At 35.1% G+C, this 268,875-nt stretch overlaps 13 protein-coding genes across 21 annotated transcripts in view; 8 read left to right on the top strand and 5 right to left on the bottom strand.

Annotated features, from left to right (window-relative positions):
* Positions 1–17,078, top strand: part of LOC123531941 (peptidoglycan-recognition protein SC2-like) — a 19,518-nt gene extending 2,440 nt beyond the window's left edge. The window contains exons 1-4 of one of the 2 annotated variants that reach the window (XM_053517232.1): positions 8,579–8,601; positions 9,364–9,614; positions 15,410–15,529; positions 16,084–17,078. In XM_053517232.1, coding sequence (XP_053373207.1) covers positions 8,594–8,601; positions 9,364–9,614; positions 15,410–15,529; positions 16,084–16,301 — 597 coding nt within the window. In that variant the 5' untranslated portion in view covers positions 8,579–8,593 and the 3' untranslated portion in view covers positions 16,302–17,078. Of the gene's footprint in view, positions 1–8,578; positions 8,602–9,363; positions 9,615–15,409; positions 15,530–16,083 lie in introns of those variants that run through there. The other variant, XM_045313249.2, reaches the window with a different exon arrangement.
* Positions 17,079–26,742: 9,664 nt separating this feature from the next.
* On the bottom strand, positions 26,743–28,312 carry LOC128546880 (complement C1q tumor necrosis factor-related protein 6-like). Its single transcript, XM_053518281.1, has 2 exons — positions 28,034–28,312; positions 26,743–27,538 (listed from the first exon to the last, which is right to left on the bottom strand). The coding sequence occupies exons 1-2, from the start codon at positions 28,308–28,310 to the stop codon at positions 27,111–27,113; spliced, it is 705 nt and encodes a 234-aa protein (XP_053374256.1). The 5' UTR covers positions 28,311–28,312; the 3' UTR covers positions 26,743–27,110.
* A 10,648-nt stretch (positions 28,313–38,960) lies between these two features.
* Positions 38,961–40,038, bottom strand: LOC128546757 (collagen alpha-2(VIII) chain-like). Its single transcript, XM_053518053.1, has 2 exons — positions 39,861–40,038; positions 38,961–39,388 (listed from the first exon to the last, which is right to left on the bottom strand). Exons 1-2 carry the CDS (start codon positions 40,036–40,038, stop codon positions 38,961–38,963), a joined length of 606 nt encoding a protein of 201 aa, XP_053374028.1.
* Positions 40,039–40,496: 458 nt separating this feature from the next.
* On the top strand, positions 40,497–48,558 carry LOC128546758 (kielin/chordin-like protein). Its single transcript, XM_053518054.1, has 4 exons — positions 40,497–40,530; positions 44,818–44,976; positions 47,379–47,534; positions 48,301–48,558. Exons 1-4 carry the CDS (start codon positions 40,497–40,499, stop codon positions 48,495–48,497), a joined length of 546 nt encoding a protein of 181 aa, XP_053374029.1. The 3' UTR covers positions 48,498–48,558.
* A 10,760-nt stretch (positions 48,559–59,318) lies between these two features.
* Positions 59,319–129,020, bottom strand: LOC128546537 (formin-like protein). 3 transcript variants are annotated; one of them, XM_053517234.1, is made up of 28 exons: positions 128,613–129,020; positions 115,084–115,167; positions 100,216–100,302; positions 92,478–92,492; positions 88,537–88,616; positions 87,775–87,858; positions 85,917–86,118; positions 84,019–84,095; positions 82,958–83,051; positions 82,481–82,558; positions 81,991–82,101; positions 81,421–81,570; positions 80,161–80,262; positions 78,445–78,580; positions 76,310–76,480; positions 75,527–75,651; positions 74,686–74,827; positions 73,587–73,644; positions 72,635–72,704; positions 72,044–72,121; positions 70,873–70,959; positions 70,288–70,356; positions 68,573–68,653; positions 67,948–68,077; positions 63,886–64,163; positions 62,669–62,773; positions 61,749–61,854; positions 59,319–60,712 (listed from the first exon to the last, which is right to left on the bottom strand). In XM_053517234.1, exons 1-28 carry the CDS (start codon positions 128,733–128,735, stop codon positions 60,606–60,608), a joined length of 3,030 nt encoding a protein of 1,009 aa, XP_053373209.1. In that variant the 5' UTR covers positions 128,736–129,020; the 3' UTR covers positions 59,319–60,605. The 3 variants fall into 3 exon arrangements, with proteins under 3 accessions (XP_053373209.1, XP_053373208.1, XP_053373210.1); XM_053517233.1 differs by lacking the exon at positions 92,478–92,492 and adding an exon at positions 95,673–95,705; XM_053517235.1 differs by lacking the exon at positions 92,478–92,492.
* LOC128546538 (uncharacterized) lies at positions 122,653–127,006 on the top strand. The gene is made up of 2 exons (XM_053517236.1): positions 122,653–122,802; positions 126,711–127,006. The coding sequence occupies exons 1-2, from the start codon at positions 122,663–122,665 to the stop codon at positions 126,943–126,945; spliced, it is 375 nt and encodes a 124-aa protein (XP_053373211.1). The 5' UTR covers positions 122,653–122,662; the 3' UTR covers positions 126,946–127,006.
* A 4,536-nt stretch (positions 129,021–133,556) lies between the features above and the next one.
* Positions 133,557–159,214, top strand: LOC128546759 (uncharacterized). The gene is made up of 5 exons (XM_053518055.1): positions 133,557–133,617; positions 143,665–143,850; positions 144,767–144,961; positions 151,951–153,260; positions 157,229–159,214. Exons 2-5 carry the CDS (start codon positions 143,673–143,675, stop codon positions 159,212–159,214), a joined length of 3,669 nt encoding a protein of 1,222 aa, XP_053374030.1. The 5' UTR covers positions 133,557–133,617; positions 143,665–143,672.
* A 6,288-nt stretch (positions 159,215–165,502) lies between these two features.
* On the top strand, positions 165,503–172,708 carry LOC128545863 (peptidoglycan-recognition protein SC2-like). Its single transcript, XM_053517237.1, has 4 exons — positions 165,503–165,655; positions 167,023–167,273; positions 170,571–170,690; positions 171,684–172,708. The coding sequence occupies exons 2-4, from the start codon at positions 167,030–167,032 to the stop codon at positions 171,899–171,901; spliced, it is 582 nt and encodes a 193-aa protein (XP_053373212.1). The 5' UTR covers positions 165,503–165,655; positions 167,023–167,029; the 3' UTR covers positions 171,902–172,708.
* Positions 172,709–175,638: 2,930 nt separating this feature from the next.
* LOC123543293 (uncharacterized) lies at positions 175,639–184,435 on the top strand. The gene is made up of 3 exons (XM_045329371.2): positions 175,639–178,523; positions 179,217–179,370; positions 182,707–184,435. Exons 1-3 carry the CDS (start codon positions 178,410–178,412, stop codon positions 183,123–183,125), a joined length of 687 nt encoding a protein of 228 aa, XP_045185306.2. The 5' UTR covers positions 175,639–178,409; the 3' UTR covers positions 183,126–184,435.
* A 7,571-nt stretch (positions 184,436–192,006) lies between these two features.
* LOC123543292 (collagen alpha-2(VIII) chain-like) lies at positions 192,007–194,814 on the bottom strand. Its single transcript, XM_053517238.1, has 2 exons — positions 194,487–194,814; positions 192,007–193,233 (listed from the first exon to the last, which is right to left on the bottom strand). Exons 1-2 carry the CDS (start codon positions 194,749–194,751, stop codon positions 192,803–192,805), a joined length of 696 nt encoding a protein of 231 aa, XP_053373213.1. The 5' UTR covers positions 194,752–194,814; the 3' UTR covers positions 192,007–192,802.
* A 7,979-nt stretch (positions 194,815–202,793) lies between these two features.
* Positions 202,794–222,232, top strand: LOC123530923 (dipeptidase 1-like). Of its 5 annotated transcripts, none has more exons than XM_045311701.2 (11): positions 202,794–202,935; positions 203,906–204,253; positions 206,564–206,711; positions 208,701–208,833; positions 209,766–209,916; positions 212,843–212,927; positions 213,365–213,541; positions 214,908–215,004; positions 218,122–218,197; positions 219,158–219,293; positions 219,809–222,232. In XM_045311701.2, exons 2-11 carry the CDS (start codon positions 203,916–203,918, stop codon positions 219,899–219,901), a joined length of 1,434 nt encoding a protein of 477 aa, XP_045167636.2. In that variant the 5' UTR covers positions 202,794–202,935; positions 203,906–203,915; the 3' UTR covers positions 219,902–222,232. The 5 variants fall into 5 exon arrangements, with proteins under 5 accessions (XP_045167636.2, XP_053373217.1, XP_053373215.1 ...); XM_053517242.1 differs by lacking the exon at positions 202,794–202,935 and adding an exon at positions 203,097–203,115; XM_053517240.1 differs by lacking the exon at positions 202,794–202,935 and adding an exon at positions 203,355–203,410.
* Positions 222,233–222,653: 421 nt separating this feature from the next.
* Positions 222,654–234,954, top strand: LOC123532904 (uncharacterized). The gene is made up of 4 exons (XM_053518056.1): positions 222,654–224,385; positions 226,877–227,059; positions 229,536–230,662; positions 234,800–234,954. The coding sequence occupies exons 1-4, from the start codon at positions 222,840–222,842 to the stop codon at positions 234,923–234,925; spliced, it is 2,982 nt and encodes a 993-aa protein (XP_053374031.1). The 5' UTR covers positions 222,654–222,839; the 3' UTR covers positions 234,926–234,954.
* On the bottom strand, positions 234,897–243,606 carry LOC128546539 (uncharacterized). Of its 2 annotated transcripts, none has more exons than XM_053517244.1 (6): positions 243,419–243,606; positions 240,796–240,901; positions 240,003–240,053; positions 238,768–238,833; positions 236,749–236,940; positions 234,897–236,055 (listed from the first exon to the last, which is right to left on the bottom strand). In XM_053517244.1, exons 3-6 carry the CDS (start codon positions 240,031–240,033, stop codon positions 235,892–235,894), a joined length of 453 nt encoding a protein of 150 aa, XP_053373219.1. In that variant the 5' UTR covers positions 240,034–240,053; positions 240,796–240,901; positions 243,419–243,606; the 3' UTR covers positions 234,897–235,891. The 2 variants fall into 2 exon arrangements, with proteins under 2 accessions (XP_053373219.1, XP_053373218.1); XM_053517243.1 differs by having other exon boundaries at positions 240,796–240,904.
* Between the last annotated feature and the right edge of the window lie 25,269 nt (positions 243,607–268,875).

Here is a 268,875-nt window from a genome sequence, read left to right on the forward strand (position 1 = left end):
TTAGAATCTCACATGTTACATCCGTTTAACGATTACTGTAACAGTTTAAGTTATTTGTTCATTGGACATTTTATGTAACGTTTGTACAGTAGTGCTTCGGTCATGATATAAAGAATAGAGTCCAGACTGTCAGTTTAAAACAAACTCTTAAAAATAAGTATAGTTTTTTTTTTTTTTTGGCTTTTCAAAAGATATATTCAATGAATATCAATTGTCCCCGCGCAAGATTATCTGCAAAGTTATGATGTCAGAATGTATATGTTATAAAAAGTAAAATAGTTCTCAGAGAATTATAGATTTCGTTTACATTTATGAATAGATATGAAGAGGTCTATCATTTAATGTTTTATAAGATAAAATGATATTTGAAAATATATTTACTCGTATGTATCTTATAAGCAGTTGTTGACACATTTATATCAAGTACTAGTGTATATTATTTAAAATCAATAGAATACACAGTCATACGTCAAATTCTTTTTGATATATCTTATTTGGAGAATATTGGCTGAATTTTACACTGATACTTTAATTATTAAAGCATATAGAAATACATTTCTTTGTATGTAAATATACCTTGCAACGGGTCTGTCGCGTCTATATGATTCTGTCTCAAAATTACAAGATGCTGCTTTTAGCAATCTGACTAAAGAACTTGATCTTCCTAAAAGTTAGATCTGATGGCAACTGAGTCAGATTCATCTTTCTGTATAATCTGATTTCAAATACTTCTATTTCTAATTTCACCAGTCTATCTCTTTTTGAACAAATCAGACGACTTATTTCAGCAAACGTCATTTTGAACTTTAGAACATTAGCTTAGGTGTCTAAACTATCTTAAAAATGCTAAATCAAGAAAAGTTGGGTATCGAACCTAGGCCGCCACGGCAATATAGAAACTTTCCAGCGTTTTTGACAAATACACCACGGAAGAATACATACTCCACTATGGTAGACTATAATATGGAATCCTGTTCGTGCCACTTAAATTGTCGTCTCGCCAACACGCGACAAGGCAATAATTATCGTCTTAATTGTCGCATGTCTTTTTTAATGGCGTGGTCACACTACACGTAGTTAATCGTAGTAAGGAATGATCGTAGTTGATCGTAGCTTATCGTACTAAGCGTAGTTACACGTAGATAATCGTAGTCAAACGTAGTAATGATCGTAGTTCGAACTTATGATTTGTCCGTAGTAAGCAAATAATTTTTCGACATGTTCAAAATCTGACTACGATTAACTACGATGTTTTGACCCTACTGTGACCGTAGTTTGAACGTAGTTGATCTTAGTTAAACGTACTTGATCGTACTTAACAGTAGTGTGTATCGTTTTTGATCGTAGTACAAGAAAAACACATCGACAGTACGGTTCAACTACGATCAACTAGGGCTCCACTACGGCTAAACTAAACTAGGGCTCCACTACGGCTAAACGCTTTTCCGTAGCTCAACGTAGTTGATCGTAATTTGTCGTAGTTGTTCGTACTTCGATCGTAGTATATACGTAGTGTAACGTAGTAACTCGTGGTAAGACGTAGTGATACCCTAGTTAACCCTACCCGATTTACTCGTAGTTGAACGTAGTTGTTCGTACTAACACGTACTTCAACGTACGACAAACTACGTTTAAAATGAACTACGACCAACTACGTGCGTGGACGTAAATGTGACCATTGCTTAATTCTCGCGTCGTGAAATTGAAATCCAATAGACATAATTGCGAGAATTAGTAAAACCTCGCATTGTCGCATTGTCGCACTGTCGCTTGGGATTAAATTTCCGGACAAATTGATCGATGTAATTCTTCCTGGGTACTATTAATCAATACCACGATGATGTAGTAATAAATTATCCCCTACACCGGGCGACAATGCGACAATGCGAGGTTTTACTAATTCTCGCAACTATGTCTATTGGATTTCAATTTCACGACGCGAGAATTAAGAAAGACATGCGACAATTAAGACGATAATTATCGCCCTCTTAACCTCGCGAGGATTGTTAAATGTCGCATGTACATATGTTTTTGGACAGGGCGACAATTTAAGTGGCACGAACAGGATTCCGTACTATAAAGCCTTATTAAGACAGTCTACCTCTGGTACCACGTTACAAACGCTTTTCAATTCTGACTGGAAAAATAGAAAAATAAAACTACTTATTCTCATTGTTTCCATAACAAATAAACTTTTCTTTATTATCTTATTTCTTCCCATAGAAAAATCACGAGGGCCCAGCCATAAGAATTATAAATCCGTGATAACAACATATCTAAAATTGAAAATCACATGTAAAACATAGATTTTTTTAACTTCTACTTTTATTTTCAAAATGTTAAAAGCAAGATTCTGATTGGCTAGTGGGAAGGTTGTCTTAACGTAACCTTCTATCGGTGCTCCTCAGGCCCAATGCGTAGAATTTTAATAAGGTTGGTGCTTTTAGGTTCGAATATTTGTCCTTGTGTTTCGTTTCGTTAGTTAATAACGTGCTTTTATTTGATAACATGATTCGACGGTTTAGACAGTGGTTAAGGTCGCCGAATCACTTTCCCTCTTCGCTGTTGTTTCGAAACCATCAATTTGCTTGCGGAAGGTCGGTATTTCTACCAAGCCGCCCATGCCTGAAATAATGCCAGGAGTGGCACATTGGGATCATCCTCCGCCTTGAAATCTAAAACGTTGTCATACGACCTGTTACTATGAAGGCTTGGCGTTAGACCCAACAAGATATAAACGTCTTCATATATAGATGTGCAGAAGTAAAGATGGATTACGGACTATAGTCTAAAACCGGGGATTTTCTCAATGTAATTACTGTAATAAAATATCAAATGCATAAATTATACACACATTAATCCCAATTTAAAAAGTAAACCATACGGATCTCCTACGGCACACCTAAGCTACATATTTCTTCAGATTTAAAGAAAACAATCCCCTTTGGATTGCACCACACGGAGTAAACATATTTATGCAAGTACGTCTGTATTTGACCTTTTTGTGTTCAACTGATGCGCTATTTCTTTTAGGATACTAGACTGGCATCAGTCGTTAAAATCATTAAATGTTAAGTACCTAGCCATAAAATCAATCCTCTCTGATGCCACTTTCTGAAAAAGAAAAAAAAAACAATATCTCTTGCCTCTGTCTCTGTGATGAGAGAAAATGCTTTTCTGAGAAATTATCTGTGTCACTCAGAATGAAGAAATTAATAGTATTAAAGATTATTTCGAATAACTTTCCGGACTTCACATTACTTGGAGCACAAAAAAAAAAAATTACATGTGTGTTTTGTGTAATGATAGATGTTAAAAAAAACACAATGTTTTGACGAATGATATTATGATCCTTTTTCTATTTTACATTAAGATGAATCGGGAAAAAAATCGATTTTTTTTTATCCGCTCATAATGTTTTATGAATTTAGGAATGGGTGCGGCTTCGTTTCCTTTCTCTTTTTTTATAAATCTTACCTACGGAAGCATGGAGGGGGCATCGGATGTTTTATTTTAATTTATCTCGTGGCCATAAAAAATTAACGTTATCTCGTTGCAACGAGACGTTTCTTGGAAAAAGAAAAAAAACAATTTCTTAATTTGTGGCCACGAAATATAACTAAGAAATAAGCAAAAAAAAACGTGTTTTGCTAATTCGTGACAACGAATTATAACGAAGGAGAAAAAGAAAAACTATATTGGCTAATTCCACGAATTAGCAAAATTCGTTTTTCGTTTTTCTTTTTCTTTCTTATATTTCGTGGCTACGAATTAGCAAAACTCGTATTTTTTTTTTTCGTTTTTTTTTTCTTACTTATATTTCGTGGCCACGAATGAAGAAATCTTTCTTTTTTTGTTGTTGTTGTTGTTTCTTAGTTATAGTTCGTGGTCACGAATTAAGAAATTGTTGTTGTTATTTTCTTAGTTATATCTCGTAGCCACGAGATAAATTAAAATAAAAAGAATCCGATGTCCCCTCCATACTTCCTTACTTACCACATAAATTATCTATAAAACAAAATGTTATATGATACGTTTTTAAAAGCTTGGTTACGCAATAAAATTAAGATGAATTTAGTCGACAACAAAGTTCAAAGTTATTATATCATTCAGTAACAAATTTAAGTACATAGATAAATCATGTGTGCTTTTTGTGTGAACGATCAATTTTAGACAAAAAGCAACAACAAACAACAAATCCGTTATGCAACATAGCGTAGTAAATAAAACAAAATATGGTTAATGCAACAGTAGCTCGATCTGGGATGCTGTATTCGGCTCTATTGCATTTTGCGTGACCGGATCTCATGAGGCACGCAAGCGCAGAGTGTAATCCGACCTTGCAAAATCCGCGAGAATCGAATACAAAATCCCAGATGTAGCTACTGTTATAATGATACTTTTATTATATATCTTTCTGTTTGTTGTTTTGTTATTGAACAAAATCTTCAATGGTTATCGATATTAACATGAAACTAAGTGAAGTTTTTATGTGCGTTATTTATAGAAATATGTCAGGTCATCGAGTATAGAGTCTATTCAACCCAGTGCTTCCTCGTGAACTTAGCCATAAGTGTAAAATGTTACAGACCATTGTACGGAATCCTGTTTCCGCCATCGACTTTTCGACCAGACAGATACGCGAAAACTTGAAGTTAAGCATCTAATTTCAACTTTTCGCGCTAAAAAGTTACCACGAAAAGTCGAAAACTTGAAGTTTTTAACACGAGAATTGTCGTGCAAACGTCAACTTCTCGATCTAGAATCAAGCGCGAAAAGTAGAAATCTAAAAGCCTTAACTTCAACTTCTCGCGCAAAGATGTCCCGCGAAAAGTAGAAATCTTGAAGTTTTTGACCCGAGAATTGTCGTGCAAACATCAACTTGTCGACCCATAAACTAGCGCGAAATTGAAATTAAGTGGCCTATCTTCTAATTTTCGTGCCAGTTCTTTGGCCGATATTTTCGCTATGTTATCGCTTAAATTTCGACTTTTCGTTCTAGGACTAAATAACTAACCCTAACCCTAACCCTAAACTAAGTAACCATAACCCTAACCCTAGAACGAAAAATCGAAATTTAAGCGATAATATCGCGAAATTATCGGCCAGAGAACTGGCACGAAAAGTAGAAGTTAGGACTTAAATTTATACTTTTCGCCCTACAAATTCAGTTGATAAGTTGACATTTGCACGACAATTGTCGCGTTACAAACTTCGACTTTTCAGCTTTTCGAGGAAATATCTTAGCACGAGAAGTTGAAATTAGCTCTCTTAATTTCTACTTTTCGTGCTTGATTATAGGTCGAAAAGTTGACGTTACTATACAAACTAAGGCTTGCTAGGAGCATTATTTGAAAAGTATTAATGGTAATCATTGAAACTTCACAAAATGATAGAGCCCATTGACAGAAAGTGCAGTGTCAAAGATTTATAACTCTACTTTAACAAGTTTTGAATAATCCCCCTTTATTATGCAAAATAAAGATTTTCCGGAGCATTACATGAAAAGAATGAGCGAAAACTAAAAATGATTTCATATTATTTCGAATGATTATTCTTTTTCTTACCAAATTGATTACACGCCATGAAAATATTTATCATCCTTCTAGTCAATTAATGGCATTTCATTCAAATAACACAAAATGATAGAGGCCATTGGCAGAAAATGCAGTGACAAAGAACAATAATTCTACTTTACCTACTTTATGAATTATCTCCCTTCATTATATATAATAAGGCTTGCCGGTGCATTACTTGAAAAAGTATTAATGGCATTTCATTGAAAGAATCATAGAGGAGGCCCTTGACGGGAAGTTCGGAGTAGCAACTGCGATATGTTGGAATTTCTCTCTCCAGCATATTTCAGTGGCCACAACACTGTCCGGAAAGGTTTACAAATCACTTTGTCTGTGCAGTGACCTTACTTTCTAGACACAGCAGTCTCTTCACACAGGTAACAAAAATGGCAGGTAATATTACACTTAATGATATGTCCCTTGCTTTTCTCCTTTTAGTTAATTTTCTTCTTTTTATTGTCTCATTTTTTTTTTTGGTTACTAATACGTTATTCCCTATACTGGGACAAGCACATGCATCGAGGAGCATCATTCGGTTTTACGGATTCCTTGTTAATTTTGGCAGTTACATTTTTTCTACATTTAATTGACACAGTCAAAAACTATTTCAAAATCAAACTAAACTGATCTAAAAAAAAAGAAGAACAAACTTATTATATAAAACTTCCACCCAGGTAAGAAAATGCAGCCTCGAAGTTTCGCGAAATCATCTCGCAGCACTCGAAATGACCTATTAATATATTGTTTTTACTGACTCGTAGTCGCTAAAGTACCGTTATAACTTGATTAAAGTGTTACTTGTATCATTTCGACATGGATTTCCTTTAAGTGACTCGGCGAAATTCCGCTCAAGAAATAAACTACAATTATCGGTACTTCATGTCAGAATTATGCAGAACTCGGAGGAATAACTCACTTTGCAATGTCTTTCTCTCGAGGAAAAACGGAAAATGGGGTTTCCGCGTGAGCTGACCTGTATACTAGTATTTTGCCCGCTTCTGTAGTACAGTTTTCAGACATGGGCAACTGCGCTGTACAGTAACAGTCCAGAAAGGGGCACAACTCAAAAACAAGAACTGTATAATGTCAACTGCAATGTGAGGTCAACTAACGATACCGAAGGCATGTGTGAAGATTGAAAGATTTGGTGCAGCAGAAATTTGTTTTCAAATATAAAAATATGCATCATTGCACAAGAAATATGATCACGCTCATCTTTGCACAAGAAATGCAACTGAAACACATTTTTTTTGCAAATAAATTCAAATAGATTTTGAAAATTTTATGTTTTCTTTTTCTTGATATGACCACGTGCATAATTGCACAAGAAATTGACTAATATATTCATGTGCACCATAACCCTAAAACTTCGTTACTGTAAACCCCGTTGGTTTGATTGTTGTTGTTGCCTTAAATATTTTTATCACGTGTATAACTGCACCAGAAATATGCACATGTGCATCATTGTACGAAAGTGCTATCACAAGAAACTTATAGCTGAAAAAGGAACACGTTAGCAAATGAAATCAAGTGTTTTGTGTTGTTTCTTTTTACAAATAGGATCACATGTATCATTGCACAAGAAATACTTAAGCAATGTTTGTCCCAAACACAACAACATACATCAGTGCACTAGAAAATTGTTTTCAAATATGAACACGTGCATCATAGCAAAAGAAATATGTTCACGCTCATCTTTGTCCAAGAAATGTAACTGAAAAACATTTGTTTAAAAGTAAGAGCACGTGCACCATTGCACAATAATGAATTTGAATATATTTTTTTTATTTTTTGTTTCCCACATATAATTTCGATTATTTTGTCTTCATGTTTCATCATAGAATTGAAATATAGTGGCTGAAAGTGAGTGTGTATAATTCATCAATGGGTAATGAGGTCAATTTTGATTTAGTAAATATCCGTGATTAAGTGCATGCAACTCCCGAGTGCTTATGCACAATGGTTGTCGTTTTTTCCTGCTTTTGTGCGTGTTTGTTATGAGCGGCGGCCCACAGTGTTGTTTTTTCTTTCTTTTTTGTTCGTTTTTCTGTGTATGTTAGTTGCGTGCATGGTGCGTGCGCACGTGCGTGTGTGCGTGCGTGTGTGTCTGTCTGTTTAGTACGTGCGTGTCTGCGACATTGTAGGAATACTGCGTTAAGGAACGTGGCTTTCTCCGGTGAATATTCATCCTTGCTCCACCTTCCCCTTACATCCGATCCTTTTATCTACTCGATACCACCCTACCCCTATTTTTCTGTATTTTGCATATATTTATAATGTACATGTTGTTGGATTTTTTAAGCAACCCGTTCATTATATTCTTCCGTTACAGCTTGTTGTGGGTCTACTTTGCGATGCGTGACTCTATGGCTGTGTTTGAGGTGCTAGATGTGCTTCAGGGAAATCATCCCTTTCATTTTATCTTTTCTTTGGGCGACATTTTGATTTTCTGAAACACTCGAATACAGATTTTTAATTACACTTTTAGATGTTTTATTTAAAATTGTCAAAAATGATAAGACACTGGTTTAAATGACGACAGAGACTTTCAAAAGGAGGACAAACAACTTTTTGTTTGTTTGTTTTCGGTTTAACGCCGTTTTTCAACAGTATTTCAGTTATGTAACGGCGGACATTTAACCTAACCAGTTTTCATGGATTCTGTACCTTCTGTACCAGTACGAACCTGTTCTACGCGAGTAACTGCCTACTTCCCAACATGAATCAGATGTGGAGGACGAATGATTTCAGACACAATGTGTTTATCGAATCTCCACGGAAAACATACGGCCCGCCCGAGGATAAAAATAACGTCCCCGCGATCCGTAGATCGGCGCTCTCTCTATTGATCTAAGCGGTGGTGCTTCATAAACAGCTTTAGAACAGTCTGCAATCTTATCACTTTTGCAGAAACAGTTAAAGGAACTGTTTTTTTTTCTTTGCATGCCAGACAGGATTTTTACGTATATTTGCAGGGGCCCAAAATTATAAGATGATTCACATGCTGAAATCTATGAATGTATGCGTAAGTGCATACGCTACTATAATAAAAAAGTGCTTGAAAAAAAAACATATGTTTCATTTTATTTATTTTATTACTTGAAGAATACGGTATACTAGAAAAAGAATATAAATATTACCAGCACGGATTTAGTTCATTGTTTTTATGACAACTTGTTTTTGGATTTGCAATTTAAACTGATTTCAAGTTTAGCATTATTATGACTTAGGAATGGTCCATTATTATCGTCGAGTAAGTGAACTATTTAGTGTTAAGAATACCTAGATACACATGTCAATATGATGAGTACGTCATGTTTTGTATTTTTAAAATTGTACTACAAATAAATGGAGTAGATTTACAGACATATGTTATGCAAATGGCATTCAATTACAAAGAAGAAAGATTTGTGATTAGAAATTGTAAAAACAGTCTTATTAAGGAAAAGGATCTTTTCGCTGATGATATCAGCCGAAAGGATCCCTTTATGTCGGTGAAGTTAAATGTGACAGGGTTATCCGGTAAAAAGGTAGCCCCTTACTTCAAATTTTTCTATCAGCGTCAAGAAATACTGTTTTAACTCTATATCTCGAACACGTTCATCTCAAACTTCAGGACATGTGGAAGACATTTCCAAGTCCTGTCCCGAAATCACTCACACAAATTATCATTTAGAGTCAACTTTCGGTTCCCTCAAAGTAAAACGCCTGGTCTCTTAGAATTCTAGATAGTACTTGTTTAAGTATGATCATGATACTGAGGTATATTAAATGTGTTTGATTCCAGATTTAAAATGAATACTACTCTGCTGCTGTGCTTAGCCTTTTTGATTGGAATAAATTGTGTCCAGCTTCCTGGATGTCCTACAATAATTTCAAGGAAAGAGTGGAACGCTCGTTCAGCTGTGAAAACCACTCGAATGTCTAATTCGGTTACTTACGCTATAATCCATCATGGTACTGGAAGTCGGTGTTTCACCACTGCAACCTGCAAGACAAAAGTTAAATCGTACCAAAACCACCACATGGACACAAAGGGTATGTTAAATTGAGTCGTGCCATGAGAAAACCAACATACTGGCTTTGTGACCAGCATGGATCCAGACCAGCCTGCGTATCCGCGCAGTCTGGTCTGGATCCATGCTGTTCGCTAACGGTTTCTATAATTACAATAGGCTTTGAAATCGAACATCATGGGTCCTGACCAGACTGCACGGATGCGCAGGCTGGTCTGGATCCATGCTGGTCGCTTTCAAAGCCACTATGTTGGTTTTCTCGTGGCACGGCTCAGTTATTTTTTATTTCTACTAAACTTGATAATGTTAAAGCGTCGAGTCAATTAATGAATACATTATAGGTAGGGGGCCAATAGAGTCTACCATGCATCCCCCCTCCCGACCCCCACTAGACACTTTTTCATAGGTACCAAATTGTTCGGCAGGACCAACCCTTTCAAAATAAAAAATGTTCCCATAAAAAAACTCTTTCCCACTATATAAGATTTCACTGTTTCCATGGCAACCGTTCATTTTTGGAAAATACGACCATATAGAGGATAATCAGTCATATCTTGGTGGTCAGTTTTGGTGATAAAACAATAAAAATGGTGTCAAAATGGAGCTACGACATTGGCCTTTTAAAAGATATATTTGTATATGTTAATTAACTAGTTTGCATATTCATGAATATTAATGAGAATGTTACAAAATGACATAATTTTATTAGAAAATAATATTTTTAAAGTTAACACTGATTTTTTTACCTCAAAATAGATATGTTTAGCTAATTTGCACAATATTACCCATAACCACAACCAACATCTCAGGAAACAAGATACCACAAAATTTAATAAAATGATATAATTAGATGTTATCAAAGAAATAACAATTATGTGAGCTATATTGTTTGGAAATGAAATCTGAACACCTTTTTGGAGAATAAATCTGTACGTAACATACTTTACACATGCTACGTTACCATTTCAATAACCTTGTTTTGTTACATCAATTATTTAGAAAATATAGATCAGACAGCTTTGATCTGGTCTTAATGTCTCTCAGTGTTTTCTAGAATAGTATTTTATTACTGTGAAGGTAAATAATTTTTCTACATTAGGTATTTCAGCATATTTAGCAAATTAATCTATATTGAAACGGACATCTCGGAAAACAAGATATAACTAAAACTGAACAACATGATGAACTAAACTGTGATCAATAAACTTGTGTTATTTAAGCTGAAACACTGAAATATAATGTAAATACTTATCTGAATGAGGAATTTGTTTGTAACATACTTTAAACATGTATACATCCCTGCTTACATTCATACACTGATAATAGGGTTACAATTTGGGGCTTCCTTTCATGGAAATCGTTTTCATGGAATATTTATCTCGTTTTGTGTTATTGTGAAGTGCATCAATGCGGTTATCTACGTGAGAAATAAAGCATTTTGTTTTTTAGTTTCAGAAACACATGTATTTTATTGAGATATTCATGGGCTTATTGATGAAATATTCACTTATGAAAAGCTGCACTGAACAAAAACTAAACAACAAAATGTAATTTCAAGTGCTTCAAGTGATCTTTAGATTTAAACTTATAAAATTGGAAAAAGCAGTCAAGAATATGAATAATATTAAGACTATGAAAACCAAATCGTTAGGAAAACTATCACATAATGCTATTTAAAACTCACAGAAAGATACTGAGTGCTGTATGAACGACACTAATGAGTCTGAAAACATTTTTCATTAGACTTTAAGAAGATCCTTTTAAAGCAAAGATCGCAACCAAGCAAATAAATAGCAAACTCAGTTGGATCAGGGCTGTTTATGAGAGGTAATGAAGTGTGAAAAGCACCTTATGCCCCCTAGCACTGGCTTAAGAGGAATTCTAATTTAGTAAGTATGGTCCAAAAGGACCAGAAAATCAAACAACACTGAAAGTGAGAACGAGGATGTTATTTTTTACAATCATCATGCTTAATGAGTATTTAAGGGATAGCAAATTGTTTTTTAAGCTCATCCTTTTGAAGCATAACAACACAATCGAGCAAAATAATAGCTGACTTGATTTGGTTTTGTCTGTTCGTTAGATGTAGTGAATTGTGAAACTGCCCTCATACCCCTAGCACTAGCTTAAACAGTGTTCTGTTATATTGAAATGTTATGGATTACTTAAAATTTGAACTTAAAAGCAGATGAAATGTCTGAAAATATGGACTGCATGAATTATGAGGCAGTAGTGTTACAAGAATCAAATTCTACACGTCTTGATTAAGATGTTACTAACGATGTTTTCACTTTAATGTTACCTAATATAGCATATTTGCTCTCTTGTTGGTTATCTGTTATGAATAATATGATGCTTTATAGCATATCATTCATAAATTAGAAAGCAAATGACAAAAGAAGATCATGGGCTCTCAAAATCACTTTATTTTTATGAATGAAATTTGATTACACTTTGATTCTGGAGCAATTTGTATCACACCCGTTAGTTTCTTGCTACAGTTCGAAATTTTGACAAAGAAAGGTAATGCCTTTGTCATAACCTTTAGTATGTAACTTAATTGATAATCAAACTTTTTTGTTATGATTGATGCATAGTTACCCTTAGTAGTGTTTCTCTAAATGTTACGGTATATCAAGGAATATTTCAACACATTAATATAACTTAATTAGTCCGTGTCTGTACAATTTAGAATACCAAAAAATATTTTGTACATTCTGTCATTCTTGTAAATGTTTCAAAATGACTACAATAGTCTTCTTTACTTCCTATGTATAAAGTTTTATATATTTCTTATATCTTGATTTGGTATCACTAAAACAATTTTGTCCAGCTGGTTTTAGTTTTAAATCTAAAGTTTTTACTTAAAATTCCAGCATATTTTCTTTTGTTTATTAGTTTTGGTTTAGCACAACTTTGCAAAAGAAATTCAGTCATGTAATGTTGAGCAGTTAAGCTAACAAGTGTCGATGGATTCTGTACTGGAACTTCTCAGTTCTCTGCAGGCAAAAGCTAAGTTCTCCGTATTGTACTGGTAGGTGTAAGTCTACTTCTACTAAGCTGACTTTAGACACGATGTCTTTATTTAATCGTCACGGAGAGTAAAGGCCTCAACAAGATATCTGACTCAGGACCCTATGATTCATCCTATAAAGCTAGGGTTGGTTTTGTATATGTTCTTTTAATGCTACTTTTTTCTAAAATTCAAAAAAGTAATTTTTTATAAAATATGACTTTTACTATCAGCTGTATGATCATAATATTATGGATGCACAGATGGATATTATTGCGTGTTTTATTGAAATCCCATCTAAAATTAGAGTTACATGGATGGTGCATTATATTTTAGGCTGTTTCTGAAATAACAGAAGAAAACCTTCTAAAAACTAACAGCTAACAGTTTAAATATATCGGTAAGCGACAATTTAGGCTTCATTTTCTTTTCAAATATCTTTTTAAAAGCAATGGTTGTGGTAACGTATTTTAAGGTGTGTTACGGAAAACATATCACACTCTCTGTTTTTTTTTTGTTTTTTTTTTTTTGGGGGGGGGGGGATTAACGCCGTTTTTCAACAGTATTTCAGTCATGTAACGGCGGTTCACACTCTCTGACATGTAAAGAAGAATATTGTATTATTATAGTACAAAATAATTAATATTCTAACACGACTAGCGAATAACCTACATACATGTAGAGCAAAATCTATCTCGGGGTTTTTCTGCAACAAACCATTCGCGTGCAATGACATCATCCGATCCAGGTGCGTAGCACGGTCGTAAAAAGTAGTTACCACTTTTTCTAACACTGTTGATACTAGTATGTCGTGTTAAAATCGAAATAATAAGTTCCCAAGTGTGATTTATCGTAGAATAACCCGAGGTTTTCGTTCTTATGCGAAACAATATATCACTCAAGCCTACGGCCTTCGTGATATATTCTTACGCATAAGAACTCAAAACTCGAGTTATTTTACGATAAACCACGTTTGGGAACTTATTATTTCTTAATTAACCATGTTTATGGAATATTTTTTGAATAATTGATGCAATACAACACGGTTGTTGAAATGGTAACGTAACACGTGTAACGTATGTTACATTTTATTCTTCCTTTAATGAAGTGTTAATTCTATGTCTAAAAACATTATAGACCACATAGAAATTGGTTTTTCATTGATAACAATTAATTATATCATTTTATTCAGTTTTAGTGGTTTCAGAATTTTATTCGTTGTTTGCGACACAGGTTCATTTTATGCAAATTAGCTGAGCACATCCAGTTTTGAGTAAACAAATGTGCATAAAAGTAACAAAATAATATATTATAAAACACTGAGAGACTTTAGAGCAGAACAAAGCTGATTAGTACATTTAAATTGATTTGAAACTTAGAAAATGTTTTTTTAACAAAATTTTGTTATTTTTAACATTCTCATTAATATTCATGAATATGCAAATAAGTTTATTAACATAAAAATACTGTTTTTAAATGCCAATGTCTTAGCTCCATTTTGACACCATTTTTGTTGTTTTATCTCTAAAACTGACCAAGATATGACTAATTATCCTCTATATGGTCGTATTTTCCAAAAATGAACGGTTGCCATGGAAACAGTGAAAGCTTATATTGTGGGAAAGAGTTTTTTCATGGGAACATTTTTTATTTCGAAAGGGTTGGTCCTGCCGAACAATTTGGAAAAAAAAGTCTAGTGGGGGGGGGGGGGGATGTTTGGTAGACCTCATTGGCCCCCGTACTATTAAGAATATACAACATACATGTACTTTAATGCCAGTTTCTGTCAGATTATTTAATAGTGTTTTGATACTGGCTAATTCCCGTACTCTTATGACGCCTATTTTAAAAATAAAGGGACTAAAGGAAACTCGGAGGAACCTAATAATTACAGACATCACTTATTAAGCTGTTAAAGTTAACTTTTTACTGCAGGTTAAAATTATCGCTTAACAAAATGTTTCTAAACAGTTATCTTGATAGATGAAAATCACGCAAGGAATAATGAAAGGGTATGCATGCTCAGATGTGCAATTTTACAAGAATTCAATTATTCACGAATTCGTGATTTCACAAATACCACTTCAAGAATTCTCGATTTCATTTAAATACTTTATGATTTCTACTTCACGAATTCATACTCAGAAATCGTGAATTCTTGAAATTTAAATGTCATCACCGGTCTTTCGTAATAAACTGATACTTAGTGGTAAAAATAGTGTGATGGTATGAAAGAGATTAAATTTCACAAATCCAGACTCAGTGACTTCTTGTATTTTAAGTTTTACTTTTTCATCATCTGAAAATTTTGATTCAGTTACTGTTTCAGATTCTGTTCATTGATCTATTACTCATGTTTCTAGCACACCTGTCACGTTTCTGTCATCAAATTTGGTTTGAGGCTCGCATTGATATTTCTCGCACCAACTGAATTTTTACTGGGGATGGTACCGTTCCAACAAAAATTTGCATTCGAAGTTTTTACTGATTTCAATTAATTCACTGCTAATAGATTTGGAAAACGTAGTTTAATGATAACATGCATGATTGAAATAATTTACAGATTTTATTTCATCCTAATCATTACTAGTTTTTCTTCGCAAGATCGGTTGACTCCTCCAGCCAAGAGGATCAACAGTTTTCAAACCATTATACACTAAGGATTTTTTTTTTGCATTTATTTACGTTAATCATAGACTTATTAATTACAACCGTTATAAAACAAAAACATTTAAGTGTATGCAGATTTGTAATCTCTATGTGGTGAAGTATAGAACTCAGTAACATTTACTGATATATTTTAGGCTGGTGGGACATCGGTTATAACTTTGTTGTTGGTGAAGATGGAAATATTTATGAAGGGCGCGGCTGGAATATAGAAGGGGCACATGCCGGTAGTTCAACAATCAACGGAAACAGCATAGGTAAGAACTTTGAAATTATAAGAAAAATGTTCAAGTTGTTTGATGTCTCTTTTTTAATTTTGAACATTTTAAAAAATGTGATGAGTAGAGGTGTTATATGTGTGATTTATCGAATGATCTGAAATTAGTAAAAAAAGTCGAAAATTTAAATATCATACAACTTATACAAACAAATAAAAGTATGACAGGAAATTAACAATTTTGTAAAACACTTAAATACAAGTACACAGTATATTACCATATATACATGTACATCCTTACATAAATTGACTCAAAGGTTTTTCCCAGTACAATATTCAACGATTCCAAAATATCGCACTGCACAGTCTTAAATTTAAATTTAAAACTTCAGCATTGCAGTTTATGAAAACGAAACAATCTACCATTTGAAGTTCAAGTTATTTATCCCGTAATGAGTAATGGCAATTTCCGTTTAGCTGTGATCGTCACGGGAATATTTAATAAAACAGAAATTACTTGTTTTGTTTTCATTACGGTCCTCTACCTAAAGTTAATATGATCGTTAAGTATTTGTATAACTGTTTATTTTCCAGGGATTTGTGTGATAGGAGACTTCAGTAGCACAGTTCCAAACAGAGCTGCTCAAAACGCCGTGAAAAGTTTGCTAAACTGTGCTAAAAAGAACGGCAAATTGGCATCATCTTACACACTGTGTGGTCACCGTGATGTAAGAAGTACACAGTGCCCTGGTCAACGTTTTTACAACCTTATCAGAACATGGAGCAATTACAATGAGAACTCAAAATGTTGATACCGTGTCTGTGTACGATTCCATAACTTTTCCTTGCTTTCTCTGCGTATGATAAAAAAGCGTTGTGCTTTGATCAGAATATCGTAGCTTGCGTAACTCATTTAGAAATGAATTTCACATAATACTTGATACAAAATAAAACTGTATAAATGGATAATATCGACAACAGTTACTGTATATCAAATACAATTAATATGAACAGTTTCTTAACGTATTCACAGCTATGAGAACTCAAAATGTTGATACCGTGTCTGTGTACGATTCCATAACTTTTCCTTGCTTTCTCTGCGTATGATAAAAAAGCGTTGTGCTTTGATCAGAATATCGTAGCTTGCGTAACTCATTTAGAAATGTATTTCACATAATACTTGATACAAAATAAAACTGTATAAATGGATAATATCGACAACAGTTACTGTATATCAAATACAATTAATATGAACAGTTTCTTAACGTATTCACAACTAAACTATACCATTTATTTGTTTGATGTATTACATGTTTTAATGTCTTTTTTCCATTTCATGATTGAAATATTAAAATGAAACATGTCAGATATTTTCATATAAAAATGTATGTGCTCTTGTGTAGGGTAAACGTATATTTTTTCGTGTTATAATATCCGCAGAAGGTACCAACTTAACCCGAGGGATTCTGAAGATGTTATTACATGAAATGGACATGCGCTTATGTTATTCTAGCGTAAAACACATAAAAACTGATAAATGAATATAATTGTCCTTCACCTGCATTAAATTTCAATGAATTGCACAGGAATGTCTGCCTTTTTTTTTAGTATATTGTCGTTATTTCCTTTTGAAATACCCGTTTTGGATTCGTAATACCTTTACGCTTTGTCAAGGAGCGCTCATTTATAAAAAGGTGTTTTAACAGCACGTTAACAGCACGTGAACGCGAGAAGAAATTCTATTAACACACGTTAACACTCACCTGTTAAAACACACCCGAACAGTGGCAAGAACTGAAGTTTTATGCTTGAATATATACACAAGACGATGTATTTATGCACAAGTCCAAAAAATTCTATTCTAATCTGTTTATTCATTACTCCAGAAAATTCAATACTGAAAACATCTTTGTACTTTATTGTTTGATTCCTTAAAAAACAACAAAACCCTATCTTAAATCTGGTTCTATATGTCGGTCAATGTTAACTCATTAAGATTTGTATTGTTACGATATGCTAGATACTTAACTGCTATTTTAAATGGCATATACTAAAAGCTGAATTGGAAATGTGGAGTGCAGTCTTCAGATGGTTAATTTGGGTGAAAACTTCAGCATTTCCAAGAACTATAATAGAAAGGCAGCAAAAAGTACTTTCCCCTGGGTTAAACACAATCTACATGGATCGATAGTTTTTCTTTGGAAACAGAGTAATCAATCTAACCAGATGACGACGGGCAACATGTCGAGCCCACCAGCTGTCAAAAGGACTGAGAGTTGCAAGCGACACTCTGTCTCATTGAGGCAAACATTTATACCAAGTAAAAAAATTGCTTCAAGCAATGCAAAGTTACAGCCCGGACAAGCTCTAAAATGACCTTTGTCGTCAAAGTGTGGCCTTGACAATTAAAATAGGAACCCGAGGTTTGCGCACGACACTCGGTATCATAAAGGTGAACATTTACCCTAAAGGAACAACGATGTCTTCGCTTCCGCAAGCGAGCTCAATGAAATGATAAATAAAAGTGAAAAACTTGTACAAATGAATAATGGTACATAAAATAGTATGTCAAAGTATACAACTCTAAATACCGAATATCAAATTGCTATAAATTTTCCCCTAGAGAGTAATATGTGTCCCTGGATAATAGTCAGATGAATTGCTGACATGTTATTTTTATGCAACCTGTTCGGCATATACTTAAACATGACGTGGACTGGTAGAGTTATTGAGTGGAGTGGAATGGAGTCAGTAGGGAAACTTCCTGTTCAGGAAATCTATTTATGCTTTTTTCTACTTATCGAATGGGAAACTTGTTACTAAATATAGTAACTTTTCCCCGTTTGGGGAGCAAAATAATCATTTTTGACTTGTTTTCATAAAAAGTAGTCATGGTGTCATTAAATGAAACGTGCCCATATAAGCTGTGATCATTTTTCTAAATTTCTACGTTCAGTTGTTTTAACCTTTTTTTAATTTAATTTTTATATTCCTTAATTTCAAAGCTTCCCGAACAGGAAACCTAACTTCCCAGTCGGGAAACACAGATATGTATATTTATATTGAGTTGCATTCATTCAGAAATATGACCCCCTTTCTATTTATTTTTGTTTCAGTTTTTGTAAATGTCAATATGAAAGCTTTTAATGATGCATCCTATTGCATGAAATCATTTTCGGCCGATATAATTTTAAGCATCATAACATTTAAAACAAGAACTGCATGTGTATCAGTATAAAGAAATAAGCGCTGGAGTATCTGGAAATACCATTCGATCGAGGAGGGCAACGTAACGATTAGTTTTTTATTAGTATAATTTATGTTACTTAAGAATATAAATATCTGTACCGGATCAAGTATATTATAAAGAAAAATAAACAATATTACATGAGTTATATTATATTTGTCTACCGGTTTCGTTTATACTCATCAGGGCAAATAATACAATATGGCGTCAATAAATGTGTAATTGCTAAGCAACGTCATTTTTGCTTACACATGTGTACACAAAGTTAATATTGTAACGTCATCAATTTTGGTTAAGTTTCGGTTTAAAAATATCAATGAAAGAGCTATCTTTAGATAGGTTTGTAGAATCGATCGATGAATCGATCTGTTTATGTTCATATATTATAACAATTCCTCATATTGGGCGGACTTTAATAGTACTGATAAACCATGTTTCGTTCAAAGTGTTGTTGGTCTGTATTTTCAATCCTCTTCAAGTTCTTTGAAAGATAATTAATGATAACTATCTGTTTGTCCGTTCAACGGAAAAATCAATATTACCTCATGATTAACAGTGTCAAAGTTTAGTATGTAAGTTAAGACGACTATGGTAATATTTGCCTTTTTGTCAACTTATTTTTGCTGAGTTCGACATAGTCGTCTGAAAGGCTGTTAGGCGTATATAAGCGTGCGTCCGACCTTGTCAGGGATGAAACTGTTCTTGCAGTAATCAGTTTTTCTAATTTGCAAGAAGGCTTTGCCTTATGAAAGGGCGTGTCTGGTTCCCTATGTCAAAGGTCAGGATCACATCTAGGATCACAGCTCACGTCAGCGCTATTTCAGACCGTGACTTCGTATGCCTGGAACAGTCTTGTTAATTTTTGAGAAAAAGATTTTTAACAGTGTGTTGTGCAGAAGACCTTATCCCTACCACAAAAATCAAGGTTTAACATTAAAAACCAAAACTCATGTAAAACTTGTCTTGGCCTTTATTATATTTTTCTGTCAGCGTATATGTTTTACCCGAAAACAAGAAATGCTATGTACAAGTTGAAAAACAGCGGATTTTGAAACATAGAATAAACCGATGATAGTACAAATCAATTATTTCAAATCAGACCATTACAATTTTATTCGTATGTTATAAACTTATCCATTTCACCATCTTATTCAAGAGTGATTCTTTATCACAACTAAACGTTTGTTATATATTTATCACGCAAACATATTCTGTGACTAACGCAGGCGAGGTCACTTCACAGGTGTTCAACCGCATCTAAGAAATATCAAAGTTTTTGTAAAATAGAAAATGTGGAAACTCCACAGGTGGCTCAACACGACTAAAATGTAAGTGTTGCAATCTCGGTTTGATTGACGGTAGTGGAAATGCATACTACCGTCCACTCCCTAAGAAGAGAACTCAGATATACTTTACACTGAATGAAAATTGTAAATGAAAAACAAATCCCATACGATTATGTTTCACTTTCCTCATGCAAAGAAATATTTAGCATACTAATTCTGTACTGAAATTTGACATTTTGAAATAAAATACCTAGGACAGGAGTTCACAAGGAAAACCCAAAACAAGAAATATCTTTTAAAAAGATGGTTGGCGAATTCTAATAAGGAAAGAAGTTCATCTAACATTTTTCAAATTGCAAAACTAAACACCGCACTTTAACAATTTAAATGGTTCTCTTTTAATTTTTCACAAAGGTTTCGTAGGGTTGCAATTTTGTTTCGTTTATCCTTAGACGAATAATTACAGCAGTAGTTTGATGAAGATTCATCAAGCGGTTCATGAGAAGAGGTCATTAAAAGTGTTTATAATTTTAGCTAAATTGGTCCCTATCCCCATTTGTAACAAGATAGCAGGAGACCTTACGATATTGTTACACACCAAGTTGGATAAAAATCCATTACATTTTTAGTGGTTAATGCGACTAAAGGCATATCTACTTTTAGCTATAGTGGTCCCTAATAGGGCCCAAGTTCCTATATAAATAAATTTGAAAGTGGACCTCATAATGATGCTCCAGACCAAGTATGACAAAGATCCATCAAGCTGTTCATGAGACGCTGTCTACAGGCATTTCTAGTTTTAGCTCTAGAAGCCCCTAAAAGGGGTCAAATGTTCCAGCTCAACAAAGTTGGCTGCGGGCCTAATAAAGATGCTACAAATCAAGTTTGATGAGAATACATGAGAAAAAATTAATTAAAGGATTTTTTATTTTTAGCCCCTAAAATAGGCCAACTGATCCCGCTTTAACAATTGCGTATTCGCTATTCACGACTCTTTGGACAATGACGTCACACCTATAAAAAAGTGAAGGTCAAAGGACACATATAACTGTAATTCAATATTTCTGTTTCATAAGCAAAGTTTAAACGTAGTCATATCACGTAGATAAACTGTATGCAACGTACCTTCATTTCAATGTAATGAGATTCAGTCATTATATAGCATATACATAATAAAACAGATTTCAACTGAGTTCAATATTTGCATACCATACTAAAGAAAAATAATCAGTTAAATAATTTATAACAAATATACCAAAGCAAACAAGTACGCATTTTAATATGCAATCTGAATAAGTCAAAAAAGCAAGAAACCTTTTCATATACAGACGACAATTGTAACAAGAAAAATCTTTTAAAAAGCACTTCTCTACATAGCAGACTCTTATCACACCCTTATTCATGTGATACGCAGACCGTATTCAGCTCTTTCTTTAATTTGATATAATTCAATTATATAATAAGCAAAATATTATTTTAAAGAAAAGATGCAATTTTATCATACCTAACATTAAGATATTCATTGGTCACTGACTTCAATCACTGGTCCCTCACCGATGTGGGCTCGAGCCTCACTTGTGGCGTAGTATTTTTCATGTTGCAAAACCATAGAGCTGGCTTACGGAAGGTCGGTGGTTCTACCCAAGTGCCCGACCGTGGTAGAATATGGCCAGGAGGTCCATTTGTGGTCTTTCTCCACCATGAAAGTCGCCATATGACCTGTAATTGTGTCCATGTGACGTCATTCCCCGCCCCCCCCCCCCACCCCCACAAACAAAAATGAACAGTTCAGTATGTCTTAGACTAACTTCAGACTTAAATATGTTAAGTATATGGTATATGTTCAAAGCGGTCCACTTGAAAGCGAGAATTTTCTGTTATCTGTCACAGTAGTTGTGTCTGTTTACTAACAGTAGTCACAGTCTTTTATATAGAAGATTTTCATGATTTATATTATGTTGTACATACTTATTGAATGTACGACTTTAACAAAGCCTTACTGTAGTATAGTGTATCGTTTTAAAGGACTTTCTGTATAAGATAGAATTATATTTCAATGAGTAACATAGGGTAAAAATGTACGGTATGGTGTCCGCGATAAAAAATCTACACATTTTCTTTTTATTTCATTTATTTAATATTAGCAGTTTTTATATTTGTTTTTTTCAATGTGAAATAATCAGATATATGTTCCTCTTATATTTCAATAATTAATCGAATATCATGTGACAAAATTATTGGGATCTACTTTTCAGCATTGACTGCCACACCGGTCGTCGCATTTAGCGTCAATTACTTAGAAAATAGAAGGCCTACGAACGATGAGACACTTGTTTTCATCACCAAGACATTTGACCACGGCAACGGGTACAACAGCAACACCGGATATTACACGACCCCAGTCAGTGGTGTTTACTTGTTCACCGTGCAAATATTCCTCGAAGATAGCGCAACCATTAACTTCCATATCATGTCTGATGACGGAACACTTTTTAACGGACGTTTTGTTGACGACGGAGTTGCCCATTATGGCTGCCAGGCCACAACCGCAGTTGCTGTATTGAACGCGAACAAACGTGTTTGGGTGATGAACAAATCACCTGGGGCAAAGCTTTGGCAACATTCAGTGCACTGGAACAGTTTTTCTGGTGTCCTTGTCAACACTCTCAGCTAAACTGAAAAGCATTAGTTGTTACAGACAAGTAAATGCATTGCAAAAACGTTGTTGACTTACATACATAGTAAACTTATTGACACGAATATATAATAATGTTTGACTGTAATAGTTCTGTAGCATATCTTCTTTGGGTCACTTGCTGAGAAAAGACCCTTGTATTTAACGAGCGTAATCCTTTAAAATGTCAAAAATGGGAGAAAAAAACTGCAAGTGTTAAGGATGATTGCGTATATATTAAATCATTGTAAGGAACATTTTCTCTTTTAATGTCTTGTAAACTTATGTTTCTTGATATGGACTGTGTTGCCACGGCAATCTTTTCTCTAACAATCCTTAATTTGGGAAAGGCATATGTATGTTCTTGGTACAACCGTTTTGAGTAATTGGCTGTTTTGTGTCATGCTTAAAATATATTCACAACAGATATTTACAGGCAGTAAAAGGTCTAGTTTTGTACCTTGTGTCACCACTTCTTATTCTGGTGATTTTAATGGGAATCTAAATAACAACAACAAAAACAACAACAATAAAAAAAACCTAAAAAGCGTAAGCTAGAGTCTCTGTTTATGTGATGGGCGAAATATTTCCCAATAACAGAATTTCTTCAAATTTTAAAGATTGAAGAACAATCATCTAAGAAACAAAGATATGCAATAAAAGTCATACGTCACCAGTATTGTAAAAGAGTTATCTGCCCTTGAAAACGGCATTTTCGGAAGCACATGACGTAACCAAGCAAAATAATAGTAAACTCGGTTTACTTGAGTCTCTTCATATGATGTAATGAAACATTTAACGCCCTCACGCCACTCCTAACACCGACTTAAGCGGAATTCCTTTATACAAATACCAATAATGGAGTCCATGGTTCAAAACGACCAAAAATAACATCAATCTAAGTACGAGGAGACGATTTTGTGATGTCTCAAAATATAGTGTATTTAATGATATCACTAATCATAATTGAACTAGATGTACTTTGTGATATCTTTAAGAAGATATCATAAAATGATTTAATGATATCACAGATTAGAATATTGGATATCTCTAACTAAAATACATTTTTTATATTCTTAATTCGATTTAATGATATCCGAAATGCATGATGATATTATGAAATCAATAAATTATCTCAGGATATCTCAGGAATATGTTTAATTATACGATGTCCTAACTTCGATTTATTTAAAATCCATACTCTATATACAATGGTGTCATTGTACGATTTCATTTATTTAATGCTGTCATAAAATATTAAAAAATAGTCTAAAATAGCGATTTTCTATGTCAGTAATTTGTTTATTTATAAAATAAAATTGAATCTAATTATCTACAATTCATCGAATAAATAATTTATAGCAAAACCGTGTTCTAACACTATTTATACACGATGGGCGGTTATACGCCGGACGTAATAATTTCACGAGAGAGCAATAACCCGAGTGTATAGTAGTGTTCAAACACGGTTTTGCTATAAATTATTTCGATTCTATTATGTCTTTTATTGTGAAAGTTAGATCAAACATGATAGACCTGTTTCTTTGCGCATACATGGCGCCAAATGGTAGGTCGTCACGCTACTTTGTTTATACACGCCAGGACTGGTAATGGTAATACATCTTGTGGAAGAGTTCAATTTGGGCGAATTGATATAAGATTCTTTCACTGGTTGTAGGTGCAGATGGCAATTTCCGACCCGAGAGTAACTGTTTAGGCGGTAACGAAGCTTCTGTCGAGTTACCGCGTAAACAGTTACCCGAGAGTCAGATTATAAGGATCTTACATGCCTGCCTGTGTAAGACGGGGTTTTCCCTACCCGAGGGACAGTGTGGAATGGAAAACCGAGTGTTAGCGAGGTTTTTTATCCATGCTGTCCCGAGGGTAGGGAAAACAGCTGTCTTACACAGACAGACATGTTAGATCATTTTTCTTGCCTATCATGTTCAAAATAGATCGTGGAGACAAATAGGTTTTTGGTATTTCCTGACATTATTTATACAGTTTATGACGTCACAATGGTGCCAGTACTATATGACTTCACCTTAGTGCACGCTATTTTAGACAAGGTTTTTCCCTAGGGAAAGACAGGAATATCTATCCCCGGCGCGTGCTCGGATAAATGTATACTTTCCCCGCTGGGTAGGCAAGAAATTCCCATCTGCACCAATAACCAGTGATAGAAATTTTTTCTTGCATACCCTTTTCAAGAAATAATAATAAAAATAAAGTCAATCGGACGGCTTTCTTTTTAGAACTGACTAGTAACGTTATGAATTTTTGATAAAATAACGTTTTTTGAATAGAGAAATAAACAGGAACAAAGAGAAACTGCTATGGTTCTGATTTTGATTCCGTTTTTTTTTTAAATAAAATTTAAATTACTACATAAATCTTCTACATATTTATAGTTCTTAATACGTCATTTACAGCACGAGAATCATCTTACACCCCGGGTAAAAATACCGGAAATCCCCGTCTGGTATGCAAGAATAACAAATCATTCTGTAAATCATATAACCAACTCAGTATGTGTGTAAATTAATCAAGACAGTAACTGTTGCGCAATGTGACATTTCATTTTAAACATGCTATTAAGTGAAATATTTGATTAAATTTGAAAGCCTGTCTAGATGCATACATGGCGCTAAATATCACGTCGACGTGACGTCAACATGATATCGTTGTGATGATTTAAGCAATACTAGTCATATTAGAATTAATGATAATGTATTTGCATGGTTGAATAGCATAATGATAGTAGTTACTGTATCTGTTCATATATTATAGTATTTTGAGTGTATATGTTCCACTAGAAAGTTGTTATAACTTGCTCTTGTTTTTTCGTTTCTGTAAGATATATTTCTTCTCATTTCAAAAGTGGTTATTATTGATCATATTATAAACATTAGAACTTGAGTTTTTGTTTCTTAACTTTCTTAAAAAGTGTGAAATCAAAACACAACAACAAAATAAGAAACTGCAGTTCAACCATTTAATAATGGCAAGTTTGTTACGTTATTACACGGCTGTTTAGCATAAATTAAAAATAAAGCACAAGAATAAAGAATAAATACCCGAGAGGGAACGCCACACTTCAAAAACACAGCCTCCCCAAACTGTAACCCACAGAAGTGCATGCATGGACGCGCAAATGACCAACAGACCCATATATATACAAAGTAAAACATATAAACAACAAGGACGAAACGGACAAATAAAGGAACACAGTAGGACACTGCCTTGGAACGGTCAGTGGTAAAACACCACTGGGGATTATAAACTGGTTTGAGGTGCGCACCTCACTTTCAGTCTTAACATCCATTACGTCGCAAAGTCGCAGGACAGTGAAAAAATTAAAAGAATCCACTCCGGGTGAAATCGCAATACAAATGGTATTCAAAACACATAAATACTCTCGTAAATCCATATAAAATAAAATCTGTAAAGCGATCCCTAGGTAGCATAGAATGCAACCAAAAAAGAATAATAGCAGACTCGGTTTGATTGAGTCTGTTCATGAGAGGTAATAAAATGTGCAACACCTCTCACGTCCCCTAGCACCGGCTTAAGCGGAACTCTATTACACATCTATTGAATGGACTCCATGATCCCAAAGGACCAGAAAATATAACAACACTGGATCAAAGTACTAAAGTTGCTTCTACTCAATGCATTTGCAGAAGAGAGCACCATCAAGAGTAAGACGAAACAGGCTAGAAGATAGATGTCAGAGCAGCTGGCTTTCAGTAGGTTTTATGAACTGCCTGTCACAGACCCCTCCACATGTTCTGTCATACACAATCAAAGAAGTTCTTTATGTAATATGATTATTACCATTAACGATGATTGTGTCTATTATATACTGTATATTCTTTAATTATTTAGGCGGATATAAAAACATTTATCTTGCCAATTGAAATAACCATACAATATATGTATTCCTTATACCGTAAATCAATGTAACCTGTTGAACAGGGTGCAAATGCTTTATTCACAAAACGTCCATTAGAAATGCTATTTCAACTCTAAAATTTCAACATACAAAAGTTTTGCAAATTCATTGACTTGACCTTGCATTGACCTTAACAATGATCTAACTTACAGGTTATTTATAGGATGTGTCAGTGTTGAAAAAGTCAGCACTGTCGTATCACATGAATAGAGCAAAGCTTCTGTAATAAATGTTTTAATATCTTAAAGACAAGAATAGGTAAAGCAAGAGAAAAGGACGATAAGAAAGAGCAAATGAACATAAAACTTTTCTGTTTTAAACAATGCCTATTTCTGTAGTAAGATGGCAGTTCTGTTCTTCTATGAGCAACCACAATAAACTTGACTACTGTATAATTATGAGAATTTAAAGCAGTGTATGAATGTTTTTAAAACGTGAATCAACAACTGAATATTTTGTCTATTTTGTAACTGCGCTAATCAGAGCACCAGACAAGCTATTCCATATGTCTGAGTCCCCCCTGAAAACAATATTACTGCTGGATGATGCTTTCTTTATCCATACAGGTTCCTTTATTCCCAGTTCTGCAACAGTTGTAGCTGTTTGGCAACCATTGTAGCTACTTCCGTCGTCTATGAAGCAGCCTTTTAGAATAGGACCCTTTTTCGTGTCAATTTCAAAGTGAACGTATCTGCTTGATGCAATACACAGCTGCAAGGTAAACATATAGATTCCGGCCACAGGTGCTACGAAGATTCCAGTTTCGTTGTTGTAGCTGGAACCGACGTCAAAGTGTGTCGTCTTAAATACAAGTGTGTCACCATCGCTTATCGCAGTTTTCGTTATATCGTGTGCCAGGAAGCCTACTGCTTGAATGGTTGAAATACCTGAAAAATATATGTATTAAATCAGTGTCATGGGTAATGTCTTTTTGATATATTTAATTTCAAACTATTAACATAATTTTATCTTATGATCTGATGAGTTTGTGTGCAAAAGAGACAAATAATCTCATCCAAATTAAATTATACCTTCCGCTCTATCATTTTTAAGACGCATTTGAACCGAAACTATAGATTTCAATAGCTTTCAATATCTACATGATTAGAAAGACACAGTGCTGTACTGTTTTCAACATATTTTTTTGCGATATTGTGTTATTATATGCCTATTAAGACATATCAAATCAGATGTGAAAAGAACACTTAAAGAAATTCGTGAAGAAAAGAAAGTATTAAAACTTCGCCTGATAAATAAACAGAAACAGATCTAATTTTCGTCTAAAAACCCTGAAAAACTATAATCAAAGTTCATTTTGTAAGTTCAAATGCAGGAAAAGGACGTAATTTGTGTGTTTTATAAACATTATGACATATACATACTTTCTTTGATTTCTTCCACAGCTTTCCTACTGTCTGCCTTCGCATCATTTAGTTCATTCTTCGTTTTCTCCCAGTCTTCTTGAATTCCATCCAGTTTATCGGACATTCTTTGCTGCATGGTTTCAGTCTCCGATTTTATTTTGTCCACATATATTTCAGTTTTAATAATCTTTTCAAGCGTTTTCTCTTCATAATGAAATCTTGAACATTCCGGTTCGCTTGCGCTCACAAAAACGCACAAAGCCACGGACACAACTATTTCCATCAACATCTTCATACCGTTACCTTCTCAAACTGACTGAATCCTTTCGGTTACAGATAAAATATATGGCAACTGTAAGTAACTGAGGGGTGTTTAAACAATTTTGTCCGATTATTCAAACGTGTATTCAAACGTTTACCCTAAATGATTTTTCAAAAATAGTTCTAACGTGTCTTTTTGACATATAATTACATGTTGATACTAAAAGATCGTCACATTATCAGGAAAAAAGTTTGTGTTCGTGAAAGAATATTTCAGGTTTATTTCCGCGTCTGCTTTTGTGCGTGCGAGTGACCGTGTGTGCGTGCATGCGTGTGTGTGTGTGTGTGTGTGTGTGTGTGTGACTAATAATGAAAACTCCAAGTAGCACAGAAATATGATACTAGTACTTGTTGCCTAGATATTTTTCAAACATTTTCTCCTGTTGGGAAATCAAATTGAAAGCCTCTAGATCGAGCGAAACTTCCTCACTGGTATATTGAATATATTTACTTTAACACGACATATTTTAAGTCTTTAAACCGTCTTAGCTTGTAGTACTGTCATTGGCTAATTTCAAAGTTTAGCTGAGATATCCAATTATTGACTGTGGTTCAAGACTGATCTTCACTCCTTGTAGTCAAGACAATGTAAGCTTTGGATAATATTAGTTAGCGGGCTATTTATTATGCGCGCCCATAAAAAAATATGGTTGAATGCAAACACACAAGTTTATTATGCTAATGTTCCGCAAAAGTGCAGCATATTCATAAACAGTTTCCTCAACCCCTCGTTATGATTTATGCAAATACAAAGATCCCGGTAGAACCAGGAAGGTGTAAGCTTTAACAGTTTTTTTTCCACAATTACTCTTTCAACAGCCCTGTTCATGTTATTACTTGCAAATTTTAAGTAGCCTAGGTGGTCATATCAGTTCCTGTTTAGTTAATTACTTTCAGGAAATGGTTCGACGTCAAGTAAAAATTGGTTGGCATGTAAGAATTTCATCTAAAATGTCAGTTTAATAGCAAATTATTTTCTTTTTGCAATAATGTTTATCAAGAAAAGCAGATTTTGATTAGAACCAGAGCCCACAAAACCTATTTTCCCCACGGTATGTATATTACATGTTACGTATATTATCAAAACTTCGACATTGATTAGCTCCGACATTATGCTGTCAAGAAAGCGTTTGTTTAAAAGTTTTACTTCACTGCAAAGTCAAGTTTTTTTTTCATTTAGGATTCCAAGTAATGACTAAATTAAACTCGATGACTAAAGGGGCATGTCTCAAGATGAGCACCTCTGTATCAAACACAAGCAAGAAATATCACATTGTATCTTCACACTTTCTAAGCAAGGAATAAATATTACTTTATGAATAAATGTTACTTTTGTCCGTTTAGGGGGTATAAACCATATTAGCCTTTCTTGCAAATCCATGATTCGTCAGATTTTCAGAAATATTTATAACTGTTCATGCAGAAGTAATAGGACAAAATTAATAACAATTATTTATGTAATCTTTTTGTTTTGAAAATAAATGATAAATTGGAAAAATGGACATTGTGTGAAATATTTATGCTCACAAATATACGTCAGATCGCATCATTTTAAGAGTCCTTGCCAAAATGCTTTGCGAGATGAGCATGTCCCCGGACCCAGTGTCACCCCCTCCCCCGCCCCCTCCCTGTATATTCAGCGCGATTTAAACCTGATTCATGGAACCGCCTCTGTTCATAATCATCATCATCGACATTCCGCCATCATCATCGTTATATTTGACTGTTGGACTGACCGAAAAAGGTCAAGGTGACAAATATATCCCTCATCCCCTGATTCTGTGGGGAAAAAAGCCGACACATGGGGCATTTTCAGATTGATTACTGCGATGATAATATTTCCGATTACAAGTTAGCCTTTAATTACCTCTCCACGCCAGTGAGCTATATGTATTTGCTTCGTTCGCTCGTCGTCCATCATCCGTCGTCATTATTTTACTTAAAACTTCAAGTAAATTCCCATTAAAAGCTAGATCTATGCATCTTCATCAAACTGTGTCTGAATACTTTTTGCATCGACCGGTCTCGAGTTTGTTTGAAAAGCATAACTCCAAACTCACCATTTTCAAAGAACAGTGACGTGTCTTCGTTTTGATGCATTTGTAGTAATGCTCTAGTAGTTTTAAAGATAACAAAGGTGGAACGTAGTATTTTTATTTTTATTTCTTTACAAGTGGCATTTATTTCTAAATGGAGACGACTTTTTGTTCAAGTACTAGAATCCAGTTGTATAGGACAGTACGGTAGAACATGTATATGGACAGGTAGATTGCTGGTAAAGATCCGCGCTCTGACGAATCGGCCAACTTCATGCATTTTTGACGGTGTAATAAAATATACATACCTTCTGAAATATTTTCTCTAGCGTTTTGAGCAGCCGAGTTTGAATCTTCGCCGCCAATGTCAGCCATGAAATATTACTTCCAGAAATTATATTTACCTTCGGAAAGAAAGCACTTTAACATTATATTGACATAAAACAGGATACAACTTTCAAACTCGATTGCTGTAATCACCGGTGATGTCTCAAAAGCCTTAACGAAATGCAAAAAGAACAGATTTGAATTACTACAAATATTTGATTCATGGTAGTCATATTGTTATTAAAGCTCTGTCTTTACTTTACTATGGAATTCTAAGACTTTGACCTATCCCTTACAACTTTAAACGAGGGGACAGGGGTTGTGATATTAACAGTACACACAGACGGAAGCAAATGTAAAGATGATCCCAATAACAACAAAGCAACAAAAAACACTTGTGAAATATACAAACTTATTATAATTATTTGTCAAAGTGCTCGATAGATTTCTCAGTTGTTTTTATCCGACGTACTTCAAGGAATATGACAAGAAGGTATAACTTTTTATGTCATATATCAACAGTAATCTAACGGACTTTGCATTTGTATATACAATATTCATGCGAGCTCACTAACTCTTGCAGATGATGTGATTTCGTACAATTAATTTGGGCTTCAGGGCATGATGCATGAACGTTTCAATTATTGTTTGAAATTGGGTTATCAGTATAATACTTCTAAATGTTGTGTGGTAATATACAATGACGCTGTAATGAAAGAAAGATGAGTGATCTGTCTCCTGGAAGTGGTGCCATTCCTGCTGGATCTGAATTCAAACATTCAAGAATCATCTATGATAAATAAATTGGCAATTTGCGATTGTAAAATTTCGCGAGATGTTGTTTAGTCTTTTTAAATTGTTGACTTCGTCCAGAAGTTGTAAATTTTTTAGCAGTGCTGACAACCTATAACTCAGTCGTAATCACTAAGGCTCTCTGAGGTCCCGAAATGTGAAATTTCCTGCCGGTCATGTATACTTCGGCTTGAGATAAGCCAGCGACTTTGTTCAAAACATTTGCAGAGGCTGCAACCAATACTTCGATATTTCCCATGGTGAACTCGGTATCTATTCCATTGAATTAGTTATTGATATTACAGCTTTTTTGGCCAACTTTGTCGACTACCTGCAAAATATATTGCAAGCGATTTTTGTACACAGACTGATCAGATATTTAAACACTGATCGCCAGACCCAAGGCTTTATGCCCGTCGTGTAAATACGACCTGATGGACATTCATAATTTTTTGTTGCCATCTGGTCTTTTCTCCGTCACCAAACATGTTTGTGCACTAGAGTTACGACAAGTGTATGCAGTTTCCATTATAACAACCAAAAAAGTAATGTTGAATGGATTGTGGATGAGACTAATGTTATAACATATTTTCAAGACTGAGAAACCGTATATTATATGGAGGCTATGTCTTGACCAACGGTCATTAAACCCTATGTGTATAACTGTTGTTAATTGTTTATGGCGTGTGTGCTCAAATGGGAGAATAGAAATACGTAACAAGTGTAACAGTTGTACTGATAATATTGTACTTCATAAAACACGCCATTGTTTAATAAAACAGAGAACTGTATCGAAGTTTTATCAAATTTACGGTTAATTGAGTGCCATTGACAGGTTTGTGACCTTGTATCCGCTCTATTCTGTGTACATGTATTTGCGCAATGAAGAATTTCATAATGTAACTTTCAAGCATTCGCATTATCTTTTTATATAATAGTAATTAACGTATATATAAAATAAGTATTACGGTAACGCTATTGCTGTTTGCAATTACAGCCATTGCTGTGTGACAATGACATGGTACCATTGCTATTTGACAATGACATGATACGATTGCTATTTGACAATGACATGGTGCCACTGCTTTTTGACAATGACATGATGCCATTGCTATTTGACAATGACATGGTGCCATTGTTATTTGACAATGACATGATGCCATTGCTGTTTGACAATGACATGGTACCATTGCTATTTGACAATGACATGGTGCCATCGCTTTTGACAATGGCATGATGTCATTGCTATCTGACAATGACATAGTGCCATTGCTATTTGACAATGACAAGATGCCATTGATATGTGACAATGATATGGTGCCATTGCTATTTGACAATGACATGGTGCCATTGCTATCTGACAATGACATTGTTCCATTGCTATATGACAATGACTAGGTGTCATTGCTATTTGACAATGACACGATGCCATTGCTATTTGACAATGACATGGTGCCATTGATATATGACAATGACACGATGCTATTGCTATTTGACAATGCCCTGATGTCATTGCTATTTGACAATGACATGATGCTGTTGCTATTTGACAATGAGATGATGACAGTGTGGTCGTTGCTACATTTGTGCGGTTGAATAGTATAACGATACTGATATATTCCAAGTAGTTGCATTACCTGTTCATATAATACTGTTTTACCTGAATTCTCTTTGGTTAAAAGGTGTTCAAGTGGTGACCCCCTATACTTCTGTGGAGAAATAAGCAGTTGAACTAATTAGATAATGACAACGTTATCACACGGTTGTTTAGTATACATGTATATGCAAAATACAAAACAATTGGAGCCAAGCTCCAAGAGCGCAACCTCTTCAAACTGCAACCTACAACAGCGCAGGCAAGGCCACACAAACGACCAACATACATGGTATATTCAAATAAAACATATAAACAACGGGGAGGAAACGAAAATATAAAGTAACACAGTGGGAAACTGCCTTGAAACTGTCAGTGGTAAAACACCACTTGGGATTATAAACGGTTTTATGGTGCGCACCTCACTTTCAGTCTTAACATCCACTACGTCGCAAAATCACAGAATAGTAAAAAAATAAAAGAATTCACTCCAGGTGAATTCTCAATACATATGGTATTTTAAACACAAATATGCTCTTGTAAATCCATATAAAACAAGCCTAAAGTTAATTCTATTCAATGCCTTTGCAGAAGGCAGCACCATTAAGAGTAAAAAGAAAAAGGCCAGAAGATAGATGTCAGAGCAATGACAATGACATCTCTATATCAGACATGTGCAAGAAACATCGTATTGTTTATGCACACTTTCTACCTAAGGATTTACAACTACTTGATGATTAAATGTTACTTTTTGTGCGTTTACATGGGTATAAACCACCTTAGCCTTTCTTACAAATCCAAGATACGCGCTATATTTGTCAGAATATCAGAAATATTTATGACTGCTGTTGCAGAAGAAAAGGGTCAAAATTTATAACTATCATTTGCACAGAATTGTTGTTTTAAAAAAATGTAAATCTAAAAATAACATTATGTCAAATATTAATGCTCAAATAACACTATTTGATGTGTACTTGCCAAAATTCCGTGAGATCTAAAGCTAAATTCTGGATCCATTTCTGGTCATAATCATCCTCGTCGACATCCCACCATGATTATCATTGTCTTTGACTGTTTTAACGTTAGCTGCGGACTGATCGACAAGCGACAAAGTGGCAAATCTATCCACCCAGCCCCTGAATTCTTTCCGGAGAGCAAAATATAAAAGTTTGTGTATTTTTAATTGATGTTTGTGACGATAATCTTTCCGTTTACATGTTAGCCTTTTATTAGCTCACCGCATAAAGCGTTTTGTATTTGGTGGATATTGTTTGGTTGTCATCTATCAGCCGTCGTCATTTTACTCTAAACTTCAAATAATTTCTGATGAACAGCTAGATGAATGATCATCAAACTGGGACAGAATCATTCAAGCATCGACCGGTCTCAAATTCGCCCGAATGTAGTTTTGGACCGCCATGTATGTCGCAGGGTCATTTGTCTGTACATATCCTACACGAATTACTATCATGCATTTTTTCACTTTTCCATTATATTATTCCATTTCATATTCATTATACATTGACATAAATATCATAATCTGATATCATCTACTAACATGCAGTTTAACCACGGTGACGGGTCTTTATTTGAATGTATTGGCATCACCGCAAATATCCGCCACGCATGCGCACAGCCAAAATAGATTTTGAAGTGAAAACTTGAAATCTTTGTCTCTCGTGTAAATACTACATTTGCTGTCTGTGTGTGTCTTTCAAGTAAACTATTTACATGTTGTGTTGAAATATGATCAGTCCTCATTTTCTCATTAATCATTTGATTCATTTCGTTGTTATTATTGAATTGTTATGAAATGAATACGCACGGCCAGAATATATTTTGAAGTGAAAACTTCGTCTTCCTTGTAAGTTTATTACATTTGCTGTCTGCATGTTTACTTCAGACCCCAGAAAACCCAGAAAAGAACATACGTTTCCCATACAATTTTATATGAAGGGTAACATGTACTAGTATACTAAAGGTTTAGACGCCAAGGTCTAGTGAGTTTTAGTAGTTTTATGTCAGTTAACTTACAATAGACATAATCTTTTATTCAGTACGATTTTCAAGATTTGTATTAAAGTGTTCATGTTTATTGGATGTATCTTGAAAGGGTAGACTTTAATGAAACCTTGTTGTACTATTGTATATTGTTTCTTTTTTGAGGAATTTCTGTGTAAGTTAGAAATGTAAGGTCTGGCGTCCACGATAAATAGAAATTTGATCTACACATTTTCGTTTTATTTCAAGTTTTCAATACCAGCAATCTTAACATTTGATATTTTTCAATTTGAAATTGTCAAACATATGTCCCTCTTATATTTCAATAATTAACCGAAAATCAAATAATGTAATTATTTAAATTTACTTTTTAGCTATGACTCTCACATCGATAGTTACATTCAGCGCCAAATAAAAGGCATACGAGCGGTGAGACACCTGTTTTCGTCACCAAGACATTTGACCGCAGCAACGGGTACAACAGTGACACCGGATATTACACGACCCCAGTTAGTGGTGTTTATTTGCGCACCGTGCAATTAAGCCTCGAAGATAGGGCAACCATAAACTTTAGTATCATATCTGATGACGGAATGATTTTAACGAACATTTTGTTGACGATGGAGCCACTATGGCAATCAGTCTACAACCGCCGTAGTAGTAGTGAGCACGAACAAACGTGTCTGGGTGATGAACACCTCCAGTTTGGCAAGGCTTTGACAGCATTCAGTGCACTGGAATATTTTATCTGGTGTACTTGTCAACACTCTCACTTAAACTGAAAACCATTAGTTTGTCTTAAACTGAAAACCATTAGTTGTTACAGACAAATGCATTACAACAACGTTGTTAACTTAAATATTGAGTAAACTTATTGATACAGACATATATAATATTTGACTGTAATATTCTGTAGTATATCTTATTTTCTTTAGTTTATACTAAATTACTGCTGCGACATTAATTATGCAACTATTTCAAAACTTTTGACATGCTCCTCAGACTGATCTTGATCTGCACTGGTTCCAAAGGCAGAATAACTTGCCGCCAGTTGGCAAAACGTTAAAGTAAAATGACAAATGACGTGACAAGCTTTTAGCTGAATGGTGTTTTAAAAAGTCGATATCTTTGTTAATGCTTAAGATTTGTACTTGGTGTCACTACTTCTTCTTCTGGTGATTTCAAATGGATTTTTTATGAGAAAAGAAATTATTTATTTCAATTCATTTGGACTCTTAGATTTCAAAATTGTAATTTTCACATCAGTCATGGATATCGCTTTTGCACTGAATATAATAATTGAGACTTCATTATTTCTACAACAGCAAAAGAAGAAGTCATTATGCCGAAAAATTGTGCAATATAGAGTTTTTTAGTATAATATTCCATTTTATTATCTTTCTCTAGAAAAATTTTGAAGAATGAGCTGAGAACTGACAATTGAACTTAAGTGCCTTCATTTTATTCACAATATTTTCTAACTCGGCTGCTGTCCTTGTGTCGGCAGGTTGTCTCCAAGTTTGTTTGTTGAATTTTTTGTTTATTGGCTTGGAAGTGACAAACAGTAAATCCTTTCTGTCTCAGCCAGTGACACCAGACCGGAACGAAAATTAGTGTGTAAATGTGAATGAACAAAACAACTCGTCTATAAAATCGCTTGTTTTCTGACGTAAAAACGTAAAATCCGTCAATACAAATGTATAATATATGTATAGAATAACATCTGTAAAAACATCATTTGGAAGCATAGAATGCAACCGAGAACAACAATAGCAGACTCGGTTTAATTGAGCCTGTTCATGAAAGGTAATGAAATGTGCGACACCTCTCACACCCCCTAGCACCGGCTTAGACTGCGCAATGCGAAGAATTGGAAATTTTAATCTAACAGCTTCAATTGACATTGAATTTCTCTGAGCTTTGCCGATTGGAAGAAAGGGATCTGATTATTCGGCAGGAAGAGGGCAAAGAAAATCTCCTATATAAGTGATCCCTCCTAAAAGCCAGACACTTTAATCCCCAATAAACAGGATCCTGTCTGGTCCAGTCTGATAAGGGTCCAGACTTGACATGTAGTCCATGTCAGAGGATCATAAATTTTATTGATATGTAAATTGGTTATTTCTAGTGCTATACATTTCACTGATTGAAATGCAGCTTTTTTACAGATTATGCACAAAATTATTTTAATTGACAATATACTAATTGTAATTGCTCATTCTTTTCAATTATTAATTAATTATGATCTTTTTATCTAAGTAACAAAATAAATACAGAAAAAATGAATATTGCTGGATTTTATTAGAAATAAAAGAAGCGCTGGGTTGCATTTTCAATAGATAAAAAAAAATATGAACCTTCATGATAAAATCCAGCAATAAACAGATATGATTGTTCAAATACACATGATTTGTTTATACATGAATTATTCATTATTTTAAGAAGGTGCCTGAATGCATTTTCTTTATTTATTTATTCTTTTTATAAAAATCAAGCAATAATGAGATATAATTGTTTATAAAGCTTGATTAATTGAAAAATAAATATGTTGTTATATTTTATCACTTTTAATAAGGCTTTCTAAACTCGTTATAAAAGTGAGAACTGGTTTGCTATAAAGGTGAAAAATATCACCTGCAATCTATGTACTGCACAGTAGCTATACAGTAGCTTAATATGATAAACAGAAGCAAGTCTATCAATCGTCCAGTCTTGTATATTGGCTCTTACTGCCAATACGCGGACCATAGGCCACATACCTTGCATACCAGAATCAGTGTCTTTAAGTTAGTTTGTGTCACACATAAATAAGGTAAATGGTGACTGAAAGAACCCTGATCAGCAAGATTTCAAACTAGGACTTTCCATAATAATTTTATGTGTTTCGTTTGAAATTCTTTCACACAGTATTTGTGTATACCGCTATCAACCAAAATATAATGTAAAATTTGAAACATCCAAACTTCCAAATTTCACTGGTGGTTGCTCTGTCAAAACCAAAGAAAGAACAAGTTTTGATTTCCCCCAAAAAGTAAGTGGAAGAAAAAGAATTAACTGCATGGCTAAAGATTTATATGTTCTAAAAATCTATGTGAAAATTTTTCGGAAGCACAGGACGCCACCAAGCAAACAATTGTAGACTCACACCACTCCTAACACCGGCTTAAGCGGAATTCCTTTATAAAAAATACCGATAATCGGGTTCATGGTTTCAAACGACCAATAACATGCAGACGATTTTGTGATGTCTCAAAAGATAGTGTATTTAATCTTATCACTAATCATAATTGAAGCTATCACTAGACGTACTTTGTGATATCTTTAGGAAGATATCATAAAATGATTTAGAGATATTTCAGAAAAGAATACTGGATATCTCTTACCAAAATGCAAATATTTTTCCATATCTTTAAGGACGTAGGAACGATTTTTTTCCAACGTTAAGATTTTTTTAATACTTTGTGAACATTCGTATTCAAGACAAACAAGAGAAGAAAAAACACAGGTCACCGAACTCGTTTTAATTTTATAGGGCATTTTCTTCACACACTGTTTAAGCATGTCTGAAATTTTGTAAAATTGAAAAAATGGTGGTACTTAATAAAACATACAATATCCCACTTAATGTTATAGGGATTTCAGGCCTTACATGTTAATATGAATGCAAAATGATGTCAGCATTATATAAGCACAAATGTAACTAACAAATCTCTTTCATTTTTACATGTTGACTTAATTAAACAATGCATGCTTTCTGTGTTGAGATAATATTCTGTTTTTCTAAGAACAGCCACAAAAGATTTGACTGCTGGATAATTATGAGAAATTACAGCAGTGTATGAATGTTCTAAAAAACAACAACTGAATATTTTGTCTATTTTCTGACAGCGCTAATCAGAACACCAGAAAAGCTATTCCATGTATATGAGCCCTTCCAAAAATCAGTTCCACTAGTGGACTGTTCATTCTTTATCCACACATGTTCCTTTATACCCAGTTCTGTAACTGCTGTGGCTGTTTTGCAACCGTTGTAGCTACCTCCTTCGTCATTGAAGCAGCCTTTTAGAATAGGACCATTTGTTGTGTCAATTTCAAAGGCAACGTATCTGCTTGATGAAATACACAGCTGCAAGGTAAACAAGTAGATTCCGGCGACAGGTGTTGTGTAGATTCCAGTTTCGTTGTTGTAACCGGAACCGACATCGAAGTGTGTCATGCTAAATACAAGTGTCTCACCATTGCTTGGGGCAGTGTTCTTTATATTGTGTGCCAGAAAAGCTACTGCTTGCACTGTTGAAATACCTGAAGGAAATATATACCTTAAGCCAGTGTCATGCATCATGTCTTTTTAAATTGATAAATTTAATTTCAAAATATCAACATGATTTGATTTAAAATTGTGATGAATTTGTTTGCAAAGGAGACAAATTACCTCATTCAATTTCTACCTTCCTTTATTAAGACGGGTTTGAGCGACACTGTAGCTTTCAATATCTACATGATTACATAGACACTGTTTTGTATTGTTTTTAACACATTTGTGCGACATTATGTCATTATATGCCTTTAAAAACATGTCAAATCAAATGTGAAAAAAATACTTCAAAAATTCTTGAAGAAAAGATAGTATTAAAAATTCGCCAGATAAATGAACAGAAATAGATCTAGTTTTCATCTTAAAGCCATGAAAAACTATCATTTCATTTTTTTTTAAGTTGACATGCAGGCAAATGACGTTATTTCTGTGTTTTAAAACATTATGATATATACATACTTTCAACTTTGTCTTTAATTTCTTCCACAACTTTCCTATTGTCTGCTTTCGCATCGTTTAGTTCATTCTTCGTTTTCCCCCAGTCTTCTTGAATTCCGTCAAGTTTCTCGGACATCCTTTGCTGCATGATTTCAGTCTCCGATTTTATTTTGTCCACATATATTTCAGTTTTAATCATTTTTTCAAGCGTCTTCTCTTCATAGTGAAATCTTGAACATTCCGGTTCCCTCGCGCTCACAAAAACACACAAAGCCACCGACAGAACAATTTTCACCAACATCTTTGTACCGTTACCTTCACAATTTGAATGTATCTATTCAGTTATAGTTACAATATATAGGGCAACTAGAAGTAAATGAGGGGTGTTTAAAATATCTAAATCATCTTCGTTCGATGTTTCACAAGTGTATTCAAACGTTTACCGCAAATGATTCTTCAAGAATAGTTCTAACGTGTCTTTTTGACACATAAATACATTTTGATACAAGATCGCCACATTATCAGGAAAAAATAATGTCTGTATTCGTAAAAGAATATTTCAGGCTTATTCCCGCGTTTACTCCGTGCGTGCGCGTGTGCGTACGTGTTTGTTTTATCTCTTGATAGCACTCCGCAAGTACTTTTAACTGACAAATAATGGAAACTGAAGGAGCACAGAAATATGGTACTAGTACTTCTTGCCCAATTTTTTTTCAAACATTTTCTCCTGTTGGAAAATCAAATTTGAAGCCTCTTGATCGTGCGGAACTTCCTCATTTGTATATATTTGCTTTAACACGACATATATTATACGTCCTTAAACCGTTTTAATTGTAGTGTTGTCACTGGCTAATTTCAAAGTTGAGCTGAGAAGCAAACAGCCAATCAAAGGCTGAGTTTCAAGACGGACCTTCACTCCTTTTAATAAAGACAATGTAAGCTTTGGGTAATGCTAGTTAGTGGGCCGTTTATTATAATAATGTTCAGCAGAGCTGATAAACTGGATTTTTGTTTGTTTTGTTGGGTTTAACGTAGCACCGACACAATTTAGGTCATATGGCGACTTTTCAGCTTTGATGGTGGAGGAAGACCCCAGGTGCCCCTCCGTGCATTATTTTATCACGAACGGGCACCTGGGTAGAACCACCGACCTTCCGTAAGCCAGCTGGATGGCTTCCTCACATGAAGAATTCAACGCCCCGAGTGAGGCTCGAACCCACATCGGTGAGGGGCAAGTGATTCAAAGTCAGCGACCTTAACCACTCGGCCACGGCGTCCCCGATGTAAAATGGTATACCATTGACCAGTTACACAAAAAAGGAAACGATTTCCATTAAGAAAGAGCCTCTTTGGGTTTATAAAAGCAACAGCTGACTCTCAGCTTGCCAATGCAGTTGCAAGTGCTCTCACAGAAACGAAGGTTAAAACAGTATCCATGGGATTCGAAAGCTTTTGTCTTTTTCGTTGATTTTAAAGAAAAATCCTATCGTAATACCGACCCGCAAAGACGGACAGGAACAGAAAAGAAGCAGCATATTCATACACTAATGAACAGTTTCCTCAATCCGTCGTTATTCGTTATGAAAATATGAAGATCCTGGGTAGAAGCAGGATAGTGTAAGCTTAAGCTAACATGTTTATTTCTTTTTTGCAGTATAACTTAACTAGCAAGGTACCACCGGTATTATTTGACCAGCCCTGTTCAAACATTTACATGCTATTTTGAAGTTACCTGGATGGTCTCATCAGTTGCTGTTTGGTTAATTACTTTTAGGAAAGGGTTCGATGCCAAGTTTTATTACCGACATAAGAATCGGTTGGCATGTAAAATTTTCATATAAAATGTCAGTTTAATTTACAAACTAATTGTTGTGCTATAAAAATTATCAAGAAAAGCGTGTTTTAATTGGAACCAGAGCTCACAAAATTTAAAACAATTCCCTACGTTGTTACGTGAATGTTTAAAAAGCTCCGAAATTATGCTGTCCGGAAACCATTAGTTTAAAAGTTTTATTTACTTTACCAAGTCAGCAAATGTTTTTCATTAGGATTCAAAGTGATGACTAAATAAAACTCGATGATTAAAGGGGCATGTCTCAAGATGAGCACCTCTATATCAAACACTTGCAAGAAACATCGCTTTGTTTCTTCACACTTTCTACGTAAGGAATAACAATAACTTTATCATTAAATGTTACTTTTTGTCCGTTTAGAGGGGTATAAACCACATTAGCCTTTCTTGCAAATCCATGATTCGTCAGATTTTCAGAAATATTTATAACCATTCATGCAGAAGCAAAGGGTCAAAATTAATAACTATCAATTGCGTAATTTTTTTGTTTTGAAAAAAAAAATTATAAATTAAAATAAACGACATTGTGTCAAATGTTTATGCTCACAAATATACGTCAGATTGCATAATTGGAAGTGTACTTGCCAAAATGCTTTGCATGTCCCCGGGCCCTATACCACCCCCTCTCCCGCCCCCTCCTTGTATATTCCGTTCGATTCAAACCTAAATCATGGAACCGCCATTGGTCATAATCGTCATCATCGACATTCCATCATCATCATCATCATCATCATTATATTTGACTGTTTAAATGTTAGCTCCGGACTTACCGACAAGACATTTTTAAATTGATTACTGCGATGATAATATTTCCGATTACAAATTAGGCTTTAATTAATTAGTTCACTGCGATGAGCTATATGTATATGGTGGGTGTTCGTTCGCTCGTCGTCCATCATCTGTCGTCATCAAGTAACTTCCCATTAAAAGCTAGTTCTATGCATCTTCATCAAATGACGGTCGAAAGATCAAGGCCAAGTGAGCGACTTGAGGACGTAATCATGATATGTTTGTTTTATTTTTCTAGACAATATAGATCTTAAATATTTATTTTTTTAGGTTTTACTTGTATAAGACTATCATTTCCGTTGTTGGTGTAGCTTTTCGGTATTATACGGGTGTTCCGTTAGGCCACCGTTGTTTCGACCCTTCCCCCTGTAGATTACGATATCGAACTGCCTTGTGCCATAGTACAGGGTCTTTTATTTTGTGCCAGAACCCATTTAATTACCTCTCAGCTGATGTGTATAACTTGGTTGTTGAATAGTCAAGTCATGAACTCACTTACTAGTACACAAGTTTTGTTTTAGATTTTGTTATTTTCATATTATTAATATTTTTCAAAAGTTACACAAATTAGAAAAATAGTCAATAATTCTGCCATGCATTGCTCGTACATTCTCATCTCAACAACTTCTTACTCGGTAAACTTTGATAGTAATCGGCTCTTCGCCGGTCTGCGGTACTATTTATCTCAATTGTCTTGTTCTATACTATATATATCCTCAACTTTTTCACTTGCGGACAGATAACGTTATCAAAATAAAAATGTTTTCAAAATGGACTTATATGTGGACTTTTATATTTAATCTTGTAACAATCGCAACAGGTTAGGATTTTTCCTATTTTTAAAGTTAGCTTTCAAGACTGAAGAATGCATAAACTATATATAATTGGGCTGATCAGAAAACTGCTAATAAAACTACTCAGTCAAACTTCTTTATATTTTATAGCAGTTTTTGTGTTGGAAAGAAACAACTACAGATAGTGTATATCCAGCTGTTTCCAGATGGAAGATGTGCTTCCAGAAATCTTTTATATAAATTAACATTCCAGTGTCATACCTAATTCAGGAAGGATACCGGAACCTAGATGTTTATAAAATTTAACAGTTGCCAAAGATAAGAGAGGGAAAAACAATGCCTGTAATGTAGTGTGTACGGAAGCAAAGAGGAGGCCCGTGCAGATGGTTTTGAGAGAGACACAGACTTGAAGAGAGAGAGAGAGAGAGAGAGAGGTGGGGGGAAGAGAGATCAGCAAAACTAATCTCTCGGCCATGAGATATCAAAAAGGTTTTTCTTTTTTATATGATTTATTTTTGTAATTGTTTTTGTTTCTTTTGCTTTTCCTCTTGACCACGCCGAGTAAGTTTCTATTTTTTAGATTTCAGCAAGGCATGTCCGTTCTATGTCTCAGTAAATATGAGAAATATTCGTATAAGTGTTATTTCGAGAGCTATTAGAGGACAGTTTGAATCACCATTTTAAAAAAATGCACTGCCTAACAAAACATTAATCTTTGACAGTATCTTTCATATTACCAAAGGTATATTTTTGAAATTTTTCACACATTTAGATAAATATTTTGTTAATAACATATTAAAATTTCAACAAAAAAATATTCAGTAAGTTTATTATTTCTCTATTAGTAATATGGTTTAATTATTCCTTCTCTTGAGAAGGAATATTATAGTTTGGTAAGTCCACTACTAAGCTACTGATTTCGAAAGGTGTTGTCATTACAAGCTGGCCAGTCAAACTCCGTGACCTTAGAAATAACCTCTGACGTTAAAACTATTGTTTCCTAATTGAGGCGACTCTCTGACTGAACGCGTCCATCGATTACATATTACTAAACCCGAGGATGGTTGATTGATTCTTTTATTTCTTCCATTCTTGAAGAACATAACATATGTACAAACAGATATATCAGCAAATTTACATGTAAACAACTAAATAGTATCGTTATCTTCAAATGCATGGTTAATATGTGAAAACAAACCCCATTGCGACCCTCTAATTATGTGCAACAAATTCATGCATCGAATCATAACGGATTGACCGGGTCAATGTCTTATTGCCGTATTTACTCAACTGAAAGTGGTAACAGATTTAATTTGTTGTTGGATTTAACAATTTATGTTAAATAATAACTAGCGTAAATACCTACTTGACATTTTTTAGCAGTATAAAACAGACATTGCAACCAAAATTTTACAAGAAGTCTGGTCAGGATCCATGCTGTGCCCTAGAAGGAACTTTTGCTATGCTTTAACTTGTATTACAATATTTTTTGCTCAGTGGTTGTTAAAGTATACATGTGCAAATATGCTTATATTTTTTTCAGGTATTTCAGCATCATCAGATACGCTAACGTGTACTTATAATGGCAGGGTGTATAGCCAAGGTGATGCTTGGGTAGACGATCACGTGTGTGGAGTTTGTGTATGTAACGAGTACGGGTCACAGTGCTACGCGAAGCTTGAAGGGTATTGCAAATTAAACAGTGAGCATCCCTGTGACAAAAATACTGCTATTATTCCATGTCGAAAATTAAGCGCAAGTAGGCCGAGTAAACAAGAATTGTGCATGTCTTTTTAGAGAGATTCTTGTAGATTTCGAATGTTTTGATATCAAATCGTAAATGATTGCATTTGAGCCGCACCATGGGAAAACCAACATAATGCATTTGCGACCAGCATGGACCCAGACCAGCCTGTGAATCCGCGCAGTCTGGTCAGGATCCATGCTGTTCGCTAACGGTTTTTCTAATTGCAATAGGCTTTGAAAGCGAACAGCATAGATCCTGACCAGACTGCGCGGATGCGCAGGCTGGTCTGAATCCATGCTGGTCGCTATTGCACTATGTTGGTTTTCTCATGGTGCGGCTCAATTTTGTAAATACACTATTGTTGTTTCGTTCTAGCTTAATCATATCTAGACAAAATGATTTTTAAAAATAATTACACATAATTATAACAGTATAAATATATTTCTATATACAGAAACAGCCACTCTTTTCTCAGTGTCTCGAAAAAAGTCGTGACTTGGTGACATGAACAAATATGATTGTGACACAAGAAATACAAGTGGTCGGATTTCTTGTAAAAAGTGTGACATTACGTCACCCCGAAAAATGAGTTTGATCACAATTTTCACAGAAAATATAAAGAATATGTTCGGACTGCGTGAAAGCTTCCATCCTAGACTTCACACGTGTGAAGATTGGGACCGTATTCTTCACAGGCATATGAAAGATGTGATCAGTGAAAAATTTGGTTCAACATGTCTTTTAACAATAGTTGGGGATTAATCTTAGCATTTGTATGGTGCCATAAAACTGCCACCACTTAACTATTAGTTTTCATGAAAACTTTAGCGAAAATAAAGAAGGTTTTCATGAAAACTAATAAAATATCGTGGAAACAGACAAATTTTTCATGAATGCAAGATAAATATTATCTCCCGTTACTTAATTAACTTGTACGGGGATTAACACTAAAAGTACTCGAGGGAATTCATTCCAGTTGCATACATAGCTAGAGGAAAATAAGGGAATGTGCAGAGTACAAGAATCATAACTCTACCATGCCTATTTTTTCAATTATCTCCCTTTATTAAATTAAACACTTTACACAATGATAGAGGACATTAAGTTTATGACCATGAATAAACCAGCTCCTCTAACTGATATCTGTATACTTCAGTACCAAAATTTAATTTATTTCACAACATTTCAGATGAAAACTTTGCTTCGGCGTGGAGATTGACCATGTCCAACGTAGCGCTTGTTCTTATAGGGGTGGTAACTACGTATTCTTTGATTTGATAGCTGTAAAACTGCGACTGTTTTTGAGTCACATGTCTTTTACACAGTCCGGTCCTTTATGGCCATTTTACAGCTTTAATACATGTCTTTATTTCGTTCGGGTATTGTTTAGTTTGCCAAAACATTGGGACTAAGATTATTTGTTTTCATAGACCGCTTGACCTTTAACAATAGGTGATCTCTATGAATTTGGTAGCAGATGACCCTTTATTGGCAGAGGTCATTAAATGGTCAAAGGTCAAGGTCGAACATTTTATGTTAAATAACGGGTTAGCGCTTGAGCCTTGAACCAGTCAAAGTTACGGATGTTTGTCCTGACCAATAGATGTCCCAAACTGATTATGATGTCACTATTATTTAAAGTAACTGGCGAACTATTTTGCCTTGACACTTGATAGGGAGGTACGTCTTGACTTGTAGAGGACCCCTTCTACTCAAAGGTCAATGTCAAATCTGTTTTAGTTCAATAACGTGTGCAAGGTGATCCCGATGACCCTCTTGTTTCTTTAAGTGGTGTCAGTTCAGTATAATTTTGCTTTCATGAAAATTTTCTGGTTTCATGAAAACCACTACTATTTTCGTGAACATTTTCATGAAACCTTTCTTTAAGTGCACTAACTAGCATAATTTCATGTTAAGATGTTTAACTAGTCTTCATGATATGTTTCTGTTTTCATGAAATCCTCCATTATTAACGTGAAAACTTCCTCCATTTTCGCGGAAGTTTTCATGAAAACTAATAGCTAATTGGTGGCAGTTTTATGCCACCATACATTTGTCTTCAGACCACACAACGTTAGAGTGCAGATGTAAGTTGATTGAGCGAATTGCAATATCATCTCAAAACTAACTGAATTCACTTTACATAAAAAAATACAGTTAGGCATACGCCATTCACTGTTTCTTTTGGGCAAGTACATGTAACTTTTTATACAAAAGGGATGGTACTACGCAGTGTGATCACATAATTGACGCATTCCTCATAACACCAGGGGAAAAATAATTATTATGGGAGGTTAGAACTCAAGTCTATTACGTAGTTAAGCGACTATAAATTAGCAATTGATGTTACATTACAGGCACTGTAGCTAAGGCAGGAGAGCCTGTATGTATGTACGGCCTGAAACCCTACTTGGTTGGTGACGTATATTCTGCTCTGGATGGCTGTAACAAATGTCTCTGCACAGAGCGTGGTATGCAGTGCACAATGAAGGCGTGCAGTTCTACCGGGTTTGGTAAGTTGTGTTTTACAGAACAAAATATTTATTACAAAATTTTGTTCCATGACTGGCAATCGTTAATTTCCGTACGATCACGTACTCTCCATGTGTGATTTCGGCTTTTATGGGTAGGAAACGGAACAGGTGCCCGTGTGGGCTACATTATCACCCGAAGAACGCCGAAACGCCATACAGGAATACGTAATTGCACGAAAATTCCCGATTGCAGTTACAGTATTAATGAATCAATTCTAGAAGCAAAATTACCTAACCATGTTGTTCTATTGACATCAGTAAGTTCTTTTGTAAAATGCGAAGTTTCACCTTCTTGTACTGGAAGATCGCCCGGTCAACTCACTGTGTAGGTGTCTAGAATTAGAATTTAAAGTTTGATTCCCCGGCGATGCGCTTGTACGGCATGGTTCCGGGAAGGAGAATGTGTCTAAAGTACTTCAAGTGTACGCTTCTTTTAATTCGTATTTGGAAGAGGAGAATAGGTCAGTACTGGACCATTGCTTAGGTAACATACTAGTGACTAAATAATTCTCTTGGAAATGTTTCTGAACCATAAAAAAATATCGTGTTAGTAGCAATGTTTCCCTTTTCCCTTAATGGCATTTTCGTCATTAAAAAGAACACAGACCTGTTTCTTGCTATTTAGAACTTGGATTTCAATCGAATACGTCTTTAAACATTATAAATACGCAGACACTTCCGTGTACATAAATGAATGAGACCTACACGTGGAACTTTTGTTCAATAGATTTTGTTCCATATTTAGAAAATCCAAGCAAAGAGCCGCTGTATGGAGAATGCCAGTATGATGGTGGATGGTATAGACATCACACGCAATGGTTAGCACGTGACGGATGTAACACGTGCTTCTGTCAAACTATAGGAAACTACAGGGGAGGTCACGTGTGCACGACCAGCAAATGCTCGTGCAGTACAGTAAACGCGCCTGTAATTACTGGCTGAATTAAAATTTTGCATTTTTGTAAATTTTTGTTAGTCAAAATAAACTCGAGCTATCAGTGAATGTGATTATTTATGATATCCTTAAAACTAGTATTTTGATCTTGACCTTTGGCCTTCTAATGTGACCTTAAGATCTAAATTAGTGACCTAGGTTGTGCGCCCAGCATTTCACCTTGATGTCAGAGGTAAACTACTAATGAAAGCCATTCCTCCAGTTCAGAAGGACATGGAGCCGACACGAAATAAAATTATTAAGACATTTGACCTATTACCTCCACTTTTAATTTTGTGACCTCGGTCAGTATTATGGGCGCCGTCTTGATAAGGCAAGTAATTGATGCAAGCTTTATGAACAAGCGGGCCAAGGTGGCCCTAGGTCGCTCACCTGAGAAACAAACCATAACAGTGTAAACATGTTTGACCTAGTGTTTTAATGGAAACAAATATTCTGGCCAATTTTCAAAGATTGGACCAAAAATGTGTCTCTTTTGTTTAAACAAGTACTTTATTAGATATGACCCAGTGACCTAGGTTTTGATCCAAGATGACCCATATTCAAACTTGACCTAGATTTTATCAAGGCAATTATTCTGACCAAATTTCATGAAGATCAATTGAAAAATACAGTCTCTATTGCGTACACAAGGTTTTTCTTTGATTTGACCTAGTGACCTACTTTTGACCCCAGATGACCCATATTCAAGTTCGACCTAGATTTCATCAAGGCAATCATTCTGATCAAATTCCATGAAGACCAACTAAAAATACAGCATACACAAGGTTTTTCTTTGATTTGACCTAGTTTTTGATGTCAGATGACCCATATTCAAACTTGACCTAGATTTTATCAAGGCAATCATTCAGACATAACTTTATGAAGATCAATTGAAAAATACAGCCTCTATCGCATACACAATGTTTTTCTTTGATTTGACCTAGTGACCTAGTTTTTTTATCCCAGATAGCCCATATTCAAAAGTGACCTAGATTTTATCAAGGCAATCGTTCTGACCAAATTTCATGAAGATCAATTGAAAAATACAGCTTCTATCGCATGCACAAGGTTTTTCTTTGATTTGACCTAGTGACCTAATTTTTGACTCCAGATAACCCATATTCGAACTTGGCCTAGATTTCATCAAGGCAATCATTCTGATCAAATTTCATGAAGATCAATTGAGAAATACAGCCTCTATCGCATACACAAGGTTTTTTCTTTGATTTGACCTGGTGACCTATTTTTTGACGACAGATAACCCACATTAAAACTCGACCTAGATTTTATCAAGGCAATCATTCTGACCAAAATTCATGAAAATCAATTGAAAAATACAGTCTATATCGCATACACAGGATTTTTCTATAATTTGATTTTGTTACCTAGTTTTTGACCCCAGATAATCCATTTTCGAACTTGGCCTAGATTTCATCAAGGTTATCATTCTGACCAAAATTCATGAAAATCAATTGAAAAATACAGCCTCTATCGCATACACAAGGTTTTTCTTTGATTTGACCTAGGGACCTAGTTTTTTACCCAAGATGACCCATTTTCAAACTCGGCCTAGATTTCATCATGGTATTCATTCAGACCAAAATTCATGAAGATAAGTTGAAAAATACAGCCTCTATCGCATACACAAGCTAAATGTTGACAGACAGACGACAGATGACAGACAGACAGACGACGGACGCCGGACATCGAGCGATCACAAAAACTCACCTGTGAGCTAAAAATCCTATCAGCAATTTAAAAGATATGGAGCAAATAAAAAGTAAAGCTATTCGTCTGTGACCTTCACCTATTTCACCTGATTTCAATGACCATGTGACCCGAGATGCATGTTTCTCGTCATATTATGAATGTGGACACTCTTTTAAGAATTTTCTTTGATAGTCTTTGTAATTATAAATACAGTTAGATGCGTGTCCAAAGAACAATGCCCCCACCCTCACTCTTCCACCCCAACCTGTTCATGGTTTCATGACTCTAGGTGAAATGTTTTCAAGATATATGAAACAAAAACTTTTAAGCTCTTTGAGTGTATTTTTCAACTAAGTCAAAGACCATAACTCGCTCTGGCCGAGTAAAATCCTAAACAAATCACCAGTTGCACAGCTTCACATGCTAGGTTTTACAACTCTAGATCAAATATTTTTGAGATACTAATTTTTATGCCTTTTTATACATATTTTTGATTAAGTCAATGCCACTAACTCACGTTAGTCAATCCCGAGATTTGACAACTCTGGGCCATATACATTTTGAGATATACACAGCACAAATTCGGACTGACGGACAGACTGACAAGGGCAACTCTGAAGTGCCCCTCAGATGTTTCAGGGGCACGTCTTATAAGTAGACATTAAAATGTTGGCGGGGGTGGAGGTTGGGGGCGTTTGAGGGTAAACAATAACGTATTATCAATAGAAATTCAAATGTTTAACTGCATCAGGGTAGTAACAATCAAAAGAAATTCAAATGTTTAGTAAATGGTAGTTAACAATCAAACATCTACCATGAACCAGAAATCATGTCTAGATAAACACTTGTGAAAACTTCTTTTTCGCGCCATCGATCCTGCAACTTAAGATTTCTCTCATTGGGGTAACTATCCACAGTATGTGTGCTTTACACCTGGCATGCTAAAGAACCAGGGAAGCTTCTGGAATTGGAGCGTCTTCTGTATTTTGTACTATCCTGTCATTAACATTACACAACAGTCGCCCAAATGGGTTACCAGCAGCGACTACGAATAAAGTTACATTGGAAAATCTCTCACAGTAGGCTTTGAACCTTAAGCTGTAAAATATCATGGAACGTTTCCTCTGCAGTATAGAACAAGAGCTGTCGGATGACAGCGCGCTCGACTATTCGAAGAATTGATTGAAGAATGGGGTCAAAATATTTCCATAGATTTTCAGACAAAAGAAAAAAATGGATTCAGCAAAAAATGTTCCTGTATTTGTGGAATTCGATTAGTCTTGCACTAAATGGCAATGTGTGACCATGATGGCAAATATGTTATTAAGTTATATGTTAGGCAAAATATGGACTTGTATGAAAAATTTAACTGATTTCTAAGTCCAAAAAGGGTCATAATTCAGTCAAAATAGTTGACAGAGTTATGTACACTTGCCTACAGATGGAAATCATGTTGATATACTAGTGTTAAAAGTTTCAAAGCCACAGTTCAAATAGTTTTGACAAAAATTTCGAAGTCGAAAAAAGGGCCATAATTCAGCCAAAATAGTTGTCAGAGTTATGTACTCTTGCCTACAGATGGAAATCATAATGATAAACAAATGTTTAAAGTTTAAAAGCCATATGTCAAAATAATTTTATAGTCTTGACAAAACATGGACATATACCAAAACAGAACCAATTTCCAAGTTCAAAAAGGGCCATAATTCAGCCAAAAAAGACGACAGAGTTATGTACTCTTGCCTATTGATAGAGACTATAATACTGAACAAGATATAAAAGTTCCAAAGCCATTTGTCAAACACTTTACACAAAATATAAACTGGTACGAAAAACTTAACCAAGATTTCTAAGTCAGAAGGGGCCATAATTCAGCCAAAATTCTTGATGGAGTTATGTACTCTTGCCTACAACTGGACCTGGTGATGGTAAACAAGTGTTGAAAGTTTCAAAGCTTTATCTCAAAAGACTTTGTCAAAATGTAGACTGGTACGAAAAACTTAACCAAGAATGCTAAGTCAAAAAGGGGCAATAATTCAACCAAAATGCTTGATGGAGTTATGTACTCTTGCCTACAACTGGACATGGTGTTGGTAAACAAGTGTTGAAAGTTTCAAAGCTTTATCTCAAAAGACTTTGTCAAAATATGAACTGGTACGAAAAACTTAACCAAGATTTCTAAGTCAAAAGGGGCCATAATTCAGTCAAAATGCTTGACAGAGTTATGTACTCTTGCCTATAACTGGACATGGTGATGGTAAACAAGTGTTGAAAGTTTCAAAGCTTTATCTCAAAAGACTTTGTCAAAATGTGGACTGGTACGAAAAACTTAACCAGGGTGTGACGCCGACGCCGTGGTGAGTAGGATAGCTCTACTTATTCTTCGAATAGTCGAGCTAAAAACTGACAACACTATAAAGGTTATCACATTATTTTATTTCTTTTTAAAATATCTCTTTTTGTACCAATTTATCATACAATGTTCACTTGTACCTGCATGATCTGGAACATGCTATATAATGCATGTTGCTCAACACTGACACATTATTAATGTATAAAAAAGAACAAACACCTAACTGTTCTACACAGTGACACGGACAGAACATTGGTCTCATTTCACAACATAAATCAATGGAAGACGTAAATGACTGGTTTGTGACGAAAATGTACATGGATGAAAGAGATCAAAAATCTTTCAATATCTGCAACCTTTAGTTATTAGACTGGCAGGATATTTTTAAACTAGAGTTAACATTTTATAATCCTATAATTTATCCATATATAAAAATCTTAATAAAGCACGGTTTAGCAACAAATCTGAACTATACAAAAATTTCATACTTCCCCACCTATAAGTAGGACAGTTAATAAGACGGGTCCCTAAATTTGATTTTGCCCACCTATTAAGTATACTGATTTTATTCTGAATGCTGGGAGTTGTTATGACATTTGAATGGTAGCAGAGATCGAAATTCAATCTCCATCATCCATTAACTTCTAGTTTCCTGGTATCTGTAATGAATACAAAATGATTTACAATATATAGAAATGTTTCTATTCAAAAAGAGTATTGTAGAAATACTAATAACTACCGAAAAGTAATTTTTATCGACTATATAAAATCACATATTTTGGTAACAACTGCTGTTGCCTGTAGAATATGAAGGGATTGTATATTAACCTAATTACAAGAGAAATTCCCACAAAGTTACAATGCGACCCTCATTATCCCCAAGCATTAAGTTATTGATTGCGCATACATAATTCGCTTCTCACTTATGACCGAACGAAGACATACATTATAAATAACATATCAAACATACTTCATAGACATACGTTATCATGAAAATCAGCATTTGGTTTTCGTAAATTAACAGGTATATTGTTTTATACTAATAATACATCGTAGCATTTTTCCCTTCAATGTTTTGTTTATTTGAAAATTCAAGTTCTTAAAAAAATATGTATGAGGCTAAAAAATCCTGCATCTTGATACAAGATACTGGCATGGTTATGTTTAACAGAAAAAAAAATTGTTACAGTACAGTAGAAAAAAAATAGTACAAGCATATGAACGTATTTCATCATTCAACCAAATAACAGTACAATTTAACCTATCTTAAGGACAACTCCAAGGAGATAGAATTCAATTAACTTCTCTAGTGCAACAACCTCTATACAACAAACACAAGTCTAAACAGAGTTCACTTAGATAGACTGCATCACTCTAGTGTTGTGTCCACTCTTTATAGAGGTTTTACTCACTCTATATCGATTGTGCTCACTCAAGTAAGGTTGTGTTCACTTTATAGAAATTGGGTTCAATCTAGAGAGATTGTGTTCACTCTTTATAGAGGTTTTGCTCACTCTATATAGATTGTGCTCACTCAAGTGAGGTTGTGTTCACTTTATAGAAACTGTGTTCAATCTAGAGATCATGTTCACTCCTTAGAGGTCTTGCTCTCTCTGAAGAGACTGTGTTCACTCTACAATGATTGTGTTCACTCTAGAGAGAGGTTGACCCATTAAAGTTCATATTTTATATGTGCATTTGTGCCCTCTTTGTCACCTGTATGTACAGTATTAAATACAATGCCTAATTAAAATCAAAGATGATCTAAATAAAAAATCTTCCACCCTGTGTACAAAAATATTTCAAGCTGTATAAAATCAAATCTTTGTAAGGAATGTAAGAAAGAAACTAAGCACTATACCTAACTCAAAAAGACAGCATGCTTAAGTAAAGTATTACAGGTTTAAACCAGCATTTCAGTTAAATCGTCATTAATGAAATAAGTGACAAGCCTTTTCTTTTAAGGTAAAAACTTCTAAGTTTAATCAGACATAGCCCATTATGAATACATTCAAACCTGTATAAAGCAGACACACAATAGCGTGCACAGTGTTGTAGCTTAACTTAAGAGGCTGCTTCAGTCAGGATGAAGTTGGAACAAAAATCTGACAGGTAAGTTAGCAGACTGGCTGCCTGACAGATGCCTATTTAACTGTTTCAATGGTTAGAAATAGGTAAGATAATCAAGGTTTCTATATATTCTAACAGAGAGTACATATAATGAATTTGAATTTTTAAGTGATAAAAAGTGATATACATTACATTTAGTTATACACTAATGACATGTGATGGACTAGATTACACGATTTATGACACAAGTATCACTTCCTACATCTGTGAACAAACCAGGAGTTTCTAATTAATTACCAACATCGAGTACCAACTTCAAACATTCATCAAAGACTAATAGTAAATTCAGCTCGAAACCATTGCTTGTTTCTTTATATAGGAAGTACAGGGATTGTTGTGGAAAAGTGGAAAAGAATTTGCAAGATAAACTATTAAAGTAATATAATTATTAATTATTTATACAGTTTATACAGGCTATTTGTATAAAAGACCTATCTGTAAAAAGACCAATAATTGGGGGGGGGGGGGGGGGGGGGGGGTTTGTGAAAAGGTGGCCATTTTACACAATTTTTGGAAAACCTAAAACTGATTGGCATTAGTTTTTAAAAAATAATCCTCATCGCTGAATAGCTAATTAGCCACTCCTAAAGGCAAGGTATTACAGATGTGCAGTACATACTATGTGGCTATGTGTTATTTTATATGATGCTTGGTGTAAGAATGTGTGTACACACTCCCATTGGGAGATGCACCAACTTTTTTTTTTCTAAATGCTGAATACACAAACATTTCTGGATTAACCCTGGTATATAATTGAATAGTAAGAGTGCAAAGGGATTAATATAACAGTATGAGTATGTATTGGTAGGACATGCTTAAATATTGTGCTTGTTAAGAACAACATTTCTGATTACTATTGAGATCAACCTGTAGAACTGACCATTTTATGGATGTTAGGATACGACACATGTGAAAAAAGAGACTTGTTCAGTGTACATTTCCGAGTGAAGTTGCCAATTTTAGAATCTCCACTAATCTTTGTCATAATTTCAATTTCACCAGCCCTTGCTTGATATGTAATTAAATTGAACAGTTCAAAGAAAATTGCTATAAGCCTGTTTGTAAGCACAATGACAAAATGCAAACTTGTCATACATCAAATATTTAGCAGAAGTTCTGAAAGCAAATTTCAACAACCATTCAAACTGGAATCCTGTGAAAACTGTATGAAATCTGTTTAATATATTTAATTTAGTTAACAAAGCTTATACTTTCAAATCAAAATGCATGTGGCCAAACTGTCTCTTTTTTAACATATGAGTTAACACATATACAAAACACAGGAATCAGTTCCTGCATCAGCCTAAACTGAATTAGCAATCATTATTAAAATATAATAAATGGAGAAAACAAGAGGGCCATGAAGGCCCTGTATCACTCACCTGACCTATTGACCTAAAGATCATCAAGATTAACATTCTGACCAAGTTTCATTAAGATATGGTCATAAATGTGGCCTCTAAAGTGTTAACTAGCTTTTCCTTTGATTTGACCCAGTGACCTAGTTTCTGATGCGACAAGACCCAGATTCAAATCTGACCTAAAGATTATCAAGTTTAACATTCTGACTAAGTTTCATGAAGATACAGTCATAAATATAGCCTCTACAGTGTTAACAAGCTTTTCCTCTGATTTGACCTAGTGACCTAGTTTTTGAACCCACCTGACCCAGATCTGAACTTGACCTACAGATCATCAAGATTAACATTTTGACCAAGTTTCATTAAGATACGGTCATAAATGTGACCTCTACAGTGAAAACTAGCTTTTCCTTTGATTTAACTGGGTAACCTAGTTTTTGATCCTACATGACCCAGATTCAAACTGGACCTTAAGATCATCAATATTAACATTCTGACCAAGTTTCATGAAGATACAGTTATAAATGCGGCCTCTACAGTGTTAACAAGCTTTTCCTTTGATTTGACCTGGTGACCTAGTTTATGACCCCAGATGACCCAATATCAATCTCATCCAAGACTTTATTGAGGATAACACTCTGACCAAGTTTTATTAAGACTGGGCCAAAATTGTGACCTCTAGAGTGTTAACAAGCTTTTCCTTTGATTTGACCTGGTGACCTAGTTTTTAACCCCAGATGACCCAATATCAAACTCGTCCAAGATTTTATTACGGGTAACATTCTGACCAAGTTTCATTAAGATTGGGCCAAAAATGTGACCTCTAGAGTGTTAACAAGCTTTTTCTTTGATTTGATCTGGTGACCTAGTTTTTGACCCAAGATGACCTAATACCAAACTCGTCCAAGATTTTATTGAGGACAACATTCTGTCCAAGTTTCATTAAGATTGGACCAATACTGTGACCTCTAAGTGTTAACAAGCTTTTCCTTTGATTTGACCTTGTGACCTAGTTTTTGATCCCAGATGACCCAACATCGAACTCATCCAAGATTTTATTGAGGGTAACACTCTGACCAAGTTTCATTAAGATTGGGCCAAAATGTGACCTCTAGAGTGTTGACAGTCAAATTGTTGACGACGGACACAGGGTGATCACAAAAGCTCACCTTTGAGCAATTTGTGCTCAGCTGAGCTAAAAACAGATCAGAAAAATTGGCATAAAGTGCTTCATACAAAGAAACAAAACAATACAGAAAAACAGTTCACAAATTCCAGAGGATCTTTAAAAGAAATTTAAAGTTTTACACAAACTATTGCCATAAAAAGTAACAGACATAAATAACATTTAAATAAACAGAATAATGCCTACAGTCAGCTACACAATATTGTTATAATTTATTAAAGCTTCTATAACTGTGTAAGTTATCCTTAAATCTATAAATAGAACACCAACATATCCTCAGCAGCAAGTTGCGTAATGCTTAGCATAAATTTCTAATAACAAACTATACATCACAAGCAGCCATATAGCTGTTTGACTCGCACCCGCAAGATAAATGGATACTAAAACAACGACAGCACTTTAATTTTAGAGAAATAAAACAAAACAAACGGAGATATTCTTCTGTACTGTATAGCGCCAGAATATGTGCAAAAACAAGTTGGTAAAGCTGGTGACGATGTGTCTCTGTGGCTTTTAAGTCTTATTTTTAACAATAGTCACTTCGCAATCTTCCACCTTTACTAGTGGAAGATGACCCGAGATGGTACATCTTGTATTAAGTGAAATGAACAAGATTTTGAAAAGTTTAAAAACTGTAAAACTAAAAACTGAAATAACATAAATATAAGTACTCATCAAATCATGAAAGTTCTCAGTTTTAATCTATTTGTAAAATATGATACCACAACTATTCATTCCTACTGCTGCAGTAAAAGGGAGACAATTATAGTATTTTAGATATTAATGTGATGTGTGCTCACTACAGTTTGTTTTCGTGTAACTATCAATAACTACAATACCCAGTATAGTATCACAAATATCATAGAAGTCAAAACTAAAATGTTTCATTTCTTCGCAGCACGAATAACCCAAATATAAACTGTGAAATAAAATACTATCACTTAAAGCACACAGAATCTATGATCAAGGGTTTTTTTCAACATCTTTTTTAAAGAATCCATAGAATACACAAAAAACTTCCTACTGAACTGTTAAACATCAAAACAAAACATGCATAAAAAGGAATACTATCAAGATTATATCTTATACCTGAAGATGCGAGACAAACAGAACTTACAAAGTCAGCACTCGTTACACAAAAGCCAGACAGTTACTTGAAAAGTACAGCAACACAAGTTGTACAATTACCAGGAAAAAACATTTAAGTACATGCAAAGCAGATTTTCTCAAAATCCTGACCAATCAAAAACCAGCTGTGTTTCTAACATTTCTAAAAATGAAAGTAATTTCTCTAAAGTGTCACAACAAAATAAATAAAAAAGTTCTTAAAAGTGGATGCTGACATTATCTTCACAATCTAGCAAGCAGTTTTCCTTTCAAAAACACTTCAATCTCCAAATTTAAAAAGTATTTTTAACTACATGTATCTACTTTTTCTGGCATGAAACACACTGGATTTCATTTGGTCAAAAATCAAGAATTAGGAAAAAAAATATTGCACACTTATAATTCCCACTTGATTCTCTTTCCTGTGAAGCTCTTTTTAAACATACTTTCCTTTTTTTCTTCTCTTCATGTTTTCCAGTAAATAACACTACAATGCAAATGGAAGGCAATTTCAAAAATTTGAAATTTTGACTGAGTAGAGCTCTACCTAACACCTAATATTTAAATGTTGACAATTCTATTACAGAGATACTGTGTCTATATCTGCTATGTCCATTTATTTTTGACACTTCTGCATGGAAAAACAAACTGGACTTATCTTTCACAAAATATACCCTGCCATTCCATGTACCATATCTTTTCAACACCTGCCTACACTTCTAACACGACTTGTTTCAGCATATACCTCAAGCATATGAGCTGTGCCATGGGAAAACCAACGTAGTGGCATTGCGACCAGCATGGATCCAGACCAGCCTGCACATCTGCGCAGTCTGGTCAGGATCCATGCTGTTCGCTAACGGTTTCTCCAATCCCAATAGGCTTTAAAAGCGAACAGCATGGATCCTGACCAGACTGTGCGGATGCGCAGGCTGGTCTGGATCCATGCTGGTCGCAAAGCCACTATGTTGGTTTTCTCATGGCACGGCTCAATTATACTTTATAAAACAGCAGGAGGTTAGCACAGTATGTGTGACTTAATCAACACTTTCACTTCTTTGACAATTTCTCTCTTCATGATATATCTTGTTTTTGATAAAGAAAATTTCACTTCTTGCTTAAACAAGGAACTTTAATGCAAGAATGCATTAATTATCATGTTGCGTTAATGAGATTTACATATGCTTCATATCTGATGAAACTATTACACCAGAACTGTAATACTTCTTTGCTTTACTGCGTAGATTCCTGTTTTTCCAGTGAAGACCATTCAGTAGTCATTTGTAGTAAAAGACTTCTTCGCGTTGTTGCAGAGACTCCTGTCTACCCTCTTTAAGACCATCTGAAGCCTTCAATTTGTCAGTGATAAGTGTCCTATATATTCACCATAACAGTAGATTAATTCTATATTCCTTTATATTTATTCCCACTCTGCAATGCAATGTTTAATCTGACAGTCCCAGTTTTAGGAATCAATTCTTCCCTGGACAGATGTCAAACAGCACTTGGTATATTCCACTTTAAATATCTCAGAAATGTAAATTTGATGTTAATTCACACTTTATAACAAAGGCTTTCTGATATTTCTTTTTAAGAAATGTTTACAAATTTTCAACATGTTTCCACATGAACAGATTTTTACTGAAATCACAAATCCTCCATTTGATGACCATTACTATATGACCATTTTAAACAAAATCCAGGAAAAAAAATGAACACATGCATTTTTATCTTGTGTTTCTGTAATATGCCATATCCATGTTGCAGGTCCAAACTGTGAACAGTTCTCTCCCTGTATATATTTATCTGTTCCACATATATTTCACTTTTCATGTCAGGAAATGATATGTTTCCCTTTTTAAACAGGAATACAGCCTTTGATTCAGCTGTGACACCTGGAAAATGAACCTGTGGACATTTGCTCTAAATGAGATACCTCGCATACAGAGTAGCTCCACATCTACATAATACAGTATCTTCACTATTTATTTTACAGTGTATATACGCTTGGTTTGCAGACAATATATTTTTTCTCATATTTCATACAACTTGTGTTTGCCTATAATGAACAGTTCCCTTTTGACCTAGTTACTCAAGAAGAATGTTCACAAGACAGAAGCTCCAGCCTTTTATTCAAAACGAAAATGGCGGTAAGTTTAGAGCGCACCACTCCAAAATTCACATTTCTCTAGCAGACGGTAATTAATATAAAGTCTGATATTCTTGTTGTTAAGTTGAAGCTGGTATCACAGCCAAAACCATAGCTTCAGAAAAAGTCATTGCTACTTCTTCCCATAGGCACGAGATTCTCGACCCGTCGTCTCTGACTCCGCCTTACTGCATCAGCTCTTCTGTACGGCTCATTTTTCAGATCTGAAAAATTGATTTACAGTACGTTACTTTTGAAAGGGCTTTTTAAAAAAAGTTCCACGTGGCAAAGAAATTTCAAAATACAACAGCACAGTCTGTTGATGCCTATGTTTCTTTGTGTGTGACATACAGAAATATGCAAGAAAATAATGGAGCTTCTTAACTTTCTTACTCATCTACTTCTGATAAAGATGTTTACATTTTCAAACTTATAGCTCTTACAGTACTCGAGAAAAGTAAACCTAAACAAAATATTAAACCAAGAAATTACAACTTTCTTTGTAAAAATGGGCCATAATTCTGATAAAATGCAAGTGAGAGCTATGACACTTGATTTGCTTACTCAACTAATGATGACATAAAAGAGTTCAATGTTTCAAGGCTATAGCTCTAAGACTTATGGTTTCCTAGAAGAAGTGGACCTCAACAAAAAATCTCCACCAAAGTCAACAACGACAATCAAGTGATGACAATACCTCATATTTTTTTTATTTAAATCAGACAAGCTAAAAAAGCTATTAATTTGTCTCTTATAACCCTTAATTTTCATTATTAATAGGGCTGGGACGATTTCAAAATTTTGAAACCGGTTAATCTTTTGTATGAAATCGAATCAAACCGGTTAATCGACCGCCATATTACAAATGCTGTTTTCTCTCCTGATGACCATATCAAGGTACTTCCTGCAGCCAACTTCATTATGAACTTACAGACTTTATTGTTTGCATGCAGTGTGATAATTAATAAGTCATATTTTGGTGAACTTTATTTTAAATATATCACAACAGGCAAATCCGAGACTATTGATTATGTTCAATGTGTTTTAGCGGAAATATACTGTGGGTCTATGTGCTGGTCAAAGAAATGTATAAAGTACAATTCGTGATGTTAAACTTACTGTTTGAGAGCGATTAGCGGTTTTGCAAAATTGAAACCAGTTTCACCTAGTAATCGAATCAGATTATTAACATAACTGCAAGATCTTTTGGAAGAAGCAAACCAAGAACATACAAATCTGAATGTAAAATAAGTTACATACCAAGGAGAATATCTTCTAAAGCACCATGATACACCTCGTCCTTGTTCAGTAATTTCTTCTCCTTGATTTGACGATTTCTCTGCTTCAACTCAGATACCATTTGTTCCTGAACATGAAGGAATTTACCATTACATAGTACATAAATACAACCATATTTTAAGAACTATACATTCTATCTATTTATACTACTCTATAAGATGGCTTCAAATAAGGCTAAAACAAAAAGAGATAAGGAAATTTCACAAAAACCACCAATTTAGAGCTAACTGGCATTTTTCTTTTAAATAAGCAAACACTTTTTCTCTACTTTAAGAAACAGTTACCTTGACCTGAATAACTAATATGCAATCATAACCTTTCATCTCAATATAAGCTAACTATGTAGGTGGGCCAGTGGTCTAGTGGTAACAAGCTTGACTGACAATCCAGAGGTCTGGGGTTCGAATCCCAGTCCAGGCACTGAAAATTTCCGAGATGCTCTCGAGTGTCTCCCACCTAACTTAGAGGCCTATACTGGTTCTTCCCAGGAATTACGGCTTCGCAAGTATCTTTGCTATACATCGGGCACGTTAAAGAACCAGGGCACGTTAAAGATCCAGACTGTCTATTCGCAAAGAGCTAGGCTAAGTTGGCCGGACAAGTCTGTATCTAAAAAGGATTTCTCTCGATCTGTTCTGGGGGCTGTATCTCACTCTGTCCCTCTGGTCAGATCGCTCTGTGTCTGTACTAGTAGAGGATGAATTTCGTGCCGTGTGGCAGCGTTTATATTATGTAAAGCGCCTTTGAACGTGTTTATCATGAAAAGGGCACTATATAAATCTGGTATAATAATAATAATTATAGCTCAAGTTTCATTCTCTTTCATGTAAAACTATCTCACAATAAATTCGATGATATCATGTGCCTTTATATCACAGTACCTGCACTATCTTTTTATCTTTCTTATTGTTGACCATTGGCATTTCATCATGACCATAGGCAGCAGTCTCCTGGCGACGTCGCTTCTCGTTATCCAACAATGCTTGCTGTAAAGTTAACAAACATCAAATATTAAAAAGCAAAAGTTGCACAGTATCCAAATTCGAAACGCATATTTCCTGCCTGTTTTGGTGCCTTCACTGCCATATTTCATTAGTTACATTTATTTCAGTTACTGCAGTTAAAGTAATATTACTGAAACTTTTATTTGTACTAATATTGATGAATAATGCCACTTGAGAATTCAAATTATTCTCGAATAATGCTACCTACAAATTCAAAATGTTCGGGAATAATGCTACTTGCAAATTCAAAATATTCACGAATAATGCTACTTGCAAATTCAAAATATTAATGAATAATGCTACTTGCAAATTCAAAATATTCACGAATAATGCTACTTGCAAATTCAAAATATTAATGAATAACGCTACTTGCAAATTCAAAATATTAATGAATAATGCTATTTGCAAATTCAAAATAATCACAATAATGCTACTTGCAAATTCAAAAATATTCATGAATATTAATCTGCATCATGTCCTAAAACACTTACTTTTCACAAATTTTAAACATCTAGTAAATGAGGCTGCTAACCATGACTTTGCTAAATAAAGTCCGCGTGATAATTACCCAATGTTCAGTATATAACATAATCAAGTGCCTGTATATACAATCAGAACAGTTCAGTTGTAAGCAGGATACTTTGAACTTTACAAAGGATGTACACACTGAATGGCTGTGAACACAATAATTATTTTATTGATCAGTGGACATCGATTCATCTGAAATCAAACCCCGGACCTCTGAGCGAAGAGTGAAAAGACTCCACAAAGAAATGACAATTACTTCAAATGCAATGTCCTGATACAAAAGAGCCTCCATTTTGATTAAGGCCAGAAATACTGATAATGTACTTGGAGCATTTTCTGTTTAGTTAAATTGACATCGGTACTGGTCATATGGCAACTTTCCACCTTTCTGATAGTGGAGGAAAAAACCCAGCTACTCCTCCAGCCATTATTTCAGGCACGAGCCAGCACCTGGGCAAAACCAAAGAACTTTTGTCAGCCAGCTGGATGGGGTCCTCACATGAAACTATACCCCAAGCAATGTTTCAAGTGTAAGCGTGATTTTTTTTTTCTAACTCGAGACTTACCCTAAATGCATTCACAAATCTGACAAACTGTGCAAAGAATGTGGAAGGTGAAACACTTCTGGGATTTTCTCCGAAATATTCCACAACTCTTTTATAAGAATCCTGTGCAGTTTTTACATCACTGAGTAATTTACGTAGTTTATCCTCGGAATTTGCGATAAAATCCTTGAGAATCAACGGCTGATCTCGAGATGATCTTCTCAAGTCATATTCTCTTTTTGTCAATTCCATTCCCTTCTCAAGTTCATGTACATCCGTCGTGATGTTTTCCATCGAAACTGCAGAAAAAAATTTAATTTGAAAGAAATAAATATTATTCAATGAAAGACTGAAACAGTGCAGGATTTTCATAAGTATTTTTCCATGTTTAATGTTACTGTTAAGGCTTTTCTAAGTATATGAGACAGGCTATGAAGTAGTTCCTTAAAGATGAACAATTTTTTTCATACCTATCTATCACTTAGTGTTCATCCTTAAATTCAAGTAATAAATGTTTTCTGAAAATTACATTTGAATTTACCTAATTGTTAAAACAAAAGCTACAGGCAATAAATGGGAAATTACCTGCAATACTGTACATAACAAGCAAATTTGATGAATTGGTATCCCCCGCCGAAAGGGTTTGTGGTGAGGAATGGCAAAAAAATATATCCGGCAAAAAGTTAAGGATGTTAATAAGAAGCAAATCATTTCATTAGTCAAAATCAATTTAACAGAAAACAAATGTTTAATTAAAGAGTACATAATAAATGTATAATACTTTGATCCCGACTAAAGAATTTATTTTGAATGGGATATGCTTACTGTAATAAGCTTAGCTTTTAAAACTAAATGCAGTTAACTGAAATGTGAGCTTGAAGTTTAACTGGAACAAAATATTGTCTTCGAGTCGTTTGGCACCAGGTGTTGCTGTTTAACATGTACATTTGAACTTAAAAGAACAGATGTCCTTAAGAGAACAAAATCAAGTAAGATATCTTGAACATGGCTGAGGGCAAGGTTTGTGCAGTCACAACTTAACATGTTGAAGGTTTGAACATTTAAAAAAAAAAAAGGAATAGAAATATATATATGTATATATTTATTTTTATTAGGGGGTGGGGGTGAGGGGAAACGGGTGAGGAAACAAAATTTCACATGTTGATTGAAAAAAGAAAAAGAAAAAAAAAAGGGTGAAGTGTGTGTGTGTGTGTGTGGTGGTGGTGGTGGACATGACTGGGTGGAGGAGTGAGGTGCGGGAATGGTACAACTTGCATGTTGATAAATATTTATGGAAGGTTTGAAAAAAATCTAAAATAAGGAATGAAAAATAAAACAAAAAACTTTTTTTGGGGGGAGGGGGTGTGACCAAGGCAATCGGGTGACCAGGTGTGGGTGGACAACTTCACACGTTTATAATAAATGTTCACAGAAAAGAATGAAAGAAATTTAATGAAATTCTGCCAAACGGTGAGTTTGTTATGTACAAATATGTGGATTTTTAGACAATTAAAGGGCAATAACTCTGAAGTTACAAAAGAAATCCGTACAAAGTTGTGTGTGCACAACCACATTATAGTGCTCTAAATTTTGTTTAAGTTTCATAGTTCAAGGTCAAATGTATCAAAAGTTATGATGCAGAAATTGCCATATCTATAGTACCCTATATAGTTAACACTAGAAACTTCTAAGGGCCATAACTCTGGTGTTACTTGGGCAATCTGACTGAAACTTGATGGGCCCCATAACCTCATAGTGATGAACATGTATATGTATATAAAATAAGGAATGTTTTGTTGTTGTTGTTGTTTTTTTAATTTTGGGGGGGGGGGGGGGGGGGGGGGGGGCTGTGATCAAGGTAAGGGGGTGACCAGGTGTGGGTACACAACTTCACATGTTTACAATAAATGTTCATGGAAAAGAATGAAAGAAATTTAATGAAATTCTACCAAATGGTAAGTTTGTTATGTACAAATATGTGGATTTTTATACAATTAAAAAGGGCAAGAACTCTTAATTTACAAAATAAATCCGAACGAAATTGTGTGTACACAACCACATTATGGTGATCTAAATTATGTTTACCGTATTTACCCTAAGTCTTGGGACACCCTAAATCTTGGGACACCCTTAAAATCTGGAAAAATAATTATTTTTCTTGTCCCTAATTTTTCGGACATGTATTTTCTCAGCATATTTTTCGTCCCTAAGTGTTGGGACTATGGTTGTTACTGATTCATGATGTAAGTCAAATACCGTTATTATACATTGTATGGTTTTTGTATCGATCAAAATGTCAAATAATTATAAGAACCAAAGATTATTTTTTTTAACATTTTCGTGTCGTGTTTTTACTTGATATTCTTTTGACAGTAAAGTGTTTTTTTACCATACCAGTTAAGTGTTGTATATTTTTTTTTACTGCAGCCAGGAAGTCCGTTTTCCGTTAGTTAGTTATTTTTATTAACCACTGACTGGAATTTACCCGCGAATCGTACAGCTATCAAAACGCCATGCCGGTAATTTTCCATTCCACGAGCACGTGCGACCTATCGTAATGTCTAACTTACAACGCCGTTACTTTTGTTTATTGACACGTATACAAAAAACGCGCGTCACACATTCATTTTTTGATTTTATCGCTTCAGATTTTCAACGTAGATTGAGAAGTAATATAATTTGAATTCTATAACGATTTTAAAAAGGTATCGACAGAAATGTAGGCAAAATTCTATAAAAACGGTCGAATTTTCATAAAATTACTTGCAAAATTTCAAAGAGCGCGATCCTAAATACTTATTTCTTTCTAAAAGTAAATAAATGATGCAAACTATAGGCATAAAATTCAGACTTTTGACCACAAAGTGCAAAAATAAGAATAGAAAAATCTTAAATAATGAAAAAGCGGCAGCAATTTAAAAATATGAAGTAAAACGATTTTTGGCAAACAGATTTCTGTTACGTGACCTCGTGAACGTAAATAGAAAATCGGGACGCGGTTTAAAGAAACAAAAACAATGATGTTGTTGCGTTTTTTTAATAAGTTTTGAATGAATCTTTGTGCATGTACATGTATTTTTGACACGACACTTTATAATAAGATATTCTTCTCAAACCGTTTTGAAATTTCCTTGAGGGCAAATAGGTCACAGAGGTAAGATATCCGCTATTATAGTTTGACACGTTTACCTGTCAGTTTATACGGGATATTGCACATTCACTTTAACAAATTAAAAAGAAGTTTTTTTCATTGATTTTCACAACACTAGATCTACTTCTCAGCTCTTTAAAGAACTGAGGCGGTACGATCAAACAGTGATGTACAACTTGGCGCGAAAACATGACGTAATGCCATGAAAATCTCGGGGAAACTACACCGCTTTGATCTCCACTTCTAATGTCATGATACCGACACACTTTTAGCTCTTTGAGGGGGTGTTAATTGATGATGAAAACAAGGCCAATTACTTTGTTTATCAACAGAATAATTACCGATAATCGTTAAACGTTTATTTTTTCGCTTTCAACACGGGTGGGTGGGGGATGTTACCCGATGACCGAGAATTGTGTCCATATTTTTGGGACACTTTTCAACATAATTATTTTTCGGGAAATAAGTCTTGGGACAGTGAAAAAAATAATTATTTTATGCTGTCCCAAGACTTAGGGTAAATACGGTAAGTTTCATAGTTCTAGGTTAAATATATCAAAAGTTATGATGCAGAAATTGCCATATTTATAGTACCCTATACAGTTAACACTAGAAACTTCTAAGGGCCATAACTCTGGTGTTACTAGGGCAATCTGACTGAAACTTGACGGGCCACAAAAACTCATAGTGGTGAACATGTATATGAAGTATTATATAAATATTCCCAACCATTTCCTAGATATGGCTCCGGACGGACAGACAACGCCAAAACTATATCCCTACGACAAGTCGGGGGATAATAAAATCATTAGCAAAACAGTAATTCTAAAAGTCCTACATCAAAGACAATGTGTTTTCCTTTCTTGATTATAAGGAACACAAGTACCTACTCTATCCTGTTCAGAATTAGTATGTTGACAACTTTATATTACCTAAAGCAGCTTTTTCAATGAATCTCAGCTCTGACTCGAAGTTAAGAATGTCTGGGAATTTATACTGGACAGTGTCAACCAAGAAATGCATTAACGTCAGTTTCTTGTCGGCTGTTTTTGTGTCCAACAACTACAATAAAACAAGAAATACATACATAACTTCAAATAACACTATTTCCTTGGCTGTTATTTTTTAGGGTCATATCCAATAATTGAACTGATTAATGTAAGATATTTATGTCAGATTTTAACACCATTTTAACAGTATTTGGTAAAGTAATGAAAGCATATTAACCCATTCAAAGATCAAATCAGTGCTAATACATTCTCTGCAAGGACCTAACAGAATATTCTCATGAGGTGAAATCTGACTCTCCTGGGGATCAAACCTAAGACTTTACTATTCTCCAAAATGAACTAAACAGGTGAGAACTGTTGATGTGTGGAAAATTTCTCCAGATTTTAAAGATGCATTCTTACAAAGAAACAAACATTCCGCATACTTCTTGCAGAAATCTTAAAATGTTGGATACAGAAAAAGAAATGCTTTTACGAAAATCTCACTTAAAAGCTTCAGTTTTCATGTTTAACAAACTTAACATAAAAGAAAATATGTGATAATTACCATATCTAAACTCTGAAGTTTAAAGCCATACACAGCACCTCTCTTAGAACTGTTCATGTAATTTCCAAAGGCTAAGATAATCTGCAAGCATAAATATTCAAAACTGATTCAAACTCCAGATCTCGATAAAACGGAACATATTCTTTTTAAACTGCATTTAGAAAACTGTTTCTATACATAAAATTAAAAACTAGAATACTGATACTGCTATATGTCAGTTAATCTGATACCACATTTAATCTGATACTCGAATAAGTTGCAATACCTTAAAACAAGAGGACCATGATGGTCCTGAATCGCTCACCTGTCCCAACATGACCCAGTTTTGAACCGAGTATGACGTCGTTTTTTTTTCTATTATTTGACATAGTGACCTAGTTTTTGAGCTCATGTGACCCAGTTTTGAACCTGACCTAGATATCATCAAGAACATTCAGACCAACTTTCATACAGATCCCATGAAAAATATGGCCTCTTGAGAGGTCACAAGGTTTTTCTATTATCTGACCTACTGACCTAGTTTTTGACAGCACATGACCCAGTTTCAAACTTGACCTAGATATCATCAAGGTGAATATTATGACCAATTTTCATGAAGATCTTTCAAAAATATGGCTTCTAGAGAGGTCACAAGGTTTTTCTATTTTTAGACCTACTGACCTAGTTTTTAACCACAGTTGACCCAGTTTCGAACTTGGCCTAGATATCATCAAGATGAACTTTCAGACCAACCTTCATACAGATCCCATGAAAAATATGGCCTCTAGGGAGGTCACAAGGTTTTTTCATTATTTGACCTACTGACCTAGTTATTGATGGCACGTGACCCAGTTTCGAACTCGACCTAGATATCATCAAGGTGAACATTCTGACCAATTTTCATGAAGATCCATTCAAAAGTATGACCTCTAGAGAGGTCACAAGGTTTTTCTATTTTTAGACCTAATGACCTAGTTTTTGACCGCAGCTGACCCAGTTTCAAACCTGACCTAGATATCATCAAGATGAACATTCAGACCAACTTTCATACAGATCCCATGAAAAATATGGCCTCTAGAGAGGTCACAAGGTTTTTCTATTATTTGACCTACTGACCTAGTTTTTGAAGGCACGTGACCCAGTTTCGAACTTGGCCTAGATATCATCAAGGTGAACATTCTGACAAATTTTCATGAAGATCTTTCAAAAATATGGCCTCTAGAGAGGTCACAAGGTTTTTCTATTTTTAGACCTACTGACCTAGTTTTTGACCGCACGTGACCCAGTTTCGAACTTGACCTAGATATCATCAAGATGAACATTCTGACCAATTTTCATAAAGATCCCATGAAAAATGTGACCTCTAGAGAGGTCACAAGCAAAAGTTTACGCACGGACGCACGGACGGATGCTGCGCGATCACAAAAGCTCACACTGTCACTTTGTGACATGTGAGCTAAAAACTAATGAGAAAACACTGTTAAATGTTTTAAAATCGCCTGAATTCTGCTGAAATAGTATTGTTCAGAATACTGTGAAATCACTAATATTCATGGTGGACTTATTTTCATGGGTTTCATGACCGAGTCAGTCCACAAAATTTAATCACAACGAACAAGTAAAATTCTCATTCATTTTATGTTCAAAAGTTAAAAGCAATTAACTGGTATCCCTAAAACCATGAAACTTTGTGCCAACAAAATCAAATGATTTCACAATATTTTCAGCATTTTTACCTCAAGAAGTTTCCTGACTTTCTGCGAGTTTCTCAATGACATCGATGCTGCTATACATGCGTTGATTTGCTGAAAAAATAAGCAAGTGCTCATTCTTCATTTTTTTTTCATTCTCTAAAAATCATTCTAAGAATTTAAAGGCTGAATCAAACTGTTCTTACTTCAAGTAGTAAAAGCTATGTAAAAAGAGTTTAGCTGCCAACCTATACCTGAAAGATTTTAGTTGCTAACCTATAACTTACAGAGTTTAGTAGCTAACCTAAACGTAGGAGTTAAGTTGCCAACTTAAACATACCACAGTTTAGTTAGTTGCCAACCTAATAAAGTTTAGCTGACAACCTAGTAGGGCTTAGTTGCCAACCTAAGAGTTTAGAATGATGCCAACCTAATAAAGTTCAGTTGCCTCTTCATATAAACATGACCAAACTGTAACCTATTGCAATCTCACATTTACTAATATTAGTGTTACTCTAGAAGTTGCAAGAACAAAAAAACAAATCTTTTTTTTTTTTTTTAAATATAAAATTGCCATATTTTACAGTTTTTACTTCATTTCACAAATAACTATAACTAAGAACTACTTACTGGTTGTAAATGGTGCATATCATCATGGAAGTTGGAAATATAACTCATAATTGTTAGCCTCTGTGGCAGTCTCTCTACTTTGCATAACTGAAATAGCATAGGTATGTATTAATCATTGAACAAATCTTCAGTAAGTTATCATGAAAATGCAAAACTACATATTTACCATTTTAGCAAAGAAACCAACAATTTTACTCCAAACTGGATACCTATTTTTCAAATGTAGTCAAAATTGGTGAACATTAGTCAGTTACCTCCACTGATTATGTCCAAGAAGTAGATTGGTCCTTCCTCTGTTTTTATCGTTGACTTCTTTGTAAGTTTCTAAAGCAGTATCTATACTAAATTTCATTGGATTGGAAAATGATTAAGGACAGGTTTTCTTTTAGTGGCCCTCGGCTAAATTTAGGTTTGATTTATCATTTTTATTTAGAAACCTACACATAAAAAGCATATTTATCTTGACCAACCACATCATCTTGGATATACATTATAACAAAAAAGTCAGAGAAATCCAACTGAAAGGAACCAATGTAATATTTGGTTAACCTTGCGCTTTATCATACAACTTTTCAAGGGAAGTAACACACTAATGTTCCTAATTGTGTTTAATGATCCTTGAGGAGTGACAACAAATCTGCTGCTAAGTGCTTCTTTATCTATACAATGTATACACTTAGACCACCTTCAGTGTGGTCCATCTGTTTAGTCAATTAAAATGAAACTTCCAAGCTGTGTAACAAATGCAAATTACTGCAGTTTACATTTTCCTCTTTTCAATTCTGGTGTGATGTTTAATCAATATGGCATGCACTGATCTAAAATTCTAACAAAATAATAAGATATTTGTCCAAATCTATCTAAATGTTACAGGACTTTTGCGTCCACAATATTGTGAATGGTTGTATAGAGCACAACATGAATGCAGAAGTATAAACTTTCACTAGTTTTATTTAAAAATACAATCTGATTGTGAACACCTAATTTACTTTCCCCAAGTCCTGAAAACCAAATTTCAAGGTCTAAATTCCTCTTTACACCTTTAAAATATAATACACTTCATGGTCAAAGTAAATACTGATAAAAAATTTTAGAATAAAAAAATCACTTAATTTCTTTACCCGGACTTATCCGTTACCCTTTAAATATCAAGTTATAAAGACTAGCTTACCTGCCACATAAATTTGTCCTCATCTGACAACATATCAATTGGCTTCTTATCTTTCTCATACAGTTTATAAGCTTTAATCTGAAACAAAATCAAATGCCACCATAACACATAGTTCAGCAATAAAATAATTGCAGACAGTTATAAATGATTTTTCTCCATTTGCCAATTTAGCTGAATATAAGAAAGAACACACTGCACAAGGACTACCCTGACCTTGGAGCTTTAATGGTACCAAAGAATCTGAAGAACAATACAGGGAGAACAGATGATCTAAAAGTCAAAACAAAATTCCCATCTAGTAATGCTTAACTTGAGACAACCACTAGCACTTTGGCTGTTCAGCAGTTTCTAAAAGTTTTAGCTAAAAATTCATAAGAAAATAACTCTGAATTCTCTCTTTCTCAACAATTGAGTACAATCGAACTTCTTTGTCAAATTATTGTCTATTTAGGTTCCATGGTCTGAGAGTCTCTTTTTCTCTCTCTAAGAATAGTTTTACATCAATTTACTTATATGCACATGTGCTCCAATGAGATTACATGCAACATTTATAAATAGAACCACTGTATACAAAAAAAAGCAAACATTTACCTCTTGTTCATTTGGCAGGACTGTTTGGAGAATGTCTACAATATCTATGGAGAGAACCTTCAAATCAATACTGAAATAAACACAAATTAATATAAATACAATGTACTGAAATATACATAAATTTTTATAAATAAAATATACTGAAATACAAAAAACTATATAAAAATACAATTTACTGAAATACACACAAATATCTAACAAGAGCTGTCCGTAAGACAGCGCGTTCGACTTTTCTCAGTGCTTGAATCTGAATTAGAGCTTTGCCAGTAAAAAAATTCCAAGTTAAAAAGGGGCATAATTCTGTCAAAATTCAAATCAAAGTTATGGGGATTGTTTCTCCTGGTGTAGACTTTGATGGTAAATAAATATTCTAAGTTTCAAGTCAATATCTTTGATAGTCAAAGATATTTGACTTTATCGAAAATTTTAACCAAAAATTCTAAGTTAAAAAGGGGCATAATTCTGTCAAAATTCAAATCAAAGTTTTGGGGATTGTTTCTCCTGGTGTAGACTTTGATAGTAAATAACTACTTTAAGTTTCAAGTCAATAGCTCTGAAAGTAACAGAGATATTTGACTTTATCAAAAACTTTAACCAACGGCGACGCAGATGCTGGGGCGAGTGCAACAGTTCTTCTTTTCCTTTGGAAAGTCTAGCTAAAAACTATGCAAAAATACCTAGAAATACAATATACTGACATATACACAACATCTATATATACATGTACAATTTACTTTGTTTTTCTCAACTATTTCTAATTTCTTAATCCAAGCTACTAATTAAGAACAAAAGTAAAACAATATATATAAGAATGAAGCTGACTGATGGGACAAAAATTGCTCAGCAAAATAATTATGATCATTAAATGACTTTTTTCTACTTAAATGAAAATTGTAATTTACAGTAAGCATGTATAACTGGTGTTTCTGCAAGCCTGACAATATCAACTTACTTTATTATAGCTCTCATAATTTCATCGTTGCTCAGCTCAATCTTTCTTCTTGTGATAGCTGTAAGAGAAATTGTAACAACTGTGAAACAAGATTGTATAAAACCAGTTAACTGAAGTCTTCAACTAGCGGAGCTTGTACCAGTACATATTTATTGCTGTTTCAATTCAATGCTGTCAATCATCCTCAAGCCTGCTGGATGGCATCCTCAAAAGATCGGCAGGGCTCAAATCCACAAAGGTGAGGTCAAAACAACATCTACTACATGGCCACTGAGGCCCAAAAGCCTATAGTTAAACACTATGCTAGAAAATCACTGTTCTGCTAAATCTACATGTTTACTGAGACATTAAAATAACTAAATCAGCCTTTCAGGCCAGAGCTAAATTCACTTAAAGTTTGTTTATCATATTATAAGGCATTTCAGGTACACGTATTTATGCTTAATACTTATATAAACAACAGACTGAAAACTTGCCCTTATTGCCTCTCCAGTTGAGCTTTCTCTGTTGAAGAGCAAACCCACACCCTGTAACACTTTTAACCCGGACATACTTTCTTTATATATGATTTAACCAAAACTTTGTCTGTGCTCATGTTTGTTTTCTGTTTAACTTTTAACCTTTAGCCTGCTGATGATTTGATTTGATCTTTGCGACCAGTGCAGATCAAGATCTGCCTACATATCCGTGTAGGCTAATCATGGTCTGCACTGTTCGCTATTTAGTGAGTAAATTTTCAGTGAACACCCCTTTGAAAAATAAGTGGTATTGCCAAAATTGAATGATGGACCAGTCCATTTTAGAAATTTAGCAGGGTAAAGGTTAAGTCACACAGATACAATTTATATGTCATACAGCTTCATTTCAAGTTTTCATGGAGAAGAAAAACTCCAGGTGCATCTCCAATCATCATTTCAGCCATGAGCTGACACCTTTCCACAAGCCAGTTTGGTCATCAAAAAAAATTCTACGCTTAGGGTAAGATTACAGACCAGTAAAGGCAAGTAATTCCAAGTAGGGAACCTTAACCACTCCACAACAGAGGCCCCCCATTGTCTGCATTCTAAAATAAGTCTTTTCCAATATGCTATATTCTTACCAACATTCCGCACTCTGTTAGGTTCCAGCAGGGTTATACTCTCCTTCTTCTTCTTAAGTGTTTTTGGAGTACTATCCCCACCTTTTAGACCACCTAATACACCAAGCTTGAATGTTTCCTCAAAACCGTTAAAATCTATCACCTGAAAAAGATATCAAATTTTAGGTATCTTTTGCATTCTTTTTTCAAACAAAAACCAAAGAAGGCTCATAGCATTAAGCACACCTAGATTCAAATCCAGTGGCATAAGTTTGACTCTTGTCCAAAAATATGTTCTCTGTGAAAAAATTATAAAAGAATAAGAGAACAATGGAAAAACATTTTTTGACTGTAAAATTCCAAAGAAGTTGGACAAAATGTCTATATTTTCTTCAAAAGCGTAACATTAATTTCATCACTGGAGAATTCATCATACACAACCAGTTATAATTAAATGTTTAAATCCTGTAAATGATCTGCTTCTTTGCTGATTTGACAGTACTTGTTAGCAGTCATAAAAAGGCACAATTTAAATGATATATTAAATACAGTAAAAATTCAAAGGCAAGAAACAAAACGTCAGGAGAGACCAATTCTAGATTTTAACTTTTTAAAGATAAAATGAATTGGAAATTGATGCATTCATTGGAATTTAGTTTTGGGGATTGATAAAACTCCAAAATCTAAGACAATCAGTCTTATACAACTGCTATAAGATTTTAAGGTATGAGCTTACAGAATGGAACCTCTGAAACATGTTCTTTCAATAAACTGGGCATAAATTATGGCGGACCTTAGATTTAGATTTTGGAAATGCTCCATCATCTTTGAAATTACATTTCTGATAAAAAAAAACTCTCACCCTGTATAATTTTTCATCATCAAGATCTGCAAAGACTGTGCCTTTAACTTGCTGTGGTTTAAGCGGAGTCCAGTTTAACACAGGTAAGCGGTACTTGGTCTGTATCTTCTTCTTAATGGTCATTGCTGAAAACAAAAACATGTTGCTCAAATAAGTTTACAACGTCTTTTATTTACCCAAAACTTTTGTCAACCCTTTTTTGAGGAAACTGTTCAAAAACAACCCTTAACATACAGTCAAGTTTGAGAATCAGTCAAAAATCAAAAGCCTGAAAATCTACAATCTAAAGCCTAAAATGTTCTTTTGTAGTAGTTATACATGGGAATTCTGGCAGTCACAAGCCTGACTTATGCACTAGTACTGAAAATTTCCAGGCCTAACAGCTGACATAGTGGAAAAGCTGAGACCAGTCTTCCATTTATTTTATCAACATTACAGCTGCATACTGTTGAAACAAGACTTGGCACAGAAGTTTGGGATTTAGAATAAACTACATATGATCATATTTTAACAAAGTATTCACAGTCCTGGACAAACTGCACTTTCATTGGTAAAAATAAAAATAAAATGTAACTAGTACAAAAACCACAAAATATGTCTATTGTTTCCTTGCAACCTGATTTCAATCGAAATCATTGCAGATTTAAACCTCTGATCCTCCCCTGAGTAAACTCACAAATATTTCTAAAATCTCTTCCAAGCCTGAATATATTCCTATTACTCTTATCGCCTATCTTCAAATATTTATTAATCTTTAAAAGGGAATTTCATCTATAAACTTACCACTAGGAGCTCCTGGAGCTGGAGGTGGTGGAGGTGGAGCTCCCATGCCTGGTGCTGGAGGTGCCGGTGGTGGTGGAGGAGGTGGGGGAGCCAATACTGGAGCAGGGGGAGGTGGTGGAGGTGGAACTGCCCCTGCAGCTCCTGATGCACCAGCTGCCCCAACACCTGAGCCTGCAAGGAAATAAAACAATGTTGAAAAACAGTCAGGAGGAATTTAACATCTTCCAACAACTCCTTTTTCATGTTCTTTTGAGCACTCGATGAAAATTCTAATACGAAATTTTATGTTTACTTTCATTAAAACATGCAATAATGATACCTTCTTGATGAATTTGGCGCCAAGACGGGGTGCTTCCTTATTCAACTTATTTACATAAAGGACTAATTACAATCGAAATAATATATATCCAATCTGGTTATATGTCCCAGTAACTCGAGCCACACCCTCCTGAAATTATTCTGCAAGCGTATAACCTCTTTTAAGTGTTTAAATATATACATTAAAACATATAACATAGATTATTTCTTAAATATGGTAAGTTTCATAATTACTTTGTGATACAAGAACCCTACTGTCCCACTTCAAACTACAACATGTAATTTTTTTATACCTTGCTTGATGTTATATTCAACAATGCTTTACCTATAACCATCAAAGATCTAAGAAGTGTTCCTAAACTTCTTATGAGTACAAGATGCCCATGGGCAATATGTCGAGCCCGCCAGCTGTCAAAAGGACTGGGAGTTGTACATGACACTCATTTATGCCAAATAAAAAAGAGATTGCAAAAGGTTACAATATAAGTTATTTAAAGTAACAACAAAGGAACGTAAATCGAAAAAAAAAATTTAAAAAAATAAATAAAAAAATTCTAAGTCCGCACAAAAATCCGCACCAGTAGAGATAGGTCAAAATACACCTGAAAATTGGATGTAACATGCATGTTGTACTACAAAAAAGTGGTCTTGATTTTTCCCTACGACCAGTAATAAAAAAGTTACAAATATAAGCTATTTATAGTAACAACAAAGGGAAGTAATTCTATGATCTTGCGCATGAGACTCTGTCGCATGATGATGAACAATTGTGCCAAGTTACATCAAAATCCCTCTATGCATCAAAAAGAAATGCTCCAGACAAAGTCATTCTTGTATCTGACTTTTGACCTCTAAGTGTGACCTTGACCTTAGACCTAGGGACCTGGTTCTTGTGCATGACACTCCGTCTCATCGTGGTGAACATTTGTGCCAAGTTACATCAAAATCCCTCCATGCATGAAAAAGAAATGCTCCGGACAAAGTTGTCATTCTTGTATCCTTTGACCTCTAAGTGTGACCTTAACCTTTGACCTAGGGACCTGGTTCTTGCGCATGACACTCCGTCTCATGATGGTGAACAATTGTGCCAAGTTACATCAAAATCCCTCCATGCATGAAGAAGAAATGCTCCGGACAGTCATTTTTGAATTTGACCTTTGACCTGTAAGTGTGACCTTGACCTTTGAGATAGAACCTGGGGTTTGCGCATTGTACTCCGTCTCACTGAGGTTAACATTCATACCAAATATAAACAAGATTGCTCCATGCATGTCAAAGTTATGGTCCGGACAAACAAATCCGGACGCACATACACCGAACAGACATTTGGACAACTATGTCTTCGCTTCCACAAGCGGGCTCGACAAAAATGTATTCTCATCCATCATTTTACCTATATTCTTTATATGAAATACATGCATAAATTAAGGAACATTTCAAATTTTTTATTGGGTTTAACGTCGCACCAACACAATCATAGGTCATATGGTGACTTTCCAGCTTTGATGGTGGATGAAGACCCCAGGTGCCCCTCCTACATTTTTTCATCAAGTGTGGGCACGAGAAGAACCACCGACCTTCCGTAAGCCAACTGGATGGCCTCCTCACGTGAAAAATTCAACACCCTGGGTGAGGCTCAAACCCACATCAATGAGGGGCAAGTGATTCGAAGTCAGCCACCTTAACCGCTCAGCCGAAGAGGCCTCTGGTGGACATTTTGCCATTTTGTCTAATTATCATAAAGAACATTTTCTCTACACAAGGAAATTTAAACACAGCACTTGGTAACAAGTGCAAAACCAGGATGATAAACATACCAATATTTTTCTTCAGGTTTTCCAGTTCCTGTAATTTGGCATCTAAGGTGCTGAGATGTTTCTGAGATTCAGCATCCTTCTCATTGATTGCTTCCCGTAATGCCGTGTTCTCTGCTTCATTTTGCCGCAAAATTTCCTAAATTTACAGAGATTGGAAGAAAGATTTAATTATACCCTTTTTTGTTTAATTCTGCAACAACTTTAACAGTTTGGAGAATGCTAAAAAGCTTTTCAGTAACTGATAGTTCAAACATAATTTTCTCTGTAGAATGTCTTAAAAAAGTAGCATTTACATACTTTAACTATTGACCTAGGATTACAGGGGTGGCAAATTCAATTGTCTGTATTGCCCTGGTTGTCCCAAAGCTTGTACACTATCATATGGACAAGTAAAAAATAGCAAACAATAACTAGAGCTATCACTAAAGGTGATGAATGTACCCCCCGCATGCACTGACACAGTACATTGCAATTTGACGCACACAAGATTGCATAATTATGCGGACTGTATATAATATATAGACTGTATGTATACAGTATAGTAACAAAAAACAAAGTCCCATAACTATGCAGAATATTTATTTAAAAGAATGTAACATGCACCATGCACAACTAGGGTTGGTACTGATCACTTGTGTGAAGTTTCATTAAATTGTGTGCAAGGGTTTGGTAGATTAGGCACACACAAGATTGCATATGCAGACTGTATGTACACAGTATGTTAACAAGAAACAAAGTCCCATAACTCTGCAATTTTTGTCGCTGAAAGAACCTAACATGCCCCATGCACAACTACTGTTGTTACTGATCACTTGTGTGAAGTTTCATTAAATTGTGTCAAGGGGATGAGGAGAGATGGTGCGCACAAAATTGTGTCTATGTATATAGTATAGTAACAAAAAAACAAAGTCCCATAACTCTGCAATTTTTTTTTCTAAAAGAACCTAACATGCCCCATGCACAACTACTGTTGGTACTGATCACTTGTGTGAAGTTTCATTAAATTGTGTCAAGGGGATGAGGAGAGATGGTGCGCACAAGATTGTGTCTATGTATATAGTATAGTAACAAAAAAACAAAGTCCCATAACTCTGCAATTTTTTTTTCTAAAGAACCTAACATGCCCATGCACAACTACTGTTGGTACTGATCACTTGTGTGAAGTTTCATTAAATTGTGTCAAGGGGATGAGGAGAGATGGTGCGCACAAGATTGTGTCTATGTATATAGTATAGTAACAAAAAAACAAAGTCCCATAACTCTGCAATTTTTTTTTCTAAAAGAACCTAACATGCCCCATGCACAACTACTGTTGGTACTGATCACTTGTGTGAAGTTTCATTAAATTCTGTCAAGGGGATAAGGAGAGATGGTGCGCACAAGATTGCGTCTACGGACAGATGGACAGACAGACAGACAGACAGACAGACAGACAGACAGACAACCTGAAACCAGTATACCCCCCCTTACAACTTTGTTGTCGGGGGGTACAAAAACCGACAAGCAAGTCAAAATCAGATTTCGCCACCCCTGGATCCACTAGGGTAGAATTTAAACATAACTTGGGTTCAACATCAACCAATGAATGAACTATAATTCGTAATTCAAGAAGTAATGCTTAAAAGTTGTTAATACATATGATAACTGAAAAGATCTTTAAGGAAGATACTACCAAGGACAAAACTAGTTGGTAGTATAACATTTTCTGTAACATACCTTAAGTTCATCAATTTCAGTGTTGGCATCAGACAGCTGTTTTTCCAGCTCAATAGCTTTCATCATCATTTCTTCTTCTACTTCTTGCAACTTCTCATTTATCTGAAAATACATGAACATTACTTCATTTGACAGACACTTGATTATATACGGTATGGAAATACATGTAGTGTTTTTTTCAACAAAGGTCGTAAAACTTTTAATTTTCAGCAAATATTTATAAATCATAGTAATTTCTGTACTTCAGTACACTTGAAGAAAAATACGAAAAATGGAATAATCTTGTTTTTCTACATGCATACCAATCTTCATACATTTTAAAGATTTACCAAGTCTTTCTATCCTAAATAACATGCATATACTGGATAGTAACCAGACTGATGAGTTTTATTAAATAATTAGAGCTGCTTTTGAGAAAAGCGCATGTCTCCAACAACTGCCTAATCATCTAAATAGTAAGACAGTCTTTATATACTGTTTACTCACTACAAATATACCTTTGAAGAGTAAAAAGGCTGATTTTGGGTAATTCAGGGGCCATATTTCTAAAGTGCCTTGGGCGATTTGGCTAGTTATTGTACTTGGCCGAGAACTTATGGTCAAACATATTTTGTTCAAATTTGGTGAAGATCAGATGAGAAATGTTCGACTAAGAGGGCGGACACAAGTAAAAGGGCCAATTTTCATTAAATCAAGGGCTGTAATTCCAAAGTGCCTGGACCGATTTGGCTAGTTATCGAACTTGTCCGAGGACTTACGGTCAAAAACATTTTATTCAAGTTTGGTGAATATCGGATGAGAAATGTTCGACTTACAGCTCGGACAGAAGTAAAAAGGTAGATTTTCGTTAATTTAAGGGCCATAATTCTGAAATGCGTGGGCAGATTTGGATACTTATCGAACCTGGTCGAGGACTTATGGGCAAACACATTTTGTTCAAGTTTGGTGAAGATCGGATGAGAAATGTTTGACTAAGAGTGCGGACAAGAGTAAAAAGGCTGATTTTCGGTAATTCAAGGGCCATAATTCCAAAGTGCCTGGGCCGATTTGGCTAGTTATCGAACTGTGCCGAGGACTTATGGTCAAACATATTTTGTTCAAGTTTGGTGAAGATCGAATGAGAAATGTTCGACTTACGGTGCAGACAAGATTTGTGACACACACACAGACAGGAGCAAATCAATATGTCTCCCAAATCACTGTGCGGTAAATTCAGTGGGAGACATAATAACATTTACTTTTTGCAAAATGTCCACCTACCCTCGAAACCTCATCCTCTAACTCGGCAGCTTTCTCAAGTGCTTCTGTTTTAGTTTCTGAGTCTTCTAGCAGTGCAGCAACATCAATCATGTTATCTAAGTACGCATGCACTTGAACCGACAATCTATCACTTTCAGTATGCCGCAATTTCTGTAAGTTATAAAAGATTACAGATATTAACTGATCAAAACCATAAAGTTGTACTTTCATTAGGGCGCTTTTTTAAATCCATATTATCTTTGACTCTGAAATAAGTCTACAACTACAATGCCCTTTCCCTTTATCTTTTACCTTTGCAATTTGAAAATCCATCATCTAATCTTTTCTTACAGTAACTGACTGAATTTTCAACAACAGTTTAATAGATATTCTGGAATTTCTAACATCATGTTCTCCTCAAGTAAAAGGCAATTTCTTCACATGAAACTTGACCAGGGAGATGACTGTATCACCCACGTCTTTGATTATGAAAATACAGATTATGTCCCTACTAAGATGGGTAATGAAGATAGTTATCACTATTTTTAAAAAAATCTTACTGTACCAAGCAAGAATGTAATCTTCACTTACCTCTAAATAGTCATCTAGACCAATAATTGAGAATTCATGTTGTAAATGGACCCGAAAATTCATGTTCTCCACTGAGTGGACCACAATGTTCACAAACTGCATACACGCTACCTGTAAACAAATGTCATACATATATTTAAAAGGAAAACAAATGAACTAAAATATCTATTGAACCGAGTATTTTAAAAGAGCATTTAGCAGGCACTTTAAACAAGTCTGATATTCAATTCTGTTCATTAGTACACATAAGATGCAACTTAGTAAGGAATATAGTAAGAAATTCAAATGGATTAAAAGAACTTATCAATGAAGAGTATTTTAAAGAATTTTGCAGTGTCAGAAATCGTTTAGCATGGCAACAAGATTCATTCAATCTCAAACCAATACTATAGCTACAAAATAGTCACTGTTCATAGGTCTCCTTTTACCCTTCTTGGCAACTGAAAGAGTTAAACAGAAGTCAGCCTTTGTACAAAAAGTATCCACTTACCATGAAATCTATATGGAATTCTTCATAGTTTTTGAAATATTCCATCAGAGTTTCAAACCGATGTCTCTCTGCACAGACCTAAAACACAATGTAAACTGTTTAAATACATAGCTCATTGCAAATGAATGTATACCATCTTAATAGTGAAGATGACAAAGAGACAAGCCAAGTGTCTCTATGACAAAATATTGAAAATTCAGCCATGTAAAAGACAAGAATACTGCAACTTCTATGCCATGAAAACAAAAATATGAAAGACTTTGTAGCAGTACATTGTGTCAATATCTTATAAATGTCAATTCTACAACTTTTTAAATCAAGCTAGATTATTTTCTAATTTCCAGAAACAAATCTTTTAGCAAAAGAGTATGTGTATGCATGTCTGAAAAGTACAAACATTATTTTTACAAGTTGTAATTAAATCTAAATGTGATATAGAAATAATTGTTTTCAAAATTCTGAGTATGTTTTACTTACTTCTTTGAAGTTATCGAAAGCAGAGAGTATAATTTCATGGCCACTACTGACCAAACATACAGCTGCCAGCAGCTCTAGTACCAACGCCTTTGTTCTGAAATAAGAAATTTATTACATGTATACTACTAACCAAACACAGCTACCGGCAGCTAGTACCAATGCCTTTGTTCTGAAATGAGGAATTTATTGCATATATACTACTTATCAAACACACAGCTACCAACAGCTAGAACCATAGCCATTGTTCTAATGAAAACTGGTAAAATATTAGGGCCGGGACGATTTCAAAATGTTGAAACCGGTTAATCATTTGTATGAAATCGAACCGAACCGGTTAATCGGCCGCCATATTGAAAATGCTGTTTTTTTCCTGATGATTGTCTCAAGGTACTTCCAGCAGCTGACTGCATTAGGAACTAAAGGACTTTACACATTTGCAAACAGTGTGATAATTAATAAGTCGTATGTTGGCGTATTTTATTTTACACATATCATGACACGCAAATCAGAGACTACAAATGTTTAAAGATAAAGTAAGATTCCTGATGTTTATTGTTTGATAGCGATTAGCGGTTTTGCAAAATTGACACCGGTTTCACCTAGTAATCGAATCGTTTCCAATTAACCGAGTAATCGTCCCAGTCCTATAATATATTACATGAACACTGCTGTATATCATATGAGAGACAAACATGCACACAACTAAATGTAGTTAATGCAGATGTACATAAAACTTAAATAACACGGAGCTGTCAAAAAACAGTAAACTCAACTATTCAAAAGCCTTGCCCATGAGCAATGTTCATAACAAGTTTGAGGTTCACATTAAAAAAATCTTAAAATTGCTAACTGAAAATCATATGATCTGCACTGTGACAAAAAAAGGTATATTTACATGTATAGAAATGACAGAGTTCTAACAATGTTATTGAGAAATAGTTTATCAAAACAGTAAATGGAAACCATATTACAACTCATCCTATCGTTTCATTCTTTCATTTCCTGTTAACAACAGGTCAACAATTTTTAACAATCAGTGGAAAACCGTATAAAATTCTTACCTCATACTCCTATGGTTCAAACTTAATGCTATACAGTTTATGGCATGAGTGTGGGCTATCACAAGGTTAAAACCATACTGGAAAAAAAAGAAAACATATTTCAGACACCATTAATCTCCACTGGACCAATTTAATAACTCTACATACTGTGAAATCATTTGAGCCACGCCATGAGAAAACCAACATATTGGGTTTGTGACCAGCATGGATCCAGACCAGCCTGCGCATCCGCACAGTCTGGTCAGGATCCATGCTGTTCGCTAATGGTTTCTCCCATTGCTATAGGCTTTGAAAGCAAACAGTATGGATCCTGACCAGCGCAGGCTGGTCTGGATCCATGCTGGTCGCAAAGCCACTATGTTGGTTTTCTCATGGCATGGCTCATTTATACTGATGAGCGACTAATTTCCGTGGATATTGTTGTTGCATCAATTCACGAAATTAAATCTCAACAAACAAGCCAAGTTCCCTAGATTTTATCTTGGTAAGTAGTTATCCAAAATTTTGTATCACCAAGAAATGGCCATTTTTGTTTAAACCACCAAATTATATGCCCTCGAAATTAAACGATTCACAGTGCCGTGAACATAAGTCTGCAATAATTCTGACTGAGAAATGAGAATCAGCTTAAAGTATGCTAGAATCAACATAATACTGAGATTTATAAACAGCTTTGCGCTTTATCCATTTCGGACATTTCAATCTATTATAAGAACAAAAAGATCAATCGTGGCATTTAATCTAGAAAATTGTTTAAGTCCAATAGGCAATATTTAGGAAAACATTCCCAAATAGGATTCTGTATTTACGTTAGGCAAAGCACTAGGTTTGACGAGTATTTCTAATCTCTGATAAAATATGCTGTAAATTAATGAATGAAAAAATTCATTTGAAACTTTCACCTCCCGTTTTCCTTTATTAGCATACCTCACTAAAATGTCGGAGTATAACTTCCATACATCAAATAATAAGATATTCTTGCTATTCGTATCAAAAACACTGTCTCTACTTCTATTAGTCAAAATACTGCCATTGCACAGACAAGTTTTAACTGTCAGAGATAACAGGTACTCTTCATGTCCTTCAAGCTAGTACTATGTACGGTGGCTCAGTACACTGTACTCTTGAATTAGCTGATCTTTTTTTTTTGGAAAAAGTTTCTCAATTATTTGTGAAAATTCAAAATCCTATTGTTTTCAGTACAATCAAACAAATATCACATTGCTAAGAGTGGGGTAGTAATACTGCCATCATTAAGAGAAATACTCAGCTTCACCTTTGATAAAATTGTCTTTACACTGAAAATATTTACTGCCCTGCTCAAACCAATGAGTGGACTCGATTGTGTACCCCGTTTTCTTCTGTTACACTGATTTTGCCCAACTGGTTTCAGTCGGGTTCAATCCAGTGTACATGAGGCACATGCCGCATAACCCAGCTGAAACATTACAGCTCATTTCGGTGTACCGATCACGTGACAGGGATAGCTCAGTGCTGTATGAATCAAGCCCACCTATCACGTGACAGGGATAGCTCAGTGCTGTATGAATCAAGCCCACCTATCACGTGACAGGGATAGCTCAGTGCTGTATGAATCAAGCCCACCTATCATGTGACAGGGATAGCTCAGTGCTGTATGAATCAAGCCCACCTATCACGTGACAGGGATAGCTCAGTGCTGTATGAATCAAGCCCACCTAATGCGAGATTTATACTGTGATATCATTCAAATTCGTGGACATGAAATTTTCGTGGTTTTGTCAAAATGGCTATTTCGTCCAAATGAATTTGTGGATTTCAAATTTTGTATCAGAACTTTACTTCTTCATTAGGAAACAATTTTGAGAGTTATTCTCCCATGAGAGATTCACAGTATACTTTCCTCTTTAATAAGTTACCTGATGATTCATAATTGCACGTAGACACATAATACAGACATGGACATCATCCCGCGCCTCTCCCATATTTAATTTCTGAGAATATTTTGCAATACCCCTAGAGGCACTGATTGTATTGGAACGTTTCAAACTGCGCATGGACCCCTTTGCTAACCCTGTGTCCAGGCTCGAACTCTTCTCTCTATTCAGAAGCTGCTCCCTCCTGCAATGCAGTAAATAAACTTAAGTAAGTATATATATTTGTCATCATGAATATCTGTTTTTTCTCCATTGGGATCAGTGCCTAACTTTGGCCCCAAATTGACCCAAGAACAAACAAAAGAAGAGGGCTATGATGGCTCTAGATCTCTCACTTGAGTTACACTGTTTGCTTGAACAGTTTTGGACGATATTGCAAGGAAAATGTCAGTGAAGTTATTTTGAAACAATCTTCGTAAAGGGTCAGCTGTAACTGACAGTAAGATTTTTAAAGTTTTCACTATAAGCATTATGGAAAAGTGACCGTGTCCCCTAGCGACCATGTTTTTGACAAATCTGAATAATATGAACATATAGGATCACCAAAGGAACAATTGTGTAAAATTATTTTAATTGGGCTACATGTTTTTGATCAGAAGATTTTTAAAGTTTCCACAACATACATATAGGAAAAGCAACAAAACACTCTGGCGACCATGTTTTTTGACAGATCGGAATTATTTAAACAATCTTAGTAGAGAGTCACAAGGACCATTTGTGTGGAATTATTTTAAAGATTCCACTATATGCATATTGAGAAAAGTGATCACGCCCTTTGGTGGCCATGTTTTTTGATGAAGCAAAGTAATTTTGATGATCTTGGTAGATGGTTACAGAAAGACCATTTGTGTGAAAATACTTAAATCAGGCCAGCAGTTTTTCACACAAGATTTTTAAAGTTTCCAATATAAATTATAGGGAAATGTGACCACGCCCCTGGTGGCCATGTTTTTTGATGAATCAGGATAATTTGAAAATCTTGGAAGAGGTCCAATAAGGACCAATTGTGTGAAATTATTTCAAAATCAGACCAGTGGTTTAGGAGGAGATGTAATTTAAAGATTTTTCTATTTTTAGCTCAGGCAGCCCCTATGTGCACCAAGCGGAACCGTTTGAATAGCTTTGGAAGAGGATCATCAAATGAACATCTAGGCCAAGTTTCATCAACTTCCACCAAATGGTTTCAGAGGAAGAGATGCTGTTTAAAGAAAAGTGTGGACAGCCAGAAGAAGGGACAGACAGTGAGCGATCAGAGTAGCCAACCCCAAGCACTACATGCTCAGGTGAGCTAAAAACACCACTAAATACAATCACGTTTATAAATCTTATGTGATAATAATATGACTGTAAAAATTATCACAAAAAGTGTGGCCAACAAAAAATGGAAATTGAGTGGGGTTAATTCTCTGATGAACGATAGGTTTGAGACCAATACGACATCAAAGTTTGTCATTTCGTGTAAGCCTTTAACCTGAATTTCTAAAATGGACTAGTCCATCATTCAATTTGAGCAGTACCACTTATTATTCAAAGGGGTGTTCACTGAAAGTTCACTGACTGAATTATAACGAATAGTGCAGACCATGATCGGCCTGCACATCTTGGTCTGCACTGGTCGCAAAGGCAAAATCACTTGCCATCAGCAGGCTAAAGGTTAAATGAGCCGCGCCATGAGAAAACCAACATAATGGCTTTGCGATCAGCATGGATCCAGACCAGACTGCGTGGATGCGTAGGCTGGTCTGGATCCATGCTGGTCGCAAAGCCACTATGTTGGTTTTGTCATGGCGTGGCTCAAATGTATATTCGGAGAAAGGCTACAGAAGCTTGTATGACTTACCTCATTACAACCTGAGTAAATGATAGATAGTCCACAAGAATATCCAGGCCCTGGTTTTCTTCACTGAGAAACTCCCTCACCCATCTGTAAAATAAATAAAAGTACCATTTTTATTTACACTTTAACCACAGTTAGTATTAGTATGATCACATTTTAACAAGGCATCAGAAACAGTGTTAGGTAATCATTTTAACAGCATTTTCCTTACCCTGTGTTATGCACAAGTGCTTTTATCACTCTATATATAAATTACAGGTCAACAGTTTGTGTTACTGACTGGCTATATTTCAACACTAAATTTTGCGGAACTTAAAAGTCCAATACAGAAGAAGAAAATCATGAAAATTTATTTCTGACATCACATAATGGAACTTATTTAATGATTTCCCAGTCAGTAGTTGAAATCATTGGCCCACGGCCCTTGAAGACTAGTTTTTGACAAAGGACCGCAAAGCTATTCAGTAAGTGAATAAAATTGTGGCTAAATATTTATCGAAAATAAATGTACCGATGTTATATATTCAGCTACTTCTAAAGATGGATCCTAACCAAACATGTGCAAATGAACACATCACATTTATTAAGTGGAACTGTGGTCTAATAGGCGAGTTGTTGGCCAGTCCACAACAGTTAAAACCATGTCACTTTCATAACATTGCATTTGCTTGAAATTGCAGAAAAGCGGATTTTGAAGCAAGTGGTCACTGAGGTATAAAAGAATAAAAGAAAGATATGAAAACTACCACAAAGTCTGTATCTTACTCTATGTGATTTGTTCGTAGAGATATTTCCAAGTCTCGCAAAACTTGTGTCGAACTTGTCTCACCGAGCATCTTTCTTTTCTACAAAATAAAAATCAAAATATTAAATGCATATTATTGGAATAGTTGTATTTTAGAAATATAAACATCCATTTCTTTAACCGTGTTATACCATTTTCACTTTTATTTACAAAATATAGAACATGACTGTTTTAAAAAATTACATTAGTCTATATTACCATAATTCAGACACTAACACAGATTCAACCAATTTTCATATCAGCATATAGCATATATATATTCTAAAAATGTTTTTTGGAGAAAAACACCTTAATCTTATGAAAAATTGGAAACTGTAATACAAATTTCATAAAAGCACATAATCCTGGAATAATACAAGACATTAACTGTAACTATACCTGACCACTGAAATATATCGAAATTACTAAATTATGCTTTCATTTGCAAACATTGGCAAGCTAAAACTGGGGAAAAGTGCCTTGGGCATCAGCAAGTGGGGTATTTCAGAACCAATCGGGTTTTAACTTTACGCTACGCTTAAATTTACTCAGTGATTTGGAAGTTCTCTCATGTATGCCTTTTACAAATTTCTATAAACTTTTTCCGCGCTATGCAGAGAGAAAGTGTATTAAATACCCACAACTGTTGTGCCTTGCCTTGCTTACAAAAATGACAGGTGCATTTAGTCAAAGAGTTATTAACAAAGCATGTAACTTGTTTCTGTCGTCACTTTTTTCCCAAAACAGAGGCTACCCAGGTATAGTTGTAGGAAATGTCTATCTTCCAAACTTACTGTTAATTACATAGTCAAGTACAATTAACAAAAGAAACCGAATCAACTGAAAACAATACAGTGTTGTCTAGAAATTTCAAATCAAGGTGGCGCATACAAAAAAAATGCATTGCAATGCAAATAGCATGTGAAGCACAAACAAAGGAATTTGTATGAAGCTTGCATGGAAATTAATAAAAACAAATGCAAATAAACTTTGGCATAAAACCAAACTATAAATTCTATGTTACCAGACATTTACAGCAAAATAAAGTTGTTTCTTGAAAGCAGAGCTGTTAATAAAAATTGCAGCAGTTTTTTTAAAATTATTAGAAACAATTGGACCTTTTCTTCAGCACACACTACACAATTTCCAAAAGGAACTCAGACGGATAGCATGGTGGAGTAAAAATCTGGAAATCTGCACGTTCTGAAGAATATCTGATGTCAAAACACACAATACAGACAGACAATTCAATTAAACAGGAGTACCTTCCATTTTGCAGGACCAACTGAAAGGCATGGCGAGGCAGACAGACAGACAAACATATACACATAATATACAATTTGTAGAACTGAAGTATAATAGGTACCCAATTAAATGACGTACAGCCAAAAAAAAAAATCTTTGGAAAAGTTGACTTTCTGAAAATGTTTTGTCCATCCATATGACAAATCAAGGAAGAAGAATGCTTACATTAAGATAATCATGTAGGATTAGTCAGTTAAAAGTAAATACCAGTAATAATACATGAAATGACAGCCATAGGTTCATCATGCTCAATCAACATACAGTCCATTAAATAAAGTTTGTATACTGAACATGTACAATTTATGCAATTACTGTGAATAAATTGAATGCAGTTTTAATTGAAATGTTAATTATGAATCAGAACATTTATTCGCCTCAAGATATAGAAATGAATGAAAATCATGAATGTACTAAATGATCTATGAATAAAACGTATGCTAAAATGCGGCTTTTGGTACGACGGACATGTCAACAGTCATGCACACCGTCTATTCTATTTCCTTACAATAGCTTACGAAACTGCCACTTCAAAACATCCATATTAAAGATTCAGACATGTACAAAAACAGAAGCTTGTTAATTCTTTCAAAACAACAGACACAATCAATCTGCCAGAGAAATACACACTTTGATGACTAATGAGCCATGCCATGAGAAAACCAACATAGTTGCTTTGCGACCAACATGGATCCAGACCAGCCTGCGCATCCGCGCAGTCTGGTCAGATTCCATGCTGTTCGCTAACAGTTTCTCTAATTCCAATAGGCTTTGAAAGTGAACAGCATGGATCCTGACCAGACTGCGCAGATGCGCAGGCTGGTCTGGATCCATGCTGGTCGCAAAGCCACTATGTTGGTTTTCCCATGGCACGGCTCAGATTATTTCAAGCTTGTAACTGACAACTTCCCCACTAATGCAAAACTGTGGAGCAGAATGAATTACTTCACTGGAAGATGGCTTCCTGAAATCCTGACAAGGTTTAATACAGAATTTTTCAGACAAATAAAGGCTGAAGGACCATTAACATCCAATCTAGTTCAGAAGAGCCAAGCAAATGTATATTAATTAAAGCATTCGATACTATCTAAAAATAGAAAAAAAGTAACATTTATGACATTTTTCAACCTTTATCCATTGCACTGACTTTGAGAGTATAACAAACACGGCTTATGGAATCAAAACAACAATATAACGATATACACATGAAAAAATGAAACCAATCAAAACTAAGTGACAGACCATGAATAAAAATCATCGGCAACATGTAGCTTTCGGTAATTAAAAACTGAAAAACGTATTAAACAGACAGGAAGCGAAACATTGAAATATTTACTATACTCCCACATCTTGCCAGGGGATACATTGTATGCATAATACACATCTGCTGTAAAGAACAAATTTTCTCCGCTAATTATAAATAACCGACAAACTTTAACAGCAATTGAGGATTTCCTAGTTGAAAACTTAAACAAGTGTACAGCATCAAGAGGCAGGAAAAAACACATGATTGGAGTTCGGAGGCTTGTTTTTCTATCATAATTACAGGCGAAATCAGTGCCACTTTTTCAACTGTTCAAAAGTATACCTGTACAATGGCAGGTATTAATGGCTTTATAATTTCTTCAAGACAGCATTGGTAAAAGCAGATAACAGTAAAAAACATGGGCAAAACAATTCATTTCTTCATGTTCGATAATAGAGGCCTCTTCAATTCCACTCTGCTGCAGTCTTTGAAGTGGTAAAACACACTACACCTGCTTTGAGAGGATTTTTTCTTTCCTTTTTCAGACTGAAGAAATTGTATTAAGTGCACAATGTATTATAGGCCTTTTTAAAAATGCCTCTAGAAACCCAATCATCTGTTTTCAGTGCCTTAAAAAAGGCCAATGAACATACATAAGGTTACTGCTGGTGTTAAAAAAAAATAAACAGTGAGGAAAATAAGGAGAAAAGAAAATGAACAGGATAAAATCTATCTTCATCCTAAAAATGTTGCTGTTGATAATTCTTAAAATATTTTTACTTTCACTGCTGAGCATCATGTTCTACTTCTGAAAATATTATTTTACTGCTGAACATCATGTTCTACTTCTGAAAATATTATTTTACTGCTGAACATCATGTTCTACTTCTGAAAATATTATTTTACTTTACTGCTGAACATCATGTTCTACTTCTGAAAATATTATTTTACTGCTGAACATCATGTTCTACTTCTGAAAATATTTGACCATTATACTTCTATTTGGCAATAAATCATATAACAGCAACATTTGAAGAACAGGAACTGAAAAAAAAACAGGTTAATAAGTTAGGAAATTATCATGTCACATGTTGATGGCACAGTGAAGATCTATTACATTTACAAGCTAAATTTGGAATCATTTCTTTTAATTATGGCATTTCTATAATGAGTAAGCATAACTGGACAAAAAAAGAAGACCTTTTACCAGATTCTATACAATGTGGCCAGCAACATGTTATTAAATGACAAGGAATATGATATTGGATGTTACAATATATCAGTGCCTTGTGGCCTAAATTATGCATTCCAATTAAACTACACTTTCTACTTATTTCATTATAAACATTTTAAAAAGGCATTAAATTTTCTTACCACAAGACTTGATAACTGTGTGGTACATGTGTGTATAATTATATAATATTACATGATATAAATGACATGTGTATGTGTACAAAATGATTTTATTATTATTTGACATAGAGCAAATTATATTGTGTAATACATGAAACTGAGACAGCCACACTAGTGGTGAAAAATCAAGACTAAAATCATGCAGCCTGTATTTCTACTCTGGTGCTATAAACTGATTTGTCTACACAATTAATATAATTGTGAAACACTAGGATAATTAAAGGTATGTTGCTACTTCTCCTGCAGGAATTGTTAGTTATTGAATGTAATATATCTAAGGCCATGCAAACTTGTGTCTTTGCTTCATGTCACATATTATATAAGGCTGCTTTCTGAGTCAAAGAAAAAGTCTTTCTTGTTTTATAGATGATATAACAAGAAAAAGCATAAATCTTTCAGTATATGAAAGTAAATCAAACAAACAAGAATGTTTTAAAAAAAAAAATGGAATTTTTGTTGTTGCCGTGGATTAATTTTCCAAGTGCAACACTAAACAAAGAATAAAAACTGCTTAGCCTGAAGGATAACTTCCAGCATAAGATTCTTAAGAAGAACTATTTTACTCAAATGCTCAAAGCCATCATTGAGGTACATCACTGTACTCCAGCTAAGAGTGTCACATAAAGGGAGGTAATAATTTCAGAATATATCATGTATAAATTCTTCATATTCACGTATCTACAGTAATCAAATGTGTTAAATATTACTAGTCTACATACAAACAAAACCACCAAAACAACTTAAGTTTAATCTACTGTTTTGAAAACCTTTACAAGTAGCATTAGTAAAAAAAATAGATCATAAAACAGTACAGAAAATTCAGTGTAAAAAATCAACAAGAGCACTGCCAAGCGAGGCAATATACACCCGAAGAGTTATATCAGAGGAGGATGGGAGTACTTTACTGTTGAAGCCCAAAGGACAAGAACAACAAAGGGAAGAAATTTAAAAAAAAATTCTAAGTGAACAGAAAAAAAAATCTAAGACCACAAAAAAATCCTTAAGCGATGACCTTGGCCTTGAAGTGAGCCATCCAGAACATGCACTCTGCACGTTGTCTCGATGTGGTGAACATCTGTGTCAAGTCTCATCGAAATCCTTCAAGTGGTTGAAGAGTTACAGAGAGGACACGAAATTGTTAATGGACAGACAGACGGACGGATGGATGGACAGACAGATACCGGGGGTATAGTAGGAAATGTATGTTTAGGAGATGCCATCCTTCTCAAAAGCAAAGGAAAAAGTATGTTCAGAACAAGTGACATCCCTTTACATTATTGTATATTAAACATGGAATATTCAAGATGACCTCGATATAAAACATGGTGTCAAGGTCATTTTCTTCTTCTTTGGAAACTTAAACTATCATAAACTCAAAATTACTTCATGAGGAAAAATAGCCAAAATAAATTCGCTTGTGCCAAGACTATTCATTTTTTCAAAAATTCATAATGCAATATTTTTGTCTTAGAGGCAAGTTGGTGGCAGGGATATGCAAGTTTGTACTAAAGATTAAATTGCATATGAAATATCTGCTTCTTATTATATATGATTTCTCAAACAGTCTGTGTTGCAGTACATTAAAGAGAAATTAGAATCCTTATATATTTTTTAATATAATATAATTATACCATCTGCAAATGGTACAGACTAATAAACAGTGAAAGAGATGTGTTTAACGACCAGTTCAGATGACCAAAATATTACCTGGTGAATTTAAGTAAATTCTACCAATATCGAATTGCAGTGATATATACCATGAAATTCCCTTATTTACAATTCATCAATGTATATAAAAGTAACAACGGGAAACCTAAAACCTCAAAATTACAGATAGATAAAATCTAGGGAAAACCAACCCATGTTTTTTTTGCTAATTAAATTTTAATAGCATCATTATAGCATTATAAATGTCAGCCTCATTTGTACTCTCTCACTTTTTCGACAGGTAAATGTATGTTTTTTTGTTTTCTAGATCCTCCAAGAACGATGTACCTGCTTCTACATATACAAACATTTACAGCAGTAAAGCAACGAGACGATGAACTTCCCTATATTGTTGCTTTCGTTATACTTCATGCAAGAAAATTCTGAGGAGATGCGATAACGAGAAATTGTTAACGAACGGACGGACGGACGGACGGAATGATGGACGGACAGACCACGGACGCAGAGTGATTTGAATAGCCCATCATCATGATGATGGTGGGCTAAAAATACGATGAATACGATTGCCTTTAACCTTTACCCATCTAAATTTCTATAATGAACTTGTCTATCTTCCAATTTGGACAGTACCATTAACTGTTAAAAGGGGTGCTTATTGGCTGAATAGCGAACAATGCAGATCATGATTAGACTGCATGGATGTGCAGGCTGATCTTGATCTGCACTGGTCGCAAAGGCAGAATCAATCATGTCCAGCATGATAAGGGTTAAAATATTTTCTTTCCCAAATAAAATTACCTCCTTTACCCACGAAATCTGTCCATGTTTTATAAAACTGAGAAACACTAAGACATTACACAAGGAAAGACGAAGAAAAGGTGACTTCTTCAAGAAAGCCAATTACTACAACTAAAACAAGTAGCTGCGTTCAATAAATGCTTGATGCCCCCGGTGGCATCCTTGTCAATACAAAGCAACCTAAGTCCAAAACGAGGTCAAGTTCAAGGTCAAGGTCAAACTGAGGTCAGGTGATGTCTGAAGATGAGGAATGGTCACTGGTTACATCTGCATTAGTATCAAGTCATTCTAGTTAGGGGTATTGATGCTAGACGAAACGGTCCCATTTGGTTAACCTCGTACGGACGGACAGGACAATCACTATATGCCTCCCACATCAGTAGATCCCGGGGGCATAAAATTTCACCCCCAACCACATTTTTGTTTCCCTTAAAGGCTCACACTGTACAAATAAATGTGCTGCACAATTTGTATAATGCTAATTTTAAATGGTAATGATGCGCTATCATTCTACGGATATTTCATTATTCTCTATAATAGCTAAGTATATGCATATTTTTTGAAAAAGGACTATGAAACATGTCAGGGAATTTCATGGTGATATAATTCTGTGTATTAGAGTTAGTGAGACTACAAGATCCAGTGAGTTGGTTATAGGTGTTATTGTGTCTACTTGCTATAAAGCCTTACAAAAGACATTCTATGTCGACTCTGCCGATTGCCCTACAATACAAGCGGTGTACACATATCATTCATATATATAAGCAAACAAGCAAAACATACTCAAACCAACATTCTCGTAATATATTATGTATAGTTATTTACACCCCAAAATTCAAAAGGGATTGAAGTGTTAGCAATCAAACAAGCACTTGTAACATCTTTAGGTGTGTTTTATATAGTTGTTTATCAATTTGCTTAAAGCATAGTTTCACAACACCTTCAAGACAAAATTTACGACATATTTGGCTATCGATTATCAATTCAGATTACTGTAAAATCATTTAATCTCATGGGCATGAAATTTCGTGGTTTTGACCAAAGTAGGTATTTTGTGGTGATTTAAATAACCTTTACCCTCCTAAATTTTCTAAAATGGACTGGTCCATCATTCAAGCTGGGCAGTACCACTTATAATTCAAAGGGGTGTTCACTGAAAATTTACTGACTGAATAGTGAACAGTACAGAACCTGCACAGATGTACAGCCTGATCTTGATCTGCACCGGCCGCAAAGGTAAAATCACATGCCACCAGCGGGCTAAAAGATAAAGATTATACAAATGGGAAAGTATTAATTTGTCGAGATTTGATTTTGATGCAACCCGCGAAATCCATAAAATTAGTCTTCAACAAATATTACTTATTTCACAGTATGTTGTATCTCATTTTCAAATTTAAAGAAATAGAAATTTTTTACAAGTTTTACAACAAACAATTTAAACTGAAAAAAATTTTCTTCATCCCAAAATATTTTTCCATAATCTATCCTTCACTGCATATTGTTATATTTCAAATATTTTCAATTCGAAATTAATGGACCTATCAAATTCTACAGCATTACACCTATAAGTATGAAACTGTTTCTAACCGTAAATTACTTCCAGTTATCAATAAAATGCTTGTTAAATTATCTGCTTCCCACTGAATTAAAGTGATGCAGTAAAATTTTATGCAAAATTAAGCTGTGTAGTCTTAACATCATATAAACTATTACATTAGAAATACTCTCTGTTAAAAAGATATTAACATAATCTAATGCTAGCTGAAAAAAAAAATATGGAAAACAGTCATACTGTTGGCCGGGCTACCAGAAACATGGCTACTTTTTTTAGCATTTTAAAATTTTCTGCACTTGACGAAAGTAAATCTCAAAATGCCTCTTTTAGCAATATATATTTTTATACTGTGAAATCTTTAGTTTATAATAGGGAAGGGGGTAGGGGAGACTTTGGGGTTGCCTTAATCTGTGAAATTTTATCCCAGTCCCTTTCGTACCTTGTATAAAATCCACAAATCTTTGACCATGAAATAGCCATTTCTGCAGAAACCATAAAAATTCAAGTCCAAGAAATTGAATGATTTTACAGCTGTGCATAAAAACGGAATAGTATAACCTGCATTTTAATACCATAAGATTCCAACATTCCTACATTACAATCCAAAACAGGCATCTTTAGGTAATAATTTAAAAGATTAGTGTTCACAACATGCTATTATATATATATATATTTTTACATGGTTTGTGTTAATTTTATGCAGTCATCAATTATATCAATAATTCAAGATCTTTCACTAATAATTACAAAACATTAATGTTCACCCTTAATACCCCAAGATACAAATTAATTCTTATAAATTGAAAAAGTTGTGTCTCAAAGTCTGTTAGTCTGTGTTCAGACCCCGTGTTTTGTTCAGAGGAGATAACTCATGAGGCTCTTCAAAGTTTGTATAATTATCTCCCTTTTCTTCTCGAAACATAGATTAGATGGGTCTGAATATATATTCAAATAACAAATGGAAATTTTTTAAAAAAGCCAGACGAAAAGTCTGTTGGCGTAACAAAGTAACTGGCTCTATGATGGGTAAGAGGCAAAAAGCAGCACAATTCTTTCAACCCTGCAAGGAAGTCCACGCCTTAATGCTTTTATAACCCAATAACTCCATGCTAGGATCACAAAAAAAAACCTTGTTGCATAAAAAACAGATCTTGAAAAAAAAATGATTTTAGTCATAATTACAGTCAATTTCTAAGAAAAAACAAGAATTTGTTTCAAATTCAGATTCATCTATTGTGGTAAGTGCATATTTGAGTAAATTTTCAGGATTCCAATTCCGAGAATGCCCATTTTGCTGGTACATCCATTCTAAATGAAAACTGTATGTTTAATTCTGTGGATTTATGCAACCATGAAATCCATGAACATTAAAGGCACTAGCCTTCAGATCCAACAACCACAAAAATAAATAGAAAATTTAGGTATCAGGAAATCAATGCTATATTTTCAAGAAACCTTTGAAACTTAATTACTGACACACTATATGTTACAGAAACACATGTCATGAGAATTAGTTGTTTTACTAATTTTTACACTGAAAATTGAAAATGTCTGTAACGCCTTACTCTTTACTTGAGGTAAACTGCCCTAGTTATAAATACCTATAGATATAATTAACGCGATGTATACATATTCCTCCACGGTGGTACTCGTAAAAACGGCTGAAAAGTTTTATTGCAGCCGCGGCCTGGGTTCAATTCCAGATACGGGTTTTTTCTTCTTCTTGAAATGGCATTTTTAAGAAAGTTTAGAAACAAGAACTCATATTCTAATGTTCATAATACATGATTAAACTTCAATTTTAAAGAAAGGTCAAAATCTGGAGGTCAGTGCCTTTAAGTCTGTAAAATGATCGTGTCTATTTCAGAACAATTTTTTCCATGATCTAAGTACACTAAAGGATAACAAATTTCATTATAAAGTTGGCTGCCTCTGTATCCAAGACAATTGCAATAACTCCTTGTATCGATTCGTAATAACAAACTCGCTATCAAATATTCCTACACTTAACCAGACAGTAAACAAAGTGTTCTTTACGATAAAGTCAATCAAAATTCTGCTTCTAGGAGGAGTAAATTATATTTTTTTAATTTTTAAGTATCTTTATATATAGTTATAACAGAATAAAACGTGTCCTTGCCTATAAACTCCCCAAGATTTTAGGGATGACTTTTTGTTCATTTAGGAAATTCATGGATTATATAAGTCATCTTAATTTTGTTTCTTTTTTCTTGTGTGCGGTGTAGTGGGTGGGGTGCTACATAACAGAATAATCGTCATAAAAAACTAAAGGCATCAGAAATTGACTGCAATATGAACCAAGTTTAACATATTATATGATCTCACACCAAGCTAATTGTTGTATAGCAGACTGGTTATTAAGTTACAGCAGTGAATTTTTTGTTACCTTTCGTGAAATCTACCAATGCACATGTAAGAAGCGTCAAATGCATTAAAAACAAATAATTTCCATGAGGTTATAGACCCTTAATACATATTTTACAGAAAAATATAGCATATTTCTGCTGCTTCTATGCGAGTTTGTAATTCTCTTTTTACAATGTTGTGTCTTTGTTAAATCCATGTTAAATAGGGTCCTATTTCTTTCCCTTTTTCTAAATTTTTACTGTATTATGGGTCTATAATTGCCTTAGCAGAACAATGTGCATTAAAGCACATATATACAGCATGGGTTAAAGTACCTTGCAACAAAGCTTCTCATGATAAAGCTTAATAAACCATATTATCTTGTCAACATTTTATTAATCTGTTACCAAGGAACCAAGAAATCGCTTTTGCTACTTAATAAAATTTTGTGAATTTAATTTCAAACCAGTTTATAACTGGTGCCCCACCCACATCTGCTAATCTTTTTTCCCTTCATATTTTCCCCAAATCCCAAACTTTCCAAATTTTTTATAGAACTCATACCATCACCTAAAATCAGAAAAAAAGCCCTACTGGTACTATTAACCCTTACCCTGCTAAATTTCTATAATGAATTTCTCCATCTTTCAATTTGGACAGTACCATTAACTGTTAAAAGTGATGCATACCAAAAAGATACAGACTGAATGGTGGACAGTTCAGGTCATGATCAGACTGCACAGATGTGCTGGCTGATCTGTGATCTGCACTGGTCGCAATTTCGCAAAGGCAAAATCAATCATGTCCAGCACTTTGTTTTGGATAATGCTAACTAGTTTCATTTCTTTAATACATTTTCATTTCTTAGTTCCTTGATAACAAAATTATTGTGAAAACTTCGAAATAGCTTGACAGCATTTTTAGAACTGCTTGCAATTAAGCTTATATGTTTATCAACCAAATTAAAGAAGATATCCTGTAAAACAAGATATTTTTGTGAGACTGAAATTTGCTTTATTTAGAATTGGAATGCATTGTATAAGACTTGCGATATATGGCTAACTTACAGCAACATTTAAAAGAAAGAATAACACTTATGACAGTATTTTTTTATTGAAATGGGACAGTCAGCAAATATAGCGAAAATAAATCCCTCACAAAAATTTCTGATTTTACAGTATCGTGAACAATTGTGCAAAAAATTACTTTATTGCAGTAAAGAAAAGCTTAAAGACAATAAAACTAGAAAAAACAAATTTGGACATCACAGTGATGGTGTTATAGTGGCGATCGCGTAAAAATATTCACCTTTGTACTGCGTGTTGATCTCGGATCCAGGTATGTGCGTAATTTTGTGAGGTAGACATCTGGTGGATCTTTAACATGGACACGTTCCTGGAAATACAATATATTTAAGAATATTACTTTTAGAAAATATTTAGAAGAAGTACACATAACAATTCTACAGACCCAACTTCGGTGAAGATCAGTTAAGTCATTTTTGAGAAGCTGTTGTTTAAAGATCTATTTCTACTTTTAATTTTTTTGAGCATGTAGTGGTTTGCAGCCATCAGAGTATTCAGACCCTATGATTTTTTCATAGGAGGAAACTCTTGTGTTTTTTTCTTCAAATTTTTTAAAATAAAGCACCTTTTCTTATCAAAGCATAGGAAAGTAATCAAAGCTGACAAGGAAAACTAATAGAACTTCAGAAAATTTAAAAAGAATATCTTGTCAGTTGTCAGACCATCATTTAACCTTTATAGCCTGCTAAATTTCTAAAATGGACTGGTCCATCATTCAATTTGGGCAGTACCATTTATTATTCGAAGGGGTGTTTACTGAAAATTTACCGACTGAATAGCGAACAGTGCAGACCATGATCAGACTGCACTGGACCTGCAAAGGCAATATCACTTAAATCCTTTAACCCTTAGCCTGCTAAATTTCTAAAATGGACTGTTCCATCATTCAGTTTGGGCAATACCATTTATTCTTCGAAGGGGTGTTCACTGAAAATTTACAGACAGAAAAGCGAACAGTGCAGACCATGATCAGACTGCACGGATCTTGGTCTGCACTGGTCGCAAAGGCAAAACCAATCGCCGCCAGCAGGCTAAGGGTTAAAAGGGCTTTAGACGTACCTAAAAATGCATACATTACCAGTAATTCTTTAACTGGCTCCAGACCTTTTTCTTTCTCATTTTTCAAATTTTATCTGTTCAAAACATATAACTGAGGAAAGTACAGGTTGCATTGCAGGTAAAGTCTTCTTTAAAGTAACCTTTGTCACTGACATTCTATATGCACACAGATGTGCATCATAAATTTCACTAAGTATGTAACAAATATGCAATAAAATGCATGTTTTAAGAGTAGTACACCTATATCATGTGAATTTTGTAACCTACTTTACAATAAGCCAACAATTTTGTTAAATATTTCAGATTCTTTGCAATGTAGAAGTATACCATAAGGGAGACAATTCATATTCAACTGACTACACATCAGGGGGTGAGGGTGGGGGAATATACATCTGCTTCTACTTTTGCTGGTGTCACGGGGAAGTGGTGGGGTGCACTTTCTAAAAGGGGAAGTAACTTTATACTGTCATGTTCACCTGCATGAAATGGTAAACAGTTCACAGTCTACCATTATAATCATCTTCATGTCACCAATGAAGTTGATTTTTGTCCACAAAACTGAGTCACTCTCACACTGTGTGTCACACAAATCCAGATACTCGGAAATGAAACTTCAATTAAATATCACTTTAATTCCCATCATTTCTCAATTCAAAAGTCTTGTAACAATTTCGCCATTTGTCTAATATATATCACATTTCAATTCAACTTACTGAACTCTCAAATTGGTTGTTAAAAAAAAACTAGGCTATAAGTTAGAAGAAAATTAAAATGCAATTTGTAAACAAGAGGAATACAGTGGTTGTTGTAGCTGTGGTTTACCAGGTGAATCACCAGGAACTTAAATATCAGCTGAACAAACAGTTTAATGTATGAGCACTGAATAAATCATTTTAAATGTACACTTTTCTTTTGATAGTATTATGGAACACAAAATAATAACCAAACAAAAATACCCTGAATATTTGGCAGCGTTTTCAGTTTTTCACTACTTTTCACTATTATTCATAAGGGCCTGAAAATAGCTTAAAACATATCACTGATGGGACATGAATGAACTTAAGACTGAAGTTTCACTCAATTTAGTTAAGTATAAGCACCATATCAGCAGAACTGGACTGCGCCCAAGTTTTTACTACCCAATCAAGGTCATGCCATACAGTTAAACAAATCAGACTAAAAACCTTATACATAGAAAAATCACTTTATATGGTAAACAGTTAAATGGAAATCAAGGCATGTTTTTCGCATGCTGTGCCTGAAGAATGTGCTTCATCATCATTCTAGAGAGTTAAAGGTAAAACAGTATTTCAAAAATCTGAAAGCCTTAAATGACTTATTCTAAGAAAAGGGTAAAAAGATACATAAATATCCTCCTAAAATTGAAACAGATTCTCTAAGTCAAACTTGACGGGTCACGATGACACCAGAAGCAAAATTTCCTATGGAAAGCCTTAATTCAGTGTTCTGAGCCTAAACAACTTAAAATAATTTAGCAAGAAGTCATTTCTATTGATCTTTTCAAATTCAAACACTGAAAACACAACAGTGATCTCTCAAGAGTAAAGCAACTTGCTTTGAATCAACCATTATATTACTTCAAATGGATCCCCTGAAAACACTAGAATCTTGATGAAATAATATTTCAAGCTGTAGCAACTGTTAACTTGCCCCTCTCTTGAAAATTTAAAATATACATCTGGTTACAATTAAATAGGTACCAGCATTGACCTTTCATGGTTAATCAAGTACTGCAAGAAAGTACAAAACGCAACATGGCAAGATAAATTTCAATTCACAGTACCCAAACTTTTCATGTCAACACTGGCTTTAAATTTTATAGATTTTTTTTTTTTTTTTTTTTGCAACTTAGCCTCAGGGAGTTGTACAGAAGCAGAATAAACAATTTGAAAATAACAGGAGAACAGACTAAAGTGACAAGGTGCTCTTAGTAGCTGTGAAAGCAACTCCCATCCCCAGTGCCCATAAGCAAACATGTGCTCCATTTATCCCAAAACAGACAGATTTTACATGTTTTAGTCTAAAATCAATCACACTCCAATTTTCCGAGAGAAACAAAAAACTTTCTGTAACTCCTTACAATATATATCCCCTTTTAATTTTCAGTCAACAGGCTAATTTATCAATGGATGAATTTTACAAGCAGTAGTACAAGCTTTCTATAGAACATTACCTGAGTTAATTACTCTACAGGTTCACCCCACAGAAGCAGCTGGTGCTACTTGTTTCACACCTGGGCGTAATTTTAGACATTGTTAATAACAACAGTTAGTCCGGATACAACTAGTAAACTAGACTACCAGAGTAAGGAAAACATGTCAGGAGATGATTGAACCAACAGTAAACCATTCTTAATTACTCATTCTTTCTATTCATTCACAATGAACAACTGCCTGTAATTAACAGGTTCAACAGAATTCACAATGCACATGCAGGCGCTATGATTGATTTCTGGTACTGTTCTATGTGACCTCAGGCATAGTTACTGGTAGCTCTGCTCAACTGTCTGTGACCTAAGGCTTGCATGTCGCTTAGCATGCAGTGTGCTCCCAAACCGTCCATTTCACCTAGCCTCAGTGTATGTTTCTTGATTAATTTTTTTTTTTTTTGCAAATCATAAAAGTTAATTTTTAATCAATCGAATCTGGCCAACCTTAAAGAAAGTTAGATCTCCATATATATATATATGAAAAAAATCTTTAAAGAAAAGACAGGGTTGTATTGTGTGTGTGTTCCGGTTTAACGTCTTTTTCAACAATTTTTCAGTAGACAGAGTTGTATTAAACTGGTAATAAATCATGACTAAATTGACCCATATGTGATGCAAACCAACAACATTCAGATTGAGTGGCTGACATCTTATTACTTACAACAATACTGTATCAACCTTTTCCACACGTACATGTATGCTTTAAAGCTACTCGCCCACAGTTTGGACGAAATTTTTCAACATGTTCATTTCCACCAAGTTTAAAAATTGGCATAGAATGTAAATTATATGACAATGAAAAATGATGAAGTGGGTGAAAATAAGTCAGATACTGGTAAAAATTCAGGAAGAATGCAAATTTACTACATTATTTCAAAAGTGTTGCAACAGTTTACTACCTTCTGCAGTATATTTTTGGTCATTTAATACAAGAGTACCTTGCAAAAACCTTATGTTAATAAGTTCATACCACTAGTCATTTTCAGAGTAATCACTTTTTGAGCCGTGCCATGAGAAAACCAACATAGTGGCTTTGCGACCAGCATGGATCTAGACCAGCCTGCGCATCCACGCAGTCTGCTCAAGATCCATGCTGTTTGCTTTCAAAGCCTATTACAATTAGAGAAACTGTTAGCGAACAGCATGGACCCTGACCAGACTGCAAGTATGTGCAGGTTGGTCTGGATCCATGCTGGTCGCAAAGCCACTATGCTGGTTTTCTCATGGCACGGCTCTTTTATAGATTTTTTCAAGAAACCATTTTCACCAAAAAGCGTGTGGGTTAGTCCCTTTAAAACTTGATTACTGTAATTTTTTTACACGAGAAGATTTAGGTGTTTCCTATTTTCCCAGATAAATAAACCAACAGCAAAGGTTATGTCATATTCAACTTCCTACAGAAATCTGTGGGAAGTCTCTCACAAACAAAGTGAAACCACTTGATGCAAAATGATAAAATTGGTTAAGTTTACAAACCACTACTCAATTTAGGACAAACTTCCCAGCTTTTCAACAAAACTTATAGATAGCAGCATATTGTGTATATGATTCTTGTTCTGCCAGATTAAATGAAGCTTAACATCAAGTTATGCAGCAAAAAATTCAAAATCTGCAAGAACAGAATATTGCAATTTCTACTTGCAAAAAAAATGGCAAGTAATGAAAAGGCATAACAGGAGAAACACTGACTGAAGCCTGCAGCGAAAATGACGAAAAAATATCCCTAGTGAAGGTTGTTTTTTTTAGACAATATAAAGCTGGCATTGAACAGACATGTGCTCAATTAGGAAATGAAACTCATGTCCCTTGGGTCTTCTTCTTCGGAAATACACTGCAATTCAAAAGTTTTTAAACACTATCATAAACAAACATTTTAAAAAGGTGTGCATGCACATCCCATAAAATACAAATCTGCTCTCCCACAGGGCTCAAGTACAGGCATTTATGTTTTTCTGACAGGTCATTATGATGCTTTTATAGCTTTTATGGAAGAAAAAAACTGGTTATTTTAAAAGCATTATATTTCAGAAACAAGCTGACATCTGGACAGAAATACCCACATTCCACATGTATGTCAGCTTTGCAGAGAGGCAATGAAAGACTTGCAAACTCCACACCCAAGAATGGAAGAGGCAAGAACTTAAAAGAGAGCTTATAATTGTTAAAAACATACAAGATTGTAAAAAGCACATTTTTTTGCCTGACCATTACCTGTAAGACCTAAGAAGAGAAAGTCAATGACCTAGCTAGAGTCTTCACTATTTGAAGTCCTTCTACTAAATTCTAGCTTAGAAAAACTTTAGCAAAATTATCTTAGTTGACAAGGGGGATAATTTAGCCAACATGTAAACCAGATCTCAAGTTACGAAACTTTGCCTATGATATTGCCAATGACGTGAAAAATCTGGAAAAAAAGGACAAATAGTTCCTGTAAAATAAGCTGACATGGTAAACTTTGTTAAAAAGGGCATCATTTAACCAAAATACCAGCTAGATCTATGTAACTTGCCCTCTGAGACCACCTTATGTGGTTGAAGACATGTGTGAAGTCTGAAAGCATTTAGCCACGTAGTTTTTGAGAAACCTACTTAGGTGCAGATTTTTAAATCAAACATTTTAAGTCAAAAGGGGCATCACTTAAATAAAACAAGAGCTGTCCGTAAGACAGCCAAGCTCGACTATTCGAAATATTGTCCCAGAAGCAGGAAAATATTACCCAAAAAGGTTAAATATCAAAAGAGTTTTAAGTTCAAAAGGGGGCATAATTTGACCAAAATGCATATCAGTTATGGGACTTGCTGCTGTCAACTAGTTTTATAACCCCGAAGGCACATGTGAAGTTTCAATTCAATATCTGCATTAGTTTTGGAGATGGAAACTCGCATGTAAAACTTTAACCAGAATTTTCAAAGTCCAAAAGGGGGCATAATTTGCCCAAAATACATGCCAGAGTTATGGGACTTGACCAAGTGGGGTTGGTAATTGATCTAGAAAAAGAAAAAAAAAGTTTCAAATCTATATGCCTTTTAGTAATTGCTGTATGTACTTGCACGCAAAACTTTAACCAGAATTTTCTAAGTCCAAAAAGGGGAATAATTTTCTGAAAATACATGTAACAGTTATGGGACTTGATCCAGTGAAGTTAGTAATTGATCTAGAAAAAGAAAAAATAAGTTTCAAATCTATATGCCTTTTAGTAATAGCTGTATGTACTTGCACGCAAAACTTTAACCAGAATTTGCTAAGTCCAAAAGGGGGCATAATTTGGCCAAAATGAAGGTCAGAGTTATGGGACTTGCTGCTATCAACTAGTTTTATAACCCCGAAGACACATGTGAAGTTTCAAATCAATATCTGCATTAGTTTTGGAGATAGTAACTTGCATGTAAAACTTTAACCAAAATTTTCTAAGTCTAAAAGGGGGCATAATTTGCTCAAAATACATGTCAGAGTTATGGGACTTGACCCAGTGAGGTTGGTAATTGATCTAGAAAAAGAAAAAATAAGTTTCAAATCTATATGCCTTTTACAAAATAGCTGTATGTACTTGCACGCAAAACTTTAACCAGAATTTTCTAAGTCCAAAAAGGGGCATAATTTGGCCAAAATGAAGGTCATAGTTATTGGACTTGCTGCTATCAACTAGTTTTATAACCCCGAAGACACATGTGAAGTTTCAAATCAATATCTGCATTAGTTTTGGAGATCGTAACTTGCATGTAAAACTTTAACCAAAATTTTCTAATTCCAAAAGGGGGCATAATTTGTTCAAAATACATGTCAGAGTTATGGGACTTGACCCAGTGAGGTTGGTAATTGATCTAGAAAAAGAAAAAATAAGTTTCAAATCTATATGCCTTTTAGAAATAGCTGTATGTACTTGCACGCAAAACTTTAACCAGAATTTTCTAAGTCCAAATGGGGGCATAATTTGGCCAAAATGAAGGTCAGAGTTATGGGACTTGCTGCTATCAACTAGTTTTATAATCCCGAAGACACATGTGAAGTTTCAAATCAATATCATTCTGCATTAGTTTTGGAGATAGTAACTTGCATGTAAAACTTTAACCAAAATTTTCTAAGTCCAAAAGGGGGCATAATTTGCTCAAAATACATGTCAGAGTTATGGGACTTGACCCAGAGAGGTTGGTAATTGACCTAGAAAAAGAAAAAATAAGTTTCAAAGCTATATGCCTTTAATTGATGACTGTATGTACTTGCATGCAAAAACTTAACCAAGGTGTGACGCCGACGCCGACGCCGACGCCAGGGTGAGTAGAATAGCTAGACTATTCTTCGAATAGTCGAGCTAATAAAAGCTAGAGTTATTAACTACTTGTCTTGCTAGATCATCTCATCATGCAGGATGGTATGTGTGAAGTTTGAAAGCAATTGATCTAGTAGTTTTAGAGAACATGCTTACATACAAGTCTTTGATGTGGACACTGATGCCGATGAAGGCTTAATGTGACAACAAAAGCTCTACTAACTGAAAAGATTCATATTGTTTAACCCTTACCCTGCTATTTCTATAATGAACCCGTCTGCATCTTCCAATTTGGACAGCACCATTAACTGTTAAAAGGGGTGCTTACCAAAAAGATACTGGCTGAATAGCGAACAGTGCAGACCATGATGCACTGGTCGCAAAGGCAGAATCACTTGCAGCCAGCAGGCTAAGAGTTAACTCAAAATCCCGGATGTAGATAAATTCCTTGCTTCTTCTCAAACTGCAGACAATATTTTCAGTAACAGCAATGTTTATAATGCAATCAATCTATTACAATAACTTATATACAACTATACAGATGCAAAATGCTGAAAATTTTCTATTGATAGAGCTGCAGCTGTAGCATATAGATATCAATCAACTTTCTCAAGGGCACCGAGACTGTTCTTACATAATTGAATATTAATACAACACAAGTACGAAATGTACAAACAAGTTAATGAGACAGGCTTGTTTCCTGTTAGAACTTAATAAATGAAAATAAGTAAACTGCAAATGCTTCTTTGCTATAGGCATCACTGAAAGGTTTTTCATAATAAAGGTTTCAGATCTGCTGTGGGTGTCTATATCTATATTATAATATCTCAGTATATGGGGAAATCAAGGACAAGACAGGCTCAGAGGATTTCAAAGTATACTGCAAAGTAAATTAATTTGATTCACATCAAATTTTGTAGTTTTGTCCAAAAAAAGACTATTTCATGTGGACATGAATTTGTTTGTTTGTTTGTTTTGGGTTTAACGCCGTTTCTGAACAGTATTTCAGTCATGTAATGGCGGGCAGTTAACCTAACCAGTGTTCCTGGATTCTGTACCAGTACAAACTGTTCTCCGCAAGTAACTGCCAACTTCCCCACATGTATTATCAGAGTTGGAGGACGAATGATTTGAAACACAATGTCTTTTATCAAATCGTCACAGAGAACATACGCCCCGCCCAGGAATCAAACTTGCGACCCCACGATCCGTAGACCAACGCTCTCCCTACTGAGCTAAGCAGGCGGGTTTGAACATGAATTTGTAGATTTTAATTTCGGGGACTGATATAATCATGAAATCTGTGAAAATTATAAACGAGTCCCACTGAAATACTATTGATTTCACAGTAATTGGGACCTGTTAAACAATCATGAACTTTAATAAGACTTGTTGCAATTACAAACACTAAATATTATACCTCAACACTTCCATACAGCTGGCCTAACTCTTACTATGCTGAACACAATTGATTCTGCCTTTGAGACCAGTGTACATCACATCCGTGCAGTCTGTTCAAGATCTGCACTGTTCGCCATTCAGTCAGTTTACCTTTTTGGTAAGCACCCCTTTTAACAGTTAATGGTACTGTCTAAATTTAAAGACAGACAAATTCATTATAGAAATTTAGCAGGGTAAGGGTTAATCCTTTCCTTCACTTGGGACACCAGTTGTCACCCTTAGAAATTGAAGCTAACCAGTGTATTGGATTTATGTCACTATGTGCCAGATTTTAGACTCATTTATACTATGATATATGCACAGAAGCAGTCCATAGTAAGTGCAATTCCATAGCAATTCACACACACTGATATTAACTCTCCTGAATACATATAGAGTTCCATCAACAGGACAGACAATCTCATGAATTCATAAATCAAGTATTTAGTTCATACAAGCAAAAAAACTGAATCTTTATCCTTAAAACAAAGGTACATTGAGAAATTCCTCAGATAAAATAGTTTATCTGCCAGTTTTCGGTTTTATTACATAAAGAATGAGTACATAAAGAAGGTAGTATACCCAGTTGGAATTTCTAATTGTTGTGGGCAATAACTGAGATAATATATAGGTGTTAATGGTGCTTTGTCTTTAACCCGATACCTCAAAGATAAGGCTGTAATTTCCTTGGCTATTGACCTCCCCTGAGTTTTATGGGTTTTGTAAACACCAACTTTATATGCTTGTTTTGGTGGAATGTATATCTATTTCAGCCACATAACCAAACTTAGTTAAGATAAAAGGGTACTCATTGAAAGTTTACCCCCTATTTATCTTCCCCACCTGATCTCTGGCCTACTGGGTAAGTTTTGCAGTTTTCTCAGTTCACACATTTACACTGCATTACACTGGCTGCAACAAACTTTTAAGGGTGGTGACAACATATCACTGCCTGTGCCTTCATTTGCCCAAATACGACTACAATTAACCCAGAGCTTCTTAAGTGCCAGCTCCTTAAATTTTTGCTTTCGTTTATCTCTTTCACCAACAGATAGAATTCTGCTGGCGTTTTCAGAAATAACTTCTTCACTTCAGAATGTAATACCATCAATAATGGGTGTTAAAATACAAAATACACCCTTGATATCACCCACTGTCACACATTTAGAAGCATTTCGCGCAGAAGTTTCCAAAGAAGTGCTATTTCTTTTTTCTTTATGATTCTTTCGAAACTGGTATCATGTTTATGGTCCACTTGACTGGATAAGGAATAAAACTTACCCTGCTAAATTTCTAAAATGGACTGGACCATCATTCAATTTGGGTAGTATCACTTATTATTCAAAGGGGTGTTCACCGAAAATTTACTGACTGAATAGCAAACAGTGCAGACCATGATCAAGCCTGCATAAATGCAATATAACTTGCCACCAGCAGGCTAAGGGTTAACCAACAGACAAGAGTGACTGACCGATTTTTCTTCACTAATTTTCTTACCTGGCTATCCTACCAGACCATCCAGCTTGATATACTGTCACTGAATGTCTAATGGGATTGACTGGCTACTGGCTTGACTGTTAACAATCCAACCAGCTTGATATATTGCCACTGAATGTCTAAAGGGATTGACTGGCTACTGGCTTGACTGTGACTGGCTAACAATCCAACCAGCTTAAAATACTGCAACTAAATGTCTAAAGGGATTGACTGACTACTGGCTTGACTGTGACTGGCTAACAATCCAATCAGCTTAATATACTGCCACTGGATGTCTAAAGGAATTGACTGGCTACTGGCTTGACTGGCTAACAATCCAACCAGCTTGATATACTGTTACTGAATGTCTAAAGGGATTGACTGGCTATTGGCTCGACTGGTAAACAATCCAACAATCTTGATATACTGTCTGAATGTCTAAAGGGACTGACTGGCTATAGACTTGACTGGCTAACAATCCTACCAGCTTGATATACTGTCACTGAATGTCTAAAGGGATTGACTGGCTATTGACTTGACTGGCTAACAATCTAACCAGCTTAAAATACTGTCTGAATGTCAAAGGGATTGACTGGCTAACAATTCAACCAGCTTGATAGACTGAATGAATATCTCAAGTGACTGACCAACTTGACCATTTTTTTTTTATTTGGGTTTTACAGCGCACCAACACAGTATAGGTTATATGGCGCCAAACAGGACTACAATTTTGGTTTCACATCTTATTTACATCGAAATAAATTCATAAGGTATGGAATCAAAATTTGTATACCTGCTAGAATCACAGAGTCACAGCAAATCCAAGTGTTAAGACCCTATTAGTAGCCTCTTACGATCATGCAAAGGTAAGGCAGTGGTTCCAATTCTTTTCATACACAGATCGTCCCAGAACCACATGGGGCGCCGACTTGACCAAATGATTGGACAGACAAGTGAGTGACTGACTAATTGAAAGGCATCTTAAGTTTCGTGTTCATTCAAATAGATATTCGATAGAAACAATAAAGTTGGCTAAAAATATTTCGTTTTTATTGACTTTCACAGTCTTGTGCAAACACATTTTTCCTCCAGCTGATAACACAAGTATTAGGATACTATTTATTCAAATCAGTTTCTAAAATACTGCAAGTTACAACTACTTTTATTTGGTTCTCTAGAGCTCCAGTACAAGCCCAAACAGTAAAAGTAAGTTTCCATTCTGAACTGGCTGTGTTTTGACTGTTCTCAATTTTAGTACACCTTACATTTAAAGCCATGATTCAAGAGCTATCTTATGACAGCAATGTTTGTCTATAATTACATGTATAAAGCCTTGTCACTAGAAAAATTAAATTAAAGAATATCAAAAGTCATAAAATTGGCATAACTTTGTGAAAAGGTAAAATAAAGTTTAATAAATAAATATACATTGAATGTCAGATTATTACAGTGAACAGTGAAGTTTCAATCCATCACCACAAGTGATTTACAAGATACCAGCTTACAAACAAAAACCCAAGTCCAGAAAGGGACATAGCATCACAAAAATACAAAATAGAGTTACGGGAACAGCACAATGCATGTCACATTATAACAGTTCACAAGTGCAAAATATTTCAATCCATCCCAACAAGTGGTATCTGAGATAACAGCTTACAAACAAAACTTAACCAAATCAGGATATGAATGCAGATGGGGTGACAAAATGCTCTACTATTCTTTGAACAGTGAACCTAAATAGGACCCTTTGCAAATTCATCGGAAAGAAAATACATAAATCACTGTGGATTCCCCTGAAACAACCTAATACATACAAGAAACATCTGATCAAAGATTTGTTTGTTTTTGGTTTAACATCGCACTGACATAATTATAGGTTATATGGTGACTTTCCAGCTTTGATTGTGGAGGAAGATCCCAGATGCCCCTACATGCATCATTTCATCAGGAGCGGACACCTGGGCAGCACCACTGACCTTAAATAAGTCAGCTGGATGGCTTTCTCACATGAAGAATTTAATGCCTTGAGAGGGGCTTGAACCCACATCGGTGAGGACTCAGGAGCAAATGATCTGAAGTCAGCGACTTTAACCACTCAGCCACAAAGACCCCTGAGACACCTCATTAATACTGATACAGATCTGCCAGTGAATTATGACGGCCCTATGTTGCTCATGAATCTGACCATGACCTTCTGACTCTGTGGTTGCTTAGACCAAGTCTGGAGAAGATCATAATGTAGTTCATGGGAAGATGTTTATAAAGGTTTTTCTATCCTACAGTGCAGTTCAATATACAATGTAGAACCATCTGAATAAACCAGAGACAGGTTTACATTGTAGATACAACAATGCTACAGAAGATGTAAATTAAACAAAGTTACTTTCAGTAACATAAACATTTTCATCTTGAAGCACGCCCCTTCAAACTTCTAATGAATTTGAACAAGAGCACCACCTGCGGGTGCCGTCACTCATCTGCAAGTACTGGACAATAGGTAAGAAAAGAGCTATAGTCAAGATTTTCTAAGTACGAAACGGGCAATAATTCTGACAAAATAAATGTATATAGTCACATAATGATGATAAACAAGTGTGCAAAGTTTCAAAGCTGTAGCGCTTGTAGTTTTTGAGAAAAGGCGGATGTAAACAAAAATTTAAACAGACGCCAACGATCAAGTGACCATACTGCAAGATTTTTTTCTCAAAAATCAGACACGCTAAAAACAAGACGTCGGAATATGCAAAAACATGCATCATGGTAATTTTTTGTAACTAAAATCTAGCATAAAAGATTAAACTGTCACTAATGGTGACAAATGCCCCCGCAGCGCCTTGACCTTTGACCTGGTGACCCCAAAGTCAGTAGGGGTCGTGTACTCAATAAGTACTATCAGCACGTGAAGTGAAGTTTGAAGGTCCTGGGTGCAGTGGTTCGCGAGTAAAGTGCCTTCATGCAAAAAGTTAAACTTTGTGACGAACGAACGAACGAACTAACGGACGGACAGTTGAAAACTAATATGCCTCCCTTCGGGGGCATAAAAATAAAGGACAAGGGGAAATACAAAACAGCAAAAATAAGATTTTGACAATAAAAACATATTTGTTGAGGAAATAAACACTTAATATGATATAACATGCATGCTTAATTTCCCCTTCCTTGTTTTAACCAAAAATGAGCCACTTCACTTTGACCCCAGACAAATATTTTAAGAGCCAAGTACTTGCTAACTGGGAAATTTTCTTTAATTTTACTTTCGAAGCCAACAAAATGAAATAAGAGGAAAATAATTAATTCTTTATGCAAACATAACACGCTTGAGCAATGTAAACATTTTTATGTTGGAAGTATGACGTGTATGCAAACAAGAACTTGATAAGTTTCATGGAGATTAAAGCACAATGCTTTTTTTGGCCAGCATTCTGTGTTTGAATATGCCAGATTTTCTAGTTGTGCATTTCTCTGAAAGCAAGCTTTTTCCTACTTATTAGAAGATATAAAATTTATCTAGAGACTCCAACACAAGGTCATCTACTGTCGAACCACAGTCAGAAATAGTTTCTAATTAAACATGTTCAATACAAAAAAAAAAAAAAAAAAGAATGTGCCAATACTGTTGCAGCTGGTCAACAACTAAAATAGGTATACACAAAAGGCATGAACTGAATATAAATGTCGCAGTCCAAACTGGAATCTAGGCAGATCCGGAATCTGCCTAGACCAAACTAGAATTCTAGTTTGGCTAGACCGATTCCGGATCTGCCTAGGCAAAACTGGAATCTTCTTGAAGATAGATAATTATCCATAAGTTCACTGAATTTTTCTTTTTGTTTTGACATTTTGTAGCCAATAAGACTCTCAAACTTGTATTACATCATAAATTGAACAAAAAATTTATGCAATGATATGTGAGCTTGAAAGTACACATGGGCAATATATATATGGTTACATCTTTGTTTATTATTAACGCCTTAATTGGTAATTATTTATTTTACTTAACCAATTAAGGCATTTATATTTATCTTTTGTTCTTACCAGAATATCGATTTTCGTCTATTATAAATAATTTTTTAAGTTCATAACAAATATTCCAGTTTGGCCTACGCAGATCCGGAATCGGTCTAGCCAAACTAGAATTCTAGTTTGGTCTAGGCAGATCCGGAATCGGTCTAGACCAAACTGGAATTCTAGTTTGGTCTAGTTCATAACAAATATTCCAGTTTAGCCTAGGCAGATCCAGAATCGGTCTAGCCAAACTAGAATTCTAGTTTGGTCTAGGCAGATCCGGAATCGGTCTAGACCAAATTGGAATTCTAGTTTGGCCTAGACCAAACTAGAATTCTAGTTTGGTCTAGGCAGATTCCGGATCTGCCTAGATTCCAGTTTGGACTACGACATAAACATTTGATTATGACCAACTGGCATTCAGAAAAAAACAAAACAATTTCACTGTAATAATCATGACTTATCAAAGAAGGGGGTAATGGAGATTGCCAAACATTCTGCCCATAATTTTCACTTGCATAGAAACTACTGTCCAAATGACTCGTATACACTCAGTTTTCTTTTTTCTTAAAGTTGATTTAAAGACTGGTTTCCTTCACAGAGTGCCCACTTACCTGGTCACAAATAAGTTCCCATTTCTTTTCATCATCATAGCTCTTTAGCAACTTGGCCTTGTCTGGAGGCAAGTCCATAGAATTCTGCAAAAATAGGAAGACATTCTTTTTTCATAATTATGTCATTTTGTATACTATAGTCTTAATTCATTGTTAGGCTGTTAGCCAGTTGTAAGCTGGTGTTTTTCAATTCCGCAAGTCATGAAAATAAAGAAAGAAATTAGAGCTCTGTCTCAGGACTACGATCGAAGGCTTTCTATATCATAATCAATACCATGACCAAAATAATCCCTTGGGCTTTTGTGAAATACATATGTATAAAACATGTAACAATATCATTTAAATGATGAAAATCAACAAAAAACGTTTTACATTTGACTTCTTTAAAGTAAGGAAAATGTAACTTGTAAGGCAAAGCAAAGTTCAAATTTAGTTTAATAAGCTTTAACAAATTATCCCATTTCAAAATATAATTCACTATTTGTTACTTTTCACCTTAATAAAGATGTAATTATATCCCAGCAATTCATCTAGCAAGAAGAGCTATTTGTACAATATGTATGCCGTGATGGCCCGTCCCATTTTCAGTCCAGAGATCACTATGAACTTGCCATTTGACCTACTGACCCCAACACAACACCTAAGGATTAACTAATGATTACATAGCATGCTGTCACCCTATGAAGTTTGAGGTCTGTAGGCCAAAGCCTTGTTTGTTAATATTGAGTGGAAAAAAAAGGTCCGTTTATAGTCTCCCTACCTACTCACTTTTTTTTACCTCTGACCCTAAACTTTTTATCAGGGATAATTTTCCGCCTTTCCGTTTTTTTTAACATTTCCGTTTCATTTTAAAACTTTCACGCCATTTCGCTGAAATACACACATTCAGTTTTACAGACTAGAATGTGTCTGTAGGACACAGGGTGTGACCCCACTGGAACATTTGTCACAAATAAGGGGCAATAATTCAAATGTCTGCAGTTTTAAGGGGGTATAGCCTCAACAAACATTTTATATATAAAGGATTAATTATTCTAGACCATATACTTTTAGAGCTATAAGCATCACAAACAAACAATCCACCATTATGACTATTTCAAGGGCTTCAACTGTGTAATTAGCAATAAAATCTCAAGAAGAATGCCAAGTGTGCAAGATCACATCATGATAAAGACTTGTGCAAGGTTTCATGAATTTACATCTATCTAGCTAGGCATGTCATTACGTGAAAATGTTTCAAGGGCCATAACTTTGGAAATAGGAGGTGGAGCCAGACAAATAAAGAAGAGGTGTGAAAGTTATAAATATCGTGATAAAGACTCATATATCAATTTATATCAAATACTTCTTGAGCTAGGCGCGTCACAAGGTGAAAATAAGCATTTTTGACGATTTAGGGGCCATAACTCTGGAAATAGGGGACGAAGCCAGACGAAAAATAGTAAACCTGTGCACAAGTTCATATCATGATAAAGACTCTTGAAAGAAAGGTTTCAAATCCATATTAAATACTTTTTGAGCTAGGCCCATCACAAGGTGGAACTGTGCATTTTTTACTATTTCAGGGGCCATAACTCTGGAAATGGGGCCATTAGGGGACATAGCCAGATGAAAAATAGGATGTGCGCAAGTTCATATCAAGATAAAGACTCAATTTATATGCAATACTTTTTTTGAGCTAGGCGCGTCACAAACTTCGGACAGATGGACAGACGCACGCACAGACAAAACCAAATCTATATGCCCCCTCCAGTCTGTTGTGGGGGCACAAAAAACATTGAAATTCCCATAAAATGCGTGAACATCCCGACAAATTACGAAGTCATGAAACTATGTATACGATGACTTTACAATATGCGGACCCGCAATGTGAACAGTTCAAGGGAGTAATCACTGCAATAGGATATTCAGTCATGTGACGTCAACACAGCACCAAGATAGTATTGAATCGAGACTGAGTCAATCACTCAATGACGCGTCAAAGTGGTACTTTCTGGGGACACCTAGTATGCTATTTCAATCACCTTCGCCGAGTTTCCATTTACGACTGGATGCAGCGATCCAAAGTTTTCATTAGAAATCTCTTTATGTCACAGGTCGGCCAGATTTTCTGAGGTCCGTTGTTACTATAAGGAATGTATTTCAACCAGTAAAAATGTGCATTTTATTTTCGACCGGGTATCGTTAGAAAGGTATATCTATTAGGCAGTGGCTACGATTACGGTACCGTAATCCTAGCCTCCGGTTCTAGGATTACGGAAGTTCCGTATTCCTAGAAAACCCTATGAGGATAGGCTAGGATTACGGAAGTATTTAAAGAGGCATAAAGTATATGTTAGGACAGGCATAGATGATGTTGTAAACTTACTTATTTCACTTAATTTTTCATGCCTGCCTTATTATTTCGTGTTTTCTATCCGCCGTTTTGGGTTAGTATAATCTTAATGGCGGCGCGGGGAAATATATTAGAAATATGAGTGTCAAAGTTAGATTAAAAAAAAATCTATACTTTGAATTTTATGATTTATAACTATATTGTATTTTATTAAAGACCATTTGTGTTGACTTGATGAAAAAAAATGCATATATATATAAAATGCAAAAAAGGTATATACGAAACATAGATAATTCTATAATATTTCCGCGCACCGCCATTAAGATTATACTAACCCAAAACGGCCGATCGATAGCATGAAATATTTAGTGAAATTAAGTGAAATGAGTAAGTTTACAATGTCATTTATGCATGTCCTAACATAAATTTGATGCCTCTTAAATACTTCGTAATCCTAGCCTATTATCATAGGGTTGTCTAGGAATACGGAACCGTAATCATAGCCACTGCCTATCTATTAAGAATTAGGGACAATACGGACCATGGGACAACCCGGACCAGACAACCCGGACCATATTTGGGACAACCCGGACCATGTTCGAGGACGACCCGGACCACGTTTTAGGACGACCCGGACCATAAATATAATAATATATATGTGAGCAATATTCATTGTCAGTAAACTTCATTTATCGACAAACGTTTTGGAGGATCTTATCGTGGACGACCAAGACCATCATTTAATGAAGTTTTGTAATCCTTTAACTGTCATTAAAATTGTCAAGTGTGTCTATTAAACATGATTATTGAAATAATTGCAATTTTGTTTGCCTTTTCATGTAGGTGCAACATACGTATCTTTAATCATATGTTAATTGAGATACTTACCTTTTCATGTTTTAAATGTGTGACATACGTATCTTTAATCAAACGTTAATTGAGATAGTATTACTTACCTTTTTATGTTTTAAATGTGTGACATACGTGCCTTTAATCATACGTTTATTGAGATACATAAAATGTGATAATGCTTATTACCAAATAAAATGTGATAATGCAACAATGTTAGTCTTTCATCTTTTAAAATGTGTAACATACATGTTTTATTCCTTTTTCGTGAGTAATATTTGGTAAATGAGAAGGAGATATATAAAAGCCACACAATCCATTTATTCCATACTTGCTTTTTATCAGTATTCTCTGACTTTCCTTCAGTGTGCTATATTTTAACTTGGATTATTTGCTTAGTGTTATACTAGTATTTTGTTTAATTGTGGATTATTAAAAAACGTGCTTGTGTTCTGTACTTTGTTATTTGTGTCTGTGTGTATGGTGTAAGTTATGGCGGAAAACTGTGTCTTTTGTGATAAGTTAGTGCGCTCTCGACAGCAGGCAGTGTCTTGTGACGTATGGACAAAGTGGCAGCATCGCACGTGTAACACGGGTAAGTTTGTTTTAATTCGATATAGGTAATAATATGATATTAAAGACTATTCATTTATATTAATTAAGACTTACGAAGAAATACACATTTCCGTATTAAACAGTGATGTGTTTTTTAATATCTAATCCATTAATATAGGGTTGTTTATTATTAGTTGATTGACCAAATTCACCTACTGTAATACTTTAACTCACCTGTACTATCACGGCATTACTAAAAAGCACACGTGACCAGAGGTGATAATTCAATTATTGATGCTGTGGTATTAACGGGGTATAGTTCAATTAGCGTTATTAACGAGGTGATAATTCAATCAACCTATGTTGCGTATTAAAGCGGTGATAATCACAGATTTTTGTTTGTGAACAAATTGCAGCTGTATTGTCTCACCAAAGTACACAAATCCATATTAAAGACATGATAAAATTATATAATAAACATGTAATTTGCATAACACAGTTTATGACATGTAATGCCAATAAAGTTATGTTAAATACATGAACTTTGTCACTCTTTAGTGCAGTTATAAGAGACTACTTAAACATATTATTTAATGATAACTGATGAAAAACTGTGAATAATGATTTGCTCAAAACGGGATGGAATTTGAAGTCGCACTTTTTATAGTATATTTCTCGATTCAAATTATATACTTACAATGTTGTTTTCATCATTTGAAAAAAAAAACAAAAAACAACACTTTATTACAGGGATAAGTGTTACACAGTATAGAGCTGCTGTACGTGATGGAACAACTCTCCAGTTCACCTGCTACCTTTGTAAGAACGCCGTGCCCGAACCAATGGACATTACAGAGTCAGACCAGGTAAAGCCTTTGATATGTCTTTTTTTTAAATATATAATTTATAAAGATGATCGGTCTTTAAAATGGAAATTGAGATCAATTTGTTATGCATATTATAAGAATATAACCGCTTACATACATTTTGTTAGACAGAGGTAATTTTTTTCTGTAACATGCTTTGCGAGCTTGGTGTTCACAAGAAGCCCGTGCACAGGTCTTTCCTGTAGAGAAAGACCTCGTACTCGGTCTATATCCTATACATAATGTCTTGCTGTTTAAGCGTTGTTTGTTGCAATTTGTTGTTGCGTTTGTCTAATTCAAGCTTGACACCAAAGTGCAAAACTGCTGGGAAATTCTCATGGTGTGCCTTAATTACGAAGACCGGTAACATATGAAACAAATAACATGTAAAACGCATGTAAAATAAATAATGCAAGAATATATTTGTTAAGTTTTGATGTGTGGTATAAATTTGATATTTTTATACTCGTGCAATATTAATCACAGGTGCTCGTCCAGTCTTAGTGTCCATATGTAGGTACCCCATATGCTTATGTCTTTTCAGGATGCCGATATGACTGTCAATTACAGTGAAATTCCAGACACATCTTCACATCTGCCGTTAAGGGTCCCATCAATTGACGAACCACTGACGAGCACTAGGTTGTCAGCTGCCGATAGTATTATTACCGAATCTACAACCGTGAGATCTGATGAAACGATGACTAACGATGATTCAGACTTCGACGTCACACGTCCTGATAGAGAGATGCCCGAAGAGATTCAGGAAACGTAAGTTTAACAATATTAAATTCAGAAAAGATAACTGGTCTAAAAATAATAACAGGATCATGAATATATACGTTCAGGAAACGTGTTAGAACTATTTACAGTTTTTCTACAAAAATATCCTGACGTCACGACATTATGACGTTATGATGCGATGCACGTGACGTTGCACGAACAAACTGGATATAATTTTGTTAAAGCCATTCAAAATACTTAAAATAAATAGAAATTGTGTTTGTTTTAGTGTACGATCGAATTATATTCCACTCGTGAACACTATAAATTACATTTTCACTCGTGAATTTATTGCATTATAGTGTTCATTCGGTGAAATATATCTGATCTTACACTGAAACAAATATCGCCTATAATTGTTATGCATCAGTTTCGCTTTTGTAGAACCCTAGCGGATGAGACGGTAAACAACGCGCCAAACCAGGCACCAGTCACATATGAGGTAGTCGAGGGAGGGTCCGAACGGGGGTACAGCAAGCTGGTGTCGTCGAATGGGTATGCGTTTGTGAAGAAGCGAACACTTGCGAACGGTACAATCGATTGGAGGTGCAGCGTAAGAAGTAAGGTAGTGGGTGTCCAGCAACGATTAAACAGTTCCAGAATACATTCCGAGTCGCAGGGGGATCTCACAACCATCAGGCAAAGCCAGGTCTAGTGACAGCCATAAAGGTGAAAAAAGAGGTAAGAAATGAAACAGATTTAGCAATTTTTTTTTATTATTTTTTTTACAATTATATACAAGCATTCCTAATTTGAAATACTTCTTTAGTGATTAGCAAGAAAACTGACGCGGAGCGATGCGTGCACTATAATAAATTAATATATGTCTTTACCATAACAAAATCATGTCACCAATTTAACATTCAAATATAACAGGAATGTATGAAAAAGTCTTACTTAGAAAATAATAGATAAATTTGAAGCATTCCTGCAACAGCCCAGCTACATTTCAGGTGAAAACGATTGCCAAGACGAGGTTATTTGAATCTGCTAGCGTTGTGGTGAAATCTGTAACAGACGAGCATCAAAGGCCAGAACAGCCCGAAGGTTCCCGATCTAGTCACGACGCGCTATTGAAGATGTGTAACTGCAGCCGTAAGGAACTACGCCCGAAGGACCCGACCGGTCTCGACTTTGAGGTAATTCTGCTATTTCAGCTGTTTATGACTGAACGCACTGTTTTTACAAATCTACTAGAGCATAATTCGTAATCCTCCAGTTATGGTAATATAAATGGCTTATTGATTTCAGCTCATTTAGATTTGAAGATTGAATACTGCTTAAGCCGGTGCTATGGGACGTGGGCAGTGTTGCGTTTTCCATTACTGCTCATGAACAGACTCTATCAAACCGAGTCTGCATTTTTCACTGTTTGCCTTGTTCACGGTGCTTCCAAGGGATCTACTTTTCAGATTTTATTTACATAAACATGGTAGTGCACTGCTCAGTATTTATTTTCTTTGGCTGAAAAAGCATATTTTACCTACATGCAAATTAACACATTGCTTTTTTAGCTTGATGAAGAATTCCTCCAAGAACTAGGTGAAGACTTCTACAGGGTCACTGTCCCAGCGAAAGAACGACGACACGTCATCTTCGCCACAAACTACCAACTAGCGCTTCTACAGAAGGCAAAGACTTGGTATGTAGATGGTACATTCAAGGTAGTGAAGCATCCGTTCGTGCAGCTGCTATCAATCCACGCCTTTGTCAACAGCGACGACAGTATGAAACAGATGTGTTACGTGTTGATGTCGGGGAAGTCTAAGAAAGACTACAAAAAGGTAAACTGAGATATAAAAACACTTCATTAATATTGTATTATCTTCATGTATGCTATCAATAGTAAAAACTATTGCTCTCCATGTTTGTAAGAATATTTACTGGTCATACAGAGCGCACTACGTACCGGGGATTTAGATGATATATAATGTGAATTCTCACATGTTTGACGTCACGGCATTGTAATAAAGCCATAACATAAAAATGATAATACATTAGTGTAATAACGCTTTGACGTCGACGTGAGCTTTTAATCCGACCACAGAATAACGTACAGTATATATTAAACAATTGTATATAAAGCTGCATTTATAATGGAGTATATTACTGTTAAGAGTAAAATATTATATATGAAACTATTATATATTTCAGGTGTTCCAAGCTGTCCTTCGACTGTTACCAACGACCCATGTACAGTCATTTGTGGCCGACTTTGAAGCAGGGATCTGGCAGGGATTGCGGTCCGTGTTTGAGGAACCTGAAATCAAAGGATGTGCGTTCCATTTCGGCCAGGCACTGTTCAGAAAGGTGCGAGATAGTGGATTACAGGTAATTATGTCAAACATTTGAAATTATTAATTCGTATTGAAAGAAACAAGATCGCAATATTTGATATAACATTGAAGTAATGATATATGATGTGGCGAGAAACCACAAATTCACTTTGTTTCTTTCTGAAACATGTGATTCAATATAACGGAAGTATTATAAAACGAACAAGCAGGGGTGTAAAATTCCACTCGCCCGCTCGCATTGGCGAGTCAAAGTCTGGAAAGGACGAGTGGACCTCGCTGTATACTCGACCGATCGGGCGAGTGGTTTTCACGTCGGTAGCTTTAATGAAATTCAAAAATTACATCTCGAAAAACGTCAACAAACTTTGAGATGGTTCAGTTGCTACTTTGACTGGAATTTATGCCGGTAATTTTCCATTCCGAGAGCACGTGCGACCTATCATAATATCTAATTTACATCGCCGTTACTTTTCTTTATCGACACGAACACAAAAAACGCGCGTAGTGCATTCATTTTTTAACATTATCGCTTCAATTTTTCAACACCGTTTGAGAAGTAATACAATTTGAATTCTATTAAGATTTCAATAAAATATCGACGGAAATGTAAGCAAATTTGTATAAAAACGGTCAAATTTTCATATAATCATTTGTTAAATTTCAAACAGCGCGATCTTAATTACTTATTTCTTTCTAAGAGAAAATAAGTGATACATACTATGGGCATAAAATTCAGACTTTTGACCAGAAATAACAAAAAACAGAATAAAACAAGAGGACCATGATGGTCCTGAATCGCTCACCTCTTCCCACATGACCCAGTTTTGAGTATGACGTTGTTTTTTCTATTATTTGACATAGTGACCTAGTTTTTGAGCTCATGTGACCCAGTTTTGAACTTGACCTAGATATTATCAAGATAAAAATTCTGACCAATTTTCATGAAAATCCATTAAAAAATATGGTCTCTAGAGAGGTCACAAGGTTTTTCTATTATTTGACCTATTGACCTAGTTTTCGAAGGTACGTGATCCTGTTTTGAACTTTATCTAGATATCATCAAGGTGAACATTCTCACTAATTTTCATGAAGATCTCATGAAAAATATGGCCTCTAGAGAGGTCACAAGGTTTTTCTATTATGTGACCTACTGACCTAGTTTTTGATGACACGTGACCCACTTTCAAACTTGACCTAGATATCATCAAGATGAACATTCAGACCAACTTTCATACAGATCCCATGAAAAATATGGCCTCTAGAGAGGTCACAAGGTTTTTCTATTATTTGACCTACTGACCTAGTTTTTGATGGCATGTGACCCACTTTCGAACTTGACCTTGATATCATCAAGGTGAACATTCTGACCAATTTTCATGAAGATCTCATGAAATATTTGGCCTCTAGAGAAGTCACAAGGTTTTTCTATTTTTAGATCTACTGACCTAGTTTTTGACCGCATGTGACCCAGTTTCGAACTTGACCTAGATATCATCAAGATGAACATTCAGACCAACTTTCATACAGATCCCATGAAAAATATGGCCTTTAGAGAGGTCACAAGGTTTTTCTATTATTTGACCTACTGACCTAGATTTTGACGGCATGTGACCCAGTTCCGAATCTGATCTAGATATCAACAAGGTGAACGTTCTGACCAATTTTCATGAAGATCTTGTGAAATATATGGCCTCTAGAGAGGTCACAAGGTTTTTCTATTTTTAGACCTACTGACCTAGTTTTTGACGGCACGTGACCCAGTTTTAAACTTGACCTAGATATCATCAAGTTGAACATTCTGACCAATTTTCATGAAGATCTTGTGAAATATATGGCCTCTAGAGAGGTCACAAGGTTTTTCTATTTTTAGACCTACTGACCTAGTTTTTGACCGCACGTGACCCAGTTTCGAACTTGACCTAGATATCATCAAGATGAACATTCAGACCAACTTTCATACAGATCCCATGAAAAATATGGCCTTTAGAGAGGTCACAAGGTTTTTCTATTATTTGACCTACTGACCTAGATTTAGACGGCACGTGACCCAGTTTCGAACTTGACCTAGATATCATCAAGTTGAACGTTCTGACCAATTTTCATGAAGATCTTATGAAATAAATGGCCTCTAGAGAGGTCACAAGGTTTTTCTATTTTTAGACCTACTGACCTAGTTTTTGAAGGCACATGACCCAGTTTCGAACTTGACCTAGATATCATCAAGGTGAACGTTCTGACCAATTTTCATGAAGATCTTGTGAAATATATGGCCTCTAGAGAGGTCACAAGGTTTTTCTATTTTTAGACCTACTGACCTAGTTTTTGAAGGCACGTGACCCAGTTTCGAACTTGACCTAGATATCATCAAGTTGAACGTTCTGACCAATTTTCATGCAGATCTTGTCAAATATATGGCCTCTAGAGAGGTCACAAGGTTTTTCTATTTTTAGACCTACTGACCTACTTTTTGAAGGCACGTGACCCAGTTTCGAACTTGACCTAGATATCATCAAGATGAACATTCTGACCAACTTTCATAAAGATCCCATGAAAAATGTGACCTCTAGAGTGGTCACAAGCAAAAGTTTACGGACGCACGCACGGACGGACGGACGGACTGACGGACGGACGACGGACACCGCACGATCACAAAAGCTCACCTTGTCACTTTGTGACAGGTGAGCTAAAAATCTTAAATAATGAAAAAGCTGCAGTAATTTAAATACATAGAGTAAAACGATTTTTTTGGTAAAAAGGTTTCTGTTAGTGCGGCGGAATAGGTTACGTGACCTTGTGGACGTAAATAGGAATTTGATTTTAAAATAAAACAAAATCATGTTGCGGTTTTTAATAAGTTTTAAATGAATCTTTGTACATGTACTTTTTGATAAAATATTCTTCTCAAACGATAATGTAAATTCCTTGAAGGCAAATAGGTCACAGAGGTAGGATTTCCACTATTATCGTTTGAGACATTTACTTGTCAGTTTATACGCAATATTGCACATTCGCTTTTAATAATAAATTAAGGAAGAAACTTTTTTATTGATTTCTCATCAATTTAAAGAATCGAGGCGGTTCGATCAGACAGTGATGTGTCACATGGCGCGAAAACTGTAACTGTGACGTAATGTCATGACAATCTCGTGCAACAATACCGCTTTGATCTCCACTTCAGATGTCATGATACCGACACACTTCTTTTAGCTCTTTGAGAGGATGTTAATTGATGATGAAAACAAGGACAATTACTTAGTTTATCAACAGAATAATTACCGATGATTGTCAGCTTTTTTTTACGTTTTCAAGATGGGTAGGCGGATGATGACTATTGTGTCCATATTTTTTTAGGACACTTTTCAAAATAATTATTTTTCGGGAAATAATTCTTGAGAAAATGAAAATAACTGATATTTAATACTTTCCTGACACTTTGGGAAACTACGGTAGGGGTTAGACTTTGATTATTATTACTATCAATGCAGTTATTATTGAGAGCAACTTGATGGTGGAGATGACAAAATTAGTGAAAGAAAAAGAATAATGTCTGGTGTGAAAAGGAAATTTAAGAGTAACAAAAATGAAATCAAAAAGGAAACGTAGTGTACGAGCTATGTGTTATATTTGAAATTTGCTTGTTGTACATAATACTCCTTCCATAAAACGTGACAGTATTAAAAATGTCAATTATTAGGGCGAGTGACTGTTCACTAAGGGCGAGTAGATTTTACTAGCTACTAGTCCTGCAGGGCGAGTGGTGTGAAAAAGAATTTTACACCCCTGACAAGTATTCGGATAGTATTCATATTCATAAAACTATTTCTCTTTTTCATTTTCAAGTGTGCCGCAATTCATTAAATAAACCATATTATATTAACTTATTGTAATGAATAGAAATCACATGACATTTTACTATATAAAGATATTCCATCTATTTTACAGACTGCCTATACTGAGCGTGACGCCGTCTACCGCCTACTCAGAAAGACCTTCGCGTTACCACTGCTGCCTGCCGAGGACATCCCAGCAGCATTTAACAAGCTTCGAGAGAAAAGCAACGATGAGCGGCTCAACGCGTTCTTTGAGTATGTACAATCAACGTGGATTAACAACGATTTGTGGCCAGTGGCGTCGTGGTCCGTGTTTGGGAGGTCGATACGAACGAACAACGACGTAGAGGGTTGGCATGCTCGTCTCAACCGCCGTGCTTATAAGGGCAACCTTCCATTCTACCTGCTGGTAGACCTTCTCTTCAGAGAATCGAAGGACATTCCCATTAAAGTGAAGTTGGTGAGGGAAAACAAGTTACGACGCCACCAAAAGAAGGCAAGTCTTACCACGCAGGGAAAGTTAATGACTTTGTGGGCCGAATACTCAAGAAATGAACGGTCAACGCGCAGCCTTTTAGATGCGTGTGCATCTATGTACGGACCAGTTTAAAAGTGGTATTAAGTGTATTAAGCACTCTTTATCGGCTGCAGTGTAACTTGACGTGAGTTTTCTTTTGCCGTGTATTAAGGGAAAATGTGAATGGATTATTTATATTTGTTCATGTATTATATAATGTAATATATTGTTATGTTGTATTATGTGCTGCTTGAACTATTAATAAATCTTTAAATAAAAACTTTGCATCGTTTTCTTTTTCAGTAACATCGTTTTCTTTTTCAGTCACAAATAACTATTTCAAATTAAGATAATAGATAAATATAACCCTTAAATACTATTGGTTAGGTTTTTTACGACGCAAAGTGATTTAAGCTATTTTCCTTACTTTTAAATCTGAAATAAATGAATTTAAATAATTTAATTTAAACTATCGATCGTGTAATTAAAGATCATCAATAATATTTGATGACTGTTTAAGATCAATAGAACTGCCGGCAATCATTTTCTTACTTACGACAATTTTGATTAATGACAAACTGTAAACTAAATTGATCTGTAATCAGGCATTGACATTGTCACAGCTTTTATGCAAAACAAAACAATTTCACTAACACAATCGGCAAACAATATTCTTTTCACTTAATTAAACATAAATATAATAGATCTACATTTTGTATTTTACAAAAAAATATATAAATAAAATAAGAGTAGAAAAATCTATCTCCTCGGTCATTTACATATCCTAATTATCTCATTATCCCCTTTGTTAATGACGTTATTAATGTTATAAGAATATAATTATATTTCTAAACCAACCAAATTAAGTTTCTAAACATGGTACGAGTTGACCAAAAACTTTGGTCCGGGTCGTCCATAATATGGTCCGGGTCGTCTACAAAATGAGCCTGTAAGTTAACTTTAATAAAAATGAGCAATGTTAGTAATAGACATTATTAGTAATTCTGAAACTTTAAAAACATGTATTTGGTACAAAATAGTGGCCTAGAACTTTACAAAATACAGCTCAGTTCGTTCTGAAACGTGGTCCGGGTTGTCCCAAATATGGTCCGGGTTCTCTGGTCCGTATTGTCCCATGGTCCGTATTGTCCCAGTACCTCTATTAAATGGTAAAAAAGACCACTGTCAGGACGACTTCCAACCAGTGATAAAAATGGTCTCAGTAATTTTTAGGTTTGACATTTATCATAACAGTAGCTACAGATGAATTAGATTTCTTTAAAGTTCTTGGTAAAGTGATCTCAAGTTATTGGACGAAAACCATTTTCAAGGTTCTAGCCCGTTTTACCTAATACCTGTGTTGTCTGCATTAAAATATACGATGAAAATTTTTTTGACAGGTGCGTAGCAGCTAGGGGGTGGGGCCAAGTGTATCTGTGCATTTTTAAGTTAAACTTACTAAGTAGTAATTAAGTAAGTAGACAGATAAATGCTTACCAAAACTTTGGTGAACCTCCTGTCCAACTCATTTGGATCAGGCATTGGCAGTCGAATCGGCATACTTGAATGTCTGAGCTCGTTATGCTTGTATGTTTCTGGTCTACTACCAGTATTTCCCATTATTTACAAAAAATAAAATCTTGCACAAAGTCGGTGTCCTCTCCCAGCTTCTGTTTTGAAGGAGCTGAGGAGTCAGTTCGTGCGCAAACAGCAAAACAAATGTCACATTATGACATACTTCATTGGCATCCTAATTAAAACAATACTTTATTCGACATAGTGGTTAAGAGCTAATCCGGTGAAAACAAAGAAATAAAGATGAATTTGATGATAAACATCCTTTGAAATTTGGGGAAAGTCTCTCTGACTCACATCTCGCTAAATCTCGCGAAACGGGAGGTCAGTCTGTGAGCATAGTTTGTCGTATTTTTCACTCTTGGACTAAATCCACTAATTGTTTGATAGTAGCGGGTAGCGTAGTCTGTTAACAACACTGATCTGTCTTATTCAAACACTTATGGATTTGAAAATAAGAAGTGGGTTTTTTTTTGTTTTAAAGTATGGACTTACTCAATTGATTACTTTACCAACAAGAGTTACTAAGACTAGTACAAGAACTATTGATCATATTTATACTACACATATGGAAAATGTTATTCGGTTCAATGTCTCAGAATTAAGTTTAAGTGACCATTATCCTGTAAGTTTTATACGTAAAGTCAGTAAACACATTAAATTTGTAAAGCATAAAACCACCACTTATAGACCGTTTAGTAAGTTTTCCGAAGAAAATTACCTTAATGACTTAGCCTTGTCCGGTATAGATGATGCTGAAACAGTAGCAGATCCTTATAAGTGTCTAGATGTAATTTACTATAAATCTTAAACAAACATGCACCACTCAAACTTAAAAGGGTTAAGCGTCTTAAGCAACCAGAATGGTATACAGATTCTATAAAGGAAACACGTAGAATGAGAGATAAGTTTCATCAAATGAAAGATTGGGATTCCTACAAAAAATGGCGCAATAAAACTAAATGTTTAATTACAAAAAGTAAAAAGCAGTTCTTTAATAATACTATTAAGTCTAAGTTGGATTCAAAGCATCTATGGTTTAATCTTAAAACCCTTTCTGGTCAGTCTTCAGCTTCAGTGAAACTCCCTTTAGTTCTCAAAATCAATAATGAAGTCATAGAAGGCGACATGAATATTGCAAATGCGATGAATGTTCACTTTGTAAATATCGCAAATATTATCAATAGGGTTCCTTTTAATGAAGACAATTTCTCTGATCTTAAATCTTTTTGCGATGTGAAATTGAATAATGTGACTTTTAACATTGAACATATAACAGTACATGAAGTCAAAAATCTTATTAACACTTTAAACACAACTAAAGTAACTGGTGTTGATGGTATAGGACCTCGTGTTATAAAATGTCCTCTGACTACTTAATAAATTGTATAACCAGTTTAAAAAAAATTCTCGCAAAAAGTAGGATCTATTTGGTTAATTGGTACATTATTAGCCATATTTTAATTATCTATCATTATTTTTTGGCAAAACGTTTGTTAGAAAGCAATATTCGGAGAAACATTTTTCAAAATGGCGGATCTCCTGGGAAAAAAACCGCTCATACATCCTTAAATGATAACTGTATAATTAAAACGGAACGTAAATTGAAAAAAAAATATGTACAGTTAAGGGGGATTTTTTGTTCCGCCATTGTAGAATTTGGCAGAAGATATTTATTGTGACTGTAGGTATGGGTAATAAAGAAAAAAACACTCATAACTTAACAGATATGTGTTATTATTAGTTTTAAAATTTTGGCGCTTTAATCTTAACTTAAGCATGAATGTTTTGATATTGGAAGAGCTATCGCATGTCTTTAATAGCATTTGATTGCAAGGTGGCTTTTGACAACATATTTAAACAAGGACGGATTTCTAATACACTTAACACTATAACATGTAAAGACTAAGAATATTATATTAGATATAACTAAAACGTGAAATGGAATATACTTTTAAAACGTGTGTTCTTTGTGCGACTTCGTAATAATTGTTTATGCACTTTTGCAATTTTACAGTCTAAATGAAATATAAGCATTCTTCACAATCGAGCTAAATTATAGGGGTAGATTCGAAACTCTCCGGTCCCTGGTTAAGCATCTTATCCAAATTTTAATTAAGTTGGATGAACGGATTTTCGAAAGCACCACCCTGGTTCGTATATAGTCAGACGTTGTTACCACTGGGCTTATAAGCATAAATTGTTCCCATTCCCCTGCTTTATCGTCCATAGCGCATGGTCACGTGACAATATCCTTCTTCTGTATTTGACACAAAAGAATAATCTCTATTCAGAAGTTAGATATTCTTTTTAAAAAAATACGTGAAGTAAGCACATATTCAGTGTTGTAAACTTTATTCATTCTTCAAATTCTTTTTAAAACAAATATAGTTTACATTCAAAATATATTTTAAAGACATCTTTAATATGTGATATAGAAAATAGGAGAATGATTAAAATGAAACGACAGTCAATAATTAATTAATACTTGTCATTTCACGGGTTTGGACTTTCAAAGGGCGATGAACGAAAATTCCTGTGGTAAAAACGAATCGTTTGGACTTTTTCGTCATTTTGTAGAATTTCTATGAAAATCCATAATGTATTAATCATTAACCAGCTCAGAAGATTTCATTTGAAAATTCTGATGTGCAACTGATATAGCGGTCATTCTCATATCTACTTTGATACAACGACATTAACAAAACTTTTGACAGCGAAAATTGCCGCAACATGAAAATAGGCATGCAAATACTAAATAACCAAACCACACACCCGCACGCCCGCACCCTTACATTTACACACGCGCGCACACACACACACACACACACAATGGTAAAGTGGATTTTCAGTTGTTCTTGTTGTCGTTGTTATTATTATTTTGTTTACAATTAATGGTATCGACTGCTTTCATTCGCCGACTAATTACAAATTGGAATGCAATTTATACATCAACAATAACGAAGGTAGAACAAACGATGTGCGCCATAGATAAAACTACGGTACTGGTTCCTGAAATTCAATGGATCAAATGCCAATGTACATCGTTCCTCAGTCCGTCGTCTATCCGTCAGTCCTTCGTTCAGATTTCTTTAAAGAACATCTCGTAAACTAATGAATCAATTTTTACTAAGCTTTACGGATGTGTTCCTTGGTACCGGTATATTCCATTGGATTTCTTTCAAAGCATGATCATCCGCGCAGAAGTCTGGTCGCCACGATAACCAAAAGTTTTATCATGATGATAGATGGCTGCACTGTAAAATTTGAGATTCTTCTTATCTGAAACCGCTGACCCCAGTTCAAAATTATTTCTGAGAGCAGATCCTGAAGTAGTCTGGAAGTGAGTTCCAGAGAGCTGGTGCAGCATACTTGACGGAGTATTTACTGTAAGATGTTGTCCTATCAGCCGATACCTGTAACATATTTAACTATCTAAAATCAACACCTGCAGATATTTAGCAACAAGATCTCTAATTTTAGTTCTATCTATTTTTACATTACACTACAAGAGTGTACTATGCCGCAGTGTTTAGCTGTCGTTTTAGAAGATGTTCCTTTATTACTGTAGTAGGGTAAAGTATAAGGGTGCACTTATTCTTCCTTGCTATTGAGAGGTCGCGGGTTCGATTCCCGGTCAGGCTTGAAGTATTTTCAGCCTGTTACATTATTATTATTATTTATTTTGCAACTGCATAGATCACAAACATTAGCACACATTATATAGTAACTATAACAAAGTAAAATAAGTTTAATAAGTAAATAGATTAGATAGATATTTAAATAGAATAACAGAGAATTTCTATTGAACGGATTAAATTTGATATATTGCAAGTTCAGCACTCTTAAAAGCATTTTTTTTAAGTGATAAATAAGAGCATAACTACTTTAGAGCAATAAATAGCTTAAGAGCATATTTTCGTATTGTGCTTGAAAAACTTAGGTAAAATAAATATGATCTATGTTTGCATGGATAACCCATTAAGCCCGAAAGCTTATTTCCAATGGGGTCCAGTTTACCAGAAAGGATTTCCAATGGGGTCCAGTTTACCAGAAAGGAATAAGATGGAACCAGAGAAATAACGAACAACTGATTTAGTAATATAAATCATATACTTATGACAATAAAAACCATATGAAACTAAAAAATATTATATAAAAATATGGTATATGATGTTTAAATACTACAGGCTAGTAAACACAATCACAAAATGTTTATATTATATCACAATTAAGTTAAAAAGCTATTATCAACACTCCTAACATTAAAAATATAAAAAGCAAACTTCAGTTTGTGCTTTCCATTTGATTGCAAGGCGGCTTTTGACAACATATTTAAACAAGGGCGGATTTCTAATACACTTAACACTATCTGGAAAATTATTCGTGTCTTTTGTGCCATTGACAAAGAAAATACCAGTACAAGAACAGTGTGTGAAGGAAAAATTAACTTATTTGATCTAGTGCCATAATTATGAACATCAAATAGACGAACAAAATTTTGTTTCATATACATAGGACACTTGTTGTAAAAAATTTTATGTATGTGATTTAGTCTTCAGTGTTTGCCTCTGTTTTCCACATTTAGCATTTTTAAAACATCTAAAATATCTGAAGGAGTTAAACTAACTTTAGTTCTTGGATGATACTCCCTAGCATTGATATCTCGTCTACAAGATATATGGCCCTACAGTTCTTGGTGTTTTTGTGGCTTAAATGCTAATTATTATAATATTTTAGTGATTCTTTTTAAAATGGACCTTTTTGTGTGTGACTGCTCTCAGCATGTGCACTGAAAGATATAGTGGTGTATGATCTGATCATAATTATTGTGGAATTCACGGAGAAGAGTTATAACGGTGACCAAAATCTCTGAATTTGCACATAAATTTTAAAGACTTTTGTGTTATTCTTTGCAAATAAAATGGTAAATTGCAATTTTACAATGTTATTTGGAAAACTATATTTTTTTCGGACCGTATAGACAAGACTGCTGGTCACCTGTCAGATTGGTTTAGGGTCCAACGAGGTTGCCGTCAGGGGGATCCCCTAGACAAGCTTACTGTCGCTGAGTGGCTGCTTTTTAATTTCTGACTTTGGCAGCCACCGCTACAGTGGTAATATCCAGGAATAGCCCCCGGTGGGAATTTGGGCATTATCCTGTTATTTGGTCCGCGGACCAGAAACTTTCCGGTCTTATTTTCTTGTATTAATGTAACTTTCTTGAAATTATATATCGGTGTTTCTCACCGTATTGGGGTCAAAAAGTAGTCCATCCTAAAAAGTAGTTCCTATAGTGTTGCAAAAAAGTCCCTTCCTCAGGTGACTATAGTCTGTATCAAAAGACTAATGCTATTTATTCCGTACAGTGTTGAAAAAATAGTCCCTAACCTCTGGTGACTATAGTCTGTATCAATAGACTAATGCTATTTATTCCGTAAAGTAACCGAATATGAAAACTACTTACATGTCAGTTAGAAGTCCAAAATTACTTCCCAGCAAATGAACAACGAAATATACAAGTTTTAAAGGAACAGTTCCAGCACAAAATTAGTAAAGTCTTTATTCCGAGATACTGTTTACGTACACACACAAAAAATCAATATACTCGTATCGGTTATTTGTGACATTAAATGCATACAGATTGTATTTCTTTTCGTCAAACAGACGGAATAAATCGCGAAAATGTTTATATCCGCTCTCATCCCTGCACAAATTTGTCAGATAAGCCCACTTTAGAAATATATCTGGATTTCATTCATTGACATACACGAATACAGCTAATAATAAACGATCAAAATGTTTAACACCTATCTACCAAAACAGTCATCTAATTAGCTTTGGCCACTTTTTAGCATCTCCAATAATGTCTTGTATTATCATCCATTGTGTGTAAATTTTTCTTCTTCCATAGCTAACGGTCAATTGAAACTTGCAATCAAAATCAAGGCATATTAACATCTCTGTGAACTATGTTAATGGGTTCATTCGGAGTACATGGTTATCTTTTGATCTGAACGTAAAATTATGGGTAAACATTGTCTGCAGAATGCCTGACCTCACTATATATACTCCTGGTATTTGGTCCGCGGACCAAATAAATTCTTCGTCGCTATATATACTCCTGGTATTTGGTCCGCATCTGAAAACTTCTATATTAACGAATTATTTTAAGAATGTAAACCCCCCAAAAGACTACCAAGCCCCATTTTCTGAAAATATGCTCCCCCAAAGAAAACCCTTTTCCCGGGGATACTTCCCTTTAAAAGGCATTAGAATGAATCTGTTGGAAAACATTTTCGTCTCTATATATATACTCCTGGTATTTGGTCCGCGGACCAAATAAATTCCTCGTCGCTATATATACTCCTGGTATTTGGTCCGCATCTGAAAACTTCTTTATAAACGAATTATTTTGAGAATGTCACCCCCAAAAGACTGCCAAGCCCCATTTTCTGAAAATATGATCCCCCAAAGAAAACCCTTTTCCCGGGGATACTTCCCCTTAAAAGGCATTAGAATGAATCTATTGGAAAACAATTTCGTCTCTCTATATATACTCCTGGTATTTGGTCCGCGGACCAAATAAATTCTTCGTCGCTATATATACTCCTGGTATTTGGTCCGCATCTGAAAACTTCTATATTAACGAATTATTTTGAGAATGTCACCCCCAAAAGACTGCCAAGCCCCATTTTCTGAAAATATTATCCCCCAAAGAAAACCCTTTTCCCGGGGATACTTCCCCTTAAAAGGCATTAGAATGAATCTATTGGAAAACAATTTCGTCTCTCTATATATACTCCTGGTATTTGGTCCGTGGACCAAATAAATTCTTCGTCGCTATATATACTCCTGGTATTTGGTCCGCATCTGAAAACCTCTATATTAACGAATCATTTTGAGAATATCACCCCCAAAAGACTGCCAAGCCCCATTTTCTGAAAATATGATCCCCCAAAGAAAACCCTTTTCCCGGGGATACTTCCCCTTAAAAAGCATTAGAATGAATCTATTGGAAAACATTTTCGTCTCTATATATATACTCCTGGTATTTGGTCCGCGGACCAAATAAATTCTTCGTCGCTATATATACTCCTGGTATTTGGTCCGCACCCGAAAACTTCTATATTTACGAATTATTTTAAAAATGTCACCCCCAAAAGACTACCAAGCCCCTTTTTCTGAAAATATGATCCCCCAAAGAAAACCCCTTTCCCGGGGATACTTCCCCTTAAAAGGCATTAGAATGAATCTATTGGAAAACATTTTCGTCTCTCTATATATACTCCTGGTATTTGGTCCGCACATGTATAATTTATTATGTGTATTCCTACGCGACCTTACATGACCTCAACAGTGAATGGCGGAAGGATACACAATGATTTTTTTAAAATGGCGGATGGATACACTATGATTTTTTTACAAAGCCGAAGCTAAACATATCATTTAAATGTTGTGGAATTTATTTGGTCCGCGGACCAAATAACAGGATAATGCCGGAATTTGCTGACAGCACTATTTTTGATCGCTGTATACTGTATAGACTCGTTTTACCTATGCTCGACCAGATTTACATGTATTTTTCTCGGAACAGATTAAAAACTGACAAGGTTGTGGAAAATGTTTAGTTTCTGAATTGACCTACTTTTATTGGTAAATTTCTGCCCAAGCGTTTGGCTGACATTGATCAGGATAAAATATGGCGCGGTTCTTACTATAGGGTGTAAAACACTAAATTTTAAAGTGACATTTTCCTATGCTCAGCCAGACCGATTTCTTTTTTCATAGGTAATCATAAAATCAAACAAACAAATATTTTTAGAGTCAAAACTTCATATTTTCTAGTTTTGTTTTCAGATTTGAAAACTAATAAGTTTCAGACTTTCAAACAAGAGATAGAAACACCTACCTGAACAGCGGGCTTAAGGAACATTGGTAAATGGTGTGTCTGCAGTATCCATCAAGTAATTTAACAAGAAATCAAACTATTTTAACAATAAACAAACCTAAAAACTTCAAAATGTCAAATGTCCATAATCATTTTATCCAACTAGTCTTATGGCGCGGTGAATCTTTTTATCTCAAGCGTCTACATGACGCAACTAATGAAGGCGCCATTTTTGTTTTGGCCTGTCGAGAGGTGGGCGTGTTTGTTTACATCTTAAATTTTACTTTCAAGTCGATAGTTTACAGATATAAGCTTATGTTAAATTATCAATAAAGGTTAGAAGACTATAAAATACGTTGTTCCAGTACTTTTCTTAAAGAATTCGGGAAAGACGCATCATTTTCAAGAGGAGATTCACGGTAAGTATTTTGACAGATGCAAAGAAGCTGTCGTCTGTAAACAAACAAGCCCCTTAAAGATCTAGATCAAATATGTATGATGTCGTACAAGGATGCTGGGAAGGAAATAAATGAATAAAAACCGAGAGTTCAAAGGTTTATTTCAATAAACATGTACATTTATAAATAGTGGTGGAGCACTTGGCTGGTTGAACATAGGTAAAATGACTATATGTAACTGATCTGGATCACCTGGGCGCTTGCTTTTAAATATAGTATCACTGTATCATTCCGCAAATAGTCCGATAAAGAAATAACTGCAATACACGTGTACATACGAGGCAAAGCCGCATCTTTATTGGTTAAACCTAATTTGTATATGCATGTATAATATGAACTTAGGTGCTACCCAGAGGCCAGAGCTCCCTTGAAAAAATCACCAGTGCCCCTTGAAAATTAAAGGAGTGCTGCTGGAATTATCTGGAATTATGGATCCGTTTTAGGAAGTCTATTAAAATTTTAAGAATTGATGATAATTCATGATTTCTGAATGAATGTCTTAGAATGCATTAAGATTAATCTTGACATGCGAAAACTCTACAAATATGCTAGCTCTATATACGAACTAAAGAAAGTTACGGTTCTTTTTACAATGAAGAATGTGTCCAACTTTAAGGCAAAAATACTGCTATGATAGACATCTGGTATGGGAGAATGACAATTATTTACATGTACAAAGCTTGTTTAAAACCCAAAAGACTAGCCATCTTTAAAAGTTAGTGATGAGAATTTTAACCAGAGAAAATCACTGTTAGCCGAAATTCTCGAAAACTCCTTTTTCATTTACTGAACTGCTAAGTTAACAGTCTATGACATTTTTATTGTTAATCTTTTAGCACTACTGGAATAGAATAGGAATGGTAGTAGGAGCCTTTTTGATGATTATTGATAATTCATAGCCAATAGTTTTTTCCTAGTAATAAACTCTGGTTAGTGATTTTGAAGCTTGTGGATGAAATATATGTGAACGGGAAGAAGAGCATTATGTGCTTTTCATAGTTCAATGCCTGTATATTTTGATCCCAAAACCTTTTTTGAAAATAAGTTTTATCTACAGACAGTACATTGGAACCTGACATCACTAACAAAACACTTGTTAAATTTCACATGAATGACTTTATTTTTTACAATGCTTTCAAAACTTATAATAAATAAATAAATAAAAACTGAAATAAAAAAGAATTAAAAAAAAATGCTTCCGGTGAGGATCGAACTCCCGACCTTTGGTTTTCAACGCGAACTCGCTAACCACTACACCAATGTGGAAGTATGACGTCATCGTCACAAATATAAGTATAATATACTTACAAGTTTTTGAAATCGAAAGTAAGTTGTCGTCTGCTATGTGAAATTGCCGATTTTTCATGAAGATTTCTTTGAAATTAGTTTACTAAGATGTAATGACAGGGTACACTTTAATGTCAGATACTGTCAAATGCTGTTAAACTGTCTTTGCATCATAATATTTTTTCAAAAATATTGTTTAAACTGGACATTCGACGACTTTTAGAAAAAAGTGTAACCATATCCGGATATAAAATTTTGGATACCCGGAATATGTCTATTACAAGTGCTAAACTTGCTTTTAGACTGTTGTAAGTTAAAAACTTTGCCCGATTTCATTTATTTAAGTGGAAGTTTAAACTTTATTTTCTGTATATAATATGTTACAGGTATAAATTTATAAATATCAAGTAGCCTACATGGAGAAGATGTGTACTGAAATTGTAACAAGTAAAATAGGCCTAAACACATAGATATTGTTATTCAGTATGCAATTACAAAGAAATGTTACAAGTTGAAAATCAATGCCAAGTAAAATACAAACAGCAGAATTTTTAGTTAATAAATAGGTGCATTAGAGATGACAGACATAGCCTATTAAAAGACTATACCTAAAGTGTGCCAAAAAACATGCCTAAATTATGCCAGATTCCATGCCTAAAGTATGCTAAAATGTACTGTATGCATGGACCAGTTATATTTTTTTCCCGGGGCAGCACGGTCCAGGACCGACCACCACCCCAGAAGTGCCCTTTTCAGTGCCAGCACCCTGCCCTTTTTTAATCCTAGCTGGAGCACTGTATATATAATAAATTTCAGTTATGGCAGCGTGACGAAAATCGTTTCGCATTGAAAATATTTTATTTTATCTTTTTTTCTTCGTAGAAAATGTAATTAACACTGAATTCTTATTATCAGACGCTCATTTACATTTTTATTCAACGTCCAAAGCAGTAAGCGAAACGCTTTTGTCAACCGTAAACAGCAAGCGTGTACTGACGTCTTACTGATTAATTACTATGAGCATTGTGTACTGGAAGATACCCAAACAACACCGATTCCAAAAAAGTACCACGAATTTTCAGCTCGATAGTTATTCTATACACAGTTTTATTCATTTTCTTTTTCAAACGTCTAACTGTAATGTGAGCGGCGCCGGTAGCTCTGCTATAAATGTGTACAGTTCTATCAAAATAATCATATTGTCTAATGGAAATGTTCCAAGCATACAGGCCTTTTACAGAATTCGTTGCTATAAATATAATCCAGGTATACGTCCTGGGACGTATTCCTGGATTATATATATACTGGTACTGATGATAAACCCGGACAGATGATAAAGTCGACCACCTTGGAAATATTTGATTACAATTGGTTATTTATAAAATTGAACACACCATCTAATAGCAACCACTTACAACACTAACTGGTGTAAACAAAAACAAAATTGGTAAATATACTGTATAAATAAATGACTTACATATATCTGTATAAAAATATTATCCCAAAATTACTGGGGAAGAGGGTGTTTCTTGCGCATGCTCACTGTCGACACATGAAGGCCTGACATTAGGTCACTTTTCATTACTTGATCAAGAATGACTGTTGCAGCTTTTTGGGGAAAGTTTCAATATAATACTACAGAGAAAATTTTGTAAATGACAAAGTGGTCGAATTTATCATCAGTCAACCTTCGTACAGTCCCCATTTTACAAACCCCGTTCAGGGCCTCACTTTGTGTGAGTATGCTTACTAAATATAAATTTGAATTATGTAAAGTTTTCAGCAAATGTTAAGCTTTATTTTGATACCGACCATTAATAACAAATTGCAGAAATAAAAAAAGTTACAGGTAAGAAACCTTTTCTGTTCGGGTTTATCATCAGTACCAGTACTTATTATATAGAGACAATTTTTTATACACTTATATAAGAACATTATTCAGTTGCTACTCAAGGGGAAGATTTCCCCGGGAAGAGGGTTTTCTTCGAGGGCCTCCATGCTACAGAAAAAATGGGGCTTGGCATTGTTTTGGGGGTAACTTTGTTAAATGATTCATTTTACGGAATGAGTCTCAATAAATAATGCATGTAAAGAATATGTCCCGGGACGCTTTCTTTCAATGTAGACTGCCATTGAAGAAAACGTCCGGGGACGTTTCCTTTGCATGCTTTATTCATTAAGATTCATTCCGTAAAATGATTAATTAAGACAGTTACTGTCTTAAATGATTCATTTTACGGAATGAAATGAATAAATAATGCATGAAATGAAAATGCCCCGGGACGCGTTCTTTCAATGTAGCCTGCCATTAAAGAAAGCGTCCCAGGACATTTTCTTTACATGCTTTATTTATTCACATTCATTCCGTAAAATGAATAATTGAGACAATGCAAAACAATGCCAAGCCCCATTTTTTCTGTAGCATGGAAGCCCCCGAAGAAAACCCTCTTCCCGGGGAATCTTCCCCTTGAGTAGCAATGGAAATAAATCATACTTATAAAACAGGTTGCAACATTCGTCGCTATATATATAATCCAGGAATACGTCCCGGGACATATTCCTGGATTATATATATATGGACGATTTGTGTTCTATACTTGTGAAATAACATTATATCAGTGGACTATTGTAACTTAAAAAAGGACATCCACACAGAAAACTAAAACTTTACGATAACTTCCGACGATACCATAATGACATTCAGAGCACACTTAAAATTTGACAGGTGAGTTGGAAATAACCGTACTATTTTTAGACTTTAAAACAATCAAGCGTCTGGATGATCCAGATGTGTGATGTCACGCATTTTGATATTTTGTCTCAGTGTGAAAATAGGGACGGTAGGCTAAAGTCCTCCGGGGGCTATTCCTGGATATTGCCTATATATTAGCAGCAATATGGAAACAAAACAAAAATAATATGAATGGTCGAAGTCTTGCGGCTTTAACGCCATTCACATTCCAAGCTTGACAGGCAAAATATGTATGCAGTTTTTCTTAAGTGAACACGAACAATTTTCCGAGGGATATAATCTAACTGTATTGCTTTTGTGTCCATAATTGTGAAAGCACCAAGCTTTGGCGAGAAGGAGATATGGACTTGTTCCATTAACTGTTTTGCTCTCAAAACCCTTGTATTTGACGAATGTTCATTTTCAGGTTTTCTTAAAGTTTCAGAGCTTCTTATAAATTCATTTTTTTTTATAGAGGTAACTATGTCCTTTGTATGACAAACTAGTTTTCTCGACTCAAAATCTTCAGTTGGTGTGCCAAACTTTAGGTACTTTTGTTTCAACGAAGTTTCCAAGACCTGCCCTACTGCGCCTGCACTCCTTGGAATAAAATCCTTGTATGAGCGTCAAGGACATCATTAAACAATCCAATGGGACTTCTTTCCAATTCTGGAAGTCTTTCAATAGAAAATTGAAACCTTCTGATAGGTTTGTAGTTACGCCATTGTTTTCGTCAAAAGCACACTTGTTGTTAATTCAACAAACACAAAAGTAGACCAGCTTGGTTTGACGTGGCGTTCAAAATATTTTATGAACCCTTCCTCCCATGAAGACCTATTCTCTTGAATTATTGTTTGACATTCTGCTTTGCTCTTAGGATATCATATAAATCGTTAATGTACCTTTTCCTGTGTATTTTAGGGTAATTTTCTGCTATCCAGCGTTGTACATCCTGTCGCAAATGTCTCCAACAGCCCAATTGTGTTAGCGATGTCTGCTCTCTTACTATAGCCGATTCCATATCTGGCAAGCCTTTAATATTTCTGACAAGGGAATTCAGCTTTCGAAAGAAAGTGTCGTGTGTTTCTTGAAGTTTCCGCTCGTGTATTAAAAACATGCCTGCAAGAACTGGGTTTTGTTCAGACATATTATGTTTGAATACAAGTGGGGATACATAAAATTCACCAAGAGAAAATGTTGAAAAGAAAGTCTGAGTCTTTCAGTTTGGCTACATCATTTAATTCTTCAATCATCTCACTGTCACCAACTACAAGACAGAGATCTGGATATGTCGACATGCAATAGAGGCTGTATTTTTCAATTGATCTTCATGAAATTTGGTCAGAATAATAACCTTGATGAAATCTAGGTCAAGTTCGAATATGGGTCACCTGGGGTAAAAAACACTAGGTAACTAGGTCAAATCAAAGAAAATACTTGTTTATACTCAATTTATACACTTTGTACAACCTGGATGGTACATCAAATTTTTAGATGTATTTTGACTTAACTTTCCCTGGTTAGAATTTTTTGGTGGACTTTGATTGTTTTTTTTTTTTTTTTTTTTTTTGGAATTTCTTCTTTTTGTTGTTCCTGTCCGTTGTGCTTCAACAGTCAAGCTCTTTAAATTTTTGCTCCCATCCTCTGATGTAACCCTTTGGGTGTATATTGCCCCACTTGGCAGTGCTCTTGTTCAATTGATCTTCATGAAGTTTGGTCAGAATGATTGCCTTGATGGAATCTAGGTAGAGTTTGAATATGGGTCATCTGGGGTCAAAAGGTAGGTCACCAGGTCAAATCAAAGAAAAATCTTGTGTATGCGACAGAGGCTGTATTTTTCAATTGATCTTCATGAAATTAAGTCAGAATGATTGCCTTGATGAAATCTAGATTGAATTAGAATATGGGTCATCTGGGTTCAAAAGGTAGGTCACCAGGTCAAATCAAAGAAAAACCTTGTGTATGTGATAGAGGCTGTATTTTTCAATTGATCTTAATGAAGTTTGGTCAGAATGATTGCTTTGATGAAATCAAGGTCAAGTTCGAATATGGGTCATCTGGGGTTAAAAAGAGGTCACTAGGTCAAATCAAAGAAAAACCTTGTGCATACATGCGATAAAGGCTGTATTTTTTTAATTGATATTCATGAAATTTGATGAAGTCTGAGATCACCTCACCCCTGAAAATCCTCTTGTCAGAAAACACTGACTCTGTTTCAAAATCATTTCATAAATATTTTTTGTGTGTGACCACTACCAAAACTGTTCAAGGAAGCTGTGTATATCAGTTGAGTGATCTAGGGCCATCATGGCCCTCTTGTTCAAGTTAAAAGATGTATAATGAGCCGCATCATGAGAAAACCGACATAGTGCATTTGCTACCAGCATGGATCCAGACCAGCCTGGTCAGTCTGGTCAGGATACATACTGTTTGCTTTCAAAGTCTATTACAGTTAGAGAAACTTTTAGTGAACAGCATGGGTCCTGACCAGACTGTGCGGTTGCGCAGCCTATCCACACAGGCTTGTCTGGATCCATGCTGGTCTCAAATGTACTATGTTGATTTTTGCATGGTGCAGCTCAGATAATCAGCTGTCTGTATTTTCAGGTTAAAGTATGCAGAGTTGCATGTTTGACCAGTCTGCCTACATATCCTACTTGGTAGAAGAGGCAGTGAACGGGTTAGACAACTCCAATGCTCCTTCAACCTCCACACAGAGTCAACAACATATTGCCACCCCATCCACACATACACCCCCTTACCAAGCAGATTTCAGCTTTCCCAGAAACACAGGTTAATATGTTTAATATATATTACTCTGCTTAATATAACTGCTTTGAAATGTATAACACTTTACTTAATTTCCTTATGATCTTGACACTTGCATATTTTATATCAATTTACACACAGTAACTTGTACCTTAGGATGGTAGATTTTTGTGACATGTGAAATTAGTAGTTGTAGCTCGATACTGAAGTGGATCTCATCAAAATACATGATGAATGGAACCATTCTTATATGCACCTTTAAGACTGGCAAAGTATTAAAGATAAAAGGGCACTTGCTCAGGGACATTGTTTATTAAGTGCCAATATTCACAGTGATTTTTTGGTCACTTCTGGAAAAGGTAAAATAGCTGCATTTTTTGTTCGTGTCATTCTGTTTTTCTAATCAACAGTACTAAAAGCTCCAGACAGGCCTGTACTTACTATAAAATTGCAAGCAATCAAGCAATCAATTTGTATTGCATACAAGTCAATAAATTACCAAACCACTTAATTTGACCATTTTCCTTAGTTCTTTGTGAACTTTTTGATGAAAATTGGGAAAAAAATAGCTTTTTAAATTGGGAAAAGGTCATTTTACTGGTACTTTATAAAGAAGGAAAAAAATCGCTGATTCAGTCTCATTTTCCCGCAATAAACTGCACTTTTTCTGCCAGTTTTCAAGACATTGCATGGTTTGGTAAATGGTTTGACAATATTTAAGTTATATAAATGTAATGGTTCTTGATGAATGTATCTGTGTCCTTTGAGAACTGATAAGCATTTAATTCTTTGAAAATTTCAGTAAAAGCACCAAATAATGTGCTTCCTTTAAAAAACAAAACAAAGCCAGGCAATTGAAATATCCATCTAATACTGTTTATCTGTTAAAAAGTTTTATTAAATTTAGCCTAAATTTCGAATATCTGCTACTCTCTTTCAGGTGCACCTAATTTTCCTCCATTAGGTAGTGTTAGTTTTAACCCGCAGTTAACTCAGCCACCACAGAGACTACAGTTATACGTAGCTCCAGTACAACAAAATATCCCACAGAATCCAGTGCCTGTTCCCAACCCAGCATATCCTGTATCATTTGGAGCTGTTACTAACTACCTACCACAACAGGAGTCCCAGTCAAGTAAGTGAAATTACATATCTAATAGAAGGACTGTGGTGCAGAGGTAAAGTGTCACGGTGCCTGTTAAGGAGGTTGCTGGTTGAAACAGGTTTATTAGCTCACCTGTCACAAAGTGACAAGGTGAGCTTTTGTGATCGTGCGGTGTCCGTCGTCCGTCCGTCCGTGCGTGCGTGCGTGCGTCCGCCCGTAAACTTTTGCTTGTGACCACTCTAGAGGTCACATTTTTCATGAGATCTTTATGAAAGTTGGTCAGAATGTTCATCTTGATGATATCTAGGTCAAGTTCGAAACTGGGTCATGTGCCGTCAAAAACTAGGTCAGTAGGTCTAAAAATAGAAAAACGTTGTGACCTCTCTAGAGGCCATATTTTTCACAAGATCTTCATGAAAATTGGTCAGAACATTCACCTTGATGATATCTAGATCAAGTTCGAAACTGGATCACGTGCCTTCAAAAACTAGGTCAATAGGTCAAATAATAGAAAAACCTTGTGACCTCTCTAAAGGCCATATTTTTCATGGGATCTGTATGAAAGTTGGTCTGAATGTTCATCTTGATAATATCTAGATCAGGTTCGAAACTGGGTCACGTGCGGTCAAAAACTAGGTCAGTAGGTCTAAAAATAGAAAAACCTTGTGACCTCTCTAGAGGCCATATATTTCATGAGATCTTCATGAAAATTGGTCAGAATGTTCACCTTGTTGATATCTAGGTCAAGTTCGAAAGTGGGTCACGTGCGGTCAAAAACTAGGTCAGTAGGTCAAATTATAGAAAAACCTTGTGACCTCTCTAGAGGCCATATTTTTCATGGGATCTGTATGAAAGTTGGTCTGAATGTTCATCTTGATGATATCTAGGTCAAGTTTAAAAGTGGGTCACGTGCCTTCAAAAACTAGGTCAGTAGGTCAAATAATAGAAAAACCTTGTGACCTCTCTAGAGGCCATATTTTTCATGGGATCTATATGAAAATTGGTCTGAATGTTCATCTTGATGATATCTAGGTCAAGTTCGAAACAGGGTCATGTGCGGTCAAAAACTAGGTCAGTAGGTCTAAAAATAGAAAAACCTTGTGACCTCTCTAGAGGCCATACTTGTGAATGGATCTCCATAAAAATTGGTCAGAATGTTCACCTTGATGATATCTAGGTCAAGTTTGAAACTGGGTCACGTGCCTTAAAAAACTAGGTCAGTAGGTCAAATAATAAAAAAAAAACTTGTGACCTCTCTAGAGGCCATACTTTTCATGGGATCTGTATGAAAGTTGGTCTGAATGTTCATCTTGATGATATCTAGGTCAAGTTTGAAACTGGGTCAACTGCGATCAAAAACTAGGTCAGTAGGTCTAAAATTATTAAAATCTTTTGACCTCTCTAGAGGCCATATTTTTCAATGGATCTTCATGAAAATTGATCTGAATATTCACCTTGATGATATCTAGGTCAGTTTCGATACTGGGTCACGTGCGGTCAAAAACTAGGCCAGTAGGTATAAAAATAGAAAAACCTTGTGACCTCTCTAGAGGCCATATTTTTCATGAGATCTTCATGAAAATTAGTGAGAATGTTCACCTTGATGATTTCTAGGTAAAGATTAAAACAGGGTCACGTACCTTCGAAAACTAGGTCAATAGGTCAAGTAATAGAAAAACCTTGTGACCTCTCTAGAGACCATATTTTTCAGTGGATCTTCATGAAAATTGGTCAGAATTTTTATCTTGATAATATCTAGGCCAAGTTCAAAACTGGGTCACATGAGCTCAAAAATTAGGTCACTATGTCAAATAATAGAAAAAACGACGTCATACTCAAAACTGGGTCATGTGGGAAGAGGTGAGCGATTCAGGACCATCATGGTCCTCTTGTTTTTTCATATTTGGGGATGGTTTTGGTTCCTGTTAAGTGGAGAAAATAAGAAAGAAATTACAGATTTTGGGAAAATATGATGGAAATGATATTACATGTATATAGACCTGGTTCTTAACGCTCATCATGCTGGACACGATTGATTCTGCCTTTGCAACCAGTGTAGATTATTAATCATGAACCAACTTCGAAGAAGGAGGGGTATATTGTTTCGCAGATGTCGGTAGGTCGGTCAGTTGGTCTGTATGTAAACTAATCCATTTCCCGATGATAATTCAAGAACGCTTTGGCATAGGATCACGAAACTTAAAAGGGAGGTTGATCATTAACAGCAAATGATCCTATTGATTTTGAGATCAGTAGGTCAAAGGTCAAGGTCACAGTGACCCGTAATAGTTGAACGGTTTTGGATGGTAACTCAAGAATGCTTGTGCCTAGGATCATGAAAGTTAATAGGAAGGTTGGTCATGACCAGCAGATGACCCCTATTGATTTTGAGGTTGGAAGGTCAAAGGTCAAGGTCACAAAGACCCAGAACAGTTAAACAGTTTCCAGATGATAACTCAAGAACTCTTGGGCCTAGGGTCATGATATTGATAGGGAGGTTGGTCATAACCAGCAGATGACCCCTATTGATTTTTAGATCAATAGCCCAGAGGTCAAGGTCACAGTGACCCAGAACAGTTAAACCGTTTCCAGACGATAACTTAAGAACGCTTGGGCATAGGATCACGAAACTTAAAAGGGAGGTTGATCATAATCAGCAAATGATCCTATTGATTTTGAGGTCAGTAGGTCAAAGGTCACAGTGACCCGGAACAGTTAAAGTGTTTCTGAATGATAACTCAAGAACTCTTGGGCCTAGGATCACAAAAGTTAATAGGGGAGTTGGTCATGACCTGCAGATGACCCCTATTGATTTTGAGATCAGTAGGCCAATGGTCAAGGTCACATTGACCCGGAACAGTTAAACCGTTTCCTGATGATAACGTAAAAACGCTTGGGCCTAGGATCATTAAACTTAATAGGGAGGTTGATCATGACCCGCAGATGACCCTATTAATTTTGAGGTTAGTAGGTCAAATGTCAAGGTCACCAGGGTTCCCATTTACGTAAATATGTACGTTATTCACGTATAAACTGCGATCTGAAACGTACAGAAAATTGCTCTGGTACATATTTTCACGCAACCAAATTGCCAACTAGGAAGATGCTAAATTATTCTAAAGCAGTGAACTTACAATGCAATCAATCCGAAAGTAGCTGAAAAATGAACAGTTTGTGGAATTCCAGTGTCTTTTTTATGCCCCCGAAGGGAGGCATATAGTTTTTGAACCGTCTGTCGGTCTGTCCGCAATTTTCGTGTCCGGTCCATATCTTTGTCATCGATGGATGGATTTTCAAATAACTTGGCATGGATGTGTACCACAGTAAGACGACGTGTCGCACGCAAGACCCAGGTCCGTAGCTCAAAGGTCAAGGTCACACTTAGACATTAAAGGATAGTGCATTGATGGGCGTGTCCGGTCCATATCTTTGTCATCGGTGGATGGATTTTCAAATAACTTGGCATGAATGTGTACCATGGTAAGATGATGTGTCGCGCGCAAGACCCAGGTCCGTAGCTCAAAGGTCAAGGTCACACTTAGACATTAAAGGATAGTGCATTGATGGGCTATCCGGTCCATATCTTTGTCATCGATGGATGGATTTTCAAATAACTTGGCATGAATGTGTACCACAGTAAGATGACGTGTCAGGCGCAAGACCCAGGTTTGTAGCTCAAAGGTCAAGGTCACACTTAGACGTTAAAGGATAGTGCATTGATGGGCGTTTCCGGTCCATATCTTTGTCATCGATGGATGGATTTTCAAATAACTTGGCATGAATGTGTACCACAGTAAGACGACGTGTCACACGCAAGACCCAGGTCCGTAGCTCAAAGGTTAAGGTCACACTTAGACGTTAAAGGTCATTTTTCATGATAATGCATTGATGGGCATGTCCGGTCCATATCTTTGTCATTCATGCATGGATTTTAAAATAACTATGCATGAATGTGTGACACAGTAAGACGACGTGTCACGCGCAAGACCCAGCTCCATAGGTCAAAGGTCCTAAACTCTAACATCAGCCATAACTATTCATTCAAAGTGCCATCGGGGGCATGTATCATCCTATGGAGACAGCTCTTGTTTAGTCATGTCAGGTGTTAGTCTACTGGTTCCGTGTAAAATACTTAACACGCAAGTTATCAATGGAAAATTATAGAGACAGTCTAGCACGTGGTAATTTTTTAGCGACATAATCGATTGCTGTTTGCATATGCGAGAAAAATGAACCAAACTGAACTAACTGATTTATTTGATAAACAGCAAGGGCAAGCGATGTCAGCAGCCGAGCCGAAAGGTGTTACCTCTGAATCCTTTATATCAAATACTGATACGTCGGCAACAAATAACAGTAATTGCGTAGTACGTAAACATTAAAAAAAATATTTCTGATATTAGTTTTATTGTATTTTAATAATACAAGTCAACATTAATGTTAGAGCTTTGTGCAAAACTGTTATGGATAAAGTATGAAATAAACTAGTTTTGCACCAAGCCCTTAAATTTTATAATAAAAACTATAGTCTGTAGTAGAAATAAAGTTTGAAATATCAAAACCCCCCCAACTTTCGAAGTTCCACCCCAGTTTGGTGACCTAGGAGGTATTAAAACCCCCACACCAAAAGTCTGGTGGGAACCCTGGGTCACATTGACCCAGAACAGTAGAACTTTTGTGTACAGTGACCAAATAATTTCTGTTCTCTACGCAATTACTGAATGCGTCAAGGGTGGCATTTTGTGTTCTCCCACCAGTCCTGCTTAGCTCAATAGGTAAGAGCGTTGGTCTACGGATTTCGGGGTCGCGAGTTCGATCCTCGGGCGGGGCGTATGTTTTCTGTGACTGTTTGATAAACAACATTGTGTCTGCTATCATTAGTCCTCCACCTCTGATTCATGTGGGAAAGTTGGCAGTTCCTTGCCGAGAACAGGTTTGTACTGGTACAGAATCCAGGAACACTGGTTAGGTTAACTGCCCGCTGTTACATGACTGAAATACTGTTGAAAAACGGCATTAAATCCAAAACAAACAAAAAAAGCATTTTGTGTTCTATGAGCTTTTGCTTAAAATATAAAACTGGTCATATGTCCGGGACACTGCAGTTGCAGAAATAAAGGCATACACTAGAGTCCCTGTATATGAAATACCTAAAAATGCCGTTTTCAAGGGCTGATAACGCTTTCAGTACTGGTGACCTATGACTTTTATTACATATCTTTGTTTCTTAGATGATTGTACCGACTGATCATGGTCTGTACAGTAAATTTTCAGTGAACACCCCTTTGAAAAATAAGTAGAACTGCCTATATTGAGTGATGGACCAGTCCATTTTAGAAATTCAGCAGGGTCAAGGTTAAAAGTCCTGATTTATTTAAAAAAACAACAACAGTGTGTTAACAGTTTTTAGCTCACCTGAGCACAAAGTGCTCAAGGTTAGTTATTGTGACCAGTCATTGTCCGGCAGCCAGCATCGTCTGTCATCCGTCAACATTTGCCTTGTTAACACTTAGAGGCCAATATTGTGACCAAATCTTTATGAAACTTTGTCAGAATGTTTGTCTTGATCATCTATTGTTTAAGTTCAAAGCTGGATCATGTGGGGTCAAAAACTAGGTCAGTAGGCCAGATCAAATAAAACCTTGTTAACACTCCGTAGAGACCATATTTAAAGTTTGAAACTCATGAGAATTTATTTTAAATGCTTGTCTTGATGAAATCTAGGTCTGCTTTGAATATTGGTCATGTGGGGTAAAAAACTAGGCCACCTGGTATAATCAAAGAAAAACTGTGTGAGTGATAGGGGCTGTGATTTTGACTGGATATTTATGAAATTTGATTAGAATGATTTTCTTGATGAAATCTAGGTCAGATTCGAATCTGTGTCATCTGGGGTAAAAAACTAGATCACCTGGTCAAATCAAAGAAAAACCCTGTATATGCAGTAGGGGCTGCATTTTTCATTTGATGTGCATGAAACTTAGTCAAAATGTTTGCCTCGTGAAATCTTGGATGAGTTTTATTTGGGTCACGTGGGTAAAAAACTAGGTCACAAGATCAGATCAGGGAAAAAGCTTGTTTACGCTATAGGGGTCACATGTTTGATTCTATCTTTATAAAACTTGGTCAGAATGTTTGTTTTCATCAAATCTTGGATGAGTTCTAATCTGGGTCATTTGGGTTTAAAAACTAGGTCACTAGGTCAGATCAAAGAAAATGCTTGTTTTCACTCAAGAGGCCACATTTTTGGTCCAATCTTAATGATAATTGGTCAGATTATTTGTCTACATGAAATCACTAGGTCAAACATGTTTACACTGTTGTGGTTTTTTACTCAGATGAGCAACCTAGGGCCATCTTGGCCCTCTTGTTTAAAGGTACATGTACATGGTATTTCAGAGTTGTAAAATTTTTGTTGAAGGAAGCAATTTTATCCTTGATATTTAATCATTTCAGTCAACCACTGTACTACTGGTGTAAATTGTTCTTTACTTGACATTTTTACTTCCTGCTTTCATAGGTTTAATGCATTGAATTTGCATCACTTTAACAGGCATGGCTAAATATGGTTTAAGTCTTCATGTGATTTACTGACCTAGAATATTTGGGTATGCTTTTGGTAAACATTTCTTTGAAAGTTCTGAATGACAGTGTAATTAGTTACTATAGCAAATGTATTGCATTTGAATATTTTGTAATTTACATTACAAGAATATTTTGACAACCCATGTAATGACATGATCTAGTGGATAATGTGTTGACAAGAATATTTTGACAACCCTTGTAGGACATTGTCTAGTGGATATGGCCTCTCATATGACACTAGTACTGGTTTTTCCAGGAAGTGGACTCGATAGTGGTTACAATTAGCTTGAAGCATCACAAGCGAGCTAAAACAAATTAGTATAAACTAAGGACATAGTACAGGCTGTCAGACTGGTGTGTCATATTATTTGCCATTTTCGTTTTCAATTGATATTATAAATTTCCTATTAATATTCATTTCTTTTTTGTTTTAGCAATAAGTTCTCTAAGATACCAGGCCAGTTCATTCTGTCTCAATCAGCATATAGGATCGGATGAACCAACCATTGTGAATGCTAGTCAAATAAACAACAAAATTCATGTACAATTCCAGTTTGGCGACAATGATAGGTTTTCTGTGCAGTCTACTAACACCACAGAATCTAATGGCCCTGGCGTGAACTGGCAAAACTTTGGAAGTAATGTGTCAGAGAGCACAGCAGGTACTGTAAATCTGAATATACCAACTGTTGTTCAGCCTGGAAATGTTCAGACTAATAATAACTGTCACAGCAACACTCCTACAGACATTGGGGACTTCAGTCAGTTTCGTGTAAGCAATATTCTAAGGAAAAATTGTACAGATGTAGGCAATACAACAGATGCTAATAAAACAGCTTTAAACACTGAAAATGTAAAACATGACAGACAAGTGGAGGAAAGAGAATACTTCAGACTTTTTATGAAGAAAGAGAAAGAGATAGAAAAGAATCGTATATGGCATGGGTCAGAATGGAATTACAATAAAAGTGAAGTCAATCATAAACTAACAGAAAAGGTTGGAAGTTTGAAAAAGGGTGCAAATAAAGTGAAAACTGTTACAGATACTCAGAGTACCTTGCAAGTAAATAAGCAAGGCTATTATGAATTTTCTCATTTGTATTCTAAATCATATCTTCAGCATGGAAAGAAACATAAAACAAAGAAGGATAATAGCAAAAAATCTGATACTGGAAAAAAATTAAAGAGAAGTGTGCCAGTCAAAAAGTCCAGATCTAAAGTAGGAGAAGTTTGCGAGAAAGTAACATTACTTAAATTGACATACCAATGTGGAGATTGTACACAAACTTATGATAACATTGAAGATTTAAAGAAGCATATCCGTGAAAACCATAAGGAAACAAATAAGTCTTGTGAAGGATCTAGCAAAAGTCAGGAAAGTGAAAATAAAGTTATTGATTTAACTGAAACTGAAGAAACTGATGAAGTAAGTATGGCTAGGGAAACAGAAGAACAGGACATAATGGAAGTTGAAAGTGAAAATACAAGTAGTGATCCGCAGTCTTACTTGTGTTCATATTGTGGATATGATTGTAAGTCCAAAGATGAATCTGAAGAACATCAGAAGATACATAAATATGAGGTAGATGGAGAAAACCGGGAGATTGATTGTCACAAAGAAGGGAGAGAGTACTTCCAGATGAGTCAGAAACTGGTTGAGTGCCAAAAGGAAAGGGAAAATGAAAAGAGAAAAAATATGGAAGAAAGAAATCATAAGGAAGAAGAGGCTTTTGCTAAAGCAAAGGTAATGTGTCGGACTTATCAGACATTGTTCTGTGTAGAACTTTTTTTTAAACTACCGTATCCTTCCCCCCTCCGTTTAAACGCTTCCCCCTCTAATGTTCACCCACACCAATATACATGTATCTAGCACAAAAATGACTTACCAGCTTTGAAGGGGTGAAAATTTTACTTCCAAAATCCAAGAAGTCAGGCAAAAAGTAACTGATTACATTCTAGAAAAAAATTAAACACTTCCGTAAAATATCCATTTAGTATAATATATGTTAGAAAAAACCCCACCAAGTTCCATAAAATATTGATTATTCACTTTTAATGTCCGCTACTGTCAAAAAACTTCTCAAATTGTACTTGAGACTTAAACTAGTTCTGCCGAGTTAGTGCTAAAATTCTACATGTCTATAACTCATTACATCATCAGCTGGTACACTACATGTGGACATAAACTGAGTTTAAATCGGGTCACTGCGTACTGCCAGACTTGTTTAATTGCCGTATTAACTCAGCTGAAAGTGGTAATGGATTTAATTTGTTGCTTGATTTAACAACTTTTGTTAGTGCAAATACTGTTGAAAAATTGGACTTGGCATTTTTTTAGGCAATAGAAAACAACAACAAAACTTTTTCCAAATTTTAGTTTCTAGAATAAGTAGAGCAACAAAACTTTTTCCAAATTTTAGTTTTTAGAATAAGTAGAGCTATCCTACTCACCACGGCGTCAGTGTCACACCTTTGAAGTTGGTTAAGTTTTTTGTACCAGTCCACTTTTTGACAAAGTCTTTTGAGATAAAGCTTTGAAACTTTCAACACTTGTTTACCATCACCATGTCCAGTTTAAGGCAAGAGTACATAACTTGTAAAATTTTGGCTGAGCTATGGCCCCTTTTAACTTAGAAATCATGGTTAAGTTTTTCGTACCAGTTCACATTTTGTGTAGTGTTTGACATACGAGTTTGAACCTTTTATCACTTATTTAATATAACAGTCTCTATCTGTAGGCAAGAGTATGCTGAATTATGGCCCTTTTTGGACTTGGAAATTGGTACAAGTCCATGTTTTGTCAAAACTATATGACATGTGGCTTTGAAAGTTTGAACAATTGTTTATCATCATGATTTATTATTTTGTAGGCAAGAGTACATAACTCTGTCAACTATTTTGGCTGAATTATGGCCCTTTTTAGCTCGACTTTTCGAAGAAAATGTAGAGCTATTGCACTCGCCTCAGCGTCGGCGTCGGTGTCGCCGTTGGTTAAAGTTTTTGATAAAGTCAAATATCTCTGTAACTATCAAAGCTATTGACTTGAAACTTAAAATAGTTATTTACTATCAAAGTCTACACCAGGAGAAACAATCCCCTTAACTCTGGTTGAATTTTGACAGAATTATGCCCCTTTTTAACTTAGAATTTTTGGTTAAAGTTTTTGATAAAGTCAAATATCTCTGTTACTATCAAAGCTATTGACTTGAAACTTAAAATAGTTATTTACTATCAAAGTCTACACCAGGAGAAACATTCCCCATAACTCTGGTTTGAATTTTGACAGAATTATGCCCCTTTTTAACTTAGAATTATGGGTTAAAGTTTTTGATAAAGTCAAATATCTCTGTTACTATCAAAGCTATTGACTTGAAACTTAAAATAGTTATTTACTGTCAAAGTCTACACCAGGAGAAACAATCCCCATAACTCTGGTTTGAAGTTTGACAGAATTATGCCCCTTTTTAACTTAGAATTTTTGGTTAAAGTTTTTGATAAAGTCAGATATCTCTGTTATTATCAAAGCTATTGACTTGAAACATAAAATATTATTTACTGTCAAAGTCTACACCAGGAGAAACAATCCCCTTAACACTGAATTGAATTTTGACAGAATTATGCCCCTTTTTAACTTAGAAATTTTGATAAAATTTTTGATAAAGTCAAATATCACTGTTATTATTAAAGCTTTTGACTTGAAACTCAAAGTAGTTATTTACTATCAAAATCTACACCAGGAGACACAATTCCTATAACTCTGGTTTGAATTTTGACAAAATTATGCCCCTTTTTAACTTAGAATTTTTAGTTAAAGTTTTTGATAAAGTCAGATATCTCTGTTACTATTAAAGCTTTTGACTTGAAACTCAAAATAGTTATTTACTATCAAAGTCTACACCAGGAGACACAATTCTCATAACTATAATTTGAATTTTAACAGAGTTATGCCCCTTTTTAACTTGGATTTTTTTTTACTGGCAAAGCTCAAATTCAGAGTCAAGCACTGAGAAAAGTCAAGCGTGCTGTCTACGGACAGCTCTTGTTGACTTGGAAATTGGTTCAGTTTCCATACAGGTCTATGTTTTGTCAAAACTATTTGACATATGGCTTTGAAACTTTCAACACTTGTTTATCATCATGATTTCCATTTGTAGGCAAGAGTACATAACTCTGTCAACTATTTTGGCTGAATTATGGCCCTTTTTGGACTCGGAAATCAGTTAAGATTTCGTACCAGTCTGTATTTTGCCTAACCTGTTTGTCATATGGCTTTGAAACTTTGACCACTTGTTTACCGTCATAGGAGAGATCGTGTTTGTATACAAATCTGTTGTATTTTTCTATTTTTAGCACTGATAACACAGAGATTGAGTGGGCAGACGCCGAGTGTCCATGTTTTTTATAAACAGTGATGTTTTTCTAACGGCTTAAACTTCGTTAAAACTCAAATTATGTCAATAATTTTTTGGTAAATGGAAAGGTTATAAAACAAGCAATTTATTAATAACTTTTAATTATTATTTCGAAGTAAAATGGATTAATTATGAACGCTTAACTTAAAGTGTTTTTCTAAAAGTTTTGAACATCGCTATGCCGCTATTAAAATCATATGTCATTTAAAATGGTAATTCATTTTATAAAGATAATTGCATAAAAAAATATGAAAATCGTAAACATTTCAAAACTTCTTGAATTTTTAAAATCCTTTAATAAACGAAAAAGTTATACAAAATTAAAAATTCCGATCCCATACATAAACAATGTAAAAACAATTGTTTTGCCAACCACCAGATAAACAGGTGTTAATGCGTGATATAACGGCGATCTCTCCTATAGTCTACTTACCTAAGACAAGGACTTTAGCTCAGTTATGGCCCTTATTTGGACATAGAAAGTTAGATTTCGCATACCATTCGATATTTTGTCTATTAACTGTTTGATATATGGCTTTGAAACTTTGAACACTTGCTTACCAACATGGTCTCACATTGCTATATTGTGCAAGACTTACCCAGTTCCACAAATGCAGGTACATTGTTTGTCTTATCTGTTCCTTTTCTTTTGTCTGAAATTCTCAGGTAATATTTCGACCCTATACTTCTGTCAGTGCTTCAAATAGTCGAGCATGCTGTCAACAAACAGCTTTTGTTTCTATTTTGGTGCAGAAATAAACGCACCTTGGTGCAAAATGTAACACCCCTTGGGGCACTTAAATGGGGGGGATACGGTATACAGCAAATTTGATTTAAATAAAGTTGTTATTAATACTTGCAAGATTTCCTTTAAATTCTTAGAAGAATTTGAACTTGAAATAAAAAAGCATACATAAATGTTTTACTAGTATGTTTTTACAGAACAACAAAATGTATTTACTTCAAAGACATTTGATCTAACTAACTATCCTGGCCAAAAAGGATATAATACTAAAATGTTATTAATATCATTACAGATGTTGTTTTGTTATTGCTCTTTAGTTATAATTCTTTCCCATGTATCATACAGTTACTGGCTTTTGAAGCAAGAAATATATTAGAGGAATTACTTGAAGTTTTCAGAAAAGATAAGATACAGTAAAGTTTTAAACATAAAAGGTCATTTATAAGCCGAAGAAATGCAAGGAAAGATTGTTGCACATTTTGACTATATTGAAAATAATACAATTTGCTGTCATCTATTTCTATTCAGCTCTTTTAAAATCAGGTCTACTTTCAGGCTATAGAAGAAGTCCCACTTCAGAAGACACAAAGTTTTTCTCAGGGATCAAAGACCAAAAAATCAAATGACAAAAATAAAAATGTCAGTAACTTGAGACTGGAGAGACTGCAGCAGCCAGAGGAAAATAGAATATTGCCAAAAAGGAGGGCAGCAACACAAGCTAAAAATACATTGATGAATCCTAGTAAAGGTAAACAGAAGAGAATTAGAGATACAAAAAACTTAAATAAAGAAGACACAATGCTGATGGAAATGTTTGGTATTATCCCTAGTAAAGTTTGTTTAAGCAGAGTCCAGGAATCTGAAAATTTGGAATCCCAAATTGTTAACAGTTCAAGTGACGATCTTGGTCAAGAAAAAAGGATAGAGATAGAAAGAAATCTTGAAGGTGGAGAAAAGCAAGTAACGGAAAATAATACAGTTGAAAATAATCACTCAGATGTAGTTATAAACATTAGTAACAGTCAAAATGACACACCAATTGTAAACAATTTTGGTGATGATCTTGTGCATGAAAAAAGTGGTACAAATGGTAAGAAAGAAGAAAATATGGAAGGTAAGGAAATTCAGATTGCGGGAAATAATGAAGTTGCAAAGAATCACTGGAGTAAAATTATTAATATGAGTAACAGTGAAAATGAAGTGAATGCCAAAGAGAATATGTTTGATGATAAGGCTTTCAGTGATGATGATTCAGATATTGAGATAGTTGAGCCTCCAATGACACTGATTGTTCTGGATGATGAAGCTGAAGAAGCAGCTACAAAAAAGGAGAGCCCTAAGAAATCTGATAAAGAAATAATGAAATCTTTTGGATTAAAAGATGTGACAGTAAACATTGAGAAGACAGAGAAAAGCAAAGTAAAGGAATCACCTGGAAAAGAAAAAAGTAGAAGTGATACTGAACTGATGGAGAAGTTTGGGATAAAAGATCTTTCAGTAAGTCTAACTAGTACACCCACTAAAGTAAAACGTAAAAGACCAGGCCCAAAGTCTAAAACGCAAACAGGATCAAGACAAACAAGAGGAAGTAAGTCTACTGGTAATGCTGCAGTCAAAAATATAGAAGAAATGTCTCCTAATGAGATTGAGAAATTGCTGTACGAGTGTGGTATGGGTATTTCAGTACCTGTTCAGTCACAGAACACTTCCGATAATGGGAAAGGAAGTAACGATAAAGCTAAAAGAACACCAAGTCCTGTTCCAAGCACATCAAAGGGACATGGGCAGTTGAGGAGAAAGAGAACAGCTAGAAAATCTACCAAAGACAGTGCATTGTTTAAAGAATACAAACTGAAAGACTCTAAGGTCATTATTAGGAATTTATCCAGAATTGACATATCCCTTCTAAGAAATCCAAATTCTCCCTTTGGAAAAAGTGACTGGTTGAAACACAAGTTTGATTCTGACACTGAAAGTGACTTTGAATTTGATATCCCAACTCCTCCACTGCTAGAAGATTTTGTCGAAAATACAGGACCTTCTGGCGGTGAAAGAATAGGGCAGAATGTACTGTCATCAAGAACTGGACCACCAGTCAAGACAGGTAGGAAAAGCCCTGTTAAACAAAAAGATTTGAAAGCTATGAAAAAATTTGGAATTTCGGATTCAGTAGTTGTTATTGATAGTCAAAAGAAAAATGAAAATTCAAAACTTGATATAGGTAAGAAGAAAACTCTTTCAGATGAAGAATTAAGAAAGAAGTTTGGCATACCAAATACTATGGTTGTAATAAACACTTCAGAGAAAACAGCAGACAGTTGTAAAAAAGAACCAAGTGATAAAAAAGAAGCAGAGAAAACATCTAGCTATATAAGCTTTGATGATTTCAAGGCAGCACTAGATAGTGCAAGAAAGAATGTTCTAAATAGACTGAAAACCGATGAAGATTATACTAAGAAAGAAATGGAAGCTGAAAAAGATTCATCGAGCAAGACTATGCCTAGTATAGGCAAGCTACTGTACAAAAATGCTAGCTTATAGAGACATATAATTTGAAAAATACGAACATATTATTGACAAAAATGTGCATGTTTGCTCAGATTTACAATGTGTGTGTGCGCGCGTGCGTTTGTGTGTGTTTGTGCGCGTGCGCGTGTGTGTGTTCGGGTTTAGCGACTTTTTCAACAATTTCAGACGTCTGCATGTTGCAGTGAGCACGAAGTGCTGCCTCACTGGAATATCACGCCGTAAACAAGTGGCATGTTTCCCTACCCAATGACGTTATACTGACATCGGGCTGAATAGTCCTAGCACTATCCTCTTAAAGCGACTTGCCCACACATCGTGGTGTCAGGTTTTAAACAAGAGCTGTCCGTAAGACAGCGCGCTCGACTTTTCTCAGTGCTTGACTCTGAATTAGAGCTTTGCCAGTAAAAAAAATATAAGTTAAAAAGGACATAACTCTGTCCAAATTCAAATCAGAGTAATAGGGGTTGTTTCAAAAGCTTTGAAAGTAACAGATATATTTGACTGTATCAAAAACTTTAACTAAAAAATTCTAACTTAAGAAGTGGCATGACTCTGTCAAAATTCAAACCAGAGTTATGGGAATTGTTTCTCCTGATGTAGACTTTGATAGTAAATAACTATTTTAAGTTTCGAGTCAAAAGCTTTGAAAATAACAGAGATAATTGACTTTACCAAAAACTTTAACTAAAAAATTCTAAGTTAAAAAGGGTCATACCTCTGTCAAAATTCAAATCAGAGTTATGGGAATTGTTTTTCTTGGTGTAGACTTTAATAGTAAATAACAATTTTAAGTTTCAAGTCAAAAGCTTTGATAGTAACAGAGATATTTTACTTGATCAAAAACATTAACCAACGGCGACACCGACGCCGACGCCGGGGCGAGTGCAATAGCTCTACTTTTTCTTCGAAAAGTCGAGCTAAAAATCAAACTTTTGCTATATTCATCTATGTGCTGCATATTCGATGTTCTAACAGAGTATTTTCCATCAAATTCTGTTGAAAATCGTTGTTTTCCTAATAAATTTAAAATAAAAACATTCGTCTACAATTTTTGATAAAGGGTTTCCCGGTTTATAAAAATAAACAACAAAAAAACCCGGAATTTCCGTTAGCAAACATCACGTGATTATCAATAGAGCGCAGATGTGTAGGTATCGCACAAAATTGTGACGTTCTGAAATAAAAACAAACAAAACAATAACATAAAATGAAGTCAGTACACTTAGTACGTTTACACTGCAGTCAGTGATTTCTCGTTGGCCTAGAGCGGTTTCGGTATTCGTATTATACTTTTTCGTCGTGAGTTCGGTTCCCAGACCCGTTAAATTTTGTCTTTATTTTTTTGTCTTCAATACAATTCAGTGAAGATAAAACGAGTTAGTAAATCCAGTTCTAACATGTTCACTAAAATTATATATCACAATTGACATGTAATTATGTCTAAATACACTCCACTTTTAATATGATCAAATTTTTTATGCTTTCCTGTGGTATTTTTAAACCTGTACGAGTTAGTTTTATAACTTTTATAACAATCTTACACTTCACTTTAATAAAAGCATTGCACGGCCACAATTTTAGGATTGACTGATACTACCAATTTTATACGAAAAGAAGAAACAAAACAATAAATTAGAAACCAGATTAAAACAAACTTATAAAAATGTATGTAATGCAAGCTGAAAAAAATGGGGATCGAACTCCTGACGAAAAGGTATAATACAAATATCGTAATCGCTCGGCCAACGAAGAATCACTGACTAAATCGTAAACTTAGTGTATTTACTTGATTTGATGTTATTGTTTTGTTTTCACTTCTAAACGCCATCATAATGTGCGCTACCTATAGTTCGGTATTGAGGTGAAAATGAATTGAACAATCAAACTACATGCGAACTTTTGGTTTGCTGCCCACGTGATGATAGCGTCTAAAATACTATCGCGTTTCGTTCTTTATTTATCAATGTTTACAAAATAAAGCATTGTTACAGTTTATAAAAGTTCATGAGAAAAACTGCAAAAGATCGAATGTTCCCGTAAATCTGGAAACTATAAACTGGTCAACTATTATGTTTCATGTAAATATATGAAACAATGGCGGTATTTTGCCTTCCAGTGATAAATTATTTTGAAAATTACAAATCACAATGTGTGGGTTAGTCGCTTTAAGAATTTGCTACTATAATTCAACGTCAATTAGTGAGGCGTGACTTATCCGCTATCCTCGGCGTTTACCGCAGTATTATTATGAGCTAAAAGTGCAGACACGGCTCGATGCATAAAGTTGATCTTTAGTAACAGTTTTCACGTCTTTGGGAGCGAATCTACGACCACCTACACACGAAGCGGACACTCTACTACTGGGCTACCCAGACGGTTTTATAAATCTTTAACTAAGTGCACTGTATATTATTAACTGCATAATTGACAGTATAAGTCCATGGAATCATGCAAAAATGCACCTACCTACATAAGAAAAAGATCGCCACAGCATTATTAAGTTTATGTCATTTGATAGAAACAACAATGTTGATAATAGAATGTTCTTTAAAGTAAATTGGTGGGGTCAAACGGGCCGTTTGTGCTTTACCTAGATAGAATATCATCCCTTTGTACGTTTATCTTGTTGATTGTGCAAAACCAATAATAATCACTTTATCTTATCTTACACGTGTACATTATCAGAATTTCTTGAAAATAATTCTTTTAGCAATATCTATTTGAAATATGATAAATATATGAAATATATGAACAAATACTTGAATAAGGCAAGTGTCCTTCGACTGCGTTGTTTTAAATATTTCTCGTCCTTTTTGAGTTCCTTCAACATATCTTCATTAAAGAGCTCAATACAAGCCGGTGTTTTGGGCGGTCGGGGTCGGCTGGGTGACGTTAGAACGTTCTATGCTTCCAAAGGATCTTGTTATAGGCTTGATTGTCATACTTTGCAATCACAGGTTGGACATTACGTTTTGTAAAATCGACCTTACATTGGAGTCCAGATCCCATCAAGATACTCGGCGTCTATTTTTAGCTAAATGTAATGAAGTTTTGAATTTAAACGCACCTAGAATAGAACAAACATGTAGGAGCATAACAAGTGTTTGGTCAAAAAGAAATCTCACTTTTGGAAAGGTAGCTTTTGTAAAATTTCTCTTTATACATCTGTTTATTTCTCTCCTAAATTCTGCCGATGAATTTATTAACAAATGGAAAGTATCGCTTATAATTTTTTATGGAATAACGGACTGGAGAGATTAAAAAGAAAAATGGCTACTAACATTATATAATCTGGAGAATTAAAAATAATTCCTTAGGCCCACATTACTCTAAGGTTTAATTTATCAATATGGATACACAAAGCCCATTCTGGAAATACCTATTTGCAACTGAACAAAATTAGAAAAATGCTGCGAAGTTAAGAATTTAGAAGAAATCTTATATTATGCAATATCTGGTGCAACATAAGATAGATTTAATTGAAGACGATGGCAATTACCTTAATATAGACAGTATCAAAAGCAAATATCGTGTAAGAGGTAGGTACATTCTTAGATTTGCATTATGTGTCTCAAATATTCTAGACAAGTAGAAAAGTGAAATTAGGCAAAACACTTTTTAAAACATATATTTTTTAAGTCCGTTTTAAAACAAGCAATCAAAGATAATAAAAGAAAGTCAGAATTTTTATAATACAATTGTAGAGTCTACAGTGTACATCTATTACGATACAAGACAAATGGTATATGTCTATGGAAATTTCAGAAAAAGAATTTAAAGATTACTATACAAACTTAATGAAATTAAATCAAGATATTTTCGATATAGAATAAACCAAAATATTTAGGTTTTGCACAATATACGCAAGACAAAGAATGTTTTATGTAGTACAGTACTATAGTGTGGACTACAGCACATCTTTTTGGCTCTTGTCCAGTTATTCATAGATTTTTGTCCAGAAAAAAATCCCCAGAAATGACGTGTGAGGAGTATAATATCTATATTAATACACAGAAGAAAACATTTATAAATCAAAATTGAGAGAACATTACAGGTTTTGCCATTCTTTCCTGTTTTTACCACATATTTAAAATAAGAATTTAAAATGAAAAATCCATATCTAAACTAACTGATAATTTCAAGATCTTAAATAAAAATTGGTTTGAACTGTGTAAAAAACTAGATATCTAGTAAGATTTCCACAACAAGAAAGACATGAAATAACTATTTCGAGAAAATAACATAGACACTGTTTGAAACAACTTCAGAATACGATAGTAGAATAGGACTTGTCTTTTTATTTCAAAATTTATTCTTCATCTTCCATCTTGTTTTCCCAAACAACTTCTTCCTTTTTGTTTTCCTCATAAGACAGTTCAAATGAATTGTTTTGATGTGTAAGTACTCCAATCATTTGTTAAATATATAAAAAAAAAAGTCATTTGTGTTATAAAGTACATTGTCAGTGACATTTGGTGTGGTTCCCCGACCCCTATGGAACCAAATACGGGGACAATAAACGAGGATACTACCTTGGCCTCAACTGAAAATAAATAAATAAATAAAAACAGTAAGAGATTATAATAGATATTGCTTCTATTTCCTTCTCCTGATAAAACGTTTTAAATATTTTGTTTCATACTATCCAAATAAAGTAATACATGGAAAACCTAAATTGCTCTAGGGTGAATATATTAATATTGCGCACAACTATTTCATTGGTGGATAACCCTACTACAAATAATTGTTTCATCACTTGTATTTCAAAATTTCTTGTTTACTACTACCGTTTTATGGTTTTTTTGATTAAGTGATTCATAAACATGTGCGTAAGATTAAAGATATTAGTTTAGGTGTTTATGTTTTATTTTTACAAGGATAAACATACGCTTTTAACATCAACAATTAAATTTTATTAATGTAATATTTTTGATGTCTTTAAAATCGACCAAATACACTAAATGCGGTTTGATAGTTTATTTAAGTCTCATCCAATTTATCTCTAACAACTAACTAGGTCTCCAATGAGATGCATTCCGTAATTGCCGGGTCATTTTCCTCTTACTGGGTCTTTATTTGCCATTTGTTGGGTCTCTTTAAACAATACATAGACCCAATATATATATAAAATTATAAAATGACTTCACACGCTTGCTTGGATTTTCTTAAATTTTAATAGAAAAGTCGCAAACTAGTTTCGCCGTGAATGGATCATCAGTGTTTCTAAATATATATAACAATAAATGAATGGGTATTATTGTTATATATTAAGACACACTGATGAGTCTTAAAAAGCAAATATCATCCATGATCAGATCAAGGGTGAACTGGTTAGCGATGATAATCTGAACTAAGATAAAAACTTTCATTTATATATTTCTGTAAAAGTGGTTGTTTACATCTATATACACTAAAATAATTATCAACTTAAAAAAGTGGTACCATATGAATAAACCAGCCGACACAGCAAGTATATTAACCTTAGTGTAGTAAATGTGTTCCTTAAAGTTATATATCATGCTATTTTGGGATAACGTTTACATACAATACAATTAAACAATTTAACTGTTTGTTTTATTAAAATCATAAAATCGTTTGCTATTGGATCCTTCAAAGCAGGTTTAAGTTTTCCTCTTGGGCGTGAGGTTTGCTTAAAGAAAGGGAAGAAGAATTGCCGATAATTGGAAGGCGTTTAATCTGGCTGATAAAAAGAACAAACTATTGCTATTTTAATAATAGAATAAAAATTAAAATCAGCACAAAATAATCTAGGAAGTGTCAGCTTAATATAAAGACCCGTGACAAAATAAGTAACTATATATATATGAACCATATGTTCATTGTCCAGAAAAAGTGCAAAACTATATTTTATCACTGTTTTGGAGTGGATCTGTGGTCCAGTGATAAGGCATCGTTTGAATCCCATTCCTCGTCTTAAAACCACCAATAGACTACTAGTAATTTCAAGTCTTTCGAGGATGAGGGTGGAGAGGGGAATTGGGGCGCAGCTTTAAATCAAAGCAAGTTCTTTACTAGTTCTACATTTTAGAACTAAGGAAAGCGTCTTTAGTCTTCTACACATTGCACTATTTATTCATTAAAGAGGTGTCGCCTACTTGGACAATTAGAAATCACACAATAACCGTTACTTACTACCTAATTTTTTACGCAGCATCACAACACCATATCCTCCAATATAGTAGTGATACGCTTTTCAACCATGATAAAATAAACAACAAAAACAAGAGCAACATTTTCTCTTCCTGAATGCTACTGCATCTTTATTGGATGTAATCAGTATGCTATCTTAAAATGAATCAAATAAACAACTAAAAGGAAGAAGGTCGATAATGACATAAATGACATAAAAATTATTAAGACTGGCAATTTTTCATACATTCATTTTATATTCAGTGTTGCACTCTTACAACATAGTGAAGGAACGCATCAAATGTAAGTCTTTTCTGTTATCTAATCGTTTACCATGAAATCAATATGTTTTACGTAGAAATGATTGATTTAGACAAGTTCACTGCATTGGAATATAATGTTTAACTATACGTTGAACAGCATAAGGAAAATATAGTTAAATACTGTGCATTATTGTTTTTAACAGGTAAATTCATTTTTCACAATGTGGTTTACAAAAAAATAAAGACTGGATAGGTTAGACAATGCTTCTAACAGTATCTATATTTTCAAAATATTTCTTTGTCTTACATTACCTAATTTCACAAATGTTTTTTTTTGTTGTTGTTGTTGCCTGACACTTTAGTTCAAATCAAACGAGTGATGTTTTGATAAAATTGTATATTGTATTTGCCGAGCAAAATAATTTCGTTTGATGCTAAAAATGAAACAACTTTTTTTTTCGAAATTGGTCGATGGTATACCAGTAGATGTAATTTGCAGATATTTTAGTCTGACTTATGTTAAACATTAGCATAATAATCGGGCCGCTGTCTAGTTAATAGTAGGACAGTAGTATATGAAGCTACAGACATACTCTTAATTATTAAGCAATCTTGTTTAAACCCTAATGATAAGTGAGAAACATTAAAACAAAATTTCTTAAACAAATAGTCATTGCAAGTGGGCTGTTGAAAATAAACAAAGAAAACATGTTGGGTTTAACGCCTCATCGACACAATTTAAGGTCATATTGCGATTTTCCAGCTTTGATGATGAAGAAAGACACCAGGTGCCGCTCCATGCATTATGGCACCTAGGCACAACCATAACCTTCCGTAAGCCTGCTGGATAGCTTCCTTATATGAAGACTTCAACGCCCCGAGTGAGGGGCAAGTGGTTTGAAGTCAGCGGAGAGGTTAAATCCGGTAAAAAGGCAGCCCCTAACTTCATAATATTCTGTTAGCGTTACGAAATACTGTTTAAACTTGATATCTCGAACTCGTTCATCTAAAACTTCCGATTATTTCGAAGACATTACTAAGTCCTGTCCCGAAATCACTTTAAATATCATTTAAAGTCGATTTTCGGTTATCCCAAAGTAATACGATCGGTCCCTTGGATTTCGAGATAACTGAGTTTCAACTGTACTTGTTCAAGTTTGATCATGATACTGAGTTATATTAACCCTTACCCTGCTATATTTCTATAATGAACTTGTCCATCTTTCAATTTGGACAGTTCAATTACTGTTAAAAGGGGTGCATACCAAAAGAATACTGGCTGAATAGCGAACAGTGCAGATAATTATCAGACTGCACGGATGTGCAGTCTGATCTTGAACTGCACTTGTCGCAAAGGCAGAATTAATTGTGTCCAGCATGTTAAGGGTTAAATGTGTTTGATTCCAGATTTAAAATGAATACTTCCCTGCTGCTGTGCTTAGCCATTTTGGTTGGAATAAACTGTGTCCAGCTTCCTGGATGTCCGAGAATAATTTCAAGGAGTGAGTGGAACGCTCGTCCAGCTGTGAAAACCACCTGGATGTCTAATTCGGTTACTTACGCTATAATCCATCATGCTACTGGAAGTCGGTGTTTCAGCACAGCAACGTGCAAGACAAAAGTTAAATCGTACCAAAACTACCACATGGATACAAAGGGTATGTTAAATTTAATTTCTTTTTATCAACGTTTTTTTCGGATTTTGTTATTTCTACTGTAAAGCGTCGAGTCAGTCGGTTGATGTCATTAACGGATACATGATACTAGCTATGCCCCCTTCTGTTTGCTAGAGGAAACCATTATACCAACTTTTGAAAATAAAGAAAACTTGGAGGAACCTATTAATTACAGACCTATCACAACTTTCACTGGGCGAATGATTGGTTGGTCGAAATCACTCAAAGAAAAACAGAGACTCTTCTTATATCACGCAAACATAACAAACCTATCCATCCTCCCCTCTCTATGAATGGTTTCCAAATAAACGAAGTTGATTCCCATAAGCATCTTGGAGTTACATTTTCGAACGATGGAAGCTGGCACGAACATATAGAAAACATCAAAGAAAAGGCCTGGAAACGAATAAACGTCATGAGATCCCTAAAATTCGTTTTAGATAGAAAAGCACTTGAAACTATTTATCTATCATTCATAAGGCCACTTCTGGAGTTTTCGGACGTTGTGTGGAGCAATATAACTCAACAACAAGAGACAGAACTTGAGAAAATTCAGTTAGAAGCCTGTCGAATTATCACCGGCGCAACAAAGCTAGTCTCATTTGAAAATCTCTACACAGACACTGGATTCGAGCTTCTTAAAACCAGAAGACAAAAACACAAACTCATTCTATTCTATAAAATGTATAATCTTCTATCTCCGGAGTATCTCTCTACACTAGTTCCTCACACTGTTGGACAGGCCTCTGCATACAATCTTAGAAATGCAAGCAATACCAGAAACTTTCAATGTAATACCCAACTTTTGCTAACTCTTTCCTTCCATCAACTATAACTGATTGGAACCAATTACCAACAGACATTCGAAACTGTCCAACTTTGTCAACCTTCAAAAGAAGACTATTTGCTGGTATACACAAACCTCCTTGTCATTACTATATTGGAGATCGCAAATATCAAATACTGCACTGTAGGCTTTGGACTCATTGTAGCTCTCTTAACGAACACCTCTTTTCCAAAAATATTGTCAACAGTCCTCTATGCTCATGCGGTGAAGCGGAAGACACCTATCATTATTTCTTTATTTGTCCAAAATATATCATGGAACGCACTGAACTCTTAAACAATATCAGACCACTAACAACTATTACTTTACACACACTACTTTATGGTGACACCTCTATTACAAACACACACAACAGCTCAATATTCATGCACATACAAAAGTACATACAAAAAACAAAGAGATTCGAAACATAATTACTATGCACTGCCATACTAACCCATATATATTTACACACGGTATACAGACAAAGTTCAAATCCAAGCTAGTCTCTAAAGCGACCACTCAACTCATTTCTTCTCTAATTTCCTACTTTTCGCCTCCTACCTCTTTTCTTTGCCACATAGACACACACATTTTATAACACTTAATATATTGCCAACCTATGACTTTAATGTTATATTATTTCCTATTTTGTTTTTGCGTTCATACGCGTAACGTGGTTATAACCTAAAAACCTATAATAAGAACAAAACAAATGTAGATGAATAAACTGCAAGCAATTTACATTATCAATCACTTTATAAGTTACCGTGATTTAACATGCTAAACGTAAATATTTAAGGAGAGAGTTTCAAATAAGCTTTCAGCTTCCTACTCAATCCTGTATGCTTTTTTTGATATATATATACATGTTGTAAATTTTGTGATTAATAAAATATTGTTTAAACCAACTTTCACTGCAGGTCTAAATTATCGCCTCATAAAATATGTCTAAACATTTAATTTGTTAGCTGAAGATCAGACCGCCCGCTTAGCTCAGTAGGTAGAGCGTTGGTCTACGGATCGCGGGGTCGTGAGTTCGATCCTCGGACGGAGCGTATGTTCTCCGTGACTATTTGATAAACGACATAGTGTCTGAAATCATTAGTCCTCCACCTCTGATTCATGTTGGGAAGTTGGCAGTTACTGGCGGAGAACAGGTTTGTACTGGTACAGAATCCAGAAACACTGGTTAGGTTAACTGCCCGCCGTTACATGACTGAAATACTGTTGAAAAACGGCGTTAAACCCAAAACAAACAAACAAACAGACTGGGTTTAGAAAAGGGTATTCATGTTCAGGCTGCAGTTTTACACACCATGACCTAATTGGAACATTCGAGATAAAGGAGAAAAATTATTCTGCGCATTTGTGGATTTTTCCCAATGTTTAGAAAAAATGTCACAAAATTTTATTCAGGGAAAGCTTTTTTTTAAAGTAATATTTAACATGTATTAAAATATGAAACCATTTTACTCTTTGCTTACGTCAGGGAGAAAATTTGAGTCCCATGCCTTTTATAATTAACAACGATTTTTGGAAGGGCATAGGACTATATATTTCGGGGTTTGCTTAAACTTTTACTATTGCGTCTGATTTTCGGAACAGTTTAAATAATTTAAACAAATACAGTGGTTAGTGAAAATTAAAGATAAATACAGAAAAAAACATAACTAATTGTTTTAATTTGGTGCAAAAATAGTAACAGTTTTAACTTTATACGCGCCACCAAGCATGCTGATTTATTTTATTTTGTTGGGTTTAACGTCGCACCGACACAAGTATAGGTCATATGGCGACTTTTCCAAGCATGTTGAAGCTTGTGATAAATAAACTAATACTTCGTGGCAAAAATGTGTATGGTGGTATGAAACGAATTTAATTTTACAAATCCAGACTCAATGAGTTTTTTGTTGCTTTTTTCAGTATAACTTTTTCATCATATGAAAATTTTGATTCTGTTACTGTTTAAGTTTCAGATTTTGTGCTCTAGGTGCATTGATCTATTATCTACCACACATGTCACGTTCCTGTTAATCCAATTTGGTTTAGGGCTTGTATTGATATTTCTCGCACCAATTGAATTTTTACTGGAGATGGTACCATTCCAACAATAATTTGCGTTTGGAGTTTTACTGGAAATTTACTGATTTCAATTAATTCCGGAAATCGCAGTTTAGTAAAAACATGCATGGCTAAAATCATTACAAATTTTATTTCATCCTAATCATTATTGGTATTTCTTCACAAGATTGGTAAGCTCCCTCTTCCAAGAGGATCAACAGTTTTTAAACCTTATTACCCTGAGTTTTTTTGTTTTTTTTTTGCATTTATTAACGTTAATCATAAATTTTAACCTTTATGAACAAAAAAAAAAAAAACATCTGTGTGCAGGTTTGTATTCTATATGTGGTAATGTATAAAATTCAGTAACATTTACTGATATATTTTAGGATGGTGGGACATCGGTTATAACTTTGTAGTTGGTGAAGATGGAAATATTTATGAAGGACGCGGCTGGAATGTGAGAGGGGCACATGCCGGTAGTTCAACAATAAACAGAAACAGCATAGGTAAGAATTTTGAAACTATAGTAATAATTTAAAGGGTCTGGCCTCCAGATCGTTTGACAACAACAAACATTTCAGATATCTGGAAATAAATGCTATCTTTCTTAAGAAGGCGCTGACAAACTATATGTTACAGAAACACATGAGAATTTGCTGCTTTTACTACTTTTTACGGCGAAAATCGAAAAGCGTTTGTAACGCTTTTACTCTAGGTAAACTGTCTCGATTATAAATACTGTATCTATATTTTGAAGTTATAATTCACTACTTCCGCTATAGCGCTATTGGTTACGATGACGGGAAAATATCTTTATTGCCGCGGCGGTCCGGGGTTCGATTCCCGACGCGGTCATCTTTTTTTCTTGATTTATAATTTTTTAAATATTTTAGAAACAAAAATTTATATTCTAATGTTCATAATATAACCAAACTTCAATTTGAAAGATAGATTATTTTTTCGCCAAATCTGGAGGTTAGTGCCTTTAAAGCTTTTAATGTCTCTTTTCAAATTTTCAACATTTCAATAAATGTGTAGAGCAAAAGTGTTATATATGTGTGAGTTATCGAATGAACTGCAATTAATGAAAAATTACAAAATATGTAATATTATACAACTTTTTACAAACACGTAGAAGTATGACACAAAATTAACAATTTTGTAAAACACCTAAATACAAGTTCACAGTATATTACCATACATACATCCCTACATTAATTGACTCAAAGATTTTCCCCAGTAAAAATATTCAACGAGTTCAATATATGGTACTGCACAGTCCTAAAATTTAAATTTCAAACTTCAGCATTGCAGTTTATGAAAACGGAACAATATATTATTTGAAGTTCAAGGTATTTATCAGCAATTTCTGCATAACTGTGATCGTCACGAGAATATTTAATCAAACAAAAATTACTTGTGTTTTTTTTTTCATTAGGGTCCTCTACCTAAAGTTAATATGATTGTTAAGTATTTGTATAACCGTTTTTTGTTTTCAGGGATTTGTGTGATAGGTGATTTCAGTAACACAGTTCCAAACACAGCTGCTCAAAACGCCGTGAAAAGTTTGCTGAAATGTGCTAAAAACAACGGCAAATTGGCATCATCTTATACACTGTGTGGTCACCGTGATGTAAGAAGTACACAGTGCCCTGGTCAAAGCTTTTACAGCCTTATCAAAACATGGAGCAATTACAATCAGAACTCAAGATGTTGATACAGTGTCTGTGTACGATTCCATAACTTTTCCTTGCTTTCTCTGCGTATGATAAAAAAACATTGTGCTTGGTCAGAATATCGTAACTTGCAAAACTCATTTAGAAATGTATTTCACGTAATGCTTGATATAAAATAAAACTGTATAAATGGATAATATTGACAATAGTTACTGTATATCAAATACAATTAATATGAACAGTTACTTAATGTATTCACAAGTAAACTATATCATTCATTTGTTAGATTGATTACATGTTTCATGTCTTTCTTCCATTTAATTACTGAAATATTAGAATGAAACATGTCAGATAATTTCATATACAAATACATGTGTTATTGTGTATTGTGTTACTGCAGAATCCCAAGAATGGTTGGCGTCCGAGCACAGAAGGGCAAGGGTACCAACTTATCAGTGATTCTGAAGCTATTATTACATGAAATAAACATGTGCTGACGCTATTCTTGCATAAAACGGGTAAAGGCTTATAAATGAGTATAATTGTCCTTCAACTGCATTTTCAATGAACTGCGCGGGAATGTCTGTGTTGTTTTAGTACGTTGACGTTATTTCATTTTAAATTATCCGTTTGCGGGCCGTAATGCGTTTACGCTTTGTCACGGAACGAGCATGTATAAAAATGTGTTTTATCAGCACGTGCGTGCGGGAATCTCTCTATTAACACACGTGTTCTCTCCTGTTAAAACACACCCGAAAAGGGACAAGCACTGCAGTTTTATGCTAGAATATGTAGACAGTACGATGTATTTATGTTAACTTTTAAGTTTAAAATAAATTTCTATTCTATTCTGTTTATTCATTACTTCAGAAAATTTCATTCTGAAACTAATTTTTGTAATTATTATTTGACTCTTTAAAAGCCAACAAAACGTTAATTTGAATATGGATCTACATGTCGGTCAATGTTAACTCATAATGGTTTGTATTGTCGTGATATGCTAGATACTTAACTGCTAATTTAAATGACATATACTACATTTTTGTAAAACCTGAAATGAGAACGTGGAGTGGAGTCTTGGAGTAGAGTCGTGGAGTTCCGTGTTGGAGTGAAGTCTTCGAGCGGTTAATTCGAATGAAAGTTATTGTTTTTCAAAGAACTATACTACTTAGAAAGGCAGCAAAAAAGTATTTTTCCCTAGGATTAAACAAAATCTACATTGATTGATATTTTTCTTTGGAAACAGAGACATAAATCTAACTAGATGCCCATAGGCAAAATGTCGAGCCCGCCAGCTGTCAAAAGGACTGAAAGTTCCATGCGACATTCTGTCTCATTGAGGCAAACATTTATGCCAAATAAAAAAAGATTGCTTTATGCATTGCAAAGTTTACAGCCCGGAAAAGCTCTAAAATGACCCCAAGTGTTGCATTGACCTTTAAAATAAGGCCCGAGGTTTGCGCACGACACTCCGTCTCACAGATGTGAACATTTACGCCAAAGAAAAAAAAACATTTATAAGTGATATGGTGATATCTACTTAATTTGCACGCATTGTAACAGTGTCTTCATGGGTCTCAAACATAATCTAAAAGATATATGTTCTGTGAAAACTATGTTCATGCATTTATACAATATATATAGTGAAACATGTTAGAAATTTTATTCTGAATGGCCGCATTTTGAAACTCGTAAACAAGCAGATAAATATTTTTCTTTTTGTGTATTCTAAATCTGCGTTATTGCTTTGTATTGTGTCAAGAGATAGAAAGGATAGGATTGCCAACGTATTTCAAATATTTTACCTTTGTACATTTGATGTTAAAAGAAAAGCCTAGGGCAAAGGTTCAAACCTTATTTTTTAATCTGATGACATTTTTTTTTCGTTTTTGCAGTGTTATTGTGATTTTCTAAATAGACAAACGGATCCATTTATCTTCCTGTTTACGATTCAATGTGGGATCGTTTTTACATCATCCACTGTATACTGCACAAGGTTAGCTTTTAAAAAAAAAACAACCTATAATACGTTGTGTTAGATGAAAGACTGAAATGGAAGTCACATTGTTCCTGCCTGCCTCATTTAACATTTTCCTTATTTGACGCTTTCCGCTCCATTGAACACGTTGTGTTCATTGATGACAGTGGTAATCTGGTTCCCTGTCCTTCGTATTTGCAGATTAAGGAGGAAAATATCTCCTTCGAAAGAAGTGTTTCTATTACAGAGATCTTACATCTGTTGTAGGTGTCGCAAGTTGAATCGCATTATTAAAACCCACTTTTGGTTTGATACCCATGTATCATCCGGTTGTAATGCGCACATTTTGCCACTCATAAAATTGTCAATCGGGTTGTCCTTAAAGTATCACTCTTACAACTCTATCTGGCAGTGAAGATGTTACTACTTTTGATAAAAAGAAGTGTTTTCGAATCTCTTTCTTGCATGATTGTTTACTAATCATAATAGTATTTGAGAGCTCGTTAAGTTGAAAAAATGGTTTATAGTCTATATATTCCTGTTTGTTAAATAGTTTATGAACTCCAATCATATCTACACGAAATCTTCTATGGGCCAGTGTTGGAAAAACAATGGTTTCAGACTTTCTTCATATGGAAGGTGCCATATATAATGTATTAGTTTAGTAGTACGTTTTGTACTCTTTCAACAGCATTTATGGATTTTATGTTTTTTATATTTTTGATCCCCAAAAATGTTACCATATTTAAGGAGTGGACGTACTAAAGCTTTATATAGTCTCTTGAATGATTTATTTGTAAGTTGAAGTAATGTTCATCGGATGAGGCCTGTGATCCTATTTCCTTTATCAATACTTTCGTTTATATGCTGTGTGAATTTTAAATCATCATCAAATGTCTATCCAAAGTCCTAGTCGTTTTCTTTTGTATTATCCTACTAGTAGATCTTCTTCCTTATTTTGTTTTCATGAAGATTTTACACATGTCCTGGATTTCTATTTCAATGACGTAGCGGAAACCATTTCTCTATGTTAAATTTAAGTAACCGTTAATCACTTCAAGACTTCAATTTATCTATGTCACTTTGTATTTGTTCAATTTCCATGTCATCTTTTGGTCTTTGCCAGTAATTCATGCCTTGTATAGTCGTCGGCTTTATATTTATAACGAAAGAAGAAGCTGTACGCCATGGACTTTCTGCTTTTGGAAATTTAGTTTTAGCTAAATTTAACAGTAATATCCCAGTGCTGAGGCATACTAAGAGGTAATACCAAGAAATCTAAAAAAATATTGGGAGTAGAAGTGTCGGTGATAATGTTTAGGAGGGGGGCGGGTAGGTGTCACGGTATTGTTTTTCGGTGGAAGGGGAATAATAGTGGGTGTGGGGTGTGGACAGATGAACTTTTGCTGATCTCCACCATCCACAAACATTTGCATTTGTGTACACTATTCATCCTGCCTAAGCTTGAGATATTAGACATCTGAAGTTCCATCAAAAGGTATCATTTCTATTTACATTTTAAATTCATTTATTCATTGTTATGTACACATTTTATGTCAATTGCTCCTTACTGTATTATACTTAGTGGCCTGTTTTCGTATTTTTCTCTTCTTTTCTATTCAATTGTGTGCAATTTGTATGACGATTGTGGCACAATATATTTTTGGATTTATTATTTGTTGTTGTTGTTTTGCTTTATGTTCTTTTTCTGTTATGATAAATATTTCATTTCATGCAGACTTTAGCTTCCTTTGTTGCCTAGAAATTATATCCGTCTCATACTACTAGACATTTGCGAATTAAGTCTACGTGGACTGTGGACAACTAAGATGATCGATTTTTCAAGGGGACCGTCTCGACATGATTTCATTAATTTATGTGCGGTAGGAAAACATTCCTATAATAATAGTAAGGTCTGGCTTATTATTCCACCACACAGGATAATTATTGGATTTGTCTGGCCGTCTGTCTGTTCGTCAGAGAAATGTTTTGTTACATATATCGCTAAAAGAATTTGATCTAACGTCATAACACTTTCCTGAAATATTCATCAATATTATAAGATGCGCATCTGAGACAAAGTTGAAAAGATGAGCTAGTCTGATCGCAATGCATTCGTCGTCGTCGTCCGACATGTAAAAAATCTAAACTGGGTCAGCTGGTATCAAAATGTAGGTCAGCAAGTTAAACATTGTCAAAACTGTAGAAAACTTAATATTTTGCGTCTCCATCCCTTTGTTGTTATTATACACCCTAAGGGACGTATTTTGTTATACCCTCGGAGTGGGGTATGAACTCTACCATTGTATTAAGTAACAACTTCGTACCTTCAATACTTTTTGGTTTATCCTCTGGACAAGAGGTGTGACGGACGGACGAACGGACGGACAAGGTGGCGACTATATGCTCCCCCACTTCGTGGAGCATAAAAAATGGAATCAAGAATATTTACAAAGCTTTTCTTTGATCTAAGCCAAGATGATCCGATTTCAAACTTATGCCTAAGTTCCATTGCGACTTGGCTAAAATTTTAACCTCTACAGTGTTAACAGTGAAATTTTGTACGGCGGATGACGACGGACGAAGGACACAGTGCAATTTGAGCACTCAGATGATCTAAAAAGTCGGATGTGCAACTCCTAATGTTAAATAATATTCCTATACAATTTCATGACTGTTACGCTCGTTCAATACTTTTGGCGATATGTGTAACACAACTTTTCTCTGATGGACTGAAAAACGGAAAACTACATACTGTCCATACCACTAAGGATTAGTGTGTTCATAATACGCCATTTTAATTCGAGTCGTACGTTACATACTGAGGACAGAAGTTTTCAATCATTATATATAATAGGGTTATTATAACAGTAGCTAGATCTTGGATGCAGTTTCGGTTCGAGTGGATTTTGCCAGATCGGATCTCACGAGGCGCGCAAGCGCCGAGTGTGATCCGACCTTGCAAAATCCACGAGAGCCGAATACAAAGTCCCAGATCTAGCTACTGTTATAATGACCCTTTTATTATATACCTTTACCATTTTGATTCTTGTTTTGTTCTTGAACGAAATCTTCAATGTTTATCGATATTAAATTGAACTTTGTTAAGTTTTTATGTGCGCTATTTATAGAAATGTGTCAGGTCATGCATATTAATGAAAATAGTCCGGCAGCATACAATACAGAAGGTACAATACGGAATTTTAAAGGTACAATACGGAATTTGTGTCTGTCTGTTCATATTTAATTGTGAAATAAAAGCCGATTTTTTGCAGAATTTATATAGGTATATAATAAAAAGAAGTATATGCTAGACTGCCTTTAGCCAAATATGTTATCCTCGTTAAATAAAGTTATTATTATAATTATTAATATTATATCACCATCATCATTATTATTACTATTATAATTATTAATCAAAATGAAAGTAAGAGTTATGGCACCCATGTTATTCAGTTGGTTTTATTATGGGGAAGATATAAATTAAGTTTCACTCAGTTATCATGGTTATAATGAGTTATAACTGAGATATCGTTAAACACAAGGTGTTTACAAATGACGCGCCAACGGGTATATTGTCAATAAATGAAAAGTATTAGCAATTTAGAAATGCAAGTATGATTCAGTTTGTTTATAATTTAAGATGAAAACGAGAACAAATATGCCCAAAAACAAAAAGAAAAAAGTTTTTGTCTGATATGTATACTACCTTTAAGCATAACGAAGCAACACGTCAGCCGTGGATACATTGTACTTTTATCATAAAAATTATTACAACATCTATAGCTCATTTTAGGTAATCAAAACAGCAATGACACACGACCACCTACATATTTCAATTTCTTGACAAACGGCAAAGTAACAAAGGCCTCTGATCTGACAGCTCTACAGATACACTGCAGTAATTAGGCGTACAATCATTGGTATTGTACAAAGTCTACTATAATGTCCTTTCTCAGAAGTTTTCTGATGGTTATTTTGTAAATCTGTTAAGATAGTGTTTAAGAAATTCAAAAATTGAATTGCTTCTTTAAAAGGAAAGATAATGACACAGTAAATTAATGTAAATCAACTACACATTGCTTATTATATAATTGACTAAAATAAAGATCGTAACTACTTATGTAATGAAACTTCAAAGTAAATGTAATTAAGTATCATTTTACAGACTGGTGTGATACAAGAACGCAAATAATGAACTGGAAATTAATGGAAATCATTTCACAAGGACGTAACAGACATGATAACTGGCACGCCAGGCACAACGTTTTATCTCTCAAAAATATCAGTTTTTAACATACACTGTTATACTCTGGTATAAATGAGCATATACATGTGTAAAAAGGCTATATGTCATCAACAAGGTGAAACTACGTTATGCATATGTGCTCTGACAATTGTTACTTTAAAACAATATATCTTTCAAAGATTGGTCTACTGAAATAATACAAAACAGCTGAAATAATTTCCTGTGTTACAAAATCTTTGAAAGCATTTTTGTTTTGTTTTCAGACGGACAATTGATTATTTAACTACTTATTTGGCTACTTTAAACTATTCAGACAATAAACATGAAAATCATATGTTTGGCATTAGTTCTTTTATCTAGCGTTTTGGAAAGTATTTGTGAAGATTCAAGATGTGGATCAGATAAATGTTGTTCACGATTTGAACAAGACGTCCAGGTTAGTTTCCTTTTGCCTGTAAACTCATATAATTAATATTTAGGTTTAAACTTTAAGTCACAGCGTTTTCTTTTAATGGTCTTGTGAGCAGAACCAACATTACATGATATCATTTAGGTACATGTTATAAAAGCCCGCTGTCACCATAAACTAAAATTAAAATTTTAAGATTGTATCGTATTACGCATCTTTGAAATGCAGATGAGCGTTTTTGCAAAGAAGTATCCAAAGAAGTATCCAAAGGTGAAATATATACTAAGGTGAAATGTATTTGCTACCTGCCATATGCTGCGGTATATTTATTAATTATATGTCAAGGCACGGATCTCAGTTACAAGTCAATTTAAGTTTACAAGGCTAGATCTGTAAAACATAGGAACGAGGCTTGTGTCGAACAACGTTATCTGTTTCATTTTCTTTGGCCCAGGAGTTACTGTTCTGCATGGTCGGTAATATGTCTTTGTGGTGAATTAAGAATGCTACATATTAAAAGGTCTTTCATTCTCAGTTATGATAAACAGTTTTGTAAGAAACGGCCCAAATTTAGTTTTTTACAAAAAGGCCTACCTTGTGGAAAAGTACGTCTGGAAAATACTCGGTCCAGACAGTAAAGCAATGAGGTTTTATTCCCGGTTTCGTTGTACTTTTTTCTTAGATATATGTATCAAATGAATGTATTTGTGCATATTATAGATCTTCAAGAGGCTGTCTGAGATCGAGGAGAAAGAAACGTCATTACAAGAGAGCATAAACTCACTGCAGCGTCTGGTAAATTCACAACAGAGTTTGATAAACTCTCAGCAAGCATTGATAGCAGAGTTGCAACAAAACCAACCTCAAAATAAAGGTAGCATAGCTATGCAATCGTAAATGTTTTCCAGTTACGAGTTTATACGTTTTATACGTCTTAGTTTCAGAAGCTGAAAAGTAAAATCGAGCCTCGATTGCTTTTGATAAAATAATGACATTTCCATTACTAGTGAGAGTCACAAGCGTAATCTTTCAACGTGTGGTTAAGGTTACTGACTTCGAATCACTTTCCCCTTACCGCTGTGGGTCTTTTGAGGTGTAGAATTCTTTCATGCACGGAAGCTATTTAGCTGGCTTGCGGAATGTCTGTGGTTCTACGCGAAATGCTAGAAATTCTCCATATGACCTAAAATTTTGTCGGTGAGCCGTTTAACCCTTTATGCGTCATTTTATAATAATTTGTGATTTTTCAATATATTTAAATGCATACAACTTTTGCTAAATAGGTCATTGTGAATCCGACTAAGGTATTTGTAAACAAGTAGTCCATCTTAAAGTAGAGGAGTGATTATACTCAATATTTGCACAGAACAGATATTATAGCTACCCTTCTTATATATGTAAGTGGTATGTTTTTGTAAGAATAAAAAAAAAATATTTCGGAGAATACTAGTAATGGTGGTCTAAAAGAGAAAGAGAACTTCGTGAAAATGATTAATATCTATACAATTTGGCACATTGTTCAAACGTAAACGCCATTTTACGGCATTAAAACTGATGAAGATATTGGCATGGAATGACAAGTCGTGGGCTGAGCGCGAAACTATTGTAACTGTATATGAATAAAGAACAAGATACAATAGTTTCGCGCTCAGCCCTCCCTCGAAGTGTTTTACCGTAACGTTTCTTTCAAATATTCCAATGAAATCACAGACACAGAAAATGAATACGGCGAAAAAGCGATAACACTATTACATTGTAAACTTGTAAACGCTGCTTAGATGGGAAAACGATGCTTACGTACCAGTTGCAATGAAATCATATCCGGGGATGGTGTAAATAAAAGAAACTGCTTTGAAATTGCCAACAGCCTTATTTCACTCTTCCTATTACAGTGATTAACAATATTCAGTTATCTACATACTAAAATTCAACCATAGTTATACATGAAAAGGTATTATGTCTTTTTTCGGGGTACTATATTTTTAAGTAGTTAGTTTTATTACATTCGTACGTAAGTGTTGTCTTGTACGGAAAAGATACATGCACAGTCTTGTCAACTATGTTGATTCACAATTCTTTTTCTTTAACTTTCATGTTGTCACTTATACTATTACCAGCATGATACGAATATTACTTTTCGGGGGTAGTCGGCGCAAACATCCCGCTGTCATTTTTAATTTTCATATTTGAATTGCAGTTTGCGTCAGACATCATCCATTGAACGTTTTATCATGCAATGGAACTAAAACAGGTATCTATTAGTCCCCTACTGGTTGAAAACCTGTTTCAGCGGCTATAGGCATGCGCTTGTCCGTCCGTCCGTCAGTCCATGCGTCTGTCAGTCAGTCCGCAATTTCGTGTCCGGTCCATAACTCTGACATTTATCAAGAGAATTTAATATTCAGTGGCACAAATGTTTCCCAAGTTAAGATAACGTGTCATGCGCAAAACCTGGACCCCTAACTCAGAGGTTAAGGTCACAATTGGAGATCGAACGTCAACAGGGCTTTTTTCCTGTCCGGTCCATAACTCTGCCATCCATGAAGGCACAAATGTACCCCATAATAAGATAATGTGTCATGATTAACTTTTAGACACATAGCTTAAAGGTCAAGGTCACACTTTGTAATCAACTGTTAACATGGCATGAACAGTGTCTGTATTTGTACCCGGTCCAGAACTCTGTCATCCAGGGATTACAATATTACTTGGCATAAATGTTCCCAATGATGAGATGACGTGTCATGCACAACACCCAGAACCCTTACTTGAAGGTCAAGGTCACACTTGGAAGTCATAAGCCAAAAGAGCTTTTTCCTGTCCGATCTGTAACTCAACAATTATTAAAGGGATTTTGATATTACTTGGCACAAATGAACCCCCATGATAAGACAATTTGTCGTACGCAACACACTGACCCCTAACTCAAAGGTCAAGATCACTCTTGGAGGTCAAAGTATCGATAGGGATTTTTCATGTATAATCAATAACTATGTCATCCATGAAGGGATTTTAATATTACTTAGCACAAATATATTCCATAATAAGACAACGTGTCTTACGCAACCACTTATCCCTAACTCAAAGGTCGAGGTTACTGTCAGAGGTCAAAGGTCAATAGGATTTTTATTCCTTTCTGATCAATTAAAGGATTTTAATATTACTTGACACAAATGTTCACCTTAATGAGACAATATGTCATGTGCAATACCCAGACCCCTAGTACAAAGACCAATGCCACACCGAAGGTCAAAGTCAACATTGATCTTTTCCTATCCAGTCTGTAAAATATTTTTATATAAGCTCATGTGTCATATGCACCCAAATAAAAAGATTGTTGGTGTATTTTCTTCAGATTTACTTCCCTTTAATACGATGAGTTCTCGCATTTTTTCTCATATTTCCCACCAATTTCAAAATGAAATGTTACCAAAATTGAAACTAAATACTTTTTTATATTTATAGATGTTATGAAACAATCAACAGCTGTATATTTTTGTATATGCAAATTTTAATCCAAGTGATTGTTGTAACATATTGTATATATAGTACAATATTGTTTATACAATGTACATCATTGACAGATGTCAGATCATTATGTTACACAGCAGTAGAAATAATTATGTGCCTTCCAGTAGGTGGCTTTTTACTGCATGGCAATACTTCATTCACTTGTTTTTCTTACATCACGTTTATTTATCTTACGGGTGCCGCATAGTCAGTGTAATCTTTGTTTCTTATCTGCACACTAAAACACGCTTTATAACATTTTCAGATGCTAATATATCCGTCTCAAATGTATTTTATGAGATTTCTGATAGTTATCGGCAAACGAAAGCACCAACATGAAATACGTAAGCATTGTGTTATGCTTTCTTACACAAAAGTACCAACCAAACACACACAAAAACTACAACGGGAATACTTGTCGACGTTGGGGGTTTAGGCATGCTTGCGAAAACAAACTTTCCTCATCCAAGCGGTCATATTCATCTCCATCGCATACAAACAGATTTTTGCTGTATACAGTATCTATAAATATGCTCGGAAATTGGTCCGATAACTTTCCTGGTTGCCAAATGTGATTGACAGTTAATCGGCGTTATATTTACCATAACGTCCTCGTCACTTCCGCACATCCGCGCTACCAGTTGAACACAGTGATTTGCTTTTCATGTCAATGAATGCCAGAATATTTATTCAATTTCAGATGCCATGTTCCCAACAAACGTCATTTTCCAAGCCACGAGCATAAGTAAAGATACGTTAGCTGATGGCCAAACTATCGTTTTCACTCAAATCAAAACAAACAATGGGACTGGATACGACAACACGTCGGGCATATTTACTGTTCCGACAGATGGAGTTTATCTGTTTTCCCTTCAACTATGTATAGAGAACGTCTACTTTTATTTCGACATCACCACAGACGCCAGGTTGCTACTGAGTGGGATATTCACCGACGAGAAACCGCAGTTGGCAAGTTGTCATACTGCAAGTACAGCTGCAACATTGATGAAAGACGAACGCGTATTTGTTAAGTATCGTAAAAAGAGCTCACATAGAACCGGCCTTTGGAGTAGCAATACTGAAAGACAAACATTCAGCGGAGTTTTGATTTACAAGTAAACCGATGTTTCTGCGTATGAATGCTTTTTCTTGTAACTTATAGTTGTCATATATTTAGAAACCTGATTGTGGGCAGTTGTTTTGTCTATTGGTCGGCATGCTATTCAATTAATATATATTACTAAGAAACATTTAGTATCATTACTGATAATATCATTGACACATTCTATTATAGATGTACACTTTACAGAATATTTCATTAATATCTCTTGTCTTAAAGGGAATTCCTATAGTTTTTTATGCGCATCTTTCTGCGCAGCCGACACTTTCTATGGAAAACTAAAATGAAGTCAAGATTTGTTGAAACATGTGACAGACAACCTTAAATATGAGGAATCTTGAATGAAATAACATTTTTGATTAAGTTTTATCAGTAAACAAATGTTAATACTGGTTTATGTTGTATAGACAAGTATCATGCCTGCCAGGTATCTTGCCATTTTTGTGGTTGTGTTTTCACATCGCATTTTAGTACAAAGACAGTGTTGTTCATATAATGTAAGACAATTGACTTAGTACTGATAAGACAATATCACCTTTCAGATCATTTACTATTCAATAATAGAAAGAATTAAGAATTTTTAAAACATTTTTTAACTTCTAGCAGTTATACATGTAATCAATTTGGTCAGGTTCGCGCCATTTTTCGTCCGAACAGGTGTTTTATTTAAGCGGTCTTTACATAAAATTTAGCCTGGTGACCCATCCATTTTTAGCCATTTTTATTCTCACAATACAATTATTCATACACAAGAAAAATAGGAAAAAATTCTATGAAACATTTTTTTCAAAATTTAAAAAAATATTCTTCACTATAGGTATTTTTCATTGAAAAAAGTTCACAAAAGTAAATAGGAAACAAGATTTATATTTCATTTGTACCCTTTATTGTAAGGATATAGTATTAGAAATATGACTATGATATCTAATAAGTATATAATAAAATCTGTAAAAAGAATCAACCTTATTGTGCTGTCTTGATGTATATTTTGGTTGGTATTTATAAAAAAAGCAGAAAATTATGAAAACATTGAAAAATCGCTGGAAGTTTCAGCAACACTGGGTGTGTTCAAGACAATTTTTCACAAAAACAAGCCTGGTGACCATTGCTTTTATTTGTTCATTGTTTTCAGCACAAAATTTCCTATCATATATTTGAATTTGAAAAAATTCTATGAAAGGAAAAAAACTACAGGAATTCTCTTCAAGCTATATCTATCTAATTACAACTGCTATAATATCGGTTACAAATATACAAGGTTATTTTATAACGTTTTCGCCCCACTTATAATAAAACGGTCTTAACACGTTATCTTGTTGCGTTCAATGGTCAGCACTGCAGTTTGGTTGTAATAAGTTTGGTGTTGATTACCAAAAGAAGAATGGATAAAGTCATGCCTACATTAAGATGACAGAGCCTTGTATATCTAAGGAGCTGTAGAGTCAATTAAAGAAATAATAGTCATGTCTACATTTAGATGACAGAGCTTTGAATATTTAAGGAGCTGCAGAGTCAGTTAAAGAAACAGTAGTCATGTCTACATTTAGATGAAAGAACCTTGTATATTTAAGGAGTTACAGAGTCAGTTAAAGAAACAATAGTCATGTCTACATTTAGATGACAGAGCTTTGTATATCTAAGGAGTTGCAGAGACATTTAAAGAAATAATAGTCATGTCTACATTAAGATGACAGAGCTTTGAATATTTAAGGAGCTGCAGAGTCAGTTAAAGAAACAGTAGTCATGTCTACATTAAGATAACAGAGCCTTGTATATTTAAGGAGTTGCAGAGACATTCAAAGAAACAATAGTCATGTCTACATTTAGATGACAGAGCTTTGTATATCTAAGGAGTTGCAGAGACATTTAAAGAAATAATAGTCATGTCTACATTTAGATGACAGAGCCTTGTATATTTAAGGAGTTGCAGAGTCAGCTAAAGAAACAATAGTCATGTCTACATTTAGATGACAGAGCTTTGTATATCTTAGGAGTTGCAGAGACATTTAAAGAAATAATAGTCATGTCTACATTTAGATGACAGAGCCTTGTATATTTAAGGAGTTGCAGAGTCGGTTAAAGAAACAATAGTCATGTCTACATTTAGATGACAGAGCCTTGTATATCTAAGGAGTTACAGAGTCGGTTAAAGAAACAATAGTCATGTCTACATTTAGAATACAGAGGCTTGTATATTTAAGGAGTTGCAGAGTCAGTTAAAGAAACAATAGTCATGTCTACATTTAAATTACAGAACTTTGTATATTTAAGGAGTTGCAGAGTCAGTTAAGGAGTTGCAGAGTCAGTTAAAGAAACAATAGTCATGTCTACATTCAGAATACAGAGCCTTGTATATTTAAGGAGTTGCAGAGTCAGTTAAAGAAACAGCAGTCATGTCTACATTTAGATGACAGAGCCTTGTATATTTAAGGAGTTGCAGAGTCAGTTAAAGAAACAATAGTCATGTCTACATTTAGATGACAGAGCCTTGTATATTTAAGGAGTTGCAGAGTCGGTTAAAGAAACAATAGTCATGTCTACATTTAGATGACAGAGCCTTGTATATCTAAGGAGTTACAGAGTCGGTTAAAGAAACAATAGTCATGTCTACATTTAGAATACAGAGGCTTGTATATTTAAGGAGTTGCAGAGTCAGTTAAAGAAACAATAGTCATGTCTACATTTAAATTACAGAACTTTGTATATTTAAGGAGTTGCAGAGTCAGTTAAGGAGTTGCAGAGTCAGTTAAAGAAACAATAGTCATGTCTACATTCAGAATACAGAGCCTTGTATATTTAAGGAGTTGCAGAGTCAGTTAAAGAAACAGCAGTCATGTCTACATTTAGATGACAGAGCCTTGTATATTTAAGGAGTTGCAGAGTCAGTTAAAGAAACAATAGTCATGTCTACATTTAGATGACAGAGCCTTGTATATTTAAGGAGTTGCAGAGTCGGTTAAAGAAACAATAGTCATGTCTACATTTAGATGACAGAGCCTTGTATATCTAAGGAGTTACAGAGTCGGTTAAAGAAACAATAGTCATGTCTACATTTAGAATACAGAGCCTTGTATATTTAAGGAGTTGCAGAGTCAGTTAAAGAAACAATAGTCATGTCTACATTTAGATGACAGAGCCTTGTATATTTAAGGAGTTGCAGAGTCAGTTAAAGAAACAGTAGTCATGTCTACATTTAGATGACAGAACTTTGTATATTTAAGGAGTTGCAGAGTCATTTAAGGAGTTGCAGAGTCAGTTAAAGAAACAATAGTCATGTCTACATTCAGTATACAGAGCCTTGTATATTTAAGGAGTTGCAGAGTCAGTTAAAGAAACAATAGTCATGTTTACATTTAGATGACAGAGCCTTGTATATTTAAGGAGTTGCAGAGTCGGTTAAAGAAACAGTAGTCATGTCTACATTTAGATGACAGAGCCTTGTATATCTAAGGAGTTACAGAGTCGGTTAAAGAAACAATAGTCATGTCTACATTTAGAATACAGAGCCTTGTATATTTAAGGAGTTGCAGAGTCAGTTAAAGAAACAATAGTCATGTCTACATTTAGATGACAGAGCCTTGTATATTTAAGGAGTTGCAGAGTCCGTTAAAGAAACAGTAGTCATGTCTACATTTATATGACAGAGCCTTGTATATTTAAGGAGTTGCAGAGTCAGTTAAAGAAACAGTAGTCATGTCTACATTTAGATGACAGAGCCTTGTATATCTAACGAGTTGCAGAGACATTTAAAGAAAAAATAGTCATGTCTACATTTAGATGACAGAGCCTTGTATATTTAAGGAGTTGCAGAGTCAGTTAAAGAAACAATAGTCATGTCTACATTTAGATGACAGAGCCATGAATATTTAAGAAGTTGCAGAGACATTTAAAGAAAAAATAGTCATGTCTACATTTAGATGACAGAGCCTTGTATATTTAAGGAGTTGCAGAGTCAGTTAAAGAAACAATACTCATGTCTACATTTAGATGACAGAGCCTTGTATATTTAAAGAGTTGCAGAGTCACTTAAAGAAACAATAGTCATGTCTACATTTAGATGACAGAGCCTTGTATATTTAAAGAGTTGCAGAGTCACTTAAAGAAACAATAGTCATGTCTACATTTAGATGACAGAGCCTTGAACATTTAAGACGTTGCAGAGTCGGTTAAAGAATCACTAGTCATGTCTACATTAAGGAGTTGCAGAGTCGGTTAAAGAAACAGTAGTCATGTCTACATTTAGATGCCAGAGCCTTGTATATTTAAGGAGTTGCAGAGTCAGTTAAAGAAACAGTAGTCATGTCTACATTTAGATGACAGAGCCTTGTGTATTTAAGAAGTTACATAGTGAATTACAAACTAACGACATAGTAAAAACACGATACATAACATACAACAATCCTTATCAAATGCACAACAATCTATAACAAATACTTATATAAACGTAGTAGTGTAAAACCTATTTACATAATATCCAAAAAAAGTAACACAATACAGTGGGTTTAAAAATTAACATAATTTAACTTCAAAAAGCAGTATACGGAATTTTAGGAATAAAAGGCCTATACCCACCTATCATATGAAAACAATATGGCAAATAACAATGCCTAAAATATAATAAATCAATAAGAAATAAAACTACATTTTTTTTTGTATTACACACGAAAAAGGTAACCTTCTTTCTGGCGCATTCATCAAACTGAAAACCAAAGGAAATTTCCGTGTGATGTCCGACACAAATTGCTTTTTCTGTTCTTTGATTTCTTTGCTGCTTCTTTTTATTCAAGTAAAACTTATTTTTCTCGTTTTTGTTGTAAAATCTGATGCCATGATTATGGGCCAGATCAGACATTAAAAAAAAATTTTAGATTTTGCAAATCGAAAGTTTAAAATCGTCATTGACGACATACACTGCAACCTGCACTCACAAAAAGCCGCGCCTGCGGGCGCAAGTGTTTCTTTTGCCTTACTAAGTATCCATCAAGTACAACATTGAGCTGATTTAAATAGGCATACAATAATCACACTGTCCGTCTTTTCGGTAGACATTTCGGTTGTTCTTCCATGACTCTATAACTTTTTCTCGATTCAAGGGATTTTTATGAAACTTCACATAAAAGTAAACCCTGATGACATGGGTCGAGCGAGAGTGAGGTCCAGGTCCGTACCTCCCGGGTCAAGGTCACAGGCAATGGCATTAGGATTAGGGTTTTGGTTATAAGGCTTTTAACATCTTTGGCAATATAGATATCTTGTTCTTTCAAATACCAATTCTAGCATTTTGAAATTTCCATTTTATCTAAAGGATTAACTTTTAAAAATTTACTCGTCAGGTGCAAAAATGATACCTGTAGTATGTTTCCCGCGGTGGTGAGTTGTTATATCATGAAAGTTTCTGACTTAAAGTATACAGTATACGAAATACATATTGATTAAGTGTAGCTACACTTAGTCTTGAAGACGGCCACCATAACGATGATAAATATAGTTTAAAGATTTCGATGGATATTTGACGTTTTGAAATTTGAACATCACCAAATCATAGAAAGGAAGAAATTTGTTTAGATAAAAGTTGAACAGCTTATAAAATAGGTATATTTTTTATTTAAAAAAAACGAGTGTCAATCGTATGTATACTTGAATTCCCGAAAAGGGATCACATGAAGAGGTCACAGATATGGGCGCATATTTGTGTATTTAAAGATCCGCTATACTTGTCCCGAGTTTCAGACCCAAGTTTCAGACAAAATCTAGCCAGGAGTAATTTGGACTGCGACATCAGGAATTTTGAAAAAATATTTATTCCATTTCTTTACAATTGGGATTCTGTTTTAAAGGGGAACAGTACGTGACAATACCCTAATGGGGTCGGCATTAAATCTCCCGCATTGAGTGTACGCACGCATTGAATGTACACTATTAAACCTAAGTTAAACCTAACCCTAACCTTTAGTCAGCATATAGTATAATCAATACGTGCGTACATCCAACAGAGGAGATTTAATGTTGACGACTGGACAGACATTGTTCGTACTAATAAACATTGATAATGTGGCAGTTGAGTCCAATAAGTCCAGAGGTGTTCAAAGATAATCCGTCATAGATCTATTGTAAAGCAAATATTGGATTTACCTGTATTGGAAAATAAACAGTGTCAACTGGATTTAGGTCAACTGCCACATTATCAAAGTTTATTAGTAAAAATGTTGTTTGTTTACAAACAATTGTGAGACGTCCATTTTACGGTTTATAATCTCTTTTAAATGGAATAATCATATTTATTATATGTTCGTAAAAATAACCTAAATTTCATTGGCCGAAACCGCTCATCATTTTTCAAATAATTGTTAGTGGGTTTTTCCCATTAAACATGGTTTTCTAAAAATAGAATTGAAGTTTCACACAGTTATTGTTACTTTCAAACATTAAATATGTTGCAACAAATATTTGTTCATGTAATAAAACAGTTATTGACTCTCAAGCCATTGGATATGATGTGTGTGTTTTTCCTGGCATTATTTTCATAGTTTATGACGTCATAATAGTGCCAGGATTATGTGACGTCACCTAAGCGCACGCTATTTTAGACAAGAGTTTTCCCTAGGGAAAGACAAGAATAACTATTCCTGTTATTGTTACAGTTATTGTTACTTTCAAACATTAAATATGTTGCAACAAATACTTGTTCATGTAATAAAACAGTTATTGACTCTTAAGCCATTGGATATGTGTGTGTTTTTCCTGGCATTATTTTCATAGTTTATGACGTCATAATAGTGCCAGTACTATGTGACGTCACCTAAGCGCACGCTATTTAAGACAAGGTTTTCCCCTAGGGAAAGTGAGGAATAGCTATTCCTAGCGCGTGCTCGGACAAATGTATACATTCCGCGCTACGTAGGCAAGAATATAAGTTCTTGCTTAAAGAAAACGTGGTGACAAATAGATCTGGGTATTTCTTGGCATTATTTTTACAGTTTATGACGTCATAATAGTGCCGGTACTATGTGACGTCACCTAAGTGCACGTTATTTTAGACAAGTTTTTTCCCTAGGCAAAGACAGGAATATCTATCCCTGGCGCATGCTCGGACAAATGATTACTTTGCCCGCTAGGTAGGCAATAATATAAGGATCTTACATACCTGCCCGTGTAAGACGGGTTTTTCCCTACCCGAGGGACAGTGTGGAATGGAAGACCAAGCGTCAGCGAGGTTTTTTATCTAAGCTGTCCCGAGGCAGCCATGTTAGATCATTTTTCTTGCCTCTCACGTTCAAAATAGATCATAGAGACAAACAAATATGGGTATTTCCTAACACTATTTATATGTTTATGACGTCACAAGTGCCCAGTACTAAGTGACGTCACCTAAGTGCACGCTATTTTTGACAAGGTTTTCCCTAGGGAAAGACAGGAATTTCTATCCCTGGCGCGTGCTCGGACAAATGTATACTTTCCCTGCTAGGTAGGCAAGAATGTAAGGATCTTACATGCCTGCCTGTGTAAGACGGGGTTTTCCCTGCCGAGGGACAGTGTGGAATGGAAAACCGAGCGTTAGCGAGGTTTTTTATCCATACTATCCCGAGGGTAGGGAAAATGCTGTCTTACACAGGCAGACATGTTAGATCATTTTTCTTGCCTATCATGTTCAACATAGATCGTGGAGACAAATAGGTTTGGGTATTTCCTGACATTATTTATAAAGTTTATGACGTCACAATGGTACCAGTACAATGTGACCTCACCTTAGTGCACACTATTTTAGACAAGGTTTTTCCCTAGGGAAAGACAGGAATATCTATCCCCGGCGCGTGCACGGATAAATGTATACTTTCCCCGCTAGCTAGGCAAGAAAATGCCGTGTTTGTTCTAACGTAACAGTGATACTGTTATTGCTCCATTCAAACTTTTCCTACTATCTCGCATTCCAGAAGTTTACCATGGTTCCCTAGTCTCGGGATTCTGACGGTCTTCTGATAGTTGTATTAACCCTGTGCCTGTTTAAACCAGACTTCGATGGAGCTATACCATTTTATCCTGTCACTTGCAGTATTTTCGACCCGATATCAGGGTGCCGTGTATCTTTCTTGATATACCGTCAGTTGACACGTGACCAGTGATATACGGTTAGTTGATCATGTGACCTTATGATCGATATTGTTGTCATAAGAAAGTTTGCATTTAAACCATCACCATTGTGTTGGAAATGTCCGAACTAAAAAAATGAATGGTAAAATAATTAGCTTTCATTCAAAAACGAAGAAGTTATTGCGATTTTGTCGGTGATTACGTCATTATATAAGTGACGTCATTACGAATATGACGTCGTTACAACGATTGTCGCACACTAATTTTTGCAAAATAAATTGCCAAATATCGGAAAATGAAGTAATGACAAGAGGTTAGTGCCTAAGATGGAGAAAGTTTATCTGGCTCGGCTCCGGACGTTATCAGGTTTGCCTTCGGCTCACCCGATAACCTCCTCCACCTCGCCAGATAAACTTTCTAATCTACGGCACTAACCTATTATTCTCTATATCTTTACTAGCTAACTTTCGCTATATTTGCGATGTTTGTTTCTACTTCATGTATCTCTTATATCTTAAAATGACAATAATTTACATTTACTATACATTTATAAATTATATGTTTATATGATTTTCAAAAGACCAATGAAAACTTTTGAAGATATAAACAACAAACAGATACTGTTTTATAGTTTTATTTTTTTGAAATTTTCGTGCCTGATTTTGAAAGATTTTTTTTCGAACGACGCCAGTTTGTTTGCAGAAGGGGCCTCTCTTGACCAGTGCTGTTTTACGAAAATAAACGTTTCAGTGAAAGGAAATGTTCTGCTTTTTTATGTGTGTGTTTCTGTTGTTTTTATTTGTTTGTTTTTCGTTAAAAACAAATTGCCATTACGCTCTGCAAAACAAAGATGTCAGCTCGAAATTGTGCAGAAAATGCATTACTGAAGCAGATTTATTGAGAAAAGAAGAAAAAAGAAGGATTTAAGGTATTTGGTATGCATTCAATGTAAGCCTCTAGCTAATATGACTATAGTATATAACAATGCTTTGATTATCAAATATTAAGTTGACGTCACGTCGGCGTGATATTTAGCGACATGTACGCATCGAGAAATAGCGCCTTCAATTTTTATCACATATTTTACTTAAAATCATGCTTAAAACGAAATGCTTAATCAATTTACACTCACACGGAGTTATTAGCTGTGCAGAGTAATTCGCCATCATTTGCGCCCTAATGGATCTATTCCACAAGACGTATTACCATTTCCGGTCCTGGCGTGTATAAACAAAAGAACGTGACGACCTACCATTTGGCGCTATACATGCGCCAATATTATATACACTTCTATCATATTGTATCTAAATTTTACAATAAAAGATGTATTAGAATCGAAATAATTTATAGCAAACCCGTGTTTGAACACTATTAATACACACTAAGGCGGTTATAATTCATACGAAATAACTCGCTTGGGCTGCGCCCTCGTGAAATTATTACGCCCGACGTATAACCGCTCGTCCAAAACCAAAAGTCCTGTGCTCTTGTGATATAATTCCTTCGCTTCTGAACTCCAAACAATGATTTTATTCAACGACAAATCAATAAATGAGATATATTATTTCTAAAATAAAACACATATTCCTTAATTTATAGTGTTGATAAGCACACCGGAAAAGCTATTCCAGGCCCGGTGCTGGTGACCAAGGAAGAAGTCATTTCCACTGAAGGATAGTTCACTCTCTACCCACACTCTTGTATTGGCATCTAGTACGGCAGTACCGGTCGCAGTCTGACTTCCATAGTGGGACCCAGCGTCGTCAAAAAACACTGTTTTGAGAATCACCTTTTCTTCGGTTTTGATATGAAAGAAATACCATTGACCGTTAGCAATGTAAAGTTGCACGCTAAACTGGTACACACCAGCAACCGGTGTGGTATAGATTCCAGTAAGGCTATCGTAGCCAGAACCTTTGTCAAATTTAGTGGTTGTAAACCTTAATATTTGTCCTTCTTCGGCGGATGCATCATTTAGGTTGTATGCCAGGAACGCTACTGTCGGTACGATTGCACTCTCTAAAATGTTAAAGATGTACTATGCTTAACTTTCAATGAAATATTTTGTGATTAGATATTGATTTAAATATTTCTCCTGACTTTACATTTTAACTTTATTTTATATGTATAGCTTTAGTTGCAATTTAATGTCATAAGGTAAGAGCTATATGAGCCGTGCCATGAGAAAACCAACATAGTGGGTATGCGACCAGCATGGATCCAGACCAGCCTGCGCATCCGCGCAGTCTGGTCAGGCTCCATGCTGTTCGCTTTTAAAGCCTATTGGAATTGGAGAAACTATTAGCGAACAGCATGGATCCTGACCAGACTGCGCGGAAGCGCAGGCTGGTCTGGATCCATGCTGGTCGCATACCCACTATGTTGGTTTTCCCATGTCACGGCTCATATATTAAAAATACTTGAACTTTTTTCTAGAGATATTACACGTCCATACTGCATAATAAATGCGTAGATTTAAATTTTAACCAAACACAGTACAGTTTATACATATACACATGTTTATGTTATGTTTAAAAAGATACTGTAGCAGCCGTTTATAATTTCAGCTATGAAATCTGGGCATGCTGTTCGCTTTCAAAGCCTATTGCAATAAGAGAAACCGTTAACGGACAGCATGGATCCTGAACAGACTGCGCAAATGCATTATGTTGGTTTTTTTATGGCGCGGCTTTTCTACCAAAATAAATCCTAATTTTGTAGCATATTGTAAAGGGTCTGATTGGTCGAATAGACTTTTTCTTGCATACCGCGGACGTAATTTTCAAATGTTTTCTTTGTGCTAGAAAACATTTTACGCTTGACTCTCGCGGTAAATGGCGTGCAATTAAATTTATTGATGTAGTAGTGTAGAAATTTTCATTTTTTACGTAAATCGTATAAAAATCAAATATCTTGAAAGAGCTCTTTGTTTTTACAGTATATTTCTCGGTCAGATACAAGATTATTTTACGAAATATGAAGCTAATCAAATAAAACCAGAACTCTACGGGTTTTATTATTATTATTATTATTATTATTATTTTTATTATTATTATTATTATTTGCTTTATAATTTTACTCGTTTTGTTTAACAAGCTACTTTAAAAATGCTATAAAGCCATTCGTTTGATATAAAATTTACTATTGTCGAACATGTCGTGCAAGCCTCGTGTGATATATTCTTTTAACTCGTTCAATCAATGATATGAACAGACACTAATACAAGATCACAAATATGTATGATATAGCATGTAATACTGGTAAATACGCACCTTTAAAATCTGTCATTTCTTGCCTAAGGGATCCATACTCCTCTGATTGTTGGTTCAATTCCTGTCTAAAATTGTCCAACGCTGACTGAATACGTTCTTCTGTCTTTCGGACCTCACTCAATATCGTTTCTACCTTCACCTGTGTCATTATCATTCTGTCCATCAACTGGTCATCATAAGATATATTACAGACCAATTGTTTGGCCGCCGATGATGGGGAAGTGACACAGATGAGCACCATAAAACATGCAAGTTTTGCATCCATTTTAGTCCTGATTAAGCAAGTAAAACTTAACTAAAGTTGTTGTGCTAGTAGGAAGAAGGACGTTAATGTAAGTTTAAGGACATTTAGGTTTGTTGTCACCTGATAAAATCAAGAGATCTTCCCCATTGTTTTCAGTTTTTCTTGTGGTTCGTTTTATTTTGTATACCGGTATTGTCTTATTTCGTATACCTTTATCAATATTGTCAAACAGAAAAACACTTTATGCAAGGGACAATATAGTCACCAGATAGAAAAGATATATAAAGTAATAAACGTTTCGCAATGTTTACTTCTGAACAGCTCCACTGAGCACAAAGTGCTGATGGTACCGAGAGCTTTTATAATCGTTGAAGGCTTGACAGTACTAAATGAACTAGCGCGGTAGCGTTATAGCGGACAGGTTATTGAACACTAATTTTTCTCTTGGAACGGCCACATTGGTCCAAATCAAAGCCGTTTGTTGTTCAAAGTGCATTGTGGCTGTATTTTTGACATTTTGGTGAACAAATGGGAGAGAAGGTTGTGTTCGGTGAAGTAAAAAGCAATTTTTGTATGAGTACAGCAGAGTGATTTTGATGTGATTTTGCAGTAAGCAATGTGACTGGAGAAATCTCTCTTACATCTAATGTCAGTTTTATCATAATTCTTTAAAAAGGTTAGTATCTGTATGCTGAAATGGGTCCAGTTATGTGTTCGGCAGCTCTACGAAAATTGTCAATTTTATATGGAATATATAAGGAATACTAATTAGGTCTGCGAGACTTTGTTGTTGGTCTGCCGTCCGTCGCCGTACACGACTCTTTATATTCAAGCATCCCTCCAACTCAAACATGTACATGACTTCGGTCAAGTTGAGTTCGGACAAGATCATTCCATTGATTTATAAAACAAAATTGCCTATTTAACTGTCTTTATAACCTACACCTTCATTTCTTCATCAACCATAATCACATTTACAAATACTGTGTATTCCAGCAGAACTTGACTTGGTTCAACTTTGATTATGTCTTAAAGCCTTGAGTAATGTGCCCTTGATTTTTCAAAAATGCCATGTCGTCGCTTTCTTCTTATGGGGAGTTATTTCCTTTTACTTCAATTTCGAGAAGAAAAACGGCCTCAGATATTTCGATCATAGTCTTTTTGAAAACCAAACAGATGGATGGTGCTCAAAATTCTTTCTTGATATTTTTAAACATCGGCCAGTTTTATTGAAAAGTTTTGCCGAAAATTTGTTTGTTTTTATCAGTTTTTGGTATTATTTTATTTTGGACATGCATTGTTAGTATTCTAGAATTTTTTTTTGACATCTTGAGGTCTTTGTCTTGCACGTGCAATTGGCCACTTTTTCCCAAGGGAAAAAAATAAAACAATTTTTCTGATTTTACCCGGTTTTTACACGAGTATTTCCATTGGTTTTACTGGTTATTGGTGTACAAGATTAAAAAATCATTTAAGAAATAATATATCTCATCCAGTGATTTGTCGTTGAATAAATCATTGTTTGGAGTTCAGATGTGAAGGAATTATATCACGAGCGCGTAGCGCGAGTGAAAATGTGAAAATTTTCTCACTTCTCAGTGAGATATATTCCATATTCACCAAAAACAAACAAATATCCTCTATATGATTGAAATGTACTGACTTTAACTGGCGAAGTCTTTATCTTAACTGATTCAAATTTACTGAAATGTTGCGAATTTAAAATTTACTCTGACAATAAATTCTTCGGAAAAGAAAATGGAAATTTAATAGTCATTTTATTATATAAATATTCATGATCATTTTGTTTTGCTTACTTTACGAAAAGCAAGTACATAATAATGCACGATGATGTGAGAGAGATTGAATTTTAACACGTACATAAGGGAAACCGCTGTGGTTGCAACACATGATGGCATTCTTTTACTCAGATTGATAAATGAAAAATAGAAATGGTATCGCCAACCTTTCTTATAGACGCTGAACAAAACAATTTCATCACAATGAAGATTTTTATGGCGAAGACAGTGGTTCCTTGCGATTTTTCAACGTGGTCGTCTAATAGATTTAGTATGCGCTAGCCGTTTATGCTCTTAAAGGAGGCAGTAAACAGTTTTTAGCTGTTAGTGTCGAATTGGCCTCAAATTTACAAATAAGAGGCAATTTACGGATTGAAGTGCCTGTTTGAATTTCAAAATAATAATAATTGCTAGAATTGAAGTTCAGCGGCTAGAATTGAGTTTCACTTATTTTAAAAAAATAGTTGAGTAGCTTGATCTTGATATAATGACGTAATGACTTGTAGATGCGAATTCATGCCTCCGCTGCGCTAGCTTAAAGTGGAGTTGTCAGTTAGCAGGGGCCTCAGGAAAACTGGAACAGTGAAAAAACGGTACGGATGGCAGATATATTTTAGCTTATTTTCAGTTCTACAGTGTTACCGAAGTACGAAACCGTGTAGCAGTTGGGCTATCATTTGCAGAGAGTTTTCTACAGCGACTTTTTCGTCATCAGTTTTCGCGACCGGGAGAGCACAGAATTTAGGTCTTGTAATTTAAAACAGAAAACTAAATATTAGAGATGTATTACAGATGGTTTGTAACGATAGACATACAGTCATGTTAATGTTGCAATATCTTTATTTCAGGTGTGTGGTTACAGACTTTTGTGTGAGGTTTTGAAAGTTGGGTAGGCGACTGTAGACCGAGAAGCTCTGAAAACTGTTTACTGCCTCCAAATGTTAATGTGCGATGTATTTCGTCTCCAGTATCGTTAAATCGGCACGGTGGGTGTTCCTGGTATAATAATGTTTTGTGTTGATCATTTGGTATTAATCAATGGATGGCTATTAGCAATTCAGTAATATTATCATAATCTTTTCATTGTCTTGAAGTCATAATTGGACTGTGCATAGCACTGTATACATGGGCTTGACATGGATTAATAATAGGATAATTTCAAGTATACAGGTAATGCTGGTAGAACAAGAACAAACACATTTTGAAGAGGTGCATTTGCTTAGTTTCGTAGTGACACAACACTTATAAATCTCGGGATTGGCCGTAACAAAAACAAGCAGAGTTATGTGCCATATATAGCTCACGCATGAGCTTTATTCGGTAGTTGACAACGCATACAGCTTACGATTAGCTGCATCCGTGAGCATGCAACAGCAAAAGTAGGACTGTAGGAACAATAGTAGTAGGATCAGTAGTAGCAGAAGTAGCAGTAGTAGTAGTAGTAGTAGTAGTAGTAGAAGTAATAGCAGTAGTAGTAGTAGTAGTAGTAGTAGAAGTAATAGCAGTAGTAGTAGTAGTAGTAGTAGTAGAAGTAGTAGTAGTAGTAGTAGTAGTAGCAGCCGTAGAAGCAGTAGCAGCAGCAGTAGTAGGAGTTGTAAGAGCAACAGTAGTAGGAGCAGTAGTAGCAGGAGAAGTAGTAGCAGTAGCAGAAGTAGTAGTAGTAGTAGTAGTCTTTTGATTTTTATTCAGCAATGACAATATTCTTTAAGAAAATGTAGGTTACAGCTATTTAAAATGGGTCCTGATGTGTGCTGCGGTCATTGGAATCATGTCAATTCTATAGAATAAAGAAGAACAGCTATTTAGTGTGTGGTAACCTTAAGGACGTTAGCTTTGTTAAACCGAAGCGACTCTTTAGCAGCTGTGCGATTAAATTTTTAGTGACACGACAGCCGTGCGAATAAATGTCTCTCCAGTAGTCCCTTACAACTGCTGCCGTCGTGCAAATATTTTCAGAGACACGCTGTCGTATGAACGATAAAGTAGGGACACGGCTGCCGTGTCCTTAATTATAATATAAGGCAGCCGTGTATATAGCCTCGGATTTGTTTAACAGCACATTTGTAGTATTTTCATAATCTGGAGAGCTACAAATATGAATTTCAATCCAGTCTACATAATACGTAATAACTGATATGAGCTTCAGGTAACTATAGACATTTACTTGTACTCTGGATGAGATGGGTAATGGATGTGCGATATATGTGGCCGTTGATCTAAGTCTTTAAACGAATTAATTTTGTATTATTTTTCAGTAGCGATTATAGAAAAGTAACTATATCAGAAACCAGTAGATCTCCAAATCTGATTCAGGCGGATAAGTTCAAAGTCGAGTGTTTAGTTTTTATGTTGTATCGGACAAAAAATAAACAATGGTCAATAGTGTGGTTGGCTAGCGGCGAATCTGGTTTAACACCAATACTCAAAATTGTATGTAACTTGCCGTTACAGTGTCGTGTTTCTACTGCAGATTTCAGTGCGATCTCATGTATGATACGCATTGCCTTTGTTAATGTTTGGAGCACATCGCATACAAGAAGTCTGTGTACATCTTATCGTCACCCTGTCAACACTTTTGTGCAGCTTAAATATCATTTATTTGGTTACAACACTGCAAAATTAATTCGCACGAACTTATTTCGAGACTTTCACTTGTATATTATTATCATGTCAGAAAAAAAGCTATACATATATTTAACAGATATTGAATTGAATTATTCGTGAAATTTTGTACAAAAAAAATCGACAGTGCATTTCATTCGGATATCATTCGATGACCCATGCGTTACCGTCATGGCAATTTTATTAAATTCAACCCCTATTGTCTGGCGATTAGCGTTATCCAGTATTTGTTTATGCTCAATAAATGATAGACAAGTGTTTAAATATCTCAATATCAAAGGGTTAATAATTTATGACCACCATAACCCATAAAATCGTCCATTACAAATCAGATGTGATTTATTGTAGTCTGCTTACATTAAATAGTCATGTTTAGAGTTTAGATAAACTTAGTCCAACCCGTTGCGTAATTATCACTTTCATTTCATTTCAGTTTGATATTTCTGTGGACGGACCGTCAGGGGAGGTAACTAGACTCACGGATTGGGACTAAGATAAACTGTGAACTACTATTAGGAATATCAATCCACTCTCTTCCACACACACACACACACACACACACACACACACCCACACACGCACGCGCACGCATACACACACACACATACGCACCCCCACACATACACAGCGCATACGCATACACCCATGTACGCGCACACAACATTACCACCACCACCACCACACCGTAGCCATCACCATTTGGTATACTCAGCAAAGTTATCTTTCATTATGTAACCAAATCAGCGGAATAATAACACAATTCAGTGATTCTGACATGCCCTCTCCTGCAAACGCACGTGTATACCATGGAGGTAATATATTACAATGTACTTCCATGTGTTTACCAACACCAACACTCAGCAAAGGTGGCCTTCGCTCTCAGCACGGTTAGCCAATCCATATGTATAAATTATCTCGTGAACGTAAAAATTTATTATAAAGTCGAGAATATATTATCATTTGAAATCCGTCTTCGTTCATTTTTTGTCGTTTCAAGGACACGAGAGAGGTATATGGTTACAAATTAACATGCGGAGTGAATGCAGACAATGTTGACTTTTTAATAAATCTTAAATATATGTTGGTTTGGTTTTCGTTTGTTTATTTTTGTTCTTTTTAAGAGCACAGGGTTGGGGAGCATAATAAATACGTATGTATTACTCAGATGTATACAAAAACATATTTTATTGCAGCTGATTTGATAAATTCAAACATACACGTACATAACCAAAGTCACGCAACTAGTAGAAACATGAGCACTATGTAGTATAATTGCCGTCCGGTAAATTGACACACATTTGCTTTTGAAAATATGTGCTTTTATATGTCAAAAAGTAAACAAATATCGCCATTTTTACCTGTAACTAGTATTTTTTCTCACCTTAAAATTTGAAATAAAGTTTTATGAAATTTGTTTCACTAGCATTTCAAGATTATAAAACATCAATTATTCAGTCTTAATAACTTGTTTGGAGATACTCATCTGTTGATAAACAGGCCAACAAGTCTCATTTTATACGCCTGTTTGAAAAACTGGCCGTATAAATGTATTCACCCTTTACGAGCGGGCGGCGGCGGGGTGGCGGGCGGAAAATGTGGTCTCCGCACAATAACTAGAGTAACAGAAAATAAATTAAACTTGACACAAAGTGTGTATCTCTATAACATCTGGGCCAGATTCGATAACCAGTCAGTTCAGACCAGTGTCTCTAAAGTTATGGCCCCTGAATTGGTTAAGATTGCCAAAACTGACAAGTGTGTGATCGGTAACTAGAGTATTATTTCTTTGATGTCAATCATACTTATACAGAAGCTGTAATACTATAAAATCTAGGCCAAGTTCTGTACTCAATCACTTCGGACTAGTATCCCAGAGTTATGGCCCATTAATTGGAGAAGCGTATATTGTGGCATTCTGGCACTCTTGTTCTACAAAATAACCATATCGTGAAACACGTACCAAATCAATTCAGACCATGCCTGTACAATATACTGGTATTGAAATGACTTGACGTTTAAAAACATACCAATTAACGATAACACTTACGGCAAAATCCTTTTTAAAGATTCTTTTTGTATTTCTTTTTTAGCAATCAGCTGGTAAGAGTTTGCTATTTTTTTATTTTTAATGAAAATCAAAGTCAACATATATCATTGAATATAAGTTTTATCTTGCATTTGTTTATTTTTAATATATTGAAAGTCATGAAACTTTCACTGTCACCGAGTTACTCTGCTCTTCTATTTAGTTAAAGGTGTACTCCCAAAATTTGGCAATAGATATAAAGGAAAGTACATTTGTGTTTTGGTTTAACAACAAACCGACACAATTATAGGTTATAATTATGGGGATTTTCCAGGATCTCATGGTGGAGGAAGACCCCAGGTGGATAACGTAACGGATATAAAGAAAGTAATGAATGTAAAGGGAAGTAAAATATAAAGTAATGGGTATAAAGAAAGTAATGAATATAAAGGGAATTCTAACATGACTCGGTTTGATTTCCAGTTAAACAAAGAAGGAAATCAAGCTCTGTATATTCTGCGATAAACAACGGTTGACGCGCGAGAGCATTATGACGTCAATTACGACGTCAAATTGCCGCATGACGTCTGATACATTACTCCTCACGTAAATGAAGTCCAGCATAATATTTATTAAAATATATCAATGAGCATGTCAGATTGAAAACAATCTAGGCCTTCTTGTGATTTATCGTCTAATTTACCACGGTTCGTCGTTCAGATGCTTCAGTATTTAACCAAGTATTCAATTCATACGCATCTGAACTCTGAACCGTGGTAAATTAGACGATTAACCACTCGAAGGCCTAGATTATTAGTTAAGTAAAATATAGAGTATGGGTATAAAGAAAGTAATGCATATAAAGGGAAGTAAAGTATAAAGTAATGGGTATAAAAAAAGTAATGTATATAAAGGGAAGTAAAGTATAAAGTAATTGGTATAAAGAAAGTAATGCATATAAATGAAACTAATGGATAAAGTAATGTATAAATAGGAAATGATGCATATAAAAAGAAAGTAATGGATAAAGTAATGTAAATATAGAAAGTAATGTATATAAAATGAAAGTTGTGGATAAAGTAATGGATACGGTAGAATGGCTCTAGTATTTCATGAGTTACGATACATGATGTCAAGTTACGTTTGACACAAAGAGGGTGTAATTTCTTTCACTGAAGAACAGATTATTTTCACTGTTTGTTTATGCTTGTTTAAATATATTTAGTCCGTAAAATATGAATTTATTTATACCGGTATTTTGCTTCAGAAGTCAGTTGTTTTTAGTTTGTTTTTAAAATATAAGTGAGGAGAACTTATGTTGTTCTAGGCAGGTTAAATATGAGTTTGCAGTGAACCTCACCCCGGTCTAAACATTCTTTCAGAAGAATTAATACATGTATGCTGATTTGTGATTTTTTTTGTTGTTGTTTTTGTTACAGAGCCAATTTCAGTAATTTCGTGGCATATGGTACATCAACTAGATATCTTTATAACATTATCCCCGTTTTCTTGGTGAAGTTTGCAGTTCAGTAATAATTCTTCAGAAAAAAAGATCAAATGAACCTTGCAGTGTATAACAAGTGACTGAAAATGTCAGTGTTATATATAGAATTTATAATATCCTAATATACCAGAAACAGCTAGAATACCTTTAAAATCTTGTACCTGTGACGGATTCATATAATTTACATTGCATGGTATACTACTGTTATAATATGTTAATCTACGCAAATGATCAGTTGGAGTTTTAAACTAAAGGTAAATAGAAGTTTATTTAGCTAGGATGCATTTCAATATAATTGAAAATGTTGCATAAACTGCTTATATAAATCACCTGTCAATAGTTTGTGCTATAGATGGCCGGTTTATATTCAAAGATAATTTTTCTTAGCTAAAATCTAAGAAACAAAATCTGTGAGAATATATTTCTGATGTAATGTAATTAAACACTTAATTCATGGTTTATTGGTTATTAAGTGTATAATATAAATTGTTAGTACTGCTGTATATATTTTTATGTGACGTAGACTGGACATAAAGCCGCCGTGTTGATTGGATCCGGCTTGGCAATAGAAACGACAAAGTAAAAAGAGAGAGGTTTCCGACGTGGTCAGGCATTTTCACTGCCAAGCCGAGCTCAATTCACTTGAAAAAATACCTTGTCTTTTTAATATCATCGGCAAAGTGCGAATATGTTAAAGAAGCATTTCAATCGAAAGCTGTTGGTTATTTGGTAACTATAAATGTAAAGTATTTCAGAAGGTCAAATCACGGCTGGTAGTCAACACGGTGGCTTTATCTCTAGCCGCAGGGTACCTGTGGTGACGCACAGACGTTTGAATATTTTGAAAATAGGAATATGTTTGTTTTAAAACCAGATTATAATGAACCTTTCTATTAAATTATTGAATCGAATATGGTAAAGAATATAAATGAGCTGGGAAAATATCGAAATACTGCAGTAACCGCGAGCAAAGCGAGGTTTTTCTTCATTTTTATGTAGGAGCTATTAAGGCTATCATCCATCTAATTGTTGTCTATTAAATGATAAGCGTATACGACGCTAACAGGTACGCTATCAAAATCTTATATCAATCTTACGAGTAAAATTTCATTCATTTGCAGTCACAGGTTTAAATTTTATGTAATATTACATGAAGGGAAAGCGTTGCTGAATTGATAAATTTCTCAAATTTATAACTTTCCTAACTTGGATATCATATTGTAGGGATATTTTAATGGATAATCCAGCCGGACCTCAAGTACAATATAAAAGCAGTGACACGGAGACTGTTTACTCTAACGCTCATCTGTTTGGCAATAGTTCGAACACCAAAATGAAAACTCGAGCACTGTATACTGCAGTCGTCATTCTTGTTGTGGTCGTTGTAGCTTTAGCCATTGCCCTGGCACTTGTAGCAACAGATAATCAACAAGATCAACAAGACAACGACGCTACGTCATCCGGACAGACAGGGGGAGGTAACTCTGATTGGCCGGTACCCGACTGCTCGTACGCCGTCACAAACCTGGACAAAGCCAAATGCGTTCTTGACAGCTACCCTCTTGTGGATGGGTAAGGTCTTTCTTTACTTATTTCAAAATATATGTTTAAATCCTAAAAATATTATTTGAGTTTATGGCAAACAGATTATTAGGATATGTTTGGAGTATTTAGTAAAAACAAAATCATTATTTGAGCCGTGCCATGGGAAAACCAACATAGTGGGTGTGCGACCAGCATGGATCCAGACCAGCCTGCGCATCCGCGCAGTCTGGTCAGGCTCCATGCTGTTCGCTTTTAAAGCCTATTGGAATTGGAGAAACTGTTAGCGAACAGCATGGATCCTGACCAGACTGCGCAGGTTGGGTGGATCCATGCTGGTCGCACACCCACTATGTTGGTTTTCCCATGGCACGGCTCATTTGTTATCTCTGCCGTTATAACAATTGGTTTTATCGTACAGTAGAATCGTTTACCTTTTTATAGTTATTGTTTATCTAAACCTCTTGTTTGTTGTTTTTAGCAATGAATCCCTTTTTGTTTTCTCTTCTGATTTTTCTACGTTCATAACGTTGTCAATAGTAACTCAAGCGCTGGTAACGCGTATAATGAAGTCTTTGAATATAATACTGATCACTGCAAAAGTGTTACTGTTGTCTGGTCTTGTTTCGTCGACTTTTGTACTTTGACTTTTGTGTATATTTCGAAGACAAAAGTTTAAACCAAATGCTGGGGTTGAAGTGAAAAAAACAATATACAAAATTACGAGTACTAGTCTAACATCAAAGAAGCAGACACGCACTCATTGCACACGATACAGTACTTTGTGAATATTAAACAAGTATATTTTTAACTTAGTTTTGTTGATTTGGCTTCTGTATCAAGAATTCTCGTTCTATGGTTAGAATTTAGAGTTTGAACACCAGTCTGAAAATGCCACCTTGTCATTGGTCAATATTTGAAAAGCACTCAGAAATAACCAATCAGATATTTGAGTTTTGAGACTTTTCTACAAACTCTGTTATATAACCTTAAACGTGATTCAGCAATCTACAGCTTACACTTAAAAGTACATAACGAAATATCAGCGATACGTGTAAATTTACATCTATTATATGAGCCGTGCCATGAGAAAACCAACATAGTGGGTATGCGAACAGCATGGATCCAGACCAGCCTGCGCATCCGCGCAGTCTGGTCAGGCTCCATGCTGTTCGCTTTTAAAGCCTATTGGAATTGGAGAAACTGTTAGCGAACAGCATGGAGCCTGACCAGACTGCGCGGATGCGCAGGCTGGTCTGGATCCATGCTGGTCGCATACCCACTATGTTGGTTTTCCCATGGCACGGCTCATATATGGATGTACATACATCCGAATACCTACTGACACAATACCTATTGAAAGTGTATCGTGTTTGCTAAATTATAGACTTAGTACGGCTTACAGAACATGACGTAATATGGTAAGGTGTCTTAAGGATATCTTGTTTTCTATTAAGATAATATAAGAGAGAGAAAAAAACAGGAATGCGCTTGTCACGTTTTCAAAGCAGCTGAATGTTTTAATATTCTTAACTTTTCGTTTGTTTTGCATTTCTTTACAAATATTACGCTACGAATTTCTAACCTGAAGAGCTGTCTTTCGGACTAGACGCAAATTAATAATACATGAATAAGTATGATAAATATTGAGACCGTGATTATTCATAAATCTGCATATAGTAATTACATTAGGATAAATTATCCGTTATATAAATAGATGGTAAAATTTTCAGCTTATTATACACGGACTTCTACATTTCTGTTATCTTATTTACATAATCTTTTACTATTTGAAATTATTTATGTATGTACCAATGTGTTCTCTAAGGAGTGTTCTAAATCTTTCTTCAATAAATGTTCAGTGTAATGTAAACAGTAAAAGTGTCATCAGTCTGACTGTAGTGGTGGTAATGGTTTATAACAGCGATGCACTTTATCGCTTGTAAACATTTGTGAAATAAAACCACCACAAATTAAAGTCATATGAATTTAAAATATGAATCATTTGTTTATTATGTCACTGTATAACAATGAAACAATTAATGAGCCACACCATGAGAAAACCAACATAGTGCGTTTGCAACCAGCATGGATCCAGACCAGCCTGCGCATCCGCGAAGTCTGGTCAGGATCCATGCTGTTCGCTTTCAAAGCCTATTGCAATTAGACAGACTGTCAGCGAACAGCATGGGTCCTGACCAGACTGCGCGGATTCGCAGGCTGATCAGGATCCATGCTGGTCGCAAACGCACTATGTTGGTTTTCACATGTTGCGGCTCAAATATTGCAAAGTTGTAAACTTTGTATAATATATGGCATGCATTTTTTCGTTTATTTCAGTCATAATGATCTACCGTACCGATACCGAAAGTTTGCCAATGCGTCGGTATACACCGTGGACTTGAGAGATGACCTTAGGGTCGTGTGGAACACATCATTATCCCATACAGACATTCCACGCTTAAGAAAGGGAAAATTGGGAGCACAGGTAAACTGGGATGAATAGCTTCGGAGGGGTTTTGGATCTCTGTCAGTATTGTGACTCGGTCCATATCTTGCCCTTATTACCAAATGTTCTTCAAACTTATGTCAGTGTATTTTGGAATGACTGTAATAGCAATGACCTGAACTTTTCGTGGACAATTTGTATAGATTACGGTTGGGTGAAGTGTTTAAGATAAGAACTGAGAACTGGTGGTAATCGCTTTGTGCGGAGGAAAGAACTCGTTTTGTTGTCCTTGGTGCTCTTTATCCCCATGAAAGCCCGTCAAGTAAATTAAATAAGGAAATATTTTACGCGAATCTAGACGTTTTGTACGTGTGCACGGTATCCAAACGTCACGTCAATAAGCGATAAATTAATAAAAATATACAATATTTAGGACACGGTGGTAAACTGAACATGTAAACACTGAAGGTATATAAATTAAATAATATTATGAGTAAGGTAAACAAGGAAGAATGAATAATATGGTTTATGACATTGTTAAATGCATTATTGTACCATCGCGTTAGATAAACAAAAGTGTCAGCATTTGCCTATTTACCAACGTGCACCATCTATTGTATATCAAGTTAACTATTACAACCGAATTATAAAGTGTTGCCTAACATAAGCACGCTAATTTAATCAACTCTGGAAGATTTATCTATCCATTATAATATCCAGTTTATATACACGTAAACTAGTTTTTCACCTCCTATAAAATTCTAGCATTTTTATCGGATAAAAGGGTCACATGGTGACCCCCTATATTTCTATGGAGGGTCAGTAGATTTTCATGTCCTTTCTAGTCTAAAAATAAGTGGTCGATAAAATAAATCAATGATAGGGTTTGTTAGTGACTCTACACGGAAATATGTGGAGTCACTATGATAAATATGGGCTCGGCTAAAGATCCCAACCCGATTAACCATCACGTAACTGGCCCAACATACTTCGTGCAGGGTCACTAACAAACTTAATAATTAATAGTATTTAAGTCTGAAGATCACTACCTTCCTTAAAAGGCATGTCATTTCTTTCCAGATAAGTTTCTTTGTATTAACCCTAATCGACATAAATTAGCATTATAAACTTAACCGCATTGCCCGTCTGTGGCAAACCGTTTAGTGTCTTTTTTACAAAAAAAAGTAAAGAAATCTGATCATTTTCAGAAGATCAAGACTTTAGTTTAGTATTCAGCATTATTAAAGGAATGTGTCCATATACGTACCTCACAAAATCATAACAATTAAAGTAGTAAGCAACGCAGTTTGGTAGTCTAACCAAGCTACGGCCGAATGTTGAAAGTCGCTATTAAATTGCGTTAGATAAAATGTATTTTGGTAGTGCAGTATCAAAATGCACAGCGACCGCGGATTGGTAATTACTTAAGAAATAATATATCTCATCCAGTGATTTGGAGTTCAGATGCGAAGGAATTATATCACGAGGGCGCAGCCCGAGTGATATAATAATACGCATCTGAACGACAAACAATGATTTATTCAAGAGCAAATCACTAAATGAGATATATTATTTCGATTCTAACACGTTACCAAGGATTTTTAAGTACATCCTTGACGACATTCATTAAATATTTGCCCGTTTTCAATCGGTTTCTTTTCCAGTGCGTCGCCGTTTGACGCCATGACGTAATAATTGTGACGTCAGAACAGTGATTTGTTGTATAATAATTCACTGTTTTCTGCCTTCTTTGTTTGATAGGAAAATGAATCGGATCGTGTTAGAATAATAATTTGATTTGTGTAAAACGATTGTTAAATGTTAAGTATGCAGTTTATTTTGCATTCTGGTGATTGTAACATTGATGACTACCTGTACAATAGTCAAGGAACAGGATTAGTGAATACCGTATACTTCTTTGTGTTTTAACTTGGCTCGTACACTATTCAAAGATTCAACTTGTTTAACCCCAGTATTCAACATCTTCAACAAACATATCATTACAATCTTACTCATACTCACTTTCAGTTTTGGGCATGCTATGTTCCATGCGCTTCCCAATACAAAGATGCCATCAGATTGTCCCTGGAGCAATTGGACGTCATTAAGAAATACGTCACAAAGTACCCGGATACGTTTCAGTTTGTAACCACGGCTCAAGGTAAGATTTCCAACAGATTGTTATTCCTTTAGTTACACTCTTAAATTAAATGGAAGGAATTTTTATCTGAAACTTATTTTTTATTTGATACACTGAATTTAGGTGAAAAAAGCACAGTTGTATTATAGTATATATGTAAAATTACAGGACTGAATTGTTTCTGGTGTTAAAGCATTTGTATACTAATAATTACAACAATTACTCAATTCATAGATTTGCGCGTTTCTGATTGGCTGCTTCAGCACACGTGACCAACATTCATTTCTCAATGAAGCCGTCACGTATTCATTAGATCTAATTAATATTCATAATTCTACGGACTACTTTTTCGTTTCTGGGTGTTTATGCAAATTAGGTGTAAACTTCCTGACAGTTCATACATCGATGAACCGCAGTAAAACACCGTTCAATTCTTAATGGAATCCTTATAACTCTAAATAAACGTTTCCGCACTGATGCTCATTTTTTTATGGTTCTGAATTTCGCAACATTTCAAAAACAAGTTTTTTGTCAAATATTTCATTGGTACTATGACCATCGGATAAGGAAATTATCTAAGAAATGAACGCTCAAAGTTATGTGCTTCGTTCGGAAATAAGAAGTTATAGTAATCGCAGTTTTTTCGAATATTACTGCCATCGATTACGGCATTGACTTAACGCTGAAATACGCGCATGAATACAAAAAAGAGATAAACAAATATGAACATTTTAGCTAATAACACCAAATTGCTTGATTTAATAGATATTGGAACTATTACAAAATATTTTTTTACAAAAAGTTGCAGTTTGAATCAGTTCGAATTTCAACGACGCAACAACTATTTTTTTATTCGACATTCTAAAAGATATAACACTAGGTTAAATTATACATTCAAGTTTTTTTCCGTACACGTACATGTTTACACATTATTTATTTCTACTTTTCTTTAGGAATATTAGATGCATTTAAAGCAGGGAAAGTCGGGAGCATGGTCGGATTAGAAGGGGGTCACTCTATAGACAGCAGCCTCGGAACTCTACGAATGTTTTACGACCTTGGTGTGCGATATATGACCGTAACACACAGCTGTAATACACCTTGGTATACAGTTATAATACTTTTCCTCAGCCTTTGTACTTCTTAAATATATTAAGTGTTGGGTTGAATGCTTTTGAAATAGACTCGAGAGTTACGCAATATTTTTAAGCATGTATTTGAACAAACCAAGATTATTTCACATTTGGTATTCAAGCACTTCATAGAAAATTTATTCAAGTTTACTTTTTCAACTGTTTATTTAAGCCTGCCGCTCACAAATTGCTGGTCTAAAATCATGAAGGCCATCTTAAAGTTGGAGTGTTAAAACTTCTATTTTGTATTTATACAGAAGTGGTTAAAGCGAGTAGTTTATGGTTTGTTTTTTTTTTTTCAAAAAAGAAAGTTATCCTAAATTGGTTTAAAATTGCAATATATAAGTCAGTTTGTTTTATTTTATATATATATATATATAATATATATATATATATATATATATATATATATATATATATATATATATATATATATATATATAAATATATATATAATTACATACCAGAAGTCTGAAGGGCTGGCGTGTGCCTTATTGTAGCAACGCAATTTAGTAGAGGCTACAAAATCCCTGCCAAATTTTGGTAGTCTTAATCAAACTGCCTTAAATAAAAACGCATTATGGTAAAGCAGTATGGAAATCCGTAAGATCTGTACACTCCAGCCCAATTTGGTATTGCGTGTTCAGTATTCTTGTGTATACACCAGCCACAATTTGGTATTTCTTGTTGAGTATTCTTATGTATGTGACACCAGCCACAATTTGGTGTTTCTTGTTGAGTATTCTTATGTATGTGACACCAGCCACAATTTGGTGTTTCTTGTTGAGTATTCTTATGTATGTGACACCAGCCACAATTTGGTGTTTCTTGTTGAGTATTCTTGTGTATACACCAGCCACAATTTGGTATAGCGTGTTGAGTATTCTTGTGTATGTGACACCAGCCACAATTTGGTTGCGTGTTCAGTATTCTTGTGTATACACATGCCACAATTTGGTATTGTGTGTTTGTGTGTTGAGTATTCTTGTGTGCTCATTCGATATCCTTTGGCAATTACAAAAAAAAAAATAAAAAAAAAATACAATGTTTTTTTCATAAGAACCGGAAAACGCCGAACTCGCACAAGAACCGAAAAACACCGAACTCGCATAGGAACCGGAAAACGCCAAACTCGTATAAGAACCGGAAAACGCCGAACTCGCATAGAAACCGGAAAACGCCGAACTCGCATAGGAACCGGAAAACGCCGAACTCGCATAAGAACCGAAACCGGAAAACGCCGAACTCGCATAAGAACCGGAAAACGCCGAACTCGCATAGGGACCATGTCTGATTCGCAAATAGGCGGAATTAATGAAACTCAAAATAATAACGCAAGTGAAAAGTGTTCTTCAGTCAAAGCCCCTACTTTTTTCACTCACATTCTTCACATGTCCAAAATACGAAGAACAGGAAGTAGTTTGAGAAATATGATTTTGGAGTATAAATTATACCCAATAAGCGCTGAGGCGACAACTTTTAAGTATTTCGTTTAAATCAAGATGACATTGAAAACATCCCTTGTAAAATATTATAGAAATTTATTTGTATAAATTTCGTTTGTAAACATACTTGAAACGTATACAATATTTGCATAATTAGAATTCAGTTGTAAACATCTTAAAGTGCAGAATACATTTATCATATCACGTATACATTAACTCTGTTTTCCAGTTTATAAGTCTTTTTATTACATGTATCTCACTGAATTAGTTTCAGCATATTTTATTTCAGTAATACATCACATATTTACAGAACATTAATTAGGAATTTGACAGAAAGCTTTGTCAGCTTACGGTTGTCCTCTCACTGAATTATCTAAATGTTAGGGTGAAATATATATCATTTGAATAGGTAAGAAACTAAGATATGGGTAAATTTAGTCAAAACATGAAATAAAAAGAAACTTTGTTTGTTTTACATGAAAGATTGAAATACATTTCACTCATGAACACCATAATTTACATTTAATGTGCAGACTGATCACGGATCGCACTGTTCGCTATTCAGTCAATAAATTTTCAGTGAACACCCCTTTCAGTAAGAAGTAGTACTGCCCAAGTTGAATGATGGACCAATTCATTTTAGAAATCTAGCAGGGTAAAGGTTAAAGTGTCCCTGCAAAGCAAATTCTTCATGTTTCATGTTTTATGTTTACCGTGTTCAATAATATTTTACACTCGTCTGAAACATTTGATAACATATACTACATGTCACACAAAATATTAACTATTATAAATCGACATGATTTTTTCAATGTCAATTCTAAAATTTATTTGTTTTATTTATTGATATTTTGTGACTTGAAAGACAAAAATACAAAATAACATTTTAGAATCTACATATTAAGTATTGTTTTGGTAAAAATGACTTCTTTAATTTCTTATGAAAAGTCCCTTCTTTTACATAGTTTGTAACTAAAGTGGTATGTCAATGATGCCTGTTTAATTTCTTATGGAAAACCTCTTGAAATTGAAATAAACATCCCCCGGAGGCAATAGATATCGCAATGCCGGTCACCCGTTACCAATACCATATAGCTGATGTCTCCCCTGATATCGATTTTTCTGCCATATCGATTATGAGGTCAATTCTTCCTCATGCTGAAAACTTAGAGAGCCAGAGGAAATTTCTTGTCCTTAAGCATCTGTTTCTAGTACTGTCCTCCAAAATATACAATGTCTAAAATATCCTGTTAGAGTCGCCCATGTGGAAAAACCTGTAACATCATGTATACATTTTACTGATCGCCATGAAATATTTACTGGATGTTGGCGCGGTCAACATCAGTTTCAATACTTTAATAATCAATTAATTTGAATGATGTTTATTTTATAATTTTCGTTAGCAGAGGACACCTTTTAAGAAATGTAACTTGTAACGATGGATACTTTCAGGGCTGACAACTGGATAGCAGATACTACCAATTATAATGTCACCAAAGACGGAGAAAAGCACGATGGACTTACAGACTTTGGAAAAGTATGTTCTATTCAAACTTATAAATAGATAAGGAGTGTATATTGTATTCAACTAATTCATATATTTTTAAATCATTTAGTTTCAACGGCGAACTTACTTTCAAGCTACGAATGTCGATTTCATTTCATTTGTCATATATCAACCTTTGTTTGTTTTTTGTTTTTTGTTTTTTTTTATATAAAGTATAAAGTAAGTAGACATTACTTAGAATTTTTGCAGACGATAAAATTCAAAACTTAAAATTGTGTTTCCGTTTGAAAAATACGCAGGTCCCACCAAATGTTTGCAATATTAGCGAAATTTCAACAATATTTGTCACTTTAGTGTCTGAAATGTTTAAATTAAAAAAAAAATGAAATAGATCTAGTGTATTTTTTCAATCTTAATGGAATAATCTCCAGTACGGATAATATGAATGAGTATTACCATTTCTTTAGAAAGTTATATTGGAGATGAACCGACTTGGCATGCTCGTAGATCTTTCTCATGTTGCAAAGCAAACCATGATAGACGCGCTAACAATTGCCAAGGCCCCTGTAATCTACAGTCATTCGTCAGCATTTAAAATCTGTAATCACTACAGAAACGTTCAGGATGATGTTCTCCAAATGACGGTGAGTACACATGTTTAAGTTTTTAAATGGATTACACCCCTTAGTCATATGAAGTAGCGCGAAGCCGCCATACTAAGGCCGGATTCGGACGATAACTATGGTATAGTCGAAGGTTTGTTTATACGCATGTGTTGCTATTTGATCGCTCAAACGCGTTTTCTATTTACAGTGGTATTAAAAATAGCGAACTATCGTTCATATGTTATGTGTTTGCTATTCCTTTTGCAGGACTTAAAAATGAAATTTGATTTCTACCAATTAAAAAGCAATTTTCCTTTGCTTGTGCAATATTTGATAAACTGCAAAAAGAGATTCTAATCAGATTTTGCAACATCCGTATAAAATTTTACGGCATCCGCCATCTTGGATCTAGAGCAACCAATGTAAAAATGGTCAAACTATTAGCCAAATAGACGAAAGTGCGAAAATGCCTAGAATTGGAATTTTGTAGACCTGTCATGCTATAGTCAGTTTTATACATATTATTAAAGTACAATGCCTTGCTGATTAGAAACATTGGGCCTGCAAAACGAAAGCTCTTGCGAATTTCGTGTATTATTAGAAGGTATAATTCTATATAGTTGCACTTGTTTTTAGTTGTTTTTTTTTTAAATGATATTTCATTGATTGACAAAACATTTCAAAACATTTCTGAAATCAGTTCAAATAAGTATTATTTTTTCAATATTGCTTATTGTGTATTAAATATTGTATAAAATACGCAAAAGTATTTTAATTTAGGATATACTTTAAGATAATTTGACACTTTGAATACTCAGGAAGGAGGTTAAAATATTTATGGTAAAATTAAAGTATGAAGAAATAACCTTTAAAAACCTGAAGTTTCTTAAAATCAGTTTTTGTTACCACTGCCAAAAAGGTCCTAAAAATAGAAAATTAGCTAAATACTCTTGTTTAAGTTTGGTAAAAGAACGAAAATCAGGGGAATACGTATTATAGTAAGAAAATGACGTCATCGTGGTTAAACATGCAAACTATTGTAATTTTATTAAGAGATCGAACTCGGCCTAAATCTTATTTTTGCCGTCACGAGAATTGTGTCAATTTATTTTCTTCTTTGCTATGACTTGAGAGGTGCAAAAAGTGATTTATAATTATTGATGATTATTGTAACCTACCCTTTGTGACGTACCTCTGTCCATTATTTCGGAATGAGCATTATAATTTGTACCGCGAAATCTTTTGCAGACGTTTTCAAAACATCTATCTGATTAGAGCACTGTTAATATTTCTCGACAATGGAGGAGCTCAATATTCTGCAGCTTAATCGTTCTATGTATTTAGATTATTTTCATGATTTTTCCTTACACACTTATTCATGATTTTTGTATAAAATTTTTAATAGAAAAGCAACGGTGGAGTTGTGATGGTGAATTTCTATGACTTGTACATCAACTGTCCACCAGATAACACTTCAGTCGCAACATTGTCACAAGTGGCAGGTTAGTAAATCATCCGTCTAAAAGATAAAACATAAAACGACGGACGCAAAATTTGTAAGAAGTTGCAGTTGATTACATTCACTGCAGTACAGGTAACATAATAATCGCAACATTGTCCCAAAATTTTGCATAGTTTTATGAATAACACATTTTGTAGCCGAATCTCATGTAAGTAAAATTTGTTTAGGGGAGGGTATGTAATAATGTTGAGAGGACTGTTACCCAACCCTTTTGCATATACCATTGTTAAGTATTGTATTTGAGATGTAAATATTATATAACTTGGTAACTATGCAATAAAATATGTTTTAACCACAACATTGTCCCAATTGACAGGTAAGTACATCAATTATTACGGTTGCAACCTCGTCGCAAGTGGTAAGTAAGTACAACAACTGTCCAGAAGACAACACAACGGTCGCAACATTGGAACAAGTCGCTAGTAAGTACAACAACAGTTTCTGTCCAGAAGATAACACAACGATCGCAACACTGGAACAAGTCGCAAGTAAGTACAACAATTGTCCAGAAGATAAAATTACGATCGCAACATTGGAACAAATGACAGGTTAGTCCATCAACTTACCAGAAGATAACACAACAATCACAACATTGGATCAAGTCGCAAGTAAGTACAACAACTGTCCAGAAGATAATACACCGATCGCAACATTGGAAAAAATGGCAGGTAAGTACATCAGCTGTCCAGAAGATAACATTACGGTCGCAACATTGGAACAAATAGCAGGTAAGTACATCAACTGCCCGAAAGAGAATATTATGGTTGCAAGATTGTAACAAATGGCATCAACTGTCAACCAGATAACACTATGTTCGAAATATTGTCACAAGTGGCAGATAAGTACATCAACTGTCCACCAGATAAAACTGCGGTCGCAACGTTGTCACAAGTGGCAGGTAAGTACAACTGTCCACTAGATAAAACTGCGGTCGCAAAGATGTGGCAGATAAGTACATCAGCTGTCCAACAGATAAAACTGCGGTCGCAACGTTGTGGCAGATAAGTACATCAGCTGTCCACTAGATAAAACTGCGGTCGCAACGTTGTGGCAGATAAATACATCAGCTGTCCAACAGATAAAACTGCGGTCGCAACGTTGTGGCAGATAAGTACATCAGCTGTCCAACAGATAAAACTGCGGTCGCAACGTTGTGGGAGATAAGTACAACAACTGTCCAACAGATAAAACTGCGGTCGCAACGTTGTGGCAGATAAGTACATCAGCTGTCCAACAGATAAAATGGCGGTCGCAACGTTGTGACAGATAAGTACATCAACTGTCCACTAGATAAAACTGCGGTCGCAACGTTGTGGCAGATAAGTACATCAGCTGTCCACCAGATAAAACTGCGGTCGCAACGTTGTGGCAGATAAGTACATCAGCTGTCCACCAGATAAAACTGCGGTCGCAACGTTGTGGCAGATAAGTACATCAGCTGTCCAACAGATAAAACTGCGGTCGCAACGTTGTGGCAGATAAGTACATCAGCTGTCCAACAGATAAAACTGCGGTCGCAACGTTGTGGCAGATAAGTACATCAGCTGTCCAACAGATAAAACTGCGGTCGCAACGTTGTGGCAGATAAGTACATCAACTGTCCACTAGATAAAACTGCGGTCGCAACGTTGTGGCAGATAAGTACATCAACTGTCCAAGGTTAGTACATTTTTTATCCAGAATATGACACTACGTTCGCAACATTGATAACACTGCGAGCGGAACATTGTAAAAGTGGCAGATAAGTACATTACTTATCGTCCAGATGATATTACGGTCGCAACATTGCCACAAGTGTCAGGTAAGTATATCAATTGTCCAGGAGATTACACTATGGTCGAAATATTATCACAAGTTGTAGGTAAGTACATAACCTGTCGTCAAACCAGATAAAACTACGGTCTCAGTATTGTCACAAGTTGCAGGTACAACTGTCGACTATAAGACACAATGGTCGCAACATTGCCAGTACATACACTGCCCGGATATGATTGTGCATGGTCGCAGTATTGTCAAAAGTTGCAGGTAGGTACACGAATTGTCAAAAAGATAACATTATGGCGGCAGCATTGTCATAAAAATTGTAGGTTAGTACATCAGTTATACAGCAGAGAATACTACGGTCGCAATAGTGTCATAAGCTGTATGTACTGTGAAATCATTAATAATCGTTGTGGACTAATTTTCGTGGATTTCGTGGTTGAGTCAATCCACGAAATTTAATCCCAACGAACAAGTAAAATTCCCATTCATTTTTTTGTTCAGAAGTTGAAATCCACGAATTCTTATCCCCACGAAATTGCCATTTGGACCAAAACCACGAAATTTCATGACCACGAAACTTTGATGATTAAATGATTTTACAGTATGTCATCTGTCATCTAGATAACGGTTGCAGCATTGTCACAAGTGGCAGGTATGTACATCAACTATCCACCAGATAACACTATTAGTCTACGGTCGCAGCATTATTACAAATGATAGATATGTACATCATTTGTCGAGAAGGCAACAAAGTGGCTACAATATTAACACAAGTGGCAAGTTTAGTCTTTTTAGTGATACATACTGTTAGAAATTGCCTGGTATCGGGAGATATCCATACTTTTACGAATACGGGTTTTTAAGACATATCCTCTTAAAACCGACTGCCATATGCTTGCTTCAAAGCGTTCATGGACAAACCTCAAGGCAAGCACAACCTGTTACCTTCTTGTTAAACGGTTGTTTGACTTCTTGAGATGTTATGAGTACGTAATCACCCGCCCGTTTAGCTCAGTAGGGAGAGCGTTGGTCTACGGATCTCGGGGTCGCGAGTTTGATCCCCGGGCGGGGCGTATGTTCTCCGTGACGATTTGATAAAAGACATTGTGTCTAAAATCTTTCGTCCTCCACTTCTGATAATTCATGTGGGGAAGTTGATAGTTTCTTGCGGTGAACAGGTTTTTACTGGTACAGAATCCAGGAACACTGGTTAGGTTAACTGCCCGCCGTTACATGACTGAAATACCGTTAAAAAACGGCGTAAAACCCAAAACAAAAAATGAATACGTAACCAGAAACAATGTATATCATAATTTTGAATTTATCGTTACAGATCATATAGACTACATTAAAAACTTGATAGGTGTGGACTATGTTGCAATAGGGGCAGACTACGACGGTATTCCATCGTAAGCTATCCAACTTTTACGCTTTTTAGAATGAAGACACTTTTCTCTTTTTAATAGTTGTAACAATGGGTCCATTAACAGTATAAAGCAATCACATGCAGGTTTGATAAAACACGTGTTTACATATCAAATGTTTTGCTAAGAACAGACACAAACAGTATGAGGGGGCAGACGTATTTCTAATGTTGTAATAGCCCGTGGTTCAGTTCTATTGCCTCTTTCATAATTTGTTTCTAAACTGTTCTCGTACAGTGAACAAAAACTATGTTACTAAGTATAACTTCCCGCAAAGATAATCTCAGTTCAAACTTATTTGCCTAAATTTTTCGAACAGTGTCAGAGAGTTTACTTAAATGGGAAATTATTTCAAAACAATGAAAAAAAATGTCAAATGACGGTTTTTGTACAAACTTACTGAGCAACAGTTTGTCAAGAGTACGCCTTCCGAAACGCTCAAATTTGTTACTTGTTTCTGATATGCCATTTACATATTTTGCTTTTTTTAATAAAGATATTAATTGTTTGTCAAAGTAAAAATAAAGTAAGATTTTGGACACTGTCTACCAGCCTGTATATCTTTCTGTCTGTGTGTCTAAAAAAGAGCATTGTTATTATATTCTATTATTCTCTTCCAGTCAGCGTTTTGCATTTGTTTCATGTGACCGTCCATTATATTTCTATATCGGATATTTATTCGAATATCCCATGCTATCCAGCTTTACTGAGAAAAAAGCATGGGATTAAAAGATTATTCAACATTGCCTAGTACATCACGGCGATATATTTGGATTCGTGCCCATCTGAAAAACATATTACCGTATACTCGCCCGTAGGCTTGTCCAGTAAGTCTGTTCCAATGGGTTCTCGTCCAAATGTACGGCCGTATTGTACAGAACAATGATAATTGACATGTAATTGACCATTCCCATGTCAAATCTGTAACATCATTCTGTCATACAGACTGCCCAAGGATCTAGAGGACGTGTCTACGTACCCGGCATTGTTCGCTGAGCTCATTAGACGCGGCTGGGGAATGGAGGACCTGCAGAAATTGGCGGGAAAAAACCTTGTCAGAGCGTTCATGCAAGCTGAAAAGGTAAGACTTTGTCTAAATATATCTATAATCTGTTTAATCTATGTGGTTGCTTCAAACTATACCGCCGCTGTATCAAACATTGATTTTGTTATGTTATTTATTTTTAGCTTTTTAATATATATATTTGTAACGGTTTCAAGTATAATTCTGTTGTAAATGAAAAATGAAAATATTTGAGCCGCGCCATGAAAAAGCCAACATAGTGCATTTACGACCAGCATGGATCCAGACCAGCCTGCGCATCCGCGCAATAGGCTTTGAAAGCGAACAGCATGTATTCTGACCAGACTGCGCGGATGCGCAGACTGGTCTGGATCCATGCTGGTCGCAAACGCACTATGTTGGTTTTCTCATGGCGCGGCTCATTTGTGATGTATCTGGCTCTCTGTGTGAGGTAAAAAAGGTATCCTACTTTCAGACTGACTAAATTGTGTAAAGGTAGTATTAAAAACTAAGTTGCTGTCACATTATATTTGGAGTACAATGTATAGTGAAAAAATAAAATTATCTTATAGGTCCGCGATGAGATGTCATACATGGATCCATACGAAGATATTCTTCCAGAAAATGAAAGATGGCCGCAAAACAAGTGTCGAACAGACTTTTAATGTAAAAACTAAAAGAATCTCAGTTACTCAGAACTAGAAACCAATGTAGACAGTCTAGGGGATATGCTACGTCATTGTGATTTTGGACTGCTAAGACGTTAGGAAATTGTGAATTTGAACTGCCACCGCGATACATTTTTTGATACGATAAAGGTGTTAAAATTGCATTTATTAAACCGACTTTGGGCCAAAAGCAGGCGCGTGTCCCATACACGAAAAAACCAACATAGTGGCTTTGCGACCAACATGGATCCAGACCAGCCTGCGCATCCGCGCAGTCTGGTCAGGATCCATATTGTTCGCTTTCAAAGCCTATTGCAATTAAAGAAAACGTTAGTGAACAGCATGGAACCTGACCAGACAGCGCGGATGCGCAGGCTGGTCTGGATCCATGCTGGTCGCAAAGCCACTATGTTGGTTTTCTCATGGCGCGGCTCTTTCACAACATTACAACTCCATATTGCTCTCTCATAATTAATCTGTTAATGTTACATTTACACGTGCAGGGTTTTCACGTGCATTAACAACCAAAAATGTTATTATTACAACTCGAAATAAACCTATTTCTGACATGAGTTTCCAACATTTAGAATCTTATATGATTTACTCCCATCGGAAAAAGCCATCAAAGTTTGAACGGAAATTATAATCTTCGAATGGGAAATGTTCAAGTAAGAAATTGAGTGGCCACACTGCAGATAATCACGCACTGAAAAAACACACACACACACACACTACAATATGTATGAGCCGCACCATGAGAAAACCAACATAATGCGTTTTGAAAGCGAACAGCACGGATCCTGACAAGACTGCGCGGATGCGCAGGCTGGTCTGGATCCATGCTGGTCGCAAAGCTACTATGTTGGGTTTCTCATGGCGCGGCTCATTCGCTGACACATGTGCATGACGTATATGCGGTATGTTTTATTCGGACGCATATTGTTTTCTTTGTGTTGTTATAATTATACTTTTTGTCCAGAACGTTTTTAGATATTTCGAAAATCCAAGTTTTTATTCTTGTTTCTTTATATATGTTTATATTGTTAACAGATAATTTTGAGCAGTGCAACATATAATGTTATATTTGTCAAAGAGGAAGAGAAACGTTGTATTCTCACAACTGACAGTGTTCTTTTACTTCTGCGTACGTTTTTACATGTTATAGTTGTTTTTGTATCCTCGACCCAGTCTTTGTTAAAAAATGCATTTATCATTTTTAAGACTTTATTTTAGCTTAATTAATTGCGACCATATGGCTTTACATTTTATGCTGAAAACAGATGAAACAGTTGTCCAAATAGATGTTAAGCATAAATAAATGGTTAGAAAAGTGCTACTTTTAATGCTGCATATGAACTTTTACAGTTATAGCTATAAAGGGAATAGATTCAATATAACTTCCTATTATAACGGAAAATGTGGCTGTCATATTTTAAACAAAGGCATTATTACCCATTAAATTTTTTATGAATCACTGTTGAGTCCGCTAAGTGGAAAACAGTGGAACTCGAACCCAAGCCTTGATTGAGAGGTCGACACCTTACGCGTTATATCACCGCTTCTTTTTATCTTTTTAGGAATATAAATCACGTCGTCTCTAGATTTCTTAAGCCCCCACTCACCAACTCACCCCCCCCCCCCCCCCCACAATTAACTTGTTTTTGAATGCATTGAGTAATTTTGTAAACTAAAATCTCCCCCCCCCCCCCCCCCCCACCCCACCCACCACAATTAACTTGTTTTTGAATGAATTGAGTAATTTTGTAAACTAAAATGTTTCCGAAACTCTGATTTGACATTAATGAAAGACACTAAAATCAGAAAAAAATTCACCTTTAACCTCAAGTTGTCCGGTATAGTTTTACGTTGTTTGATATGTTTTTTTTTTTAACTTTTAAAGTTGCTTAATTTGATTTTAGTATCTAGTAATGAATTTGTTTGAATTTTTTACCCTGACATCTCCGGCATTATTTACATTTATTTAGGACCGCCGCGAAGTTAGGGCTTAATACATGTTAGATTTACGTTAGAGGTATTTTTGAAGATTCATTTTTCATATACTGGTGCCCCGCTAAGGCAGGTCTATTTAACCAGAAAAATTATTTTACATAAGACATGTTTATTACATTTGTCGAATATTTACATATTTACAATTAAAATTATAATATACTGTACGAAAGGTGAAATATGTCAAAATGTAGCTTAATTGTGATTGACCACGTTTAAAGTTCATACCAAAGATACAGGCTTTGAATTTTTAGACATTACTTTAACGTTATGTTTCTGTGTTATTTACAGTTTTGTGTTTATTAAACAGATTTTTAAAAACGTTTGTTTCTTATTGTGTTTACTCCTCTCTTAACTCAAAAATATAATTCAGACGTGAAAAAAAATCACAACAAATTTAACCCATCTTGTACAAACACTCTTTAATTTATCTGACGCATCGTGTGGAAATTTTTATGTACGCTTTTGAAACGGCCGTACTGTATTCAATATCAAACAAATATAATTTTGTTTTAGAATTTATTATTATTCATAACATTTTCTGAATAGAAGTTACTGAATTTTTTGTGTGTATAGCACGTAACGTTTCCCGCGACGTTATCGACGTCAGCGAACGGAAGCGGAAATGCGGACAACAAACAACGTTAGAAAAAGACCGGCACGAATCATGAAACGTGTATAATTCAGTATGATTTAATTTATGTTACTACCTAGAATTGGGGAAAACAACGAATTTGGAGAGGAGGACGATTTCATATTACGTGAAATTGATGATACGATTCGTATCTTTTGGGAAATAATCGTAAATTTTCTCAACCTGATAAGATATTGCATCCTGCTCGCAGTTACTTCAAATGAAAATTTACTTGTAAAGTACAACTCATGTGTTCGATGTTTCCGTGTGAATGTGACCGGAGCACAATCAAATATGTCCACTCTGTCGACATGCAGAGGTTTGAATTCATCAACAAGCGGTAACTGTCCATTCGAGCGTATTCGAAGACGACATGTAAATAACAAAGTTGACGTTGAAGACTGCATTCAAAGTATACTTTACAACCAGATAAAAGAATTTAGTATGTTAGATTCGGATGTTAACATGAACGGTGCTGATTCTTCCACTGAAAAGAAGTCATCAGATGAAAATTGTCGTGAAAACGTCATGGAAGACAAGAATTCTACTGCGACGGAAGTGGTAAAAGTGAACTCGAAAAGTGATGAAAAAGAAGAAATTGAACCGTGTAAAATAGCCCACTACAGAGAAGCACTTTTGAAATATAGTCGCATCACATTCTCAGATTTTACATCACTTTTTAACAAATTTGTAAGAGAAAATGGCCGAGACTTTTCTAAGGCAAATTTAATGCATTGGTTTGATAAATTTACCAAGTTCATATATTTGAAAAAGGTAATCAGTGGTGAACCAACAGATCTGAGAGAACAACTGTCATTTCGAGCCATACAGAGCAAAAGGAATTCCCTCGCCGAAAGACTGTACACTCTCCGAGAGCAGCATGAAATGGATCTGACACTTGAAGAATTCTCGGAACGTCTGAAAAACAAAAATATAAATCCGATTAACAAATTATTGAACCTAATCCAGGGTAGTGGGGACACGAACATGCTTCAACAAAAGGAAACGGTAAAAGAAAACAAGTTGTCCGCAGACGGCACCGAAGGAGGAAGAAAATCGGAAATCGTCGAGAGTAATGAAAGCACAGACAAATCAAAAGCACAGGAATCTTCAGCTGTACTTCATAAAACAAACGATATCCGCGCAGAAACGATCGATCTTGAAAGAGAAAGTGCCTCTTGTCACGAAACAGGAAATAACCTTCAGCAGCAGACGACAACAAAAGTTAAAACTAAACACCGGAAGAATAGAACGTCAAAGTCACATAAGTCCAAGGAAGAAACTGTTATAATCCATAATGATGGAAACAATTTGGAAAGCACTTTACTTAAACCAAAGATTTATATTAACCCTTTTGATCCAAAACAACTGCCACCCGTTAGAGACCAGAGCAAGTGCGTAAATTCTACCATCTATATCACAAGAAATGGCCTTGTGAAGGTCTCGCAGCATATCGAAACAAACTATACTAAACAGGTTGATTCAAATGTGTATGAACAGTCGCGCTCTATCAATTTTTACGTGGATCATTTAGATGAAAAAGATCCATTACCTGCCGGAATTGAAGTAAAACCCCTACCACCGGGCGGACTTGAAGAAGTTTTACGAACAGTTCCCCCGATGACCGACAAAGATATTGCTGAATTTAACAGAGTCAGTGCTTCACATGAAAAAGAAGTTTGTCCCGTGCATTTTGGTTCTAAAGAAAACAAAGCAAACGGAACAGTTTTAGGTGGGAGGGAGTTCATCTTAAAACCCGTATCGGAAGAAATGGCTAAAGAATTAAATGAGATCACGTCAAAAGAAGCACAAGCTAAGAGACCAAAAGCCATTCCAAAGTGTAAGTAAACTAAAACTCTTAGACATAATTCAGCTTCTATCTTTCTTCAATTTTCATTGTCTCTGTTGAATTTCTTATGTTTGCCATTTTCATTTTATTCTTTTATTAATTTATTTTATTTTTTATTCATTTTAATTTTTGGCTGTAAAATAATAATTTATCTTTACTTTAATAGACAAGACGGCGGCGGCTACAGTCAAACAACTCTCGCTCAAGCATCGCAGAATTCAGAACGCAATGCAAGATGTACTCCGCGGCCGTTTTTATTTATTTATTTATTTATTTATTTATTAAGTATACATGTGGTAATACGCTGCTGGACTACATAGATAAATGCTTTCATTTCAGACTATTTAACCGTCATTAGATGTAATTCTTTTACATAATTATTCTTTAATCTCTTCTTACAGCTCTGATAGAAATCCTATATTTCAACCGCATGTAATAATTTTATTATTCAATTTCACATCGTTTTTATTGTCTGACACATAAATTCTTTAACTACTGTTTGATTAACCATTTATCTAACACGTTTCTTCTAAAACTTTTTTTTATTTTCCCTCGATTTATGAGCAATTACATCGTTTTAAAAATGTGTAGGTGTTAACAGAACCTTTTCTACTATTAGGTATATCTTTTGATATTTAACTTTTTATTTTACAAAGAAAAATATAATATCCTTTTAAAAATATGAAATACCTCGATTCATCATCAAAATCTATTGAAAGAGGCTTTTACATTGCAAACTGACAGTTTTGAAGAAGTCTTTTTCTATACTATATATTTAACCATTTTATGAAAACTTACATAAACAAGTTCAATCTTGCAGGGTTATTTAATTGATGCAGAATTGAATATTTGCTTTTTTACAAGAAAGTCCAGAGTTGAAATCAAGAAGTAGTGAAAACCTTGCGTTTCATATTTACATGTACATATAAAGGACTATAACCCTTATCATGCTGGACACGACTGATTCTGCCTTTGCGACCAGTCTAGATCTTGATCAGTCTGCACATCCATGCAGTCTGATCAAGATCTGCACTGTTCGCCATTCAATCAGTATCTTTTTTTTTTTAGCATCTCTTTTAACAGTTAATGGTACTGTCCAAATTGAAAGATGGACATGTTCATTACAGAAATTTAGCAGGGTAAGGGTTAAGTTTGATAAAATTTATTTTTATTGTAGTAGATACTGTAGATCTACGGTTTCTTTCACTGCTTACTCTGGTACATTTCACATACCAGTTTGCTAGCTATGCTCATGTTTTTCGAATTAATTCTGTTGTTTAATTTACCATAATTTAATCTTATACATGCGTGACGCTTGAAATTTAGAGAATACATGTATATTCTAAAGACAGATCAATTTCAAAGTCTGCAAACTGAAATAAGAATAGCCTCAATTTTCTTGTAATTTACTAAACGGAGGTATGAAGTGCAATGTGTGTGAATTCATTTTTTCTCGTGCAGATTGAACAAAATGTGACTCATGCCACTTTCAATGAAATTACACATTTCTGAAATATGCAAACAATTCATTAATAATTGAAAATGAGCTACTTTAAAAGCAAGGGATATTTTCATTAAAGAACCAATTATAGCGTGTGCCGGTCCTATTCTGTAGTTCATTTCGCGTGAAAACCGAAAAAAAATCATTTCTTATATTTACATTATATTTCCTTTCCATTTGTAAACAAGATTATATTATAAATTTGACATATTTTGTTGCATTTAACATTAAATTCAGCTTCCCGGCCATACTGTTCACGGAACGTTCTCCCTGACTATACGCGGCCGTCGCCAAAACAGCGGCCCGTTATCTCAATGCAGCGTTGACGTAACTTTCGCGCCTTTCCTTTTGCTGTTCATACGAATGAAAGTCATAATATTCAATGGAAAAGAATAGGGCGGATGTAAATATTTTCATTTAAATTCCCATCGGATAGCAAACGCCCACGGATAGACTGGCATCTGTCGTTAGGCTCCTAAAAAATAAACATCTCTGCCCTAAAGTCCTTTCAAATAACTAACGTTGAGCTTGAGAGAAAAGGGTTTTGTTAGAAATTATCAGTGTATAAGAAATAACTTATAGCAAAAGAGTGTTTTAACACTATGTATGCACGATGGTCGGTTATATGTCTGGCGTAATAATTTCACGAGGGCGCAGCGCTCGTGAAATTATTTGTACGACGTATTACCGCCCGAGTGTATAAATAGTGTTAAAACACGGTTTTGCTATAAATTATTTCGATTCGGCCCTTAATCTTAAACAGAAGATGAAATATATAAGCGCTCTTTCTTGGTCGCAACAAAGGCTTTGACGTCACCACACGTTAACGTGAAGTCATTCTAGCGCAAGAGTGTTTTAACTTTTAACAAAGACAAGCATATGAGAATACAGATTACTTTATCTCAGCAGACCTTGTAAGTCTAGCCCTCGGAGTAAAATGCTTTAACTAAATATCATTATTGATATTACGCCTAATTTCAGATAAAATCCCCAGGAATCATCGTCTGCAGAGCGAGGAACAAACTACTCACAAACAAGATGTTCGGGGAAACTTGCAAAAGTCGGAATCAGTCGTACCGACGGCAACGGAAGACCGCTCTGGCAAGACAAATGAACGGCCACCTGTGTCTAACTTGGCAAGGTCCAACCAAAACAACAGCCCAGGTGAGTTACGGAGATAGGATGTTATTAGAAATGTGTAAAAAATAAGAAAGAAAAAAACAACACCTCAGTGGTGTACATGATTTTGTCAGCATGTAATCACGTCTGTTACAAACCTGACGTAGATTATTTAGCGGAAACTAAAGCAAATGCGCACGTTTCCATGCTCAGTGAACTGATCCGTGTATATTTTTCATTAAGGATGACAATTCCAGCGATTTGATTGATTTAGCAGAGACGTTCTTACTCCATTGAACTGCGTTTATTATTTGTGTATCCATGTGCGTACTTCAGCGCCGGTATCATCGACGTTAACTTTATTTTTATTTTTGAATGAAATATGTGTGTGAGTATTTGAGCCGCACCATGAGAAATCCAACTTAGTGCACTTAGACCAGCATGGATCCAGACCAGCCTGCGCATCCGCGCAGTCTGGTAAGGATCCATGCTGTTCGCTTTCAAAGCCTATTGCAATTAGAAAAACTGTTAGCGAACAGCATGTATCCTGACCAGACTGCGCGGATGCGCAAGCTTGTCTGGATCCATGCTGGTCGCAAATGCACTATGTTGGTTTTCTCCAGGTGCGGCTCATTTGTTTTCTAAGTTAAACATGTGTATCTTTTCTTATTTCATGACCGCGGTTTCCATCTAAAATCTGTTGACAGGTTGTTTTCATAATTTTCGATGCGGAGAGCAAAATCATCAGGAAGTGCATTCTGTAACTATATAAGGATTTTTTTCTGATGTTCATTTATGTGTAAACAGTGTCTGTAAAAGTTATTTCATATATACGATGAACCTGAACCATAACGAGCCGATTTTTTTTCGGTTTCGTAATCGGCTAGGGCTTTCACATATACGCTGAAATTTGATCAGAATCTTATAGTAAAAAAGGCCTTTCCCCACACATTTAACGGAAAGGCCGAAGGACATTATAACCCTTTAGTCAATGTGTGCGTTATTCAGTAGGGTTTCCATATACATCAGAAAAAAAAAACTAATTTGATCCTATAATAACATGCGAGAGAAAAATCTATCGCGGTTAGCACTATTTATTTTTTACCCGCGATCAATAAAGGATAAAAGTATTGTTTAACTAAATATGACAAACTTGTTTACGAAATGATGTCTTTTAGACAGTGATGTGTAATTGATAAAATAAAATCATTGTATGTAGTTAAGATGCCAAGGAATTATATCGCGAGAATGCATCCCTAGTGATATAATAATACTCATCTGAACGACAATGGTTTTGTTCAAGAGAAAATCACTGTCTGAGATATATTATTTCTATTCTAACACGTGAAGATTATTGTCTACATTTCTTATATTCACCAAATATATGCCCGTTTCGTGTGGTTTTCTTTTCCACGTACCGCTACGCCGTTTGACGCTATAACCTAATAATTGTGACGTACAAAATAGTGCATTTGTTGCATAATATCATAGTTTCAGTCTCCTTGTTCCATGGGAAAATAAGAATTAATTTCAAATTTCTGCAGATACTTACCAGAAAGCCAATAATTATAAATCTGTTTAGCTTTCATGACACCTCTACATTGTTCTTAATATTGTGCGTAGGAAGAGAGACAATCAAAATCCCCTTGATCAAAATCCCCTTCACTGAAAACTGACAGGGTGTTACAAAATCCCCTTCATACTTTTGCAGGGAGTATCATAATCCCCTCTGTAATTTTTACTTATTTCATCAAGTTCAAATACAACTATACACAATTTAAAAGTCTATTGCATAAAGCACGTAAATACAATGCCTTTAGCAAACATAATTTAATTTGGAGCACTGATATCTATATATCTGTAATGAAAATTACAGAGGGGATTATGATACCCCCTGCAAAAGTATGAAGGGGATTTTGTAACACCCAGTCATTTTTCAGTGGAGGGGATTTTGATCAAGGGGATTTTGATATACACTCGCGTAGGAAAGCTATCTGTAGCAGCAGGGTAGGTAAAAGATAGCAGAAAGGTTTAACAAACCCAAACCAAATAAATTAACCTTTACCCTGCTAAATTTCTATAATGAACTTGTCCACCTTTCAATTTGGACAATACCATTAACTGTTAAAAGGCGTGCTCACCAAAAAGATACTGACAGAATGGCAAACAGTACAGACCATGATCAGACTGCACGGATGTGCAGGCTGATCTTGGTCTGCACTGGTCGCAAAGGCAGAATTACTTGCCGCCAACAGGCTAATGGTTAAGGAATCCTTGATTGCTCTACAGTTGGTAGACTGACTTTCACAAGCGGCATGTCATGAGTGGTTTAACCCACCATATAGAAAGATAATACTGGTAATCTTTTAAATATTACATTACATCGAGGTCCAGTGGGGTGTGGTTACATCTTGCTTGTTATAGAACAAGGAGAAACTCTGGCATAAGAGCATCTTTTTTATTGCAACACAGAAACCTAAAACGGCTTGTTAAATTTTGTTTTGATTATATTTTGTGCCAGGCTTCAAGACAGAAAAGGAGGCAGCTGGTACTGAACAAGTCTACAAAACGCGAAGATTTGTACCAGCGAGGCGTCGACTAAAGAGCCAGGCGCAAGACACAACAGACAATCAGTCCGAAGAAAAGACTGGCATGAGGACGCAAGACTCGGGTTCAAAGGCAGACAATCAGATTCAAGACACATGTCTAAAGGCAGACAATCAAATACAAGACAAACGTCCAAAGGCAGACAGTAAAATTAAAGACATACGTCCAAAGGCACACAATGAAATTCAAGACACTGGTCCAAAGGCAGACAAGCAGACTAAAGACATACGTCCAAAGGCAGACAGTCATATTCAAGACACAGGTCAAAATTCAGACAACCAGACTCAAGATACAGGTCCGAAGGCAGACAAGCAGACTAAAGACATACGTCCAAAGGCAGACAATCTAATTCAAGACACAGGTCCAAAGGCAGACAATAAGACTCAAGACACAAGTCCAAAGGCAGACAATAAGACTCAAGACACAAGTCCAAAGGCAGACAATAAGACTCAAGACACAAGTCCAAAGGCAGACAAGCAGATTAAAAGAACAGGTACAAAGACAGACATTCAGATTAAGCACAGAGGTAAAAAGGCAGACATTCAGACTCAAGACACATGTCCAAAGGTAATACAGACTCCACCGGCTCCAGAGAATCAACTCTTTGATCAGTTACCTCCCCTTCATTTTATTGACACTGACACTGAGAACGTTGCTGTCAAACCATCACAGGAACCAGTGTTTTTAGAGACGAATGCAACCATAGATTACAGTCGTCACGTAGTGGAACCAAGTCACGGAGACCGTCCTAATAAAAAGAAACTACAAGCTGTAATAAAGGAGAAAATAAAAACGAAAGGAGAGGCGAATAAGCATTTAAAGGCAAAATATGAAAAACATGCCTATTATTTTGACGAGGATGATGTAGATACAGATAATGTTGTTGGCGATCACGATAGTGAGAAAGATGAGTTAGAGAGTTCAGTGGCAGAGCTTGAAGAAGAATCTATATCATCACCTGTAGTGTACGCCACAGATCAACCACAAATACTTGACAATAGGGAGTACATGATGGTTCCTGAAGAAATTATCCGATTAACTGTGAGTAACATGTAAATTTTTTCGAACATCTTGTTTAGTTTTTTGTTTGGTTTAATGGCGAACACCGACACAGTTTTAGGTCATACGGCGACTTTCCAGCTTTGATAGTGGATGAAGACCTCAGGTGCACCACCGTGCATTATTTCATCACTGGCGGGCACCTGGGTAGAACCACCGACCTTCCGTAAGCCTGTTGGATGGCTTCCTTATATGAAGAATTCAACGCTCCGATTGAGGCAGGAACCCACAACGGTGAAGGGCAAGTGATTTTAAATCAGTGATCTTAACCACTTGGTCACGGAGGCCCCCGTATTCGAATGAAAGTTAAATGAAAATACGGATAAACCATTCAAATGCATGTGTAATACAACACCGTAAGTAACATTTTAGTGCCCGCACACCTGAATTCATTTTTAGGTAAGGAAGCCCTTAGGTTTGCCTTTGTTAGTTTTGATGTCCGTCCATCAGATCAACATTATCTCAAAAAGTATTTGACATAGAGTCATCACATATTATAGGATTGTTATGCAACGTAGGAAGTTGTGATCCTAGGGATTCGTCTGGGATTCCTATGCGTAAGATCAGAGTGACGGCTCTATAAGTTTGTATAGCACCTACATCGAAAAGTGTCTGACATAGATATGCATATATCTCAAAATGTCTTTCAATTACTTAAGAAATAATATATCTCATCCAGTGATTTGTCGTTGAATAAATCATTGTTTGGAGTTCAGATGCGAAGGAATTATATCACGAGGGCGTAGCCCGAGTGATATAATAATACGCATCTGAACGACAAACAATGATATATTCAAGAGCAAATCACTAACTGAGATATATTATTTCAATTCTTACACGTTATCAAGAATTTTTAAGTACATCCTTGACGACATTCATTAAATATTTGCCCGTTTTCAATCGGTTTCTTTTCCAGCGCGCCGCTATGCCTTTTGACGCCATGACGTAATAGTTGTGACATCAGAACAGTGATTTGTTGTATAATAATTCACTGTTTTCTGCCTTCTTTGTTTAATAGGAAAAAAAATCGGATCGTGTTAGAATATATTCTAATATGGCTAACAATGCTTTTTTCATCACAACGATGTTATGTTGACGTCACGTCAACGTGATATTTAGCGCCATGTACGCATCAACAAATAGCGCTTTCAATTTCATGAAATATTTTACTTAATAACACGTTTTAAACGAAATGTCACATTGCACAAATATTTTGATTAATTTATACACATACTGAATCAGTTATTCGCTCTGCTGAATAATTCGCAATAATTTTCGCTCGACCTGAATTTTGCCGCAAGACGCATTACCGTTTCCGGTCCTGGCGTGTTCTATTGGCGCCATGCTTGCGCGAAGAAACAGTTCCATCATATTTGATATAAATTTTACAATAAAGAACATATTAGAATCGAAATAATTGATAGCAAAACAGTGCTTTATCACTATTTATACACTGCGCCCTCGTGAAATTATTACGCCCGACGTATAACCGCCCATCGTGTATAAATAGTGATAAAGCACTGTTTTGCTATCAATTATTTCTTAATTTCAGTATTGTAGTATATAGCATAATCATTTAATAATCAATCATACACGTAATAGATAGAACAATGTACAGCATACCGGACATTTACTTCTCTTAAAAAATAAGCATCATGTGTAGTTTCAAGAATGAAAATTAAAAGATTTACAATGTATGAAATTTCAGATTACATGTTTAACAATCTTACAATAATGAATAATGCGTTAAATATGGCGAATTTGTATTTGAAAGAAATGTATTTATAGAAATTCTGTAATCATAGATTTGAAAATATTAGTTAGCTTTTTTCAGTATTACTTTAGATATTCTCTTGAATGTAGAAAATGTGTAAATGTTTCTTGATGAAGAAATTTGTTCCATACTTAGCTACCTTATAGTAAAAGGTAAAAAGAAGATCCAGTATTTATTTCTGCAGTCATTGTGTTGTGACTGCCTAATTTGTTTGATCTGTCTGGACACTGCCTTGAACTTGAGCGCCCAGACAGTTTTTTATCGTTTGTCCAATTTGTTTTACATTGTGAGAAGCGGTTTCAGATAACATTAATTTGACCAGCAGGCTTTATTTATTTCCTTTGGGTATACATGTGAAATTCTCAGTGTAGGGATTGCATATTATATGACACAATAAATCTAATCTATTTGATCCAAATTTTGAAATTAAATTTTGAAGAAATTGCCTCTACAATTCCTTCACAATAACCATTTTTTATGTTATTATGAATTTTAGAATAAATTGATATTTATACAATATTATTATGTTGTATAAACTGATGCGATCAATTTTAGGTCTTTATAATTAGATTCATGAATTTTATGGGAATTTTGTCCAGCATGTGAATACAGTAAAACTTGTCTTATTCAGCCGGACAAGGGAGAGGGAAGTTGTTACTTACATCAGGTGTATTCATCATTTATAGAATGAATGACCATTTTGGGAAATTAGACACTGGCTGCTTAAGACAGGTTGACTGCTTAAGGAGGTAGGTTATCTTCATATTTGTATGTGCGCATGTCCAACCGGAAGCTAACGTGACGATTTACGACGGCGTTTACGACAAACTAAATGTGTCTGTATATTCATTCTTCTGAAAATTAATCATGAACCTGTCTTCGATCTGATGCTTTATTGTTTAATAATGCAGAAATAATAAATAAATTGCCGCAGAAACGCTTCAAAACAATGTTGCCTTAAAATGACGTCATTGACGTCATGACGTTACGTGTCAGTTACCGCGCAAAATTAATAGCTTTTATCTTGAAAGTACGTAATTCTGTGCATTTTCTTTACTTTAACTATTTTCAAATAACCATTATTTGCTGAAATATTTTTATGAGTCTTTTGCTCTGAATAATAATCAATATTTTGCTTCTTTTATGTAGATATATTGAAATGTTATGCGGAATGTAAGAAAATGGATGATGATAAGCAATGTTATTTGGAATATAGTTGGGTGAAAGGTTACTTGTTACGGCCATTTTCAAATAAAAAATCTAGCAGTTTGATTCCTAATACCTATTTTTCAGGTTCCATTGATAATTTGTTACTTATATACTAAAACTAAGATCTAAAATTGTTGCAATTTCAGTAGAAAATTGTGGTTTCTTGAATTTAATTGATGTTACCACGGAAACGAAGCCCGTGACCTATGTATCTAAATGTAAAATTTAAAAGCGTTGACACTGGTCTATTTAAGAAACACAGCTTCGGCTTTTTATTTTCATTTCAACAATATCCATGAGAATAAAAGCAGCATGCTGAACGATTTTTCCATGAAGAATTCCAGACGAGGGGTACTGCTGTAAGTATTCTAAGCTGTGAAATTTGTTTGAATAAATGCAAATAACACGAAAATATAACTTACGTTAGAAATAATATGCTTTAAAGCTACATCAACTAGAAAGATAATCTTATTCAATACTTTTTATAAAAAAAAATAGGACAAAAAGCAAGATATAAGCTATTTTAAACATCTCTGTTGCCATGGTTACCTTAAACTTTAAGAAAAATAGGGTACCATGTAAAGTGCTTAGTATTTTGCTAATAATATTACCCAATTATTCCATGTTGGTCATTAACAGAATGGCACTGAGGCCGTCGAAAACCCCTATTTTTATACATAGTTGTTTAAAAATGAGAGAAAATGCGTTACCATGGAAACACGAGCCCCGCGACATATACATTTTAAGCTTATATTAGAAAGCTAACGTGCATATTAATAAAATTATCAATTATGCAGACTTCTACGAATATCGATGAAACTAAAATACACTAAAAAGTGTTAAATATCCGTATTTTCCTTCTTCTTTCAATATGAAATACCTTTGGAGGGTCATGTTCTTCAAACCTGGATAAAAATTTAACTTGAAGAGACAGAGACAAACGAAATTGAGATTGTAGCAGTTAAAACTTCATATTACACGAAATACAAAAGGATGCTGCGGTTCAACTAATTTGAATTTACCCTTGTAACAAGGTAACCTACCTCCTTAATAGACCGCTTACGCACATTTTATATGCACCTGTGGTATTTACTGTGAACCCCATCCCAGTCATCCCTTGTATATTCTGGTTGCAGGATCCGCGACTGAAGGATATAGAAGACAAATATTCCATAACTTCTCCAAACGAAAAGAAGGACAAAAAGAAAAGAAAAGACAAGAAGAACAAAGCAATGAAGAACATACCTATCAAATTTATATAATATTCACGTCAGTACAGATAATCTAGAAACATTGTATGCATATTTTACCAATATATACATAAATAAATTGAATCAATTTAATTTCTTCTGAATTCAAAATTCATACTCTTCCATTTTTTGAGGAAATAGAAACAAACGAAAAAAAGCTGCCTAACTAAGTTGAAGGCAGCATTTGTTGACCACGTCCTCTGTTATGTCTCATATACAAAAGCAGTTACCTCGTTTTCAACAGTAATTCAACGGTGATCAGTTAAGCTTACAAGCATTCCCCCGAGAAAGTTATCAACTTCTCCATATGTCTACGAAAAACGTTTTGTGATACATGAAGGAGAGCATACGCCGCATCCAGGAGTTTAACTCGTAACCCCTCAACTCGTGATCTTGTCTTGTACAGCAACGTGTCGAGCAGAGCACTACGTTGATACATTAACAAGTGAAAATATTCGAAATTCGGGCTAGTGCTTTCTAGTAACAATATGAAAATACTCCACCTCCGCACGCGCACAAACACGGACGCACGTACACAAACGCACACAAACGCACGCACACGCGCGCAAAAAGAAATGAGTATAAGCGAATTTTGAATATCGGCACAGCTATTTACATGCTGGTATTAAAATTCTTTATCACATGTTTGACGTCGCGGGTTGAAAATTAAGCCATTATATAAATTTGATAATACACACGTGTAGGCCTAATAAAGCTTTGAAGTCGGTAAAATTGTTAGTACAGGGGACGTTGGTCAAATTGACCTGTTTAAAATAGTTAAAGAAAATAAAATTTATTTATGTTTCGGCAGGAAAAGCTAACATGTGATAAAAAGAATGTTACATTTGTGACTTTCACATTGAATTTGTTAAACTTGTTGAATAAAATTGATAAAATAATCGGCAGAACCTCGCATTTTATCATTTTCTTCAACTCGTTTGATAAATTCAATATGAAAAGACACTCGTGTAATATACTCTATTTGTTACACAACAAGGCACAAAGAAGACAGGTCACCCAAATAGCACTTATCCAGTCCACAGTTACTGCGGAAGCCGCAAATACCATTAAAGATTTGTTACAGGAAGGATCTGTTTCATTAACAAGAATTGCCTTGCAGTTAGGATAGATCCAAACGCTACCTGAAATTATATAAATATAAAGTGTATCAATATGCCACATATCGCTACGTGTAATTCATTATGAAATCAATGTTCCTTAAGAAATAATAGATCTATATCCCAAAACAGTAATTTGTCATTGAATAATATCAGTCTTTTATTTAAGAAATAATATATCTCATTTAGTGATTTGTCGCTGAATAAATCATTGTTTTGGAGTTCAGATGCGAAGGAATTATATCACGAGGGCGCATCTGAACGACGAACAATGATTTTATTCAAGAGCAAATCACTATGGGCCTTTCCTTTTGCTGTTCACACGAAATGAACGTCAAAAGTTTCAATGGAAAAGAATAGGGCGAATATAAAAATATTGCATAATATACACTTAAAACATATCACAATTATTACAAGTCATATAACAGAACAGCTGTCAAAAGCTCTTTATAATTTCTCCTTTAATCTAATTATCAACACGTAACTTTAAGTCTAAATGTTTTACTAGTAATTTATCTATTTAAATAGTCACCCTAACTCTTTTTACCATTAGGACTTTTTTCTGCATAAAACAGTTGTTGATGTTAGCACACTACAACCATTTCTTAAAGATTTGTAAAGCAAAATAATTTCTTTATGCATCAAAGTACTTCCCAATCAGCCCTACAAAACTAAAAAGAAATTTTTTTAAATGGTTAAGAAAACGTGTGTATTTACCGATGATAAGCCAGACGAAGTAAAACAGGACAAATGCAATAAACAAGAAGGCGCACACAATTCCTTTAGCAGAAATAACTTTGTAGAAATACCACGGTGCTCTTGCGCTAAGGATGAGGTACAGTGGAATATGCTCCATTTGTGCACAGACTTTGCTCTTATTTGTATGTTCATCTCTATAATAGCCGGCACCTGACAAAATATATTTAAATTATCAAATGAATAAATTACGATGTTTCTCATTCCAGTTCTGGTGCAGCCGTTCTGCGCATTACCGGAATGATTATCAATTGGAGCGCACGGCAAAATCACGCAATTGTTTGCATGTCCGCTCGCATTTAATGGATAAAATGCATAATATACTGACAAAAGGTTATGATAAGTAACACAATGGTTACAAAATATATACATTTAAGATATTTTTGTTCAAATTGTCAAATTGCTTGAATCCGGTCTGTAATATATCATAGGCGCACCAGATCTGCTTTTAGTCACAGCCTATCATTTATATACTGGCTAAATCCGGTGTGTACGTGCGCGCGCGCACGTGTGTGTGTGTGTGTGTGTTTGTGTGTGTGTGTTCGGTCTCGTCGCAGCCGCGGTTGATGGCAGGCGTTTACACTTTTTAAAGAGGAAGTAATGGCTAACCATAAAAGTTGACTTTATTTAGCCATGGTCCATTGCGCTATTCGTTGATTCGTCGATCCTTTTCTGCCGTTCATTTCGCGGGGGCAAATGTCCAGCAGTCCATTTTTTATTGCGGCGTGGAGGAGGACACATTTCCTTGGGGTAAATGTCCCGATCCGTCGTAACACTATTGAAAAAGATATGTAAGTTACACTTACCCTATACAAAATGAATAGTAAACCAGAAATGAGCGTGAAATCCTAATGCAAATAATGTATTTCATCCCAGGTCATAAGGAAAGTATGCGTAATTACTACAGTAAAATTTCAAAATTAGGTAGCCGAAAAACATTGAACAAAAAGCCTGAATACTTTTGTCTCGTGTGCTGCAACCATATATTTAATCTTTTATACGCATGTCATTACTCAGCAGGATCAATATCTGCATTAGTTTTGGAGACAGTAACTTGCATGTAAAACTTTAAAGGGCAAGGCACTGCTGTTCTTATATTGATTCCATCTGTTAGGATTTCTTAAATCATTTAAAGAAGTGAAAAAAAAGTCAAATCGGCTTAAAAATGAGAAAGTTAAGACCATTTAAATATTTGATCAAAATGGCGGCACTCTTCTTTCCGTGGCAACAAAAAACAAAATGGCGGAATTATTTAATTTGTAGATACATATTAGAACTGTATTTACTTATTTCTATATAATAAGTTCTCTACTTTTTCCAGCTATAATGAAAAAATGCCATGTTTTACATCTTAAACACAAGACAGATATGAAATTAATCTGAGGTCATTTGCTAAATAAATAATTCAGCAGTGTGTTAATAACGTCGCGTCCATGATCAGCCATTTTCTTAAATTTCAAAATGCCATATCTTTTTCAATAGTGGTCCGAGTTTAAAAATTCGTTCAGCATTATGAAAGGCTTGAAGACGGCTTTCATATAAAATTAACTTATTGCATTCCTTGCCCTTTAACCACGAAGTCCAAAAGGGAGCATAATTTGGCCAAAATACATGACAGAGTTATGAGACTTGACCCAGTGAGGTTGGTAATTGACATAGAAAAAAAAATGTTTAAAAGCTATATGCCTTTAAATGAAAGGCATATGTACTTGCATGTAAACTTTTACCAAGGTGTGACGCCGACACCAACACCGACTCCGACGCCAGGGCGAGTACAATAGCTAGATTATTCTCCGAATAGTCGAGCTAAAACTGTAGGAGCTTGGATATGTGACATATGGCTTAACAGAATCGGTTGCTTAATAAGTAACGTATTACTTCTTACTAAGCAAAATTGGTTTTTCAATATGGAACGTATTATTTTACTTGTTACTAAACAGAATTAGTTGCTTAACAAGTAACGTATTACTTGTTACTTACCAACGCAAAATTTTGCGATGTCCATAACAACAAGTACGACGATTCCCAAGATGAAAGCAACACAACCTAAAAACCAAAACATTCAGTAAAGCGGTAAATAAGAAATTAACAAAAAAGCAAAAGTAAATCAAAAGTCATTTAACTTCTGACTATGGTGGCAAAGAGGTGACATAGATATTTTTTATATTAATACGTGCGCACGTAATAACTAATACGTGCGCACGTACTAGTACAAAAAAAACAACATCATTACACATACTATAAAACACATCTTTGTACGTATAAAGTAATACGTGCGCACGTAATAACTAATACGTGCGCACGCACTAGTACTAAAAATACATCATCGCACATACTAGTACGAGCGCAAGTTCTAGTATAAAAAATATCTTCTTACGTATGAAGTAATACGTGCGCACGTAAAAAGGTTTTACGTGCGCACGTATTTTTTTTATGCGTGCGTAGATGTTTTTATAAACTTATACATGCGCACGTATTACTTCATACGTAAGAAGATGTTTTTTTTATACTAGTATGTGCGGTGGTGTTTTTGTACTAGTACATGCACACGTTTAATTATTATTTGCGCACGTATTACTTTATACGTACGTACATGTTTCTCATACTAGTACGTGCGCACGTACTAATATGTGCGATGATGTTTTTTGTACTACTACATGCGCATGTATTACTTATTACGTGCGCACGTATTACTTTATACGTACGTAGATGTTTTTATACTATTACATGCGCACGTACTAGTATGTGCGATGATGTTTTTTGTACTAGTACGTGCGCATGTATTACTTATTACGTGCGCACGTATTACTCATACGTACGAAGATGTTTTTTTACAGTATGTGCGATGATGTTTTTGTACTAGTACGTGCGCACGTATTAGTTATTACGTGCGCACTTATTAATATAAAAAACATCTATATCACCTCTGTGCCACCGTAAATTTGCGTGAATGCTCATTCTTTTTAAAGAAAATTCAAAATAATGTGTTGTTTGCAATTCGAAATGCTAAATGAAAAGCAGTTTTCGGTTTGTATTTTCGAATTGCGAAATACAAAACAGTTTGCGATTTGCAATTCGAATTTCGAACTGCCAACTTCAAATCAATTTATCGTATATCAACTTCATTACTATTCAGAAGGTGGTGTAAATTGTTATTGCGCGACAGTCATTTCAAGGAATGGATACTGTTTATCCTCGAAAAGTATTAAACTTACATTCTTTGCTTTCCAAGCATTTATTCGCCATGATATGATATCTCTCAGTCCCTAAAATAAAGGACATAAACTGTAATTGTTTCTGATTTCAAACGTCATAGTAACGTAAGCCAATGAAAACTCCGGTTAAAAAAAGTAAATCAAGGGTACCAACCCTAGGTATCCCTTACATAAATGGAGTTCAGTAGCGGATCTTTAATTCTTTTTTATGTTATACTTATAGATAATATTAGGTTATAGCTGTCTTTCTGAAATGTTTATGCTGTAAGTTGAAGAAAACTTTATCCACTCCGTCTCAGGCTTTCTAAACTTTTCGGAGACAAGGCGGATAAAACTTAAGTTCAGGCAGAGAGCAACCTAATATTCTATTTATCCTGCATCAAATAAAATCTGTCAATAACTAATAATGATTTTGTATATATATATTGACGCCATATTGTATTATTTGCCCTGGTGAGTATAAACTAAACCGGTAGGCAAATATACCGGTAATGTAATTCATGTATGTAATGTTGTTTATTTGTTCTTTATAATTTGCTTGATCCGGTACAGTTTTGTATAGGTGCTTACCGGGCTTTCATTTTTAAAACCATCAAACTGGTTCTGACTCGGATAAAATACAGTCGAAATTCACGCTTGAGACGAATTTAAATGTTCACAGTCTCTACGTTAGATATATTTCAACACCGTGCTGGAAAATTTTAAGACTGTAATACCTTCCACTCTAAATCGATTACATCAACAAATACAATAACAGACTGTTTAAAACAAGCTAAAAGGCTAAAATTCTAACCAGTAATGTAAAAACGCAACAGAAGGCAATAAACACTTTTCAGAGCTTCTTGGACAACAGTCGCCTGCTTGACTTACAAATCCTCACACTAAAGTCTGTTACCACACTACTGAAAAAAAATGTTGCAATATATTAACATGACTGTATGTGTCTCACAACAGACCATCAGCAATACATGTCTAACTCTAACATGATGACGAAAAGAGCTAAATTTTCCAATCGCTGCTGAAAATTCCTCGCAAATGACAGCACAAACTGGTACATGGTTTCTTTCTCCGATAACGCTGTAAAATCTGAAAATAAGCTCAAACATATGTGCCATCAGTACCGGTATTTTTGTTGTTGTTTTTTTTTTTTTTTTTATTATTTCAATCCCCTCACCCCCACTTTAAGCTAGCTCAGCAAAGGCACGTATTCGCATCTGCAAATGCAAGGTGACGGCTACTCAGCTAAACTTTACTCAATAATTGAAACTCAGTTTTTGCCATTGAACTTCAGTTCTAGCAAATATTGTGAATTTTTGGTACAAATATCACTTCAGATATGTAAATTACATCTTATTTGTAAATTTGACCGGGTCAATTCGATACTAAGAGCTGAAAACAGATTACTGCCTCCACAGATAGGCTAGTGTAGGTTAAGGTCGATTTCATTCAGGCTTTAAATGCCATATAAGAATCTTTTACTCGCTGCTGGTAAAGATGGGAATATCCGTCACGAGGGTAACTGTTTGGCGGTAACGAGGCTTAAAATGCCATATAAGAATCTTTCACTCGCTGCTGGTAAAGATGGGAATATCCGTCACGAGGGTAACTGTTTAGGCGGTAACGAGGCTCCTGCCGAGTAAAAGCCTAAACAGTTACCCGAGTGTCGGTAATTACCATCTTTACCTGTTGCCAGTTATTGATTTTATTCTTGCATGCCTTATTCTTCAGTTTGTAGAAAATATAAAGAAAAACGAAGGTTTTTCTTAAAGGCGCTTTTTTGTTATAGTAGTATAACTATACGCATTCATTCAGAAGTTATAGCGCGTGAGTCATCTCACAGAAACACTAGTATGAAGTAGACTTACTTAATTTTTTTACCGTGGCTGTTTTCATAAACTGATAATTTGAAAAATCGCCACATCCGTCGAACACTTGACCCAGTTTACACTGCATAATGTACAAGTACTTGAAATAGTTTATTATGCAAGCAGATATCGGCTTGATTAATGCATAGTCGCTATCCAGACTTCCGCTGGACCAAAACAAAAACAACAAAAAACAAACAAACAAACAAAAACCCGGAAAAATAACCCCGCTGTAAATGGGTAGGTAGAGTTTATCATTTATTTCTATCGATACGAAGCCAATCCTGGTAATTCAACTTGGCAGTTTTATTAAGGAGTTGACATAGCTAACATTTACAACGCTTGGGCTGAAAGCGATCGTTATATTTTCAGAAATTCCTTAAAACATTCCCTTCAGTCTGAAAAATCTAACAAAAGTTTTATGCAAATGTCTTTGCTTATGAACACTGTGATAACTTTAATCATTTGGTTTGACAGATGTATCTTTTTGGCGCATATGTGGAAATATCCTGGTTCTATGTCTTTTCTGAAAAACAAGGTTAGCTGTTAAGTGGAATTATGTGCATTTCCCAAGTAAAAGTCCAGCTGAAATAGACGCGTGTGTAAAAAGGGTGGAGGAAATTATATCTTTTAATCCAATATACCAAACGCTTCCCGTTACCAGTACGAAATAATAAGTCAAACCTTCAAAATATGACTTTTCTTATTTTGACTGGGGCAAAACAAGTTAGACAATATTCAGATATTCAGAAAAGAAAAGTAGCAAAGAAAATGTCATGATGAAATTCTTTCACTTTCTTCAGTTAAATTATAGGTTATCCCTTTCCAAATGAATGGTTTTGAAAAATAATGTTTTTATATTTACAAAAGACAATATGAGAATAAAAACCACACTATGATTGTTCATGGACAGACATTCTTTAATCGTTTAGATAAAACAACAGCTCCTTACAGCTCCTTCTTTTGACACAGATTTATCAAAGTTTTATTTGGAAACATTTCAGTAGATCTACCTGAAGATACATGCAGACGTTTGAGAGAAATAATTCAAGGATAAAGCTCACATATGGCCCCCTGTAAGAATTTGAATGTCAAGCTAAATGTCCCGACCTGTACGCCTCTGAATATATACATTTGCAATAGATTTGCTTATAATATATTATTAGGCATTCCTGATAGATACAAATTGCCTCATACATTCATATCACGTGGTAGCTAACACGTTCGCACGTGATACCTATTACGTTCGTATAGGAAATATTTTATTTATCACGTTCGCACGTGATAGCTATCTAGTTCACATAGGAAATATTTTATTTATCACGTGCGCACGTGATAAATAAAATATTTCCTATGTCCCCTCTATGCCACCGTAAAAATACTATTGCTTGCATATTATATAAAACACGCATAAACATATCTTATGTCATTATGAGCTAACAATAATAGTTGCCGATAGGAAGTCAGCAGCTACTTTAGATTTTGATAATCTGTGAAGAATGTAATTTTTAAACGAGGTAGATGTAAAACTTTTATGAATAAAACACTTACATTAATGATTATGCCAAGAAGTATACTATTCTCATCATCACGAAACAAACTTTTTATACGAAAAGTGTATATAGTAAGCCCGACAGCTGTGAACCACAGTTTCAAGTTTTTAACTATACATAGAGCGTGCCGTAACTACTTCCCGTGTTATAAGTGCATCAGCATGCACAAGTGCATCTGTTTGCGCAACTCCAGTGTACACAATGAGGAAGTATTTAAATATTTGCTAAAAGTTTGTTTTTTTCAAACTTGCACCGAACAGAAAAGTTGATAAAATAAAAGTCGATTTCATTGTAGGATTGAACCTTGTGGCTTCTTAAACAGTATTTGCTATTCTCCCTTACATTATATATATATATATATAGGTTACATGACAGTAATTCATTTCCTTTCTCATTTCATATAAACGATTGCATCTACAGACATCATTTCTATGATACTAAAACCATAATCCAGCTTTAATGGTGGAGGAAGACCACAGGTGCCCCTCCGTGCAATATTTCATCACGAGCGGGCACCTGGGTAGAACCACCGACCTTCCGTAAGCCAGCTGGATGGCCCATAGTATTTATCATATAAAATAAAATGCATTAAATATATTATTAGCTGTTTCTTAAATTCTTATTATGTCGCTTGTTATTTTTGGGCGCAGCGTTTTAAGCTCGCTCTTGCCTGGAAGTCAACAAGCTCTCGACAGCCAATGAAAACGTTGTTTGAATGACAAGTTATTTTTAGACTTGGAAACTTACTTTGTAAGGCATCTTTTGATAGGATGATTTCGCATGTCTTTTTTAAAGAAGTCAGTAAAATACTATTGTGTTTTCGGGCTTTCATGGAAAAAGCTATATTTATATTAAGTAAACAGCCAATTAACATCATCACAATTGTTGCTGACTCAAAGCTGATATCGTATGTAGTTCAATCTCTACGCATCTGAACTCTGAACCGTGGTAAATTAGACGATAAATAACAAGAAGGCCATGATTGTTTTCATTCTGACATGCTCTTTGATATATTTTAATAAATATTATACTGGACGTCATTTACGCGAGGAGTAATGTATCGGACGTCATGCGGCAATTTGACGTCATAATTGACGTCAAATTGCTCTCTTACCGGTCCGCGCGTCAACCGTTGTTTATCGCAGAATATACAGAGCTATATTTCCTTCTTTGTTTAACTGGAAATCAAACCGAGTCATGTTAGAATATATATTGAATTGAAATTTCATAGTTAAAATCTAGTCTGTTGTTACAGTCAAATAATACACATGATTGTAATTTACCTGACAGTGTCAGATATGCAACATTTAATATCGGGCACTTGCTTGATTAGTTTGAGCTTCACATAAAGTGCCGATACACGTAGGGAAGAACAATCAGGGTATGGCATGCACAGAGTTCAGACAACGTGTTCATTAATGAACGTAACTGATATTTAAGGCCAGCCGCCGTCCCGATTTGATAACGTTTTTGTATGTAAGCTGGTATCCTTGTTACCACTTATTTTCATGGAATTCATGTACCTTAAGTAAAATTATTAAATGATTCATATAGTGCGTGATCCGACAGGTTTTTTTACAATAATGTGTAGAAGAGTTGGATACTTTATAAAAGAGAATCCGTCATAGCGGTATCATGTATATCCGCCATTTTGGAGAAAGCTTGTGAAACATAGCAACAATCGGATCTATCCATTGGTTGAAACTGACACTGCACAGGTTTCAAAATTCTATTTTGCATTTTTTGACAAAATTATGCCCTTTTTCGACAATTCGGTTCAGGTTTTGTATATAAGCTGATATCTCAGTACCCGCTAATGGGAATGGATTGAAACTGCACAAACGTGTCCATTGTCATAAGCTGATATGCATTGTACAGGTTTATAACCCTGTTTTGCGATTGTACGAAAGTATGCCCCCTTTTTGACTTCTGTATTTATTCAGTTGACAAGGCTGTTGAATAGTCGAGCGTTGCTGTCCTCCGACAGCTCATACTTATTAGGGAACTATACACTGAGCTCCGTGTTTTATGGATTGATCTAAAATGCGCCGACTATCTTTTTTAAAGATAGTTCTTCTTATTTTATTCACCAAAAAATGTGTTATATTCTAGTTTAAACATATTTTATTGCATATCAATATACATAATATCTACATCTCAAATACAAAACTTAACAATAATATATGCAAAAGGGTTGGGTAACAAGTTCTCTCAACATTATTACATACCCTCCCCTTAACAAAATTCACTTACATGAGATTTGGGTACAAATAGTGTATTGAAAAAGCTATGCAAAATTTTATATAAATGAAGTTAAAAGAAGAAAGAAAGAGGGAAGAAAGAATAGTAAGAGGAAGTCTAGTTAGATCAAGTACAACATAATGTTTATTTTCGCTTGATACAAATAATTTAGTTTTTGCTTTGTAGATTTTTATTGTTGGCTTTGTTGTTGCAAAACTAAATCTAGATGAATTTGGACACAAAAGTCACTGTAGTATTTCAATTCTCAAATCGTTTTGTATCTTTAATAAATTTTTCAACACTTCTGAAAATATTAATATTATCGTTTACTGATAAAGAAGGGTTTCCAAAAAGTAATGTATCTGTACTTAAAGGGTGATAGTCCTTGGTTGACTGGAACATAACTTTTCTTTGATTTATAAAGTTAGGACACTGAAAAAGATAGTGCTCACAATCTTCAGTATGATATCCACAATTACAACTGAAATTGTTAGCTAAATGATTATTAAAAAGATCAAAACATAAGTTGCTGCATTTGTTTCTTAGTCGAGAGTGATAAATTGAATATTTTCGATCTCCAAAGGAATATATCTCCGGTACTTCTGGCGCTTTAAACCGTGTGGTCAATCATAACTTTTTGAAAGCTGATAGGTACGGAAGCTTATCAGGGCCTCCACTTATCTAAAAGTTTCGCGTCAAGTCAACTTGTGTCTTTTCGTTTTGAACAAAAACATCTGATGAAGGCGTGATAATTAATACCTTATACGTAAAGGTTTTTAATCATTACGCAAACTTTTTTATCGAATTGCGTAAAATATTTGTCAATGCGATTATCTTCTACACGTCTAACTAGATCTTTCAGCGAAGTCGTCAAGAAACATAACAAGAAGATAAATGTATTTGGTATTTCAACATAATTTATTCGACTTGTTACATCTTTTTTTCGAGAACGTTTACTTTAAGGCGATATAATTATGCATGTCACGTGATATTTGACGTGACATCCCTCCCCCAGTTATTTTTTTATTTTCCAGCTCTATTTCAGTATGAACATGTAAAATTTCAAAAGAGCAATTCCACACGCCCCCGCCCCCTCCCCTCCTCCCTCCCATTCAGTTATATATGATTGTCCTTTTTAGCTCGACTAAATATATCAAACACTATCAAAGCTTTGATACTAGCTATGTTGCACCTTAAATTGGTAGCAACGCGTTTTGGTAGTCACTACCAAAATTCGGCCGAGTTTTGGTAGTCACTACCAAAACGCGTTACACTCAACGAAATTTGGTAGTTTACAGAATTGTAGTACCAAAATGCGTCGGATATGTACACATCCAACGGAAAACGGTATTAATAAAAATCACATGATTTGCAAAAAAAAGAAGATATTTTGCGACAAATCGACAATATTATTTCAAAGAGTGTCATGATGGAACTTAACCGCTCATCCGACCTTGACCTTTCAATCTTGAAAACATATTCAGTCAAGCAGGACCATTGGAACACACGTGAGTCTAACTTTGACATATATCGAGAGATATTGAAGGAACTTGGCGCAACTGTTTACCACAATTATTTGATGCGTCGGACGCATGACCCGACCCTGGGACAGGTTTCACAAACGCTCATAAGTATAGACTGAGGTTAATATTCTAGCGATTCACGAGAAATGGTCACATAAGACGGTCTGTATATTAATACCTTTAAAAGTATATGCAAGATAGACATGCAACATTTATCCACCAAAATTCTTTAGAAGTTTTCAATGTTGTTTAATATAGTAAGTGAAATGCAATTAAATAATCAAATCCCGTTGTGAATTTAATTCCGAGGGTTACCGATTAATTTATTCACCGAGAGTTATCGAGGTTGGTCGAGTAAATATCAAGCACTTGTATATTTGTATACCGGGCATAACTTTCTCGTATTTTCACCTGGTGCTGGAAAAAACTTTACGTACACCCCGGGGAGTAGGACTGCCGTTCGACTGATTGCACAAATGTAAACTCCTGAATTGTTACATCTGTTTTAAATTTGAGGTTCAGTTGCACATTAGCTAAGTGTCTCCACTACTCGACTAAATGTTGGTATCTTGGAAACATGAGCCTTATTATAATAACTGAATATTCAGGATAAATACTTTATGCGACTTGGAACGAGAACCATATACCACATTAAGACCTTCACATATGTGGCGTCGGTACCAGCGTCCAAGTTGGCGTCCGCTTATTAATTTACATGTAATCAGATCCTTCGCCAGACAGAGAATACAGAAAGTTTAGCACTAGAGAGTGCAGATCCTTCGCCAGAGAATAGTGATTCAGTGCCAGAGAGAACAGATCCTTCGTCAGAGAATACTGAAAGTTTAGCACCAGAGAGTGCAGATCCTTCGCCAGAGAATAGTGATTCAGTGCCAGAGAGAACAGATCCTTCGTCAGAGAATACTGAAAGTTTAGCACCAGAGAGTGCAGATCCTTCGCCAAAGAATACTGAAAGTTTAGCGCTAGAGATTGCAGATCCTTCGCCAGAGAATACTGATTCTGTGCCAGAGAGAACAGATCCTTCGCCAGAGAATACTGAAAGTTTGGCACCAGAGAGCAAAGATCCTTTGCCAGAGAATACTGAAAGTTTATCTCCAGAGAGTGCAGATCCTTCGCCAGAGAATACTGAAAGTTTAGCGCCAGAGAGTGCAGATCCTTCGCTAGAGAATACTGATTCAGTGCCAGAGAGAACAAGATCCTTCGCCAGAGAATACTGATTCTGTGCCAGAGAGAACAGATCCTTCGCCAGAGAATACTGAAAGTTTAGCGCCAGAGAGTGCAGATCCTTCGCCAGAGAATACTGATTCTGTGCCAGAGAGAACAGATCATTCGCCAGAGAATACTGAAAGTTTAGCGCCAGAACGTACAGATTCTCTTGATCCTCAGATAAAGTGTACCGATCCTCAGCCAGAGAATACAGATTATCAGCCGGATACTTTAACTTTGCTACGATTAGTTGAGAGACAGCGTCATAGGAATAAAAAATTGCGTACTCCTTCTATATTTCGCTTTGATATGCTACCATTGCACGTACAAATTCAAATAGTGAAAATTTGTCTTGAGGAGAATCCATCAAATACGATTTGTTTTAAATAAAGTAGAGCATTTTTGAGAAATGATTAAGTTAACAGGAATTCTCGGACCCAGCATCTACCTTTCCAAAGGCATAGTAGAGGAAGTCCCGCAAAGAATCACCGTTCGGAGGATTCTTTTAAAATGTGGAAGAAATAGCGGTTAATTTTAGAAATAAAAAATGTGATAAAGGAACCAAGATGGTCAAATACACTAGTCTTTGTTCAGTCTAACGCAATTTGGTAGTGACTACCAAAACTCGGCCGAACTTTGGTAGTGACTACCAAAACTCGGCCGCACTTTGGTAGTGACTACCAAACCTCGACCGAATTTTGGTAGTGTCTACCAAAATGCGTTGCTACCATTTTGGGGCGCGGTAATTGAACGCATTTTGGTAGTTCCGTCTACATCAGGGGCTGGGCTCATTTTAATGATACACACGAATGAGAGGTAAAAGGGGAAATAGCAACCCAAAAATGTTGAATTCTGAGCGTGCATGCATAAGGGGTCTTAAACATATCTAAACGAAAATCAGAAATACGATATATATTACATATATCTTTTCATGTAGTTTTGAGGAATCTTATACGAAGCTTACTTCGCAGTAAGATAAATTGTCGTCATCATTATTTTCATCCTCAATATCATCACCACAATCATCATTTTTCATTATTATCAGTTTCATTATCATCATTATCATCACTTCCATTATCATCATCATACAGGTCGTCATAACCATTGATTAAATTTTATGGAAATTAAACAATTTCACAACACAAGCAAAATATACGTTACTTTGATTACAAAACATTTAAATAATTGTAGGGTATGCACTGTCAAGTTTAAGAATTAAAATGTATGCAAAACACAATCAAGAATTATAAGAAATAGGACAATGCTGATCATGTGATTAATATATTTTATTCTATGGAAATTAATCGTTTTTACAACATATTATTTTGATTACAAAACATTTAAAACAATTGTAGGGTAGATCTATGCAAAAGCTAAAGGAAAACATTTAGTTTTTGCTGTTGGTTATCAAACTTGCGCGAGATATTTTTGCCTATAAATATTCTGACCAAGTTTGGTGAACAATAAAAGAAAGTTTGGTGAACATCGGACAAAAACTTCTCATGTAAGAGGGCGGAAGCTGTCAACATTCACAGTTCTGAGTTATTCGAGGGACATACCTCCAGAGCTACTGAGATGATCTGACTGGTTATAGATCTTGACCAAGATATAATGCAAATCAGCATACTGACCAAGTTTGGTGGATATTGGATAAGATTGCTCAAGTTTAAGAGTGGACGCTGCCAATACTTGCAATTTTGAGCAATTAAACGGGCGAAACTCTAGAACTACTGGGACGATCCGGCTGATTATCGAACTTGTCCCAGATGTCAACATTCTGACCAAGTCTATAGAACATGGATAAAAAATGCTCAAGTTAGATAGCGAACAACTTTTGGAGCCGCCCGCCCACCGCAGGTGTTCTCACAATGCGTCGTAAACAAATGAAGAAGAGAGCCAAAATCTGCGATAAATATTAAGAGAAAATCATTCGCATATATGTACATAAATAATAAGATACATGACATTGTATACCTCATTGCAAATTGCAGAGCAAGCTTCATTTCTGAGTAAATTATATATTTCTTACCCATCTAAACACACAGAACCCACCATTTCCATGTGTTGCCCGAGGAGGACCCCAAAATACCACTCGCATGTAGACACCAAAATAAAAATAAAAATCTAACGACGGAGAATTCAGTTTTTGGAAAATTAGTCAAGTAAGCCCAGGCCCACATTCTACCATTTTTTTACGTTGTGTTTCAAAGATATATGTGGTGGGCTCTCGAAACTCCTCACCTTTAAAGAGAAAAACCCCTTTTTGCCGGTAATATTTATCTGAGACCCCTTAACACGCACAAAATTCACCATTTATGTTTATGTGGGATGTTTTAAAAAAAAACCATTTTGGAGGAGGACCCACGTGCCTTCCTCACAGGCCCCTTTCACACTCTCAGGAATCTACATTTTGGTTGTTTTATACGAAAACTATATATCGGGAGAGAAATTCCGAACACCCTCTCTGACCATTTTTATGAGGCATTCACTCCTTTTATCTTTCTCTTTTATGCGTAATGCAAAAAATGAGCTCAGTCCCCGGTGCAGAAAAAAACTACCAAAACACGTTCCATTCCATGATCCTTTACACATCATATGTACCATTGCAACGTATTTTGTCGCTACCAAAACTCGGCCGAATTTTGGTAGTGACTACCAAAACGCGTTGCTACCATTTTGAGGTGTAACATAGCTAGATCAATGTAATTTTGTATGTGAATAGATGGCAATATTGAAATTATGCACAACACTTTGTTAAAATTCATGTTGCTATGGCAACAGAAATAGTTAAAATATAGTTTTCCCATATGGATCCTTTAATAACAAAAAATTATAATGGCTTGATTAATGTAATTCGGTATGTGAATACATGGAAATATGGAGATTACTATAGGTTTACCCTCCATCTGTCTGTCTGTCCATCCGTCCGTGAGTCAGTTCTTCCAGCTGTCTGTCCATACTGATGTCCGGAAATCGTGATCCCGCGATAAACCGAATAAGATAAGTTAATGAAACTCGGTATATGAATAGATGGGAATATATAGAATATGCACATCACTTTGTGTTTTTCCTTTGGTCAAAATTCTCGTGGCTATGGCAACAGAAATAGTCAAAATATGGGTGGTATTTCAGTTTCAAGGCGGAACCGGTAGGGGACTTTATCATGCCATGATATCCTACCACTTTAGATTTCATACAGTTTGCCGGGTTTTAGTGATGAATATAGCCAGTCTATCCCTCTGATCCATGACATTCCGTGCAAAGCATGGTTGCAAATTCATTCTGTGCAAAGCATTGTTGTAAATTATCTAAATACATGACTGTACACTGCTGACTTGCGTACAAATTAAACCAACTATCAGTCAAATCGAGTCTGCAATATTTACTATTTGTTTTGTCCTCATTGCTTCTGAGGGATCTATTTTTCAGATTTTGTTAGGGCCTAATATATTATGTTGTTATTAAGTGATTAAGTATATATCAATATCTATTTCAAGAAAAAAAAACAACAAAAAACAAAAAAAACAAAAAACAAAAAAAAAAAGAAAAAACATTAGATAATTTTAGGATTTTATTTAATGATAACATCCTTACATCATTTAAAGATGTTTCAGCAAATAACCTTTTTATTTACACTACAGTATGTTCTTTGATTTTAATGCCGATCGTAACTTTGTCATCCATGAAGGAATTTTGAAATAGTTTGGCATAATATATTAACCTTAATGAGACGACGTTTCATGTGTAACATCAGACCCCTTCTACAATGTAAGGTCACACTTAGAAGTCAAACAGTCTGTTTTGTGTCCGAATCGTAACTTTGCCATCATCAAGAGGTTTTAAAAGTACTTAGCATAAATGTTTATCAAAATGAGAACCCTACTCCAAGGTCAAGGTGTTAACAGGTGTTATTTTTGTGTCGGTCCATATTTCTGCTATTCATGGAGAGATTTTGAAATATCTTGCATAAATGGTAACTATAATCAGACAATGTGTCACGCGCAAGACCCAGAATCCCTTGCTCCAGGTCAGTGTCATATTTAGAAGTCATATCATAATAGATCTTTACGTGTCCGATATATAACTCTGTTATCCATGAGGGTTTTGAAACACTTGGCATAAATGTTTACCATAAGGAGGCAATGTGTTACGCGAAAGACCCAGACCCCTAGCTCCAAGATCAAGTTTACACTTAGAGTCAAGTGAAAGGTTAAGAGGGTCTGTTTCATATCCGATTCGTAACTCTGTCATTAATCATGTTACATCTAAATATTTTATTTTATTTATACCAATTGCAAATTAGCTCAGTGGTTAAAGCATACAGTCCATGTTAAACAGATCTTTTACCGTGTGGGTTCGAAACTCACCATCGACATTTTTTTTTATCGTAAACATTTAAGATTCCTTCATGAACTATGTGACAACACAACAGAGAAGTATCATAAGCCGATATGGCAGATCAGAAAGTTTACCATTATATCAAAGATGATATTGACTAAATGCATGCATTTAAGCATGCAAATAATAAACATACTGTTGTTTTATATAAGGCATACATACAAATACAAACCATCAAGAAGAAACAAAAATATGGGAATGAAATGAAAACATTAAAAATATCCCCGATAACGAGAAAACGTGTCGTGCATAACAACCAGACCACTAGCTCCACGATCGCTGTCACATTTAGAGGTTAACGGTTTACATGGTGTGTTTCTTGTCAGTTCCATACCTATTCCGTCGGTGAAGACATTTTAAAATTACATAGCATTTATAACGTTCCCTATATTAAAATGACGTGTCAGACGCAAGTCCAAAATCTCTAGTTTCAAAGTCAAAGTCAAACTTAGATTAAAAAGCTAACATTTATGTTTCTTGTCCAATCAATAACTCTGCCATCATCAAACATTACTTGTCACAATTTTCCCTATGACGAGTTAGTGTGTCATGTTCAAGACCCAGACCCTAGCTCTAAGGTCAAGGTTACCTTCGGAGAATTTTTTTCTCTTGTCGAAAAATTAGTCATTATTGCGCATCGAACTGTAGCATTCTTGGACAAACCTCTGGGGCGTTTGTCACTAATAGTGCCATTTCTTGTTTGAGCTTCAATTCTAACTTTGAGAGTTATATATATTTGTACTTATCCCTTTAAAATGTCAAAGTCAGTAGTGGCTATTGTCAAGTTACCTTAAAGACACACCACTAACTAACTGTAACCTTTTGTATTTCCATAATGCTGTCTGACTAAAGTACATCTCCTTTTACGCTATACTTAGGATCTGAAGACGTGCTATTGATAGCCTCGTTCTGACGACCATTCCGTTAGCCAGGCAGAAGGCTTACTTACAACATTTTGTAAGAATAAAAAATCTGTAAGCGACTGGTCCCGAATTCGAGTCCCTGACAGCCTACACATTTTTACTATCTTACAACATTTTGTAAGAATAAAAAAATCTTTATTTAGACTGGGTTTTTGATGGTTACATTTTTATGACGTAAAGTGTCAGCCGGTTAGCTCTGTCGGTAAAGCGTTAGCTCTGTCGGTAGAGCACTTTCTCTGTAAGCGACTGGTCCCGAATTCGAGTCCCTGACAGCCTACACATTTTTCTTAATCTTTGACATTCGAACAAGTCGTCTGATTGGTTAAAATAAAAAAAGGAATAGAATTGCGAAAATAAAAATAGCAATTCTGGAAATCAAAAATATACAGAACACGATTAAGAATGGGTCCTTCTCGGATATTCGTTTAGAAGATCAAGTACTTCAGTCAGATTGTTCCATAATTGTAATTATACATTTTTGTATGGAGAAATGAGAAATAACAAGTGTCTAATTACAGTTTGACAGTAACAGATATAAGGCTAAGACAATGTATTACTAAATATATTATTCAAATAATGTAGTAGTATGCACGGTACTTCATGTATTAAGGTGAGTTTAGATCACACGTTGTTTCTATATACAGTGTAAGATAGTAATTATTCTATTTTTTATAAAACTATACTGAGAAGAGAATGACTGAGTAAGTTTGCAGATAAAGTTATGAAAACCGGACTGAGCTTGTCCACCTATCATCTTGTAGAATAGTTGTATGATACCAGTATTACCAGAATTATTTGCACAAAGTTCATGTGGGAGGAAAAGTAGACCACTAGGTATTCGTGGGTCTTTAACTCTTCTAACTTGTTAAATACCGATGGATAAAAATAAATGCTAGAGCCTACAATTAACGGTCAATGCAATACGTTAATGTTACACACCGATAGCCACACGAAAACTACATGCAGGTATAGACTTGCCACAGTTCTCTACTGCGAAAATCTAAAGTGGTAATTTTGACTGGGAATTCACGGCATGTGTGTGTGAGCAACACCTGTGCCTTGTTTATTTAATTATGCACTGTTTGTTCCTTGAAAATCCTGGTTAACTTATTATCATATTGCTCATGGATTATAACAGACTGAAAGGCTTACATTTTACTATCCAGTACTGTAATAGTCGAGCGCGTATCTAGTGACAGCTCTTGTTCATGTATAATCATGATACTCAGGTGAGCGATATAACGCCATTATGGCCCTCCTGTTTATTTTTTGAAGAATTAGAAAATGTTTTTAATTTTACCTTTCAAGGAATCAGAATATATAATTTTATTAGCTCCACTATTCAGGAATAGGTGTGCTATTCTACTCGTCCCGGCGTCAGCGCTTGCGGTGGCTTTCTCACGGTGGGGAAACCAAGAATGCAACGTCATAAAAATGCAGCGCAAATGAGCTGACCACACACAAATTTACGTCGATTCAGGTAAGAAAAGTCTTGTAACTTTTTTATTACTGCAGCTTTCGCCTCGAGATAAAGAGCACCGTACCCGGCCTGGAGTATACTATTCTGCGGTAGTGTTCCATATTGTATGTATAGCTTGGTTTTTGCTCGAAAACGCGAACAGTTGGCAAAGAGGGTATGAGCTGTACCACACTTTTGTCTAAGAAAGTGAGTTTTGACCGTATTTTCGTGAAATGAGGACAGATTTGACGCTCATTTAATATCAGTGACTAGCATAATAGTCAACCATTGTTTTATTTTGCAATTTACAAGGATATTTGACGATATTTTATGCAAAAACAAACAACATTATAAAATGAGAACGTCCACACTGACGACTTTGTTGGAGAACATCCACACTCTTAATTACCATTATTGCAGTTATGCTTCCTAAAAACTGTTTCTTAGGCAGTCAAGCTACGTTGTTCACAACAAATGTCGTCTATACATACAATCAGCATTCAAACCATTTACCGCGAGGCTGTAGACCAGTTAAATAGATCATTAATCTTTGTGTATAGTGTGGCATAAGGACACTGTGTTCAGATTGATTGCATCTTAGGAAAAACATTATTTTAAGATAACAAGACAAATTCGCATAAAAGTCCTGCACACAAAGTTTAAAAGCAAATAAGGATTGGAATAATTATTGTATTGTTATTTTGTTTATAATATATCATCCCAAAGTGCATAAAACACGGATAGTTTAGTACTTTAACTAATATTATAACTGTAAGATATTTTAAATCTTATTTCAGCAAATGGAAGTCTCCTTCAAATATCAAATACAATCCAACATTTATACAAAAGGGCATTATCACTTAAGGTGATTATGCACATTTGATAAACCGGCAGAAAGGCATACAATGTATTATCATTACGTAGACTAAAGCCGGGGTTTCTGCATACGGAACCGAAATTTATTTATTGAATGGCAATCCATGACAACAATATTATATTTCTAAAGATAAACATGATATTAAAATTGTTCAAACATTAATAGTTCTAAACAGTGTCTTTAAGTCAGCTTGAAATGCGCTGATCTCTTAAAAATAAAGGCAACGTCTATAGCCTAGTGGTTAGAGCGTCCGCTTCGGTTGCGCGATGTCGTGGGGTTCGATCCTTGGCCGCGCCCATACCAAAGAGCAGAAAAGCACATGACACTATCGATTTACATTTGCCAAAAGTTGCAAGTTTATTCTATAATTCGGAGTTTAATCCAATTTAAAATCAGAGAAAAATCAAATGGATCCGAACTTGTAGAACTACCATAAGCATCATACGGGAAAGATTTTCATGTGACGCCTTAAAATTTCGTCAGTATTTATACACCTTTCCACACTCCTCACATCCTTGATTTTCTCTCTCCGCTGTGACGTCTAAGTGTTCCCGCAGAGCAGGTTTTCCGGCTGAAGCTTAGCCCCTAATATCGCACTTCAATCAAATGCTGATTTATTAAAATAAATTCCCATAATTTGAATGTACTGCAATGCTATTGGACAAAAAATAATTTCAAACACTAAATACTGTTTATACAACTGTATTAATAAATTTACTAGTTGCGGACACCTATTCACATTAGCAGATCTTAATAATTTCAACTGTTTATAGAGTTTGAGCCGTATTGTTCGTTATAGTAGTTCAGCCCGGAAAATTGTAAGGGTGTTTAAGTATAGGTTTGTGGTTTGGCAAAAGAAATTTACATATACTTTGTTATCTCGCATATGTAATTGGTGCCAAAATAATTTAAATGGAGGAGAAGTTTTATTTTTCTAATTATTGGCTAACCTGTTAAGTGTTTAAAATTATTTTTTGTTTACATATTTAAGCTCCGCGTACAGTATGTGACTTACCGGGTTACATAAACGACTGGAAGTAAATGTTGATTTACCAAAATTAATTTCCCCATAATTCCAAAAATACTGTAATGACAGTGGAGAAAAATAATTCCAAACACTAACAAGAGTGCTAGAATGTCACAATATACGCCCGTCACAGCAAATTTCTTTACTCTAGCACCTGTATTTGCAAATGGAATTTTAATTTTGTGGTTGTTTAGTAATCATTGTAAGTCTTTTGTTTTTAGTCCACAGAAAAACTCCTTACCAGGTAGAGATGCATTAAAATACACCCAAAATTGGAAAGTAACATCTATGTTGTACCACAGAAAAGTGGTCTTATTTTTTCCCTACGGTCAATTATAAGAAAGTTACCATATAAGTTATTTATAGCAACAACTAAGGGAAGTTAATCTTAAAAAAATCCAAAAAAAAAAAAAAAAATTGTAAGTCCACACAAAAATCTTTACCAGGTAGAGATTGGTCAAAATACACCTCAAAATTGGATGTAGCGTGCATGTTGTACTACAGAAAAGTGGTCTCGATATTTCCCTACGACTAGTAATGAAAAAGTTACAATATAAGCTATTTATAGTAACAACAAAGGGAAGTAATTCTAAAGAAGGGAAACATATGACACTTCGTCTCATGATGGTGTATAATTGTGCCAAGTAACAACAAAATCCCTCCATGCATGAAGAAGATATGCTCCAGACAAAGTTTTCTTTCTTGTATCCTTTGACCTCTAAGTGTGACCTTGACCTTAGACCTGGGGACCTCGTTCTTGCACATGACACTTCGTCTTTTGATGATGAACAATTGTGCCAACTTTCATCAAAATCTCTCCATGCATGAAGAAGATATGCTCCGGACAAAATCATTCATGAATTTGACCTTCGACCTCCAAGTGTGACCTTGACCTTAGACCTAGGGACCTGGTTCTTGCGCATGACACTCCGTTCATGGTGGTGAACAATTGTGCCAAGTTTCATCATAAACTGTCCATGCATGTAGAAGATATGTTCCGGACAAAGTCTGTGGACGCCGCCCGCGCGCCCATCTGCCCGCCAGGGGCATTCCCATAATACGTCCCGTTTTCCAAACGGGCGTATAAAATGGTGGAAAAAGATTTATGTTTTCTTTTCCATTTTTATATTATATATTATATTATATATAACACGATCTTTTCATGTAGAATCTACTCTACTGAATATTTATATAGATCAAACGCCCTATATGGATTGCAACAATTTTTTTCAAATTGACATTTATTAAATTTATGTCATAAAAAGAAATAATACTGTCATCCGAAACAAAATAACGAATGACGCGCAGATTGAATGCAGTGAAACTTATCACTTTTACTTTACTTTTTTACATGTCAGATTTTAAAACAAAAAAGGTTTTGTCTTAGATTTTTCTAAATAGTGCATGATAATGGTGTGGATGTTCTCCAACAAAGTCGTCAGTGTGGATGTTCTCATTTTAATAATGTTGTTTGTTTTAACAAAATATCGTCAGATATCCTTAAAATAGCAAAATAAAACAATGATTGACTATTATGCTAGTCACTGATATTAAATGAGCGTCAAATCTGTCCTCATTTCACGAAAATACGGTCAAAACTCACTTTCTTAGACAAAAGTGTGGTACAGCTCATACCCTCTTTGCTAACTGTTCGCGTTTTCAAGCAAAAACCAAGCTATACGTACAATATGGAACACTAGCGCAGAATAGTATACTCCAGGCCGGGTACGGTGCTCTTTATCTCGAGTCGAAAGCTGCAGTAATAAAAAAGTTACAAGACTTTTTTGACCTGAATCGACGTAAATTTGTGTGTGGTCAGCTCATTTGCGCTGGGTTTTGATGACGTTGCATTCTTGGTTTCCCCACCGTGTTTCTTGGTTAAAAGTTTTTCGGTAATCTTTGTTTTTCTGTCATATCTCTGTTTATAATACATATATCTTACTGTGACTTCGCATAAAGATTGGATAGCATGCATGCATATAAAGCATAAGTAGGGGCTGTTCTATTACCGAAGGTCACCAAGGCTACAGTTTTTCAATAACCTTTGTTTTTCTGTCATTTCTTTGTTACTCATGCTTATAATTTATTGTGACTTCACATAAACATTGGGATATACCAGTTTTAGAATGGTCAATGTCATGAAGATTTTACACATAGGTTACATATATTTTCAGGTAAATTGTTTGGGCAAGCTTAGTTCTATGGACATTTTTTGGTACTTTTGAATAAAATTTCTTGGAACCTGAAATGTTTCTCAATCATCAACATTTACATGTGTATGGTAACATTCCCCTTCCCCCCCCCCCCCCCGGCATTACTATATTTTCAACAGAATTCCCCCCCCCCCCCCCCCCCCACCGGCATTAGTATATTTTCAACAGAATTACACCCATTTCTATGAGATACATAAAATATGTTAGCAAACTTCGGTTTCTTTGATATACCTTTGCCACTTGTCAAGATATTTACTTGAAACTCAATATATATGGCTCTTTATGATCATCATCATTCTGTACTGACTGACTTTTGGGTAACCATTTCAAATATTGGTCAAGGTCACGCGTCCCAATGTTAATTTTCTACATGAAAGGACTTTACTAAAGAACCACTGCACCCAGGACCTCCAAACTTCACATGCTGATGGTACTTATTTAGTACACAACATTAGATATTGCATTGAAACTTCAGACACTTCTTCGGGGTCAATAGCTAAGGTCAAACACTCAAGTCCTATAACTCTGGCTTGCATTTTTATTTTTTTTATTTTGACAAAATTTATCTTCAAGTTTCTGGACTATTATGTCTTGTTTCCAATATCTATTGCATATGTCAACAACTGCATTTATAAGGTTGTGAAATAATATTAAAAACTATTGATCTTAGTTTTTGACAGAATTTTAACTCTTCCTTACTGAACTTTAACCCCATGAGTACTAGTTTTGACTGTCTGTGAGCATCTACCACCTTTGAAGATTTCATTGAGAAGTATATCTGTATTATTGTCAAATGCCGAATATTGGAGCGCACTGTCTTACGGACAGCTCTTGATCATGAATGAAAGAGACATGTGCTTTATATTTTTACGTCAATGTCTGAAATAAAGAAAATCTAAAAACAGTAATATTTGTTATCCATAAAGTCATTAAATCATGCTCTTATGACTGTCCAGAGTGTAGATGATATAAAGTTTTAACTCACCTGTCAGTGAACATTTGTGATCACTTTTCGTTGTCTGTTGTGCATGCATGAATTGGTGATAATCTTGACTAAATTTGGTCAAAAGTTGCTTCTCGATTATTTCTAGGTCAAGTTCGAATATGGGTCATGTCGGGACAAGAACTTGGTTACCCGGTCAAATAAGGGGAAAACGTGTGTATGCAAAAGGGGCTGCATTTGTTGAACCATAAATTTCACACAAACGAATACGTCACATGTGAAAAAATCGTAGCTATTAACTTTGTCATTTCTTGACAGAATTTGCTGAATATCTACAGTTTGGAAGATTTTTCATGTGGGTATGATGAAAAGAACTTGAGATACTCCTAAACGATACTTTGAGAAATTTGGCAAATCTGCCGCAAGTTTGTACGAGATTTCGTATATCAAAACAGTACTAAGTCTGTAGAAATGGAAGGACTTCCATGATTCTTTACCGAATTTCACTACATCCCCTGATTATGTGCGTACTTTGAGATAATCCGGGTCAGAGGTTGGTTATCGGAGAAGATCATCCGACACAACTTGCTTTTTATGAACCAAAGGAAGTTTGGCGATACTTGTAGTGCTTTACAATAATCTAGAGTCTATGTCGAAGAGTCCAAACGGGATAAAATTCCATTTTTAGCCCACCATCTACCAGACTAAATCGCTTTTCGTCCGTTATCCATCCGCCATTCCGTCCGTCTGTTAACAATTCTTGTTACCACATCTCCTCTGAAACTACTGAATGAATTTTGATGAAACTTTGTCACAACGATCTCTCAGTGCCTTAGTTGACCCTAACTGAGAATGAGGTTACTAGGTCAAATGTCAAGGTCACGGTGACCTTCAACTTTAATTTTTGGAAAAATTTTGTTATTGCATCTCCTCTAAAACTACTGAATGGATTTTGATGAAACTTTGCCACAATAATCTCCCAGTGCCCTAGTTTGTCCTTATTGAGAATGAGGTCATTAGGTCAAAGGTCAAGGTCACAGTGACTTGTTAACTGAAATCAGCTTCGGCTCAATATCTGGTGAACTATTTTTCCTAGAACCTTGAAAGTTCCTAGGTTTGTTGTCATGATGTGAAGTTGAGCCCATTCTGTACTTAGGTCACTAGGTCAAAGGTCACGTTCAAAATGACCTGAAATATAAAATCAGTTTCTGCTCAGTAACTTGTGTAGATCTACTGTTTCATTTAGGAACTAGAAATGTCATAGGTATATTGGTCACGATGTTAAAATTAACCCCTGTCAATGTTTAGGGTCACTAGATCAAGGTTATAGGTACCTGAAATTTAAAATCAGTTTCTGCTCAATAGCTGGTGAAAGTATATCAACTAGGACCTTGACCTTAACGTTTGTATTAATTTCTGTTCAAAGTCATTTTCAATACAAATATGTTCAACAGGGTCTGTGCTATAAAGAGAAAAATCATGTAATTTTATGGAAGGAAAGTAATACTGGAAATATGCAAAAATAATCTCCCTACATCAGCAATACATGTATGTACGCACTACTCAGATGGAATCAACCATTGTGCTAAGAGAGGTGTTTTTATAAGGGAAGGAAGTTACAAAAATTGTTTTTCCAAACTCTCCTGCAGTGATTACCTCCCCTTATAGTACATAAAATTATTGCCACCAGAAGTGTTTTAACCAGATTTGGTAAGGGGGCAGGACAGAAGTTTTTTTCTTAAAATTGCTTTTTCACTAGATCGTCATATTCCCTCGCACAATTGTTAAAATAACAAATTAAACTGCATTGTGTCAAAAAGATTTTAAAAATAGATAATTTGATAAGAATTTTAACTACGCCATTTTGCAACATTTTTCAGCCAGTAGTAACCCCGACTTCACACATTGGGGTTAGTACTGGTTCTTCCCAGGAATGTGGTACCTTGTGACGGCAGCGATTATAATGGAATCAAGGGAAGGTAATCACTGTGTGGAGCTTGATATTTTTGAACGTTATCTTTCATGATGATCTTCCTTTAATAAATGGATTTAAAAAAAAATGGTATGGTTTTATTTTACAAAAACTTGGCAGCACCACAAGAGAGAGTGTCATGCACAAGACCCTGGTCCTGATGTCCAATTAAAGGTCCGGTCACACTTAGATTTCAAAAGTCATTGTAGAATGTGTTTTGAGAAAAGTTTTACACCTGTCTTCATATTGTGATTTATTTTGAAAACTTGGCAAAGCTATTAAGCACTGCAAGAAAATGTATCATGCACAAGACCCAGGTTCTCGGGCCAATTTCAGGACTGGTCACATTTGGATTTCAGAACTCAAATTCTACATTGGGGTTAGTACTGGTTCTTCCCAGGAATGTGGTACCTTGTGACGGCAGCGATTATAATGGAATCAAGGGAAGGTAATCACTGTGTGGAGCTTGATATTTTTGAACGTTATCTTTCAGGATGATCTTCCTTTAATAAATGGATTTTAAAAAAATGGTATGGTTTTATTTTACAAAAACTTGGCAGCACCACAAGAGAGAGTGTCATGCACAAGACCCTGGTCCTGATGTCCAATTAAAGGTCCGGTCACACTTAGATTTCAAAAGTCATTGTAGAATGTGTTTTGAGAAAAGTTTTACACCTGTCTTCATATTGTGATTTATTTTGAAACTTGGCAAAGCTATTAAGCACTGCAAAAAAATGTATCATGCACAAGACCCAGGTCTCTCGGGCCAATTTCAGGACTGGTCACATTTGGATTTCAGAACTCAAATTCTACAATGAGTTTTCCAAAATTTAATGTTTCTTCTTCATGCCTCAAAGGCTAACAATGAGACTTACTAGTAACATAGAAGTTAAACAACCATGGGATGCAGTGTGATGCACAAGGGTCTCAACATCTAAAGGCCACTTCACACTTAGATTTATAAAGTCAAATTCTTGAATGAATTTTATATGGACCTTGTGTGTGAAAAATTATTTCCACCAAAGAGATCTTTCCCCCTGGAATCTCTATTTTCTGAATTATATTTAATCTTAAATCCTGAAGGGGAGGGGGGGTGGGGCGGGGGAGGGGGTAACAAGACCTTCACCAGGGATTCGAAGTCAAAGTTCATGATCCCATTGACCTGAAATATAAAATCGGTTTCTGCTCTATAACTGGTGTAACATTCAACCTACGACCTTAATACTCCAAAAATTATGTTGATGACCTCTGTCATTATTAAGGTCACTAGTGCAAGGGTCACACTGAACTCAATTTCGATTTTTTAGCTCAGTCACTGGATAACTATCTCATTGGGTTAAATGAAAAGTCAAGTTTTAAAATGAATGAGTTATAAACAAATAAGATCCATCAAAAAGCTCATTCGATGGCGGGCGCTAAGGTCCCTCTGGGATCTCTTGTTTTGCCATTTAAACACTAGTACAGTACATGCAATTCTTTTACTGCGAGTCATGCAGGGATAATTCTATTCCTTCCAAGGTCAAATCATTACCAAAAAGGTTGGAGTCACCATAGCTACTCAGGCCTTGAATTTCGGGGGTTCGAGCCAAAATACCGACCTTGACCCTTCTTTGAAAGCAATAAATGTCGTAGGAGGAAAGTCTAGTACTGGCACTAGAACGAGGGTTAGGAATGTTGAACCGTAAATTTCACACAAACGAATACGTCACACGTGTGAGAAATTCGCACGAATTCCTCACATAGTGTGTGACAAATACGTACGAATATGTCACACATTTGTGAAAATTTCGTAGGTACTAAAAGGTGGTTTAAAAGTACGGATCCGAAATATCCCATTTCCCACTTATTACATATTCGTAGGGTATAGTCACACACTGTGTGAGGAATTCGTACGATTTTTTCACAAACGTGACGTATTCGTTTGTGTGAAATGTACGGTTCAACTAGCATTTGTCACTGCATCTTCGTCAAACTTGGTCAGAATGTTTATCTTGTTGAAACCTGCGGCAAGTTCGAAACTGGGTCATTTTGGGTGAAAAACTAGGTCACGGGTTCAAATCCAAGTACAATCTTCTGAACACTCTAGCGGAGGATACATTTATCCCCCTTCTTTCATGAAATTAGGTGGAGAACATCATGTTAAAGATTTATGATGCTAATTCTAAAGAGTTCCTGGATTACAGCCTATGCACGATAAAAGTCGCTGTAGGTGTTTTGTCATCGAAAATAATATAAATGAAATTTCTCCTTTTTACAAATATGTAAATGCATTGTTACACCTCAAAATGGTAGCAACGCGTTTTGGTAGTCACTACCAAAACTCGGCCGAGTTTTGGTAGCGACAAAATACGTTGCAATGGTACATATGATGTGTAAAGGATCATGGAATGGAACGTGTTTTGGTAGTTTTTTTTTGCACCGGGGACTGAGCTCATTTTTTGCATTACGCATAAAAGAGAAAGATAAAAGGAGTGAATGCCTCATAAAAATGGTCAGAGAGGGTGTTCGGAATTTCTCTCCCGATATATAGTTTTCGTATAAAACAACCAAAATGTAGATTCCTGAGAGTGTGAGGAAGGCACGTGGGTCCTCCTCCAAAATGTTTTTTTTTAAAACATCCCACATAAACATAAATGGTGAATTTTGTGCGTGTTAAGGGGTCTCAGATAAATATTACCGGCAAAAAGGGGTTTTTCTCTTTAAAGGTGAGGAGTTTCGAGAGCCCACCACATATATCTTTGAAACACAACGTAAAAAAATGGTAGAATGTGGGCCTGGGCTTACTTGACTAATTTTCCAAAAACTGAATTCTCCGTCGTTAGATTTTTATTTTTATTTTGGTGTCTACATGCGAGTGGTATTTTGGGGTCCTCCTCGGGCAACACATGGAAATGGTGGGTTCTGTGTGTTTAGATGGGTAAGAAATATATAATTTACTCAGAAATGAAGCTTGCTCTGCAATTTGCAATGAGGTATACAATGTCATGTATCTTATTATTTATGTACATATATGCGAATGATTTTCTCTTAATATTTATCGCAGATTTTGGCTCTCTTCTTCATTTGTTTACGACGCATTGTGAGAACACCTGCGGTGGGCGGGCGGCTCCAAAAGTTGTTCGCTATCTAACTTGAGCATTTTTTATCCAATGTTCTATAGACTTGGTCAGAATGTTAACATCTGGGACAAGTTCGATAATCAGCCGGATCGTCCCAGTAGTTCTAGAGTTTCGCCCTTTTAATTGCTCAAAATTGCAAGTATTGGCAGCGTCCACTCTTAAACTTAAGCAATCTTATCCAATATCCACCAAACTTGGTCAGTATGCTGATTTGCATTATATCTTGGTCAAGATCTATAACCAGTCAGATCATCTCAGTAGCTCTGGAGGTATGTCCCTCGAATAACTCAGAACTGTGAATGTTGACAGCTTCCGCCCTCTTACATGAGAAGTTTTTGTCCGATGTTCACCAAACTTTCTTTTATTGTTCACCAAACTTGGTCAGAATATTTATAGGCATAATATCTCGCGCAAGTTTGATAACCAACAGCAAAAACTAAATGTTTTCCTTTAGCTTTTGCATAGATCTACCCTACAATTGTTTAAATGTTTTGTAATCAAAATAATATGTTGTAAAAATGATTAATTTCCATAGAATAAAATATATTAATCACATGATCAGCATTGTCCTATTTCTTATAATTCTTGATTGTGTTTTGCATACATTTTAATTCTTAAACTTGACAGTGCATACCCTACAATTATTTAAATGTTTTGTAATCAAAGTAACGTATATTTTGCTTGTGTTGTGAAATTGTTTAATTTCCATAAAATTTAATCAATGGTTATGACGACCTGTATGATGATGATAATGGAAGTGATGATAATGATGATAATGAAACTGATAATAATGAAAAATGATGATTGTGGTGATGATATTGAGGATGAAAATAATGATGACGACAATTTATCTTACTGCGAAGTAAGCTTCGTATAAGATTCCTCAAAACTACATGAAAAGATATATGTAATATATATCGTATTTCTGATTTTCGTTTAGATATGTTTAAGACCCTTATGCATGCACGCTCAGAATTCAACATTTTTGGGTTGCTATTTCCCCTTTTACCTCTCATTCGTGTGTTTTCATTAAAATGAGCCCAGCCCTGATGTAGACGGAACTACCAAAATGCGTTCAATTACCGCGCCCCAAAATGGTAGCAACGCATTTTGGTAGACACTACCAAATTCGGTCGAGGTTTGGTAGTCACTACCAAAGTGCGGCCGAGTTTTGGTAGTCACTACCAAAGTTCGGCCGAGTTTTGGTAGTCACTACAAATTGCGTTAGACTGAACAAAGACTAGTGTATTTGACCATCTTGGTTCCTTTATCACATTTTTTATTTCTAAAATTAACCGCTATTTCTTCCACATTTTAAAAGAATCCTCCGAACGGTGATTCTTTGCGGGACTTCCTCTACTATGCCTTTGGAAAGGTAGATGCTGGGTCGAGAATTCCTGTTAACTTAATCATTTCTCAAAAATGCTCTACTTTATTTAAAACAAATCGTATTTGATGGATTCTCCTCAAGACAAATTTTCACTATTTGAATTTGTAAGTGCAATGGTAGCATATCAAAGCGAAATATAGAAGGAGTACGCAATTTTTTATTCCTATGACGCTGTCTCTCAACTAATCGTAGCAAAGTTAAAGTATCCGGCTGATAATCTGTATTCTCTGGCTGAGGATCGGTACACTTTATCTGAGGATCAAGAGAATCTGTACGTTCTGGCGCTAAACTTTCAGTATTCTCTGGCGAATGATCTGTTCTCTCTGGCACAGAATCAGTATTCTCTGGCGAAGGATCTGCACTCTCTGGCGCTAAACTTTCAGTATTCTCTGGCGAAGGATCTGTTCTCTCTGGCACAGAATCAGTATTCTCTGGCGAAGGATCTGTTCTCTCTGGCACTGAATCTGTATTCTCTAGCGAAGGATCTGCACTCTCTGGCGCTAAACTTTCAGTATTCTCTGGCGAAGGATCTGCACTCTCTGGAGATAAACTTTCAGTATTCTCTGGCAAAGGATCTGTGCTCTCTGGTGCCAAACTTTCAGTATTCTCTGGCCAAAGATCTGTTCTCTCTGGCACAGAATCAGTATTCTCTGGCGAAGGATCTGCAATCTCTAGCGCTAAACTTTCAGTATTCTTTGGCGAAGGATCTGCACTCTCTGGTGCTAAACTTTCAGTATTCTCTGACGAAGGATCTGTTCTCTCTGGCACTGAATCACTATTCTCTGGCGAAGGATCTGCACTCTCTAGTGCTAAACTTTCTGTATTCTCTGTCTGGCGAAGGATCTGATTACATGTAAATTTATAAGCGGACGCCAACTTGGACGCTGGTACCGACGCCACATATGTGAAGGTCTTAATGTGATATATGGTTCTCGTTCCAAGTCGCATAAAGTATTTATCCTGAATATTCAGTTATTATAATAAGGCTCATGTTTCCAAGATGCCAACATTTAGTCGAGTAGTGGAAAGACACTTAGCTAATGTGCAACTGAACCTCAAATTCAAAACAGATGTAACAATTCAGGAGTTTACATTTGTGCAATCAGTCGAACGGCAGTCCTACTCCCCGGGGTGTACGTAAAGTTTTTTCCAGCACCAGGTGAAAATACGAGAAAGTTATGCCCGGTATACAAATATACAAGTGCTTGATATTTACTCGACCAACCTCGATAACTCTCGGTGAATAAATTAATCGGTAACCCTCGGAATTAAATTCACAACGGGATTTGATTATTTAATTGCATTTCACTTCACTATATTAAACAACATTGAAAACTTCTAAAGAATTTTGGTGGATAAATGTTGCATGTCTATCTTGCATATACTTTTAAAGGTATTATACAGACCGTCTTATGTGACCATTTCTCGTGAATCGCTAGAATATTAACCTCAGTCTATACTTATGAGCGTTTGTGAAACCTGTCCCAGGGTCGGGTCATGCGTCCGACGCATCAAATAATTGTGGTAAACAGTTGCGCCAAGTTCCTTCAATATCTCTCGATATATGTCAAAGTTAGACTCACGTGTGTTCCAATGGTCCTGCTTGACTGAATATGTTTTCAAGATTGAAAGGTCAAGGTCGGATGAGCGGTTAAGTTCCATCATGACACTCTTTGAAATAATATTGTCGATTTGTCGCAAAATATCTTCTTTTTTTTGCAAATCATGTGATTTTTATTAATACCGTTTTCCGTTGGATGTGTACATATCCGACGCATTTTGGTACTACAATTCTGTAAACTACCAAATTTCGTTGAGTGTAACGCGTTTTGGTAGTGACTACCAAAACTCGGCCGAATTTTGGTAGTGACTATACCAAAACGCGTTGCTACCAATTTAAGGTGCAACAATGCATGTATATTGCCAGAAAAATAGTACATTATAATGGTGTGATAAATCTGTAACATGATGTTCTCCACAGCCAAGTCACGTCGACAGTTCCTACCTCGTGTTTCTGAAATAAATCAACAACTTACGTTGCTAAGCAACAAGAAAGAACATTTGCCATTTCTATTCTGACATACTACCTGTGCTGCAAATGAATAGTTTAATGTCAGAATCACATTTAATGTCTTGAATTTATGGT

This window comes from Mercenaria mercenaria, chromosome 11, assembly GCF_021730395.1.
Source record: "Mercenaria mercenaria strain notata chromosome 11, MADL_Memer_1, whole genome shotgun sequence".
Lineage (NCBI taxonomy): Eukaryota > Metazoa > Mollusca > Bivalvia > Venerida > Veneridae > Mercenaria > Mercenaria mercenaria.

Coding starts and splice junctions, on each gene's coding strand:
- LOC128546757 (XM_053518053.1), bottom strand. CDS start 40,038: ATGATTAAAACTGAAATATATGTGGACAAAATAAAATCGGAGACTGAA. Junction 39,389..39,860: donor AATTAAAGACAAAGTTGAAA/GTATGTATATAT, acceptor TATTTCCTTCAG/GTATTTCAACAGTGCAAGCA.
- LOC128546537 (XM_053517233.1), bottom strand. CDS start 128,735: ATGGGAAATACTGGTAGTAGACCAGAAACATACAAGCATAACGAGCTC. Junction 72,705..73,586: donor ATTATGAGAGCTATAATAAA/GTAAGTTGATAT, acceptor TGTTTATTTCAG/TATTGATTTGAAGGTTCTCT. Junction 60,713..61,748: donor TTTAGAAGATATTCTCCTTG/GTATGTAACTTA, acceptor TCAATTTTTCAG/ATCTGAAAAATGAGCCGTAC.
- LOC123530923 (XM_053517239.1), top strand. CDS start 203,594: ATGGTAAAGAATATAAATGAGCTGGGAAAATATCGAAATACTGCAGTA. Junction 203,659..203,905: donor GTAACCGCGAGCAAAGCGAG/GTTTTTCTTCAT, acceptor ATCATATTGTAG/GGATATTTTAATGGATAATC. Junction 219,294..219,808: donor CGTTCATGCAAGCTGAAAAG/GTAAGACTTTGT, acceptor ATTATCTTATAG/GTCCGCGATGAGATGTCATA.
- LOC123543292 (XM_053517238.1), bottom strand. CDS start 194,751: ATGGATGCAAAACTTGCATGTTTTATGGTGCTCATCTGTGTCACTTCC. Junction 193,234..194,486: donor AGAAATGACAGATTTTAAAG/GTGCGTATTTAC, acceptor TTAACATTTTAG/AGAGTGCAATCGTACCGACA.
- LOC128546759 (XM_053518055.1), top strand. CDS start 143,673: ATGCAGAGTTGCATGTTTGACCAGTCTGCCTACATATCCTACTTGGTA. Junction 144,962..151,950: donor ACAACAGGAGTCCCAGTCAA/GTAAGTGAAATT, acceptor TTTTTGTTTTAG/CAATAAGTTCTCTAAGATAC. Junction 153,261..157,228: donor AGGCTTTTGCTAAAGCAAAG/GTAATGTGTCGG, acceptor GTCTACTTTCAG/GCTATAGAAGAAGTCCCACT.
- LOC128546880 (XM_053518281.1), bottom strand. CDS start 28,310: ATGAAGATGTTGATGGAAATAGTTGTGTCCGTGGCTTTGTGCGTTTTT. Junction 27,539..28,033: donor TGTGGAAGAAATCAAAGAAA/GTATGTATATGT, acceptor TATATTTTTCAG/GTATTTCAACCATTCAAGCA.
- LOC123543293 (XM_045329371.2), top strand. CDS start 178,410: ATGAAAATCATATGTTTGGCATTAGTTCTTTTATCTAGCGTTTTGGAA. Junction 178,524..179,216: donor GATTTGAACAAGACGTCCAG/GTTAGTTTCCTT, acceptor TGCATATTATAG/ATCTTCAAGAGGCTGTCTGA. Junction 179,371..182,706: donor AAACCAACCTCAAAATAAAG/GTAGCATAGCTA, acceptor ATTCAATTTCAG/ATGCCATGTTCCCAACAAAC.
- LOC123532904 (XM_053518056.1), top strand. CDS start 222,840: ATGTCCACTCTGTCGACATGCAGAGGTTTGAATTCATCAACAAGCGGT. Junction 227,060..229,535: donor CAACCAAAACAACAGCCCAG/GTGAGTTACGGA, acceptor ATTTTGTGCCAG/GCTTCAAGACAGAAAAGGAG. Junction 230,663..234,799: donor AAGAAATTATCCGATTAACT/GTGAGTAACATG, acceptor TTCTGGTTGCAG/GATCCGCGACTGAAGGATAT.
- LOC128546539 (XM_053517244.1), bottom strand. CDS start 240,033: ATGGCGAATAAATGCTTGGAAAGCAAAGAAT. Junction 236,941..238,767: donor CATCGCAAAATTTTGCGTTG/GTAAGTAACAAG, acceptor ATATTTTGTCAG/GTGCCGGCTATTATAGAGAT. Junction 236,056..236,748: donor CTTCGTCTGGCTTATCATCG/GTAAATACACAC, acceptor ATATAATTTCAG/GTAGCGTTTGGATCTATCCT.
- LOC128546758 (XM_053518054.1), top strand. CDS start 40,497: ATGGAAACTGAAGGAGCACAGAAATATGGTACTA. Junction 44,977..47,378: donor AGGGTATTGCAAATTAAACA/GTGAGCATCCCT, acceptor GTTACATTACAG/GCACTGTAGCTAAGGCAGGA. Junction 47,535..48,300: donor GTGCAGTTCTACCGGGTTTG/GTAAGTTGTGTT, acceptor TTCCATATTTAG/AAAATCCAAGCAAAGAGCCG.
- LOC128546538 (XM_053517236.1), top strand. CDS start 122,663: ATGTACAGTCATTTGTGGCCGACTTTGAAGCAGGGATCTGGCAGGGAT. Junction 122,803..126,710: donor TGCGAGATAGTGGATTACAG/GTAATTATGTCA, acceptor TCTATTTTACAG/ACTGCCTATACTGAGCGTGA.
- LOC128545863 (XM_053517237.1), top strand. CDS start 167,030: ATGAATACTTCCCTGCTGCTGTGCTTAGCCATTTTGGTTGGAATAAAC. Junction 167,274..170,570: donor CTACCACATGGATACAAAGG/GTATGTTAAATT, acceptor GATATATTTTAG/GATGGTGGGACATCGGTTAT. Junction 170,691..171,683: donor AATAAACAGAAACAGCATAG/GTAAGAATTTTG, acceptor TTTTGTTTTCAG/GGATTTGTGTGATAGGTGAT.